We start from the raw sequence: 263,412 nt of genomic DNA, 5'->3' as shown, positions 1-263,412 counted from the left end.
TGGAAGATGTCAAGATGTACAAAAAAGTCTCTTGGAGCAATATCCCAAATCCAACAGGAAGTCAGCCATTTTAAAATTAATGTGTAATTTTGGCGACATTTTCCCCTCTTTTCAGGCACCGTTCTTTGACAAACTCCTCCAAGAGATTTCATCAGATTTGACCGATCTGGGGTTTGTGGAATCTAAAGACCTTTGTGATGTTAAATTGCGAAGCTTTTTACATTCAGGTAAACGGGGTGGTCATGGCGGCACTTAGAATTGAATCACTCGCCAAAAAGCAGTAATTTGCTGTCACTCAAAAACGCAATGTCCGATCTCTCCCAAACGTCGCAGGTGTGATGAGACTCGAGCTCGGAAATGTTTGTTATGCCCTTTGTCAGTAATAGTTAGAGCGCCACCTAGTGGGACGACTATAATCATGATTGAATGAGATGAATTGTTAGCTGGTGGTTAAATGCATGAATTCCATCAATGTGACATCAGATCGGACGTGCTGGTTTTAGGTGTTGGGCGTGGCTCGACGCGCCGGGGCGAGAGGGTCCTCATTACGCTGCTTGCAGCTTTAATTAGGGCCCGAGCACTGAGAGTGCGAAGGCCCTATTGTATCTGCTCTGTTTCTTCTTCTTCTTATTATTATTATTATTAGGGCCCGAGCACTGAGAGTGCGAAGGCCCTATTGTATCTGCTCCGCTTCTTCTTCTTCTTCTTCTTCTTCTTCTTCTTCTTCTTCAGGCAAAACAAGGGCCTTTTTGAGGGCCTAAACATGGTCAAAAACTCGTGAAATTTTGCATGCATGCCAGGTCTGGTGAAAAATTTTGTATTTTAATGGTTTTACATATGAGCACTGGGAAATGGCTCTAGAGCGCCACCTATGCCTTGTTAAATGCAGCCCTACGACCACATCGTTTGAGCTACATGTATGAAATTTGGCACACATGTGTACCATGCCAAGACGAACAAAAAAGTCAGTGGGCCCATTGACGCAAACCCAACAGGAAGTCCGCCATTTGGACGTGAAGGTGACATTTTGGCTTTAATTTTGTCATTTCCATGCCTCGCACTTTTTCGAACTCCTCCTTGGGATTTGGTCGTATAAGCTTCATCTTTGGCCAGTGTCAACTACACACTTGGGCCATGTTAAATTGCGGAGCTTTTGAATTTTTGCGATACGGTGAGGCCGTGACGCCACGGCGAATTTCGATGACTCGCCATGAAAATCTTATTGCCTCTCATTCTGTCATACATTGTCCGATCTGGACCAAAGAGCACACATATGATAAGGCTCCAGCCCTGAACATATTTCAACTGCCATATTTGACATCAAGGACAGCGCCACCTAGTGGGAACAGGAAATGTCATGTTTTACACTTTGAGGTACAGTATTGTGATGGGGGACATCTGCAGCCTCAAATTTCTCCAGAAAAGCCTTAAGGAGTTGGTCTTGGGTTACAGTGAAAACTGTGAGTTTTCGCGAAAGGGTGTGACCCCAGCAGCATGGCGAATATTGATGTTTCGCCATGAAGAAACAAATTAGTATAACTCAATGAAATCCAATCTGATCAGTACCAGACTTTACAGGCATGATGTCAGACCCGCCCTGAACAGATTGATGTGCCCATTGACAGGAATATGCAGAGCGCCACCTAGTGGCAACAGGAAATGTCATGACTTATACTATACTATATATATATATATATATATATATATAGATATAGATATATATAGATAGAGAGATAGAGAGATAGATAGATAGATAGAGAGATATATATATACATATATATATATATATATAGATATAGATAGATATATAGATATAGATAGATAGATATAGATATAGATATCTAGATAGATATAGATATATATAGATATCTATATATATATATATATAATGTTCTTCCTCTACACCCCCCCCCCCCCCCAATTTTTTTGCACATGTCGAGGAGCGTGTCAGGCTACATTTCACTGTGTGTTATACTTGTATAACTATGCATGTGACAAATAAAGAACCTTGAACCTTGAATAAAGAACCTTGACTTACACTTTGTTGTACTGATTTTCACATGTTCATCATGGACACCTCAAAAGCGGTGAATATCACTGTCAGTCCCTCATGATGTTTCAGTGAGAAAATTGTGACTTTAAACTAAATGGCGCACCCCAGTGGCAACGCTGTTCACCATGACAAATGAAGTGGCTTTTGAGGGGCTTGGAAAGTTTCAAAAGTCTTGAAGTTTGGCACACACCTCCAATGTGAAGACGGCTTTGTTGTTATGATATCATTTTCCTTGAATAGGGCGAAATGGCTCCACAGCGCCCCCTACAAAATTTCAAAACATCAGCCCTTGCTCTGTGTTTTATCTATGAGTCTGAAACCTGGTAAGCTCATGGAAGATGTCAAGATGTACAAAAAAGTCTCCTGGAGCAATATCCCAAATCCAACAGGAAGTCAGCCATTTTAAAATTAATGTGTAATTTTGGCGACATTTTCCCCTCCTTTCAGGCCTCATACTTTTACGAACTCCTCCAAGGGATTTCATCAGATTGATGCGATCTCCAGTGTGTGGAATCTAACGACCTTTGTGATGTTAAATTGCAAAGCTTTTTGCGTTCAGGGAAACGGGGTGGTAATGGCGGCACATGGTTTCAATCACTCGCCAAAAAGCAGTAATCTGCTGTCACTCAAAAACACAATGTTCAATCTCTCCCAAAGGTCGCAGGCGTGATGAGACTCGAGCTCGGAAATGTTTGTTATGCCATTTGTCATTAATGGTTAGAGCGCCACCTAGTGGGACGACTATAATCATGATTGAATGAGATGAATTGTTAGCTGGTGGTTAAATGCATAAATTCCATCAATGTGACATCAGGTCGGACGTGCTGGTTGTAGGTGTTGGGCGTGGCTCGATGCGCGGGGGGTGCGAGGGCCCTCATAACGCTGCTTGCAGCTTTAATTATTATTATTATTATTGGTATTATTATTATTATTATTATTATTATTATTATAAATGGGAGTCATTATTTTAGTTATCTTCCCATTGCAAAGCATCTATGACTCTGTGATTTACTAACATCAAGAGCAAAACACAATTATAATCAGTGTAACTATGTCCTGTGATTTTATACAACCAGAGTGTCTTCATCCATCTAACAAAATGCTATCGACAAAAGTAATTTTCAGATGCAGGACAGGTTTAAACAGAATTTTTTATTAATATTTATTTAGCTGCTTCAGACTCAGCAACTAGGTATCGAGCAAATGCCAGCGAGACTTTTAATGAAGGAGACGCATCGGTAGTGTGTGAATACGTGTGTAAACATACTGACAAACCTTCTCTTGTGTCACTGTTTTAGATTGCTGGCAAACAGGAAAGAGGAAAAGGAAGGCAGACAGAAGTCACAGCAGGCTGGGCTAAAAATAAATCTCACTAAATCAAAGTTCGAAGCCAAGCTCGCTGAGACGTGACAGGCTCACATGAAGGGAAGGACAGACTGAAAAGCTCTACACTCAATTAACTGTACCACTGCCACACCGAGAACTAAGCGGAATGACTAGTGGACAGGTGTGGAATAGCAGCACTGGATAGCTCTGCTGCAGTTATGGACAGGAAGAGAGTGGGTGGGTGGAAATCAAAGGAGAAGGTGCAGATAACGTATCGTTATTTAGTAACAGCTGAGATTAACATTTTATCTAATTACACACTTTCACTACTACTTTTTAGAGAGAAACAAGTAATATTATGTAAAAACAGTTCATAGACCATTAGAATAAGTTTGATTACACTTTTACATGCCATGAAATATTGTCTGAAAAGAAAAGAGAAAGAAACAAAAATGCCTGAAAATAGCCTGTGATTCCTGTGATTATTATTATCCTCCCACCTTTGCAACCAAACCAGTGTCAGCATAATATAATCACCAGGAATGCACTGTTTAAAATGATCTGCTGGACCTTGATAAAATGCTTCCTGGAGTTTCATTATTTGGCAAAGGTACTGATATTGTAAATCCTCAGAGGTATGTACATACCTTTACAATGTCATGTTACCGAAATCCATCAGACACTTTCCACTGTTTGGCGTTTGTATCAGCAGAGAGCTACACTATTTATTTATTTTAAATCATCACTATTGCAAGCTCAGCAGCTGACAGGATTTCTAATGGTTTGAAGATGAACGATACAGAGACAGACAGAAAGAGAGAGCCTCAGCATGCGTTATCAGGGTGTCCTTGAGCTGCTCCCTCTTTCATTCCCATCTCTGTCTGATCACGTGTGGCAGACTGTTGGGAAGAGGCAGAAACTGATACACAGACAGAGAAAACATATCTACTGCTGCCATCCAACTATAAGCTACTGCAACTCCTTAAATTATCTTTTACCTCTAAGGTGATGATAATTCCAAACATATCTCTTAGTTGTGATTTGTACAGTATTACCAGATTTCTGGACATGCTGTCTGCATGCTTGTATCGTATCAGCCCTGTTTCTCCTGTACTCACCTGAAGCCTATGCCCATGTTCAGTGGCGGTCTTAGCCTGTTTGGCGCCCTGGGCGAACACCCCCTCTGGCGCCCCCCCCTCCACACACACACACATGAAGAGAGAGAGTATGCATTGTATGCAAACTGCTACTAAGCAGACATCATAATTCGTCATACAATGAGAACAGGACAAATCAACAATTAACACTGACTAATCAATATTATATTATTGTATATATTGTTTGGAGTTTAGTCTGTTACTGTTACTATTTTTACCATTTCTTCTTGGAGGAACTATAACCCACATAATTTCCTTAGGGATTAAGAAAGTATTCTGATTCTTAATGTTTTAGGATACATGACCTGCCATTATCCAATGACACATCTGCTTACCTGTGTCTTTTGCTCGTTTCTCCTTGTAGGAGCCATAATTAAATGTATTGAATTTTAATGATCACTGGGTTTTCATTTGTTTGGTTGCTATGGTGATGTGTAACGGGAGTCACGTGGGTGGTAGCGGTGACATTAAGAGGGCACTGTCAGTCTGTCATTCATTGGTTTGATTTTGACAGAGAGGAGGGCTGGGTAGCCGTAGGTTTTGTTGACCACAAGGAGTTTCCCCTTGTTGCATTAGAGCCTGTGATGTTTTATAAGTTTGAATCGCGAGCCGATCACATTGCTCTGTAAACTTTTCAAGCACTTTAATAAACAAGCAAGCAATTCCACCTCTCACATTATTGCGTAAGGTTGACAGCGCGTCAGGCAAATAGGCAGGCTCAGTCCCCGGCCTCTAGCGACTGTGGAAGTCGCTACACTCCTCCTCTTCTTTTCTCTTTTTTTTAAACTTTAAAAATGGGTTGTGTGTGAGACTTTAAATCAACAAAATATAAAATATACATTTTCAATTGTTATTGTGTGGTGGACCACTGGAGGGCTCCACTCACACCCAGTTCTCAGGAAGTGTTGTTGCTGTGTTTTGGAGGGAAAGTGTTCAGTTCTGTGGTGATGAGTAATAAACGAGCAGTGTTTATCGAGAGCTCTCGTGTCGTCTGTGTTTACCTCCACATTGGTGACCCCTGACTCGAACATGCTGCAGTCCGATGGTGGCACCAACTCCGCTCTGGATGCATCAGCAGCCACCAGCTACGTTTGCTGTGGCGCTCTAGCTGCCGGACTTTTGGCTTCACGATCCCCCATCGTGCACATGGAGTCTCAGTTCGCCCTTCATGGCATCTCGGCTGACGACACGAAATATCACCATGTGGTGGCTTCTCTCGACCCGCTAACCACCCGTCGTGTGTTGACTCTCCTCCGGGACCCACCCACCCGAGGGAAGTACGCTGCCCTTAAGGAGCTGCTTCTTCGGCGCTATGCCCTCTCCGACGCAGAGCGAGCTGAGAAGCTCCTCTCCCTCTCAGGCCTGGGTGGCGGTACGGCTCTCGAACTGATGGAGCACATGCTATCCTTTCTCGGACCGGACGACGGGGGATTCCTCTTCGCCCACATCTTCCTTCCGACAGCTGCCGGCGGCCGTGAGAGCCGGCCTCGCCAACTCTCCGCTTCTGGGCACCAGAGGTGTGGACTCGAGTCACATGACTTGGACTCGAGTCAGACTCGAGTCATTAATTTTATGACTTTAGACTTGACTTGAAAAAATGTTCTAAGACTTGTGACTTGACTTGGACTTTTACACCAATGACCTGGGACTTGAATTGGACTTGAACCGGTTTACTTGAAAAGACTTGATATTTTACCCCAAATCTAAAATTTAACATGCATATTATATAGAGATTGAAAATGTGACGTCATTCACGGGTAGAACCGCAAAGGATTCTGGGAACTCGTGGCAAGCGGTACTAGCGCACGCAGGCTTTCAATTAAAATCAGTTATACAGCGATAAAAAGAAACACAAAAATGTCAAGAAGCTGTTGTATTATTAACTGCAATAGCCGGTCGCATGACAGCCACGGGAAGCCGACGGGTAAAGAGATCGGTTGTTATCGGATTACGTTGTTGAAGAGAAATTGTTCAAGCCATGTTTCCGAAGTAACAAAGACGCGACGGATGGCAGCCATTCAAAGACCAAATATAACGTCCCAGAACACTCCAGCTCACAGGTTAGTCTGCTCCAAGCATTTACACGAAGGTCAGTGTTTTTTAGTAGTTAATACATCATTTTTCTTAACATAATTGGTGATATAGGTTACAAGCAAGTCTGGTGCTGAACAGAAATTGTCCGCTATGCTCCTTTATTTATTGTGCATAAATAGTGAATTGTCCTGACACAATATTGCGTTTCGCTTCTGTTATTATGGTACATTGACAAAAACATATACTTTTATTCACAGGCTAAAACAGGTTTTTTGTATCACTAATTGCCCAGTACGATTACAGCATACAGTATTATTGTCACTGCTACATTTCTGTGATGCTACCAGAAATTATTTCCACTACTAATTAATTACCGTTGAGCTCAAAGGTCCTATTAATAAACGGTTAAGGAATGTGTATTTATGACGACAATTTGTGAGACTGGTAAACTTATGATACGTACGATCAGAAACGGCCCTAACCAATCTGGCGCCCTAGGCAAGATTTTAGGTGGCGCCCCCCTACATCAGCAGTGTAGTGTAATGTTGTAACAAATAATATTTCTATTAAATAAGCTTTACTTTGCATTTTAATTAACGTGGGATTATTTTTTGTATTTAGAAATAATAGTACCAACTTTTTTTTTTTTTCAACATTTGTGGCACTGGCGTGGCGCCCCCTGATGGACGGCGCCCTTAGCATTTGCCTATACGGCCTATGCCACGGGCCGGCCCTGCGTACGATGGTCTTTCGTTCTACACGGTGCATTTCAAGGTCCTGCACCCATCCGTCGGTAAACTGTACCTGGGCTTGTTGCAGTGACCTGAAGTTACTAAACTTCATGAGTGTATGCACTCACTCCAAGAACCGTATAATTATAAATATGCCTATAAATATGCTACGATGAGATAGCTGACTTCATCTAACTAGCAAATGTTGTCCAGGCTACGTTGGTGATACAGTTTTTTTTTAATGTGTATGATATTTTTGTCATGCGATTTTAAAGCTGGTCCTACAACCGCATCCAAGAATAACATGCAGCTTATCTCAGAACTGTCGGTGAAAATTATTCTTGGAGCTAGGTTTAATTGAGCTGCATTTTAAAGAGGTGCAATTTCACAATTTGTGTATATTTTCTAAGTTCACTATTTTGTCATGTGTTGAGAAAAACACAGATTTTAAAATTACATGGTCTAATATTTACATTTAGCATATAACTGCAACATTATTTTTTCGGGTTTTTTTTTTTAAAGACTCGAAAGGACTTGAAATTCAAAGTTTCAGACTTGTGACTTGACTCGGACTTTTACACCAGTGACTTGAGACTCGACTCTGACTTGCCTGACATTACTTGAGACTTGACTTGAGACTTGAGGATAAAGACTTGAGACTTACTTGAGACTTGCAAAACAATGACTTGGTCCCACCTCTGCTGGGCACGAAGGATTATCGCTGGCTGAGGACGCGGATCGTATTCTTCTGGCTACCCGCACTTTCCACGATCACGACCTAGTTCCAGCCTCGCCGGCGGCGCCTTCCACTTCCCCGCTGACCTGTACCAGATCCTTCGCTGACGGCAAAGATCGCGGCACAGCGACACCATGGACGGGACCTCTGTTTCTACCATCAGCGTTTTGGCGCCGGAGCGCGCCACTGCCTGCTGCCTTGCGCTTTTCCGACCCTGGGACATGGACCCTGCCAGCGCGCTGTAGCGGTCACGACCGCTGGCGACAAAGAAAAACTGCTCTTCATAGAAGACTCGCGCTCTTGGAGACGTTTCCTGGTCAACTCCGGCTCCCAGAAGAGCCTCCTTCCCTCGTCCGGAGCCGACAGTTTAGCAGCGGGCTGTGGACCGCAGCTTATTGTGGCTAATGGCTCTCCCATCGCAACGTTCGGGGAAAGGTTCGTGACTGTTTGTTTTCATGGTCGGGATTTCCAATGGACCTTTCTTGTTGCCGCTAGCTCTGTAGGGGAGAGTGAGGTAAGATGAGCCAGTGGGTAAGTTGAACCACCCCTTGTATCTAGGTAACTGTGTACATGTTTTGTCATGTGACCATAAATCCAGGAAGCACTCATCATTTCCATCCTGCTATATTAAAGAGGAGCACATTGGAGAAGGGGTAAGTCTGTATTACACAAAAAAATGTTTTTTGCTTGTCAAAGTAAAATTTCTGCCTATCAGGTAAATTGACTGTAATATTAAAACAAATGTATCTGTGTCTAAGATGATATATTATACATGTTGGTGGGTTTCTAAAATATAATATCATCTGAAGAAGTTTTCTAAAGATTAGCCTAAATTGCTAAGCTAGCCCGTTTTTTTCAAAATGGTGGCTATGGGGCAAAGTGAGCCAAAGGCTATGGGGTAAATTGATCCAATGGTTCAACCTACCCCACCATAAGGCACTGAAATTTATTTAAGGCTCTGACTTATTAAATAGTATTTTAGTTCAGTATACTGAACCCTTTTGTTGTATTTGTCATATGTTAACTATTATAGAAAAGATATCATGCCAAGGACCTACAGACGGAAGACCAGCTGGGGCTCAACACCCCTGGAGGAGATTGAAAGGGCAGCGAGTGAAGTCAAGGGAGGAAAGTCCATAAGATCAGTGGCTAAAGAAAGACAAATTGACAGGTCAACACTCAGGAGATATATTAAAAAGAGGGACACACAGGAGGTCAAATCGGTTGGCTATAGTGGAACAGCTTCAGCAAAGAGAGTCTTCTCTGAGGAGGTGGAGAAGGAGCTATCAGAGCATATCAAGAAGCTTGCAGAGCAGTTCCATGGCATTTCCCCAAAGAAATGCCGTGAACTGGCATTAGAATTGGCAGGCAGAAACAACATTCCTACTCCCAGCAACTGGACAGAGAAAGGTTTAGCCGGTAGGAAGTGCAAGAAACAACATTTCAGTAGGTTGGCACAGACTAATGTATTTTGTGTAGTTTATTACTTTACCATTACATTTTTTAGGTAAAGAATGGTTCAAGAATTTTTTGGCACGCCACCATCTCTCTTGCCGTATGCCTGAGGCAACATCTTTGGGAAGAGCTACAGCCTTCAATAAGACTACAGTTGGGGAGTTCTTTGACAATCTGGCTAAAGTGATCGACAGGTAACAGAAGTTATCTAATTGAAAACATTAATAACTATTTATGACAACTACAAACAACAGTTAAGTGAATAAATATGCGTACTCTCAGCTAACATTTTTTGCATTACTTAAAAATTTAACTAATCATCATTGCTCTTTTTTTGTTTGACAGGTATAAATTCCCCCCAAACATGATTTTTAATGTTGACGAAACAGGTGTAACAACAGTACAGACACCAAAGCAGGTAGTGGCAGAAAAAGGAAAAAAACAAGTGGGCTCCGATGAGGTCCAACCCAGGCAAAACTGCCAGCATATACCAAATTGCTGGTTGTGTGAATGATGCTTTCATGTCAGCAATGACACCACGAAATATCTCCTCGGGATTTAGAGCCACTGGGATTTTCCCTTACAACAGAGATATCTTCTCTGATGCAGAGTTTGAGCCATCCATGGTGTCAGACAGGCCCAACCTGGAGCAGCAGCCTGCCGCTGAAGGTGTTGCACCTGTGGTTTCAGCCTCTCTTTCTGCTGAGCTACCTTCACCAGACCCTGTACATGCATGTGGTTCACGAAGTGACCCCAACCATGCTCGATATGTGTCTCCCACTGATATTCTACCCTTCCCCAAAAGTCAGCAGCCCAGGAAACAAACAAATCGAAAGCGTGTGAAGACACGAATCCTGACTGATACACCTGAAAAGCAGGCAATTGAGAGAGCCCATGAAGAAAGGACAAATAAACTGAAAGGCAAAAAAGAAATAATCCACAAAAAGCAAGGAATGTGGAAGAGGAAACAAACCCAGACAAAAATTGCAGTGGAAAGCAGCTCTGAGGAGAGTGATGTTCCCATCCCATTTGAAGACACTTCTGAGTATGAGAGTTCCAGCGATGAAAGAAGTGAACCAGATGTCTCAGACCTGGTAGTTGGTGACTTTGTCATCGTAAGATTTGCATCCAAATCCAGGAGCCACCATTACATTGGCCTGGTTGACAGCTTTGCAGACAACGAAGTGAGTGCCAGATTTCTCAGAAGAATCCGAGGGATCACTAGCAGTAAGAAACCCACGTTTGTGTTCAAGGAAAATGATGAGGCATCTTTCCCACGCAAGGATGTGCTGAAGAAGCTACCTCAACCTCAACAGGCTGGAGGGACTGCAAGGAGGGAGCAACAGTTCATATTCCCCTGCAACCTTGATCATTGGAATATTGAATAGTTCTTTTGAATAAATGGTTTTGAACTGGTGGTTTGTTTAGAAACCACCAGTTTCCAGGTTTGTTCTCACAGGTTTACAACTGTTAAAATGGTTTGTTTTCACAATATGATCAGTTTTACATTTTAAAAACTGCATGGTCAGTTTGCCCCAAGATGGCTCAGTTTACCCACTGACTAGGTTCAATTTACCCCTAATCTGGGGCAAGTTGAGCCAAAGGAGCATTTTTTTTTAATAGGTCATTATTTTGGGCAGCGTCATCAGACATAGATTCTGATCATTACATTTGAAAGGAGACATCCTGAAATAAAGGAATATGTTATCATTCTATTTCTGTGTTATTTTTTTCTCACATCCAGGGCAACATGAGTAAAAAGTGGCTCATCTTACCTCACTCTCCCCTACCTATTTTGGGCGCCGATTTTCTTTGTGCCCACGGACTGCTGGTCGATGCACTGTCTTTTTCTTCAATACCCTGAATCGGGCTAATTTAGTGACTTCAGGGAATGTTTTTCAGCATTTGCTCTTGGAGTTCCCTTCACTGACTTTTCCTAATTTCTCGAACACGGCAACGAAGCACGGGGTTGAACATTATATTCCGACGGTCGGTCCCCCGGTGTTCGCGCGCGCACCGCCTCGACCCCGCGAAACTCTCCGTCGCTCAGGAAGAGTTTTCCGCAATAGAGCGCCTCGGCATAGTGCAGCGCTCGAATAGTGCCTGGGCTTCTCCGCTACACATGGTGCCCAAGTCAGACGGTCGGTGGCTGCCGTGTGGGGATTTTTTCCGTTTGAATAATGTCACGGAGAACGACCGTTACCCCATTCCCCACATCCAGGATTTTTCCGCCCACCTCGTCGGCACCTCGATTTTTTCTAAAATTGACTTGGTGCGGGGGTATCACCAGGTTCCCGTGCACGCCGAAGACTTCCCCAAAACTGCCGTTATTACCCCTTTCGGCCTATTTGAATTTTTGCACATGCCGTTCGGCCTGAAAGGCGCCGCCCAGACTTTTCAGCGGTTGATGGACTCTGTTTTGCGCAGGCTGCCTTTCGTCTTCGTGTACCTTGACGATATATTGGTGGCCAGCTGCTCTGAGAGTCAGCACGCGTCCCAAATGCATCAGGTTTTCCAGTGCTTGGCGGCACATGGCCTGATCGTCAACCCCTCCAAGTGCCAGTTCGGCTTGCCGGTGCTGGATTTCTTGGGCCACCGCCTTTCCGCTGACAGTGTGGTTCCGTTGCCAGACAAGGTCCGGGCCGTTTCGGCTTTTCCGCGTCCTGCGTCCGTTAAAGCACTGCAGGAGTTCTTGGGGATGGTCAATTTCTACAACCGCTTTCTCCCCAGAGCTGCGCACCTGCTGCAGCCTCTCTATGCTGCCTTGAAGGGTAAAACAGCTAAGGACCCGATTGATTGGCTCCCTGAACGCATTCAGGCATTTTCTGGGGCCAAGACCGCGCTGGCAAACGCCGCCCTGCTGGCCCACCCGTTTCCGTCGGCGGAGATTGCGGTGACCTCCGACGCGTCGGACGTGGCAGACAGGGGCCCCCAGTTCATTTCCGAGCTTTGGTCTGCCATGGCTGACGGCCTGGGGGTCAAGGTCCACCGAACCACTGCGTACCACCCGCAGGCCAACGGGATGTGCGAACGTTTCCACCGGTCGCTTAAGGCCGCGTTCCGTGCTTCTCTCACAGATGGCAACTGGGTTGACCGCCTTCCATGGGTTTTACTGGGGTTGCGCTGCGCAGTTAAAGAAGACCTTGGGGTTTCCCCGGCTGAACTTGTCCTTGGTCAGCCCCTCCAGGTCCACGGGAAATTCTTGCCTGAGAGCCCACCCCGTGCTTCGCTCCCTCTGTGCTGTCTCTCCGTCCCCCAAGAGACTCGTTTTCTCTTCCTGGCCCAGTGCACCATTGTGTGCCCGACACCTTTGTTCCGAGGTCGTTGGACTCTTCGCAGTTTGTTTTTGTCAGGCATGACGCTCGTAGGCCTCCGCTGTGTCCACTGTATGACGGCCCCTTTCGGGTTATTCAACCGGGCCGGAAGCATTTCCTTTTGGATTTTGGGGGTCGGCAGGAGGCTGTTTCTATTGACAGACTTAAACCAGCACATGTGCTTCTGGATGACCAGGTGGTGCCGGTTCAGGCCCCCCGCCGTGGCCGCCCGCCTTCCAGTGGACTGGACAACCCTGCTTCTTCCTCTGGGAGCACCCCCCACCTGGCGGGGCCCGAGCTATCTTCAGTTTTTCCTGACCGCCCATGCCAGCCTGGCCCTCAGGCTCGTTTCCCCTCCGCCAGCTCTCCACCTCCGCGGTTCAGCCGTTCTGGACGTTTAATTAAAGCAAGGGTTCTGGACTAGGGGATGACCCTACTGGGTGTTTGGGGGGGGGAATGTGTGGTGGACCACTGGAGGGCTCCACTCACACCCAGTTCTCAGGAAGTGTTGTTGCTGTGTTTTGGAGGGAAAGTGTTCAGTTCTGTGGTGATGAGTAATAAACGAGCAGTGTTTATCGAGAGCTCTCGTGTCGTCTGTGTTTACCTCCACAATTGTTCCCTTTACCCCGAGTCCTAAAGTGTATATTTATTTTTTTACTCTTAAATATTTATTGTTCGTTTACTTGCACTGCTGTAACTGGAGCCTCGTCGTCTCGTCTCTCTATATACTGGACTGTATGTAGCGGAGATGACAATAAAGTTTAATTTGACTTCAGCAGCAAGCAGACGCACTGAGGGCTCTCGCGCTCACTTTTTGCGTATAGAATTTTGAAAGCACATCGGTGCAAATTATAAGTCTGTATCATGATGTCTGGTGTTTTCGTGTTTGTTGTTTTGTTTTTATTTTCTTTTATTTCGCGAGTTGGTTATTAGATGCTGCTCCAGCCAGTCAGAGAATCCCCCGCCGCCCCGCCCTCTCCTCTCTGCGCCGCAAGCAGCAGGCGCACTTCGCAAACGAAGGGCGCCCTTACTCCCAGCAAATGGGCGATAGAAAACCGATCGGTGCCTATGACATTCCCAATATGCGCTGGCATGATGTCGGGGCAGCATGAGTACGAGCAATTTTTTTTTTTTGCCGATGCCCGTGATGCCGCCCCGGGCAACCGCCCGTGTCGCCCGTATCGCCCGTATCTAAAACCGCTACTGCCCATGTTTTCATATTCAGTGGTTCCTCGCTAACGCGGGTCACCTTTCGCGGCCTCGGTGTTTTGCTTTTTTTTTTCTCTTTTTTTTAACAGCGCATTGTGTTCTGCGTCCTGATCTGCTGTAAACCATTGTCAATCAATCACTTGCCGTGTCTCCTGTACAGTACAGAATGCGTTCAGCTTGTCAAATCTTCGATAGCTAGTAGTGTGACTCTGAAGTGCTGTACTGTATGTTTGCAAGTTTTCTTCCCAACAAACACAACAATGTCGACGAAACGTTTTGCATAATTGTAAAAAATAAAGTTGGCTACTTAGCGGATTTCACCTATCGCGGGTTATTTTTAGAAGATAACTCACGCGATAAACAAGGGAACAGTATATTCTGGCAGTTATCTCAGTAATATTTTTGAATACTAAGACATTTATGTGCCTTCTGTATATCTTTCTGTGAAACTACCAGTACACATTCTGATAAGTCTGCAAGAAATGTATTTTTATATGGTAATTTTGCAAAGATTTGAGTTCTTAGCTACTTGATTCCTTCTTTCTTATCAGTAGACCTATATGCGATTCACTCTGATTCACCTTTTCGCAGTCAGTCTTTGCTGACAAAAGGTGACACTGATTCAACATTAGAGTTTTTATTCAAACAATAATTATTGGCATAAAACAACTGCAAACAGTTTTCATTTACACAAAACAACCGACTAAAGTCACATACAGAACAAGCATACACCTTTTTTTTTCAAAATATTTGAGTCGCCTTTTTTGTTTTATTGTGAATCATGCCTTAGAGCGTATCATTCATGCATTGACATCATGCAGCAGTATCTCTATGAGAAATAGGGCATTTAAGGGAAAGTTGGCATTTCCTTACTATTTTTGGTTAACTTAATATCCTCAAGGTTACATAATCTCATGACAGTGTTTTGTTAACAAAATCTTTTAAACAAACATGTGATATCGAATTTGTCATTGAACCTATATGTTGTACATGGGCAGAGATTACAGTTTTATTTGATTCTAAAAGAGGGATTCACACAATTGGAGACAATAGAGGACAGCCCGCATCAAGTAATTGCCAGTAAGCTAACTAACCATGTTTTCTCCACCTCTGGGACACTGAATGCTATCAGTTTTCAAGATCCACTTGAGTGTTTTTGTATTCTAACCTCACATTTATACCCAAGGGGTTAAAAAAAATCCCTTACATAATCAATACCTTTGTGAAAACTCAACGTCATGACCCCATATTACAAAGGCATAACCCCAAAAGGTTGGATGTCATTTCTCTGTAAGCTCTTTGTATGTTATGACACCTATTGTTCCAACCTGCCGACATGAATAGACCTGATCTATATATGCCCTACTTCTAACATGAATCAGACTCAATCGGACACAAATAATATGTATAACTGCTACCCTCACCAAGTCATCAACAGGCTAAAAAGGTATGTTTTCCAGAAACTTAATTCCCAGCTGAAGGTCCATTTGCTTACATTGTGTGTTTCTGCTTGGAAATTTTCACTAGTAGCTGAAGTGACTGTGCTTCCTAGAACCTTCTCTTTTATAAGGCCTTTTGTTTGTAGTAGCTTTGTTTCCTCTTTTCATTCTTTCTCTGTAAACTGTAGCTTAGATGTGCACACAGCTCACTGTGCAACGGTTCTGAATCCGAGTCGCATATATACCGAGTTCAAAGGAATATGGCTAGATGTTCCAAAAACAGAAGATAGAGTTATATGCAGTATATGTCCTTGGCGCAGAATATCATTTAAAAAAAAAAAAGAGAGACAAAATTCATCACAAATGAACCAGTTGGAGTGCCGTTTTCACAATGATCAATCTTTTTAAATGAAGAAAGGCCAGTTGAATACAGTATGTCAACTTGAATGGCTGATTCTTTTATTTTAAATTTGTTTATCTTCCATAATGATTCACACATCATTTTAAGTGTTTTGATGTGGTTTACTTTACACATCAATTTCTTGTTCATTTTGTATGTGAATACAGAAAAGTGTAAAACTCTATGTAGCACTCTCTGTCTCATTTCTTCCAAAGAAGCTGTTGAAGGCTTTTACTGTAACTTCATTTTTAGAGAAATCTTCAACCTCATTGGCCAATTATAGTTCAATTCAATTCAATTCAATTTATATAGTGTCAAATCACAAAAACAGTTCCCTGAAGGCGCAAATGTCAGAAATTCCCTATGAGAAAGCACTTGGTGAAAGTGGAAAGGAAAAACTACATTTTAACAGGAAGAACCTCTAGCAGAATTAGGCTTAGGCAGCTATGTTTGTGGGAAGCCCCTAGCAACCTAGGACTTTTACACTCTAACTAAGGGTTCAGGATCACCTCCCATATGGAAAAGATATATATAAATCTTATAAAGTTTTTATCTGTCTTGTATGAAACTTATATGAAAAGCATACAAGAGTGAAAACACATATAAGATCCCTTGAAAAATTATAAAATGGAACTTGTATGTTTTGTATACGTACTAAAAATATATATGAAAGTAATAATATATGAAAGTGGCCACTTTCATGAGTAAATCATGTAAGCCTTATATGATTTATATATGATTTACTCATGAAAGTGGCCACTTTCATGAGTAAATCATATATGTTTTTACTATTTCTTTTCCATATGGGCTGCTTCAGCCCTAACTATATGCTTTATCAAAAAGTAAACTTATAAGTCTAATGTTAAAAGTAGAGAGGTTGTCAGGCTCCCAAATCCGAACTGGAAACTGGTTCCACAGAAGAGGGGCCCGAAGGCTCTGCCTTTAAATACCCTAGGAAACAAAAGTAAACCAGCAGTCAGAGAGCAAAGTGCTCTATTGGCATTATATGATACTATGAAGCCTTAATGGCAAGATGGTGCCTAATTATTCAAGACTTTGTATGTGATGAGAAGGATTTTAAATTTGACTCTGGGTTTAATAAGGAGACAATAAATAGAAGCTAATATTAGAGAACTATGTTCTGTTTTTTAATCTCTGTCACTGCAGCTCCCTGCAGCATTTTGGATCAACTGAAGGCTTTTGAGGAGTTTTTTAGGACAACCGCATAATAATGAATTACATTCAGTGCAGCTCTAAAAATTATGTTTTTAATTTTAGAGATACTGCGCAAATGCAATCTGCAGTCGTACGTATTTGTTTGGTATGCACAATGAAGGACATATCCTGGTCAAAATAATTCCTGGTTAGGAATCTGGTTAGATGCTATGTTTCTAAATTTGAAGGGCAGAGTACAGTAACCTCAGTTTTATCTGAATTTAGAAGCAGAAAATTAGAGGTCATCCAAGTCATTATGTCTTTAAGACATTATTCCAGTTTAACTAACTGGTGTGTGTCATCTGGCTTCATGGATAGACAAAGCTGGGTGTCATCTGCATAGCAACAAAAACGTATACAATGCCATTGAATAATACTGCCTGAGGGAAGCATGTATAATGTAAATAGACTTGGTCCTAGCATGGAGCCCCATGGAACTCCATGCTTAACCTAGTGCATGCTGGCTCACTGTCTTACTTTAGCAGTTGAATATGATGGCAGCATTTCAACAAATTATGTATGGCTATAAAAAGCCACCTTATAGCACCTTATAGCATGCAGCAACTTGCAGCAACTGAAAGGCTTTATACGGTTATTAATATCAGTAAATCAATCATTCTTTTTGCATACTTTTCCCATCCTTCTTTGTTGGAAAGGTGAAGAGATGTAATGTTTTGAAAAACAAAAACCCCCCAAAAATTAAAGTTAGACTTACAGCAGTATCAAGTACAATTACGGTAGGAAATTAAATGAAAGTCGGCCTGTCCACACTGGAAAACATCCCATGGAGGTACCACACAATGCCCTTCAACCAAGCTATAGAGAAAACATTGGAACCTAATTTTTAATTTCATGCTTCCGTAAATCTAATGTAAGCTGATCCCACAAAAAATCCGCCTTTCACATTAACAATATAAAAGGGAAACACCACTATAAAGGAAATAATAGTCACCTAGTTAACAAAGGGATTCTTTTTCAAAGTGCTGGTAAATCCTGGGGGATTTCTGACTTGTAGTGAAGGTCATAGATCAAACAGATTGTGCTCTTCCAACTTCCCCTTTATATTTTATGCAAATTCCCAAAAATGTGTTGAAAAACATGTCACCTGTATACTGTGTGCTGCATAAAAGCATAACACAATGGATATGGAACATGATAATATTAAGTATTTAAAAATAATACAGTGTCATTATTTTTTTAATCCTTAACACTGACTGCAGTAATGAAAAGCTATGAGAAAAAAACGTTCTCCTACTTCTTTTAGACATTTCTCAGCATTCTGGGAGCATCAGTTACTCCCCCTTATGTTTTATGTTCTGTCTTCTAACTGGTAATGAGGCTGAAGAGGGTGTTTTCCTCCAGTAAACAGATATTGTTTAGTATAACATGTCTGCAGACTCCATCAATTGCTCCTAATATTGTTATAGTCTAACCCTTTTGGCTTTAAATAACGCATCTGTGCAGATTACAAATCGCTAAACATCAATGATTTAATGTAGACCACTGTCTTATTGTTTTATTTGGTAACTATTTTAGATCTGTGCTCAGTCAATAGTCAATCACATGGCTACTTGAAATGATGACTCATAGTTACAAAGACACAATATCTGCCCTCAACTGGAAAGGAGCATTTTACTGTCTTTCAGCAGATTCTATTTGTTTAAATCCTTCAACTTTACAGTTTTAATGCACTGTCCAACTTATTGAATGAAGTGATTAAACCTACTCCATTTGTTATTTTTTGCTACAGATATTCTAATACATAAAGACTTGGTATTTCTGCTTCTGACAAATGTATAGTATAAACAATATACAGCTGATGATGCTATGTTTTGGTTCATGAAATAGTTTTGCATTTGCATTTCGTTGCCCTATACCTGTGCATGTGCAATGACAATAAAGTTGAATTCTATTCTATTCTATTTTAAACTTATATGTGAGTTGAGATTAATATTGTCATACTGATGATCCAGTCAGATTGATTTTATTAGTTCTTACTGGATGTTGAAATTACACTGCACAGTCACCTCAACTGTGGACGGGTAATGATTTGGGCTTGTTTTGCAGCCACAGGTTCTGGCCACCTTGTAGTCATTGAGTTGACTATGAGCTTCTCTGCATACCAAAGTATTAAAAGAACTGTGGATAAACAAATGCCCCCAAACCTCAATGACCTGTAAAAATGCTATAAAAGAAGAGTGGGCCAAAATTTCGCTTCAAAGATTTGACAAAGAGAGACTAAGTTAAGTTCTACAAACTATAAAAATCATGGGTTGAACTTTGTTTTGCATAGGACTACATAGAGTCTTGTGTAAATTTTCTTTTCCACAACTGCATCTTTACAACTTAATAAATATACCAGCAGTTAGCCAGAAAGCATGGGGGCATTTTCTTTGTTTTAAGTTTTTTTCTTCCTCCTCCAACTGCCACTCATTCAGGTGTGCAGAGATTTTGCATCAGATGTTTGTACTGCCCACAGAAAATTGTGGCATGAATAGAAAATTGAAATAAGGTATCTTTTCTGTCCCCTAACTAATTTAAGATGATTGCATTCCATAATAAAATACAAAGGAATAAAACGTTAGCTCCATGAGTTTAGTTGCTACCGCAATTTTTAACGCATGATGATGACAACGACTAAAAATGGCATTTTAAATTATGGTTTTTCACCCATGTTAAAAACAGTTTGCACGCATGCAATTAGACTCTGAAAACCTTAATTTAACCTAACATTAATTTACAGGAAAAAAGCAAAAAAAGACCGAAAATATTAGCAAGATATGAGTGAATATTTATCTCCCCAGAAACTTGACTTCAAATGAAAGACAGTGTGCCTTTGAGCTGGATGTAAAATATTAGCTGCTTTTTGCTAGCAAATGACCCTTTCTTAACTTAAACTTAATGCATTTAAAAATGTGGTTCTGTGTGACTAACTTTTAACTCTTTAATTGTCATATTCATATTTGTTTGCTTCCCACCATATATGGGAAAGAAAAAGTTGCCAACAATAGATTTTCAAGACAAAGCAGTTGGTCACCTCAAAATATGTAGACTTGCTCTGTGTGTATGGTGATTGTTTCTTTGTCGTCTCCGAGAAGTTTGGAAAGTTAGCCTGGTGTAACTTAATCCTTATATTTTTGTTAAGCCACTGTTTTGGGTGCCACTCAAGGAAGGAGCCCTGAATTAGTCCTTGAAATCACAGACAAAGGCTATGAACAGCCAACATGTTTCTCTGCACCTCAGGAAGGAATTAGTCTTTGGCAGTAATTTGTTAACCTGCTCTATGATTCAGAGGCTCCGGGCATTTCCTTGTCAATACTCATATAACAGCAGTAGTTACAAAATATTTTCTGTATCCGAAATATAATCACAGAGTCACCTTAGCCAACTCACTTGGAGTGTTAGATATTAGATTAAGGAAGGTAGGCAGTAATTTGTGGGGGGGAAAAGAAAAAAGAAGCTTTTACATAATCTTTACCCAGAACATTCATCTAAGTTCCACACTGCACATAAGTTATGCCTTTGTAGCAAACAAACAGGCTTGTTTTTACCGTCATGCATACAAGAAGGTAAAGAGTGCTGTGCCTTATGCTTTCACTTATTTGTCAGTCATCAGCTTTCAGTGGGAATAATTGCCTCAAAATCCCGCAGCTCTCCTGTTTTAGAGCACCTCTGTGTGGGAGAGTCCTACATACACACACAGGACCTAAGCCAGAGCCTTGTCCCTCTCTGCAAGTGTGTGCAGGGATGAGTAGGACCACACCTTCTGAGAGCACTACCTGAAACTGGAGATGCGGGGGTACCAGTGAAGGGTTAGCTTTCATTGTCTTTGTCTTTTTTTTGCCCCTCCTGGTTCTTTTAAGCATAGACAGGTACAGGGCCTTTGACTATTAACATACAATGCTCTGGTATTTATTGTTTTACGTAATCTCTATCACTGAATCCAGGTACTTATAGTCAAGCAGGGTTAAGGAGATGAAAGACCTAAAACACGTAGCGCTGGATACGCTGAGCTCCCTGCCTCCATTTCTACGCAAACTTTCTGTATATTCCGTGTGACTTTTGGAATTAAGTTGCCAGCTATTTGTGCTCTGATGACATTTTTGTAGGTTTCTTTTGTCGGGAAGAAACCAGTTTTATTTTTATTTAATTTTTTGTTGTGGGGCAAGATAATTTTTTACATCAGGTATGTATTTTTTTATATGAAATACTGAGTTTATATTGCTTTATTTCAAATGCTGTCTTTGATCATTATGACCATTTTTACATGAATCGAACTTGACAAGTCAGTGGATGTTAATGTCTTTAAATCTACCTTTTATCTGTCACTGAAGTGACCGATAAGTGTACATTGCTGTATAACTGTACATTGACACTGATCTCAGAACATTAAAATCATATAGTGTTAAATTTGTTGAGGTACTTTTCTCTAAGAGTTCTTTCTTCTTTCATAATTTGTCAGAAAAACTACAAAAGTATCACTTTTTTAATATCTACAGTGAGATTATATGTTGAAAAACCCACCAATTCTCTTTTTCAATGGCACAAAAACGTCTCCGTTAAAGGGACTGACAGTGTTATTCTCTGCTTTTTCTCCGATATTAAGGGGTATTTTTGTGGGGCCGAGATCTTTCAGCTATTTCTGTGAGAAGGGAGGGGAAGCAGAGCTGACACAAAAGGCAACATTATTCCCCAGCGGATCTGCGCTACATCCTACCATGAATGGAGTATTGAAAAACATAACATTGGGGACTAGATTATTTTTCATCCCTCATAACTGAGCCATTTGTCCCAGAGTTTCAAGTGGTTTGTTGGTACAGTCTGCAAATGAGACAGCCGTGGTTCTCCAGTGCTGCGCTGGTGTTAAAATCCCCACCTCCCAATTGGATGTACAATGACTTCTCTGTGGGCTTCTGGCCTTTGGAACTGTACCTTTGGAGACAATGCAAATGGAACTGACCTGGATGAAAACATGTCAGTCCATAGTTTCTGCTTTTACGCTTTCTTGTCACTAAATGGCCTTGCAAAAGTGGTGTGTTAAATTTGCCTCGGCGAGCCCCCAAACGTTATATTTATACCGTAGAGCTGCTAAATATTTTAATGTCCCTCTCACATGCCTTTGTCTTTTTGCCTAACGCTCTCCAAGGAGACTAGAGGCGCCCCCACAGTGTCATCAGGTGCCTAAGCATTTTGGAGGTTTCTAGTGACAGATTGCAGGAAGCAGCGTTTTTGCCTGACGATGGGGACCACAGAAAGCAGAAATGTCTTTTTGTGCCCCCTAGGTCCGGAATGTCCACTATCTCGAGGGGCCAATATCAAATTCTCCCCTCATCATCCCCTAATACACATTCCTGTGTAAGGTCAGGGGGGATTCTGCATGAGCAAAGAGACAAACAACCACATGCTTCTAACAACACTTCTTGATTCTTTGCTTGAAAGCTCCATGAGAAATTTGGAATTGAGCAATTGCAAAATTCCTCATCACTGATGAAGAATTGAGTCTGCAAAATGAAAACAGGCTTCACACGCCAGTCCTATAACATCAAAGTGAACTGGATACTAAAAAAAAAAGTGATCAGGGTGTTTAATAAATTTATATGTTTGAATTATATAAACAGAACACAAACCTTCTGATCAGGCTGAAACTGATTTGAGCAGTTCAGGAAATTTAGGTCCAGCCTAAGCTAAATGCATCTACGACACAATTCGCTGGTGTTTCTATACTTAGCTGAAAACTGTGTTCCCTTCCAGTCCTGTTTTTAAGGAACAAATAAGTTTCACAGCACTCAGATTTTAGAAGTTTTTGCAATGCCCTTGTCTTTGTCCTTGCCCTCATAATAATTTTTCCTGTGAAATTAAAGTAAAATCCGGTGTCTCCTACTACTACTTTCTAAAAAGTAAAAGGGCACGATTTTGATTGAAACTATACTGTAACATACCATAACACAGTAATGTGCTGTTTGCATTTATTTTTCTTCAAAGACAACAGCACTGATATTAATAAAGCATACTACTATGCAAAACATTTTGTATTTTATTGTATTGTAAGTTAGAATATAAAACACCTTGAGGCGATTGGTTTTTAAAGCCTGAACTGTGAAATGAATAATGGCCAACGAATTATTTTAAAAATGGGGAGTTTATTGAACCATCTGACAACTTTGTTTTAAAAATTAATTAAATTTTAATTTCCATATATGATTTTTAATTTGTTTTTGTATTGCCACATCTGAGATTTATTTTTTAAAGTCCTTTAAAATTTTGTAAAAACAGTTTTTATTGTTAAATTTGTTTAAGTTTTTAAGGTGAAAAAATAATAACACTAATGATGAGGAAGTCTCCACTACTACTACAACTAGATGCGGAGGAGATATAAATAAACTTGAACTGGATTTTCAGTATAATGCTACTGTGCAGTTTATGTTGAAAATTTTAAACCTTTTTGCACCACTACTGTGCATCCTTATACATTTTTCTTTTAATTAATTTGCGGTACTAAATAAATGTCATTCATTTCAGTTTCTCAGTTCTGAAGAATGAAGGGTATTTAGAATCTGGTTACATTACTATCTGACGATGATTACTGAGTGATTTGTCGGTGAATCCCAATATTCTCTGCCTGATGGAAAACCCCTTGAAAAAATGACACAGGTATCCAACTGTGCTTGTAACACAAGACTTCCCCAGCTGCTGATAATGGTCACAAGCTAACCTTCCTCACTTTCAACTATGAGGGCAACAGATGTCATCCTGCTGCCAGATCTGACCACTGTGTCCATTTTGTGCTTACAAAACTGCAATGTAACACAACACTTTGTTGTCTATATTCTCCTTGTTGTTTTGGCAGTACCATTAATAGATGGTGCCATGTCCTGATATCTGTGAAACGTGGGTGGCTGTTTGAATGAAAACAGAGATTCCTCACATCCTTTTTGTGTCACTTAGGAAACAACCAGCGTCATGTGATTCCTGGGAAAGATTTTTGTCTGAGCTGTCCTCTTCTATCAGGCTTGACCTCAGACTACCATCAATACAATACCAACAGCTTCGGGCTTAATCAGTGAAAACAATCCAATACTACTAATTAGGCTTGTCTGAACCAAGATTAAAAACAGCTGGCTGCAATGTTGTAGTAGAAAAGTGTAGCCCACTGGTTACATCTCAACATTACGGGACACCAAATTAGAGGGACTGAGCGAGTGTGAATCTGTGTTTTGCAGGCGGATGGCCAGTCAGGGAGCCATGCGAGGCCAGCGCGTGGTGGAGAGTGAATGCAGGTGCTGGAACCCAGCCGTCTGGCTCCTGGTTTCTCTGCTGGGAACCCTCGTCTTGGTAGCCGTCAGCATTCTGTTGAGATTTGGTGAGTGCTTGGAAATGGGAGTACGTTCAATGAATTGCTGCACATAAGGGAAGACCGTTCACTCATGATGCTACCTGAATGTAATAATGCAGAAAGCTTTACTTCATGTCATGTGATAGTAGACAACAAATTATGTTTGTTCTGCATCATCATTGCTGTGCATTGTTGTCCATTACAATGTGACAAAAAGAAAAGCTTAAGGAGTTTATGCTTTTCTTTCAGATTCTCGGTGACCAGTTTTGGATAGAGCAGCTTATTAAATTATGTCATTTCCCATAGGGGACATATTCCCACTAACCAAAGGCTGGACTGTGGCTGTAAGAAGTCTAAAATCTTAAGTATGCTGTACACTTCCATTAGATTATTTTTTTTCAGTGAGTGCCTTCAACATACTGTCTAATCCATGAATTCACTTTGAGATTTGGGACATCTCCCAAAACAGAAAATGTTGCCATGGAGATGAATTGAGCCAGTTTGTGACACATGAGATGATTTCTTCTGTGCCACTGTTTAAGCACATTCGAGGCACTAATAATGCTCGAGAACCTGGTGTACTTGCAAGTAAACGCCCTGTAGATGAGTGCTTTTGTGTCCACAGCCACTACCTGGCCAGTGTTTCCACAGCAATAGTTGGTTAAAAGCCCTGCAGTTGATTTTGAAGTGAGACAAGATCAATTTGACTCACTGAATCAACACGTGGGCACAGCAACTTATTTAAATGTGCTGACAGCACATAACTGCTTTTGTCTCTGGACAGAGCCAACAGATGACGAAACGTGTGCCTCACTAACCTTTTAATTTTGTGCTTTAATTTCAGGGGACATCAAAATAAGCAGACGGGCTTTACCCGGTAAGTAACATCCAAGTTAATCGCCACTTACTTTTCTATTTCCTTGCGATCCGCTCTTCCAGAAAACAAATGCAAACCCTGCATGAGACCTTAGGTTTCATGTATGTTCATGTTTCAGAGTCACAAACACATGGGACCAGCCCGTGAAGTGACCCACATTGGGTGCAATGGTTATCTCTTTAGTGTCTTTGTTCGGTGCAGAAATCTGAGATATTGTATTAGTCTTCGGGCATAGACTGTCCTCCATCCATTGTGGGATGTAGCCTCACATCACAGGGTTGCACATGGACCCCTTGTGTTTTGCATAGCAATATATATACTTAAGCATGAAAATGCTTCAATGTAGTCAGCTTAATATAAAGTAAGCTGTACTTGATGAGAGTATTTGCAAAAGTTAAAGCAGGATGCTAACATATTTCTGTAGCATCGGGTACAGTCTGAACAGGCCTGCTGTTGTGATTTCAGTCTGTCTCTCATGTTACAGGAAAATAGATATAGTAGATATAGTGTACAGTAACTATAGAACAACAAAAACCACCTTTCATCAAATAATTTAACCATACACTCTCACTTTCTTTCACATGTCCAATCCTCCCTTTGTTTTCAGACAGTGGCGTGCAAAGCCCAGTGAAGACGGAGTATCAAGGTAAGTTTGAAATAGACAGTGACCTCCACATCCAGTCCACACATTCACATCCATCTGGCAACAGCCTAAAACATTCGGGGTGAAAAAATTATCTGCATCCTAGTCACGTCATGAAAACCTATCAGCGTCTGGCTGTATGTCAGTGAAAGAAAGTACAGAAGGTAGCACAGCGCCTGGGGCTCTTTAAACAAGGTCACTTTCCCAGCTCTCCATTTCTCTAATCCCTACTTAATTGCTATATAACCTCCTATCCTCCTCCTGCATCCATTTCACTCACTTCCAAGGAGTCATGTGGCTTATTGATAGCCTTAATTTAGGATTAGACTTTTTTTTCCCAGAGGAATTTTTTCTTTCCTATTACCTGTCATTACATTAGAGCCTGGCCAGTCTCTTTTCTTCATATCAGAAGCACATGTTTTCAAAATGTCTCCTCTGAGAGAGAAAGCCTGACAAATATTTTCTGCTCATCTCTCTGAAGTACAACTGATGAATGGGCGGAGCAGGTGTGAGGGCAGAGTGGAGGTGCAATACAACGGCTCGTGGGGCACCGTGTGTGATGACGATTGGGACATGGTGGATGCAAATGTCGTGTGTCGTCAGCTGGGATGCGGGGTGGCTGTGGCGGTGTACAGCAGCTCTAAGTTTGGACAGGGCACTGGGCTCATCATGTTGGATAATGTGGACTGCAGAGGAAGTGAAATGGAGCTCAGCCAGTGCCGTAGTCTGGGGTGGGGCATCCACAACTGTTACCACTATGAAGATGTGGGTGTCACCTGCAGAGGTAAAATACAAAATTCTAAGTGGATAAAACCCCAAGTGGGAGGAGGAAAAAAAGGAATAAACATAATGAAATTGCTGCTTTTCTTTTCATTCGGCCGCTAGAACCAACCTTGCTGGGGTTCAGAGGTCTTGAGGAACCCAGCACACCACCCCAGTCCATATCTGGTTTACGTAAGTGCCCTCTGCTTTTATGAAAATGAGACTGGTCTTCTGCCAGTGTATAGACACTGGCAGAAGACCAGTAGATAGATTATTGAAACAGATACCTAACCCAGCAAAACATGAAAATTAATATAATAAATATGTCATGACTGACACTTTGTTCATATAAAAATTAAAGCTGCACTAATTTGTATACATAGGTCTATACAAAGTCATTTGTATGTGAGTGTGTTAACTCACTGTATTATAATCATTTACCTACAGAAAAATGATCCTCAAAACTGAAGTTTCTCTCTGTCTTGTAGAGACTTTCAGTTCACATTTGCTGTTTTACTGCACTTTTTGCTATTTGTCCTTCTCTCATGATGGATGTGGACCCAAATGCAGAAAACAAAAGCCATAACCTCTATTCCAGCATAGCAGGAGTCCAATAAGTGTCAAACAACAAAGTCCAAAACCAGGGAATACTCACAAGCAGCCATGCAGGAAAAAAACAGTGAACAAAAACAGCATGACACGACAGAGAACTAAGGCCAGCTGAGGCTTTAAATGCCAGGGACTAATCCTGGAAAAAACAACAGCTGGGGAAAATAAAGAACAGGTGAAACACATGAATGATAACAGCACAGGGGATATAAAACTTAATACCAAATACAGGAGAGAACTAACTTGCAAAGTAAAGCAGGACACGAGTGACAAACGGGGCACAGAGACAAAAACTCAAGTTAAACTGAAAGCAAAGAATAATATGAATAACCAATAACCATAAACTGAAAGAAAGATTATAGTAACAAGCCTAGAAAACAAACTCTAAACAAAACATAAAATATAGCACAAAGAACTAGATTAAAGCAACAACTCTAAACATATATGACACAGAAAACCCAGGTCATGGGATGACTAAAGGTTCAAATGAAACAAAAAACTGCTCAAACTTAAAGCATACTTAAACCCAAAAGAAAACTATGGACCATGACACTCCGAGCCCAAAGGGAGAACGAACTAAAACCAACAAATTGAATTCATCTGGTGGCCATAAGCATGCCTGCTTATATTACTCTGTTTTGGTTGGATGTGCAGCTGGCAGATGTGTGTGAATTTGAAATTGAATGTTTGATTACATAGCAGTGAGGGTTTTTTTGTTTTTCTCCATACCATAATGCACCCAAGCCAATCTATTGTCGTAGGTCTAAGCATCTAAACCAACAGGTGTGAAGATTAACTCCACACCTGTATGTGGAGTTAATCTTCAGGGGACAAAACTGATGAAATTGCTTTAAGCAAAAGATGCTGCACTGCCTCGCTGTTAAATAAGCAGATTAGGTTTTTCATATACTTACATCAGTGCAATACAAATTTTAAAAGTAATATATAAACAAACAAAGTATGACACAGACCACAGGGAACACCTTTAATTTATGTTGTATACTGTAAAGAATTCACCATCAGATCAGTTTTTCTTTAGATGATTTTCACGCCCTAATCAAATTGTTGCTGACAGGTGGTATGCCAGATGTTGCCACGAAATGCAAGGGCAGGTTGCATTAAAGAATGAACAATGGTTTATTTTGTCATTGTGCTCAGTCAAAAATGCGGGAAGACTCACAAAATGAACAACTTCATTAATCAAGGAACACAAATAGAACTGAAGCAATATATTATTTCAGTTCACCTTCAAAGACTTGTGGGATAATGGAAACTTTTGAACACGCCCCAAAGGCCTCATGAATTCCAGGCCATACCTATTGTTTGCTGGGTTTGCCTTTGTAGCAGTCATCCTCTTGTGTTTTCTTATAATCCCCCAAAGAATTGTGAGAGACCAAAAGAAGAAGAAGAAGAATTTAGTTAACAAGTTGACGTATCTAGCTACTTTTCCATTAACCACTATGTAACCCTGTGGGAATTGAGTAAAGGCGTCCAAATTCAGGGCTTTCTTAAATGATGGACACATAAGAATGGCTATTGTCTCCTTGTTTCTGTCCACAAAGAGGCATATGATGACAACATCTGTGCTTAGTGCAATATTAGATGTCAATTTAGCGCTTCACTTTTGGTTTTTCCTCTGCACTCTGTAGTGTGCATTGTATTGCCTTCTTTCTGTGTATCAGTGTCAAATCACAGCAGCTGCTGTTCCCTTTGATACCCCCAAAATGACATACATAGAGAATCTAATAAAAACTTACAGAGTATAAAAATATGCTCTGTAAAGAAAAAGCTTTATCAAGATTAGTGCCTACAAATCCCTCCCTCTCCTGCTTACTTTAGGAGATGGCACCATCCGTCTGATTAATGGACAGAACTCGTGCCAGGGCCGAGTCGAGATCTTCTACCAGGGAAACTGGGGGACAGTGTGCGATGATGACTGGGTACTCAACAATGCCAAGGTAGTATGCCAACAGAGTGGCTGCGGCAGTGCTGTCTCTGCACACACCAACTCCTACTTTGGCTACGGTACCGGGCTAATTCTTCTGGACAACGTCAACTGCCAGGGCACGGAGCAGGACCTGACTAAATGCAAGAGCCTGGGTTGGGGTAAACACAACTGTGGCCATCATGAGGACGCTGGGGTCACCTGCACCGGTACTCTTAGAACTGTCACATTAGCATGAGTAGCACACCTGCAACTAAGATATTAAGTTCACAATTACACTTTAGCATGATAGCCTGCCAGAGTGAAAGTTATGTTATGTAAGTGAAACTTATGGCAAAAATTTAGCAAGTATCAGAAAATCAGTCAGATTCATCTTAGCTGGACAGCAAAAATGTCTGCACAGAATTTAGTTGCATTTCATAAAGCACTGGTATAAATTTTATTTTTCACCCACTTTAGGGTCCACTACTATACCACCAGTAGCAACAGGGGCCCAGAGAGGGCTGTGGGGAACATTGAACACTGAAGGTAAAACGTACCATTCACTACACACTATGTTCAACTTTGTGCAAACAAGCTCAGTCTGATTATTGCTTCTGTTCACCAGCCTGTTCCATTTGTTGTCCTGGGTTAATAATTAATAATAGGAACAAAATGTGCATTTTGATATATGACCAACAGGGTGAGCCATTCTTCCCCTGTTGATCATATACATGCTGCACCACAGTGCCACAAAACAAAGTGGTGCATGTGTTCCATAACCTAACCCTGCCATCATAAACGGGTTGTCTGGTGTATTCATGTATCAAGTAATTGTATTTTTTCTGTCTTCCCCTACAACTACACAAAAAGTTCCAGTCACCAAGTCACCAAGCACAACAACAACAGTTACAACAACAACAACAACAACAACCACCCAAACAAGAGGTAGCATTCTGTTTGATGTATAAAAATTAAGTGTGTGTGTGTGTGTGTGTGTGTGTGTGTGTGTGTGTGTGTGTGTGTGTGTGTGTGTGTGTGTGTGTGTGTGTGTGTGTGTGTGTGCGTGCGTGCGTGCGTGCGTGCGTTTTAGTATTGAACACTGTGCACCATCAGCAATGTAATCTACAAAGAAAAGAATTTCTAGTCTAAAATTGCAATAACGCATCCGTGTGTTTCGCCTCTTGCAGTTACGTCAGCCATTCGTGTGGTAAATGGCAACAGTAGCTGCCAGGGTCGTGTAGAGGTCCTCTACAAAAATGTTTGGGGGACAGTGTGTGATGATGACTGGGACATGCCCAATGCCAAAGTAGTGTGTAGGCAGCTTGGATGTGGCGCACCTATTGCAGCCAAGTCCAATGCCTACTTTGGCCACGGTTCAGGCCCAATCTTGCTGGACAATGTGGATTGTAGTGGATTTGAACTAGAGCTATCCCAGTGCTTCCACCTGGGGTGGGGTCAGCACAACTGTGGCCATCATGAGGATGCTGGAGTTATCTGCGCACGTAAGACCTTATTTATTTTCTCGCAGCACTAAACTAGGCTTCATTAAAAATACACTTATAGCACGTGCATATACTGAACTTGGTAAATGTCTGTAATGTCTGTACTATTGTCATATGAACAATGTTGGGAAGGTTACTTTTAAAATGTATTCCACTACAGATTACAGAATACATGCCCCAAAATGTATTTCGTAACGTATTCCATTATGTTACTCAATGAGAGTAACGTATTCTGAATACTTTGGATTACCTATTATATTATCATGCTTTTTACAACTACATGAATGTACTATTGCTGTGTGAATTATTACTTTTACTGAATGTTACTCACCATACCAATACCGATTAGATTTTTTTAAAATCTTAATATAAAATGAGTAACAGTAGGGTGGACATTAGGTAAGGCTGCACTTTTTGCAGCGATCTCGTATAGAAAACTGTTTCACACGTATATAAAACAGGTCCACGGCTCTGAACCGTAGTAAAGGGACCTCTGGGTTCCGTGTCAGGCTTGTAGATGAAAACTAGCTTTACTTTGTTGTCTGGGTCAACCTTGCTAGCGAGAGACAGAGAGAGGCGTTGAAAGGCTGCTTCAATAGAATATTTTGTTTTGGAGAAAAACACGAAAAAGGTGTACAGTTGAGTCTTAATAGCTTACTTACAACTGGGCTCGTCAGGCACTCTTTTTGGCTGCAGTGGTTATTATTATATTTGCATGCTTCCATCACCCGCTTCTGGTCGGTGACAGCTCATACTTTTTGACTCTCCTTTTTCTCCCTCCCTCGCTCACAGACACATAACGGGTATGGCAATCGATTCTCCCTGCAGCACGGACTACACTGCCCATGAGGCTACATTCTTTAGGGCGATGCCTGTAACACTCTGCCTATTGCCTTCATATTAAATCATTTTTGTGAATAATTTTTAAAAATATTTCTTCACGTCATTATGCGGGCCGCAAGTAGGTGTGACATGGGCCGCGAGATTGAGACACAGACATTAGAGCATCTTAATGCGTGTTTTGTCAAAAATAGAGAGGCTATAGTTAGGCATAGCCAAACATATGAAACAGGAAAATACCGCCGTGTAATCCCTTTATTTCAGCAAAGTAACTGTATTCTGAATACCACCTTTTTAAATGGTAACTGTAAAGGAATACAGTTACTCATATCTTGTATTTTAAATACGTAACGGCGGTACATGTATTCCGTTACTCCCCAACACTGCATATGAACATATGAATGACTTCTGGCTTTGCGGGAACTTCATGAGTTCCCCTAAAAGCCCATACCACCTATGTATCTAGTCATCTACACCCGCCCTGCTGGGCTGGCCAGTTGCAATGCATGACTATAGTACTTTGAGGACGAAACAGCCCAGAGAGCATGAAAAACAGTGGATGAGTCAAGGCACATCAGCGTCACTGAATGCCTCCATGCCAAATATGACTTCTTTCAGGCTAAATCAAAAGCACAAATATCCTCTTTTATATGTACTGTAAATCCTTGGTTCCAAATTAATCAGGAAATGTTTTAATGCAGTTTCTTTTTAACAGTAGCAGTTGCTTTGAGTAGTTTTGCCTTTAGTAAGTAATTAGAACAGATAAAGGGGTGTAATTTGTGCAAACATCTTTACAAAAACATAGTCTGTTATAAACAGACTGTTATAAACAGACTTTGCAGAGGCAATATCTTGATGAAATTGCCTCTGCAAAGTCTGTGTCTGGGTTATTGGCTTCTAGGAACAGAAGAAGCAAACAGGTTTCTTATAAGTCATTAAAATCCCTGTTAGATAAGTGTGATATTACTTTTGTGACCTAATATTCAATGACTATTCCTTGAATACATGAACATAATTCTCTCTTCTCTGTTTCCCCTTAGCTTTTGACCCCCAGTTTTTTGATCTTGCAAGTGTGCGTGAATTCAGAGTAACAGAAACAATACCAACAACCACCACCGCAACCACCACACAACCACCTGAAGGTAAGTCACATATACCCTCAGTTATTTCACAATAATGTCACCTTCCTCTGGACTGATTCTCAGAAGCAATCAATGCTCAAAGTTTAAAAGAATTGTTTTTTATGTAGGTTTGGTAAGACTGGTGGGTGGCCAGCACCGGTGTGAGGGTCGAGTGGAAATGTACTTGAATTCAGGATGGGGCACAGTGTGCGATGATGCCTGGGACCTCCCAGATGCCCAGGTGGTGTGCCGTCAAGTGGGCTGCGGTGAAGCCATAGCAGCTCGGGGAGAAGCTTACTTTGGGCCCGGCACGGGAACAATCCTGCTAGACAACCTCAAGTGCAGAGGTACTGAGAGATCCCTGCAGAGCTGCTCCCATATATCCTGGAATGTACACAACTGCGACCACTCTGAAGATGCTGGTGTCACCTGCTCGCCATCATGATTTCAGCAGAACCGCACTCCCACCAACATGTGTTAGGATGTGGGTGTACCGTCCTCGGACTTGTGTACATTATGTAAATAACAGCTGACACATTGCTGAAGTAATATTCCACCATCACCAACATAAGTAACAGTTAATATGCCATTCCATGATTATATTCTATAACTATATAAGCCTATTAAGCACTTTATAAATATATTATGTAAAACAAAATGTACACAGTTGTTTGATAAATGAAGAAAAGTAAAGCTTTTAACTGTCTGTCTTTCTGTTTTTGTTAAAATATATACTGTACATGTTATTTTTCACTTAAGGAATATACTTGAGGAAGTCTGTGGATTAAAGCTATTTTTACAGAACAGCCTCTGCTCCACAATCCACAAATATGTATGATATAACATAAATGACACTGTATACTATAATCTATAACACTGAAATACACATAAATAAATGTGGTATAGCTTGTATATACATGAAATAACTGTGCTTTTATTCCATAATTATTTATATATATATATATATATATATATTAGGGGTGCAACGATATTCATATTGATATTGAACCGTTCCAGTCGGGCTACCAAAATTTATCTCTGCCCTGCCCGTCGGCCTATTGTAGGAAGGAAAAATATATGTCAATGCTTTTGCATTGTTTCGGAAATGTAGCTGGGTAATTATGTCATTGGCATCGGTGAGCCACTGTCAATATGTGACATATTGAAATCGCGTTTGAATTTGCGCTGGGTTTTTTGCTTTCACTTTGCAATCGCGCGAACTGTGTATAGAGAGCGACAGCACTGATTGGTGAGTGATGATAATTTGCGCACCAATTCCTCTGACATAGTCTTATCAATCGTTAGCTTACTATGCAAACATGACAAGTGAACTCTCCCACAGCAAGCTTAAACATGTGAGAGGTTGATCGTGCAGAGAATCGCTGAGCGTTATGTGAGTGCGCGTGTAAAAGCAGCAGGATATATATTTTAGTTCTGCTGAGCCAAATAAGACAGGTCAGGGTGAAGAAGTGACAGCCAAAGAAAAGCTTACCACAAAACGGAAAAGTTATGACAAATCAGACTATAAGGCAAAAAGAAAGTGCAGCTTTATGGTTTCATGGACAAAAGAATTTCTGTGGCTGCAATATGACAAGCTAAATAACCAGGGCTGCACATAAGTGGTCTGCAGGTGCGCATTCGCTGTCAAAATAAAAAAGATAAACAAGATAAGAAATTTCAACGCGTGTTTGCGTACATAAGATTTTCAGGAGGAGGACAGACATTTGTTTAGAACTCTTAAAGATGTCGAAGAAGCTCCTTTAAGCAATTACTGTGATGTTCCTCCACCTCCAAAGAAATGTCAGAAGGAGTCCGAACCACAAAAGAAGCGTGTATTCTCGGAAAAGTAGTTGCAGGAGGTGAGCTGGCTTCAAACAAATGATGAACGCCCAGAGATGTGGTGCGGAATGTGCCGTGAAAATTTAATAAATGACAAATTAAAAAGGCATGAACATTTTTTTTGTATCAAAAAAATATCGAACCGTGACACCAAAGTATCGAACCGAACCGAACCGTGAATTTTGTGTATCGTTGCACCCCTAATACATATATATATATATATTAGGGGTGCAACGGATCAAAACGGTTCAGATCGGATCACGGTTTTAAGTCACGGATAGGATCAATTTTTGGATATAGGGCAGTACAGTCTTTGTATCTACCACTCAATTCAATTCATTTGAATTTTATTTATGAAGCGCCAAATCACAACAACAGTCGCCTCAAGGCACTTTATATTGTAAGGTAGACCCTACAATAATACATTATACTCATTATATTGCACTCTGCTGTGATATAATGAGCTGTCATGGTCACGTAGCTTTCCGTTGCCCTGGAGATCCACCCATTTGTAGTAGTTATGGCAACAGAAGATGCCTGGGACAGTTCAGCCACAACTTAAATCTTTTCCTGCTCATACCTGCTTGGAACAATCTTGCCACTAAAGTAGGCGCGAACGGGATATCATAGCGTGGCTCAAGCACGTTCATCATAGTTTAAACCCCTTGTTTTGCACAACAGAATACGGACTCCCGTCTGCAGCTAAACACCCCAATAGCTTTTGTAATAGCTTTAGCACGGTCGGATTGGGCAGCAAAGGGCTGCTTAAATACGGCAAACTCCTCTGCTCCTCCACTTGGACCACTAGCACTGGCCATAACTATCGCTTGACAGACCCACCACGTGCACGATACACATACTTTTTTTCCTTCTTTTTCGAATCTTCGGATCACGTGCGTGCCGAACCGTGGAATGGGATCGGTTCGGATTAGGGATTATGGATCAACTGTGATCCGTTGCACCACATATATATACATATATATACATATATACACACATATATACGTATATATAGCAGATGACTCGTAATCTGGAGAGGAAATGGCGTGTCACAAATTTAGAGGATCATCATTTAGCCTGGAGAAATAGTTTGCTGTTTTATAAGAAAGCCCTCCGCAAAGCCAGAACATCTTACTATTCATCACTGATTGAAGAAAATAAGAACAACCCCAGGTTTCTCTTCAGCTCTGTAGCCAGGCTGACAAAAAGTCAGAGCTCTTTTGAGGCAACCATCCCTTTAACGTTAACTAGTAATGACTTCATGAACTTCTTCACAAATAAAATTTTTATCATTAGAGAAAAAATTACCAGTAATCATCCCACAGATGTAATATTATCTACAGCTACTCTTAGTACCATTGATGTTAAGTTAGACTCTTTTTCTCCAATTGATCTTTCTGAGTTAACTTCAATAATTACTTCCTCTAAACCATCAACGTGTCTTTTCCTGCCATTAATTAATTAATGCTTCGATCTTAAATATGATCAACCTATCTCTAATAATCGGCTATGTACCACAGGCCTTCAAGCTGGCTGTAGTTAAACCTTTACTCAAAAAGCCATCTCTAGACCCAGCAGTCTTAGCTAATTATAGGCCAATCTCCAACCTTCCTTTCATATCAAAAATCCTTGAAAGAGTAGTTGTCAAACAGCTAACAGATCATCTGCAGAGGAATGGCTTATTGGAAGAGTTTCAGTCAGGTTTCAGAGCTTATCACAGCACAGAAACAGCTTTAGTGAAGGTTACAAATGATCTTCTTATGGCCTCTGACAGTGGACTCCTCTCTGTGCTCGTCCTGCTAGACCTTAGTGCAGCATTCGATACTGTTGACCATAATATCCTATTAGGGCGATTAGAACATGCTGTAGGTATTACAGGTACTGCACTGCAGTGGTTTGTATCATATCTATCTAATAGACTCCAATTTGTGCATGTAAATGGAGAGTCCTCTTCACACACTGAGGTTAATTATGGAGTTCCACAGGGTTCAGTGCTAGGACCAATTCTGTTTACATTATACATGCTTCCCTAGGCAGCATCATTAGTAGACATAGCATACATTTTCACTGCTATGCTGATGACACCCAACTCTATCTGTCCATGAAGCCAGATAACACACACCAATTAGTTAAACTGCAGGAATGTCTTAAAGACATAAAGACCTGGATGGCCGCTAACTTTCTGCTTCTTAATTCAGATAAAACTGAGGTTATTGTACTCGGCCCTGAAAAGCTTAGAAATATGGTATCTAACCAGATTCTTACTCTGGATGGCATTACCTTGGCCTCCAGTAACGCTGTGAGGAACCTTGGAGCCATTTTTGACCAGGACATGTCCTTCAACGCACATATTAAACAAATATGTAAGACTGCTTTCTCCCATTTGCACAACATCTCTAAAGTTAGAAATATCCTGTCTCAGAGTGACGCTGAAAAACTAGTTCATGCATTTATTACTTCCAGGCTGGACTACTGTAATTCATTATTATCAGGATGTCCAAAAAACTCACTGAAAAGCCTTCAGCTAATCCAAAATGCTGCAGCAAGAGTGCTGACAGGGACTAGAAAGAGAGAGCATATTTCTCCTGTATTGGCTTCCCTTCATTGGCTTCCTGTTAAATCCAGAATTGAATTCAAAATCCTGCTCCTCACATACAAGGTCTTAAATAATCAGGCCCCATCTTATCTTAATGACCTTGTAGTACCATATCACCCTATTAGAGCACTTCGCTCTCGCACTGCAGGCCTACTTGTTGTTCCTAGAGTATTTAAAAGTAGAATGGGAGGGAGAGCCTTCAGTTTTCAGGCCCCTCTTCTGTGGAACCAGCTTCCAGTTTGGATTCAGCAGACAGACACTATCTCTACTTTTAAGATTAGGCTTAAAACTTTCCTTTTTGCTAAAGCATATAGTTAGGGCTGGACCAGGTGACCCTGAATCCTCCCTTAGTTATGATGCAATAGACGTAGGCTGCCAGGGGATTCCCATGATGCATTGAGTTTTTCCTTTCCAGTCACCTTTCTCACTCACTATGTATTAATAGACTTCTCTGCATTGAATCATATCTGTTATTAACCTCTGTCTCTCTTCCACAGCATGTCTTTTATCCTGTCTTCCTTCTCTCACCCCAACCGGTCGCAGCAGATGGCCGCCCCTCCCTGAGCCTGGTTCTGCCGGAGGTTTCTTCCTGTTAAAAGGGAGTTTTTCCTTCCCACTGTCGCCAAAGTGCTTGCTCATAGGGGGTCATATGATTGTTGGGTTTTTCTCTGTATCTATGAAGCACCTTGAGGCGACTTTTGTTGTGATTTGGCGCTATATAAATAAAATTGAATTGAATTGAATATATACATATATATACGTATATACACTCAACAAAAATATAAACGCAACACTTTTGTTACTGCTCCCATTCCCCATGGGATGGACGTAGAGACCTAAAATTCATTCCAGATACACAATATAACCATCCCTCCCAAACAGTGGTCACAAATCAGTCCAAATGTGTGGTAGTGGGCACATCTGCTATATTGAGATAATCCATCCCACCTCACAGGTGTGCCACATCAGGATGCTGATCTGACATCATGAGTAGTGCACAGGTGTACCTCAGACTGCCCACAACAAAAGGCCACCCTGGAATGTGCAGTTTTTTGCGCTATTGGGGGTCTGGGGACCCAGAACCGGTCAGTATCTGGTGTGACCACCATTTGCCTCATGCAGTGCAACACATCGTCGCATGGAGTCTATCAGATTGTCAATTGTGGCCTGTGGAATGTTGGTCCACTCCACTTCAATGGCTGTGCGAGGTTGTTGGATATTCGTGGGAACTGGTACACGCTGTCGTATACGCCGGTCAAGCACATCCCGAACATGCTCAATGGGTGACATGTCCGGTGAGTATGCTGGCCATGCAAGAACTGGGACATTCCCAGCTGCCATCTGCCCTGAACAATGTGAACCATGATTCATCTGTGAAGCGCACACCTCTCCAACGTGCCAGACGCCATCGAATGTGAGCATTTTCCCACACAAGTCTGTTACGGCGACGAGCTGGAGTCAGGTCAAGACCCCGATGAGGACGACGGGCATGCAGTTGAGCGTCCCTGAGACGGTTTCTGACAGTTTGTGCAGAAATTGTTTGGTTGTGCAAACCAATTGTTCCAGCAGCTGTCTGGGTGGCTGGTCTCAGACGATCTTGGAGGTGAACCTGCTGGATGTGGAGGTCCTGGGCTGGTGTGGTTACACGAGGTCTGCGGTTTTGAGGCCGGTTGGATGTGCTGCCATATTCTCTGAAACGCCTGTGGAGACGGCTTATGGTTGAGAAATGAACATTCAATGCACGGGCGACAGATCTGGTTGACATTCCTGCTGTCAGCATGCCAATGCACGCTCCCTCATTGCTTGTGGCATCTGTGGCATTTTGCTGTGAGACAAAACTGCACATTCCAGGGTGGCCTTTTGTTGTGGGCAGTCTGAGGTACACCTGTGCACTACTCATGATGTCAGATCAGCATCCTGATGTGGCACACCTGTGAGGTGGGATGGATTATCTCAATATAGCAGATGTGCCCACTACCACACATTTGGACTGATTTGTGACCACTGTTTGGGAGGGATGGTTATATTGTGTATCTGGAATGAATTTTAGGTCTCTATGTCCATCCCATGGGGAATGGGAGCAGTAACAAAGGTGTTGCGTTTATATTTTTGTTGAGTATATATATATATATATATATATATATATATATATATCTGTCCCCACTGCTGTTCTGCATAGGCCTGAACCCCCTCAGTGAGATCATTAACAAGACTGGCTACGGATACCGACTACGGAACGGAGCAGTTGTCAGCCACCTCCTGTACATGGATGACATCAAGCTGTATGCCAAGAGTGAACGAGACATCGATTCACTGATCCACACTACCAGGCTATACAGCAATGACATTGGAATGTCGTTCGGACTGGAGAAGTGTAGTCGGATGGTAACAAAGAGAGGGAAGGTAGTCAGAACTGAGGGGATTGAACTACCAGAAGGCAACATTGCAGACATAGAGGACAGTTACAAGTACCTGGGGATCCCGCAGGCAAATGGGAACCATGAAGAGGCCGCTAGAAAGGCTGCAACCACCAAGTACCTGCAGAGGGTCAGGCAAGTCCTGAGGAGTCAGCTGAATGGTAAGAACAAGATCCGGGCCATCAACACATACGCCCTGCCCGTGATCAGGTACCCTGCTGGGGTAATAAGCTGGCCAAAGGAGGAGATAGAAGCCACTGACATAAAGACAAGAAAGCTCCTGACCATGCATGGAGGGTTTCACCCCAAGTCCAGCACCCTGAGGCTGTACGCTAAGCGGAAGGAAGGGGGCCGGGGACTGGTGAGTGTCAGCACCACAGTCCAGGATGAGACAAGGAACATCCAAGAATACATTGGGAAGATGGCCCCAACTGACCGAGTGCTCAGTGAATACCTCAGGCAGCAGAAACCCAAGAAAGAGGAGGGAGACGAGGAACCATCATGGAAGGACAGGCCCCTGCACGGTATGTACCACCGGCAGATAGAGGAGGTGGCTGATATCCAGAAATCCTACCAGTGGCTGGACAAAGCTGGACTGAAAGACAGCACAGAGGCACTAATCATGGCAGCACAAGAACAAGCTCTGAGTACAAGATCCATAGAGGCTGGGGTCTATCACACCAGGCAAGACCCCAGGTGCAGGCTGTGTAAAGATGCCCCAGAGACTATCCAGCACATAACAGCAGGGTGCAAGATGCTAGCAGGCAAGGCATACATGGAACGCCATAACCAAGTGGCCGGCATAGTGTACAGGAACATCTGTGCCGAGTATAACCTAGAAGTCCCGAGGTCAAAATGGGAGATGCCCCCAAGGGTGGTGAAGAATGACCGAGCTAAGATCCTGTGGGACTTCCAGATACAGACGGACAAAATGGTGGTGGCTAACCAACCGGACATAGTGGTGGTAGACAAACAGAAGAAGACGGCCGTAGTGATCGATGTAGCGGTTCCGAATGACAGCAATATCAGGAAGAAGGAACACGAGAAGCTGGAGAAATACCAAGGGCTCAGAGAAGAGCTCGAGAGGATGTGGAGGGTGAAGGTAACGGTGGTCCCCGTGGTAATCGGAGCACTAGGTGCGGTGACTCCCAAGCTAGGCGAGTGGCTCCAGCAGATCCCGGGAAAAACATCGGAGATCTCTGTCCAGAAGAGCGCAGTCCTGGGAACAGCTAAGATACTGCGCAGGACCCTCAAGCTCCCAGGCCTCTGGTAGAGGACCCGAGCTTGAAGGATAAACCGCCCGCAGGGGCGTGCTGGGTGTTTTTATATATATATATATATATATATATATATATATATATATATGGGGTCACACTCTGACCACACACACACACACAACGCACAGGCAAGGTATTCTTTGTTTGTATGTAGACGTCATATGTTAATGAACCCATGTATCAACAAGAAAAGATTTTTAGAATATCAACAAATTAAATCCATAGTAAAAAAGAAATTTAAACTGGGTCAAGTTTAACTACAAACACCACCAAGTGTGGTTCAATTTCTTACTCTTAAAACCCCCAAATTACTTTCCAAAATATACAGAATGCTTTCTAAAACTGATGAATCAATATCACTTCCTATTGCAAAATGGGAAGCGGATTTATCAGTTAACTTAGACCTAAACTTCTGGTCTCAGATTTGCTTAAAAACCTTTCATCTAATTAGAAATCCCAGTCTTCAATTAATTCATACAAAATATTACATAGAGTGCACTATACAGGTCATCGGATGTTCAAGATGGGCTTTACATCTACCAACAACTGCTCACACTGCCAAACCAATTCACCGGACACTTATATCCACGCTCTTTGGTTCTGTCCACCAGTTCAGAAGTTTTGGCGCGAGATATGTGAAGACTTATCAAAGTGTCTGAAATGTAACATTCCAACTTCCCCCTTAGTGTGTTTGTTGGGCAGCTTAGATAATGTCACTTCAGAAAAGAATATAGCCCATATGGTTTTCACTGCCCTATGCATAGCCAAGAAAACTGTCCTCATGAACTGGAAAAATAAAAATAATCTTAATTCTAACCAATATAGAAATTATCTATTAGATTACATTAGTCTTGATACAGCCTCAGCCACCACATCAGATCAATTGCTCTGGGCTCCTGTGATCAGCTCCATCACCTAGTGGGGGTGGGGGGTCATAGTTTGGTCCTGCCTTCACTGTTGTGATTGGTGTGGGGGTAGGGACATGCTTAGGGCGTCGGGGGGTTCCCCGGAGGCATCTTCCTTGGGGGGCTCAACCCGGGGTAGCGGTCATGGCCAATTAGGGGCTCTGTTGGCTCTTAGGTGACGGTTTCCTCGTGGCTGTGTGCAGCGGGGCTAGGGGAGGGTCTGTGCTGACGGACGTGGGTTACTGACCTGGTAGCCTGGCTGCCCCTGGGTGGGTCCGGGATGGGTGTGAGGTTCTGGGGGTGCTCCGTCTCTGGGCTGGGGAAATGGCATATCCATGGTAAATAAGGTAGTCACATAAACTGATCATAACTGTATCTTAATATTAGAAACCATATTAGATTAATTTAGTTGTGAAAAAACATGTACATAAAATAAAAAAGTTCTAATTTACTGGTGTTGGCCAGAGGGGCTGATGGCGCGTTATGGCAGCCTCGCTTCTGTCAATCTGCCCCTGGGCAGCTGTGGCTACAACTACAACTGTAGCTTGCCTCCACCAGTGTGTGAGAGTGAATGAATAGTGGCATTGTAAAGAGCTTTCGGTGCCTATATAAATCCAATCCATTATTATTATTACTTTATCAGATAGACGACTTCTGAAAATGACTCGCCAGTCAGTCCTGAAGACAGTAAATCGGACTTTTTGATTTTTCAATCTTGGTATGACTTGAATATCTATAACACGATCACCTTTATATCTTGATGCATGCTCATAAGATTGGGGAAACCTGTAGTCAGCTGAGACTGAGGAAGTCACTTGGATGAGTGACGTTTTCTCCCACTGAAATGGTATATCTAGATGAACAAAATAAACTTTTTGGGATCACCTTTATAGATACTGATGTTACACAGCCTGTAACCCTGTTACCCTGTACACGTGTATGGAGAACATTAGCTGTATATAGGAATATAACAATATATAATGAGGAAATATTGCACTGTGTCACACTCTACATTCTTATTTGACTGCAGTTTATGTAGAAGGAGGACCCTGGCGCCCTTTTAACCCGTTTTTGTGTACCATGTTCTTATCAAAGAGTCTTCAATCAGTCTTTTTAGATAATGAAACAAAGCATCTCTATTAGATAGGGAAATTAGATCAATTAGGCCCTTGTTATAGCTGCTTTTGTGTTCTACTGGTAGTTTGCACTTTCTCCTACCTGACAATCAAGCTCTACTTTTGGGATGAAAGCTCCATAACAACGATGCACTCTGCCTAATAAAAAAAAGATCACCTTCTTTTCACATTTGCAGTCTGACTAGCCCAAGTGTAGGGCAACGGGCTGCACTGTCAGTTTCTCCAGGCTGCCAGGGTCGTTACATCACTCTGCGAGGACACGCCTTTTTGGGTGGTGACACAATCGAGGAAAAGCGCTCGGAGGGGGAGGGGTGTCCCGTCGGCAGGCACACAGACAGCAGGCAGCAGCTGCAGCGACAGGATCTGGCGCTGTTACTCTGCACTGAAAACTTTCACATTACGATTTTAGCTCCGAAAAACACACACACGCAGGTTTAGAAACACTCCACACACTCACACGCACGACCTCTTTCTAAAATGGTAGACCGCGAGCAACTGGTGCAGAAAGCCAGGCTGGCCGAGCAGGCAGAGAGGTATGATGATATGGCAGCTTGCATGAAATCGGTAAGTAGGCTTCCTCTGTAATGACCTTTCTTTTCTCTTTGTCATTTTCTGTCATAAGTAACCTCAACAAGCTCTCTCTCTGTGTGTGTGTGTGTGTGTGTATGTGTGTGTGAGAGAGATAAATGTTTCAAGGCTGTACAGACCTAACGGTGGGGCAGGGGACTGTGCCTGTGTGTCACAGCACATTTGGGCTTAAGTGGACAAGCCGAGGACAATTGGTGTATGAAACTTATGATAAAAGATCGCATTTGTGAGGAATGCACGTCTGTGAGTATGATAGGGACAGGCTGTAAAAAGATTTGGGCTACATCATTTTGAAGAGGCCCTGTGTTCACCGTTCACACAGCAGATATATCAGTGAAATTGATCACATACTTCGAAGCTCAGTGAAAATCGGTGATTTACAGTAAATCGGGGGAGGGGGTATCGGATGGGTGCTGTAGTGGATTGTGGTCGTTTGAAATGCGGACTGTCTGATCTTGGGGCGGTGCCTTTTGCCAGGCTCCTTCGTAACCGGCCGGGCTGCCCGGGTGTAACAAGAACCGAGAGAGAAATGAGTCGCAGAATGGCGATAAGAAGCCACTGAGTCATCATCTGTCTGAATCAATCATGGGTTCACAGTCAAAGGGATCCTGATCGACAGATACGCATATCGTCTGGGAGCAGAGAACGAGCTGGGTTGGTACCAATGATGATGAGAGTGACATCGCAGGCTGCTCGTGTTCCGGTTTAAACCAAATAAAGAGCCCTCGACTTAATGTGAAATACCCTACCCCCTCCTTCTCGGGCACCGTCTCTTCTGCACATTTGGCGCAGTGAGAAAGGGGCAATGTTGGCTGAAGGTTGCTCGCAAATCGATTTGCGCAGAAGGGGCGCACAGAAGTGTATCCACCTTTCAGACGTGGGTGTCGGTGCACGGACGACTTTCCAGAATCATCCATTCGGTAGATGCCATATTGCAGCAAATGCACACTCGCGTGAGCGTGATGGAAGCGCCAGTGTTCAGTCGATGCTTCTGTAGCAACCGCATCCCTGCGTCCTCGACCTCTTACAGCAGGTTCCCCACACAGAGGCGTGCCGCAGCATCTGCCAGGATGCAGCACAGGTCCAACCGTAGTGCACCATTTCACTGGCAGTGCATCTCACAGCATCAGGGCAGTCTGAGCCATCTCACAGAGAAATAGAAGTCAGTGAATGCTGGGTTGACCTGAGCTACTTTATTTAAAATAACGGACATGGAGATTATGGCTAGTGTCTTTTTTTGCTCTTAAGATAAGAGCTAAAGAGTTTTCTCGTGTCATATTTCTACATGATCATTTCTACATGATCATCTGTTATGGCCGTTTTCAGTTAACAGAGCTGCTTTCTATTCATGGTCGTCATCTCCAAGACTCAACTAGTAAGCTGTCAGAGTATTTTAAAGGCCGTACTGCATGCTGCTTTCCAGGACCGGCTTGTAGTGGCAGTGCCAGAGAGGGGGGCTCCACCCCTTCCCATTTGTGCCGAGTCAGAGAGTGAGAGAACAAGCTGCCCCTCACCCAGCCTGTCTCTCTGCACCACTGGGCAGTGGGGTGTGTCTGCTGCCTCGCCCATCGTTTGAGGGGAATCCCTTGCCACTGCAGGCATGGCAACCGCCCCGGTGGCAACGGAACCAAATAACCAGAAGGACGGAGCGTCCCCAGGAGGATTTGTCAGGCTTTAAGCTAAGGAGCTGGGCCCTACCAGAATGAATGATATGGTTTCTGGGCTGCTGTTGGGAGTTTTCACCACTGTCTTCAAATTTGATTACAGAACAGCATGTCCCAGCTTCAGTTCTACTTTCTACAACATGAATAAGTTATTACTTCAATAGATCTAGCTGTTGATTTTTAGGAAATTAACCATATCCAGAGAAGCTTATTTCATTAATTAGTCCAACTAAAACATCTCCACAAAAAGTAACTATGAGGTCTCCCTAATTTGACAAAAATATGATAATCACAGATAATACAATAAATCTGTGTTAGCAATTTGACATATTTTAGGATCTCAGAAATCCTACCAAAAATGATGGAGCTAGATGTTGTCTCTGGAACTATTTTCTTAAATTTTTTAACATAAGTGCTATCCTGATCCAGAACTACCACACTATTTGGAAGCGGCCTGTCAGGTTCACATAGCCGAGACAAAAAAAAAATCTTTAAAACAAGACAAATTACAGTTCTTGAGTCATGTTGAAGTACTCATCGATAACCATATGCTACAAACACATGACACAGTACCCGGTGTTACTCTGCCTGTGTTTTGTAATAGTGACAAAACCCCTGTTCCACTGAAGTAAAGAAGTTTGTCACTGTGCCACACAGTGACTCACACAAAGAACAATATGCAGAACTGATAAAACTATTAAATCATAACACCGATAACATTGCACGATCTGATATCGTCGTGTTGGTGTTGTTCCCAGATCATCATCCTAAATGTTGCTCCAGGATCAACATTGCAAGTGACCAATCAGAATGTTGTGACGTCATACTTTTGCGACTTCGGGAAAAACTGGCGTGAAACAAAAAACTGTGCTTAAGCTGCGAGAAACCGCCTCTGTCTGCTGATCAACGGACCCTAACCCTAACCAACCCTTTAATAAACGGTAAGCAGAATTGATATTGTCCTTGCAACTTTGGAATTTCATAAATGAACGAATGGATTGGCGCGCAAAAGAATAACGTCACAACAATGTGATTGGTCACTTGCAATGTTGAACCTGGAATAACATTTTCATGATGATCTGGGAACAACACCAACACGATGATATCAGATCATCCAATAAGATTACTGACATTTAGCCAGTGGTGGCTAATCAGAAATATTAGTTATTAATTATTAATTTTAAATTGATTAATAGATTACGTAATAGAGATTACACAACTAATGCTACATTTGAGATAATTTTCTTAACCTGTTTTCATACACGGGAAATATTCATCTCTTTGATCACTTAAGCTTAATTCACACATCCACTCAAGTCTGTATGTTTTTTGCGGAGCGAGAATTCTGTAATTAGTCAGTCCAATACAGCCTCAATCAACAGACATGGCAAAATTTCTAAGTTGACCACTGTCAGTTCGGAGCATACCACATCAGCATGATGGAGGTAATTTTATGGCATGGGCACAAAGCCAGTCGCTGGTGTTGATCGATGATGGTGATAGGGGCAGAGATTGTTTTTCAGTGGTAGAGCATCTCAGGGGAGGGAAATCTGTAGTTTCTGTCTTAAAGCATTCACTGACTACAAAAGATTATTAAAGTATTAAAAATGAACCATTTTAAGTCATCTGCACAATTAATTTGAAAACCTGCAAAAATGGAGGAACCGTGTATAAAAATGGCCGTAGTTCATGTTAATGGAAGCAACTGTACTCATAAGACATGCACATCTATTAATGTGGCTGCACGAAGCCTGAGCCCTGTGTTGCTTTCTAAGTGATCAGTAAATGTTAATTGGTTTGATTGTCATCATAACTTTTAAATAGGAAAGCGTCCGCGGCGATCAGATGGACATGAAAGAGATTCAGACTCCTTGAGGTTAATGAAAACAGGGGCCATGTCTGAAAGGGGCGTCAATCGCTCTCTCTCCCTTGCTCTGTTTCTTCTGCTTTCTGTTTTTTTAATTTAGAGAGCCAGCTTCTGTCATGTTCAGTAAATGTGGGCGGTGACAATCCCGTTTGGCCCAAAAGTTTTGTAGTCATGGTTGCTCAAGTTTATGGACATATTTGGCTTTTTTTTTTTCTTCATTTTATTTGCAGATTTGCAATGTTGATCTGAAAGACCTTACCATCTTTTGTTTGAGTTACATAGCAACAGCGGCTAAGAGGCCGGTTTACTGTGTATGAACATATATATATATGTTTATGAGAAGGCAGGCAGCCAGAGCTGCTGCACTTTAACACACGCATTTAACTAAGTCACCATAGGTAGTTGTACATTGTGTTGACTTGACCCCATTAGTTTGAATAAGCCTCCTCCCTCCACTCCACCCCCCCCCCCCCCCCCCCAACATAACACACCCTGTTGGAGAGCTTATTTCTTTGTCTTAGGAAGTGCATGGCACAGAGAGCCAAGGCTTCCATCACACTTAATAAACTGAGCCCATTATTCCCCATTCAGTGCATTAGCAAAAGTATTGTGCTGCAGCTGCTCCATACACTGCACCTCAGTTTAATATGTAATGGCTATAAAAGCTTTTGCTGTTCGATAAACAAATCATGGTTAATAACAGCAGGTGCAAGACAGAGCTCTTCAAATAGGTTAGGCTGCAAAGCTGTCAAGACTTGTGGTTTATTTATTTATTTTCCCCCCCAGAAACAATCGCTTGCTAAATTACAGATGTTTTCTATTCAGCATTTTCTGTACCTGCAGCAGTTGTAAGTAATCCTGAGGAACCAAAGATCGTGTGGGGGCAAAAATACATTCTGTTTTGCAGGTGGTGATCACTTTAGGATGAGTGCAGAAATACAGCGTAATACACAGTATGTAAAACTGACAGGCTGTTATTACGGAACTACCAATATACTGTAAATGAAAGGAGCCTGGTCCATACAGGCAGTGACGGTTCCTCCTCCTCTATTTCTTCAGAGATAATAGAGAGAACAAAATATATGAAAAAGACCAATTGGTTAACGTGACTATTACCGCATTTCAGTATCATTTATAACTTTACAATAACAATAGCAATGACATTCAATTTAATTTCAATTATATACCACCAAATCGCAACAACATTCACCTCAAGGCACTTAAAAATTGTAAGGTAAAGACTATACAAAATAGAGAGAAAATCCTAACAATTAGGCAACCCCCTATGATCACTTGGCAACTGTGGGAAGGAAAAACTCCCTTTTAACAGGAAGAAACCTCCAGCCGAGAGGGACAGACATCTGCCATGACAGGTTGGGGTGAGGTGAGGCAGAGACCAGAGTCATGTATAATAGAGTAGCTATTTAATTCTAAAATTATGTAGCATTTTTTAAAATTATTTAACTGCCTTTTCTGACTGTGTTTCCTTTTTCCCCATTTTCTGTTAAGTGACCGTTATGTTGTTGCAGCAGCTCTGATTGACTGTTAAAGAAATGGAAAGAACAAATTTGGACCAAGGGGCTTGTCAGGGAAACTGATGGAGAGCGCTGCTTTTCTGGTATACCTTTAGGCCTCGATCTGTGGCTCGATCACAGCTGTCAAAAATTATATTCCAAAAGTCTGATCTACTTACAGAGGTCAAAAGTATATATAAGTTTTTTCCCCCTAGTTTTGCCTCTTAATTACAGTCAGTATTTGCAGTAACATAATTATCATTATTATGTACTTGGGTACTTATTACAAAGAGTCTGACTTGTCAAAACAGTGGTAACAAACCATGATATTACAACTTCCATCTTCACAAAAGGTGTTTTCCCTTAAATACACAGAGGTATCTGTCCTCCTGGCCATTTTAAAAGGCCAGTCCCTTCGAGACAAAACGTGAATTATGTTCTGGATGCTGCCTTCTAGTTAGGGCTGCCACAATTAGTCAACTAGTCACGATTACGTCGACGATTTCGACTGATTTAATAGTCAACGCGTCGTTTGAAGCTTTGTAAGATCACAAAAGACGCAGGAATAAGTAGTAGGATTTAAGAGTGTAATAACGGACTGAAACAGAAGATGGCAGCACTGCATGTACAAGGATGCCAGCTGCCATTAAACCCAGAAGAAGAAGTAGCTTTGTCCCAGAATTCATAGCGCAGCCCAGCTCAGTTTTCAACAATGGCGGCAGCTAGTTAGTTTTAATATTACTCTTATTATTCTTTCTGGGTCACAAAATAAAAGTTTAACATATTTTCAGGCGAGACTGTAACTGTGTAAACCAGTTTATCAAGACACCACATATTTTCAAAAGTGCGCCGACATTTTCGGAGACGTCTGTTACCCACTAGCTCGATAGCTAGCCGGGGGAAAGGCTCACTAGAGGCCATGAGAACACCGGACTCCCGGCAAATCATTTTCAAACCCACCGCCGTCTTTCGCTACTCAGGTTAAACATATATAAGTCACTTAGATAACTTAAAAATGTTATCGTTTGGCTTTTTTTTAGTATTTTATTTGTTCTTGAGTAAATCGGTCTGGCTGAGATTAAAGTTATAGTTTTTACACAGCTGAATAAACGTCAAGCAGACAGCTGATTATCAGAAGTGTGAGATGCTCGAGAATATACTCCGGTGTCCCGTTATATTTTAGATAGCAAGGAGTTTCTTAAACTTCACTGAAACAGTCTGCAAATTTCATTAAAATTTAATAAACCATCAACTTGTCTTTATTTTTAGTTAGCACATACCTTAAACACTTAAAGCTGTAAGCTAATGATAGTTATATAAGAGCAGACGCATGCTGGTGCAATAAGCCGTACGTTTTATGTCCAATGGATGCATGATCTGATTAGTCTACTAATTGCAAAAATAATCGGTGACTAGTCGACTATCAAAATAATCGTTTGTGGCAGCCCTACTTCTAGTGACACTTTAAATTCTTCTCCAAAGCCCTTAGTGGTAGCTTTTAATCACTGCTTAATTTTTACGTTGAATCTAAGTAGAGAGGTAACATGGCACCACTGGTGTATGGTGTATGCCACTACTTCCATCCATCCTGGGTTTATAAGCCCACAAAATGTTTGTAACTCACCATTTCCTGTTTATCATCATTTTGTAGTTTTTGCTTCAGGTCTTTGGCATAGAAAGTGTCATGTTCTTATTCTTTGTCTTTCGAGGGTAAGAACGTACTCCGAAACCTCAGTCCAATCATGAACGTACCCACAGTCATCTTGGGACACTCACGGATGGCCTGAAATGATTTTTGACTCACTGTTGAGTCACAAAGGCACTATGAAAAACGCCCACTGGACCCACCTACATACACTATAATCATGCTTATTTTACAGCATCTCAGAGCTGTTCTCACATTAGCACCAGTGTGTGCAGTTCAACAGCTTCTTATTATCTTGATGTCGACTTTTCCCCACAGACGTGTGACAAATGGAGAGCAGGGACATAAAATGCTAGAGCATCGTAAGGCCTCTCGCTGACACGCCTACCCCAGACCTGTAGTATAATTTTTTTTTCTTCTAAGACCCATTATTGCTCCAAGAGCATTCCAGAGTTGTAAAATTGCCTCCTTTTGGTCCGATAAGTCTCTATACACATTAACCAGTTACACAAACCAGACTTCTAGGATCACATTTCATCACCCGGTGCTTAAAGAGACATGCCACCACCAGGGCAGCACTGTGTGTTTTCCTTCAAAGTTCCTGTTCACCTGAAGGTGTTTATAGTCATCATGCCGGCGTGTTTTTGCTGTTATACTGTAGAATGAATCTTGTATGGCGACAGAGTCAGTGTCAGTCAGCAACACAGTTACCAGGCCTATATTTATAAAACTGACCAGGAAAGAGTTCTGCCTGTGTGTGTTTGTGTGTTCTGAATTCATGGAATCTAGATGTGTAACCTGTCTAGGTTACAAATGATGATCATCATCATAGTGATGGCAAATGTCATATTTTTAGAAGAATTATTGAAGTTGTGTCTTTACTGCTTCAACAACCTGATGCGGGTTATTTGTTGGGGGCCTGAATGGCCCTGAAAGGGATGAAGACTTTAGAAAGATGACAGGCCAGCCCTTTTTGCACCAATAATGCTGTCAAAGAGGAATATTATTCTCTAGTAATTCCACACCATGATCATGCGTCTTTTGTAGCTCGAATGTCACCTTTGAACATCTGAGACAACTGGCAGTTTGATCCCGTAGATACATTTTATTATTATATTTATTTAATAGGCAATTACTCTGTAATAATGGGCACGTGTATGTGTGTTAGTACCCAATTAAGCCAATGTTTTCCTTCACTTTTGGTTATGCTGTGTGTTGCCCGTTCTGTGACTATAACAAAGCCCCAAATTACATTAATTAGTGTTTGGCATCCCTCAATCCTAGTCCCTAGCCTACATATTTCTTATTCCCATCTTTCTTATTCCTTTTGCATGATCGATTCTTTTTGTGTGATATAGCTGGATACAAACATTAGCCATACTTATGGGAAAAAAATAGCATATGCAAGTAACATAGTAACAAAGAGCTACTTGACTTGTGGCTAAATTGGCTAACCCTATTCATTCTGCCAATGACGTCAGGTGGTCCATGGCGCCTTTGTGTTTGCCTGCTTGAAAGAGGGTCAGAAGGGGGGGGGGGTTGTCACATCAGGTAGTAAATGAGCAAAGGAAAACACAGAAGTAAGGCATGGGGTAACAGGGAGAATGGGAATCTATGGGATTGCAAGCTATTAAAATGGAAATGGAAGGTTCGAGCTTCAAGTTCGAACCCAGATTCTACTTGGGCCCAACACCCTCACGGCCCCACAGCTCTCTCTGTGATATTAACAGCCACACGGAGAGCTGTCAAAGAGGAAGTTATCGATTGTTCTGCCTGGCCTTTGTTTGCATTAACACGCAGTTGTTTGGGACTTTGACTGCCTTGTGTAAGGACCAGTCACGAGAGCAGGCGCGATTGATGAGCTTTATGGGTAGACAGAGCTCCATTGTCATCCCCACACCCCAGCTTCCGTCAGGGCTTTCTGATCACTGTGCAGCCTCCTGAAACAAAGGCAGCCATGTTTGTACAGATGGATTGAGTAGGCCTTATTTTTCTGACTTCTCTGCTGCTCCAGCAGTGACCCACTCTTGCTGGTTGCATTCACTGTTGGTCAGATACTTGTATACGCTAATTGTAAATTAATGGGATGAGGAAGAGTGTTGAGGGTGAGTTAAGGAAGGACTGATGGGCAGAAGGCTGGGCAAGCTTTCTCCTGTTCTTCTAAGTGGGATCATTATGTACTCTGTCCTTTTATTGTTTCCCTGTCTTCATTCTTTCACAGTACAGAGGTCTCATTTATGACAATTGTAATGTTTGTCCTGTGTAGAAACACTCCTTAGTGAACAAGATTACACCTGTAAAGCTCTGCTAGTGGAACGATTGCATACTGATGTTTAGCTTTGCCATAAAAACGTAAAGCTTGATGCTATGATGGCACAATAAAACAGGATGAGAGATTATTAAAATCGCATGAAATGCCAATAGAACGCAAAGTTATTGTTATTCTGAGCAAGGCTGAGTTACATCACTTCAATTCAGACTTTTTTTTTTATATATTTATCCGCCCTGCTGACTGAAATTGATATTTAAAGTGCTCTGCACATTGTTTTGTTTGTTTGTTTGTAACCGTTTCATCTGATCTAATGGGAGAAAGGAAGGCTTATGGGGCTGTGTCCAGAATCCTTTGGTCAGCATTAATGTGTTCGGTAAACCAGTCGCCGTCCTCTGACCCTTCATGAAACAATTATTTAATGTTTTGTTTTAACCGTTTTTACTCATCCCTAACATGCTGTAGCTTTCACTACATCATCAACCATGGCAGCATCCTCACCATGAGCAGCTCATGGCCAGTTTCTCTAACAGAGATATAATTTATAAACGAAAAACAAAGGCGCTCATAAATGAAGCAGATTTTGTGGTCACCATGGAAACTGGAGATTGGATCACAGATTGCTCCTTCACCCTCCCTTTTAAAATTCAACCCAGAGTTATGGCTACTTCATGGATTAACAAGGTGGAAAATTTACAGCAAAATTGGGAGTAAACGTAAAGGCGGAAACAGTTCACCGAGGCTTGGAGGTTCTGTTGTGCATATGACAGAGGTGTTATAGTGACTGATGAACCACAAAGGTCAAAGGGTTAAGCTTTCCACTCTTTCAGTGCTGCTGAGCAAGACCCCATTGTGTGTACTCTGACAAACACACTTACGCAATCTCTGAAGAACACATTTTACTATCCAGTTGACACATGCTAATTTCTTAACACTGTGGCAACAGTGTGTCACCTTACATTCACACACACCGACCAAATCAGGGTGTAGACGAGATATTTTCTGTTCTTGTGTGCCTTCTACAGACAATCCTAATCCCCAGAGGATGAATCCCATAAAATTACTTTGACAGCTGGGAAGTGTGTCTTTTATTATGAGGCTGACCACTTGTATTTTTAATGAAATATTGGAAATTATTCACAACAAATGAAGATAATGCCTATGTTTGCATGGGTTGCCTTAAAAGTTGGTACAGAAAAGACACTAGTAGTCCAAAGAAATTTCTCTACAAGTATGAATGTTAAAATGCACAAAATCTGTCTGAGGTTTCCCTATTTGTATGCATGTAAGTCCTATCAGTTGTATGGTAACCGGTGTGGTGTTCAGTACAGGCATTGTGAAGGCCTGCTCACTGTGATTGGTCACTGCTTTGTCACGCTCACGAAACTGTACTGTGCTGAAAAAGAAAGTAACAACAGGCTTTATATTTAAGAAAGGTCTGTAAAGATGCCTCAGCTGCACAGTCTCTGTGGGATATAAAGGATTAAATCCTCGAGCCAGACACAGGCCTGTCAAAACCAAACAAAACCAGCTTTCAGAGCTGCTGATAGCCAATGAGCAGTTACCTCACAGGGTGATGTCACATGCTGGAGGCGTGGTTTCATTTGCTAATGCAGCGGCTGTAGTATTGGGATGTAGTTGGTGGGCATCTTGTGACTGTTTTAGTTTAACAAGTGAACAAATAATCAAGTTTTTACTGTTAAAATTATATCAGCTGTTGAGTCATCTTCATATACTTGAAAAAAATCCATCAACTCATTTTCCTTCTTGCTTTTCCAGGTCACAGAGCTGAATGAAGCACTATCCAACGAGGAGCGGAACCTCCTCTCTGTGGCCTATAAGAATGTGGTTGGGGCAAGGCGTTCATCCTGGCGCGTCATCTCCAGCATTGAGCAGAAGACATCAGCTGACGGCAATGAGAAGAAGATTGAGATGGTGCGGGCCTACCGGGAAAAGATAGAAAAGGAGCTGGAGTCCGTCTGCCAGGATGTGCTCAACCTCCTCGACAACTACCTGATCAAGAACTGCAACGAGACGCAGCACGAGAGCAAAGTGTTCTACCTGAAGATGAAGGGCGACTACTACCGCTACTTGGCCGAGGTTGCAACGGGGGAGAAGAGAGCCTCGGTGGTGGAGTCCTCTGAGAAGTCCTACAGCGAGGCCCACGAGATCAGCAAGGAGCACATGCAGCCAACCCACCCCATCCGCCTGGGCCTGGCTCTTAACTACTCTGTCTTCTACTATGAGATCCAGAACGCGCCAGAGCAGGCGTGCCACCTGGCCAAGACAGCTTTCGATGACGCCATTGCCGAGCTGGATACCCTCAACGAGGACTCCTACAAAGACTCCACTCTCATCATGCAGCTGCTACGAGACAACTTGACGCTCTGGACGAGCGACCAGCAGGACGACGAGGGAGGAGAGGGCAACAACTAAGGAGTCTAGAACCCCATTCTGCCAAAACAACACAAACACACGCGCTCACAAATGATGACAAAAATAATAATAATAGTTAAAATGTTCTTAGAAATGTAAAACAAAACAAAAAAAACAAAAAAACAAAGGAGGGTGGGTTGGGGGGGCGGTGAAACCTCGGCGGCCTATTGAAGCCGATGGTTGCTGACGCGGCTGCAGTTCTTTATTTTTCCACAGATTTAAAGTGAAAAAAAAAGGTAGGCAGATGAAGGAATTTTAGTTTCAGAAATAACCTACAGTTAAAGAAAAAAAACAATAGAAGAAAGAACCCCCCTCCTTGATAGCCTCTGCAGCATTTGCCAAACACTTGTAGATGCAAGAGGTATGCCATTGATCACAGTGTGACCATTGGGTATTGATACCTTCACACTGGCAGAGACTGGTCTCATTGTGCAAATGAAGCTGAGCTGTCTTGCTATATTCGACGAGGGAGGAGCATATAGAAAATTCAGTTTCGATGCTTGAGCAGCGGGAAAAATGGAGTAACCTTGAATGTCACAAACTTTCTTGGTGAAAGAAAGGGAGGGAGAGAAAGAGAGAGAGCAAGCAGGTGGGTTGGGAGATGAAGATGAGCTTTTCTGGGGGTGTTGAACTTCATTGCGTAAAAACGTACTGACATCTTTAGTTGCACTGCGTGGGCCCATGGTCGTTGAATGAAAAGCAGGTTGTCTCTGTTATTGATAACAAACAACAACAACAAAAAAAATTTGTTTGCTTGTGTCAGGTATTTGTCCTGCTCAGTCACACGGTCATACTGTAACTAAAACTACAGATTCATAAAGTAAACTTAGTGCAGCTTGTCCCTCTCATGTGCTGATGTGCTTTATTAAATAAATTAACTGTTTTTGGACACCCAATTCTTATTGTCAGTATTGTCGTTACTACTTCTATCGGCTCCTTTTGTTTGTCAGGAAACTATTTGATCGAGATAGTGAAAAATACCATCAATTTTCACCTTTAAGTAATGCCGTCTTCAAAACAATTGGCAGGGTCTGATCTGAAATGTCACCTGGAACCACAGACCCGATTAGTGAACAGAGCATGATCTGTGGACAGAGAGCACATGCACTGTTAAAGTGGAAGCTGTAAAAGCAGACATGAGGTTTGTGGATTTACTTTGTCTTCAGTTTCTTCTTGGTCGAGAAAATGCACTTGCCTATTATACTGTTTCTTCAGTGTAAGATGATAACTGCTCCAATAGTCTCCATAATACAATCTTGTGCATGCTAGTGATGTATTTATACAGTAGCTTCAATTTATTAACTTATACTGTAGATGTTATGCATTCATATGAACATGGAATTACTAGACCTTAATTGGATTATTTTCTATTTATTTCTTTTTATTGCGATTGTTAGTTAGACCTTATTTTAATCTGTGTTTTCTTTACTCTATTTGCTGAAGTACGCTATACCAAAACAGTGATTGTTAACAATAAATTGATCTGTTACGGACATCGCTATGGTTGATATGCAATTCTTGGCAAGGGGGACTAAAAGCAGAAGGCAAATTAGCTTATGTTGTGCCACTGACCAGCACAACACAGGCCGATGGATTCATGTTTCAGTGAGGAGACGCCGCATATTTGGAAGCTTAACAAAATTAGTTCACAGAGAATGGTTGGTGTTTTTTTTTTTGGTTTTTTTTTTGAGCCAAAATTTAATTCAGTTTCATTTAAATAGCGCCAAATCACGATAACTTTTGCTTCAAAACCCTACAAAAATACAGAGAAAACCCCAACAAGCGACAGTTGGGAGGAAAAACTCCCTTTTAACAGGAAGAAACCTCCATCAGAACCAGGCTCAGAGACAGGCAGCCATCTGCCGGGACTGGTTGGGATCTTAAGGGGAAGGAGACAGGATAAAAGACACACTGTGGAAGAGAGCCAGAAATTAATAATCACTAGCAGAGCGGACACCTAGCAAACGGCTACCAGCTCCAGCTGAATAACTGTTGTTAAATTGGCCATTTTAACTTGGAACTATGCTGATTGACTCTCTCCTAGAGCCAGCCTCAAGTGGCTGCAGTTTTGGCCACTCTAGCGTTACCTTCATTTTCCATTCAGCAACCCTGAATTACACAAGCAGAAGAAGAATGACAGATGAATTTACAGGGCCTGTCTCTAGAGGTCTTTTTTCATTGGTTTTTTGGTTTTCTTCCTATACAGCCAAGTGTTGACAGCACCCATGGTCCTCAGTGCACAGCACTTTCCTGCTACATTATCATTGCTTTTAATTGAAAGCAGTTCAGCTTTTGGAGCACCACTTTCCTAGCCAATGTTGCTGTCATTAGAATGTCAACACTTAAATACGGTAAAGTTGAAAACTTAGAACAAGATGCTGGTTGCATCTTGTTCTAAACTCTTAAGAATATCTCTGAAAATTTCTGAGGATGCCTATATGCCTATAATATTAATGAATGACTCTTCAAACTTCAGCATCTTTACAAAATTACATAATGCAGTAGCCCACACATATCTGAGAATACAGCTCCAAGAATGTATTTGATGTACTGGTACTGATCCTGGTTGAAACACAACACAGCATAGCAGAAGTCTCCCCCCAGACACACCAACGTCTGATTTTATACAGACGTTGGTGTGTCTGCAATGAGACACCTCAATTATAGGCTGGGTTCTCAAGGTTCTCAAATTTACTTGTTTTGGATTTTAGGCTTTTTGTGATATAGTCCATGTTGCTCAGTGTTTGTCTAGGTTCACTACAGATATCTAATGTGAACTGTACCAATCAATCCAGTTATTTTACAGATAAAGACAATTCATGCTAATCAGACCTGCAAATAATCCAGAGTATAGACTCACATACACACATATCTACAGGATCTACAGCGAGGACATTGGGATTTCATTTGGACTGGATATGTGTGGTTAAATGGTTGAAAAGAGAGGGAAGGTGATCTGGACTGAAGGGGTGGAGTTGTGAGAAGGGAGAATAGCAGATGTGCAGGAGAGCCAAAAGTACTTGGCTATCCCACAGGCCACTGAGAATCATGATAAAGATGCACGAAGGTCAGTCACAGCCAGATACTTCCAGATACGGGTGCTGAAAGGCTAGCTGAACAGTAGGAAAAAGATGCAAGCCATTAAAACACAGGCCCTAATAGTCATCAGTTACCCAGCTGGAAAAATAATCCGGCCACAGAATGGCCGGCCATCCACATGGATGCCACTGATTTCAAGATACAAAACCTCCTCACAATGCACAGAGGTCTATATCCAAAGTCCAGCACCCTGAGGCTCTATGAGCAATGGAAAAAGAAAAAGTGAGGGTTAGTTTTAGAACCAAAGTCCAGGATGACAATGGAGCATTCAGAACACATCAGGAAGATAGCCCCACGAGATGAGCTACTTCAAGAATGCCTCGGGCAGGTGAAGATAGACAGTGATGAAAAAAGGGAACCAACATACACAATTAAGCTTCTGCTTAGGAGGTGCCATCAACACAGAGGAAGAGAAGATATCAAGATATGCTACCAGTGGCTAAAAAGGCCGCTTAAAGGACGAAGCAGAGGCTCTGATCATGGCACCACAAGAACAGGCCCTTCAAGCTGTGACAGCATACAATGAGAAATACTACGAAGTGGCTGGGATAGTTTACAAAAACATCCATATGGACTAGACGTCCCCAAGTCCCGATGGGAGATCTTCTGTTAGAGGTCTAGACAGACAAGCTGCTGTCCCAACCAACAAGAGATAGTGGTGGTTGATATTTCCCACATCCATAAACATAAACTACTTTATACTCTTTTTTTTTTTTTTTTTTATACTGCAGACACTTTATTCAATTTATTCACTTACAGTTACTTATTTACTTATTCAGTCACTTTAATTTTAAAACTGTATATACTGTACATTCTGTGTATTTATTATCTCATTCTTATTGCCCGTTTATGCCCTGTCCTTATCTTTAACGTCATGCTGCTCTGTTGTATCTTAATTGCCCCTTGGGGATAAATAAAGTCTCTCTGATTCTGATAAGAGCAGAAGACCACAGACATTGGTACACATAATGCCAATGTCAGTATAAGTTTCTAATCATTCAGAAAGCACTGAGTGAACAAGAAAACTGCTCATTTATGCAACATTGTTGCGTCCAGGATTTTTTTCCCCCTGCAGGTAAGTTGGCTGGAACATCACATTCTTTCTCTGTCTTCTGTCTCTGCAAAAGACTCTAATCATTAATCCAACGATGTCTGTGTGGGAAGCAGTGCTAATCAAGAATGGCAATTTGTCAAATTAACATCTTCAGTCGGGTAGGGAGGGAGAGGTAATTATTGGAAACAGCTGGTGAGTGTTAATTTGTCAGAAGGCAATCAACACTGGCAAAATCCTACACTGTTGCTATGGAGAAGAAAAAGCACCACATCTGTTCATCAGTGCACTAATCTGAGGTCCACACACCTGATGACAAGATCATTCATTTAGTAGATCATCATTAACCAAGTCTGGGGTTTTTTTTCTGTTGCTGAAATGCACATTAGATTTAGAGCATGAAACGACTACTGCTGGGTGCAGAGTGAGTTTTATTGTACTCTTCATCCCAATTAAATGATTTATATACCCGTCTTGTCATGATCTACACAAAGGAGCAATGAACTGGTTTCTTTTTCAAGATTATGTCAGAGATTTTCTCAGATATTGGAGGAGCCAAAATTTTACTAGTCTAGATGCTTATTTTTTACTCTACAAAGACAAAGCTGTTACACTAATACCACTGATCTACGCTATTTAAAAGATGAAAAGTTGTTTGACATGAATATTTATGCTGTTAATGCTGGTCTACAGTAAATCTAATATTCATGTTGTGAGTAATTTATTGCTGCCAAACCCTACAGTGATCCATGGGTGCTACTCTTGATTGTATCTTATCAATGCTGGACTTTGGTCCATATGTCTATTATAATAACATATCAGTGTGTACGCCTTAATAATGAACTCATTGTATTAGGCCACATCTGTGATGATGATAACTGACTGAGTTATCGTCATCAGCCTTTTTAGTGTAGGTTGTATGAAGCTGATGTCTTATAGGTTTGGTAAGCTACAGTAAAAATTCTGCCAGTGACCTATTGGTGCTTGTCTTTTTTTTCCTCGTCCAGTTTAAACTTTGTTTTCTCTAAATATTCTACCCACTGTATGATATCCAGCTGTATTACTACTAAAATAATATTCACACACTAACAATATTAAAATAGTAAACTCATGTGCTTAGCATTTACATTTTAGCATAGTTAGCAGCACTTCTAACAGTAACAAGTAGAGGCTTTTTGTTATAAAGGATGGCTCTAACCAGGGCTTAAAATGTACCAGAATGGACCACTAACCACATCATGTTAATGTTTTCATGCAGGCATGGTGACAATGTAGGATCAATGACTGATCACATGATTATCTAGCAACCACTGGAAAAATGAATATTCTTTAACCAGATGTGTGTGGTTCCTGGAGGCTGATGGCTACAGACAACAGCAACAGTGATGCTTGGTAACCACTGTGAGGTAGTCAGGCACGAACGTCAAGGAAGGTGGTAGAGAAGCAGACTATGCAGACATTTCAGGTTTTCAGAGGTGAGCAATTTATTTACAGTGAACTTAATTTAATGTATAACTTAACAAAACTTCCCCCAAATCAATTCAATTAACAAAACTCAACATAACATGGCTCTGGTGACACAGCTCACCTCTCCTCTCGCCTGCATCTTCTTCTTCAGTCAAGCTTAATGGCAGCTTGCATCCAAAACTGTTGCATTACTGCCATCTCCTGGCCATTAACCATCCATCACTCCTGAATCCTCAGATCCTCTTGATGAGACCAGTACTTCTCAAAAACGAAAAACCACCACTTTCTCTCCTGCATCTGGTAGAGACTGGCTTTAGGGCCATCAATATCCCTCCAATTGCCCAGCCAGTACCACTCACTCAACTGAGGGATCTAAAACTCTACACAGATTATCTAAAAACACAAAACCTCTACACACTTCTAACATGCACAACTAAATGGCAGTATTAACGAAAGGAAAAACCTCAATAGTCATGCATTTTACAGCAGAATCAGTTTCTTTTTGACTGTGTCGCAGTCTGACAGTCAGACTTCTAGTAACTGCCTGAACATACTTCCTTAGTAAAAAGAAAATGACATCCCAAACCTAAATGCTTCCCCTTTTCCTTTTCATTCCTGTGATGTGTTCATGCTACACATCTAAATAAAGTTGAGTTTCAGAAGAGAAGTGAGCATAAATGTAACATTATCTTAAGTTATGTTTTTGTGAAACAGCCTGCAATCAAAGTATACTAATCTTGTGTTGTATTCAAAAGTTGCATGAAAATATAGTACAAGGCAGTTCAATGCCCTATGCTGAACTGGTACAGAGCAGGCTGTGATACTTGTGGCCAGTTAGATCAAAGGTAGCAGACAATAATTTTTTGTTTAAGTTGATGAAGCTGCTTAGATTCAATTCTACACTTTATGCTGACTTTATGCTATTGTCTACAGGGATTGCTGGATGTCACTGGGTGAAAATGGTCACAAATAGGGTGCTGCACCTCAAACATGGTCATTTCACCTCATCTCAGTTTTATTTATATAGCCCCAAATCACAAGAACAATTACTTCAAGACACTTTGTAATAGACCCTATAATACTACAAAGAAAAACCCAACAATCAGATGATCCCATATAAGCAAGTACTTGGCTACAGTGGAAAAGTAAAACTCCCTTCCAACAGGAAGAAACCTAGAACTAGAACCAGGCTTAGGGGGGAAGAGCCATCTGCTGTGACTGGGTTAGAGGTGAGGGGAAGGAGTCAGGACAAATAAGGTGAGATTAATTATCGGAGCGGAAGGCTTATAGAGAGCTAGCATCTGCATTTAACAGAAACTATGTTAGTATTCAGAAATACAGTTCTGGTAATATTTGTTGCACAGATTCTCCACTGAATATGTTTACAGTATGTGTGTCATACACATTATATAATAACATCTCTGTCCCCTCTCCAGCCTGTCAGTCCAGTCAGCGGCCCTGAAGCTAACAGCTCTTCATATCCTCGCATAGGGCACTATCCTGGTTGAAAAACTGGATAGCTCCTGGATTGATGGATAATTTCAGCCTTTTTTAAAATGGAAGGAAATGGTGAATCGGGGAAGGGGAAAGTTGCAATACTCAGTGGGTTGAAGAACATTGTGTAGCAGATACAAAGACATATGTTGCTGCATACAAAGAGGATATATGCAAATATATAGAAAACATAAATAGAAATAGTTTACAAGATTAAGACAGCTGATAAGCAGGTGTCCATAGCATAGGAAAAAGAAACATCAGTTCATGTCTGATGTCAAATCTGTGTAATTATACAGCACGCTGGAGGCTTAGTGCATAGCACAGTGTTCTATAAATAGATATCCCCTGCAGCTTTGGAGTTAAGAGTTGGGTTAGTATGTGCATTAGTGAGCTTGCATACAACATGGATGACTGGAAGGTGACAGGGAGGAAGAAAAAGAAGTGATGAAAACCGCTAGATACTCTGTACGTCACTAGTTGTAGTGCTGCAGCTTTCATTCACTCTGCATTGACTCACAGTCAAGTGGAAAGAGATGAGCATTAACACAACTGCATGTAAGACTGGTAGTGGAAGCAGCCCATCAGCGAACACTTTTCCAAACTCCTGGCTGTGTCAGTTTTCCTGTTTAGATAATGTCCGAGTCTACACCCTTAAGATGTAGTGTGATTTAAATCTTCTCTATCACATATTTGGACACTTTTCTCACTGGTTTTGCTGAAGGTGTCTCACCCCAAATCACATCATATATGGCAATGTCACGTGAAAGGAGATATAAGAACAATGGATGCAAATCAGAGACTCTCAAAATTGTGATGAAATGTGATTTATCAGAAAATTAAATTCTATATAAATTGTAAATATTTAAATTGAGGTATTTAAGCTGCAAACTAACCTTAAAGTCAATTCAGTACACTTTTAATTGATGTAATATAATTAATATTTGTGGGGTTTTGCACAGCTGTTCAAAAACTATTCTGGGACCAGATATAAACTGCTTGTCTGTCAGTGTTTAAGAAGTGAATAAGCGTTTCAGGAGGTTTCTGATCATAATCTTCTTGCTGTGAAGTGGCTGTACTAATCTGTTTGTAGCAGTCAAAGAAAATCTGTTTTTCAAAGTTAACTATGGCATGATCACAATCACCAAATACTATGATTTAAACACTATAAATATATTCAGGTCCATATTAATATTTACAGTTTATTCATTCATTTATTTATTTTTATTAAAGCTAGCTAAAAGTCTGCAGTTCAATCACATCTTGATTGATTTAAAACCCCACAGTGGTGATCTACAGGGGTAAAAATACAACTGTGCCAACGTCCAAATACTTACGGACTATGGGATACGTTCTGGTTTCCATTTCTGTTGGCCAAGTTTTACTTGTATGTAAGCAATTAGCCTATGAAGCTAAATAAAATGTATCTAGGGTCCCGTCTACTTCACATTACCAGTGTTTTCAATGGTATCTGGTCAGCACGTTACATGAATTTCTTCCTGTATGGATGCAGCTTCATGCCTGACTGCCTTTTTGACTTCAGGGGGCTCGGTAAATTTTCATTTCACAGCAGGATACAAGCCTGGTGCAATGGTTATAAATTACCTTGTTCAGTCAACAGAACAGAGCAAATCTCCATCAATTATATATCCATTTGGCAATAAATTATTCATTAGAGACTTTTGTATGATGGAATTATGCAATTTGGGAATTAAGACACATTTCAGTGCAGATGCACAGCTAAAAAGATGGCTACGTTTCTCTGTAAATATAACACCTAGGTCACAGCAACATCACTTTTACTCTGACTCCATACATATGGGCATATGGGTGCTGTCTGCTGAAGTTCACTTTACTGTGATTCATTAAAAAAAAAGAATTTTATATATCGTCACAGTCTGCAGATTATGAATAATATACTAAGTCCTTATCAATTTAAATCTTTCAGTGACTGACCTAATGGGGGTACTCTACAAAAAAAAGCTGAAGTAATGTTTTATTCACCTAAAATGTGTTACAATTTTAATGAAACCTGGTCCACTGTGTTACTGTGTGGAGGGATCAGACGGTCACATGGGGGCGCTATTGTTAAATATCAAATTGTTACAGTCCTTTGTAGGGCAGCTGTGGCTACAATGTAGCTTGCCATCACCAGTGTGTGAATGTGTGTGAATGTGTGTGTGACTGGGTGAATGACTGAATCCAGTGTAAAATGCTTTGGGGTCCTTAGGGACTAAGTAAAGCGCTATACAGGCCATTTATCATTTACTGGTGACCACAGGATGAACCGTTTGGCATCAGGTATCACAACAGCAACACAAACTCAAACACAAATGAACAGCAGAGACTCTATATGTTGGGTGTTTTTTATTTCCTGTTTGCATGGCTTTAATCAGTCTGTTTCAGTCCACACAACAGCAAGATCACAAACAGTCCTCTTTCTTTACTCAAAGCTTTGGTGTGTATGTGGATTAGTATGTGCATTATTGGAGGCATTCTGCCTCCAATAATTGTCACATTTGCTGCTTTTCCATTCTGTTTCGATGTTTGAAGAGGCAGCATAAAGGGGTGTGGGGGGGGGGGGGGGGGGGAGAAAAAGAAACAAGAAGCTGAGAGCTGAGCTAAGCTGCGTATTCAGATGAAGAGTGTAATTACAGCAGAAAGAGCACGCACATGGCACTGGTGCAGATACGTTTACACAGTGTGCTGTGCTGGGGTATGCTCATTACCAGAGATGGAGTTGAGAGGGAAAAGCTAGGGCAATCCTTCGCTCTCCTCTGCTTGGCATGTGAACGAGCTCTGTTTATGAAGAGCGGTAAGCTGATGCTTTTCCTCACTACAAGCGGAATATCCCCCGTCCTTTTCCTCCTCCTCCCACACACACACATACACACATCTATTTGAATGTGTGTATGTGGAGGAGGACAGGTGGAAGGAAATGGTGCCCATTTTCTTACTACTTCTTCACCACACCGCCGTTGCTTTCGACATTGACGGGTATCGTGGTTTCTGAGTGCTCAATGGCCGGTTTGATCAAAGGAGCCTCCACGGTCAGCACGCCTTCAGGAGAAAGGGCAGAGGTCACCTTCTCAACATCAGCTGAAGGGGGGAGGCTGCGAGGGAGGAATACGACACAATTAGGTCAGAAATCAGAAGAAAACAAAACAAAACCTTGCTTCTTAGTGAGAAAAGGATCAGTGCTACAATTTAGTCAAAAACTAACAGGACCAAAGCGTTTAGTAAAACGAGTAAAGTTCAGTTGCAGCTTAGTGTGTGTTACTCTATGGCCCCTAGATGGCAGCAGAGCCCTATGAAGCTAAAGTCTACCAAGACTCAAGAAGGGATGAACCGCTTGAAGGCTGCTGCTACTTTTCAGAGCATGAAATTTAGCTATCAGCAGCCCGCCAGCCAGAACAGATCAGCCCATGAACTAAAGAGACTCACAGTATCAGAGTCACGATTTTAGAAAAATTAATCACACTTATGAATAAATCAAATCCAATTTAGAGGACGAACACCAAAGGCAATAACAGTCAGCCACAATAAAATTTGTACTTCTAAAACCTAAAGTCTTCAAGTGAGTAGTTGACATACTGCATGGGCCACATCTTCCTTAAATTAGTTTGATTAATGGCAGGAAGTGATCAAGAGTAAATCAAGATTCCTTTCTATTCTTTCTCAAGTAAAGACAAACTCACGTGTACTTCCTGGTGAAACTTCTGGACACAAAACCATGCTCATCTTTCCTCTCCTCGTGCTTACCTGTGGACACAGACAATGTACTTTAAGCTAGACTGAAAGATATTTTTGCTATAAGGAGCAGTGCAAGAAGACATCTTGTTTACCATAGTAAAATAAACCTGTTGGGCGGAACAGTGCATACAGACTTCATTCCACTAATCTAAGCCTTAATTTATGCACTCTACTTTAGCACCTAATGAAAATAATAAATTGGATTGTATAAAGTATTTCTTACTGGTGCACAGTTACTTTTATGGAGTCCAGCCATAATCTGATTTGGACTTTGTGCTTTTTCAAAGCATTTATTTATGTGATCCAGAGATTGCTCTTATGCTTAGCACAAAGACTACAGGCATCTTCCATCACCTCTGAAAGTTAATAATAAGCATTCTGTTTCTATTTTTAAAACTGGGCTGTGATAACTAAACCTGGAGATGAATGGTTGTTGAGGGTTTTTTTTTCCCCAAGTTGGTTTAGTTTATTTCTGTCTGCAGGCCTTCAAAGGTGCACACCTGTGTTGTTCTTTACTAGCATGGATGGAGGAGGTCTAAGGCAGATGAGAGTGAGTAACTGGTAGAGGGGTCCAAGGAAGAGACGTCTGTGTGTGAGGTGGAGGTGTAGTTGGAAAGGCATTCATGGCTTTTCACTTAAAGAGGCTGGACAAAGAGTACAACCGGTTTAAACAGAAACACTGTAATGTTGCTGTGCAGTAATATCTTCAGCAATATACTTCATGTAATTGTTTCCTCAAACCCATTACATGTATTCTTTATAGAACTGCCGTTCTCTGGTGGAAGAGTGACAATTGTCACTGCTGCCCTGATTTGCGTAATCAGGGCAGCAGTGATTGCAGATCAGGAACCTCAACAACGTGGGCCTGAACACCATTAACCATGTCTTAAAAAGCAACCATATGGCCATGAAGCAGCTCTACAGAGTTCCATTTCAAAGGAACTCAGAAGTTGTGAAGGAGGCCAGATGCTGTAATACCTTGTCATATCATGCAGTTAGAGTCAACTGGAGTCACTTTTCATTGTAATTTTGCTTTTACTTAGAGAAGAATGTAGCTTGAAGCTGAGGGAGCACATCATGTCTTCATTTATGCTGATGAAGTCGGCTCCTGTAAAGTCAGGAGTTGTGGAAGGAACCTCACTGGATACAGGGCCACTTTCAGAGTTCCAGGACAGAGGGGTGCCAACATACCCACGTGTGCTGCCATCTCCAATGATGGTGTCCTATGCTATATCCCCACCATTCACCCATCCAACACCGAACGACTCATAACATTCCTGAATACACTTCATGAGAGGCTGATCCAGCCTGAGGAGAGAGGGCTGTTGAGGACTGTCATGCCGCTCTTCGCCATTATCTAGGATAATGTGGCGTTGCACCAATGAGTGGTTTACAATACACCCACATATAATGATGCATTTCCTCCTAGCATGTGCCCCATTTTTTTTTTGTGAATCCGTTAGAGGAGTTTATTATCACCATCCCTATGAGCAGATACCCTTTCTGAATGCAATGACTGCTGCAGCCCAAGAAATAGGTGAGAAGGACTGTCAAGGTTGGATACGACATGAAAGAAGGTTTTTTTTTTTTATGTTTGTTTTTTTTCCTCGGTGTATTGTAAGAAAGAATTTTGAGTCTGATGTGGATGAAGCCTTGTGGCCAACTCGTCAAGACAGAAGGGACTGAGTATCAATAGTGGCTGTTTCTTATACTGTAATAGATTTTATTTTGGTTTACTGTATTCATTTTGAATATATGTATTTTCTGTAATATGTACAGTATCTCAGTTTTCAGCCAGTTTGCATCAAAGCATTTTTGATTCTTGATCCCACTAAGCACTGCATTTTGTATTTTGTTGTCCGCTGCTCAGCTGGCGGGCAATGATTGATTAGAAAAGCTCATATACTTGTTTGCAAATTGTGTTGTTTTGAAGGCAAAATTAGCTTTTGGAGGCATAAACAAAATGTGTCACTTTGACCATCAGTGCGTCTGTTAGGCTTGTGTGAGTTGTCTGCTGCATGACAGCAATCAAGAAAAGCTGTAAAGCACTAAGGATATACATACATGTATTCATAGATTTCTAAAATGTTTCATAAATGATTTTTTCAGAGTTTTAATTTGCATATACAGGGAGTGCAGAATTATTAGGCAAATGAGTATTTTGTCCACATCATCCTCTTCATGCATGTTGTCTTACTCCAAGCTGTATAGGCTCGAAAGCCTACTACCTATTAAGCATATTAGGTGATGTGCATCTTTGTAATGAGAAGGGGTGTGGTCTAATGACATCAACACCCTATATCAGGTGTGCATAATTATTAGGCAACTTCCTTTCCTTTGGCAAAATGGATCAAAAGAAGGACTTGACAGGCTCAGAAAAGTCAAAAATAGTGAGATATCTTGCAGAGGGATGCAGCAGTCTCAAATTTGCAAAGCTTCTGAAGCGTGATCATCGAACAATCAAACGTTTCATTCAAAATAGTCAACAGGGTCGCAAGAAGCGTGTGGAAAAACTAAGGCGCAAAATAACTGCCCATGAACTGAGAAAAGTCAAGTGTGCAGCTGCCAAGATGCCACTTGCCACCAGTTTGGCCATATTTCAGAGCTGCAACATCACTGGAGTGCCCAAAAGCACAAGGTGTGCAATACTCAGAGACATGGCCAAGGTAAGAAAGGCTGAAAGACGACCACCACTGAACAAGACACACAAGCTGAAACGTCAAGACTGGGCCAAGAAATATCTCAAGACTGGTTTTTCTAAGGTTTTATGGACTGATGAAATGAGAGTGAGTCTTGATGGGCCAGATGGATGGGCCCGTGGCTGGATTGGTAAAGGGCAGAGAGCTCCAGTCCGACTCAGACGCCAGCAAGGTGGAGGTGGAGTACTGGTTTGGGCTGGTATCATCAAAGATGAGCTTGTGGGGCCTTTTCAGGTTGAGGATGGAGTCAAGCTCAACTCCCAGTCCTACTGCCAGTTTCTGGAAGACACCTTCTTCAAGCAGTGGTACAGGAAGAAGTCTGCATCCTTCAAGAAAAACATGATTTTCATGCAGGACAATGCTCCATCACACGCGTCCAAGTACTCCACAGCGTGGCTGGCAAGAAAGGGTATAAAAGAAGAAAAACTAATGACATGGCCACCTTGTTCACCTGATCTGAACCCCATTGAGAACCTGTGGTCCATCATCAAATGTGAGATTTACAAGGAGGGAAAACAGTACACCTCTCTGAACAGTGTCTGGGAGGCTGTGGTTGCTGCTGCACGCAATGTTGATGGTGAACAGATCAAAACACTGACAGAATCCATGGATGGCAGGCTTTTGAGTGTCCTTGCAAAGAAAGGTGGCTATATTGGTCGCTGATTTGTTTTTGTTTTGTTTTTGAATGTCAGAAATGTATATTTGTGAATGTGGAGATGTTATATTGGTTTCACTGGTAAAAATAAATAATTGAAATGGGTATATATTTGTTTTTTGTTGAGTTGCCTAATAATTATGCACAGTAATAGTCACCTGCACACACAGATATCCCCCTAAAATAGCTAAAACCAAAAACAAACTAAAAACTACTTCCAAAAACATTCAGCTTTGATATTAATGAGTTTTTTGGGTTCATTGAGAACATGGTTGTTGTGCAATAATAAAATTATTCCTCAAAAATACAACTTGCCTAATAATTCTGCACTCCCTGTATGTTATGTTAACTCTAAAACTCATGCAGTTCAGTGCTACTGAACCACACCTCACCAGACTTAATCAGCCTCTTGTATCTCAGATGCCCTGCTATGAAGTTGCTGCCCTTCATTCTGCCTCTGAATACAGTAATATGTTTGTTGTTACAACGAACCGATAAAGGTTGCGGTCCAGAGAGAGCTGTCCGCTTTTCAACTGGACCAAATTGATTGTGTAACACACACTTTTTCAACAGCTAAACGAAGGGTCATTAGTTTTGACCGACAGCTGTGGAGAGGTTGCACTTTGGTGTGTTTACAAAACTCTTCATTACACTGTTGTGTTTAAAATATCATCCTGGGTCACTGGTGATACATGGGGTGGAACATGGGGTGGCAAATTCCACTTGGATTGAATTTCGTGCTTTGTTTATCTTGGTGTTTCTGATGAGGTTCAGTCTCTGAGCTGGGAGATGTTGGGTACAGTCGGGGACTGAACACTGGACCTGGACAAGATCCAGCAGTCCTTTTAAAGTAGTGGACATACTGGCTAAGCTGCAGCTAAATCCCCAGCTCTGAGAATGGGATCCTTTGTGAAATAGCAGGCAGTGAGGCTGAGATTCACTCAGAGAAAAGAGAGCCCAGGGCTTCAGAGAACTAAGCTGCTATCTGATCAGTTCCACACTTTCTTCAGGTCTGCTTTGCTCCTGCCCGTCCTGGATGGACAGTGAGGCTGTTTTAACATTGTTTTCATGCCTGAGCGTCTTTAAAAGTCAACTCCCACATTTTGAACTGTGTCTTGTTTTGCGTCCAGTGGGCTTAGAGTCAAAACCCCCTGACCCTCCCAAGTCCCTGAACACATTACTCTATTGTCTCAATATGTTATGTAACTATGTAACCACCTCATGCTTTGTTCAGTTCTATCAGTTTTTGTTTTACAGAAGAAAAAGAGGCACTTAAGAAAACTAAAGTGAGACAGTGTGCATATCAACCAGTACAGCTGTCTAAAGTGTGTCACTCAAGGAACATCATACAGGAAAATGACACCTTAGGTTTCAGGACATAAAACACTATGCCCTTTCAATCATTCAATAAGGAGAGCGACAGAAATCAAATAAGTGCTCACCCGAGATTTCCACCACGCCATCTTTTGTCTTTACCATCAAGTCCTCAGGTGAGAAGTGGTTCACATCCAGCGATACCTTCCAGCTGTCTTGGGTCTGCTTGATCTCGGAAATGCCGCTGCTCAGCTGGCGGGACAGGGCCCGAGCCTGAGCCTGCTGAGCCATCATGTGGGTTGGATACATCAAGGGAGCATGCGGTGTCATTAGTTCTGGAGCCAGGATGGATGGCCTCAGGTACCCTGGCCAGTGGGTGCTGGGAAATGCTGCGATGTCCTCGGGCAGGGCGGGCATACCGAAGGTCTGGTCAAAGATACGGCTGCTCTGGTGCCAGTCACGAAATGGGTCCCAGCTCGGAGTGCGGAGCAAGGTGAAAGGAATACGTCTCTCAGCCATGATGATCTGGGAATTTCTTCTAAGCTTCAGAGGAGTGTTGCTGTGTGCAGATCAAGAGCCCCTTGGCCTCTCTGGAAGTGTTTTCTTAATGTGCTGTCTGCCTCTCAGCTGAGAGCTTTTATACACAATGACACCACCCCTTATCAACAGAACCCTCCCTTCAGACTCAAGCCCCATACCTCATGCCTCCAGAATGTTTTACGAAAGCACTAGAATATCTATTTATAGCGGAAGTAGCACTGGAATGGAATCCAACAGGAAGACCCTCCCATGTAACAGTTGCCCTAGGCACTGAGTGCTGTGTGTAAACCCCCTTCTCCTCTCCCTGTGCATCTCAAAGAGCCAGAAGAATCTGGGAGGCTTCTGTCCGTCTACTTACAAGCTAACATGCTATTCTTAACAACGCTATGTTGCGCTATGAACCCATTCAGCCCTGAATGAAATACATAGTAGAATATCAGTTTGGTACATGAAGCCAAATGACTTGACTGGATTAAAACTGGAGGAAAATCCACCATGTTCACACCTGCCTATTCATATTTCTTTGTCACAAAGGGGGAATTAACAAGCTGTAGTGTCTCAAGTCTTCTGTTAACCTGACAGTCTTTCATTGTTTACTGGATGTTAGTGCCGCGTGATACTGCAATTTTGGTATCAATCCAAAACCAAGTAAATACACGGCCAGTATTACTAATACTAGTACACATATTTTTAAACTATGAAGGCAGTTTATCTAGGGGGGGAGTAGTATGTCATGATTTATGACATTAATCGCCAGTTTCCAAATTCTGAATACATTTTAATGACCGCTAAATCATCATGACTTTTACTTTCCACATGAAGTAGTTGAAAGAATCCACAATGACCAGGTACTGTTTAGTCTCTATCTGGAACAGATCATTTCCAACCATGGCCCACGGTCTTTGTGGGAACTCTTTAGGTAGCATGGTTTCTTTGTGTTTAGTCCGCTCGCAGCAGCAAGTGTCACAGGTCCTGATCACTTTTATTAGCTCACTGCTCAGGCCTGCTCACTGCTCAGAGAGAGCTCTCTAAACAACAGCGGGTGACTTGAAACTGACTCATGACGTCACGTCTCTTTTCACGCAGCTCCTCTATGGCTGACCTTTAGCCTGGCACCGATGCCGAAACCTTGAAAAATGAGTGTCCTTTATTATTTTTCACCCCCCCACACACACGCACACACAACAACCCAGCAGAAACGTTCCTACCTCTTAACATTTACCTGATACTAGAACATTAAAATCAGCTAATTTAGCTGAGTTGGTCTTACTGGTCGTGGTCTGGTCCATGCTGCTCATTGTCACAGTTTACTGGCAGTCTTGATGGAAGTGTGCCACTGTTAATTTAATAACTATCGACCAGTGGACTTTGCTGCTGTGACACTTAAAGTGTCTGCTGTGAAAGGTGTCCTATTGAGCTGTACACTTCTGACACAAAGTGAGCAGGTGTCACAGGGACATGCCTCTATCTCTCACAGTGTTACACAGACAGAGAAGAAGAAAAAAACTAACATAAACTGACAGTTCAGCTACAACAGTGATAGTAACTGAGAAATCTCGAGGAAGTGTTCAGACGGAAATGGAGGTTATGTTAATTTATTTGATATATATGGCAAAGTAAGTATTTCTGGAAAATATAGCTCAGGTCTCAGTGTAAGAAATCTAATCCCTCAAAGTTACAGCACAGGATGTGAGATCTGCCTCTAAAATAAGCCATATCTTCCTCTCAGCCCCAGTACTTAATAGAGAGAGGCTTCATGTTTTTGGTCAAGGTTCTCATCAGTGCCATCTGTAGGAAGATACATACACAGCACCAACAAGTTATCGCTGACTGCACCTGAAGGCAGAGAGAAGAACTCAAAAACTGGATCATTTCCCCATTTGTTTCTGTTTATTGTCAGGTATAATAACTTGTACAATACAAAGAATGATTTGTAGAATCAAAGGGGCAATGTTATACTTGGAATAAATGGTCAGGCTGCAGAGCATCACAGCTGGGATAAGTGTGGTTACACTGGAAATGCATGTCATGAGACCGGGTGAATGGTAAGGAAGACTTAGGCTGATCCCTGATTGTATCACCTGTTTGTTAACCACCCTCATGGAGGTGCAGACACAGCCTGCTGCCGTGCCTGCCAAGCCATCGCTCATTATCTTTTGTAGCCAGCAACTGGGGAGACCTCTGCTAGAATTGTATGGCCAATTATACAAGGGATTGAAATATGGAGTGACTGGAAATGTACAGTAGAGCAGAGTAATTGATTCTTCAGGCTGCTTCAGGCCGAGTCATCTTCCTCCCTCGGCACAGACAGAGCCACAGCAGCCCCGCGTTACCATGAGTCATTATATCGGCTGGGGACGCGATAATGGCAGTCATGGGAGTAACTGTGGGTGAATGCTCAGTTCAACCGACTCAAAAATCAGAGCTCCTTAAACACATAGCAGTGAATCTGTGCACTGCTTGTTGATCTGATAACAAGAAACCGATTCTGTATCATAACTTGGAGCTTTACAGTACTTTTCTCACATCTGCAGCAAACCCATCTCCAAACCATGATCCAACTGCTTCACAGCAAAATGATAAATATATTAAACAATAAATAACCTAATAAATAAATGAATAAATACAGCGAGTTTCATAAATAGCTGAGATCAACTCACAAATGTGCATGGAGACTTTTTGCAGTACGGTACCATACAGCAGCTCATGTAAATCATTACCTCATTGATCTTTGCAAAGGAGGTTCAAACTCACACACACATACACACACTCACACAGTCTCGCACATGATTAGCATAACAAACGTAATTACTTAAACAGGGAAGAGAGTAAAAGTATGTAACACATACAGCCCCCCCCCCCCCCCCCCCCCCCCCTCCCCGTTTCATTCACCTCTGTTTGCAAAGGTCAGGGGGAAGGGGCAGGGCAGATTCACCCTGCTGGCACATCTCATTTCCATCAGGTCCCCTGATGCATCATGCTGAACATACCTATTCAAACTATATGGAATATACAGTGCATAGTTTACAAAGCCAAACTTAAGAGAGTTTACATCTGTACAGACAAATCTATGCAATACAGTTTTCTCCTAAAAAAACAAAAAAAAAGTTATTTTTATTTCTTTTCCTGATTCATCCTCTGACTTCTCTTTTGTTCTCTTTTTGTTGATCTGTGTGAACCGGAAGTCTTTGGGGCTGATGAGAGAAAAAGTGATTCTTTGAAATGTACAGTAAGCTGTGTGATTTCGATGTGTCTGCCTTCTTTTCGTCTTCTACTCAGCCCCTCTTTTCAGGATATATTTGATATATATCTATATATATATATATATATACTTATAACTGTTGTTAACTGTTATTGAATGTATTTTTGGTAGCTGTGTGGAAGATGAGAAGGAAAGTGCTAACATACATTTGTTCTTTGGGCTCAGCCAATTCATTTTAGACATGTAAAAAAGAAAAAACCTTTCCTTGAATGTGTGAGAAGACATGAACAGTGACTGCCAATATCATGGTATTGTGCTATATCAAAATACATTTTCCTCTCTTTGATCCAGGCTCTGTGTTAGAGATAGAATGGTCCATGGTGAAGGAGTTTGGATCCCGGTCTGTACAGGCTGTGCGGCTTCTGCTGAGGACTTGCTAAGGATACGTAATGAATCTACCGGAGTGCAGCAGGTTTAACAGCACTTCTCCTTCTTTTGTTCCCTTTTTTTTTTCTTTCCTTTTTTCTCCTTTTTTCATTCTCGTTCTGCTGGTTGCCATCAGAACCCCGGGCTGTCATAGCTGCTGCGGCTGTAATAACTGTGGTGGCTGCGGGAGCGGCTCCTGCTGCGACTCCAGCTCCGGCTTTGGCTGCGACTCCAGCTGTGGCTGCGGCTCCAGCTCTGGCTCCGGCTCCGGCTCCTGCTGTGGCTCCTGCTGTGACTTCTGCTGCGGCTGTAGCTGCTGTAGCTGCGGCTGGATCGTGACGGGCTGCTGTCGTAGCTGGAAGATGAAGGACTGGGCCGGTAATATGGGATCGGCCGCTTCCGAGCACTGGAGGAGGAAGAAAAATAAGGGTTTGAACAGTTAGTCCTATGTCCTAGTCCTATTTCCTATGGTTAGAGTGTTAAATCTGATGTTAAAGCATGATTAAGGCAATCAGTGTTAGGTCTCAGAGTGGTGACGTGTAATTAGTACAGGATCTGAAAGAGAGCAGCTATGTGGGTTAAAAAGAAGCTTCTCAGCCACACACACACACACACACACACACACACACACACACACACACACACACACACACACACACACACACACACACACACACACACACACACACACACACACACAAACATAGCAGAAAAATGCAAGTGTTTAGTTGAAGTTCAAGCTTAGATTGCTTTGTTAATAGCCACCCTGGAAGTACTTCCTGTAAAGTAATTAGCCGTTAGTTCCTTAAAGAACCTCATCTTCTCAGTGGAGGGCAACACCCAGAAAATAAAAATCAAGAGTCAGTGGTGCAGGGAGAGATAAACGCTATCAAGGTATCCCTGCTGCTATGAGGTGCATTTCACAAGCAGCGCTGTAGATAACTCAACCCCAGCTTTTGTCTTCTACATTGGCTGTGGGAATCAACAGTATGAGCAATAAGGTGTGTGGGGGAAAGAGGGGGGGCTTCCACTCTAATAAACCTTGATAGCGCTTTAATCTTTGCATCCTTTGTGTTACAACATTAGTGCAGAAACACAGCAGGGTGCAGCTCTAGAGTTGGAGTGAGTTTCAGGAAAGAGATGAAGAAGCGGAAAAAGGACAGAGGAGGAAGCCTGGTTTACTCATGGGAGCTCTGATGATTTGCTGCTCAGCCAAACTTCAGAAGTCACGGTATTGGGGTCCTGCTGCACGGCAACTGTTACCGGGGTAACTAGCCGGCAGCAGTCGGGTTCAGCAGCAGCCCGTTGTCCTGGTGTCGGGACCTTTAAGGACTGAAGTGAAAGATAACAAAGTACACACATTTCACCCATGGCTATTTACACTCGAACGAGAAGGTTGCAGAGGTAACACAGGGAGAGGCTGAAACACATTTCATCTGCAGGGGGGATTTTCTTCTTCTTCCGTTTGTCTGAATAATTAACTCCACCTAAAAGCATTTCTATTGGTAACAATGAAACGATCATATGAGAATAAATTATGAAATCTAAGAAGTAAGCAGGAAACAAATATGTGGATGAGTCTAATACATGGTTTTAAAGAGACTCATCAAAATGGAATAGAACAACTGGAACAACTAACTTAACCAATGAAATCTTTTGCTCAGTTCAGTTAATTTTCATTTTACATCCTCATTCTTACGTCTTATTTTATATCTCGTATTGAAGCACTTTAGTCACAAATCACTCAATATTAAAAAAAATAAGGGCAATAACTGAAACCATTTATCAATTTAAGTGACTAGCTCAGATCCTCAGATCTCATATTTACATACTTTCTGAGATGTACACTTCTATCCGTGTAATGGTATCCGTGTACCTGGGCTTCAAATAATGTGTACAGCACACAGAGTTAACTTATGGGCGACCGTGGCTCAGGGGGTTGGGAATCGCATCTGTAACTGGAAGGTTGCCGGTTTGATCCCTGGGCTCTCTGTCCTGGTCGTTGTGTCCTTGGGCAAGACACTTTACCCTACTTGCCTACTGGTGTTGGCCAGAGGGGCCGATGACGCGATATGGCAGCCTCGCTTCTGTCAGTCGGCCCCAGGGCAGCTGTGGCTACAACTGTAGCTTAGCTCCACCAGTGTGTGAATGTGAGAGTGAATGAATAGTGGTATTGTAAAGCGCTTTGGGTGCCTTGAAAAGCGCTATATAAATCCAATCCATTATTATTATGTGTAGATGATTTGCACTAAGCAAACACGTGGATTTAAGAGAGAAATTGAATAAAGGACTTTTCTTGGATCATATTTACACTGCTCACAAAAGGAAGACTTGATCATCACAGTATAACAGACAGTCAAACTTCAGCTGTCAACATGTCCAATTAGAAAGTATAAACCATGGTGAATCAATTTCACCTGCTTTGGTGTAAATAAAAGCAGCAATAAGTAGACTGGAAGGGCAACAACAAGGCAATCCCCCCCCCCCAAAAAGGGGATAATTTTCCTATACACCAATGCTCTTTCCTTATCCCCCCCGACAGTTTTTTCTATATTTATGCTTTTTGCTACTGTCCTTGTCACTACTGGTAGCATGAGACAGTACCTGCACCTCATTGAGGTAGCATAACTTTTCAACTCCTCCAGGAAGGCATGATCATATGTGCAGCATCTCACAGTACAGTCTCAAGAGTGTGAAGGACATACAGGCCATTACACGAGGAAAGCTGGACAAGCCTGTAGAGCCAGCAGCATGACCAATACAAAATGACCTTCAGTGGTCTATTTATGTGCATGTTTCTGACAAAATTGTCAGAAACAGACTCTATGAGGGCGGCAAGAGGTCCTGATGTCCTTTAGTGGGACCTGTGCTCACTGTACACCATCATGCAGCTCAACTAGACTTCACCTGTAAACAGCAGAACTGGCAGGTCCTCCCACTGCTGCCCTGTTCTCGTCACAGATAAGAACTGGTTCACACTGAATACATGTGGAAACATGAAACAGTCTGGAGTCTGTGGCAGATGTTATACATTTACAGCATCATCCAGCATGACTGGTGTGGCAGTGGGATGGTGATGGTCTGGGGATGCATATCTTTGGAGGGGTCCCACAGACTTCCATGTGTTGACCCTCTACAGCCTGAACCATGAAATACTTGCCAGAAAATTCAAATTCAAGTGTTTATTGAACCTTCTAACAAATAACAAAAAATAAGATTATAATATATCATAATATAATTTATGTTTCAATTTGTGTCATTTTTGCTATATCGTGCAGTTTGTTCACAGTAACACTGTGTGTATCTGATTGTGTGTGTCAGGTTTTTAAGGTAAAAAACTAATGTATCAAATATGATCCACTTGGCGTTACAGGGTTAACCCAGTGCACCCTGACTGCTTTTAGGTACGAGGATCAAATCCTCAGATGGTGTCAGACTTTATGCTGTTCCTGGAACTTGACTTTACACAAGTTCATTGATTCAGGTGTGGGAGACACTATCCATGTCTCAGTGGGACTGTGGGCAGACATTGCCAACTGGTCATTGCAGGTTTTCATTTGTTTTCATGAACTAGACATTAACATTACTAGGCTTGATACATAAAGACTCAAACTGATATTTGGATGTTGGCAAGTCAAACCAAGGTGGAATTTACTATAAAGCAAAACAGGCAATTTCACTTGCATTTCTGCTTTTGTGTACTCACAGTTTTAGTTGTAAGTCTACACAGAGCTGTATGTATCTGGTCCCAGGTACCACCATAAGGCACATTTTTTGCAGTTTCAGTTCAATCTTTCTACTGAAATGACTCAGAAACACCATATGATTTGTAGTTTTTGTTGGTAGCATGTTTGCTTTTAATTCATACAGTATTTCAATTCTCTAGTGCTATAGTTAGGCAATAATAAAAACTTGTTTAGTGAGGGACATTGCAGTAAATGAAAGTACAAAACTATTACACATGGTATGTCATCTCTAAAGGAAATGAAACATGATGGCAGAGTAAAAACCCAAACATAAAGGACAGTGATCACTTTATGTCCCTCATGATGCCCATAGAAAGTCTGAAATAGATGTTTAAAAGCAGGAGGTAACATTTTCTGTCTACCAGAGCTCCACCCTTATAATGACTGCATCCATTTATGCCTGTGGTTTTTCATTTTTATTCCACATAAAGGATTTAATGGCTCTTAATGGGTTTCTTAAAAATTACCAGTCGTGAGTTGAAACAGAAGCAAAATCCCTTCTCTTTATTTCTTTTGCCTGCCTTTGTTGTAATTTGAAGCTATGAAAGAATGACTTTTACCCCAGCATGAGTACCGTCCTGCCAAATCATGGGACATGCTTTAAGTGTAACGCATTAAAGTGTCTCATATTTAAGAGCCACTCAGGCCTGTGAGAAAGAACAAGATACATGGCTGTGTTATTCTGGGGCTCGGTCCTTGCAGGGAAGAGCAGAAACACACACACACACAATGTGAAGGAGAAGTGTATTTAATCATGTGGTGTTACCTGGTGATCCTGCGAGCCTCCATGAAGCTGGGTGAATCTCTTCTTCTTTTGCGGATAGGTGAGTAGCTGCGTGAACGGCGGCGAGCTCGGCTGTCGGTGTCAGAGCGGTTGGCACTCTCCCTGTCCCTGTGTGACACACAAATCAGTCACACCATCGACCAATGGGAGCATATTATAAATCTACTATACATCAGACAGCGGCTCACCTGGAGGCGTTTTGCCTATTGTGCGGGGACTTGGCCTTGCTGGGTCCTCTGTCTTTGGAAGCAGAAGGCGAGGATGAACGCCCGCTGCTCCAGGAGCTGCTGCGCTGTCGGAGGTTTGCCTTGCTCCCGACTTTGTTGGCTGACGTGTGCCCTGGAGACGCTGATGTGCTCCGGTGGCGTGCCTGACCCCGACTGGATTGGTGGTGTCTCTTGGAAGAGTGGCCACCTTTGCCCCTGGGGGAATGGGAAGTATAATCCAGCAGATGTCAAACAGTTCTCTCTCATTTGCAAAGCCAAAGCGGTGAGGTCCAGCAGTGATAAGAGCCTGAAAGTGCACAACTGCAATGGAAGGCTTACTTTCTGTGGTGACGAGAGCTCCTCCCTCTGTAAGTATGGTTGTGCTGGGAGTGGGTCGAATCACTGCTGTGAGCAGGGGAGTGGGAGCTCTTATTCTGACCTCTCTGGCCTCCTCTCCTCCCTGACGCCTTGCTCAGAGAGCTCCCTATAGCTGTGCCCCTGCCATCGACACTCCCAGTATCTTCTGCAACACACATCTTTCCCATCTGGTTCCTGATAGGGGCGCTGTGGATCTTGTGCTCTCTCAGCAGAGATGACTGGACGCTTGCAGAGCTGGCAGTCAGCATGTGGAACTTCTGTAGAGAAATGATGACCAACAAAAGGGAAAAAAAAGAAAAGAAAAAAGAAAAAAAAAGGATAAAAATAGCATCAGAGAGTTTTCAAGTTGGTAATTGAGAGCTATGGTGTACTTGCCAAAAGAAGGTAAACATCTAAAAGAAAAAGATCTAGGTTTTCTCCATATGGCTTATAGATAGTCCTCTATGGTGCAGCGCATGCAATACTTGGCATGCAAAACCATAATGAGTTGAAGAAATAATAATCGCAAAAACAAACAAAAATCTAGGAAAAGGGGGAAGAGAGGGTAGAAAAAAGAAACAAAACAAAACTGTGAACCAAATAATTTTAAGAGCAGAGGCAGAAATTAGAGAGATACAGATTTTGTAGAGTAGAAACAGAGGACTTCTTCAGTTTTTTCAGTAATGGTTAAAAAAAGAAACGAAACAGAAAGAGAAGACAACTTGACGGAACATCACAGAAATGGAAGGAACAAAATAAAGATCACAATTATTGTATCAATCGAATCAGAAAACAAATCTTCTGCTACTCAATTTTCTCTTTCTGGATTTTTTTTCCTGAAGACAATTGCTGAGATGTGAACAGCGACCCATTTTCTTTGTTTTTTTTAATGGTTACTCCCTTTAACTCCCTTCTGGTTAACATCCACTTACCAATAAAGTGGTATTCCCTCCTTTAGTAGGTAAGGTATGAAGAAAAGGGAAAAGTGGGGCAACATAAGTGCATCATTAGATTCACAAAATGCAAGAGAAAAAGACACAAAACCCTTCCCTGCCAGTGACTCATGAGACAATGCATGGAAATCAATAGAAAAGAACTGAAAAGCAAAGAGGAAAACCACAATGTGCAGGGAGTCCCTCACACAGAGAGTTAAATCCTCTGGGTCCAGTCACCTTCCTAAACATCACAGAGCAATGGGTCGGTGAGAGTTAAAGATACTTCCTTTACCTTTTTGCTCTTAGTGTGCTTTATATAATGAGACAGCCTGACATGTTTGCTAGTTAACTATCTCAGTGTTCGTGCTTGTGGACTCTTTAATGTCTTTCATACAGGACACTTACAGTTCTCACACTAGCAGAATTTTGCTATTACATGGAGTTCCAGGGAGTTGTTGCTACATTAGAGAGTGCTGTATTAATAGGCTTAAAAAACTAGACATTTTACCCAAATCAGTGATTTTTTTAGAGTCAGGAATGACCTTGAAGCTAACAAAAATTGGCAAAGCTTTAAAGGGTATAAAGCAGACAATATCATACACTTTTGTAAATCCCACAAAAAGACCAAAACAATTTTTGGTTGGGTTTTTCTGCTCATAGTTGCTTTGCATCTGCAAGCCACTTTGGGAATCAGAACAATGACATGCTGCCAAAAATAAATGAGTGTATAAGGAAATAACACCTGACTTTAGTGGTCCGGAATAAACTGCACTTAATTTATTTTAGCAGGGCAGCCAGTTCAATTGCTTCACTGGGCAATCTCTTATTTCATTGGCACCAAATGTGTGTTAACGCACGCTTAAAAATAGTTCCCATGTCATGCAACATTTACTCTGGAAATTATAATGGCCAGAAAGAATATTAGGAGAGCACTGTCCCCTACGCAGAGCCACTAGCATGGCAATAGCAGCTTCATTTACCACTTTGCTCGAGACAGAAAAATGTAAACTCTGAATTAGATATTTCCAGTTCCCAGATTCTCTGGCACACTATCAACCACCACCAACTAGTTTCAGTGTATTGTCATTAGCTAGATTGTCATGGAATTTGGTTGATAACTTGATGACAGCGATAAAGCCTAAATAAATTAAAATGCAATCCAATACTTCAGTGTACAACATTCCCGTCAGCCTCAGCTGTACTTTGTGTTAAATCAGCAAACTAAGAGCTAAGTACTAAACATCAGCATCATTACTGTGAACATGTCTTCACTTCACTTTTGTGTCTAGCTTCAATGGCTTCTCTTCCCTTAACCTGGTTCTGTCAGGGGTCTCTTACTGTTAAAAGGGAGTTTTTCTTCCCTACAGTTACCAAGTGCTGCCCACAGGCATCTGATTGTTGGGGATTTCTTTTACCTTACAACATAAAGGACCTTAAGACAATTCTAACTGTTAACTAGCACCATATAAATTAAACTGATTTTTGTTGTAAAGTCTTACCAAATGAAACTGTTTGTAGAAATTGAACTATTGGGCCCCATTCATAAATTATTGCACCTTCGGTAAGAATGTATAACAGACTGGGTACAGGAATTGTATTGACAGACAGCCTGTGTTGTTTGCTTTGGTCTTTTCAGGGGATTTCATGATAAAATAAAAACTAGAGTGCTGTCATCCTTAAACAGTATGTAGAGAGAACCTCTATTTTAAGCATAGGACAAAAAAAAAATAGAATTAGCATTACAGTGGGAGTTTAGGGACTAAAATTTGTGATGCACAGTAATGCACTGCTCACTGTAAGCAGGCCAGAAGGTTAATCTCCAAAAGGCGCTTTGTCTGAAAGCAAATACAGCTGGGTCTTCCGCATGCATTATCCTGTTCTGTCTGAGCTGCTATCTGAAGATACAACAAAAGCACCGTTCTCCACTAGAGAGGAGACAACTAAGCGTAATAATAGGAAAACACAACCACTTGTGCTTAAGACAGTTATTGGAAACAGTCGAGGAAATCAATATGGTGAAAATCAAAAGACGAATGTACTAATTCACCGACAAACAGAGAGATGCTGGACAAACAGGAATGCATTCTACCAGAACAGAGAGAAAAGAAAAATAAATGGACAGAAATGGACCTGGAAGATAAAGCTGGATACTGGACTTCAGGATGAAATTAAGCAGGAAAGAGAAAAACCAGAGCGCTACGTAATCCAATCTTTTAAGAGTCAAATCATAATTGATGAAGTCAAATTAATTTGGTTAAAGACCATTGGTAAACAACAGAAAGAGAGAGAGAGAAAGAGAGAGATTGAGAGAGAAACATTGACGTCACTCAGGCTAGGGTGCTTGTCACATTCTCATCTGCATAAAGATCACGTGCGTAGGCAAAGCATTACCTACCTTCCATTTCAATCAGTGACACGTATGCAATATCAACAAAAAACAGGAAAGAAAGAAAAAAAGGAAAAAAAGAGGAGAAAGGAATGTTCTCCGCAGCGAAAATGGGAAAAAGACAATGACCTCTTTTAGTATCAGCGCTACATATTTAGTCCAGAGACTGAGAATAAATTAAACCAAACAAAAAAAAGAAAAGAAAGAAAAATAGAGGGGGGAAAGTAAAAATCAAAATCAGATGGAATTCAAAATCAAATTCAAAACAAAGGATGAATCTATAAACTACATGATTTGCTCTGTCTTTTTCGCTTGTACAAATGCAGCCATATTTGTATCAAAACAGGGGAGGGAGGACAGAGAGGGACAGAGTTAATGTTAGTGGACATCCATGTAGAGTAGAATTGCTAAATGGAGACAGAGGAGGAGGAGAAGCAGGAGGAGGAATAGGAAGGGGGGTCATGCAGAGCTGGCGGGAAGAAAAATGGCAGGACAACGAGAGTGAGATGTGAGTCACAGAGGACACAGATGATCGGGTAGGAAAGAGGAGGAGGGGTTTAAAAAGAGTGCTGGAGGGGAGCAGTCAATGCTAAGATTGACAAACTAAAGAGTCAGCACATCTGAAAGGGACCCCAGTCACATTTTGGCCTGGGTCTTCTCCAGCAGCAGCAGCAACAGTAGGAACAGCACTGGTCTACTCTGTACTTTATTTTTGGACGTCAGCCCAGCTTTCTTCCAGGCATTCCTTTGTGTTTATCACCATAAACACAGGTACAACAAGAGGGCGCCTTAAGGAGCTTTTCTGAGCTTCTGTTTAAACTGTTAGTGTGTACAGAGAGCTTTCAATCAAAATGGCTTGAGTCCCTTTAAAAAAAATCATGTTAATTAAGGTGTAAGTTGTCCGAACTATTTTCAAAAGTCCATGTAATCGTGTTTAAAGATATCCATTAATAATGCGCAGGAAGAAATTAGCCCTTTTGGGATCGTTTCATCCACTGTGGAGGAGGCAGAAATGGATGCTTCCCATAGAAAAGCCTAGGGATGCTGCAGGATGGATCAGTTAGTAGAAGCCTTACCTCTGGAAAAAAAACAGTATAGTTAGATAAATTATAAATAGTTTGTCTTTATTGTCATTTGTTGTTGTTTGATTAAATCTGATGAGCCTAGCTCAGATTGGCTCATTACCCCCCCCCCTCGTGGCATGATAGAATTAAAGAAAGTCGCCTTTGTTGCTTTCTTTTTTCTTTATCTCCAACTTCTGCAGACTAGACTGCAAGCTGTATTAGTGTATTGCTCTCTTTTGGCATTTTGTATTTAGATTTTGTCATTTTTGAGATATGATGCTATAAACGGACCTTGAGGAGACCCACACATTGCACAGTTTTAGGGAACACATTGTGTTAATCCAATTTATCCAAACAAAATGGTGAGATCCTCACAAATGGTTTTCAAAGGGCAGTTAGGTAAAAATCTGTTTTGCAGTTAAACTTGTAATAAATAATTATTCTATTAGCAAATAAATAAATACAGATAAACTGCTTATTTGTATTGTGTCTTCTTCCTGTTGTAGCTGGTTGCAGCAGATGGCCCGCTCCTCCCTGAGTCTGGTTCTGAAGAAGGTTTCTTCCTGTTAAAACAGAGATTTTCCTTCCCATAGTCGCCAAGTGCTTGCTCATAGTCGGTCATGCTCTGTATTATTGTAGGATCTTTACCTTACAATATAAAACACCTTGAGGTGACCGTTTCTGTGATTTGGTACTATATAAATAAAATATCTGGAATTGAGCTAAAATTAAATAGAGTTGATTTGAATTTCCATTCCCACAAACAGTTAGGAAATGCTCATCTTGAAGAACATTTAAATCAAAAAATAGCCACTGTTGTAGTGGGTGTTTTTCTCCAGTGGCAACAAGGAGCAGTAAAGAGCAAATAAAAGTAAAATTTACCTTGAATTAGAATGATTTTCAAACTGCATGCTGTGTTTTTCCAGAGAGAAGGCTTTGGACAGATGGACTGACTGGTTAGTTTGGCCCAACAGCAGCTTAACAGCACACAGCTGTTACTCTGAGCGTTCCTCTGGGACATCTGAGGGACTCCCTCCCACACAGTGAATAAGACTGCTTCAAACAGAGCTACAGGATGGCTACAGGAACACAAACTGAGATGATAGATAGTAAAACCAGAGCTGCTATGCAGAACATTTGCTTAGTCACACAATTGCTGCAGTAAAATCAGACTTCTGTTAGATCCAGGATCTGTCACTCATAACCATCCTCCCGTGCAATGTTCCACTTTGATAATTTTTAAATATTTGAGCTTTTGGTGGAGATTAAAAAGAGTGGTAGTTTATGTGCCACAGAGATGCTGCTTTAGAAAATGTGAGCCAATTACATGCTCCTCTTATACTATTTCCCAACAGAATGGCTCAAATGTACATGACCAAACAGAGTTTGCTTGGCATTGTCCAGATTAAGTATAAACAAAAAAGGCAGGAACAGAAGAGATACTGCCTCTTAGGGGCCTCATGCACATCGACATGGTGAAGTAAAGCAACAGAGAGGAGCATCTCCTTAACCCCTGGTGGTTTGCCAGGAGCTGTTAGACGCCTGGAGGAGAAGAGGATCTATCACTGAGCAGAGCATGTGCTTGAGAAGAAAGACAATTGTATTGACAAAAAGAAACTGTAACACATACCCAGTTAACCTACTTGGTCCAGTTCCAAAGCATTTGAGTGCTTTTTATATAAACGAGACAGAAAGATTTGGGCATTTATTCATTTATTCACCACTTAAATTGATAAGGAAAACAAAGTAATGAATGAAATAAGCAGAGAGAGAAAGAGAGAAAGAGATCAGATGAGACCCCGTAGAGAGACATGCAAGCTGAAGTAGGAAATAGAAGGTGTCAGTTCTCAGGAGTGAGTGTTTGCAGCCTATTTAAACTCATATTTATCAGTGCTTGCTGATTTCACAGGTGATCCCCTTTGTCTAAGTGGTGTGTTTTATTTAATTTGAGTGTAATCACTCATCAAACCACAGCTCTAATGACCCATTTACAGTATGGAGGAGCAGGGATGCTTCCATAATAGCAGTAAGCAATTTAAAGCTCATCAAAGGGTTTGTCTTTGTCTTCAGGTAATCAGGGGCTCATAAACATGGTAATGTTCGAAAATACCAAAACAAACAACGAGCAGCTTCAGCCTGAACAGACAGGGAGGACTACATTTATGATTTATACCATGCTATCCTCTGTCAGTCTACTGTGAGCTTGCAGTGGAGTTTTTCATTTGAACAACAGAGTAATTAATCCATCATTCCTTAAAGGACCTGTCGAGTGACATGTTTTTATGCAAATCCGATTTCAAAAATACTGAGTAGCTGTCTAAATGTTTTGATAAAAACAGAATGCAATGATTTTCAAATCTCATAAACCCATATTTTATTAACAGCAGAAAACACAGAAGCTATATCAAATGTTTAAACTAAGACATTTGACTCATTAGCCTCTTCTGAATTTGATGGCAGCAACACATATCAAATGTTCACCAGGCTGCAAAAACACAGCATCTATAAATTGTAAAAGAATTTCAGAATAAGGCCCATCAACATATTCCATTTAGGGGATCTCATCATCTACAGTACATAGTACCACCAAAAGAATCAGAGAATCGGAAGAAATGTCTGTGCACAGTGGAAAAGGCCAAAAATCAATACCGAATGCCTATGATCTTTGAATCCTAAGGCAGCACTGTACTAAAACAGGTATGATTCTATCCTTGTAATCACCTCATGGGTTCAGGAACATTTCCTGAACTCGCTTTCTGTGAACACAGGGTGAAGCTCCAATGAAGAAAAAAAACATTCTTCTTTTTTGGAAAACATGGGCATTGCATCTGGGCTAAAGAGGAGAAGGAGCATCCAACTTGTTGTTAGCTCTTGCTTAGAAGTCTGCATCTCTGATGGTATGGGGGGTGCATTAGTGCCTATGGAAGTGAGCTTGCACATTGTGAAAAGCACAATCAGTTTTATAATTTACATACAGGGTTTAGAGAACTCACATATCAAAGTGATGCTAAACCACATGGTGTATCTAATTTATTACAACAGTATGCCTTTATAGTAGAAGAGTTGGGGTGATGAACTGGCCTTCCTGTAGTCCAGACCTTTCACTAACTGAACACACAAGGCACATAATGAAAATAACGGTAAGAAAAAGAAGACCCAGAACTGTTGAGCAGCTGTAATCCTATAACAGACAAGAATGGGACAACATTGCTCTCCCAAAAGTCCAGCAGCTGGTCTCCTCAAGCATGGCCCTGTTCCCAGTTTTTTGAGATACGTTGCTGTCATCAAATTCAAAGTAACTTTTTTTATGTTCTCAGTTTATACATTTGGTACATTTTTTGTTATCTATTGTGAATAAAACATGTATTTATGACATTTGCAAATAATCACCCTCTGTTATTTACATTTACACAGAATCTTAAGTTTTTTGGAACTGGGGTTATAACTCTTAATGCAGTGCAAGATTTAGACATGTATGAAAGATTTAAAGAACCTTGAGCCAAAACAAAAATGCGGTGTCATATTTACATGAAACACATGCGTTAAAAATACCGTTATTTATCGCTTGTGTTTGACTGTTATTAGCATCCACAATCAAAAATGTAAATATAAAGTCAAATGTAGCATCCCTGCAGCTGGCGAGCCTAAAGAAAAAACATGACACTGTGGCAAATTGGCTAGTTGATTTCTTTTCATTTCTGGCATATGTGATGTCTCCCAGTCTAAATAAAGGAAAGCCTCCCTCACACTGTTCATGAAAATGTAGTGCTGCCATCCACATGTAAATAAAAAGCAGTTATCGACAGCTTTTTAAAATTCAAAAGATATTGACGTGACATACATTTTCTACTCCTGTATTCCTGTGTTTAGTTGTTTATTTAAATCATGCAAAAGGGTGTCAACTTTGAAAGTGTTACTAATCACTCGTCTGTTTATTACCTCATCATTGAATCCTGTGCTTTAATACAGTCACTGTATCAAAGAAAGATGTAAAAGTCAATTTTAAATATTATCAAAATTGTCTTTAACTGTTTAGATCACCAGTCAGATCTGATTAATTAAAAAAAAAATGCAATAGTCACCCCAAAATAAGTAATAATAAAATCATAAATACCCAAAGCTTTTAAATCAAAAGTCTTTGAGTGCTCATTTTTGAGAGCAAACTTTCTGATTTGTAATTACTTGGGCACTGATTTTTAATTACGTTAAAGATATCCTCACTTTAGCTTCACTGACTTTTATGTCTAAAAAAATGTTTCATCAATAAGTCATAAGGTAATTTTTCTTACCTTTTTAATTATGACACAGCAAATCCATGTTTGCATTTCTCTTTATTTCTTCTTCCTTCTTTCCTTTTTTTTTAAAATCTTCCATATGTGCCAGGATACTCAGCTACCACTTAAAAGTTTGCTATAACTCATTCTGGCCTGCTTGGATTCAGACTTTCCAGTAAGTATTTGGATTATTTTGTTTGAGGAGAATTTGCAGATTGCTATCACTTTATAGCACTGTCAGAAATCAGATTGCGCCTCTTTCAATGCTGATTAATTAAGTCTTTATCTGGCGTAAAACTTATCACACCTGAGTTGATATTTCTTCGCAGGTTTGGGCCTTGTGACGGAGAGAAAATCACACAACTCCACAACATATCTTTTTTTGCTCCTTTGTTTGGAGACTTTGTGCACCAATGTGGCTCGGATCCCCATCCGAGGTGTGGTACGCTAATGCTGTGTGACTCAGAGAGTATATACTTGAACGGAAACACTTAAACTTTTCTTCTCTTTGCTCCCTCTCTGTATTACTGGCAAATAACAAGAAAAAAAGCAAAAAACAAACAAACAAAAGAAAATAAAATAATTTTTTAAAAAAGAAACACAAGATGACAGGAGTCAAAGAGAGCCAGAAACAAAGCAGCAGGAGCGGCAAGTTTTGCGAAAAGGTTTGTCTTTGACATGTTGAAAATAATACCATTAATAATAATAATTATAATAATAATAACTGAGCTATGACCAAGGAAAAACTAATAAAAGAACACAAACCTCTCAGTGTCTTAGATGAGAATTCATGTGAACCAACACAAGAGAGCAAGTTAAAACTCATTTGCAGGGGGCTGCGGCAAATACCACCGGAGGGAGGCCGGGTGGGAGGGGGTGGTGTGTGTGTGCGGAAACAAAATAGAGGAGATTACATACATCGTTCCCTTTCTCGCCATCGGTGTGGTTGAGTCTGCCGGCCTTGCCGTTGCGGCTTCGCTGGGTGTGGTCCCCGTTGTGCCAAGTGGTGGGACTCTCGGGGGCCGGGGACTGCGGGGTGTCAGACATCTTTTGACCGTCTGTCTTGTGTTTGGAGTTTAATCTGGAACAGCAGGGCACACCACTTTACTCTAACTTGGGTGCAATCCGGTAGAAACAAGCTAGTACATTCTATTTCTCTGATTATTCTTGTTTATCTCATTTGCTGCTTCACGAATATTGAATTTTGTTTGCTATTCCAATTCACTTTGCATTTTGCTTATTTTTACACACAAAAAGAGGCTTCGCACAAATAACGTTTATATAGAACTCTGCATAATGTTTCCCTACAGTTTAGCTTAGACAGGTAGAGAGTAAAACCTTTTTTCTGACTTGCTGATCTGTTAATGCACATTATGAGTCATGTGATCCCTCAAGAGTGACTCTTAATTTTTCAAGAGCAATTATAAGTAATGCAAAAGGCTGAACTATAATACATAACTACAGAATAAAAAGATAAATGCCCCATGAACTGAATAAACAATGAATGCTTTGTCATCTAACCGAACATGAGGGCAGAGTGAGATATCACAACCGTTTAGCAGGGCGAGTTTAAGAAATGCAGGCAAGCCCCATTTGTATCCCAATCTATCGCCCTGGGGGTAAAGAGTAAATGATGGGAAGACTTACTGTCACCAGAGCAACTGCTTGACAGTCAGGAGAGGTATTTCAGTGGGACTATACTGTCTGTGTGCGTGTGTACAATGGGGGAGGGTTACCTGGTGGGTGATCTGGAGGCACTCCTGATGGAAGACAAGGAGGGACTTCGAGAGCTGCAGCAGCTGCCTTGACGCTGTGAACTCCTGCTGGGTGTTTCATCAGGGGACCTGACAGAGGACAGCCAATGGACAAACATACCACGCACACACATGTACACACATCCATAAAGCCACGTGTATGCATGCATACATCATGGGGACACACAGGCCACAGCGAGCTCAGTAGTCAATCTCATGATATGTAAAACAGGCAATGCACTGCAAAATACTTTCAATATATATATTCTAATAGAGGGTGCAGGATATATATATATTAGGGGTGCAACGATATTCGTATCGATATTGAACCGTTCGATACAGTGCTTTCGGTTCGGTACGCATATGTATCGAACAATACAATTTTTTTCAATTTTTTTTTTTTTCAATTTTTTTTTTTTTTGTGTCCCGTTTGGATCTATAGCCATCAGAATTGTTGTCTTGAGGCCAAGAAAGATGCCAAGAGGATTTATTTTAAGTGGATCATCATATTGGTCCATTTGATTGACCTTTATTATAATTATGAATTTATTTTATTTTCAGTTGCAAACGGGACAGACATGACTGTGGGATAGGACAGGGGGAAAGAATGAAAGAAAGAGGGGGAGAGAAAGAAAGAAAACCAAAGGGGAGAAAAAAAAAAGAACAATACAAAATTTGTAATTTATTTTATCAACTTTCCTTCTGACGATGCTGTCTGTGTTGAGCGCTCAGTGAATCTGCATTTGACTACTCCGCCTAGGCTCGAGTGCAGCCTAGGCGGAGTAGTCGAACGCAGATTCACTGAGCACTCAACACAGACAGGATGGTCAGAAGGAAGAGCGCAGGGCAAGCTAGCGAGACAGAAGTGGACCTCCCCACACTCATTCAGATCTGGCGTTTGGAATTATTTTGGTTTTCATGTGACGTATGACCCTGAAGGTAAGCGAGTCATGGACTAAAGTAAAACAGTATGTTGGATGTGCCATGGAATGCTCAATTACATGGGTGGGAGCTAGTGTGTTAGCGCAGTTAGCTCGTTAACGTGTTGGCCGTCTAGCCCCTCTGTATAGGGTAGCTCGTTAACGGAGATTTGCCGTGTTGTGGCGTTAAGGTTATTTCAACGAGATTAACCTGAAAGCACTAGTGGGAACACAACGAATATGACTGCACATTTACACCGACATCATCCTAGTGCAAAGACAAAAACAAGCATGCATGCTACAAACTTTAGCCGAGTCATTTAGACAGCTGTTAGCACAGGATTCTCCTTATGGAGACCTGATATGTTTAATATGCTGCTGAGAATATAGCCCAGAAGAAACGGATAGTATAGCTTTTATTTTGGAAAGAGACATTTCTCTGTAATAAACTCTCTTTTCCAAAGATGAGTGATTCCTCAATCAGATACAGGGCTCGCAATATCGCTAGCCCGACGTCCCGGGGCTATCTCTCCCCTGCCTGTCGGGCTATTGTAGGAAGGAAAAATATATGTCAATGCTTTTGCATTCTTTCAGAAATGTAGCTGGGTAATTATGTCATTGGGTGAGCCACTGTCAATATGTGACATATTGAAATCGTGTTTGAATTTGCGCTTGTTTTTTTGCTTTCACTTTGCAATCGCGCGAACTGTGTATAGAGAGCGACAGCACTGATCTGTGAGTGATGATAATTTGTGCACCAATTCCTCTGACATCGTCTTATTAATTGTTAGCTTACTATGCAAACATGACAAGTGAAATCTCCCGCAGCTTAAACATGTGAGAGGTTGATCGTGCAGAGAATCGCTGAGCTTATGTGAGTGCGGCAGGATATATATTTCACTACGATGACCTGGATGATTGAGAACCTTCACAGACAGATATATATTTTAGTTCTGCTGAGCCAAATAAGACAGGTCAGGGTGAAGAAGTGACAGCCAAAGAAAAGCTTACCACAAAACGGAGAAGTTATGACAAATCAGACTATAAGGCAAAAAGAAAGTGCAGCTTTATGGTTTCATGGACAAAATAATTTCTGTGGCTGCAATATGACGAGCTAAAAAACAACACGCACAAGGGTTAGGGTTAAATTTAAAAACTGTACTTTTGTGTCAAAATATATATTTATAATTTTAATAAATGACAAATTAAAAAGGCATGAAAATTTTTTTTCTGTATCGAAAAAATATCGAACCGTGACACCAAAGTATCGAACCGAACCGAACCGTGAATTTTGTGTATCGTTGCACCCCTAATATATATATATATATATATATATATATATATATATATATATATATATATATGTGTGTGTGTGTGTGTGTGTGTGTATGTATATATATATATATATATATATATATATATATATATATATATACATATATATGTGTGTGTGTGTGTCTGTGTGTGTGTGTGTGTGTGTGTGTGTGTGTGTGTGTGTGTGTGTGTAGCAAGAGAGAGAGAGCAGGGTACAGCCCAGAAATTGTGCTGAACTCACACGCTTTGCTTAGAAGATGCTCTCAATTCTTTTACACTTGTTCACATTCTGTGTGAGTCTAAGCCTGAGATAATGGCTGTAAAGTGCCAATATAAATTCATGAGTAGGCTCAATGGGACTTCTACCTATTGTTGAGGAGTTAAGACTGTTGTTCACTGTTTGTTTTAATGTGAACTGAGGAAATGTGCATTAAATGTTACTGGTAATGAATGAAACTTGGCTACTCTCTTATAAGACATGCAGACTATCTGCTCTACATTTACATGGATTAAAGAATTGTTATGGGAGATTTTAACAGAGTGAATCTCAAACGGACATTTCACAATCTTCACCAGCACATCAACTGCCCCACCCGGGGCACGAGGACATTAGACCACTGCTACACCCCGTTCAAGAACTGTTACAAGGCTCAGCCCCTGCCGGCATTTGGAAAATCGGACCATTCCGCCATCTTCCTCATGCCTGCTTACAAACAAAGGCTAAAGCAGAAAGCACCAATCAGGAGGGAGGTCGCTCGCTGGACGGACCAATCGGTGGCCGCGCTGCAGGACGCACTGGATGACGCAGACTGGGACATGTTTCGGCGCAGCTCTGATGACATCAACATGTTTACGGAAGCGGTTGTCGGATTTATCGGGAAACTAGCGGACGACACAGCAGAAAGAACTATCATCCGAACGTTTCCCAACCAGAAGCCGTGGGTGGATAAAAACATCCGCGATGCTCTGAGATCACGCACTGCTGCCTACAATGAAGGGCTTGTCTCCGGTAATATGGACCTATACAAGGCTGCGTCCTACAACGTGCGCAGCGCGGTCCGAAAGGCAAAGCGGAGCTACGGGGAAAAACTAGAGTCACAGCTACGACAGTGCGACTCTAGGAGCCTGTGGAAAGGACTGCGGACTATAACGGACTATAAACGACCAGCTTCTTCAATGATGAATGCAGATGCTTCACTGGCTGATGAGCTGAACACGTTTTATGCTCGCTTCGACGCCGCAGCAATTAAAACAACAAACGGCTGCGTGCGCTCGGAGTGCACCAGTGAAGAAAATGCATTCGTCATCACAGAGCATGCCGTGAGGAACACCTTCAGGAGGGTGAACACCAGGAAGGCAGCAGGACCAGATGCAATCCCTGGCCGGGTCCTTAGAGCCTGCGCTGATCAACTAGCACCCACGTGTTCACGGAGATCTTCAACCTCTCCCTGGCCCAAGCTGTGGTTCCCACGTGCTTCAAACAGTCCTGTTCCAAAGAAACAACAGCCCGCTTCCCACAATGACTACCGTCCAGTAGCACTGACTTCAATTGTGATGAAGTGTTTTGAAAGACTGATGAGAGATCACATCACTTCTTCACTTCCTGCCACCATCGACTCACTTCAGTTTGCTTACCGGACTAATCGTTCCACAGACGATGCCATATCTCACCTGCTCCACACATCCCTGAGTCACCTGGACACTGGCAGAGGGAATTATGTTAGGATGCTGTTCGTGGACTACAGTTCAGCATTCAACACAATAATTCCCTATAAGCTTTTCACCAAGTTGACAGATCTAGGACTCAGCTCATCACTGTGTCAGTGGATCCTCAACTTCCTCACAGACAGACCCCAATCAGTGAGGGTGGGAAAACAAGTCTCCCCCTCCATCTCACTCAGCACTGGAGTGCCTCAGGGCTGTGTTTTAAGCCCCCTGCTGTACTCACTGTACACTTATGACTGTGTAGCCACATCCGACACCACCTCCATTGTCAAATTTGCTGACGACACTGCTGTTGTGGGCCTGATCTCCGACAACATTGAGACGGCCTACCTGGAGGAGATTAAGAACCTGGAGACCTGGTGCCAGGAGAATAACCTCCTCCTAAACATCAGCAAGACTAAGGAGCTGATCGTGGACTTCACTACAAAGCAGGCGAGGAATTACAAACCCCTCATCATCAGTGGCACGCCAGTGGAGAGAGTGGACAGTTTCCGATACCTGGGTGTCCACATCACTCAGGACCTGTCATGGTCCTGTCACATCAACACCCTGGTTAAGAAAGCCCGTCAGCGTCTCTTCTTCCTCAGAAGACTTAGAGACTTCCATCTGCCACTGAAGGTGCTCAAGAACTTCTACTCCTGCACCATCGAGAGCGTCCTGACGGCAAACATCTGCACCTGGTTTGGGAACAGCACCAAGCAGGACAGACGAGATCTGCAAAGGGTGGTGCGCTCGGCAGAACGCATCATTCAATCAGAGCTCCCTGACCTGCTGTCCATCTACACCAAGCGGTGCAAGTCCAAAGCTAGGAAGATTATGATGGACCTCTCCCATCCCAACAATGGACTCTTCTCACTGTTGAGGTCTGGGAAGCGCTTCCGCTCCCTTAAGGCCAAAACAGAGAGAATGAGGAGGAGCTTCTTCCCCCAGGCTATTCGGGGCCTGAACCAGGTGTAGGACTGGACTCTCCCAAACACGTCACTATAAGACTGGACTCTCACACACGTTGTTGTGATATTTTGATACCATGGTAGCATTTACAGGATATTGTTTTATAGTGATATTATACAGGAAAACTGTTACTCAATAAGGCCCATTTACTAGTTGTTTTTCTCTTTCTCTGTGACCCAAGAATTAATGTGTAAGAATCACAGGATGGTACCTCAAGGTCGAAAATACCACAGAGATCACTTCCTTATTCCCATCCTCCCTTCTTTATCTCCTAGAAAAGAGCTTGTTAAAGGCCAGGTGGTTTGTTTCAGAATTCACTAATGAAAGAACTCTGTATTCTATGTCTAGGAGTGTATTTTGCTGGGATAATCATAAATTGTAGCTGAACTGATAAACTATACAAAGGATACTTCTTTGCTCAGAGGGCAGGAAGACGCTTCCTTATTTGGTCTGTACCGGTTTGAACTGAGAATCTGCTGACACACGAACCTTTTTCCTCTATATAAACTGTTGTCTGATGAATAAACCTTTGAGTTGATTTTGGGAAAGCAACCTGAAGCAGTCTGTGTTTCCTTGTTCTCCCAAGCTACTCCCGGCGCTGTAACTAACCTGCTGAACGGCATACCTGAGTGTTACTTTGAATAATTTTGAATCTTATAGGGTAAAGACAAAACTCTGCTTATAGGTGCCCACGCCTCGGAGGAAACCCGATCCACGGAGAAACCCGGGACGGAGATTTCTTTCACACGTCACCACACATTTCCTATAATCCTATAATTCCTATAATTTATAATCCTTATCTTTATAATCTCTTCTACTATTTGCACATTCTTTACTGTAAATTCCTAAGTTAATTTGTAAATTTTTGTAGTAAACTGTAAATTGTAAATATTGTAAAACTTTTCTTCTGTCATTTAATGGTCGGGCATTGTACAGCTACAAGCATTTCACCCCCATGTCATACTGTGTATGGTTGTGTGTGTGTGACAAATAAAATTTGAATTTGAAATTTGAAATTTGAATTTGAATTTACAGGCAGCGATTCTCTCACCTCTTTTTCTGTTTGTTCTTGTCTTTATGTTTGTTCTTTGGGCTTCCCGACCTGAAAAAAAACCCCCAACAACAATGAATCTGCATTCACAGAGAGTAGAGAATTCCACGCATCACTTGCCTAAATGGACTATTCTACTGTCATTTGAAAAAGTAGTCAATTGTGTAAAAGACACAAACTGAACGCAAGCACACAGGTTACATACAGGGAGTGCAGAATTATTAGGCAAGTTGTATTTTTGAGGAATAATTTTATTATTGAACAACAACCATGTTCTCAATGAACCCAAAAAACTCATTAATATCAAAGCTGAATGTTTTTGGAAGTAGTTTTTAGTTTGTTTTTAGTTTTAGCTATTTTAGGGGGATATCTGTGTGTGCAGGTGACTATTACTGTGCATAATTATTAGGCAACTTAACAAAAAACAAATATATACCCATTTCAATTATTTATTTTTACCAGTGAAACCAATATAACATCTCCACATTCACAAATATACATGTCTGACATTCAAAAACAAAACAAAAACAAATCAGCGACCAATATAGCCACCTTTCTTTGCAAGGACACTCAAAAGCCTGCCATCCATGGATTCTGTCAGTGTTTTGATCTGTTCACCATCAACATTGCGTGCAGCAGCAACCACAGCCTCCCAGACACTGTTCAGAGAGGTGTACTGTTTTCTCTCCTTGTAAATCTCACGTTTGATGATGGACCACAGGTTCTCAATGGGGTTCAGATCAGGTGAACAAGGTGGCCATGTCATTAGTTTTTCTTCTTTTATACCCTTTCTTGCCAGCCACGCTGTGGAGTACTTGGACGCGTGTGATGGAGCATTGTCCTGCATGAAAATCATGTTTTTCTTGAAGGATGCAGACTTCTTCCTGTACCACTGCTTGAAGAAGGTGTCTTCCAGAAACTGGCAGTAGGACTGGGAGTTGAGCTTGACTCCATCCTCAACCTGAAAAGGCCCCACAAGCTCATCTTTGATGATACCAGCCCAAACCAGTACTCCACCTCCACCTTGCTGGCGTCTGAGTCGGACTGGAGCTCTCTGCCCTTTACCAATCCAGCCACGGGCCCATCCATCTGGCCCATCAAGACTCACTCTCATTTCATCAGTCCATAAAACCTTAGAAAAACCAGTCTTGAGATATTTCTTGGCCCAGTCTTGACGTTTCAGCTTGTGTGTCTTGTTCAGTGGTGGTCGTCTTTCAGCCTTTCTTACCTTGGCCATGTCTCTGAGTATTGCACACCTTGTGCTTTTGGGCACTCCAGTGATGTTGCAGCTCTGAAATATGGCCAAACTGGTGGCAAGTGGCATCTTGGCAGCTGCACGCTTGACTTTTCTCAGTTCATGGGCAGTTATTTTGCGCCTTAGTTTTTCCACACGCTTCTTGCGACCCTGTTGACTATTTTGAATGAAACGCTTGATTGTTCGATGATCACGCTTCAGAAGCTTCAGAAGCAATTTTGAGACTGCTGCATCCCTCTGCAAGATATCTCACTATTTCTAACTTTTTTAAACCGTCAAGTCCTTCTTTTGACCCATTTTGCCAAAGGAAAGGACATTGCTTAATAATTATGCACACCTGATATAGGGTGTTGATGTCATTAGACCACACCCCTTCTCATTACAGTGATGCACATCACCTAATATGCTTAATTGGTAGTAGGCTTTCGAGCCTATACAGCTTGGAGTAAGACAACATGCATGAAGAGGATGATGTGGACAAAATACTCATTTGCCTAATAATTCTGCACTCCCTGTATATGGACGTTCACATACTGAAGGACATTATTATCTGCCGTACAAACCTGTGTCTTCTCTTTTTCCTGGAGCCAGATGCAGATCTACAAAAACAAAGCCATTGTAATGTCAGCGCGAGGTCAGCAACAAAATATTGACATGAATAATTCATATGCAGAACACAGTATCTTTTTTTAAAACACATTTTACATATTTATATATTTTTTACATATACATTTTGTGAGACTGTGTACCACATTTTAATTTTTTGAGAGCAATCCAGGCCTTCTTTTTCTTCTTCCTTCTAATTTTTTAAGGTATTCTTGAGCAATAATTCTCCAGGCTTGCTGAAGGGCTCTCAAAGTTTTTCTTCTTTTTTTGTGTTTATTTGTTAAGCCATTTAACACAAACCTATGAATTATTCAAGTATAAAAAAAGTGCTGTACAACTAAAAGAATAAAACAATAAAAGCAATAAAACACAATACAAAAGAGAACAATGGAAAATTGAAAAACAAATATCAAGAGGTTTAAATACCGAGGAATAAAAATACATTCTCAAAAGAGTTTAGATGTTCAGTGTTGGTGAGGTGGTGATATGAAGGGGAACACTGTTCCAAAATATAGGTGTAGCTACAGCAAAGGCCCGATATTTTGCTTGTCAGTATAATGGGAAACATCTGGTCAGCTGTTCTTGGTGATATGTTAAAAGATCAGAAGGTAAGGAGGTGCTAACGATTTAATGAATGTTTAAGTTTCCATTTAATGAAACTTAAAAGCAAGCAGTCTGTGAAGGTTCTCAGTCATCCAGGTCATCGTAGTCAAAGGAGCTTGCAAAGAAAAGCGTCTGGACTTCTTTAAGTTACTTAAAGATGTTTCACCTCTCATCCGAGAAGCTTCTTCAGTTCTAAGGTCAAATGGTGGGGAGTCCCAGATTTAAACCTAGTGGGAGTATCCCCCCACAGAGGGATAAAAGGACCCCCTGATGATAAAAGCAAGCAATAACATTTTGAAATGTATTTGTGCGCTTGGGGGCAGCGTCTCATGTGAGTCGAGCTGCAGAATTTTGGAAGTTGCAGAACAGACAACAAATACCTGGTTAATGCTCAAATAAAGACTGTTGTTACAATCTAGCCTGGATGACACCTTTACAATGGAAACTGGCTCTAAAAACAGCATTTATTTTTTTTTATCAAATGTGAAGCTGCTCTCAAAAATGACCCAGAGGTTTTTAAAAAGGCTGTTTTTGAAGGACCGACATCAAGTACTACTGCTTGTTTGTTTTTTTTTGCTTAAGGTTCAAGAAGTTTGATGTTATCTATTTATATTAATATTTTTATGTCAGTAAGACACTAAAGTAAAGCATTCAAAAAGACTGCAGTATTTCTTTTTGAGAGGGACATGGATTTGTGAATTATCACCATGCATAATGGTGACATGAAACTCCTTATTTTTGATCTTTTGATATTAATAGGAACATATAGGAACATAACAAGGGAAAAGAGTACTGGACCAAGGATGGTTCCTTGGGGGACGGCTGCATGTGAGAGAATCAGGTGATGAGAACAAGCCACAGAAAAATTTGCCCACGTGGCTCTCCAGCCTAGAGAATATGATGCTATGATCCACTGTATCAAATGTAGCATTTATTGTAGATCTAAAAGTATTAAAATGGCAGAATCCCCTGAAGCTGCAATTAATAAAAGATCATTAAGCACCTTTAAAATTGCTGATCCCGTGCGATAATGTGCATTGAAACCAAACTATTACAGTGACAACATTTGTTTTCAGGGAGGCCTGAAGGTGATGAAAAACAACTTTTCCCAGAGTCTTTACAACAATGTCAGGGTCTAAAAATACCAGAACGACTGATGGAGACAAGGCCATTGATAGCAATGCTACATCCCCGGACACAGCCCCACTTAATGGCTGACATAACTAGCTCGCAGAAAAACGTAGTCGCTAAAATTTCTAAGCTGGAAGCAAAAGTTGAGACCAAGTGCCAAGCTCTCAATGGCCTGATCGATTCGCTTCGCAGCAATGTTTCTGACCAAACAGATGAAGTGCGGACTGAACTTTGTGCTAAGATTGATGCTCCAGCTACTATCTGCACTGACCACCATAGCCGGCTAACTAGCCTGAAAGAAGCTGCAGTATTCGGATCGGGTTGTGGACTTGGAGAAGCAAGTTCATGATCTGAAAGAAATTGTATCAGCTCTTTCAGACAAGACCGAAGACCTTGAAGGGAGACAGTGCAGATGCAACATTCGAATACTGTACTTGGCGTGAGGGAGCGCTTTGAGATTCGGACGCGCCCATGTCAATTCTGTGGCCCAGCTACTAAAGGAGGTGTTGGGCCTGAATACCGCTCCGACACTGGATTGGGTACATCGCAGCCTACAGACCATCCCTGCAAGAGACCAGAGACCCAGGCCACTTATTGTCAAATTTCACTACTTTCAAAAAAATGAGGTGCTGCTTTGCAGGCCCGCGTTAAACAGTCCCCAGTCCCATAATGGAAACAAAATCCTTTTTGTCTCCATTATTGTCTCCATTCCCAGACCTGCCATCTGCAGTCGCAAAGAGAAGGGGGGCCTTTAAAGAAGCTAAAGATCTACTGCACAGATGTCAGGGTGTGAGATTCGGGATGCTGTACCCAGCGAAGCTGAGGATTTCTTCTCCTCTTGGAGAGGAAATATTCACCAATCTAACGGCTGCTAAAGACTACGTCAAGAATTGCATCTTAGCTGTGTGTGGGAATCAAGACACGGGCTGAGTAGACTGTGCTACCTCAATTGCTCTCTGACTCTCTATTGTTCACTGACTCTGACTGCACTTTAGATAGAGGTTTGTACTTTGGCGTCTTTCATAATTTAATAGGTCTTCATATACTTGTTTATCACTGAGCAAAGTAAACAACCAAGAGAAGTCACGTGTGCCTTTCCAATCTGCCAGATGTCTAAAAATTATGTTAATAGTTGGCGTTCCCTGTTAGGGGCAACATCTGTTTTAGGGAGTGAAGAGACATGTTGGATATAAGCTCTTTTGGGGGGGAAGGTGTAGCTTGTTCCTGGTTTGTGGGCAACCCGTTCTCACTCCCAAAGCGTAACATTTTACGCTAGGTGACAAATCGTCACCATATTAAGTTTTCGGCTACCCACCACGTTCCTAAATGACGACCTCGGAAAAAAGAGGAAATATGAGAACCGTCTGGACTGAATCTACACATGTTCGCTCTTTTTCTTCAAATCGCTTAGAAACACGCTATTTAACATCATTAAAGTCCTGGTTAAGGTCAGGAATAAGGTTATGGTCAGGGCTAGGGATAAGGTTAGGTTTAGGGCTGGAATACAGGGCTGGAACGTCTATTACCGCGGGAGCGTCATTGCACTGGATCCCAGCCATAACCCGCCGCGTACCATAAGAACGCCGAAGGTCTCCTTTCACGTTCCTCAGGAACGCCGCGGGACGTGACAAAACGTCGACATGTTACGCCTCGGGAGTGAGAACGCTCAGTTGTGGGAGTTAGGTTTACAGGGAGTGCAGAATTATTAGGCAAGTTGTATTTTTGAGGAATAATTTTATTATTGAACAACAACCATGTTCTCAATGAACCCAAAAAACTCATTAATATCAAAGCTGAATGTTTTTGGAAGTAGTTTTTAGTTTGTTTTTAGTTTTAGCTATTTTAGGGGGATATCTGTGTGTGCAGGTGACTATTACTGTGCATAATTATTAGGCAACTTAACAAAAAACAAATATATACCCATTTCAATTATTTATTTTTACCAGTGAAACCAATATAACATCTCCACATTCACAAATATACATTTCTGACATTCAAAAACAAAACAAAAACAAATCAGCGACCAATATAGCCACCTTTCTTTGCAAGGACACTCAAAAGCCTGCCATCCATGGATTCTGTCAGTGTTTTGATCTGTTCACCATCAACATTGCGTGCAGCAGCAACCACAGCCTCCCAGACACTGTTCAGAGAGGTGTACTGTTTTCTCTCCTTGTAAATCTCACGTTTGATGATGGACCACAGGTTCTCAATGGGGTTCAGATCAGGTGAACAAGGTGGCCATGTCATTAGTTTTTCTTCTTTTATACCCTTTCTTGCCAGCCACGCTGTGGAGTACTTGGACGCGTGTGATGGAGCATTGTCCTGCATGAAAATCATGTTTTTCTTGAAGGATGCAGACTTCTTCCTGTACCACTGCTTGAAGAAGGTGTCTTCCAGAAACTGGCAGTAGGACTGGGAGTTGAGCTTGACTCCATCCTCAACCTGAAAAGGCCCCACAAGCTCATCTTTGATGATACCAGCCCAAACCAGTACTCCACCTCCACCTTGCTGGCGTCTGAGTCGGACTGGAGCTCTCTGCCCTTTACCAATCCAGCCACGGGCCCATCCATCTGGCCCATCAAGACTCACTCTCATTTCATCAGTCCATAAAACCTTAGAAAAACCAGTCTTGAGATATCTCTTGGCCCAGTCTTGACGTTTCAGCTTGTGTGTCTTGTTCAGTGGTGGTCGTCTTTCAGCCTTTCTTACCTTGGCCATGTCTCTGAGTATTGCACACCTTGTGCTTTTGGGCACTCCAGTGATGTTGCAGCTCTGAAATATGGCCAAACTGGTGGCAAGTGGCATCTTGGCAGCTGCACGCTTGACTTTTCTCAGTTCATGGGCAGTTATTTTGCGCCTTAGTTTTTCCACACGCTTCTTGCGACCCTGTTGACTATTTTGAATGAAACGCTTGATTGTTCGATGATCACGCTTCAGAAGCTTCAGAAGCAATTTTGAGACTGCTGCATCCCTCTGCAAGATATCTCACTATTTCTAACTTTTTTAAACCGTCAAGTCCTTCTTTTGACCCATTTTGCCAAAGGAAAGGACATTGCTTAATAATTATGCACACCTGATATAGGGTGTTGATGTCATTAGACCACACCCCTTCTCATTACAGAGATGCACATCACCTAATATGCTTAATTGGTAGTAGGCTTTCGAGCCTATACAGCTTGGAGTAAGACAACATGCATGAAGAGGATGATGTGGACAAAATACTCATTTGCCTAATAATTCTGCACTCCCTGTATAGTTACTCTGGGTTTTTCCTTTTTCTTGTTGGCTGCAGTTTTGTGTGTATACTTACTCCAAATTATTATTCGGCTTGCTTGTCATGACTGTCTTGAAAGTATGAATATGGCTATATAACCAAACTACAACTGCAACTACACCTGATTCTGATTTATAACATGGAATGTAGAAGGTCTGAATAATTTTAAAAAGCGTAAAAGGATATTCACTCATCTGTCGACTTTCAAACCAGACATTGTCTTTCTACAGGAGACACATCTGCGCTCCACGCAAAGCAATAGGTTGACAGAAAGTTGGGTCTCCCAGGTCTACCATTCTGCATTTAACTCTAAATCGCGGTGGGTTGCCATTTTTGTTAGAAAACATTTTCCTTTCATCACTTCAAATGGCCGCTTTCTGATAGTTACTGGCAGGCTCCACAACACTCCAGTTATTTTGGTGAATACTTATGCACCAACTTGGGACAATCCACAATTTTTATTAAGACTGATTGGCCTGCTGCCAGATTTAAATACGCATCACCTGGTGGGGATTTGAATCTGGTATTCGATCCCAACCTTGACAGGTCTAAGCCACATCAGTCTACTCGGACCTCCAGATCAGTGTCCGTTCTGAATACATTTCTTCAAAACTATGGTATTTCAGATCCACTGCGTATCACTGAGCCCTTAGCAAAATACTATTCTTCTTCTCCCCTGTGCATCATTTGTATTCGAGGATTGATTATTTTCTTTTGGATAATTTCCTTATCCCAAGGGTCACCATGTGTAAATAAGATGCAATTGTAATTTCACATCATGCACCAGTACAGGTTGATATCTCATTTTCAAATGTGTGCACAAGGCAGCGTTTCTGGAAATTTGACTTAGCATTAATGTCAGATGAGGAGTTTTGCAAGTTCATTGAGTACCACATTGAGTTTTTCTAGAAACGAATAACACTCCAGATGTTTCAAAATCTATAATTTGGGAGTCGCTAAAGGCATATCTGCGGGGCCAAATTATTTATTTTGCGTCTTATAAGAATAAAAAGCGAAACGAACAGCTTCGAGAAATGACAGAGCTCATAGCAAACATTGACACACAATATGTTACCTGTCCAACCGCTGATTTATATAAGCAGAAGGTACTGCTGCAGTCTGAATTTGACACCCTCTCAATTAAAGAAACTGAGAAGCTCTTTCTTAGATCAAGATATCATATATACGAGCATGGTGAAAAAGCAGGTAGATATCTTTCACATCAGCTTTGTCAATCCGCCACAGCCCAATCTATACCTGACATACAGTTATACTCCGGTCAGGAGGTAACACACCCTGACAGAATTAAGCTATTTTATCAGGATCTCTATACTTCCCGCACTGATAATTCAGAGGCTGACTCCTTCTTGGGGAACATAGATACTCCCACGAGACCAACGTGAGCTACTGGAAAGACTTCACTTCTTATCCAAGTCTACCTATTGACTGTCCACTTTGAGGACTGTCTACAATTTCGACCTATTGCTAGAGGCCATATCTCTCAAATATATAGCACATTGCAGCATACAAAGGCAGACTCTGTGTCCAAAGCCAGAAACGCATGGGAACTGGACTTAAACCTCCAGATCTCAGACGACCTATGGGACCTTAGTGTTAGCAGGATCCATGAATCCTCAATCTGTATACGGCATTGTATAATACAGTTTAAAATCCTTCACCGGGCGTACCTAACCAAAGCTAAACTAGCCAAAATATACAATACCTCTGATAATGGATGCCCGAGGTGCAAGCAATCACCTGCTACTATGAGCCATATGTTCTGGACCTGCTCTGATTTGAACCGGTTCTGGGAATTAGTTTTTAAAGCTTTTTCATGTGTGTGGGAAAACACATATGAAGCACATATTTGGTGTCCTCCTAAACCAACACGGTATAGCTTCTTATTAAATGTATGGAGTGGCTTTCTCATCTCTCCTGGCACGGTCTAATTCTTCTTAAGTGGAAGGATTCCGATCTACCAGTGTTTGTTCAGTGGGTAGAGAGGTAGATAGAGCATTTGAGATACAGTTTGAGAGGGTCTCAAAGTAAATACTACAAAACCTGGTCATCCTTTATTGAATATGTGGAGAAGTTGTGATTTACTGAAGTATTACTGCTTTTATCTGTGGGGGTTTTTTTCTTTGAAGCCACCTACTATCTGTAGCAAGCCAACAAGAACTGCACACAATGCAGCCCCCCCTCCCCCCTTTATTTATTTTATTTTTGTTTGTTTGTTTGCTTTTTGGTGTTTTCTGCCTTGTTCACATGGTAGTATTTCTTGTTTTTGTCCATACATTATACATTTTCCTGCGTGGCACAACCAGTTTCACAATGGCAATGTTTGTAATCGCAATTCCAGTTATATTTTTCTGTATTTTTGTCACATTGGAAAATCATAAATAAAGTTATCAAAAAATAAATAAATAAAATAAAACTGGCTGCCAGTAGACAGCTGTTAATTATGAATAGCACACTAGGCCCAAGTGTCAAAGACCTCTTTGAATGGTTGTTTCAGGACCACAGACTGGGCTTCACTTCAGCCAAAGTAGAGAAAGAAAGAAATGGTCAAAAACAGCAGAAAATGTGGGACAGAGGGATCAAAGCAGGGCTCTAGAGTGCGACCAATTTGGTCGCAAATGTGACCAAAATTTTCAGTGGTGCGACTAAAAAAAAAAATTTGGTTGCACCTGTGCGACCAACTGTTTGGGTAGCAAAAAAATAAAATAAAATCTGCAACCTTCCCTGTGGTCAACAACAGACACACATTTTGCCCCTATCGTGGACTAAACCAATCAGAGATAGTAAGGGGCGGGACCTCCCTGATTGGCCGTGGTCCAGTTGAAAGTGCAGGTGGAAGTGGGAGGTGAGTAGCTTGAATAAAGCGATATCAATTCATTAAATCCTGAATCGACTTTTAAACATAACTGTGTTTTGCCAGAAATGCCAGATTCTCAGATTAAAGCTCACAAAACCATTTCAACAACAACCAAACAGCAAACGAGAGCAGGTACACGGATACCACACAAAGACGTAAACACAGAACGGACCGACGCATCAGAATCAACTTTGTCTTTCTCGGCTTTCTCACCCGACGGCCCGTAGACGGACACGCTGTCGGAGCTTAGCGATTCTGATGCGTCCGGTCCGCTGTGATTGCGTCTTTTTGCGCCGATTCTGAGCTGCAGGTTTTGTCTCTCCAACCATAATTCACCGAGCCAGCAGCAAAAGAAGCAGCAAACTGCGCTTCACATTTGATCAATGTCGTCATGAATTTTGCTGTTTTGCTTCCACGACTATTAAAATCACACTTCATGCACAGCTAGCTCTCTCTCTATCTATCTCTGTACTTCAAGAACAGTTTCCCGTCTCCAATCTCTGTTTTCTGTATTATTCATTCGCTTATTACCCACCAGTCTACCGTTGTTTACAGCGCTGTCGGCTGCTGTCTTTTTCTTTTCTTTTTCTTTTTTTCACTTAAATGACTTCGGACAAGAAAGCTTATTTTTTCTGTTGTTCAATACTGAAGAAATTTAAACTTTATATGCAGAACATTGTAGAATATTTTTAAGGTTATCTGCTATAAAAAGCCAGACCAGGAAAATCTCCTTCATGTTTTTCTGTGTTTTATTCTCAGTTACTTTCACACAAAGGCATCTGCTGTGATGTTCACAATTCTGATGAAGTCAGTACTGATAAATGATCAGAATTATAATATTTCTGACTGTCTGGGGCTAAGTTGAATCAAATCGGGACTTTGAAAACCGGAATCGAATGGATTATAGAAATCAGTGATGATACCCAGCCCTAGTGAGCAGCCTAGGCACCACAGAAGTGGATGTAGCTGTAATAGGAAAAGAACTATTGCTAACTTTTCTGTTAAGTTAAGGCCTGATCCTTCTGAAATTCATAGCCAGTGCTCTGTCACGGTGTCATCAGTCTTTGAATGCTGTAAAAGCACAGTGTATCCAGAAAAACATATATTATATAAATTATTATAAAATTTGTGTGCGCCTAACTTTTGTGCCCGTACGCCTAACTTTAAAAAGTTAGGCATACCGGTACGCCCATGGCAAAAAGTTAGTCTAGAGCCCTGCAAAGGCAGGGGAGTGATGTCAGGCCTGGTCTTATCAACTTTACCAACAAAAGACTGTAAGAAATGTTCCTGGAAGGTAAGGGGTGGGATATTTCAGCAAACAATGCACTCTGGATCACATGCATCTATATGTGCAGCACCATCTGCAGGGAGCTCTAACAGCAGTTCTGTACTTTACATGTGTTGGTCATCACACTTAGTAGAACATGCTGCTCCCTACAATAAAGCCACACTTATTGGCCAAGCCCCTTTAACATAATAAGCAGGATATGGGCTATTCCTCAGTCTTCAGCACAGGACTGACACATCACCTTCCTATCACTTTTCACCCTCATTGCAGTTTCCATGGTGATTACTCAGGCCGGCCTGTGCAAGTTATTTTCCTGAAGAGCCCTACATCTCCCATGCTGTTTGACACACCTACAGCATGCAGCACAGAGTGGGAGGGAGCACTTTGTTGATGCTCTGAAAAAGGAGGAGTAATAAAGCTGTCACAGTAATAAATGTGGCTGGTATGTGACTGAGAGCTGTGGCCCTCGTGACAACCCATGCTTCCCCACCGAAGGGCCTCAGGTAGGGACTGTTGTGTATGAGGTGTTATTCTGGAGAGGACATTCTTCTCCTCCTCTGTCACAAGCTCTGGTGACAGCTGAATCCCTCGCCACGGCACAACGTTTATCACAAGGGCATAAACAGTATAGCTATGAGACAAATATGCACCCAAATGGCCTGAGATCAACCCGCTGCTATTTTAAAGAAACAAAGACCAGCGAAATGTTAGCAGGACAGGACTGCGTATAATCTCCCCCCTCCCCTTCCTAATCTGCATCTTAAAGAAGAGCATCAGAGGAGGATGTCTCTTTGGAGGAACGTTGTATGTCGCCCTCCTGCTTCCTTGTTCTAGGCATTCTGATATCAGCAGCACCTGCAATGCAGAACATCCTTGCTGTGAGGCTGAAACGGAGGCGCGGCAATGAGTAGAGAGGACATGGGGGAAATGGGATGAGAGTGGATGGATGGAGGAGGGAAAGCAGAGCAGGGCAGCGCAGTGATGCTCAGCAATTTAGTAAGAGGCTCATTTTTCTTGAGTTGTGCGCCCCGTCATACAGACTGGGTTATTAGAGCAACACATTTAGCCCATTTCCCCTTGAGTCAGGCAGAGAATGAGGGAAACCAGAGGAGGAAGAGGCCACTCTACCACTGCTTATTGCTGTTATGATATCCCAAGGCACCTAGAGTTTTTGTTGATGAGCGCTTGCTTTTGGGGTCTCTTCCAAGCCTCATTTTCACCTTTCCCTTTTCCTTTAATATTTCGGATAAATGAACTACAGTGCTGAAAATGCTTCATCACAAGGCGAACTGTTGATCAAAGCCTTCAAAATCCAGATTCTTTACCTTTGCACACACACGCAAACACACACACACACGTGCGCGTGCATGTGCGCACTCACCGGTCTCGCTTGTGTTTCTTCCCACTCTTTTTCTTCTTCTCTCTGTGAGTGGGTGAGAAGCTGCCAAACCTGTTGATAGAGAGAAGGATACATGACGTGACTGCTAAGTGAACCTCAGATAGATGTTAAACTGTGGCTTTTCACTCAACTGCATTACATTACCCCTCAGATAGGGTCATTATGAGCAAAGGTATCATCTTATAGTGGCTCAGCTGATTTCTCTCTCAGCTCTATTCATCCCTCTGCCTTTCTCCTTTTATTGTGGCTGCTCTCTAATGCCTCTGTGTCTCTTCATTTCAATCTTGCTCCCCCTCTTTTCCTGACCTTGTCAAAAGAAAATGGGAGATGAGGGTGTGCTTTGCTAATGGCTCCCCACCCCCATGCACAGTCGCGATATCTGATGGCTCATTTGTGATACTCACACCAAAATAATTGGAATTCCGTTTTACAAAACCACCAGTGTAATTATTCTGTCAGCGGAGCTGGCGAAAGGAAAAAAAAAAAGGAAAACAGAGCAAAATCGAACCACTTCATCAGCGATCAGTGGAAGCTGTTTCCATCAGGAAAGCTAAGGCTGCCTATAGGAGGAGGATTGAAGATCACTTTGCTGACAATGACCCCAGAAAAATGTGGCAGGGGATCAATCACATTACCAACTACAGAAGCAATAACATCTAGGACTGATGAAGCTATGTGAGAATGCTCTTCCTGGACTTTAGTTCAGCATTCAATCATATCATCCCGGAGATCCTGGTCCAGAAACTGTCTCACCTGGGACTCTCCACCCCCATCTGCCTCTGGATCAAGGACTTCCTGACAAATAGACCACAGTCTGTCAGAGGTTTCTGGGCGTGCACATCTCTGATGACCTCTCCTGGACTGCAAATACCACGGTGGTGGTTAAAAAGGCCCAGCAGGGTCTCCGCTTTCTGAGAGTGCTCAGGAGGAACAACCTGGAGGAGAGGCTGCTGGTGACATTTTACAGAGCCACCATAGAGAGCATCCTAACGTACGGCATAACATCATGGTATGCAGGGTGCTCAGCTGCGGACAGGAAAGTACTGCAGAGGATCATCAACACAGCCCAGAAGATCACTGGCTGCTCTCTGCCCAGCCTGGAGGTCACTGCAAACTCTCGGTACCTCAGCAGAGCTGGCAATTTCATCAAGGACTACTCTCACCCCAGCAATCAACTGTTTGAACTATTACCGTCAGGCCGACGGTACAGGTCACATAAAACCAGGACAAACAGATTCAGGGATAGCTCCTTTCCCAGAGCTATCACCGTAGTAAATAAGCACAAAAACAATTGAACCTATTCCATACCGTCACTGTCATTATATTATGCTGCTATTCATACTGTCATTATATTAATGCTGCTATCCTGTATATATTGTACATACTATTGTTTGAGTACTTACGATTGGGTTTTTTTGTTTTTTTTTTGTACTTTTTATATTTTACATTTATATTTATTATTGAAACTTGCACCAAGGGAGCGGCACTCCAATTTCGTTGTACTCTGTACAATGACAATAAAGGCTATTCTTAGGGGTGGGTTTTTATAATCGATTCATCGATTAAAATCGATTCTGGCTTGGATAACGTAAAATCGATTCATTAAAATCCTGAATCGATTTTTTAATATAAATTTATTTTGTCCGAAATGCCAGAATCTCTGGTGACATCTCACAAAATTTCAAGAACCACCAAACAGTAAATGAGAGCAGGTACAGGGATTCTGCACATAGACTTAAACACACAGCGCGACCCGCGGATCAGAATCAGTTAGATGTCGCCTTTCTCACAGTCAGGGCTGAAAGCCGACAGCTCGCTGATCCGGGTCCGCGCTTTGTGTTCACGCCCTTTATGCGCTGATTCTAAAGCTGTTAGTTTGATCTCTCTCCAAACAATATTGACCGAACCAGCAGCAAAAGAAGATCCAAACGCTTCACATAAACATCGTCATGAATTCACTCTTTTACTGTTTTGCTTCCATTGCGATGCGCAGCTCTCTCTCTCTCCCTCTCTCCCTCCCCCTCCCCCCTCTCTCTCTCTCTCGAACACTTTCGCTTTCTTCATTATTCGCTTGCTTGTTACGCACAAGTCTACTGTTGTTTACAGCGCTGTCGGCCGCTGTTTTTTTCCCTTTTACATTCTTCCGAAAAGAAAACCTCATTTCTGCTGTTCAATACTGAACAAATTTAAACTTTTTAATATTATTCAAAATGCAAAATGCTTAGCCGTGTGTCTAATAAAACCGCTGTAACGTCAGAGGTAATGTTCACTAATTAATGGTTTTCTTTCGTTTTTGATGTACTGCAGAATATTTTTATAAAATCCCAGACCAGGAAAATCACCTTCATGTTTTTCTGTGTTTTATCTTCAGCTACTTTGACACAAAGGCATCTGCTGTGATGCTCACACCTTGGATAAAGTCTTGCGAGTGTCAGCTTCCTTTTTATAGATACAAAAATATGTAAATGTTCTGATCTGAATTATACTTCTGACTGTCAAAATTTCCCAGATTTAAATCGAATCGAATCGAATTAAATCGAATCGTGGATCGAATCGATTTGGGACCTTGTGAATCGGAATTGAATCGATTCTAGAAATCAGTGACGATACCCAGCCCTAGCTATTCTACTCTATTCTATTCCACTCACCGACTCCTTCGACGGCCAGATTTCTTCTTCTTCCTTTTCTTTGGACGAGGGGAATGTGAGCTGCTTGATTTCCTCTTCACCCTGAATTGGCCGCATCAAGAGAGTTAGGGGGAGCATAAATCATTTACAAGCGATTGCTATTATAATCATCTCCAGTTTTCAATTTCTGATTACAGTTATTTGCCGATGCTTTGCCGATAACAGGAATGATAAGTGTATATTTTCTCATTTTCTCATTTCATTCATAACACAATATCTATACAATACATCTTACCATCCAAACAGGAAATCACTTTGAGGAAATGACACTTAATCTTGTCTATGAAGCGACACGCACACACACACACAGAGTACAGTCTAAATGACCATCTATGTAACAGTTTTCATATATAAATAATAATTGCTGCCTACCTCACGCCACATGCACTGTGGGTGATATTTTAAGATTTTTTTTGTGTTTACATTTGGAGGAAACACCCACAAGCCATGTGACAGGGACGACAGACAGCTGATTTAACACATCCTTGAACATACCTGTTGTCACCATGGTAGTCATGCCCATAATCTCCATCTTCATAGCCAATCACTTCAGGGTCCTCTTCATACCCATCAGGGGGATAGTGCAGGTGGTTGACCCTGAAAACACATGAAGAGATTGTGGTGAACAGTGTGTCTTCATTGTCTTCAGTGAAAACATGCAGACAAACAACAGCAACATCTGTGTGGGGCTTCTTCATAATTAACTTTTTATATTTGCCATCTTAGCTGGGTGTGTGTGACCATGGCAATCACAGGAAAAAGGATGAAAAGAAGAACTGAGCAACATCATTTTCAGCATGTGGGGACATTAAACAATTAAAATAAACAAAGCCGACTTGTGTCATATTTATAAATATTTTTTTAAACATACAACCTAATCAATTTAGCCAAGTGATGGATTTATACCAGGTGGATAGTGGATAGCAGCAGCATGTGGTGTGCAGGCTGCCAGGGTTTAAGGAAGCTGAGAGAACATTGATGATGGCAGCTGCTCACTGTTTGAAAGAACCTCAGGAAAGAGGAGTAACAAGTCTGAAGACTATCATACTACCATACTATACTAATCTGATGTCAATATTCGAGAACTTTACATTTTTAATACAATTATCACATTTGTTTAGGGATTTTCTTGCAAAGAGATTTTCTTTTTACCTTTAAAGATTGTAGTCTGAGCCAAAGGGGGAAAAAAACACTGTCATTCTTATACATCAAAATGGCGATTAATATGCTGAAGTATAGCAGACATTTTATTTTTCAAATAGTAGGAATGCTTCACTGTACATGGACAGCCAAGAGAAACTTTAATTGTGACCAACAAACACAGTAAGAGGGACATTATGCTGGTAAAACAGCCACTCATCAACGCCCTCTAGAGGACAATTGGTGAAATGTGACACTTTTCCTAAATGATTTACTGTATTTAGTGGCTCTGTGTTAAGAAATTATGCAACACAAGTGTATGGAAAGACATCTGGTGTAAAATCTGTACCAAATCATAGACGTCAATCTTCCACTCTGGTAACCCAGTAGGGTTAAATAAGGTAGCAGCAGAAAGAAAATGCTAAATTATTTATTACATTTTCTGAATGTATTAATCATATCTTGGATTTATGGGTTCAGCTCAAATTGGTAAAATGCTCTGATCACAAAGTAACACCAAGATGAATGAAAATTAGCTTTACAGGCATGGCCCGACTGATTTTTAACATAGCCTTATTGCAAGTAGAAAGTCTTAAGGGAAGCGCTTATTTTAAGCCCTTAAAGTGATAGACAGAAAGTCAGGGGGTGTTTATAGCCTAATAAATCCTGATGAAACAACAACTGTATAGGAAGTTTTATACCAATGCATTCCCTCTCAAAAAAACTATAAATGTCAGGCTACCACTAGAGAGAAGTCAACGGTGTTCATCCTCTAGAAGCTATGAACAGATGTACAAAAATGTCATTCTAATCTAATGCGCATTTATAAAAATGACCCAGATGACAGATCAGTGGTGCCGTCCTTTGGTGAGGCTAGAAACATTCCACCTACCCATATGGTAAATAGCATTAAATTTTAAAGGAACAAAAACAAAAGCAAGAAAAATAAACCGACTCTATTACACGACAAAAAAATAAAACTAAAAATCAAATGCAACTTGAGTTCTATACCGACAGTTGCAATTTTCCCTCACTGCAGCAATGAGAATATCATTAGCTCTCAATCTCTTACAGACCAGCTTGTGGGATTCATATCTTCAGACTTGTTTATCACACATTGCATTGTATGTATTGACAGATGGCTGGAGCCTCCTTTCTTCCTCTTGGCCTCACTACCCTCTTCCCTCTTAGGTGCCTCTTCTGGTCTGCCAAATGTGACCTTGCCACGTGTGATGTTAAAACAAAAAAACCCCACACCATACTGACTCTTTTTTTCCCTTCATGCTGTCACAACTCCCAGAGTTTATCAGCTCAAACTATTATAACACACTCAGCATGTCATATTCTGGGTGTTATGACGCTTTCGCCCCCTACACACATATGTAACACATGGGAGCACTGTCTTTAGCGAAGACAACAGAGGTTCTCTGCGCGACACCATGCCTCCTTTATTAATAGGTAAGAGATAAAAAAGGAATGTATAATCAGACAAAGGTGTGATATAAATTTGGATAAAACGGAACAGTGATGTAGAAGAAAAAAACAAATAAGTTGTGTCAAGCAGTGGCGTGTCTAGAAAATTTTTGTTGGGGGGGCCAGGTAGGGGCACAGATTTGGAGAAGGGTGGCAGATGTAATTGGCAGATAATGTTTAAAAAAAATTCTACCAACCGTTAACCATAATTCAATAATCCTATAAACCTAATAACCGAATGCGCTTTTAACTCTTATTAGAATGAGATTTTAACCACTACGGTGCAAAGTTTTTAGATACTGCGTTGATAAAGTACAAGAGATACAATCAGTGCTTTGTCAGTGTTTACTCAGCATTCAAGGACATCAATATTTGCATAGTATTTTTACTGACATATAGTGCACATATGTTTTGGGCAAAAACATTTTTGAATATTAAAATACGAACATTTGTAACAAACAATTGACAAATTAGCCAATTCCAATGTAAAACTTTATCTGCCTGTTAAAAAAAGAAGATAATCTTCTCACAAACTGGTGTTTGATTTTGAAACAGGAAAAAAGTGGGGAAACAACTGAAAAGACTAACATTTGAATAAAACCTGAAAGCAAGTAAATACTTCCTATGCTGCCTTATGGTAAACTTTGGTAATATTGATAAAGAACAACACTGGCTGATGATGAAATACAGTCAGCTGGCATGGTGACACAGCCAGTATTAACCTGCAGGGCTGGACTGGGACAGAAAATCGGGCATTTTGACTAGAGACCGGCCCACCAGGTATTAAAGCCATAAAGACTTTGAATGAAAACAAATGCTGTTGTGACAGTGATGTACACTGTCTTGTTGGTATATGTATGATTTCTATACATTTTACGTCAGATAAAAACTTTGGTTGTAAGATTTAGATAATTATTTAATAAAAGCGAGATATTTTAAATGAGAATAAGAAAGAAAAGTATTTCTTTGTGCCCCCCCTTTCCCTGTTAATGCCCTACCTGGCCCCCTGGCAAAACTTTCCTAGACCCGCCCCTGCACAGTTACCAGCTGTCAGCTACACAGAAAAGGATCCTGGTGTAAGTTGTCTCTCAGAAACAGTTCATAACTTCCCTCCAACTCATTCATGTCACCTAAAAGGTAAACCTGTTTCTCCATCACCTGTTCAGCTCTGATGATTCAGTAAGGACATCTGCTGGTTTCATCTTCATGTTTCCCTCTCACCACATATCCAAACCGACATCATGACCAGCAGCTTTACAGCTGTGGCTCCAGCAAACGTCAGCTGATACTAGAAAGTAATATTAAATAAATTCTAACAACAGCTGATCAAGCTTAAACGTGCAGCTGTTGTTTAGCGCGACATCCGCTGGTTTCCTCTTTCTGGCACAAAGTGGGCGATAAATAAACAAGAGAGAAAAGCCGATCAGCTGATCATTGATCAGTTTCATGATTGAAGTAGCAACAGGAGAGGGAGGGTGAGAGGATGAGAGAAGAAGAGGCAGCTGTGCAGCGTAATGACAGAATAACTCCAGCTTTGTGTCTTTTTTTCATTATAGCGAAAGACCAGGACAAACTACATCTCTTCTCAGCTCAATACGAAACGTGTAATATTTTCTCTGATTGAGGGACCATTCCATTTTTTTAAGGAGCCGTTGGCAACTCTACTAACTAACCTTATGAATAAAATAAAGTTCACTATAAGTTACATCATAGCACCCACCCAGCTGTATAAAAACTCCGTCAAGCTGGCTAGAACGCAGTACGAGTTATTGTAACTGACGGTAAAAAGTCAGCACAACGAAAATAAACTACACCTAAACTTGGTTTATATCTAACCCAGATAGACTGCAGGTCATAACTTCTTACCTGAAGTTCAGTTCACCTGACACTCGGACTGGCGGCTGCCTCGGGGCTCTCCTCCTCCCTCCCCTTCCCTCATCCACCTGCTGGCCTCTGTGGAAGCCCCGCCATAGCCACCACCAAACAACTGAGTTATTTTTACACATCCACCTGCATCTGGCCAATCCACCACCTCTCATTGTTCACCTCACTGTGCCCCCCCAGGCCACCCTGCTGGACACGCCACTGGTGTCAAGTATCTGGAAGGAGAGAGTGGAGCCAACACGAACAGGGAATGGGGTCTGGTGGTTAGTTGAGAAGACTTTGGCCTTTAATTGGCTGAGCACCACTAGGCACAGCAGGGATGCTAAGAACCAGCAGAATTACATCTGTGATGAACATGAGTTACAAAAATCAACTTAATTGGAACTCGCGCAACAAAAATATCTGCCTCAAACAGCAGAATTAAGTGAGGAGAAGAGGGTGTCAGACGACTCAGATGTTTGCATTAGAAAGTGAAGTTGAAAGTTTGCGAGGGAATATAGACTATAGATGATATTTTAAGTAAGCACCGCATGTTGATGGCACTCACACTTTCACTGCAAAAAGGCAAAAATAACTCACATTTTAACTTTGAGCTGAGAAGACACGCATGTACACAGAAACACATCGATACCCTGCAGTATTATTTTTTGGTTAGATTCACTAAAATCTCTGTAAAGTCTATATTTTTATTATTTAGCTTTTGAAATCCAGATGGTGTGGCCTCTCAGACTAAATGCAGGCTCCAGTCCAAGCCTCTGGTAATGTAATTGGCTTGGCCTTGGAGGAAGTGTTCGGATACTAGGCTTGTGCACATTCAGAAGCAGCTGCATACTCTTCCTCCTTACCATCAATATTTTTCTAAAAAAATGCCATCACTCCACATCAGCCAAATACAAAATATTTAGCATGGCTGTATTAGGTAGAAACCTCTGGGAAAGAGAAATAAAGCCAAAAAACTAGAGTTTCTCTTAGAGCCACTTTAAGCAGCTGTAAAAGTGAGTCAATTCACACCGACGCTCTTGTTAAAATGCCCAACTGAAGTGATGAAACTGACATGTTTACAGCATAGTGGGGAGAAAAAAAAGATCTTGGCTCACCTTCATAACAGCTGTATGGGGGTGACTGTTTTTTTGGAACTGATTAATTTCACACTTTTAAGGCTTAAATGAGGTCCGCTGTAGATGATCGCTGAATGCTAAGTACTGCCTCTGCTAATTTGAGTAATTGGACTGGACTCATTGGTCATGTTAGAGCATTTTAATGGAGTTAGCTTACCAATTCAGATTGGAATGTGGTTTATTGTACTAAAAGCTTGATCAAAAACTTTGCAGTCCAGGTAAGTGAAATTCTACTTTTCTCTTTTTTCCATTTTCTTTCTTTTTTTTTTTTGTTTGTTTTTTTTACTTATCACAAAGTAACATTTCTCTTTGCAGTGCATCCATGCAGTCAATGGAGTCATCTTGATAAGCAAGTTTGCTAACATTAGCTAATAACTAGGGGTGCAACGATATTCGTATCGATATTGAACCGTTCGATACAGTGCTTTCGGTTCGGTACGCATATGTATCGAACAATATAACATTTGTAATTTATTTTATCAACTTTCCTTCTGACGATGCTGTCTGTGTTGAGCGCTCAGTGAATCTGCGTTCGACTACTCCGCCTAGGCTGCACTGTCGAGCGCAGATCTACTGAGCGCTCAACACAGACAGCATAGTCAGAAGGAAGAGCGCAGGGCAAGCTAGCAAGACAGAAGTTAAGCTCTCCAGATCTGGCGTTTGGAATTATTTTGGTTTTCATGTGACGTATGACCCTGAAGGTCATGGACTAAAGTAAAACAGTATGTTGGATGTGCCGTGCAATGCTCAATTACATGGGTGGGAGCTAGTGTGTTAGCGCAGTTAGCTCGTTAACGTGTTGGCCGTCTAGCCCCATGCACGGGGCGATCGGCGGTAGCTCGTTAACGGAGCTTTGCCGTGTTGTGGCGTTAAGGTCATTTCAACGAGATTAACCTGAAATCACTAGTGGGAACACAACGAATATGACTGCACATTTACGCTGACATCATCCTAGTGCAAAGACAAAAACAACAAGCATGCTACTAACTTTAGCCGAGTCATTTAGACAGCTGTTAGCACATGATTCTCCTTATGCTGCTGAGAATATAGCCCAGAAGAAGCGGATAGTATAGCTTTTATTTTGGAAAGAGCCATTTCTCTGTAATAAACTCTCTTTTCCAAAGATGAGTGATTCCTCAATCAGATACAGGGCTTGCAATATCGCTAGCCCGACGTCCTGGGGCTAGCGATTTTTTTCAGTCGGGCTACCAAAATCTATCTCTGCCCTGCCCGTCGGGCTATTGTAGGAAGGAAAAATATATGTCAATGCTTTTGCATTCTTTCAGAAATGTAGCTGGGTAATTATGTCATTGGCATCGGTGAGCCACTGTCAATATGTGACATATTGAAATCGCGTTTGAATTTGCGCTTGTTTTTTTGCTTTCACTTTGCAATCACGCGAACTGTGTATAGAGAGCGACAGCACTGATCTGTGAGTGATGATAATTTGCGCACCAATTCCTCTGACATCGTCTTATTAATCGTTAGCTTACTATGCAAACATGACAAGTGAAATCTCCCGCAGCAAGCTTAAACATGTGAGAGGTTGATCGCGCAGAGAATCGCTGAGCTTATGTGAGTGCGTGTGTAAAAGCAGGAGGATATATATTTCATTTCTTCTGAGCCAAATAAGACAGGTCAGGGTGAAGAAGTCAGGGTGAAGAAGTGACAGCCAAAGAAAAGCTTACCACAAAACGGAGAAGTTATGACAAATCAGACTATAAGGCAAAAAGAAAGTGCAGCTTTATGGTTTCATGGACAAAAGAATTTCTGTGGCTGCAATATGACGAGCTAAATAACCAGGGCTGCACATAAGTGGTCCGCAGGTGCGCATTCGCTGTCAAAATAAAAAACACGCACAAGGGTTAGGGTTAAATTTAAAAACTGTACTTTTGAGTTAAAATATATATTTATAATTTTAATAAATGACAAATTAAAAATGCATGAACATTTTTTTGTATCGAAAAAATATCGAACCGTGACACCAAAGTATCGAACCGAACCGAACCGTGAATTTTGTGTATCGTTGCACCCCTACTAATAACCTAATATGCACTAATTATCTATTACAAAGCCAGATCTCGATTAACAACATCTGCACTGTGATTTAAAGTCGGATGTATTAATAGTAGGATGTGTTAATAACACAGCAGTTCTAATTGTTTGTGCTATAGGTGGCTGTAGCTCAGGTGGCAGAGCAGGTCAGCCACTAATCAGAAGGTCGGTGGTTCGATCCCAGGCTGCCTCCTGGCTGCATGTCAAATATCCTTGGGCAAGATACTAACCCCGTGTTTGCCTACTGGTGGTGGTCAGAGGGCCCGGTGGCGCCAGTGTCTGGCAGCCTCGCCTCTGTCAGTGCGCCCCAGGGCAGCAGTGGCTACAATGTAGCTGCCATCACCAGTGTGTGAATGTGTGGGTGAATGACTGAATGTAGTGTGAAGCGCTTTGGGGTCCTCAAGGGACTAGAAAAGCGCTATACAAATACAGGCCATTTACCATATTCACTTGACAAATTTCTTACTTCTAAAAAAAAATTATGAAAAAAACATCTCTAATGGGATTCACAGACTTTACCCATGACCCATGAGTGTGCTGACTCAGTTAGCTGAAGTTGCTTTAGATTCTTTTAAACAGGGACATTAAAATGTAAATAATTGTGAAAGATTCATAACAGCATGCGACTTCAGCATTACTTGCTGACTTCACATTCAATGTCTTGATTTAGTTTTTTCAAAGCAAAACAAAAAGAAATTGATGCTTTAGCTGTCGGTGTTGCCCCCACAGGGCAGGAAAAGAAACTCGCTGCCAAAAAGAGCAATTAACAACAATTTAAACAATCTAGTGGTCCCCATGCTTAGTCATTAGTAACAAATCAACCAATTCCCCATCCTGTCTCTAGTTTCCTAATTTATACTATGCTCCATTATGCTGACGACATCTGTCCAGTCCAGACAGCGTTCCTATTAGGCAGATGAGTGAGTCTCTCTGCTGACCTGGTGAGGTAAGAGCCTCTCTAATTCAGCCACTGTCCCTGAGACTTGGCAGTGATGGACTATGGCCAAGGGTCTCCCTAGGGCTGTAGCACCAAGTAGTGCAACTCATTCATAGCCTCTTTCAGACAACCACTCTGCTCGTGAAGTCCTGCACATGTTTCTGTTGCTGCAGAGAGTTATAGTTTGTTATTCTGGGGAGGAGGCAGGTGGTGGCTGTATGGATTACTCTTCATTATATGTATGGGGGCAAACTACAAAGACTTTAGAGTTGTCATATTGAGATGAAAAGTTTACTGTGCTGGGATTTCTATAAGCTGAGCTGATTGATTAGATGGTCGTCGGGGAAAAACCTTAATCTTGTGGATGCACAATGTTTAGATAAGATATAACCACTTCTATACAAAATAAGATATATTTCTGTTTCCTAATAAGGAAAGGCTGGTCTCAGGTATTACATCAGATATTGAACTGCTATCTGAAACTGAGGGGCAGCCTTGGTAAGTAAGCACGAAAGGCTCTGAGAGGCTTTACATGCTGCATTCCTTGTCTCGCTCCACATTCCCATCCATTCTTCAGGAAATCAATGTGGGACACCAGTAAACAGAGTTATGAGGTAGCCACAGCTTACTGCTGGCTGTTTATTGCTAGTGTATTAAGCTACAGCTGATTTATCACATTCTGTCATTTTCTTTCCTCAGACTTCCTGTATCTCTTATCAATTTGTAATACCTTTTCTCAATCCAACCAACATATCTAATTGAGGAGTCAGATTAATTAAGGCATGTTAATGTCTAAAGAGGCATTTCACTTCAGCTTACTTCACACAGAGGTCTGCTTGCGTGTATTTTTTTTAAATCCTGGGTGAGCGAAAAGGATAAGGAAGAGTGGGAGGATAACAACCCTGCAAATTACAAGCCTCTTCAATTTTCCACATCAAGGCCTTTGTAGAGAGGGAATGTTGCAGAATTTCAGGCGAGCACAGACATCCTAAATTGACCTGACTCACAAGTGCCCTTGAGAGTGAACTACTGTGAAAAGCAAAGCATGCAGAGTTTCCTGTGTCTTTATAGTTTGCCGTCTTTGGACCATAAAGGTTCATCTCATTCATCTTACTGTACATCACGGCTGTGGGTAACTCCTCCTCCCCAGCCTTCTTTTTCATTTCACTGTGGTTTAGTTAAACGTCAGACAACAGCTGACATGCAGAGGAGGGAGAATCATTAATCGCGACTGCGAGACAGGAAGCATGAGCGTCATTAACAGTCATTAGTTCAGAGACAGCAGGACAGGTTGCCACCACAACCATGCCTCTCTCCATCACTCACAGGTTCAGAACACTGAGTCAGGAATGCCTCCACACCCACATCCTGCTGTTGCCATTCCTCCCGTATTTCAAGGTTCCAGCCTTTGTGATTGTGTCTTTCTGTGACGGGGACAAAGTCTTTTTACACATTCATTCATTTTGATTGCTTTAATTCCGTCTTTGCTTGCCTCAGAAGAGGCACTCTCCCTCCCACCTTGCGCTTAAAGCTTGAACGAGGCTTAGCACTAAACAAATTGACAATTATCATGCCAATCTTCGCCTCATTGGCTTCCAGCAGAGTTTGGAATAGACTTTAAAATGCTACTGATTATTTTCAAAGCACCAGGGTTTTAACTATTCCCTGTGTATTCACAGAAAGGCAGTGCCAGTCAAAAGCCATTAAAATTTATTGCACTTTTGCAATTACGGTCCATGTTCTTTGGAACCAACAGCTTTCAAGGTATTATTTGAGTTGCAGGCCATTTTTCATGACCTCTTTTAAAATCAATTTCTGTTAGCATTTGCTATTTATTGCTGCCTAGTTATAGTAGTTTCATTTATTATGAAGCATCTGCATTCATTTTCTAATCAATTTATCATCAAGGATGATGCCTAATGACTTTGCTAACAATGTGTTTGCGAACAAAAAATGGAGTTGAGATAGGCTGTGAAAGAATATAAATACATTCTTTGGTTATGCATGGACAATCCTCTGAAAAAACAATGAAATATATAAATTTTATGCAGAAACATCCACCCCTCTCCTCTCTTCTTCTCTGACCCGACTGGCACAAGTAGCTGTTAAACATTATTGTACAAAGACAAAGATTTATAGCTTAAGGGCAAATTTACAATGCAAGGCAACCAGAATTGCATAAAATTGATGAGAGGAGAAAATTCTGCTTATAATTTACGGACAGTGGCCTAATTTATGAAAATGTACAAAGTCTCTCTACAGAGAGAGGAGCAAAACAGATCTATCAGAACTGGGTGGGTACTGTGTGTGTGGGGTCTTGGAGGTCGAGTTTTTCGGGTCGAGTCTCTGTAATAAACATCCCATTTAATAAACACTAGAAGAGGATTTTAGGTAGTGCCAGACATGAACAGTTAGGGCATCACTGGGCTTCATTTTTGGGATTTTGAAGACCGATACCATTTTTTTTCTATCACACATAAAGCATAAATGGGTTTAACATTTGTTAGGTGTAGTTACTGCACTTATGATTCTTTACTAAGATAATATGATAATGTTGCAAAAACTGGCACAAGTTACCCGTTTATGCTCTGTCTGACTCTGCAGGTTGCTGTGCTTGTGCCATTCCAAACAAGATGATGCCAGCAGTGTAGTTGCAGACTGCCCTCAGGCCATTTATCTATCCACTTTCTTCCACTTATCCAGAGCCGGGTTGTGGGGGAAGCAGCCTTAACAGAAAAGCCTAATCCTCCCTCTGCCCAGCCACCGCCTCCTGCTTATCCAGGGAACACTGAAGTGCTTCTGGTCCTGGGTCTATGCGCCCCCAGACACCTCACCCAGGAGACGCCCAAGAGGCATCATTCTTGTCAGTAGAGCTGGGCGATAGAACGATAACGATATGTATCGCATTTTTTGACGTCACACTGTGCGCCACGTTATTGTTTCGGTGAAATGAATTTCTACAATACTGTTACTGTTAATTCTACTCTCTGCAGTGTTTAAATGCTTACATATACACACAGTTACTGTCCCTCCACACATGCGACTCGGTTCTGCTTCTATGCCCCAGCTTTGTTTACTTTTTCCCACCGAGGCTTCTAGACTTCTGATTGGCCAACATTTCTGCACGGTTAGGAATCTAGCTCCACCTGCTGCTTTGGCATGTTCATAGCAGCGTTTTCCTTCATTTCTCCCTTTATGTGTGGACGGGATTATTTTTTAAAACGAAAACGGAAAATCTCCGTTTTCAAAAATAATAATAATGATGGATTGGATTTATATAGCGCTTTTCAAGGCACCTAAAGCGCTTTACAATACCACTATTCATTCACTCTCACATTCATACACTTGTGGAGCTAAGCTACAGTTGTAGCCACAGCTGCCCTGGGGCAGACTGACAGAAGCGAGGCTGCCATATCGCGCCATCGGCCCCTCTGGCCATCACCAGTAGGCAAGTAGGGTAAAGTGTCTTGCCCAAGGACACAACGACCAGGACAGAGAGCCCAGGGATCGAACCGGCGACCTTCCGGTTACAGATGCGATTCCCAACCCCCTGAGCCACGGTCGCCCCTACATACCCGTGTATGTGTGGACGTAGCCTCAGTCTCTGACCGGAAGCGCTAATTCGTCATTCGGCTTTTGTCAGACTAAAGTAACTGTTAAAACTGTTTGAAAAGCTAAGCTATACAACAAGGAGAGATTGAGACTTTCCTTTTGGTTCTCAGTTTATTTGATATTGATAAAAGTTAATCAATTTTGTCTGTTCTTCTGTAAAACAAACTAAGCTTTATTTTTAGAATTAATATTTTGTTTCTAAGTGGAATTGACAATTTAGTAGTCTGTTTCGTTTGTTCTATTTTAAAACTTAAACGCTTTAGCGACTGCCTTTTGTGTAGTTTGCAATATTTGCCTTTATTTATCTGAAAAAGTCTCATGTTCCTTAAGTACATCTTCCCTGTTGAACTTATTATGGGAAATAAATATTTAAATAAAAACAAGCTGCTGATTATTTCACATTTTACTTGTGAGCAACGGCACATTTAAATCTTACAAATATAGTTATTTGGGTTATATCGTGATAGATATCGTTATCGCCTGAAATGAAAAAAACATATCGTGATATGAAAAAATCTTATATCGCCCAGCTCTACTTGTCAGATATCTGAACCACCTGAACTGGGTCCATTAAATGTGGAGGAGTAGGGCCTCTACTCTGAGCCCCTCTTGAATGACTGAACTCACTCAATCTCTCAGAGAGAGGCCAGCTACTTTTCAGAGAAAGCTCATTTCTGTCGTTTGCATCTTAGGTATCGTCACTACTCAAAAGTGGTGACCAAATTCACGTAGTGGTCAAACTGTGTAACATCAACACTCATACCATGGCTGAAGGGCGTTTCTCCCTTCTCTTCCTTACTTTTTACATTTGCATTTATCTGTGGTTATAAATGCAGATGCAGCTGACTGATGATTTTAAACTAGTGTGCACCACTAGGAAATCTGACCTTCTAATGCACGTGTCACAGATATCAAAGCTGACGACGTAACTTACATTGGTTGTGTGTGGGAGCCTTCTCTGGTGATAACGCCTTCTTTGTCCATCAGCATTTGTCTGAATGTGCTTACTTTCTGTCGGATTTCTTCTTCTGTGTACCTGAGGATAAGAAAACACAACAGTTAACAGAGAAGCAAACACATGTTCATCAGTAATCCGCAGCTTTAAATAGCGGGTTCAGCAGTCAGCGAACAAGGATGAATCTGAATTCTTCTCAGTGTTAACCAGAGTCTATGTGAAGGTCTGTGAACAGTGACACGGCAGCCTTTAATAACAGCACCGATTGCAGCAGAGGAACTGGCAAAACTAACTGTTATCTGTCATAACTGCCAGAAGCTCGCGTAGGAGGCGTGTCGTGCCCCGCTATCACACAGAGTCAGAAAAAATGGCAAAGGCTGTCTTCTGACTGCATCCTGACCAAAAATTACACTCAGCCAAATTATGCACATTCTGATGATTCACTGTCAACCTCTCTGGTCCCAGGCGGGCCAGTACTGCATGTTTTATTCTGCAAGTGAGCACCGGGACTCGCAACTGAGCTGAGAGTAACTGCAAGCAGCTTGTGGAGCTCTCTATCAGCTGACACAGACAGAATAATGAGGATCTCTGCAGAGGCACAGAAAAATCAATTACTGTCTCGGTCATATTGTAGATTTGTATTCATATTTTTTAATCTAACATATTTGGCTTTTTTTTTTTTAGATGGCTGTGGCTGTTAGTAGGGGCAAAAGAAGAGGAGCAAAATGATCAGTGCTGTAATGACGCTCTAATTTCATTGTGAATGTAACAATACAAAATGCACAGAGTAAATCAGAAAGGCAAAACTGTTTATGCATACAGCTTTAGGCTACATCCTCCCAGTCTGTAAATTTCACAAGCAGCAGCCACAGTAGCACTACAGGCTGCCTCTGTAGGAGCAGTGACAGCTCTACAGTGGAGACAGTAATAATTCAACTAGCCTATCTGAACAAGTCCCGTTTTAATCTACAGATACTCATAGATCAGCCGTGCAAGAACATGTGCTTGACAGGACATGGCTTCTTAATTTCACTGCGCGCCGAAGCCCATCTCCCGGTAAATTCACACCAACTTCTAAACCATCTCCAAGTTCAGCTTGGGCTGTGGTAATGAGCTGTAATGAGTTATAGAGCCAGAGAGAAGGTTGGAGGTGGGAGTGAAAAGGGAGAGAATTAATAAAGCTGTGAAATGGTGGCCGAGAGCCAAACATCACAGAGGAAGACTGACTGGGACCCACTTGTATTAATAAGCAACTATAATGTTTATGTCACGTTGAACAATGAAAGAGATCCAGCACTGTGCTCACACAGAAATCCACCGAGATTTACCACACAGCTAAAAACACAGATACTTGCCTTGACCGTAAAACTGCATTCATTGTGTCTTTGAATCTAAACCTACTGGTGTGTGGTGTTTTCATATTTGGTGATTGGCCAATTAGAGCAGGGCGATATTGCCAAAAAAATGTATCACGATATATATTTGAAAATTTGCGATAACGATATAACTGACGATATAATTTATGCGAGACAAAATACAACTCCACAACATTACTAGCACAAAAAGACAATCTTCCATTTATTTTCACTTAAACAAGAAGCTGGTTTTTATGTACATTAAAGCTTTATAAAAATGTAACAGTGCAAATGCAAATTCCTTGCTGAAAGTTTAACCAAAAGGCATTTCCAGTAGAAATGGGCTGACATATCCTGAGCATAACCATGTATAATATCCACTGAAGTTAAAAAGAGGTGCTTTGCAACATTAAACTGCAGTGTGCAGTACGTATTTTTCGGACCATAAGGTGCACGGGATTATAAGGCACATTAAGCGAAACAAAGCAGTCAGATAAATCAAACTTTAGCAAACTCATTCTTCTTGCTTCCTCCACTTCTGTACCATTGGTTCATTAATGTTGAATTCTCTGGCAGCTGCTCTATTCCCATGTTGTTGCAGTATATTAATGACTAACCTCGTATTGTGGATGGATTATCTCAGTTGTTCTCCTGACTGAAGTTTGGTCCGTTTACAGCATCCTGCCATGCGATTGCATTTGTCTCTAACTATCAGGAACCTTAACGTTAACTTTTATAAGTGGAAAAGTGTTAAGTGTTCGTCCTCCAGCTTCACCGTTTATGTTATGCTAACGTAGCTGTGTCGCTAGCGATCACGTAGCACATCATTATATACCAGCTAGCCCAACTTCAGTAACCCTACAAACGTCACTGCTGTTTAGTTTCCTGTCTTCATTTATGTTGGAAGTGAAAGCAGAGCTGTACGTTTGAATTTTTTCAGAAATCTCTCAGTCAGAACATGCAATATCATGCTTAGGTAACTAGCGAGCTAACTTCCGCTAGCTTCCTGTTAACTTCTAACTCCGTTAAATGTAAAAAATTTTGTTTTCATGGATGCCTGGAAGTTAAACTTCATAGTTACACCTGGTAAAGCAGCAATGCTGATCGTTTTATTAAAGATGAAAGAATTTAGACAGTTTTTAACTCTCAGTGATGCTGCAGTGTTCGTTTGACCTGAAGCATACGGAGTTTAGGACCCAGATTACTCCCAGATTTAAGAGCATCTTAGTCTGACAAATACGACAATAACGACGGCCGCTTGCATGTTCTGCAAAAAAATGTGCTTTGTCGTGTATCTGACGGACAAACACCAAACCAGTTCCACATCACTGAAGTTGCACCATTTTTACAAACCAATTCTGGTTCATCTGTTTCACTCAACAATCGGCCATGTGCGTATGAAAACAAAGGCACTGCACATGTGCGTTTTACTCATATTCTATCGCGATATTTAATTTTCCTATCGTTGTCTAACATTATACCTGTCACGGTCTGCAGTAGTGATGGTAAATTTGATTCTTTTTACTGAATCGAGTGTTAATGAGTCACTCACCAAAGTGAATCGGGAGTTTTGAGTCATTTGATTCACTGAGTCAGTTGACCAGAGAGTGCAAAAATTTTACATTTTCACTCAAACTTAATTTGTTTCCCTTTTCATGTAAATCCCACTGCTAAGATGGATGATTAAAAAAAAACAAAAAACTATTTTGTAGAGAAAAAAAGAGCAAAAACATTTCTAAAATTAAGCAATTTCCTATCAAAATTGCTTAATAAACATTTATTTTGTTTATTTGTATTTTATTAGTATTTTCCTTAAGTGTGTCAATTATATATTTTCTTATCTAAATGTCCACTGCGCTGTGAGCCAGGGGGCGGTAATACGCCTTAACATTGGTTGCCAACCAAGAAGAAGAAGAAGCTGTGAGCCAGGAGGGAGGGGGTGAATGAGTGATTCGTTCGCTCGCTCTATGATTCAGCACAGGAGGGAGGGGGTGAGTGAGTGAGTGATTCGTTCGCTCACTCCTTGATTCAGCACAGGAGGGAGGGGGTTAGTGAGTCCTGAGTGATTCGTTCGCTCTTTGATTCAGCACAGGAGGGAGGGGGTTAGTGAGTGAGTGAGTGATTCGTTCGCTCTATGATTCAGCACAGGAGGGAGGGGGTGAGCGAGTCCTGAGTGATTCGCTTATGCTTATGATTCAGCACAGGAAGGGAGGGGGTGAGTAGCTCAAATGTGTTGTTAGCATGTTAGCAGCGCGATGCTACTCTGAACCGAGGAGCTATTTTCTTGATGTGAGCTTCTACTCAGGGTTTTTTCTGCCAGTTCAGGGCAGAAATGCTTTTGTTACGAAACTGGCTGTTGTTTTCCCCCCCACAATTTTAATTATAAGCTAGATATATTTCTACTAATGGAATTAGTTTGCTAACAGCAACAGGGACGAGTTAGTGAGTCAGTTGGGCTTGTGAATCATGATTCACGAGTCAGTAAAGTGATTCTCGAGTATTGAACGATTCATTCACGAATCGAACATCACTAGTCTGCAGAGACAGGCCGTGCGGTGGTGTGTGTAATGGACCCAGGTGCGTACACAAGTGAGTAGACGGGAGTGAACTTAACAGAAAGCAAGCCTTTATTATGGCTGAAGACAAAGTGTACAAACAAAGCAGGGATAGCGTGACTAGACTATAACTAAACTGGGAAAACTAATACTGTGACAAACTAAGAAAACTCAGAGACTATGATGGTCACTGCAAAGACTGACCGTGAAAACATGGTGGTGCAAATGAATACAGAAGATACATGGAACTCAAATACTGGGTCGCTTGACCCCAGACCATGACAATACCGGTATTACCATGAACGGTATAATATGGCCCAGCCCTACGGCCAATTAGTGCTAAGTAACAGACTAATAAAATACTAGAATTTCAATCCTGAAATCTAAAGGACAACCTTCCTGCAGATGGTCTGTACCACACTGCAAGCCATAATAATTGTAAGATAATGCTCCAAAAGGCACCAGCAGCACAAAGATAATAGATTCAAAGATTCAAGATTCAAAGTGTTTATTGTAATGTGTACAGAAGAAATAGCATTTCTCTGTGCAATGAAATTCTTCCTTTGCTGTCCATACACAAATGCCAAGTTGGGTAGAGTTGAAGCAACAAGATAAATAAGGATAAAATAAGACAAGACATTACGATAAAAAAGATTTTAAAAAAAAGCATAAAAATAATGAAAGATAAATAAATAATTACAAAAATAAGTAAGTAAAGACAAGTGAGGTATGTGCAAATTGCAATTGTGGTAGGTCAGCTGTTCAAGAGTCTGATAGCAGTGGGGAAGGAGTTGTTGAGCCGGGCCGTTCTGGATTTCACACGTCTAAACCTTCATCTCGAGGGCAGAAGTGTGAACAGTCCGTGTTGAGGGTATGTGGGGTCTTTGAGGATGGAGGCAGCTCAATAGAAATCAATAGATTAATTGATTTCAATTAGAATAAGTGAAGCCTACCAGTAATCAGTTTCAACCTCCTGTGATGGCACAGGAAATCAAACCAGCCACGTCACTAACCAGCCTTAGGAAGTCACTGTGGAGTGGAAATATGGACATTACTTTTATTTTATTGTATGAAAGGATGAGAGAGAGATGGTAGCACAGAAACTACGCCTAGTACAGAAACAATAGCATTATGCTGGCATCAGAGCTTTGGCTCTTTGCAATCATCTGCACAGGTGATCATATAGCTGTGGATGCCAAAACGAGCCTGAACTTCAACAGGTAACAGAAGCAGTGATGAGTAGTCAGGCTTCAAACCTTCATATATGTATCCTCATTAGGAAACTAAGACGACAATGTGCCTCAGGCCATTCCTAAGGTTTTTTCTCCAGTGAATAATTAAGTAACGTAGTGCATTAGTTTTAAGAAAAGTAATGGGTGATGTGTAATACAATATTTATTTTAGTAATGATGTCAAATCGAAAAGAGCCAGCTGAGGAGGTTCGGGCATCTGACAAGGATGCCTCCTGGACGCCTCCTGGGTGAGGTGTTCTGGGCATGTTCCACTGGGAGGAGGCCCCGGGGCAGACCCAGGACACGCTGGAGTGATTATATCTCTCGGCTGGCCTGGGAACGCCTTGGTGTTCCCCCGGATAGGCTAGAGGAGGTGGCTAGGGAGAGGGAGGTCTGGGCTTCTCTGGTTAGGCTGCTGCCCCCGCGAACCGGCCCCGGATAAAGCGGAAAAAGATGGATGGATGGATGGATGGATGATGCCAACATTGTTGGCCTACCTATCTTTGTATGCAACATATTGATATTTTATCATTCTTCTCATGTTTGTGTGCAAGAAAGCAAATAAGCGCATTTCAAAAACATAATACCATCCCTGCTGCAGGAGTTTACAAAAATCATAATTTGCACCAATGAAAGCTGTTAGATCAGTGTATTTAAAATCTAAAAATAAAATTTCAAAGGAGCTTTCGTAGAGTTTCAGCATGCCGATACATCAGAATTTTTTGTAAGTTTGAACACTGATATTGGCTGATACAATAAAGGGATGGTACAAACTGTGGTATGACTTACGACTTTCTGCAGTTGCATGCATTCATTAATCCACACAGAAATCACAGAATAAAATAGGTAATATTTTTTCTTTCTGTTTGAAGCTGAATGCAATCCAGTGGTATTTGTCACTGTTTATAGACTGTTAATGTATAACTGAAGACATAAGATAACAAAGCACAATATATAAATAAAACAGGGTAAAAAAAAACACCTAAAAGGTGTGAGCCGAAGTAAAAGGGTAGAGATAGCGCTTTAAGTTTGGCTTTAAAAGTATTAACATTCTCTGCTGTCCTCAGGTCTTCCATTAGAAATTTTTTTTATTTTTTACAGTGGATGGATGGATGGATGGACCTCAGTAACAGAAATAGGTTCATCTTTGCCTCAAATGCATCTTGTGGCAGAACCATTTTCCCAAACTGGATTGTAAAAGGATTCAGTGGCTCATTTCAGCGTGGAAACAGCATTAATCAGATGAGTGTTTGCGTTCTCAGATTAAATATAGCTGCCAACGCCATGTATTCTGAGCCACTTGCTATCAGTGCCCTGATGGTGCGGAGAATGAGATTAGGAAAAGTGCGATGGAGAGCTGAAATAGCTGGAAGATGGCCCAGCAGAGAAGAAGCCATTCGGTGTGACAGCGCCATCAGGTCCTGCTGTACGGCAATCTGTCAACCCAGCAGCTGTCAACACAGCACAATGGAGGCCACAAAGATACAGTTTATATTCATGGCTTTCCATTCATGGCTCCGGATCCATCACCATACATTAGCCACTACGTGACAACTCTACAGCGGTCCCAGTGTTCTCCCAGCTGTCTGCTGCAGATCGAAGAAGAGTGTATAAGCGTGGTGGGGGGAGTGAATGTGTGCTAGCCCAAAAAGAGGCCACAGCCAAAGTAAGCCATTCTCCTTCATATTGTGCTGATCATATTGGTGATGGTGACTGATGCTACTCAGGTACCTTAGCTTAAGCAATAAAATAATAGTTTGAACTCATCAAGCTGAAGTGCTTAATGACATACAGTACTGTGCAAAAGTCTTGACCTACCTTACATTTCTTTATATTTTGCTACCAAGGAGCAGGTCTTTTTTTGAAATTGCCTTTGAGCCCATAAACAGGAAACAGAAAAAAGTCTGAGGATTGGACTGGATAACTTCTCACAACTGTACATACTATGTAACTCCATTTATTTTTGCATGTTTCAATAAATCGTTTTACCTATTTCCAATTTTTCTAGTAAAATATAAAGAAATGAAAAACCTGCAGACCCTCTGCTTCCCTTTCTGCCCCCCCCCCCACCCCACCCCACCTTCTCTTTCCTCCTGCTGAATTGCTCTATTCTGAAGCTCAGTGCAGCTTCACAGTATGAAGCACAGCAAAGGCAATGTTTGATCGGTCTAGCTTACAAACCAAAGTCTGAGAGTGTGTACACAGCAGTGGTGATGCTTTAACAAAGAGCCTGAGATTTTAGAAGTAGGGGCTTGCAGAATCTCAGACAGCACCTGAATCACACAGCACCTGAATCCCTCCTGGAAACTAGTGAGTGGTGGGCGCTTAAAGAAAGAAGTTAAAAACTCCTTTTTAAATTACCAGACTTCTGTGCTGCATTTCAAGAGACAGACAAAAATCTATTGTGAGCTCAGATCAATCAGTGTAAACAGCTACTTACTAGATATTACTAGATGTTTGTCAAAAGCTTTTAGACTGAAACAACACATTCCTTCTCTCTACACACAATTAGCCCTTCTTGCAGCTGTGAAGGTGTAGCTAATTTCTTCCTCACACACCATCTGTTCTGACACAGTGCTGAGCAATGGCTGGTCACTCCCAGCCAGGCTGAGCAACACGGAATTCAAATGACTGTTTAACTGAGCATGTCGCTTGTGTATTTTCATCTCTCTGCATATATGAATATGAGGTGAGACCGTCCAGGAGCCAGTTAGCCAAGTTGATGCAAACGAAGGCCATCTAGTGAAGGCCCATTGCCTATGGCAGACCTTCCCAAAGTGTGGGAACTGCCCCCCTGCAGAGCCATTGCAGGGGGGGGGGGCGTGGTATGAAAAGGGAAAAAAAAGGGAAAAAAAGCGCTTGGACACTGCTAGCATAATGGACAGGTTTTTGACGGGGCTCCCACAGAAACGCAAAGCAGGAGATGAAGCATCGCTGAATATGTTTCCAAACCAACTTCATTCTAAGCCAAAGACTAGAAAATATGGTGAAGCATATCTTCCCTTTGGCTTCACCTGCACAAGTGCCAAAGTAGGTCTCCCCTGCAGAATTGATTTTCCCTTCGTCGGGAGCACGGGCTGGGCTCTTCAAATCACGGACAAACAGTATCCCACATTCTTGATTTTTAGTTCACAAACACTTGTTATAATAACTAACTACTCCTGACATTTTGGAGATGTTAGCTCTTTATACTGTAAAATTAAACTGGGATAAAAATAATATCAGGCTGATCCTGCCACGATTTGTTCCCCCGGTTGTGAGAGTTGAATGTGAGTAGGGATGGGTATCGTTTAGGTTTTATCCGATACCGGTGCCAAATCGGTACTTTTGAAACGGTGCCGGTGCTTAAACGGTGCTCGAACCGGTGCTTAAAGAATGGAGAACACAAACTTTGTCCAAAAACCTCTCATGTTCAGCTGGTTTTTTTTGTAAAAAGATAACAATGTGTGCCTTTTCTGCAGCTATGTGGCATATATGGCATCACTCTTGGCTGGAAGCAGTGCTTAAACAATGGAAAAAACACAAACTTTGTCCAAAAACCTCTCATGTTTAACTGTTTCCCTCTTTTTCTTTGGTCATTTTAGCCTTTTTGGCCAGGGTGAAGGGAGTATCTGCCATCAAACAAGAAGACAGCCGCATGTAGCTATGATGATGTTTGCTAGTTCACCTTACATGCATTAATGTAATAACGTGGTTAGCCTACTCAACGTAAATTACATACGAACAACATGAAGCTACTCATGCAGAGAAGAACGGCTGCTGCTGCATCATCATCCTCCTCCTGCTACACTGGCAGGGCTAGGGGCCAGGACTCTATTCTTCGGGTTTTTGGGGGATGTTGCTCCGGGTCCGATAACTGGCAACCCACCCGACGTGCACGGTGTGAGGTCTCGCAGCAAGCTATCAAATATGGCGCATTTCTCGGCTTTTAAAAAAAACGCTATGCGTCGCCAGCTGTTTAATCGGATTCTTGGTGTGACCTCCTTTGACAGTATCACAGTATCAGCTTAAAGCACTTGTTGCAGGCTGCTGAGTTTGCATATTTTGCTGTGAAGTACAGCCAGACTTTTGACCGCTTCGCCTTGGACATTTTTAATCTGTAGCTCTGCTCTAACTGAACGTACGTACCTGGCCCCGCCTACTATCCTCGGAAACGTAAAATGATTGGCTAGAAGTGTATCACAGCTCAGGGAAAAAAAAGCACCGAAATAAAGCACCGAAATGTGCGCTGCTTTTCGGTCTGGTTACTACCGTTTATGTCAGAACCGGTGCCATCATGGCACCGGACACCGGTACCCATCCCTAAATGTGAGAGTGAATGAATAGTGGCATTGTAAAGCGCTTTGGGTGCCTTGAAAAGCGCTATATAAATCCAATCCATTATTATTATTATTATTACTGTTAATCTGAATATCTGCCATTCTGCAATTCTTCTCATGTAAACAATAACGTGGCGCACAGCGTGACGTGAAAAAAGGCACATATCTTTGACGTTGACAAACTCTGTATTCCTTGTCCACACGTGCACGTAAAAAAGGAGTTTTAAAAAATCTCAGTTTTCTGTGATTCAAAACGGCATTAACATGTGGACGAAAGGTCCAAACCATAGAAACAGCTGCGTTTTCAAAAATACCCGTGGACATAGCATAAAAGAGTTAGTAGTTTATCTTCTTACTACCTGTAATTTATTGCAGATTACTTGTATTTACTTAATTGTTTACTAAATGTTTGAGGTGCGAAATAAACCGCAGTGGAGCAAAATATGGGTGTGTGTGGTTACAGGATGTGTTTGGGCGTGCATGTGTGTGTGTGTGTGTGTGTGTGTGTGTGTGGGGGGGGGGGGGGGGGGGGGACATTTTTCTTGTAAAACAAAGGGGGGCCTGGCAAAAAAAGTTTGGGAACCCCTGGCCTATGGCATGCAAACTTCCAGTGATTTGGGCGGAAACAGACAGGGGACATCGATCAGAGCGAGAGGCCTGCCCGCCACCCAGCAATAAAAAAATCACCACGATTAAAGATCTTGATTAGAGTGATTAAACAGCTCTGAGCACTTACAGATTTCACTCATTAACTCACGTTCCTGGAAAATGAATAGCTCTGGCCCCTAGACTGTCCTTATGTTGATAGTCATCGATTTGATGAGGAGTGCCTTTGCGTGAAGTGCCCGTGTTCTCATTCCTGACTGCTGGCAATGTCTCCGACTTTGTTATCTGAAGAGCTTTTCTCTACAAGTCGTCCCCAGGTGCTGCTATATGCCTATGAAACTTTTCAGCCATCAATTCTGATGCAAAGCTACAGAAAAAAAAGCGATGCCAGTGTAGTTAGTAAGATTGAATGGCTCTGGGAACATGGGAAACCAAACCTGAACACCCCCACATTTCTATTTCAGGGGTAGAATTAAAATGACCTACGGAGTGCCACAGTGAAATAGTTTAACTCTCAAGTGGAGAGAGGCTTTTCAATTGATGCTCTCTGCAGCCATAAATTTTCTGTTAGATAACAGATTTAACATAAACCAGAGAGAATGGGCAGCAAAGAACAAGTACACCTTTTTCCCACTTTATAAAGATGCCCTCTTCACCTCCTCCACAGTGTAAGCAGCTCAATGGCTGGAGCAGCACAATCCACCATTTCTGATTGCTCATCTTCTCCTTTCTACAACAACAGGTTTTGAAGTTGTTTTGTCTAGCACAGACCTTCTTTATTGCCTTGAGAGCCCCTCTTGTTACAATTTATAAAATGGGCCATTCACCCTGAGATGTTTTCCCATCCAGTGTTTTTTTTTTTTTTTGGTCTTCCAGGACACACACTTATCGTCTTGTGTCTTATGACGCAGGCTTTGGCTTGCAGGAAAAGCTCCATCAGAGCAGAGAGAGATAATTATTTGCTCTGGCCTCAAAGGCTCTGAGAGAAGCTCTCTTAATAAGATCCGGGCTGCTCACATCTCTTGCAATTAAAAAAGTGTCACTGTAGATGTTACATCACAATGGAAGCAGCCAAAACGCTCCAAGTTCGCTCTCAGCTAATATAAAGCTTCCTCTTCTTACTGTTCTGCCTTGGGTCACTTGTATGCCTGTATCAACATATAATACTCAAATTTAGCTGTGTTGTTCCTTATGTTGTTTATGTTGGACCAGACCTCTCTACTTGACTTTAAAACAGATATTCATTTTTCAATACACAAGCGCATCTATTGTTTCTGCTTGGCGAAGCGGTAAGACATATTTCTTGCACCGGCATCTTGGTGCATGCACAAGCCTAGCACACACTTTCAACGTTATCTTGGTGTCTCTCAACATTCATATGTACTGACACATATATGGAGCTTGGAGCTCCTGTGTGGGTTTTTTGGGTGTGTGTGTGTGACCATGTAGTTTGAGTGAAGCCTGTGAAGAGAGCTCATTAAAGGCTCAGACACCACAGGAGTTCAAACCATGCATGATTATTATGCCTCGGTTAGCATGGAAAAACACCCCTGAAATAGAGTCTGGACCCTTGCATACAGAGCAGCCACTGTGATCAAAATCATTCAGCCAGGCGTATTATTATGTGGCACCTAGAGCTGATTAGAAGTAGACACTACGCATTAGTTTGACATATTCAGTACATCAATATTCTTTGATGGGAGACGGATGGGATGCTGATAGAGCTTAAGTTATGTTCTATCGCCTACAGGAGCTACTCTAACAGACCGTGCCTCTTGTGCTCTTCCAGACATATGTCACATATATGATATATGTAACCTCTAGCCCATCTCATATACATGAAAAGGCGATGCACCATGCAGTGATGGAGCACTCAATGTACCAATAAATGCGAGATGCTGCCAAGCCTTGGGTAGCTAAATGAATGCACTCGCTGAGCCTGTCTAATTGGCTCCCGGGGTGAGGCCATCACTCACGACAGACCATTTATCCTGGGTTTATCTTCGGAGAGGAGCTGGGGGGCTGTGCGGAAAGGGAGGAGGGGAGTGTCTTGCCATGTGCTGGCAAAGCTAGGGAAATGGGATGGGGGGTGCTGCCATCCAACCTTCCCCTGAGCCTAATCCTTCACCCCGTCCTCAGTCAAAACCAGGATTCGAGGGTGACGTGGCTTAAATCCACTACAAATGAAAACAGACTCCAGCCACCATCTTAATTGTGTCTAATGCCTGGCATTGCTCTGCCTCTCTATCCCTGTGTTTCATCCCCTGCTCTATCCCTTAATCCTGCACACACGCTCTCTCATTTAAAGAGGCACATTAGAAATTGGAGAGGCACGGGTAGCTGTGCTGAGCCAAGCTGCCAAATGGGATTCTCCTTTGATTATAGCTTAACAAGATGAGTTGAGTCCATCCAGGGCTTGCTTTAACACTCAGCTGAGTGGTCGCCATCATTCATGTGCGACCGTGTGCCAGCCGAGGCCGTGCAGTCAGACGAGCACAGTGGAGCCCGTCAGTGCGAATGTCTTGTCTCCTTGCGTGCTGTCATCATTTGCCAAGCTGCTGCGTGCCACTACACCACTCCAGTAGACATTGTGGCTCTTTTCTCAAACTGGGACCTATTACATCTTCTCCAGGCCAGGAGATGAGTAGACCTTGACAGATGGCAAGTGTGTAACCCCCTCTGTCTATCCTCAGTAGCTGTCCTTCAGCTTCATCAATCTGCTGTGGCTTTACTATTACCCTACAGACTTAATGAGACCTCGCAGGCTGACAAGAGCAGTTACGCTCAGGGAACGAGGGACGAGCACAAAAATGAGTGGCAGTACAATCCAGCTTCACCTTAAAAAAAATAAAAATAAAAACCACCCAGTGCATTGATTTAATTCATGTAAATACTTAGCCAGATAAAAGATTCCTCACTCTAGCATTCAAATGTGCCTGCCACCTCTCATATCAACACTAAGCCCCCCCAAAAAAACAAAAAACAAAAAATCCCTCTCTAATTTGATTGCCTTTCATTCAATTGGATCACTCACCCCTAATACATCATGGATTAGTCAGCTTTCTGTAAATGACAAATGTGATGTGAGTAAAATGTCACGAGGTATCAGTGGGAAAGTGAGTTTTCTCTGCACTGACACAGGATCACAGAGCTCATCATTAATTATGGTCTCGCCTGGAGTTTGGCTGCGAGCTGTAGTTATTCAAGCAGCAGTGTGCATGTGTGTACAGTATGTGTGTGCGTGTGTGAGCAAACACGCCAGGGAGAAGCACTGAGATTGTTGATAAGGGCTGTCTGCCATCTCTACAGTTTCCATGGTTCTTCCTAACTTTTGCTGGATGCTAATGAAATGGACTCGGCTGGGCTGTCCTGCGTTCTGAGCTAACTATCCCTATGGCTGTAACACATTTAGCTGAGTAAAATTCAACTCAGTGGCAACATTGGGAAGCAGAAATGGGTGGGTGATTGAATTGCTACATCTCTATGGCTGTATCCCAATTCAGGGTCTGCAGCCTAAAAGTACGCAGCCTTAACGGCCCACAAGGGCCGCGTACTCAAAGACCGCTAAGGCCGGAAGTGCGAGGCTTGTAAAATGGGACGGTCTAGCCTCCGTCGCGCTGGCCAGGTTGCCTAGCAACGATGATACTAACAGCTGGAAACGTTTCATACAGCTTTGTTTGACAGAAATGAAGGAGAAAATCTTTTGTTCATTTGTTTGTTTGTTTCTACATGAGCTTTGATTATTCTCTGTAAGATTAAGGTCAGCTATTGGACGGCGTATATTTTAAAGTAAAGGCTTTAAAACCAAGTTAGTACAAACGTCACTAATGTCACATAACTTTGCCGACATGTGGCCAACAGTAATGTTTTAATGGTCTTTCTTATTAAACATTTGCACATAAATAAGTGACATAATATTCAGTACTTACTCAAAGTTTACTCTTCGGGCGCCCCTCATCCGCCGTTTTTTTCCGGCAAAATTATCCACACCCAGCGCTATGCATTCTGGGATATGTTGGGCCACGAAGTCTACACCACCACATCCTTAAAATTCAGGGAAATGAAGGACACATTTGAGGCCGCATTTCGAGCAGCCCTTGAATTGGGACAACCTTCGTCGCGTCGCTGTGACATAATCGGCCTTAAAATGCGGCCCATAAGGCTGCAGACCCTGAATTGGGATGCAGCCTATATGCATGCATGATTACCTTCCCTAACTAACTCCCACTGTTGGCTTGGGAACAGTGTACAATCCCCTGGCACCCATGACAAGGCCCTTCAACACCTCCCTGTGTCTCCACAGGCACCCAACCAGAAATCAGGAGACCTTAAAGCAAATACATGATTCTTCGCTGGGCTGCTAATTGTTAATGCTGCCAATTATGTTAACTGGGGCACCCGGCCAATCAGGAAGCACCCAGGTCCTGCACCCTGAACCCTTCTTATGCCAAGAAACAGTTATCTTTAGCTCTATCTTTAGAGGTTTCAGAGCAACCTCTTACAAGAAGGACTGCAGTTTAATTCAGTGTCTCACAATAATGCCTGTTTTAAAAATGAGAATAAAAGAATAATATGATTCAATTGTGTCACGACAGAGCACTGTGACTGATAACATTTCCAAAGCATGCTGATAAAAGTATAAAAACACATTGTTATGCACCATTTCCTCACAAAAACACAGCTCCTTAAGTTTACTCCACTCTTCCAGAGAGAATAGTTTTTTTTTCATCCTCCCAATATTATGATGAAAATGACTTCTGGCAGGTTACGGTGTCTGAATGTAATGTTCTGGTGCAGCTTGTGAACTCAGCACCCCTACAAGTACATACCTGTCAATGTCAGGCTCTGTGCTACACAAAAGCCTTTATGGCTTGCACTCCAACCAGCATCCCAATAACTGCATTGTGAAAAACAGATAAACAACTACCGTTTCTCTGAAAAAGGTAATGTCAGTTGACATCAAAACCCAAGAGCAACTCTTTTTTTTCCATCCGACTTGCCTACGCAAGCATTTCAGATTGGACTCTAGTTTGAATACACATGCATCACATGTGGGCTTCCTTACAAAGCCAAACACAACCTTTCGCTCAGCTGAATCAAGAGCAGTTCCACTTTTATTTGTGCGTTTAGCTCACAAAATTGTCTCCCATGATTTAGAAGACATAGCTCATATTGCCAACCTGCTGCCAGCATATCGAGTCAAATTACAGGACTTGGAAAAAAATAGCAGCCAAGAACAAGAGCAGCTAAGTACTGTTGCAGAAATAATAAAGAAATGCTTCAACACGAAGGGAGATAATTTAAAAAAAGAAAACTTGGATCAATATAGATTGCGGGATTCAAGGGGTAAGGCTTCAGCCACACAGGCCTAGAGACCTCTTGGCAATCTCTGCTCTTGGTCTTAAAAAATTAATTTGTTTTAAATTTCAGCCATTAGTAAGAAAATTGTCCAAGAAAAACATGTATTGAGCTGAAAATAAAATATCAACTACATTGTAGTATTCTCCCATCTAATAGCTCTATGATATTTTTTGGCCCCAGTCACAAAGACCTAGCAACCAGGTGGTGAGTGCATAACAACCGTAACTAGGGAAAAATTATATTTATATTGGTTGGCAAGTGACTGCTACCTTTCACAAATTAGTTTGCTCATAAGGAGATTGCCGCAGTTGCCTGCAGTTTGCATTAAAGATGGCAACGTTCCGACAAACACTAACTGGCCAATGAGCACTAAGCTAACTGACCAATGAGCAGTAGTAAAACTTGAAAAAAGTGCAATGCAAGCTGGAAGTGGAAACAATTTTCCCTCAAAGTCAAAGTTGTGCCTTACCACTGAAACTGTAACTCTTCTGCAGGTAATATTTTAGTTTGACTTCAACAGATGGCTTCCTTGGGGAATTTTCTTACTAACGACTGAACCTTCTAACAAATAAGCCCAGTGCAAATCAATAGACCAAATATTAAACTTCTCTTTGATTAGGTTTAGATTGAGTTATTTCTTTATTAATGCAACTTTGTAAATGCTTAAGGCACTGTAAGCCTAGCAAATCAGCTCCCAGTCTAGTTTAATAAATCTAGTTGCCTCGACAACTCTGGTTTTATTCATGCTACACATGTGACTAACTATGAATGCAAGCACATTCTTACCCGTAACCTTATTTATTTAACCTTATTTCTATCTTCTGTTTTGTAATCTGTGTAATCTGTGCTGTCTAAAAATTACTTTAGTGTTAACCATGGCAACCTAAACTTACTCAGCTCTTCAAATAACTTAAAAAAGGTCTCCAAACAAATTAAATTATAAATAAAGGACTATAATAATATAACACTCAGGACTATCATTGTACCCTATATAATCATTCCCTCAGGGTCAATAATCAAGTTATTTTCGACCAACTTAGTACTGTTATCTTATCTGTTGTTTTTTTACTATTTGTTCTTTACTTACCCTTGCTCCTCCATCATCTCTTGGAGCTCCATACATTTGAGCTCCACCCTCCTCTTCCTCTCATGGTCCAGAATTTCTCTGTGGGGCTTCTTCACCAGGACAGGCTCTGCTTTGGGCTCCTCCTCCTCCTCCTTAACTGACTGCCCCTCTTCAGTTTTAGCTTGCAGCACTGTAGTTGCAGTTGGCCCTCCAGATCCTACAGCTGTTCCCGCTCCTGCTCCAGGGACAACCGGCTGGGCCAAACCGTTTGCACCATCTTTCGGAGACAGCACCCTTGTTGCATCATACATGATTACTGAATCTGTCGAGACAGAGATGAAGAGACCAAAGGTTAACGGAGAGAGGGGATGAGAGAAGCTGTCACTTGTGGGTCTCACTCACATTAATCATTTAATGTCAGATCTTTCCCTTGTTTTGGGAGGTTCTCACTCAGTGGGAGTAATCTTTATACATTTAGTAAAAAAAAATCCCCATCAAAGACCATTTTGTACCCATCTCTAAATGTTGTCAGTACATCACACTATCTGAACCAGCAGTAAGCCACAAACATTCTGAAACTGAAAGGTGAGCGCTTCATTTGATGTTAATATCTTTGGACAGGCTGCAGCATTTCTGCCTGAACTGAGCAGTACGATTGCACACACTCGCACCAATATACTGCACCCACGCACATACACACACAATTTGGATCTTGGGTACATGTGGACATGCACAGCCAGAGACAGAACTGGAAGTAACTTCAGCTCTGTGAGTCAACAACTAAGTAGTGCCTAAAGGCAGGTTAGGAGACAGAGTGCTTCCTCTTCTACACTCTCGTATCTAGTGGAGCAAACTAAAGCTGTAAACTGTAAAGGTCATATAAAAACCATATGACGTGACAAGGAAAAAACAATGGGAGCAATAAGCATACTTAAAGACAGAAATGAGTGACAAAGGTTAGTGTGAGAAGAAACTCAATGCCCTGTTTGATTTTGACTTCCTTAATCTTTTCTCTTTCTGCCTCATTTACTCATGAAATGGTGAGAATGTCATTTTGTTAATAAAAAAGCATCTGGTGGAAGTGTTGTGTGGACTGGACTCTGATTAAGACAGACTGTTCTTTTAAGGCCAGTGCTGAGCGCACGGGAAGTGTGGAAGGGCTTATAGCGTGCCCGCGAACTTAAGCTCCTCTCCCTCTACAACTAATGACTTCATTTTTCAGTGCGGAGGCACAGAAGGCCGGCTGAGGCACTTCATCACTGCCACACATTGAGGACTCAAGACAGGTTGATACTGAAGCTGGATGGACAGACTCTCAGAGCTACAGTCACAAGCCATTCCCTTTTCTTTTATCTAATCACAGGGAGTGTGCGAACAAGCTAATGCTGTGCCGTCTCACGCTTTTGTGCATTTGAGCTGCTCCTGGTAGTCTTTGACTGGTTAATAGGGATGTGCTTGTGTTCTGGAGTGCCGTGTGCTGGTAAACAAGCCGTGGATGTGTGCGGCTCTCGGGTGACAGAACAGGTGGCAGGACAGCAGGAGGCATCATCTCTGAATCTATTATACAGTAAATCAGCGCTTGATATTCCATGACAGTAATCTCTCATCTACACACGCTCACCTGCAGAAGATGGTAAGGAGAAAAGCTCTCATCTTTAAAAAGGGTGTTTAAAATGACATTCAGGCAGACAGCAGCAACACACAACTGGTGAAAAGACAGGAATATGTGATATATGAATCACTCTGTGAATAACAGACAGTTCATTTAGATGTGAAATGAAATGTAGCTTAATGTGCGTGTATTTGTGTGCTTACAGAGAAATTTACATTCATGCATCCCACAGATTCAACAAAAGCACAAGCAAGAACTCACATGCACTTATGGAACATTAAATTTAAAGGACTTAATTATTAAATGACAAGAGAAAAATGAAGCAACCCGCATCTTAAGTAAAAAAATGTGCCGTTTATGTTAATTTGCATAGCTCTTTGGCTACAAAGAGAGCAGGGTTGTGGGTTTGGAGATGCACTTAGGGGAGAACTATGGATAACGCCATACGTGCTGTAGACTGTGTAAAAAAGATAGACGCTGCCACTGTGAGGTCTTGATTTGAAGCCTTGAGCTGAAGAATCACTATTTTTGTGTTTTGAAAGCAGATGTTATAAAAAAGGTGGATCAGACTGAGAAATACAGGGGTTAGGGTTAGACCACACTAAAGTATACCCTGCTTTATTGTGACCACAAATTACAAATCATATCCCATCATATGATATTTAACAGGACTTGAATCTAGTAGTTGGGATCATAACCTAAGCGGTACGATTATTTTCTTGTAGGACTGGAGTTCTTTTTGCTCCCAGAGAATCCACACCCTGTGGATCATTAAAATTCCCCATCAGCTTCTCTTCTCTCTCATATACAGTCTGTGGCTTATTCTGGAAGTCCTGTCTTGGCCTACAAGAGATCCACGAGCCCTCCCCATAAATGTCACAACATGCACACATCCCAACATTAAAGGCAGGCTCATTCACAGCAAGGTTAAATGAAATGATAACATCTGAAAATCAGAGCAAAAGGACCCTCCCATTCCAAATTAAATTCTTCACCAGATGTAGAGCCTGGCCCACATCTGTCGTTACGTTAAACTGGAGCCTCCTCATTATATTAATGCATCATTCCTTTTTTCCCGGGGAGATGGGATGGGCAGAGAATCTGTTTTCTTTCAAGTTAAAACAACTAAATTATTTAATTGTGTGATAAAAAGAAAAAGTCAGAGCAGAAAGGGAGACTTGTCATTGAGCCGATAAGGCGCACAGCTAATTGTGTGCGAGTCCTCTGCAGGGACTGAAGGTTATCTCTAGCTGCTGTATTAATGCTGGCACTGACCTCTTCTGCTATTATTGCAAAGGCGTATAAGACTGTCACATCCCGACAAACACTGTCTGTAATTAGTCATGTGCTAAGTGAAGTTGTTTAGCCGCAAGCACAAAGCGCCGCCATCAATTATTTCAAATCCCAAACAGATTAACACACACTTGGACATTCAATACTCTGCTCCAGAGCCTGTGACTCGTGCCATTTCTTTAGAAAGAGAAGAAAGAAGGCTGCACTGCTGTGTCCTTAACTTCTGTCAGTGGTTTTCCTGTGCTGTCTGCTTGATTGGACCTTGCCGCTGGGGAGGCCTCTGCTGTGTCTATACTGCAGCCTGTCTTCTGCTAACATTATGCAACATGGCATTCTCCAGTCCTCTAGTCTTATAGTATACGACAGCGTATCACTTGTAAACATCGGTGCCAAGGTTGCACATCTAATCTTGGACACTTTTAAACCCGATCCTTCCTTGCCGCCAGAGATTCTACGCGGCGCGGAGAACAACAAAGGACGGGCCGCTCATCCGAGGCGCAGAACAAAGAAGCGCCGAGGGAAACGCGCTGGCATTAGGAATAGACTGAGACAGCAGGCACATCGCGCACCACTGCCCAGCATCCTACTGGCCAATGTACAATCCATGGAGGACAAGCTCGATGACCTAAGAGCAAGGGTCACCTTCCAACGTGACATGAGGGACTGCAACATTCTGTGCTTCACGGAGACATGGCTGACCCCCACCGTGCCGGACCAGGCTGTAACTCCGTCGGATTCGGACAGAACGGCAGAGTCAAACAAAACCAAAGGTGGAGGAATGTGTTTCATGGTAAACAGAAAGTGGTGTGATGCCAGGAGCATTTCTACTCTTTCCAGCGGCTGCTCGCCACATCTGGAGTTCCTGAGCATTAAGTGCCGCCCTTTCTATCTGCCCCGTGAGTTCACCTCAGTCATCGCCACGGTGGTCTACATCCCACCCCAAGCGGACACAGGTATGGCTTTGTCCGAATTACATGATGTGCTGAGCTCGCTTCAAAACAAGGACCCGGGCGCAGCCCTCATTGTAGCAGGAGACTTTAATAAAGCGAACCTCAGACAAGTCATGCCAAACTTTTACCAGCATGTCTCGTGTCCAACGAGAGGGGATCGTATTTTGGATCACTGCTACACGCCATACAAGCAGGGCTACAAAGCTGTCTCACACCCGGCTTTTGGGAAGTCTGACCACAACGCCATCTTCCTCATTCCCCAGTATAAACAAAACATACGGCGGGAAGACGTGACCACGAGGGAGGTAAAACGGTGGACTGCCCAATCAGAAGCTACGCTACAGGACGCACTCAACGACGGCGACTGGGACATGTTCAGAGCATGCGCAGTCGACATCATCGAGTTTACGGAAGTAGCAGTACATCGCGGAGCATGACGTCCGAGCGGCATTAAGGAGTTTCAACTCCTCACTGCAGGCATGTCATGTGCCTGCCTGCTTCAAGTCCTCTACCATAATCCCTGTCCCCAAGAAACCTAGGATCACTGGACTAAATGACTACAGACCCGTGGCTCTGACATCTGTGGTCATGAAGTCTTTTGAGCGCCTGGTTCTCTCCTATCTCAAGACCCTCACGGCCCCCCTCCTGGACCCCCTGCAGTTTGCATACAGAGCCAACAGGTCTGTAGATGACGCCATCAACATGGCCCTACACTTCATCCTGCAGCATCTGGACTCCCCAGGAACCTACGCCAGGATCCTGTTTGTGGACTTCAGCTCTGCCTTCAATACCATCCTTCCAGACCATCTCCGAGGCAAGCTTTCCCAGATGAATCAGAATCAGAATCAGAATCAGAATACTTTATTGATCCCTGGGGGAAATTATTTTTTGTTACCTTTTTTGTTTACCATTTTTGTTTTGAATGTGCCTGATCCCATCTGCCGGTGGATCACTGACTTCCTGACAGACAGAAAACAGCATGTGAGGCTGGGAAAGAATGTCTCGGACTCCCGGACCATCAGCACCGGCTCCCCTCAGGGCTGTGTTCTTTCTCCCCTGCTCTTCTCCCTGTATACTAACTGCTGCACCTCCACCCACCAGTCTGTCAAGCTAATCAAGTTTGCAGATGACACCACCGTTATTGGACTCATCTCGGACGGGGATGAGTCTGCCTACAGGAGGGAGGTTGAACGTCTGGTGTCCTGGTGCAGCCACAACAACCTGGTGCTGAATGCCCAGGAGACAGTGGAGATTATTGTGGACTTCAGGAAGCACACAGCTCCACTCCCCCCCATCATCCTGACTGACACCCCCATCACCTCTGTGGACTCATTCCGCTTCCTGGGTACCACCATCACCCAGGACCTGAAGTGGGAGCCCACCATCACCTCCATCATTAAGAAAGCCCAGCAGAGGATGTACTTCCTGAGGCAGCTGAAGAAATTCAACCTGCCAACACGGACGATGATGCAATTCTACACTGCAATCATCGAGTCCATCCTCACCTCCTCCATCACCGTGTGGTACGCTGGAGCCACTATCAGGGACAAACAGAGACTGCAGCGTGTTGTGCGCTCTGCTGAGAAGGTGATTGGCTGCAGACTCCCATCTCTGCAGGACCTGTACACCTCCAGGACACTGGGACGTGCAGCTCGGATCACAGCTGACCCTTCTCACCCTGGACACAGTCTGTTTGACCTGCTCCCCTCAGGCAGGAGGCTCCGGTCCATTCGCACCAGAGCCTCTCGCCATAAGAACAGTTTCTTCCCCTCTGCTGTTGAACACATGAACAATAACCGTATGACTGTTCCCACCACTAACACATGACCCTACGCTGTGTTCACTGCATCATTCCATGTTTGGCACTGATCACCACCTGCACTCATGTATATAGCATGTATATATCTATCTATCTACTTAGCACTTTTAATTCTTATTCTCATTTTTATTTTCATGTCTATTCAAGCTTAATTTATAACAGTATGTTTGCACTGAAGCACCGCAGCAATTTCCTAATGTTGTAAACCCGCTCAACATTTGGCAATAAAACCCTTTCTGATTCTGATTCTGATTCTGAGAGTGAACACAAGGAAAGCGGCGGGGCCAGACGGCATCACCGGCTGTCTGCTGCGCTGCTGTGCTGACCAGCTAGCAGGTGTGTTCACTTACATCTTCAACGAGTCCCTGGCGAAGTCTGTGGTCCCCACATGCTTCAAAAGATCCACCATCATCCCTGTGCCCAGGAACAGCAAACCCTCATCCCTGAACGATTACCGGCCAGTTGCACTGACCTCGGTAATGAAGGTTTTTGAGAGGCTGCTGAAGAACATCATCTCCTCCTCCATCCCAGACACCACAGATCCGCTGCAGTTCGCCTACCGATCCAACAGATACACAGAGGATCCACGTCTCTAACAGCATCACCATCAACACAGGAGCACCACAGGTCCTCTCGCCACTGCTCTACTCCCTCTACACTTCAGACTGTGTGGCAACCCATGGCTCCAACACCATTGTGAAGTTTGCTGATGACACAGTGGTGTTGGGTGCCATCTCCAACAACGATGAGGCGGCCTACATGGATGAAGTGAAGAATCTGGCATCATGGTGCCAGGACAACCACCTCCAGCTGAACCTCAGCAAGACCAAGGAGCTGGTGGTGGACTTCAGAAGGAGTCAGCACAGAGACTACAAGCCCATTATCATCAATGGAGCTCCAGTGGAGAGGGTGCAGTCCTTCAAGTATCTTGGTGTCCACATCTCCTCAGACCTGACATGGGCTGCCCACATTCAGGCCCAGACCAAAAAGGCTAGGCAGCGCCTGTATCACCTACGACAACTGAGGAAGTTCAGGGTCTCTCCAAAGATCCTCAGGATTTTCTATACAGGCGCTGTGGAGAGCATCCTCACACAGAACATGACATCGTGGTTTGGGAACAGCTGTGTGAAGGACCTAAAAGCTCTCCAGAGAGTGATCCGTACAGCAGAACGCTGCTGCAGGATTGCTCTCCCCCCGCTTCAGGACACCTACACCAGGAGATGCCGGACTAGAGCAGATACTGAAGGACCCGTCCCATCCTGGCAACAAACTGTTCCAACTCCTGCAATCTGGTAGAAGGTTCCGCATCATCCGGGCAAGGACAGAGAGACTCAAGAGGAGCTTCTATCCCCGGGCTCTAAACACACACACCCGCCCTCTCACATCATCTATAATTGACTGAGACAGGACTCTCTTCCAGACACTCTAAACCAAGGCACAATGTACATTCCAAATTCCTTTAATTTTAAAAATGGTTATATTGTCTATCCTGTAAAATAGTCAGATGTCTATTCATATTAATGTACAGAATTCACCTGCTTGCTGCTACTACTGCACATTCACCCAATGTACGGCAAGAACAAGATCCGGGCCATCAACACCTACGCCCTGCCCGTGATCAGGTACCCTGCTGGGGTAATAGGCTGGCCAAAGGAGGAGATAGAAGCCACTGACATAAAGACAAGAAAGCTCCTTACCATGCATGGAGGGTTTCACCCCAAGTCCAGCACCCTGAGGCTGTACGCTAAGCGGAAGGAAGGGGGCCGGGGACTGGTGAGTGTCAGCACCACAGTCCAGGATGAGACAATGAACATCCAAGAATACATTGGGAAGATGGCCCCAACTGACCGAGTGCTCAGTGAATACCTCAGGCAGCAGAAACCCAAGAAAGAGGAGGGAGACGAGGAACCATCATGGAAGGACAGGCCCCTGCACGGTATGTACCACCGGCAGATAGAGGAGGTGGCTGATATCCAGAAATCCTACCAGTGGCTGGACAAAGCTGGACTGAAAGACAGCACAGAGGCACTAATCATGGCAGCACAAGAACAAGCTCTGAGTACAAGATCCATAGAGGCTGGGGTCTATCACACCAGGCAAGACCCCAGGTGCAGGCTGTGTAAAGATGCCCCAGCACATAACAGCAGGGTGCAAGATGCTAGCAGGCAAGGCATACATGGAACGCCATAACCAAGTGGCCGGCATAGTGTACAGGAACATCTGTGCCGAGTATAACCTGGAAGTCCCAAGGTCAAAATGGGAGATGCCCCCAAGGGTGGTGGAGAATGACCGAGCTAAGATCCTGTGGGACTTCCAGATACAGACAGACAAAATGGTGGTGGCTAACCAACCGGACATAGTGGTGGTAGACAAACAGAAGAAGACGGCCGTAGTGATCGATGTAGCGGTTCCGAATGACAGCAATATCAGGAAGAAGGAACACGAGAAGCTGGAGAAATACCAAGGGCTCAGAGAAGAGCTCGAGAGGATGTGGAGGGTGAAGGTAACGGTGGTCCCCGTGGTAATTGGAGCACTAGCTGCGGTGACTCCCAAGCTAGGCGAATGGCTCCAGCAGGCCTCTGGTAGAGGACCCGAACTTGAAGAATAAACCGCCCGCAGGGGCGTGCTGGGTGTTTTTATAAATATATATATATATATATACACAGTGGGGCAAAAAAGTATTTAGTCAGCCACCGATTGTGCAAGTTCCCCCACCTAAAATGATGACAGAGGTCAGTAATTTGCACCAGAGGTACACTTCAACTGTGAGAGACAGAATGTGAAAAAAAAATCCATGAATCCACATGGTAGGATTTGTAAAGAATTTATTCGTAATTCAGGGTGGAAAATAAGTATTTGGTCAATAACAAAAATACAACTCAATACTTTGTAACATAACCTTTGTTGGCAATAACAGAGGTCAAACGTTTACTATAGGTCTTTACCAGGTTTGCACTCACAGTAGCTGGTATTTTGGCCCATTCCTCCATGCAGATCTTCTCGAGAGCAGTGATGTTTTGGGGCTGTCGCCGAGCAACATGGACTTTCAACTCCCGCCACAGATTTTCTATGGGGTTGAGGTCTGGAGACTGGCTAGGCCACTCCAGGACTTTCAAATGCTTCTTACGGAGCCACTCCTTTGTTGCCCGGGCGGTGTGTTTTGGATCATTGTCATGTTGGAAGACCCAGCCTCGTTTCATCTTCAAAGTTCTCACTGATGGAAGGAGGTTTTGGCTCAAAATCTCACGATACATGGCCCCATTCATTCTGTCCTTAACACGGATCAGTCGTCCTGTCCCCTTGGCAGAAAAACAGCCCCATAGCATGATGTTTCCACCCCCATGCTTCACAGTAGGTATGGTGTTCTTGGGATGCAACTCAGTATTCGTCTTCCTCCAAACACAACGAGTTGAGTTTATACCAAAAAGTTCTACTTTGGTTTCATCTGACCACATGACATTCTCCCAATCCTCTGCTGTATCATCCATGTGCTCTCTGGCAAACTTCAGACGGGCCTGGACATGCACTGGCTTCAGCAGCGGAACACGTCTGGCACTGCGGGATTTGATTCCCTGCCGTTGTAGTGTGTTACTGATGGTGACCTTTGTTACTTTGGTCCCAGCTCTCTGCAGGTCATTCACCAGGTCCCCCCGTGTGGTTCTGGGATCTTTGCTCACCGTTCTCATGATCATTTTGACCCCACGGGATGAGATCTTGCGTGGAGCCCCAGATCGAGGGAGATTATCAGTGGTCTTGTATGTCTTCCATTTTCTGATGATTGCTCCCACAGTTGATTTTTTCACACCAAGCTGCTTGCCTATTGTAGATTCACTCTTCCCAGTCTGGTGCAGGTCTACAATACTTTTCCTGGTGTCCTTCGAAAGCTCTTTGGTCTTGGCCATGGCGGAGTTTGGAGTCTGACTGTTTGAGGCTGTGGACAGGTGTCTTTTATACAGATGATGAGTTCAAACAGGTGCCATTCATACAGGTAACGAGTGGGGAACAGAAAAGCTTCTTATAGAAGACGTTACAGGTCTGTGAGAGCCAGAGATTTTCCTTGTTTGAGGTGACCAAATACTTATTTTCCACCCTAATTTACGAATAAATTCTTTACAAATCCTACCATGTGGATTCATGGATTTTTTTTTCACATTCTGTCTCTCACAGTTGACGTGTACCTCTGGTGCAAATTACTGACCTCTGTCATCATTTTAGGTGGGGGAACTTGCACAATCGGTGGCTGACTAAATACTTTTTTGCCCCACTGTATGTATATATATATATATATATATATATATATATATATATATATATATATATATATATATATATATATATATATATAAGATAAGATAAGATAGAACTTTATTAATCCCTCGGGTGGGTTCCTCTGGGAAATTCGACTTCCAAAAAGCACAGCAACGACCGAAGTTACAGTTACAGAATTGTTATATATATATATATATATATATATATATATATATATATATATATATATATATATATATATGCTAGATGATGTTAATGCAGCACTACGGGCAATACCTACAACCACGATTACCGACACTAACAAGCTGATCTACAATACGGCAACAGTGATCAGTGAGATGCTTGGCTACAAGTTGAACAGCGACAAGGGGCAGTACCCTCCATGGAGAAGGAGGCTAGAGGGCAAGATCAAAGTAGCACGGAGGGAGGTTAGCCAACTAACGGAGTTGCAGAAAGGTGCGACAAATAAGGTGCCTAAGAAATACAGCAAGCTGTCCATACCTGAGGCCTTGGAAACTGCCAAGCAAAGACTCACAGCCTTGGCCAGCCGCTTGAGGAGGTACACCAGAGAGATAGAAGGCAGGAGAATAAACCAGCTGTTCTCCACAGAACCAGCAAAGGTGTACTCTCAGTGGCAAGGGAACAATAAGAGAACAGCACCACCAAGGCTGGAGACGGAGCAATACTGGAAGAGCATATGGGAGAAGGATGCAACCCATAACGGCAATGCTCAGTGGCTAGAGGATCTGAGGGCTGACCACAGCGACCTCCCTGAACAGGGTCCAGTAACCATCACAGTGGCAGATATCCAAGAAAGGGTCTCCAGTATGAAGAGTTGGACAGCACCAGGGCCCGACATGGTTCACGCCTACTGGCTGAAGAAGCTGACTGCACTCCACGAGCGTCTGGCAGCACAAATGAACCAGCTGCTAGTCAACGAGAGACACCCGGAATGGCTAACTGAAGGCCGGACGGTCCTGATCCCCAAGGACCCCAAGAAGGGACCGGTCCCCTCCAACTACCGACCAATAACCTGCCTCAGTACTACATGGAAGCTCCTGTCAGGCATCATATCGGCTAAGATGAACAGGCACATGGGTCAATACATGAGCGGGACACAGAAAGGAATTGGCAAGAATACCAGAGGCGCAAAACACCAGCTACTGGTAGACAGAACAGTCAGCCGAGACTGCAAGACCAGACTGACCAACCTGTGCACTGCCTGGATTGATTACAAGAAGGCCTATGACTCAATGCCCCACAGCTGGATACTGGAATGCCTAGAATTGTACAAGATCAATGGGACCCTAAGAGCCTTCATCAGGAACTCAATGGGGATGTGGCGTACAACACTAGAGGCCAACTCCAAGCCCATAGCACAAGTTACCATCAAGTGCGGGATCTACCAAGGAGATGCTCTGTCCCCACTGCTGTTCTGCATAGGCCTGAACCCCCTCAGTGAGATCATTAACAAGACTGGCTACGGATACCGACTACAGAACGGAGCAGTTGTCAGCCACCTCCTGTACATGGATGACATCAAGCTGTATGCCAAGAGTGAACGAGACATCGATTCACTGATCCACACTACCAGGCTATACAGCAATGACATTGGAATGTCGTTCGGACTGGAGAAGTGTAGTCGGATGGTAACAAAGAGAGGGAAGGTAGTCAGAACTGAGGGGATTGAACTACCAGAAGGCAACATTGCAGACATAGAGGACAGTTACAAGTACTTGGGGATCCCACAGGCGAATGGGAACCATGAAGAGGCCGCTAGAAAAGCTGCAACCACCAAGTACCTGCAGAGGGTCAGGCAAGTCCTGAGGAGTCAGCTGAATGGTAAGAACAAGATCCGGGCCATCAACACGTACGCCCTGCCCGTGATCAGGTACCCTGCTGGGGTAATAGGCTGGCCAAAGGAGGAGATAGAAGCCACTGACATAAAGACAAGAAAGCTCCTTACCATGCATGGAGGGTTTCACCCCAAATCCAGCACCCTGAGGCTGTACGCTAAGCGGAAGGAAGGGGGCCGGGGACTGGTGAGTGTCAGCACCACAGTCCAGGATGAGACAACGAACATCCAAGAATACATTAGGAAGATGGCCCCAACTGACCGAGTGCTCAGTGAATACCTCAGGCAGCAGAAACCCAAGAAAGAGGAGGGAGACGAGGAACCATCATGGAAGGACAGGCCCCTGCACGGTATGTACCACCGGCAGATAGAGGAGGTGGCTGATATCCAGAAATCCTACCAGTGGCTGGACAAAGCTGGACTGAAAGACAGCACAGAGGCACTAATCATGGCAGCACAAGAACAAGCTCTGAGCACAAGATCCATAGAGGCTGGGGTCTATCACACCAGGCAAGACCCCAGGTGCAGGCTGTGTAAAGATGCCCCAGAGACAATCCAGCACATAACAGCAGGGTGCAAGATGCTAGCAGGCAAGGCATACATGGAACGCCATAACCAAGTGGCCGGCATAGTGTACAGGAACATCTGTGCCGAGTATAACCTGGAAGTCCCGAGGTCAAAATGGGAGATGCCCCCAAGGGTGGTGGAGAATGACCGAGCTAAGATCCTGTGGGACTTCCAGATACAGACGGACAAAATGGTGGTGGCTAACCAACCGGACATAGTGGTGGTAGACAAACAGAAGAAGATGGCCGTAGTGATCAATGTAGCGGTTCCGAATGACAGCAATATCAGGAAGAAGGAACACGAGAAGTTGGAGAAATACCAAGGGCTCAGAGAAGAGCTCGAGAGGATGTGGAGGGTGAAGGTAACGGTGGTCCCCGTGGTAATCGGAGCACTAGGTGCGGTGACTCCCAAGCTAGGCGAGTGGCTCCAGCAGATCCCAGGAACAACATCGGAGATCTCTGTCCAGAAGAGCGCAGTCCTGGGAACAGCTAAGATACTGCGCAGGACCCTCAAGCTCCCAGGCCTCTGGTAGAGGACCCGAGCTTGAAGGATAAACCGCCCGCAGGGGCGTGCTGGGTGTTTTTTTTTTGTTTTTTTTTATATATATATATAATGTTCTTCCTCTACCCCCCCCCATTTTTTGCACATGTTGAGGAGCGTGTCAGGTTACATTTCACTGTGTGTTATACTTGTATGACTATGCATGTGACAAATAAAGACAAATAATGAACCTTGAATGCAACAAAACAAGCCCACAGCAGAAAACGATATCCACACATGGCTGCTGTGCAAGGTACCGCTCATCACTAAATGCTGGAAGATTGCCATTATTTCCATGCAAACATTGTGATCTCTGAGTTAAATTGTCGCTGGCAACCAGAGATGGGCAGCACTGTAATCCGATTACTTTTTTCAAGTAACTTGACCAACACTGCTGGCAACCCATCCAAGGCTGACTCATCAATGCATGCAGCGGATGGATCACGCACTTAAAGCTCAATTAATAAGGATAACATTCAGAAAGTGGCCACACACTGAAAAAAAAATCTCTTTCTCATTAGGAATGTTATATTAAGCTTATGAGATATTTCAGAGGACACTGCCCAGACTGAAATAATAGTGAAGTTTTTGGGGGTTTTCCAAAGGGGAATTTTTGCCTGTCTGAAAAGCAAATAATATTTGTCCTACCCTCTGCAGCCCCTATGAGTTTCACGCTACTGGGATCTTTCATTATTTTGCCTGTCTGCCTCTTTGAATAGCTTGCAGGTGATGACAGGACATCCCAAAACTACAACGGAAAGACGATGTCTTTACACTAACACCACTGGCTTAATTTTTATAGCACACTGTAATTTTTGTGACCATATTTGCATGTGACTTAAAGGTCACTTGTTACTGGAGAGATTTGAAAAGCACAGAGCAATGAGGACACTGTAATCTTCCTCAAATGAAAACATGAAATACACAAAAATGCTGTATTTCTGACCAATTTTCTGTCATCAAAAGTTTGCCCAGCAGTTTGAATTGCGTTCCAGTTGCATCATTTTTAGGTGAAAATGCGCATTCATTTGGAGATTTTTGAGAAAGGGAGTTAAAGGGAATTGATGATATCAATTCCCTTCACCATACTTTGATCCTTGACTCACAGTTCAAAATGATCCCATTCCTGTCTTATGCTTTCTGCAGATTTTTCTACTTATCCACTGGCTGTAACAAGATGTTTTAGCTAATCTCCTTTTCAGCCAGCTGTCTCCCGACTGGCTGCCCCCCCTCCAAACAGAGGCATTTTATAGCAGGTAGGTAAATCTCTTCAAATTAAAACAAGTGCACCTTTGTAACATGGCATCAACATATATGCAATCGAGAGTTGAGTACTTTCTTTTTCATGGCCTCTGTTATTTTTTTTTTCACTTATGGATTGGTTCCACCAAAGCTGGTGGGAAATGTGGAGCTCCTTCAATATGCAATATGCTTTCTATATCTGACTATAGGAATATTTTTGCAGTTTGTATGCGCCACCAGAGCTCTCTGAACACAGAACATATGTGGGGCCATCTGTATACTATCTTGACAGACCTTTTCATGCAAACATTGCTCTATATTATTAGGACAGAGAAGAATAAACTGAACCAGAACAGGGACAAGATGATAATATTTGTTTCAGTAATAAATTATTAGATATGTCACCTATAACACTGACATGAAATCAATAAGGGAGTAAAATGTATGTTTGGCACTGCTGAATTACTGGCCTCTACAGTGATCCAGCTTCATATTAGAAATCCTTTTAGATTTATCTTCTGCTACCTTCACTTCCTGAGTGTCTAATCTCTGTCTGTTGATAGGTTAATCGGGCTGGCTTTGTAGCTCCAGAGGAAAAACATGCAAACACAATAAGACAGTGGGCTTCAATTTGCATTGTGTATCAGGTACCGGTGTCCGGTGCCATGATGGCACCGGTTCTGACATAAACAGTAGTAACCAGACCGAAAAGCAGCGCACATTTCGGTGCTTTATTTCGGTGCTTTTTTTTCCTGAGCTGTGATACACTTCTAGCCAATCATTTTACGTTTCCAAGGATAGTAGGCGGGTCCAGGTACGTACGTTCTTTTAGAGCAGAGCTACAGATTAAAAATGCCCAAGGCGAAGCGGTCAAAAGTCTGGCTGTACTTCACAGCAAAATATGCAAACTCAGCAGCCTGCAACAAGTTCTTTAAGCTGATACTGTGATACTGTCAAAGGAGGTAACACCTCGAATCCGATGAAACACCTGGCGACGCATAGTTTTTTTTTATAGGTTTTCATAGGTTTTTTTAAAAGCCGAGAAATGCGCTGTATTTGATAGCTTGCTGCGAGACCTCACACCGAGCGCATCTACTGCGGGTGTGGTGCCTGTTATCAGACCCGGAGTTAGCAACATCCCCAAAAACACGAAGAGGAGAGTCCTAGCCCCTAGCCCTGCCAGTGTAGCAGAAATGATGACGGATGATGATGGCAGCAGCAGCCGTTCTTCTCTGCGTGAGGAGCTTAATGTTGTTCGTGTGTAATTTACGTTGAGTAGGCTAACCATGTTATTACATTAATGCAGGTAAGGTGAACTAGCAAACATCATCATAGCTACATGCGGCTGTCTTCTTGTTTGATGGCAGATACTCCCTTCACCCTGGCCAAAAAGGCTAAAATGACCAAAGAAAAAGAGGGAAACGGATAAACATGAGAGGTTTTTGGATAAAGTTTGTGTTTTTTCCATTGTTTAAGCACTGCTTCCAGCCAAGAGTGATACCATATATGCCCCATAGCTGCAGAAAAGGCTAACATTGTTATCTTTTTACAAAAACCAGCTAAACATGAGAGGTTTTTGGACCAATTTTGTGTTCTCCATTCTTTAAGCACCGACCGGTTTGAGCACCGTTTGAGCACCGGCACCGTTTCAAAAGTACCGATTTGGCACCGGTATCGGATAAAACCTAAACGATACCCATCCCTAGTATCAGGGTTGTTTAAGTACTTTCCATCTCAGTGGTTACAAAAATAAAAGAAATAAAAGAAAAAAAATTCTGAGAGGTGGTACTGGTCTCCTTGGAGCCACTTCCTCTCTAAAAGCCAACACTCTCTAACCCATCACCCCTTTCTCAGAGCATGTCAGCATGTCACTGTATGTTGTACACAATGGCACCAATGATTGGATCTCACTCAGTGGATGCACCTCAGCCATGATTATAGGGTGGCAGTAACAGGGGGCCTGACCTTGACGGAGCAGAGAGTAGCTGCAAAAAAAGACAAAAACACACCCTGGGTGGCTGTCGCCTTCTGGATGCATTTTCTGTGCACATATCTAAGTAAGTGCTGTTTTCCATCATGCTTTCCCTCCTTCTAAAATAATCTGCCCCGTGGCTGGAAGCTTCTGGTTTGTTTTTAGCACTTTGGCACCCAGAGGATGTGTTTAGCTTCCCAAAGGTCAGCTGTCTTGATTCCAGACACGTTGGTTTGCTGTTGGATGCTGGGAAACAAGCGGCCTCAACGTTTTTTACCATTTTCCATTTTTTCTTTTTTAGTCAGAGTAGGATGGAAGGTGGATGCAAAATAGGAAACAGGTTATAAGGCCAGAGGCAGGTGTGTACTGTGGCCCTGTTTTGTTTTCTGAATCTTAAGTGTGGATACATGTCACTTCTTATTCACTGCCACATACCAAAGCTCATAAAACAGCCTCTCTGATTTGTTTATGTCATGGATAGATACAGCCCACTGTTCAACTGCTGTGAGTGAGAATTTCTGTGAAGTACTTCACTCACTTTTCTGCTGTCGATTTGGAAGTGAAATAAGAGTGTGGATTTTGACTGAAGACCACAGAGATTCTAGCGGGGAGAAAGAGAGGGTGAAGGCACGGGGAGCGGGGAGGGGGGGGGGGGTGACTGCAGGAGGCTGTTTGATGCAGCTGAAGAATTCCACAGACAGGATTTTGGAACTACAAACATCTCTTCTCTCAGATGCAGAACCCTGCAAAAAGAAATACATGTTTGTGTGTGGGGCTAAGAGCAAGACTTCATAAATCATGTTTAGCAAAGATTTAACACAATACAACTTGTGACAGCGGTGACAACAGCAACAAACTCTGATTTAATGAGTGGCATGCGAGGCATAGCGCGGCGAAATGAGAAGGCAGCTAAAAATCTTTGGCCTCTGGTGGAGAGACATCCTTGGCAACCTCAAAGGCGCAGTGTGACAGAAATAAACCACCGCTATCCCATTTTCAACACAGAGAAACACAGTCTCACTTCAGAGGAAGAAAGAGAAGCCGTCTGTAAGGGTTCATCCCAGGCACCCGGTTCAGCTGTGGGTTGACAATGCGGAGGAATATGAGCCCGACCTCAGCTCAAGGCTTGGACTAGTTTCCCTCCTTTTTGATCCTCGGGGATCAAACCGTGCTTTTTAAAAATTCTCTCCTTGACTGTAACAGTAGGTTTAAGCTACAGCTACAAACTCCACTGTGCTGCCATGTGCAGGAAGAAATTATTCACATAGGAGTGCTTCTGATGTGATTAGCAGGGTTAGCGGCAGGTGACCACAGGCGGGCTCCGGTCTGCGTGCCTGAGTCAGTCTATGCCTGTCAGAACAGCAAACACTACAACACATCTTCAGCACGCTGGCAGAAAAGATTGTGCCATGCAAACATGAGGCTGATTATTAATTCCAGATCATCTTTAATTGCCTCTCTAATCTCTTCAGCATGACAGGGACATGACCTTGGATGCCTCATGCAGCATGTGACTGGTTTACAAAGATCCATATTTTGGCTTTGTAGTCAAAGATACTGTCTGCAACAGCAAAGATGATTTCATGTGTAAAAGTCTAGTGTTTGGGAGTGTTTAAAGCTCGTTGTACAGTGGCCCTGAGAGTTCAGCTGGAACTTTAGATGGAGTACAAGTAAAGTGAGAAAACATCTTCACTAATTTGACCACACAGGTACATCAGCTACAGATTTTTTTTTTTTACAGAATATAGAAAAAAAAACAACCAGATACAGAATGTTTAAAATGTAGAGAGCATTTTGCAATGAAAATTTTCCCAGATGCATCAAACCGACATGATAGACACGCTTATCCCTCAGCGGTGTTGAAAAATGTGCTTATGAGAAAATTTTCTGTTGTATACATTTTGTACCATTTTAACTTGACTGCCTGAACTAATTCACAGGCCGCACACCAAAAATAGTCTCCAGAAGAGCATGAAGGGCATTAAGGATGCCTGGAAATTATCTGCAACCAAATCACAGCTGCACTGATATGCAGCACAGCAACGCTTCCACTAATGTGATATGGCTTAAATATGCTCAAAGCTAACAGCAGATCTAGCACAAAAGTTACATTTCAGCCAAAAGCTTCAGCCATTGACTCACTAATTTTATTTTGAGGTGCATCCATGGATGTGGGTTACAGTAAAAGCCCATGTCTGATGTCTCTGTAGCGCCTCAGCTACTGACTTCTCTAAATTTGCCACACAGCCACTTACATTGCAGAATAATAATCCTGCAGTCCCTGGAGGACAATTTACATGAACGTTAGCAGATCTCATTAAAAGTGCCAAGTGACTTATCCTCTCAGATACATGCACAGCGCTGAGGATGTAAATAAGTCACAAAACCAGAAGGCTTTTCTGTGAGATGACATTTCAGTTATTACAGCCTATGTTGAGTAATATTAACGGGTTTAGCCTCTATCACGTGTCCTTGCTCAGAAGACATGAGTCATGTTTAGTGTTTCACACTGTAAGATCTAATTGGATTTTAGGAATAAGAATAATTTACTACTTTCTCTTCTTAAGTGCAACCAAGAATCGAGTCTTAAAGGGTAAATAATGCAAACAAAACTTTTATCTCTTCTGTGTGATTCATTTTACCTAAAGGGCATTGGAGATTGAACAGTGGAATATAAAAATAATTCTTTCATCCAAGGATGGAGGTAATAGCAATTTCCTCAACTGCGCCTTCCCTTCCTCCTCTTTCTAATGCCTGGAATGTCAGAGAGCCATTGGGAGATTAGCCTGCCCCATGCACGCTCTGTCCAAACCAGCTGCCCACTATAGGAATTATTAATACTTCACTTAAATATACTCATCACTATACAAGCAAGGGCTTCTGTGTGTGCAGTCAGTTGCTCTGCCCTCATCTCCCAACATCATTATTTTAATTTTCATGTATACTCATCCTCTCTATTTCCCAATGGCTGTAGTTCACAAAACTCATCAGCCACAATTTAGTTCATCCATAAATATTTCCATGAAATTGTCTCTGTTCTGCATGCTAATGATCAAAATGAGCCACAACTTCTGGCTCACACATAACAGGAAACTTTGAATATACTATTTCTCAAAGAAGGCAAGGATCCCAGAGCATTAACTTCCATGGCATACTGAGCTTCAAAGAAAAAAAATCTTATTTAAAAAGTTGGTGGAAACTGCATTCTCTGAGTATAGGGTAGCTTAAAAGTGGCAGAAGTCCCTCCTCGTTCCTCAGGGTTCACAGAGGAGTCATCAGTGTCACATTGTGAGCACAGAAGATTACAACTCAGAGAACAGGTCTCCAAACTTCAAAAGAGACTGCTTGAAGTAAAAGGAGGCTAGGACGCTATCCATTTCTTTTAAACACTTACTGGATGATTGCTGGAATCTGCATTAAAAAATTTTTTCTTCTTCTCAGAGACAAACTTGAACTGTGTATTATCCTTTTGCATAATACAAAGCTATCCATAAGGCTCCTGGACTTCATGGATCTTCAGTGAGGAGAATTTCTACAAATGGAGAAGGCTTGGAACAATACAGAGCCTTCCCAGAGACGACTGATAATGCAAACTACATGATTTATCTAGGAAGATGCAAGAAAACTTCCATTAACTGTCACCTTCTCTTAACTCAGTAAAGCTCAGAGATCATTAATCTTCAATCTGAAAACAAAAAGCATAAGAAAAGTGGCCTTCATGTCAGAGTGGTTACCAAAAACTACTGTTCAGAAGAACATTGACGTTCACACATATTTTGTCACACAAAGCTTGATAACTCAAAAAATGTTGCATGGACTGTTGAATCCAAAGCCAGTGACTCGATAGTGTCGTCGTTTCCATATTCAGCTAACCAGTTAAAAATCCCTGGTTTGATCTCTGGAGGAGACACAAAACCCTGTGTTCCAAAAAGCATTTGGGATAAAAATCTGCGAAATCAAACACGTGGAACTACCTGCTGTGATACCCCCTTGTGAATAAGGGAGTGGCTAAAACTAGCTTTGTGTACTTTTATATCTACTATAAATCAAATAAAGTACTTTAAAACTACAGAAATCTGTGGAGGTAGAAGTGCTAGATTTTAGCAATGCTTTGCTACTACAGGGGCAGTGCATCTAGCAATAACTGAGGAAGAAAATGCTGCTCTGTGACAGAAAAGAAGAACGTCATTCAGTCAGTCTGTGAGGTGAAGCCCAAGCACAACTGCAAGAGTCAGTCCATCTCTAAATGTCTCAAAGGAATAAAATTAACAATTTAGAGAGGCCTAGTGAACCTAGCCTGGATCTGAACCCACAGAAATGCTGTGGCAGCAGGGTCTGAAAACTTTTAGAGTTAACTTTGTTTGAAGGTCTGACACGGTTTAGTATGAGATACACAGCAAAACAGACAATATCAGTAGGGGGTCAAATAATATTTTTCATGACTCTGGATAGACAACAAAGTATAGGAGTCATCACAGTTTCAGACTTTGAAAATCTTGTTCTATAGGAATGCACACAAATAACCTTTCATTGCAGTTGGCTTTCCGGCTCAGATTTCAGGCTGTAATTAAAAACTGCTGTGACGAATTCTCAAAACAGCCCAGAGTGTCCCACCGTTTCATCACGTTTGAACGCTGTACACTTTGAAGACCACCTGGTTTTGATATGGCTGAAATCTTTCTCTTATCCACCTGCCTGCTGTGTATGGGTGATTGAACCAGTCAAAGTGAGAGTTGGCTGAATAGAGTCAGTGCCTGCAGCAATCTGAAACCAATCTCCAGACTGCTGCAGCACAGAAATTAGCCTGTCCTCCTTTCCACCTGCCTGGGCCACTGTTGTTTAATTGACACAGCACTCAGGAGCCCAGAGTGATCACCCTCCTGATATAAAACGATGCCTGTCAGTTAGCAGCAAACGTTCATTCCCTGACTGCAATCATCCCTGGACTGTGGGAACATCCCTATGAGACTTCTGCAACAAAAGTGCCTTCACTTCCTCCAAGTGCACCCACTTTTATTCCAACCACCACCTGCCATAGCAAAACAACAACACAATCCTTCAAACTTTCAGACAATGCCCCTTTTCATTTTTCACAGGATTAAAAGGTGTCAGGAGTTTACAGCAGATCTGCTCTGTGCCGCCAAAGGGTTGATTCTAAATACAGGTTTGCTGCCTACACCTTTGCAGGAGCATAATCACCAGAAGCCAGCAGGTCTCTACTGCTATCACACAGCTTTTTGCATACCAAAATTCACAGAGGCAGATGAGTCATGAGCTCAAATCTCAGTTTAATTACGATTTGGACTTAGGCTCATTTAGCTGCTGGCAAATGTACCAAAAGATCTTGTCATTAGTTCCTGACGTGATAACACCCATTTTTGTTTGTTTTAGTTAAACTAAATGCCGATCCCTCACATTTCTTGTTTACCAGTGTAAAATTAGCCATTTATCAGACTGTTCCACGCTTCAATAAAACGACTTTATTCAGTAGCCTTATTACCTTTATATAAATTTAGTCACCTGTTAAGTCTTAACAGTGCTGCTGTTTTTGTGTTTTTGAAATGTAACTTACATGATAAATATTTTTTTTAGTAGTTTCAGTTATAGACAGTAACATTACAGTTATGGTCATAGATCTGTGTTGTGCTACCCACTGTATTTAGAGAAATTTCCTGTTATTACCATTACCATGTCACCCATTCTGAAACTTCAACATTACTTTTTTGGGCAACGCCATATTGGGGGTTTTTTGGACCCAGATGTTACCTCAAGCATGAGGGGGTTGAGTTTTAAGTTATCAGCTCATACGGGGAAACATGGTTAGCAAGCAGGATACCAATTTAGTTCACTGGGTTGAGAAGGGGACCCATTCACTGTAAGGCTATTGCAGAGCGTTTTAATTCATCCTGGATAATTTACTGCATGTGTGAGGCCCATGATGTCCATTGGTTTGTTGTTGATCAGTACTGAGCCTAAAATATACACAGTGGGGAATATCAAGTGGTTGCATTGTTATTTATTCCTTCTATAGTCATACTATGAACTACATATAAAATTCATCTGGTTCTGCTTTGTAGTCATTGGGTCCATAAGGCACAAAAACAACCCACAACAGTGCTCCACAACAACAACAAAAAGAGTCAGAGTGAAAAGAAAGTAATATGGATGGTAGATTTCAGGTTAGATAGGGGCTACCACACACCATTTATCACCAGACAGTCTATGAAGGTTAAGAAAGTGCTTTTCTGGATGCTTGTACTGCCAAATTTTAAAATAGAAAGGACTATATCTCCACTTTAATATGAAAAAGACAGACTAAGTAGACAGACAGGTGGTTTGAAGAAAAGAAAAGAACAGATTTGATTAATCTTAACTGAGGAATGATGAAAGGATTCGACAAGGATCCGACAATACTTTGAAATTAAATTCTGTGCATCAGTTTCTATGGTAATAAAATAATTAGTGTCAATATAAAGCATGTGCAAAGCACTACAACTGCATGAGTGGATTTTTCTTTTCAAATATTTTCATGTTTGCTTTTGCTGTAAATACATTTTTCCCCCAAGGCCATCATGGTGTTTTGCAGAAATACAGTAAACAATGTACCATTTAGTAAGTGGTACTGAGGGAAAGACCATTTTAATCAACATTATTAACATTAATGGTCTATTCTATTACTGAAACACCATTCATTTCATTACAGGCACACACACACACCCTGGTGCTGGGTAACATCGGATGACATGACACTCATGAGCTGCTGCCTTGTTCTCTGAGTCATTGCATTCACAGCTGCTAGCCAAGGGCTCTTGGACCATGAAAATGCACACAAATCAGATGCAGTTGTCTCTCCTGTAAAGATGGCTACCATCTTTGAAACCAAAAATGCAACCAAAAAAAGCAGGAGATAAAAGTGGGTATTTCAAAGGTTAGGGTGACACTGGCTAGAAACACAAAGCTGGAAATTAAATGGTCTTCTAGGCTTTTCTAGAAACAGAAGAGACTAAATGACCGCAAGTGAGAGAGAGCGAAAAGAAAAGTTGGCTCTACCAGATTTTCCTGCATAAGATGGAACAATTTAATAGCAAAAGAAAGAAAGAAGAATTGTCAATTGAAGCAAAAGAGTGAATCAAGTAAAGGCCATTGATTTTAACTGGAATCCCTTCAGAGAGCCCAATTGCTGCTCTCTTGTATTGACAGGCGAAGTTCACACAATGCCTTTTACAATTAACCAGCAGCTGTCAGAGCTAAAGCTAACATGTCGAGCACTAGTGGTGTTGCCTTGACAGCTAGTTAATTGGGTAACAGTGAGACAAGCCAGTAAGGCAGGGACAGCTACACACAAAATGCTTAGCATGTCAAGGTAAGGTTGGAAGAGCACCAGTGACATCTAGAACACCAGCTAGCTGCTATAGAAAGAACGGGACTGGTGCTTTCTTTCTTTCTTGCTGAACTCACATTTCTCCTTAATGAGAAGAAAGTTGTTGTTTTTTGTTTTTTTTTTTGGGGGGGGGGGGTTGGGGGGGGTTCAGCACAAAGCTAAAGAAAAACAGTGCTGCTAAGTAAGCTCATTGGAATGAGCTATATGATTCATAAGGCAGACCTCCTTGATCAGCACATTGGACAAGGGAAGCCCAAATGAATTCATTTAGCTTCTTAAAGAACTAAATGCTTACAGATTGTTTACATTTCTAGTGTGTGGCTGTTGGCTTCTATTCCTATTATCAATGAAAAATTGTCAAAAACTTAGACAGCATTAGCATGGTTTTAGTTGTTATAAAAAACAACCAGAAAAAGCTCAACACATCAGATAGCTTAGATGGAAAGCTTCAGTTGGGGGGGGGCTTTTGAAGCAGTTGGGCGAGCTACATATATTAAGCATGTCTGTAAACAGCAGTATGACGTTTTTGATATAGAAACAGTTGCTTCTTTTTTTTTTCATAGTTTATTTGATCTTTATTAGTTATTTTTATTCTAAGTTATTGTAATCAGGCCAGACTGGACTCGGGGACGGGAAAGAAAAACAAGAAGAAAAGTTCAGAGTTTCTCTTTTTCTTTTCCTGGATCACCTGTTGAGAAAGAAAAAAGAAAACAAGCAGAAGAAGACTAGAGCAATAGAATAAACAACATCATGATGATCTATGGGAATATAACAGTAAATACTAAATGTTAAACATTATTGTGCAGCACGTAACACCGAGCCAAAAAGGGTGTAGTTTGCGTGTGTGAGCACCCGTGTGTACACCTGTGAGCATGAACGCGCTTGTTTTTAAAAGGTTCCTACATGTAATGATCTGTTAGAGGGTGTGGGGAGCCAAAGCCCCGTCCACCAGGGCATGAAGCAGGTATGGAGGAGATCAAAACTCCAGACATCCGGAGGCCCTCAGAACACAAGAGACCAAGGAAGACCAACAGAGGGGCAGCCGCGCCACTATCCCAGAAAGAGCTAAGGAGAGTCCCAGATGAAGGGTCAGTCAGCAGCCGCGGAACATAAGCCAGGGGGTTGCAGTGACGTGCCCGGGAGCTCCGCCGGCAGCCTTGGAGGGCCTGAGATGTCCCCAGAGAGGTGGTGTCTGATACCCAACCTGACATATGGACACAGACATACAGGCACACAAAGATACAAGCATCCATTCCCACCCTCATGCTCTCATATGCAATTACTCAACACTCACCCAACGTGGAGACAGACATAAAGAGACACTGTACACACAATCACACTCCCCAAGTGTACTCTAAGCCCCGGGTCTAGGTACCCCCTGGAGGGGGAAACTGCACCTAGACCCAGGTGGTGTTACCCTTTTCCCTGCGGTGGGGAGATGCAGACCGCCCCAACTCCGCAGCAGCAGGGAGGCCCCACATTCCAGACCCCAGTCGGACGGCCAACTCCTCCTCCTGGCCCCACGCTCCAGCAGGCCGCAGAGAAACGGGGTGTGAGAAGACTCCAAACCTCCCCCCGCCCGCTCATATGTAGTGTTGATGCATGTGTGTTCTAAGGTGCATTTAAAACCCAGGAGGACATGGAGCTACCTGCTAGAGAGCAGCAGGTAAGCGCATAGCCCCTCCCGATAGCCCTCAATGTCTACGTGTATTTAGAATTGAGAGGTGGGCAACGACGCCAGGGGTGAGGTGTACACCCTGATGGTAATTTGGAGTCCGTGTAGCGTGCCCATCCCCAAGATCCTATATGTATGTGTTATGAGAGTGTGAGTAATGTGAATGTGTAAGTTGTGAGATAAAATTGAGGCAAGGCCAGCTCCCCCGCTGACCCCAGTAGGCACCCCCATACTCCGCAACCCGCCAGGGAAAGGGGGCCCAGGCCCATCTGGACCCGCCGGCCGCCCCCCTGAACTTTGTGTGAACTGTTTTTCCTGGCCGCCTGTGTGTGTGTGTGTGTTCTTTTTTCTTTTCTTTTCTTTTTTTGTTTTGTTTGTTTTTTGTTTGTTTTTTGCTCCTTGTGTTTGGTTTGTTTCTGGTTTAATTTAGTTAGATCTGCAAGCTGGGGAGAAACATTAATACCTAAATATTTAGATTGCGGGCAGCACGGTTGCAAGGTGGTTAGCACTGTTGCCGCACAGCAAGAAGGTCCTGAGTTCAATTCCACCATCAGGCCGGGGTCTTTCTGTGTAGAGTTTGCATGTTCTCCCCGTGTTTGCGTGGGTTCTCTCTGGGTACTCCGGCTTCCTCCCGCTGTCCAAAGACATGCAGCTTGTGGGGATAGGTTAATTGGATAATCCAAATTGCCACTAGGTGTGAATGTGCGAGTGAATGTGAGTGCGAATGGTTGTCTGTCTCTGTGTGTTAGCCCTGCGACAGACTGGCGACCTGTCCAGGGTGTACCCCGCCTCTCGCCCCATGACAGCTGGGATAGGCTCCAGTGCCCCCCGCGACCCTGAAAAGGATAAGCGGAAGCGAATGGATGGATTTAGATTGTGTACTGTAGATTTTGACCAGTTAATTGAGTAGTCTGATCTTCTTGCAAAAGAGTTTATCAATTCAATCACCCCAGAGATATTGGTTTGAGTTTTGGAGAAAACGTATCACATCATCTGCATAAAGGCTGATTTTATGTTCCACGTTCTTGCACTGCATTTTATGCCCTTAATTACTGAATTCTGTCTAATTGCTGCTGCTCCTGGTTTTAGCAGGAGATTAATGTTTGCAGAATTCATATTTGATGGAAGTCTGCTCTTTGATTTCCAACAACGTTCTGAAAAAAAAAAAAACTGGTGCTAGAATCGTCCAGAATTCTTTGTACAATTCTGCAGGAAAGCCGTCTGGACCTGGAGCATTATTATTGGGCACACTTGTCAGGGCTTCCTGGAGTTCACCTGATGTCAGTGGCGAATCCAGAGTTATGTTGTCTAAACTGATCAATTTCCTTTTTAGATGGGTTTATTTGTGGTGAATACAACGTTTTATAGAAATCCCTGAAAATGTTGTTTATTTATTTCGGGTCATATACTATGTTCCCAGATGAATCTTGAACAGCATCTATATACCTATGTTTTTTCTTTATTTATTTTTAGCTGGTTTGCTAGAAATTTACCAGATTTATTACCATGTTCATAATTTTGTAAGCGTAGTCTTTGTACTAAGAATTTAGTTTTTTTTTATTAATTTTTTTTTATCATCAATTATCTCATTTAATTCTAGTTTTGTTTTGCATATTTTGTTCAATGTTTCCTGATCTTGGTGGGACACGTAGGCTTCTAGGGATTTTCTAATTCCTGAATATTTTTGTTTTCTTTTTATGTGATGAGAAAGAAATTAGTTTACCTCTCATCACAGCTTTCCCTGCCCCATAGAACAGAAGCTGATGTTCCGGGAGTGTCATTATAGTCTAAATATGAAGTCCACTCACCACTCAAGAACAAGTGTGCCATCTAAGTGTTCAGAGAGTGCACTGAAAAAAAACGTGAAAGAATGAGGGATCATCAACGTTTGGACCATATACACTTACAATACATATCTTTTTATCAAGTATAGATAGTTTAATGATTAAGAATCTGCCCTCTGGATCTATAACTGTATCGAGTACTGTGAAATTAATATTTTTATGTATTACAATTGCTACTCCCCTTTGTCTAGAACAGTGGTTCTTAATCTGGGTTCGATCGAACCCTAGGGGTTCGGTGACATGCACGGCTCATTTTGTGCACCAATAAAAAACATATGTCTTGAATTTGAAAAAAATCATATTTTATTTTTCACTAAAGAGGGGTTCAGTGAATGCGCATATGAAACTGGTGGGGTTCGGTACCTCCAACAAGATTAAGAACCACTGGTCTAGAATTATAACAAGCTGAGAACACATAAGGAAACAGTTGCTTCTTGCTAGGACATACCCGATTCATCCATACCTAAAGCAGATCTGTAACTTTCAGCAGTTTCTCATCAGATGTTGACCGGCCCAAACTGCAAGTACAGTGCTTAAATTCCAGAAAGATGTTAAAATTGTGATGCTGAACTAGTTAATGCCGATCTTAAGGATTCTAACTTCATCTTGTGCCAGAATGAGGAACAGGATGATATAGCACTAAGTGTCAGTTGAAACATACCAGTAATTCTAAAAGATATGCATGAAGATGCCATTTGATGACCTCTCCTGTACCCTTAATGAGGAATTTATTAATAAAGATGTGGTTTCAATATCATTAGAATAAATTCTGGGTTTTTCTGCACAGGCAGAGACCACCCTCACTAACTTCCGATGCACACCCAGTCATTGTGTTCTATAAGCAGGCCTGAAATATGACAGAAACCACTGAGTTCAGAAAAGAGCATCAGGGGTTTCTCCTCATAGGCTTTTGAGGGGTAAAACTTGATTTCAGTATTCAGCTATATTCAGCCATTAGTGTGAGTGTATGTTAGATAGAAAGCACAGGCTGCAGTGCTAATTAAAAAGAGCTCATGTGGAGTAGACAAGCAATATATAAGAACCAGTCCAGTTAGTATTCCATAGTGGAGAACAGAGCTAAATGGGCTCTGCCTCATATGGTCTATCATCGCATGGTTTGTTAAATTTCAAATAACAGCTTGGATAAAATGACACATTTAATGAGATTATCATGTACTATGAGAACCTGTAATGTTATAACTGGCAAAGAAAATAAACAACCTTTAAGGTGATTGTGACTGAAATGTTGCTAAATCCTGATTGGTGATACCTAGGGATGAGTATCGTTTAGGTTTTATCCGATACCGGTGCCAAATCGGTACTTTTGAAACGGTGCCGGTGCTCAAACGGTGCTCAAACCGGTGCTTAAAGAATGGAGAACACAAAATTGGTCCAAAAACCTCTTATGTTCAGCTGGTTTTTGTAAAAAGATAACAATGTTAGCCTTTTCTGCAGCTATGGGGCATATATGGTATCACTCTTAGCTGGAAGCAGTGCTTAAACAATGGAAAAAATACAAACTTTGTCCAAAAACCTCTCATGTTTAGCTGTTTCCCTCTTTTTCTTTGGTCATTTTAGCCTTTTTGGCCAGGGTGAAGGGAGTATCTGCCATCAAACAAGAAGACAGCCGCATGTAGCTATGATGATGTTTGCTAGTTCACCTTACATGCATTAATGTAATAACGTGGTTAGCCTACTCAACGTAAATTACACACGACCAACATTAAGCTCCTCACGCAGAGAAGAACGGCTGCTGCTGCCATCAAATACGGCGCATTTCTCGGCTTTAAAAAAAAAAAAACGCTATGCGTCGCCAGGTGTTTCATCGGATTCGAGGTGTTACTTCCTTTGACAGTATCACAGTATCAGCTTAAAGCACTTGTTGCAGGCTGCTGAGTTTGCATATTTTGCTGTGAAGTACAGCCAGACTTTTGACCGCTTCGCCTTGGGCATTTTTAATCTGTAGCTCTGCATAAAAGAACGTACGTACCTGGACCCGCCTACTATCCTCGGAAACGTAAAATGATTGGCTAGAAGTGTATCAGAGCTCAGGAAAAAAAAAGCACCGAAATAAAGCACCGAAATGTGCACTGCTTTTCGGTCTGGTTACTACCGTTTATGTCAGAACCGGTGCCATCATGGCACCGGACACCGGTACCCATCCCTAGTGATACCTGCCCTCTTCTAACCATTAAGAAGAAATCTGATGATGTAGACGTCACAGTAAAAAAAAAAGAAAATCAACTGATGGACTAAGTTTTCAAGGTCTTTAAACACAGTCTAATGATGTGTTTTGTAGGGGTGCAACGATACATCAAAATTCACGGTTCGGTTCAGTTCGATACTTTGGTGTCACAGTTCGATATTTTTTCGATACAAAAAAATGTTCATGCCTTTTTAATTTGTCATTTATTAAAATTATAAATATATATTTTAACTCAAAAGTACAGTTTTTAAATTTAACCCTAACCCTTGTGCGTGTTTTTTATTTTGACAGCGAATGCGCACCTGCGGACCACTTATGTGCAGCCCTGGTTATTTAGCTCGTCATATTGCAGCCACAGAAATTCTTTTGTCCATGAAACCATAAAGCTGCACTTTCTTTTTGCCTTATAGTCTGATTTGTCATAACTTCTCCGTTTTGTGGTAAGCTTTTCTTTGGCTGTCACTTCTTCACCCTGACCTGTCTTATTTGGCTCAGCAGAACTAAAATATATATCTGTCTGTGAAGGTTCTCAGTCATCCAGGTCATCTAGTCAAATATAAATCCTGCTGCTTTTACACACGCACTCACATAAGCTCAGCGATTGTCTGCGCGATCAACCTCTCACATGTTTAAGCTGCGGGAGATTTCACTTGTCATGTTTGCATAGTAAGCTAACAATTAATAAGACAATGTCAGAGGAATTGGTGCGCAAATTATCATCACTCACAGATCAGTGCTGTCGCTCTCTATACACAGTTCGCATGATTGCAAAGTGAAAGCAAAAAAACAAGCGCAAATTCAAACGCGATTTCAATATGTCACATATTGACAGTGGCTATAGCTATACTATCAACTTCTTCTGGGCTATATTCTCAGCAACATATTAAACAGCTGTCTAAATGACTCGGCTAAAGTTAGTAGCATGCTTGCTTGTTTTTTTCTGCTTCCACTTGTCTTTGCACTAGGATGATGTCGGCGTAAATGTGCAGTCATATTCGTTGTGTTCCCACTAGTGCTTTCAGGTTAATCTCGTTGAAATGACCTTAACGCCACATAGGGCTGCTCGATTATGGCAAAAATGATAATCACGATTATTTTCACTGAAATTGAGATCACGATTATTTGACGATATTTATTTAACCCTTTAAGACCTACTATAGAACCAAGTCCACCAGAGCTTATATTATTTTTATTTATTTTTTTTTACATGCTGTAGTGCCATTTGTGAGAGCATTTCAAGTTGCTATACATCAATACAACTGTTATAGCCCATATTTTAATAATATGTATGCATTAAGTGCATAGTAATTACATAAATTGCAAAAAAGTGCAATAAACTACAAAAAAAATTGAAAATCGCTTTTGTTTTGTTTACATATATTTCTACTTGGAGAAGTTTAAGAGGTTTATCACTCAAAACTTTAAATACAATAAAGTTGCAAAAAATAGTTTCCCACCACAGGAAATTTATTTTGAGTGTCTTCATAGTTTTATTTTGGAGATACAGCAATTTTTATATACTGCAGGAAAAACAAAAAACAATCCTATGATGCAAATTTGCAAAGAAAACAGCATGTGCATCATTTCACTGTGGGAAGTGTTACGAACAGCTGATAGGAACGGCAAAGCGTGTTCAATTCATTTGGACAGTAGCACTTTTATAAATCGAGCCCACAGCACTGGCTTCATTCCATCTCAAAGGCAGTGAGAAAGACACAGGACAAAAATGTCACCCTGTTAGAGAGGGTGCTACGCTGTGTGCCTCTTGAAATCATGAGGGGCTCATCTGAATGTGGCTGCGGCTCTCATTTATTTGATTGTGGTTGTTTGATGATGATGGCAAAAAAAAATATACTTGTGTAGTACGTGCTGCAGTTCTTTCCTCCTCTGCTGTAGTAGTATCTCGGTGTGAACAGGTACACCTTGCCTGTGTGTTGGTCATACACTGCGTAATAAACACAGAGTGACACCTATCCACTGAAATTCTCCCAAGATGACTAGCTTGACCTTATAGCAGAAAGGTTTGTATTTCACGCTTGGATGCTTATGGATATAATCGCCTATAAGAATAAACAGGGGTTTAATTTGCATTGCACACTCCAGTTAGAGATGATGGGTGGTGATATTGTGAATAAACTCCAGCTTTTATGACAACAATGGACCAGACAAGATATGAGAGAGAAACAGGTGTCACTGGGGGAGGTTTTTCAGCGGCAGTATGCCGTGTTGCCCTCTACTCATCACGACACAGAAAAACACGAATAACAGCCCTTGTGTGTTCTCTGCTGTTGTGGTGTGTACATGCATATCTGCTATGCATGTGAGGAGGTGGAGGGTGGAGCATATCCACTGGGACCGCACTTGAGATTGCCAGCATACAAATGCCGTCTCGCGCTGCACCACAGGAAAGAGATTAGGTGAAGTTCTGTCATTTTTCCTGATATTTTGGGCCTTAGTTGTTTTTTTGTTTTTATTTTTTCTACGTACAATCATTGAGAGATCCGCTGGCTGTCACAATAAGGAAGCAATCTTTTCATAGCGAGAAGAAGCACAGTGATTAACTAACGACAGAGGACAGATAGCTTCCACTAAATCAAGTTTTGACAGGAATTATCACTGATTGACCCACTTGCGCTGACAAGCTGTGGACAGTCAAGGCAAAAAAAAACAACCCCAAAACAAAAAACAGAAAATAAAATAAAAACACTACACACAAAACAGCCACTGAAGGCAAGAATGGATGAGGACAAAATTTATCTGGCACTGATATTGACTGGTTGAAAGCTGGAACTGTAGAAGTCAGAAAGAGAAAGGCTTAGAGAGAATGTCAAACAGGGAGGGAGCTGCGAAAAAGAAACACACTGAGCGACGAAGGACTGAGACAACAGAGAGGTCACCCCTATCATCTCTGATCTGTGACCTCAAACCCATCCTTAAAAAGAAAAAAAGAAAGGTCATAGAGAGGTAGATAGAAATAAAACAGCACTCATGAGAGGATGATCAAGGCGGAAAGTAGGACACGCTGACAGACATGTTGGTGACAGTGATGATGACCTTCTGTCATCAGCTGCTCGCACACCTAACTGCCCTGTGGACAGACATGCCGATGGGTCATACGTGCATGCACATACGCACTGTGCAGCCAGAGAGAGATAAGTAAAAAAAACATATTTCAGCAGCTTCCCTCGAACTGTCAAGGTGAGATCGGTCACCACACCCACCTACCCATGTCTGGGTTTTTCTTTTACATTTCAATCCGCAGTGTTTCTACATCGGAGACAGCGCGTGAAACGCCTGGGTCATGGCAGAAGGGAGATAACATGAGACAAACCATGATGCCATAATGGACATCCCACCGCTCTCTCTGCTTGCTCAGATTTCAAATCTCCCCTGGCCATCTGTCAGAAAGGGGTACGTGCTAGTGGGCTATGAAGCGGCATGAAGACATTCCAGTATTAATGCAGGCTCCGCTGCACCGCCCCAGAGAAGATACATGCATGTATGAGTGTGATAATTCCTTTGATATCTAAAAGGGTTGGGGGGGGGGGGGGGGGGGGGGGGGGGTCCAAAGCTCTGTTTGAGGCCTCATCAGTGTTAAAATGTGTTTACATGCCTGCAGAAAGAGCCGGTATTGGGCAAAATCTTCAAAAGGGAGATGCTTCTAATCTGCAAGCTGGGAGCATGATTACGGCACCTTTCAGGGGAGGCACACTGCTCTAATCCACAACCTCAACATAAACAACAGTTTGTATATTCATACACAGGCTGAGAAGTGTGTTGTGGATGACTTCTGTGGATGACATGAACTGATGCAGAGTGAAGAAAAAAAGTGGAAGGAGCAGTGAAAGTAAATCTGTAGGAAACATTCCCTCCAAAGAATTTATCGGAATAATATTAAAGCCTTCTTTGTTATGGGTGTGATGTGGAGTAAGGTTTTTTTCTTCCAGGATAGTCAGAGAGCATTTTTAGCGGCCATTCACATCCTAATGAAGCGAATTTACTGGATCCTCCGTCATGGGTTGTTAATTGTTAAAAGTTTATTTAGTTGGCAAGCTGTGAGGCTGTTATTTATCATTATTGTGGATTTTCATCCCATCCACAGGACCCTGCGGTGTCATGCTCTGCGGGCGCAAATCGTGTTGGGGAAAGGCCCAAAAGCAGACGTGTAGACACAACTGGACTTAATGAAAAGCGAGACGTTTATTTAGGCCGGGAGAAAGAACGAAAGAAGAATACAAAGCAAAAGGCAAAAGAGACTCAGACTACACTAACTGAACTGGACAAACTGGACACTGTGCATGCTTGACACCAAAACAGGCATACGCGAACATGGAAACACACGACAGACCGGGGAAGATAAAGGATGAAACACAGGGAGAAGAACATGGAGACAGGGTACAGAGAGATAACGGGGGACAGAGCGAGAGAGGGTGAGAGACATGACCAACAGGAGGTGGCGGCAAGGAACAAAACACAGAGACCAAACCAAGGGAGCGGGAACATAAACTGATAACCCTAAATTAACTTCAAACTAAACTAGAGACCTCTAATAATACAGTAGGGAAATTACCAGGGATTACCAAACTCTATCATGGTCACACGAACTAAACAAGAAAACCCCAAAATAAGGAAATGCAGAAAATAGGTCCACTTCTCAAAATCAAAAAATGAATTTAACAAGACTCAAAAGGTCCAAAACACAGAACACTGGGTCAGCGACCCAGTACCATGACCGAAGGTCACCTTTTTTTGAGACTAATTTGACAGTTCAATTGAGTAACAACCGGTACCATCCATGCTATGATGAAGATCCTTTTTTAAAAAGAAATGTTGTCACAGTGCAAATCTAGGAATTCATAGCTTATTAAAATGATTGCTACCTCATAAAGACAAATGTTTGAGAGTAGTTTTGATGGGTTATACGCGCACAAACTCACACAGACACACAATGTGTCAGTGATATGGAGCACAGCCCATTGGAGAGGAGTCCCTGGTCTATTTGCAGTAACGCCATCTTCCCTGTCTGGAAGTCGAGTTGCACTGTCTGCTCTCCTTTACCGTCCTCGTCTGCAAAGCTATACCTAGAGACAGGCTATAGAGGCCAGCCAGATCTCTGGGGAGATGAGGACAGCAGCAGAACCCACTTGTCAGCATCAGAAAACAGGGTGTGGTGGAGCCAGCGCACTGAGAGCTAGCTAGAAAGACACAAAAAGAGGAGGGAGCACATATAAAGGTCAGTTGAGCTGGTATCTGTTCTTCCAGTGGTGCCTCAAAGGTTAGAAAGAACCCTCGGCCGCACCCAAGGTGAAGTGAGAATACAATAAATGTCACCCACACATAGCTCAAACAGCAGCAGCTACACAGAAAGAGTATTTGCTACAAAGTCATTTCGGTCAACTTGCAGGCCTTCTGTGGAGCCCCTGTTATACAAGTAATAAAGAATGGTCTTTCTTGTTTTTCTGCCAGCAATAAGCATGGCCACCTGTTTGGATTAGCTGGTGTAAAAATAACCGAAATGAGTGTCCTCAGTGGGCCAAGACAAAGCCCTCACTTATGTCTGGCTCTCTTCCTCTGTCGTCTATTATAAGCAAAGTGACTGCAACATCTGCATCAGAAAACCGGCTACAAAACCTTAGAAAACAAAATGGCTAACTAGGTACAGAATCACCCCCTCTGTGTCACATCTCCTCTGAGGCTCCCCATATGTGCAGCAGTATGAAGGGCTTATTAATCCTCTGGGAGGCATGGGACAGAGGATGAGTGTTCCCAGGCTAGTTGTAATATCCTCTGGCCTGGCTCTCTGTTTATCTGCACACTGTCCATCCCCAGTGCCTCCACCAGCACCATCTGTCCCCTGCCAAACACTCTGGCTTAAATCCTCCCTGAGCCCCTGTCTCTCCTATTTTCATCCAATCAGCCTCTGTGACATCTAAATGTAAAATCCTCAGGTCAAAATATGAAACTCTAGGATAAGTAAAAGTTGTGCTTGGTGACTCAGTTCAATTTTCAATGTTAATTATAAAATGTTATTTAAAAAAAATGGTTTTCATGCCCCATTGAAATCAGCTTTATAACATTTACACGTTTTTGTTGTAAGTATTTCCTTAGAAATTGAGGAAAGTTTGTATGTTCGCTCCTTGAATGCAAATAATTCCCCCTCTTTCTCCCCATACTTCTTTTGGTCCACTCCATCACAGCGGGCTGTGCCCTGGTCATTTCAGATTCCAGGCTTTGAAACTAGCACACTGCAGATCCTCTAATCTCAACTCATGGCTTTCCCCTCAGCTCTCCTCTGCAGTGAAGTACATATTTCAGGAAATCCTCCAGCCCATGTTACTTGTGTTTTGGGAACAGGCTTTAGTGTTTGAGAAAGCACTGACAAGCAAGATGTGGTTCTTGCAGTTAATTAAAGCAACAGAAGTGACATAAGTAGCTTTTTTTTCCCATCTTTTTAACTTGGTGCACAGACTAGAATAAGTGGGAAAATAGGTAGCCTAATAACTCCTCTAAATACAACACTGTATGTCAACAAACTAAGTGGTGAATTTGTGGAGGGACATATAAATAAATTCCAATAATGTCTCTTTCCCCTAGGATAACTGCGTCGTGAGGCACAAGCTGTACACACAGAGCTATTTTTATATAATGCAACTGAAACACATCAAAATTATATGTGAGATATTAGATGCTATTTATACACAAATGATTAATGAATGTATTGGACTGCTTTGCATGGGGGACATTTATACACAATCTCTATACTTAGCATATAATAATGCAGTTACAGCGGCTGTCCACCTCATGCTCGTAGAGGTGTGAAGCTCAGCTGTGGATTTGTAGATCTCTGTCAAATTATTAATACATGTTTTCATTTGAATGTTCTCTCAGCTACAGTGCACACTTGCCAAGTGCATAATGATGTAGCATCCTTCACCAGTAGTTTGCATGTCAGAAGACAACTTCTCCGCAAACACTCACCAACTACTTGCTAAGTAGTTGTGAAAATGTGAACAGTGTGATGCAAGCTGGAAACGGGGATCATTTGCATCAAAATAAACCTTTTTCCAGTTTAAATACAGTTGTTAGTTAAGTGTGCCTATGCCAAGAGGCACACTTATTACTATTCGTCGGATTTATTATTAAGTGTGCCTATGCCAAGAGGCACACTTATTACTATTCGTCGGATTTATTATTAAGTGTGCCTATGCCAAGAGGCACACGTATTACTATTCGTCGGATTTATTATTCTTATTCTTATTATTTTCCATTTTTCCACCTGAACTTTTGCAGCAAAACTCGCCCCACAGAAGGGTGTGCTATGACTTTTGGTGTTTATGACTTTTATAGTTTTTTAAATATTAATATTTTAGTGAAAATTTTCCCACGCTTATGTGCCGCACAATTTTGAGACAAGGGTTACATATGTTATATCATTTTGTCCGGCTTGGTCTGGACTAGTATGCTATGACTAGGGATGGGTATCGTTTAGGTTTTATCCGATACCGGTGCCAAATCGGTACTTTTGAAACAGTGCCGGTGCTCAAACGGTGCTCAAACCGGTCGGTGCTTAAAGAATGGAGAACACAAAATTGGTCCAAAAACCTCTCATGTTCAGCTGTTTTTTGTAAAAATATAACAATGTTAGCCTTTTCTGCAGCTATGGGGCATATATGGTATCACTCTTGGCTGGAAGCAGTGCTTAAACAATGGAAAAAACACAAACTTTGTCCTAAACCTCTCATGTTTAACTGTTTTCCACTTTTTCTTTGGTCATTTTAGCCTTTTTAGCCAGGGTGAAGGGAGTATCTGCCATCAAACAAGAGGACAGCCGCATGTAGCTATGATGATGTTTGCTAGTTCACCTTACATGCATTAATGTAATAACGTGGTTAGCCTACTCAACGTAAATTAGCTACTCACGCAGAGAAGAACGGCTGCTGCTGCCACCATCATCCGTCATCATTTCTGCTACACTGGCAGGGCTAGGGGCCAGGACTCTCCTCTTCGTGTTTTTGGGGGATGTTGCATAACAGGCAACCCACCCCCAGTAGATGTGCTCGGTGTGAGGTCTCGCAGCAAGCTATCAAATACAGCGCATTTCTGGGCTTTTAAAAAAAACGCTATGCGTCGCCAGGTGTTTCATCGGATTTGAGATGTTACCTCCTTTGACAGTATCACAGTATCAGCTTAAAGCACTTGTTGCTGCTGAGTTTGCATATTTTGCTATGAAGTACAGCCAGACTTTTGACCGCTTCGCCTTGGACATTTTTAATCTGTAGCTCTGCTCTAACAGAACGTACGTACCTGGCCCCGCCTACTATCCCCGGAAACGTAAAATGATTGGCTAGAATCTAAAGTGTATCACAGCTCAGGAAAAAAAAGCACCGAAATAAAGCACCGAAATGTGCGCTGCTTTTCGGTCTGGTTACTACCGTTTATGTCAGAACCGGTGCCATCATGGATGGCACCGGACACCGGTACCCATCCCTAGCTATGACTTTTGGTGTTTATGACTTTTATAGTTTTTTAAATATTTAGATTGTAGTGCAAATTTTGGCCCATTTCTAGGCCCATGAGAAAGATTCAACTTTTGGCCCCATAGAAACAGACTTCATTTATGGTGTGTTGGCGCCATCTTTTGGTCCCACTGAAACAAATTTCAAACTTCATTTGTGGTGTGTTGGCTCTCTCTAGTGGTATGTCGGGAGTGGTACGGCCTGTCTACCCGTATTTGCATTACCGTAATGACGACAATATCAATGACGCGCACAGCGTCGCTGCTTTCAGGATCCATTGGAATTTTTAAGGTTGCGCGAACCATTGAATAATTACGGTAACCGCAAGGGTGTATGCTTGGTGGAACACTCCATATCCCACAATTCATAGCACGCCTCTACCGAGTCAAACAATGGCGGCTGCCACTTCGTTTAATATATTTCTCTTATTCATGTTTCTAGGTCACAAAATAAACTTTTAAGATATTTTCAGGCGAGAGTGTAGGTGTGTAAACGTCAAATATCTGCTCGTTTTGTCAAAACATCCCATATTAGCAACAGTTTTCTCATGATGTTGCTGCTAGCACGGCTAGCTAGCACGGCTAGTGCTGCTTCACTCAAAAGGTCTTGGCTTTCATACGAGGCGGCGAGGCGGCCGCCGATCGACCAGTGGTGGCTAACGTGGAGCTCAAACAGATGGCAGCCACGGATCAGGGAAATTGAAGGCAGGAGAAGGAGGTTAACTGAATTTCAGGTAAGAAGTTATGAACTGCACTCTATTTGGGTCAGATATAAACCGAGTTTAGGTGTAGTTTATTTTCGTTGTGTTGACTTTTTACAATCAGTTCCAATAACTCGTACTGCGTGCTTGCTAGCATGACAGAGTTTCTATACAGCTGTGTGCCCGCTAAGTTACTGATGTTGAACTTTATTTTATTCATAAGGGTTAGTTCGTAGAGTTGCCAACCATTCCGTACAAACGGAATCGTCCCGCATTCAGAGAAAATATTACGCATTTCGTATTGAGCTGAAAAGGAACACAGTTTGTCCCGTACTTCAGGTAGAACGGAAGAAGACACAAAGCTGGATTTATTCTGTCGTTATACGCAGCCTCCCCTGTCATTCTCTCGCCTGTTGCAACTTCAATCATGAAACTGATCAATAATCGGCTTTTCTCTCTTGTTTGTTTATCGCGCTAAACAACAGCAGCACGTTTAAGCTTGATCAGCTGTTGTTAGAATTCATTTGATTTTAATTTCTAGTATCTGCTGATGTTTGCTGGAGCCACAGCTGTAAAGCGGCTGGTCCAAACCAGGAGATGTCCTTACTGAATCATCAGAGCTGAACTGGTGATGGAGAAACAGGTTTACCTTTTAGGTGACATGAATGAGTTGAAGGGAAGTTATGAACTGTTTCTGAGAGACAAATAACACAAATAACATAATATCCTTTTTTGTGTAGCTGACAGCTGGTAACTGTGCAGGGGCGGATCTAGCAAAGCTTTTGCCAGGGGGCCAGGTAGGGCATTAACAGGGAAAGGGGGACACAAAGATATACTTTTCTTTCTTACTCTCATATAAAATATTTAGCTTTTATTAAATAGTTATCTGAATCTTACAACCAAAGTTTGTATAATAATACACAAGATTGGCTGTAGACCATTGTTCATCATTCAGAACACTGTGGAAAAATAACAAAAAACAAAACGTGAATACAAAAGTGCATAAATATTTATTTTACGTGTTTGATGTGTGTGGCAGGGCGTGGTTTGCAGTGCTGCTGCAGGGGAGGTGGACCCACGGGCGTAAAGTCTGTGCTCTCTCGGCTGTTTTTTGGGTGTGTGTTGGGCTGTGAGTTGAAAAGCTACAGCCGGCTGTGTGGGTACACCAACCATGTGTGAAAAGTGGTCCATAAAGTAATGCTACAAAGCGTGTTCATGCAAACATTGTCGGGTCTGCCGTGGTACAATGGGACTTCTGCTCATGAACCTCTGCGCACAGCGTCTGCAAATCGGGGCTGTACGAAGTCACCTCATCTTTACACAAAACTGTAAGCTGTCATCTGTGAGGCGCGAGCGGTGTTTGTTTTTACCATAGTTCATGGTGGAGAATTGCTGCTCTGCTGAGTTTTGCTCTCTGTAGCCGTATGAATGGCAAACTACACTGATTAGCAGCGGCATAGGCACACTTAAAATTTCTTCTGAAATTTTCGCTTTCTAGTTTTTCCATGTAAGCTATGGGCAACCACAGCAATCTGCTAGTGACCAGAGTTTGCCGAATGACTGGTTTCTGAGACCAAACAAATCCCTCTAACTCATGCAATGAGGCACTAAGGAGACAGACTATTAGAAAAACTAATATTTAAATAAATGACCGCATGCACTTGACTGAGCTGAAAAGAAACAGTGGCACATACATGGTGTAAGCCAATGCTATGTTTGCTTTTTTTGGGGTGGAGATGGGAGGGCAGTAGTTACAGAAAAACTGGAATGTCAGCTAGAAATAGTCAGGAAAATGATCCCCTGTAAAATAGTAAACTTTCATTTTAACATCCTTAAAATGTCAATCTGGTCCATACGGTGGTGTAATATCACCAACCAATCAAGTCAATGCTCACTTTCCCTTGTTGCAGTCAACCTGCAGCATGTATTCAGTGTCCAATTCTAACACATTTACCCTGACAATAACTGGATCACACACACATTTCTTTCTTCACTTCACTCACTTTAATTTTGTCCTTCTCAAATTTCCCACTTTCTGTCGAGTAATCATATTTGCTGCCACTGAATAAATGGCTGACATCTTCGGAAACCCTACCCTTTTAACATCTAAAGGGCTCCTAGAAAGCCTTTAGTTCGTTAAAGCACCTTGGACTATATTTTCATCACTGAGCTCCAGATGTGGGGAACACAGAACCTCATGTTCCTTTCTATCTGCCTCTAGTGAGCTGCACGCCCTTGCTTGAGTTCTGATTCATAACGTGATCTTTTAAAAGGGCCTAGAGCATTCATGGTCCATAACTTTTAGATGCATGCCCCCAAGGAGGTGGATTCTCCAGTTTCTCCCTAATGGAAAAGGCTAGGGCATGAAACTTGACACCTAATTCCTTTAAACCCAGCAAAAGATCTATTCTACACTGTAGGGTTAATCAGTAAGGCTGGAGGACGGATGCTAGAATACAGATGAGAGTCAGATGTAAGGAAGAGGAAAGAGACATGAGAAGCCCAACTCCTCCACCTACTACACCATCTGACAGCTCTCTGAAAAACCTAATTTTCATTTTGTGCTTCATGCCTGTTTTTCCTGGCTGCAAGATCTGCTCATTGGCATTGTCTCTGGAATTGCAAGTTTTCTTTTTAAGGAAACAGACAAAAAGAAAAAAAAAAACAGAGCAAAAGAAAAAGCATGCTGTTTGGTGGGCACTGGCATTCATTCAGCACTATGTCTGGCACCCACCAGTCACTTGCCCTCACTGAGCGAGTAAAGGTCAGACACTTCCTGCAGTGCCCCAGAGGATGGCATTGTATCAAAGAAAGAGAGAGAAACAGTATTTGCATTATAAACTATATGAAACATACTCGACTGTTTGCATTCAGTTTTTTCTGCTGGAAGAAAAGGCTACAGAAAATCATCATTTATAGAGATTCACTGATATTAGGCCTTATTTAGTGATACAAACCCCATCAGTATCGGCACTGGCTATATGCTAAATTGTTATGAGAAAATCCTAACCCTACCCATTCCCACTAAACCCTGCCATCAACGCAATAGATAGTTCTTTGAGAAATAATTAATAGCTTCTCTCAGACACACAGATTTCTTTCTGATCCCCCTCTTGAATCGATGAACTCGGTGTCTTCGGTGGTACCATCCTCACATTCTCTCTTCTACAAAACAATTATCAGCCAATAACAGCACTACAGAGTAGCAAAGGACCATAAGGTCTACGCTGCCTGTAAGGTCCAACTGCTGAGAAAGCCAGTCTTCACAATAACATCTGCTCAAAATGTGAGTCAACAAAGGCCCTTTTATGGCTACCAGGAGCCGGAGAGATAGAAGAGCTGTCAGTGTGTCTCTTTTATCAGATTGGCTAATATAAGCAGGTCCCTTTGGTAAATAGCAGCCAAGTATTGCCAGAGTCAAATGCTCTGACTCAAACACTACAGCAGTAGTAAAATGTCCCACTTTATCTCCATCTTCTTTGCTGAAGCCCCCTTCTGCTTTCATGGCCTGCATAACTTAACAAGGGTGAAGTGGCAGCCTAAGAGGCGCACAGTGTTGCTGACATCCTCCCGCCTCGTACCTCTGCGACTGCCGCTGACAAAAACATACCAATTTCTAATTCTACCAGGAAAGATCCACAGGGGAGAAATGAAGCCAAACATTCCCTCCAAAAAGAAACTGTCAGCCAGGATCCATAGACGTTCCCGGGCTCTCTGCTGCATGAATTGCTGCAGTCTGCTGTTCGTGTTTGGCCTCACTGCTCTGCTCTACTGTACAGGTGTTTTTGTCTTCATTATTTGAACTGCAGTGTCTTTGTGTAAGACTCTCTAGTTGGCTAGCTCATTATGACCTCTCTTTTCTTTTTGCCTTGTACTCTCTTGGGTCTAATGTATGTAGATAAAGCTGAACTTCATTCAGCTCCATTTTAACAATACAGAAAGAATTTCTACCAGAAATGTATTTCATCAGGTGTAATATGCCTTATTAGCATAAAGCACTGGAAATGGCATAATTTCACTTATGACTGAAGTGGAAATTCCACTGATTGCATAAGTTTAAAACGCTGCCAAAAGTAAGAAACTTTGACTAGACCATGGCACAAAAATCACTACAAAGGAGCATACAATTCAGGTAATGTTCATTTTATTTGGACGTAAGAATGTATTGTATAAGCAGAATCACAAGTGGAAAACTAAAGGAAATACAACCTGCTGGTCTAATTCTGAAGAAATCTTATATTGTTTAACTGTTGCATTGGCTGTTCTGAAATCTGTGCATTTGTAAAAGCGTTTATTAGTTCACTACTCAGCATTGATTAGAAATCAAAAGGTTACAAATCAATAATTTAATATGGAATGACTACTATAAATACTTTGGGCAATTGAGAAGAGAAATGAAATGTGATCCAATAGCAAAATTCAGTTGTTACATTTTGCAAATTCAGATCACATAATGGTTTTAAGGATAGATCTTTTTCATCTGCAAATATAAGAAATAGTTTTTATGTTTGATTTGTTTGTAAAGCTGTAAGCCCAGAGCTGAAACAATACAATTAAGTCCTTTGTTTATGAGGGTACACACATGGGAAAACAAAAAGAAATAAACAGAATGATCCACCGGCTAGATTCCACTTTAAGCAACACCTGCCCAGGTCTGACAACACTTCTGGCGTTGCACAGTTACTCCAATTGCACCGTCACGTCCTGAGGTAATGTAATAAAAACGCAAATTAAAAGACAGAAGAACCACATTCTGCTATCAAGTAAGGCTGCACGATTAATCGTTAGAAAATCGCGATCTCGATTCATACCCCTTGTGTGGTGTTCGTATTTTTGTTACTCAGCCAGTGTTCATGGGTCTGGTGGACCCGCTAGAGTTTTGGCTTTCCAAATTAACACTATCAAACAATTTTATGTTAAATTACTCAACAGATGTTTACTTCATCCCAATTACAAGACATATGAACAGCAAACATGGTTAATTTTTTCCCTTTACCTTTGTTAGATCACATTTATGAATTAATGTGCTTCTCGTTTTTCTTTTATATAAAATGTTATAAATAAATCAGTTATAATCAAGTGGAGTGAGTGGAAAGACACAACACATTTACACGTGAAAAAATAATTAATTGTTTAATTTTTCTTTTGAAAAAAAGTGAACACGGGTCTCACAGACCCGAACACCATACAAGGGATACTTATGTGCGATCTCATTTCCAAATGACAACGATTTTAAAAAAAAAGAAAAGACGACGACAACGATTGTACCACATTTTGATCCGGGACGTACTCTGCATAAAAACAAGCGCTCACTCTTCCTGCTCAACAAATGGCAAGGGCGGAGCCTTATACCACGTGATACAGAAGCTGTGCCGTGTGATGCTAAAATTAGCAGGGAAAAAACAACGGAGAGCACGTCAGGGATGATGAGAAAGTGACAGGAGAAAATCCGTTCCGGTCAACCACCCAAACATCAATAACGGGAACCTTATACAGCGCTTCCCTATACACATCGAACTCCCGCAGGCACAAAGAAATTACGGAGGCTATCACTCATCACCTGACCAAAGATATGGCTCCCATCAACACTGTGCAAAACGAGGGATTTAGGAAAATGATCAACACCCTAGACAAACGCTACACAGTGCCGTCCCGCAACTATTTTTCTATTGTTGCACTACCTGCTCTATACACGCAGTGTCGAGCAACGGTGGAGACAGAATTTCAAGCAGTACAACATTTTGCGGCAACAACAAAACGTGAGACATTTGTTGTTTTTATGTTCATTCTCAACTGTTACGAAGTTGATGTGCAGTTAATAAGTGCAATAAATATTTATACTGGAAAAGAAAATCGTGAGAGAATCGTGATCTCAATTCTAAGCCAAAAAATCGTGATTCTCATTTTATGCAAAATCGTGCAGCCCTACTATCAAGTATTATAGCCAATTTAACAGGTATTTAAGGTATCAGAATCAGAATACTTTATTAATCCTGAAAGAAAATTAGGGTTACAGCAGGCAGCACGCTAATGGCGCATGCACACTTACAAAGGAACCTTCTGACCAACTTTACACAAACATCACATTGGGGAGACATGTCAGGTAAATACTCATTCTGTTAAAATCAAGAAACAGCTGGTATCATTATCATATATGAAGCATGTGCATACACTCAATATGAAGGTCTATATTCACTCATTTGCCTGGTTTCCCAAGTGTTTGGCTGGTAGTATACTCATTACATCCCTTCCACTTTCGCACACTGTAAAACTCAATGCAGAGATAATCGCTGCAAACCAATCATCTATCGCCCCACCTTCTTCAAGCCAATCAGCCTCTGCACTGCTCTTCTTTCATTCCCCTTGCAGATGCCTTTGTGCGACCTACCTCCTCCTCATCTCTGCCTCACGCAAGTCACTTCATCCAAGCCTCCAGCTTATGTTCATCACAACCACCAGCGTTTAGACTCTGGAGGGTCCTGGCCTAATTCCTATCAATGTTGGGATTTTATTTGGCTGTGATGGGCCTTCAGAGTCTAATCGCCAAATAGCATAACTGAGTTCTGTATATCAGTAAATCATGTTCAAATACTTCCATACTAAAGATATCTCCTTGTTGAAATGGAATGATTAACTTAATTATATTTATATGTTAATATTTAATTATATAATATGTGTACCCACATAGCTGCAGCTTTTCTTGGCAAAGACACTTTTGCAATACGGTTAATGCAATACAAATGTTTTCCCCAGTTTTCACTTTTACTGTGAAATACTGATTCAGTCATCAAAGGACACTGACTTTTAGGACTGCAAAATCTGAAACAATACGACACAAGCTTAGTAACAGGGCTGCACAATATTGTGTCGTTCACAATAATACCAGTAAAAACTTGTACGTGACATAAAAATGTCGTATCATGTTATTGCCGATAGATATGTCGTGCTTTTATATTTCCTAAATGTAACTTCCCCACACTGCCATGCATTAATGCCTTTAATAAAGAAACATCAAGTACCTTCTCACAGTAAACGGGCAAAATCTTGCAATTTAATGAATACATTAGCGATAAGCAAGGCAGTGTGAGCAAATTACATTTAATTGTTTTTATGTGATAATACTGCGCAAGCTGTTACTGTTAAAGTTGGTTTTTTCTTCATCTGTTAAGAAGTTGCACTTTTACTTAAAATTTCCAGGGAAAATAAAATGTTAGTGTATATGTTTTTGTTTTAACATAAATATTGTTATTGCAAATTTCCTTGACATATCATGATTGTGCACATTTTGAGGCTCATCCATCCCTACTTATATTCTTACTTATACTAAAATGACTGTGTCAAATAAATGTAAATACATTCACAGGTACTTTCTATCCGTAAAATGTAATATGGGCATTTTTTCCCACAGTTCCTAATAAAGACGCCTCCTGTGTCACCAACATTTTCATTCTGTAAATTAATTATAATTAGTCTAAGTAATTGCTTGTGGTTGCCTGATCAAAGTGGTGACATAGGCTTGGAGACATAAATGGAGTTGACAGTGTGAGGTGTTAGGAAGATGACCATTGTTGGCAGCAGTAATGTCTTACTTCGGCATGCTAATGTACCACTTAGAAGCTCAAACATGCCTGCAGAGTACTGACAGCACATCTGATATAGCCCTCACTCAACCCGCCACACTACATGTAAATGCCCAGAGATTTTAATTCAGGGCCCGATTCCCAATGATTCCCAATCACTGCAATAAAAGACTGTAACCACGAGGTTCCATTGTGTGGAAGACTGGCTATAAATGACAGTAAACAATTTTCTTAAAAGATAACATTCTTTACATTATTTCTAATAAACAGTACATTTTATCTCAAACTGATCCATTCTTACGACTCAGTCACAAAAATAACTTGTGGATTTTCCACTAAGGGTGTCTGCTGAACAACAGATAGAGGGCTCGGTGGGGGCTTACACCTTACATATCTCTCTCCTCACATATCAGTCCTGTATCAGGTTTGAATTCTCAGTCTGGGACTACGTCTGGCAGAACCTGTCTGATAGAGCTCTTAAATAATTTACGATCCACTATCGATGGAAATTACGTGTAAACTCTTTCTCAGAAGAGGGTAGTTACTGCAAGCAGGCTTTCTTTCTGTTTGAGCTACACTGTAAAAAAAAAAAATCCTAAAAAAACAGTAATTCTGGCAGCTGGGGCGCCAAAATAATACCAGAAAATAACTTTCCCATGAAAATACGGTTATTTTCAGTAATGACAATACTGTTTGTTGCCCTAATTTTACATGGGATTTTGCCTTTTTCAAGTGCTTTTAAACATTAAATTAGGAACAATTTAATGTGATTAAACAATGAAATTACCTATAAAAAAGGTCAATGAATGCGGCAATATGAATAATAATGCTTAAATGTACAGAAATATACAGGGAGTGCAGAATTATTAGGCAAATGAGTATTTTGTCCACACCATCCTCTTCATGCATGTTGTCCTACTCCAAGCTGTATAGGCTCGAAAGCCTACTACCAATTAAGCATATTAGGTGATGTGCATCTCTGTAATGAGAAGGGGTGTGGTCTAATGACATCAACACCCTATATCAGGTGTGCATAATTATTAGGCAACGTCCTTTCCTTTGGCAAAATGGGTCAAAAGAAGGACTTGACAGGCTCAGAAAAGTTAAAAATAGTGAGATATCTTGCAGAGGGATGCAGCAGTCTCAAAATTGCAAAGCTTCTGAAGCGTGATCATCAAACAATCAAGCGTTTCATTCAAAATAGTCAACAGGGTTGCAAGAAGCGTGTGGAAAAACCAAGGTGCAAAATAACTGCCCATGAACTGAGAAAAGTCAAGCGTGCAGCTGCCAAGATGCCACTTGCCACCAGTTTGGCCATATTTCAGAGCTGCAACATCACTGGAGTGCCCAAAAGCACAAGGTGTGCAATACTCAGAGACATGGCCAAGGTAAGAAAGGCTGAAAGACGACCACCACTGAACAAGACACACAAGCTGAAACGTCAAGACTGGGCCAAGAAATATCTCAAGACTGGTTTTTCTAAGGTTTTATGGACTGATGAAATGAGAGTGAGTCTTGATGGGCCAGATGGATGGGCCCGTGGCTGGATTGGTAAAGGGCAGAGAGCTCCAGTCCGACTCAGATGCCAGCAAGGTGGAGGTGGAGTACTGGTTTGGGCTGGTATCATCAAAGATGAGCTTGTGGGGCCTTTTCAGGTTGAGGATGGAGTCAAGCTCAACTCCCAGTCCTACTGCCAGTTTCTGGAAGACACCTTCTTCAAGCAGTGGTACAGGAGGAAGTCTGCATCCTTCAAGAAAAACATGATTTTCATGCAGGACAATGCTCCATCACACGCGTCCAAGTACTCCACAGCGTGGCTGGCAAGAAAGGGTATAAAAGAAGAAAAACTAATGACATGGCCACCTTGTTCACCTGATCTGAACCCCATTGAGAACCTGTGGTCCATCATCAAATGTGAGATTTACAAGGAGGGAAAACAGTACACCTCTCTGAACAGTGTCTGGGAGGCTGTGGTTGCTGCTGCACGCAATGTTGATGGTGAACAGATCAAAACACTGACAGAATCCATGGATGGCAGGCTTTTGGGTGTCCTTGCAAAGAAAGGTGGCTATATTGGTCGCTGATTTGTTTTTGTTTTGTTTTTGAATGTCAGAAATGTATATTTGTGAATGTGGAGATGTTATATTGGTTTCACTGGTAAAAATAAATAATTGAAATGGGTATATATTTGTTTTTTGTTAAGTTGCCTAATAATTATGCACAGTAATAGTCACCTGCACACACAGATATCCCCCTAAAATAGCTAAAACTAAAAACAAACTAAAAACTACTTCCAAAAACATTCAGCTTTGATATTAATGAGTTTTTTGGGTTCATTGAGAACATGGTTGTTGTTCAATAATAAAAATTATTCTTCAAAAATGCAACTTGCCTAATAATTCTGCACTCCCTGTACAGTTGGTTTAAATAACAATGGGTTGCATTCATATAGCGCTTTACGAGACCCTCAAAGTGCTTTACAATTCCTCTTTATAATTCCCCTCTGGCCATCACCAGTAGGTGAAGTGTCTTGCCCAAAGACACAACGACCGAGAGTGTCCGAGTCGGGGCTCAAACCGGCAACCTTCTGATTATAAGGCGAACTGCCAACTCTTGAGCCACGATCGCCCTAAATAACAATAATTATTATTATTATTTGATGTAAAAAAAGTTTATACGAATCATTTTATATCTTTTTCCATAGCATTACATTTGAATTTAACAGTTCAATCTTTCAAATAACGGACAAATATTTGTGAAATTATGATGCATTTGTGAATGTATTTTAACAATCTAAATATGCATATGTTCAGACAGATACATTTAAAAAACAAGAAAATTATGTTTTATTACATTTACAGTGATTTTACGTTAATTTACATTTGAAATGTAAAATCCCAGTCTATTTATGTGAATTTAATGATATTCTAGAACAGTGGTTCCCAAACTTTTTTTGCTGGGCCCCCCTTTGTTTTACAAGAAAAATGTTCGCGCTCTATTTAATTTGTAAAATATGTGTACACACACACACACACACACACACACACGTAGAAAAATATTTAGTATACACATCCAGAAATGCATATACTATTATATATTGTACATATATTTATTAGTTTCAGATGTAGCCATTCTTGTATTTTGCTTGTTTACATTATTGTATTTTGCACAACTCTGTTGCTTGTGAAGCTCGCACACAAGAATTTCACTCACATGTGCAGGTACATTGGTACAGCACATGTGAGTGAAATTCTTGTGTGCGAGCTTCGCTGTCACCGTCCGTGAGAAAGAGTTTTTTCCCCCGAAAGGTCAAGGCCCGCCGCTCGACTTTACATACTGCTGGGTGGTTTGTAAAGTTTACAATAACTAGTATTATCATTATGCTATATTTTCAAAAATATATAATAATCTCAAAAGTAATGCCTTGGAGTAGAAAATAGTAATGCTTTATTAAAATTTAAAACTAAAGTACAGTATTTGAATGTGTGTATTGTGTCTACTGTTTGTTAACTCACCATATTCATAATGTGTTTGCGGGGTTAGGGGTGTGTGTGTGTGTGTGGGGGGGGGGTTAGGGTCTTTAGGCTTTGGCCCCCACCCCTGCCACCAGTATATTTTTAAGCAAATATTTCTAACTTTTATTTGAATATTCAGTTTCCTACCATCTTCTCTTAAAGGGTAATTGCCAGGTAACCCGCCCTCCCCCTTCGCACACACATACACACAAAGAAAACACACAGTATAATTCACAGCCTCGTTATAGTGAGTAAATATTTATGCCATTTACACCATCAAACTTAAATTGCTAAGGATGAAGAACCTTTTGTACTTTAAAGAACCATTTGTAATAGCTGAAGAACCATCCACAAAATAAAAAGGTTCTTTGACGTATGATGGTTCTTTAAAGAACCATGAAGCCATCTGAAGAACCATTTAAGAACCATAATTTTTCTGAGTGTAGCGCTACGCGTTCAGCGGGAGGCGTGGATGATGAGCGGCGATAAACTTGCAAAAAGCAAGTTATGCCCAACTCCACTGGTGGATTCTGACAGTGTGGAAAAGTGTGAAAACATCCACGCTCACCAACGGATTTTGAAGGGCTGGACTGCTGCATGATGGAGAGGAGGACACCGCCACGGCCCTTCTGAGGGTGTTCGACTCTGACACTGACAACGAGGATTTCTTTGGTTTTGAAAGTGACAACGAAGGAGAGAAGCGGAGAGTGGATGACGAAGCCATCCTGAGCCTGTTCGTTTCCGACACTGGAGAGGAGGACTTTGGTGGTTTTAGTGCGCAGGAAGAAGAGAAAGATGGTGGTGAATGACTGACTTTTCTTCTTGTTAAAGCTGTGTCACTGCACCTGAGCCCAAAAGGTAGTCCGAATCTATTTTTCTGGTGTGCTATAGGTTACTGTTATGTACTACATGTGCAAATATGTACCCATAACTTGTTTTTCAAAATATTAATAAAAGGGGTGTGTCTCCAAACAGCCATCTCTTTCCTGACAATTCCCTTTGTGCATATTCTCTTACATATGATAAGTCAACATTGAAACACCTGCGGCTTTTAGTCAGGTGCGGCTAATGTATGTACAAAACAGGATTTTCCCCTGATTTTAGCTTGTGCGGCTAATATTCAGGTGCGCTTTGTAGTCCGGGAAATACGGTAATTTTGGAGTTACTACAAAGATTGAAGATATAGGATGATCTGTCTGCTGTCACTGGGTGGTGCTGAGGTCTGAATCTGAGGACAGCTCCTGTAATCACAAACAGAACAGAATCATCACAAACTGAAATATAAAGTTTATCTCTCAAATCTGAAATAGAGCTGATCCTTCTCTGTCCTCACACACTCGGGATCTGAAGTTGTTCAGTCTACGGTTCTGCCGACAGCTGTTTATTTTTTTTATTTGTTTTAAAGGCCTTACTAACACATTTTCTAATATGTTTACCTTTGAGTTGTTGATGCTTTATAAATGGACATCTGCAAAGATGAGATGATGGAGCAGGTTTCAGTCGAGGTTCAGTCTGCTGCTGCATCCTGGTCACAACATCTGTATGTTGTGACCAGGATGCAGCAGCAGACTGAATGTTATCAGTTATCAGCTCAGTATTGAACAAGAAATATTAATGTTTCAAATTATTTGTCCTAAAGGATACAAGCTGTACAGAGTACTGCACATGTGACTTTGTGAACATAATTCATTAAAAACAATTTGGACAGTTTTTTAACCTGAATATTTGTAACAAACTCAGTAAAAAAAAAAAAAAAAAAAGCTAAAAAAATAATCAGGGGAAAAATGTAAAATTTTAACTTAAGCTGACAAGTGGAAGTAGTTGGTTTCAGTACATAAGTATCGGGCTTTGCTATTTAATCAGTAGCTATTGACTAATGAGGGGAAATTAAAAGTTAGCGTTAATATCCTTCCACATGTGGAAAGCGATAGAAAACAACCTGATGTTTGCACATATTTAATAATCAGCTCTACACAGGAGCAGAAGCAGAGTCCAGCCTGTTGCTCTTACAGTATAATACTCATAATAAAAGTACAGTAACCGTGGTTAGTCACTGAGCAGCCCGGTGCGTTTCTCTTGATTTCTTTAGTCAGGGTAAATTCATTCACCTGCACGGGTTAGCTAAACGAACTTTACAAAACAAGTTTCCCCGACAGCCGAGTGCTCATTTTAGCTAGCTAGGTCCTTAGGTAGCTACCTAAGGACCTAAATTACGGATTATCTTACAAACACATTTAACTTACCAAAAATAATGCAGTGGGGCCTCAGGTCCTCCTGTCCGGTAGTCCAATTTACTGAAGAACACCTCAGGCTGTCACTTTGAAATAGTCGGTAATGTAAACGCTGGACTTCTCAGCATCTGCCATTCCCGAACAGACACGTGCGAGTTTGTCCGTGACCGCAGCCGCATCATCAGTGTTTTCTCCAGTCATTGGTCAGCATTATAATATATGCAAATACATGCGGGTCGGAATCCCCGCTCCCCAGCACGCCCCCGTACGCCAAAACAGTGCCAGCAGAGTGAAACTGAAAAATGGTTTGAAACCGAAAAGTGGATTGAAACCGAAAAATGGGTTGAAACCGAAAAAAATGGATTGAAACCGGAAAAAAATGGATTGAAACTGAAAAAAAAAATTGTAAGCGAAAAAAAAAAAATTACAGTTTCAATTAATTGTTTTTCACTATCAATTTTTTTTTCAGTTTCAATACAAGATTTGTCAGTACATTTATTTCAGTTACAATATTTTTTTTCGGTTTCAATATTTTGTTCGGTTTTGTTTCAAGGTGGCATCGTTCTGATTCCATAATTAACAGGGAGAGGGGGGCACAAAGAAATACTTTACTTTCTTATTCTCATTTAAAATATCTCGCTTTTATTAAATAATTATCTGAATCTTGCGAACAAAGTTTTTATCTGACGTAAAATGTATAGAAATCATACATATACCAAAAAGACAGTGTACATCACTGTCACAACAGCGTTTGTTTTCATTCAAAGGCTTTATGGCTTTAATACCCGGTGGGCTGGTCTGTAGTGAAAATGCCCAATTTTTTGTCCCAGTCCAGCCCTGCAGGTTAATACTGGCAGTGTCACCATGCCAGCTGACTGTATTTCATCATCAGCCAGTGTTGTTCTTTATACATCAATATTACCAAAGTTTACCATAAGGCAGCATATAAAGTATTTGCTTACTTTCAGGTGTTATTCAAATGTTAGTCTTTTTATTTGTTTCCACACTTTTTTCCTGTTTCAAAATCAAACCCCAGTTTGTGAGAAGATATCTTCTTTTTTTAATAGGCATTGGTTTTGCATTGGCATTAGCTAAATTGCCAATTGTATGTTAAAATGTTCGTATTTTAATATTAAAAAATGTTTTTGCCCAAAACATATGTGCACTACATGTCAGTAAAAATACTATGCAAATATTGATGTCCTTGACTGCTGAATAAACACTGACTGATTGTATCTCTTGTACTTTATCAACGCAGTATCTAAAAACTTTGCACCGTAGTGGTTAAAATCTCATTCTAATAAGAGTTAAAAGCGCATTCGGTTATTAGGTTTATAGGGTTATTGAATTATGGTTAACGGTTGGTAGAATTGTTTTTAACATTATCTGACAATTACATCTGCCACCCTTCTCCAAATCTGTGCCCCTACCTGGCCCCCCCAACAAAAATTTTCTAGACACGCCACTGCAAATACAGGCCATTTACCATTTACATATCTCTCTAAGTGTTGAACATTAACAAATAAAACAACTGTAAAGATGGAGACACATGTTGTGACAAACTGCATAGAAAGAGTCTGTATGCTTACTGATATTTGTTAAACTTCTCTAAAAGCTGCATTTTAAATTACCTCCCACTTAAAAAAAAACTGTTACTGCTTATGCCTGCTGCTCTTCTGTAGCACTAGCTAGATGCTGAAACACCGACAGCAATTTTACATCTTCACCATGAATGCATCGCAAGGATGAGAGGAAAAAAGGATGCGCTGAGGGTCTAAGTGTAAGGATAGACCCTCAATGCCATCACAAAATATGAACTCATTCGGCACTAAGCATTAATTTGTCTATCAAATTTTATTATTGAGTAACTGAACGTGCTCAAACATGGTTTACCACTTTAACCCCTGTGTGTAGATAAAAAATAAATAAATAGTGACCAGGTTTCATTAAGTAGCCTGTAATCCGAGTTATGAAAGCAATCAAAAAGAAAAGCTGCTGGGAAGTAGCTCTGAATAATACACACACTCCCATGCAGACCTTTCTGTTAAACAGGCTATTTATTATTTACAAGAGCCATTTGCTTATAAGTCTGACTACAGATGATCATTCAGTCTCACACACACACAACTATGTATTTTCCACTGCATGCATATATGCACACACATTTTAAAAAAATTATTAGTCCTTTATTTAGCCAGGTAAAAAAATCTTATTGAGATTAAAAATCTAATTTCCAAGAGAGACCTGGCATCATGGCAACAAAAGTCAAAATACATGTACCACATAAGTACATAACATTTAAAACAAATACAATATCTCGTACAAACATGTGGAAATTATACAATAACAGATCAATTGAGAGCGACATTGAAAACAATCACACTGAGTAAAAGAGTTATTCTCTCGTTCCTTTAAGATGGACTTAAACTCCCCCATGGTAACCAATTCTGATCATTTCAGTTCTGCAGGAAGTAGGGGCAGCATATTTAAAAGCCTTTTTCCCTAATTCTGTTCTGATTTTTGGGACAATCATTTGTATGATATTGTGAGAATGTATTGGTTGTGGTTTTTACACATATAAACACATAAATAAGAGGGAACCAGCCCAAGGAGAGATTTATAGATAAAGACCAACCAATGGGAAAGTCGCCCGGCAGACTCCCCCGGCACAACATCGCCTGCCGGTGTTCCAGATCTACTGGCGTTTAGATCTACTGGCGTTTAGATCTACTGGCATTTAGATCAACTGGCGTTGGTCGAACAGATGTGTGGTAGTCTTGCGTTTCAGGAGCTGCTACTGACAAACCAGCAAAAAAAATGGCAAATGTGTCACCTGTGACACTTGTGAGGTTATCGCAGACACAATCCGTCAGTCTTGATGCTGTTGAACAACAAAATTTATAAAAATGTGGCGAGTTTACCTGGTGATATCCTCATGCGCGACGCGATCGCGAAAACAGCAAACAATTAACACCACGCCAATGTTGTTCACAGGACAGCAAGAGTAAACGATCGGGAGACTCTAGTCGTCGTTATCGTTCCCCTCGCACGGTTTATTTCTCCAATTTCAGCGTTTTTGCTTCACAACTAAAGCGAGCAGTTTACTTTGTGTGCACTAACATGGACTCGAGTCAACCAGCGCCACCTCTGGCCAAGTGCCACAGCCTACAGCCAGATCAACTTGTGACACACATCTGCACCACATTTGAATTCGTTTCATGCACAATACATTTGTATCTTTCAATTTTGTCTGTTTGTGCGTCATGCAAATAAACCTTTGAAATGAATGAAATGACACTAATATTTCACTAGTTTTGTAACATCACATGTCGTTAGCGTAGTCTGTCTGTGTCTTTTCTCTGCGAACAAACATTTTAGAGTTGGTTGTTATATACAGTCTGTATAAGTGTGGTTAATCTAATAAACATTTGTAAGGAGATGGCAGTTACTGTGAATGTACAGCAGTTACACAGTGATTAGTAATAAACAGTCAGACAATGACCCTGACAATCTCATTCAGTCTTGCAGATTGAATGCACCTTCTGTGGAAAGTGGTACCACACGGTGTGTGTGGACTTCCCCTGTGCAGAAGGCGACTACAAATGTTGTGCATGCTAAATAAACAGAAAAAAGTGATCCCTGTTGTCTTTGCTTACTGATTGTTTTCAGTGTTGACAATCCACATTGCTGCCATTGCATCTTTCAACATGTTTGTGGGTAGATTTGGATGTACCAGGGGTAAGTGCAGCCACTCAGCCTCTACTCAATGTGATCATAGCAGCAGGTGTAGATGTGTCACAAGTTAATCTAGTAGTAGGCTATGGTACTTGGCCACAGGTGGCAGCAGTGGACTGACCTCCATTTGAAACTGCTCCAGCTGCTGTGTGATAGTGGATCTGCTACAAATTGCCTATATTGGCTGGAAATATTAATTTCCGGAGAAAAGACACAGGCAGACTCTGCTTACAGGATGTGATGTGACAACACTAATGAAACATTGATGTGTCATATTTGTCCAAGGTGTATTTCATTGTTATGGGAAAAGAGAATATTAAAATCATGATGACCAATTGGAGTGGTGATTTCTATGACTGGAATTTTGTACAAATGTAGGCCAATAAGGAATATATGATATCATTTCATTCTTTTCAAAGGTTTATTTGCATGACGCACAAACAGACACAATTGAAAGGTACAAATGTGTTGTGCATGACACGAGTTCAAACGTGCTGCAGATGTGTGTCACAAGTTGATCTGGCTGTAGGCTGTGGCACTTGGCCAGAGGTGGCGCTGGTTGACTCGACTCCATGTTAGTGCACAAAGTAAACTGCTCGCTTTAGTTGTGGAGCAAAAACGCTGAAACTGGAGAAATAAAACGTGCGAGGGGAACGATAACGACGACTTGAGTCTCCCGATCGTTTACTCTTGCTGTCCGGTGAACAACATCGGCGTGGTGTTAATTGTTTGCTGTTTTCGCGATCGCGTCAGGATATCACCAGGTTAACTTGCCACATTTTTAAACATTTTGTTGTTCAACAGCATCAAGACTGACGGAGTGTGTTTGCGATAACCTCACAAGTGTCACAGATGACACATTTGGCGTTTTTTGCTGGTTTGTCAGTAGCAGCTACTGAAACGCAAGACTGCCACACATCTGTTCGACCAACGCCAGTTGATCTAAACGCCAGTAGATCTGGAACACCGGCCCCACGTGGACGAACAGCTTTACCGCGACCCTGGCACCACTCCATGGCTGTATTGACCGCACACCAGATAAGAATCTGCTACACTATTCTCTTCACTCACACTCTCTTGTATTAACTTTTGCTTAACTATGTAATTTCAGTTTGCTAATTTAGTATAACGTCACCGTCACTCTCCGCCAATGCTTTAATTGGAATGTTTCCGTTTTTATTTCTTTTTCCCTCTCTCCCTCTTGTCGCGCACCTTGCTCTTTGGTTTATTTGCTTCTCTTTTCTATCACTATGTCGATCACTGTTTACCTATCCATCCACAAGCGACACTGTCTATTTCTACATGCTTACTCTGCACGATCACGCACACACATGCGTTTAAAGGGAACACATTTACAACAGCCACACAGTGCACACAGATATAGGACACTCACACACGTTTGCTCATATTAGTTATTATGCACACACATAGTCAGACCTATGGAGCTTCTCGCCGCGCATTTTCTTCTCTTTACTTACAAAAAAAAATAAAAAAATGATGTGTTTCCATTTTCCTCACCAGTCTAAGCGAGACACACAGCGTACATCATTAGCCACAAACACACAACTATGGGCATGCTAAGATTTGTCACATGGAATGTGCATGGAGCTGGCTCTAGGGAAAAAAGTTTAGAAATACTTAACCAACTTAAAAAAATTACAGGCAGACGTTGTTTTATTACAAGAAACCCACATGCCTGTCACAGGTTTGAATAACTTAAAACACCTGAGTTTCCTAATGTGTTCTCAGCCTGTTATAATTCTAGACAAAGGAGTAGCAATTCTAATACATAAAAATATTAATTTCACAGTACTCGATACAGTTATAGATCATGGATTTTTTAGTACACTCTCCAAACACCTAGATTGCACAATTGTTCTTGGGGGAGACCTCAAACTGGGACTAAATGAAGAAATGGATAGGCTCAATACAGCAGGAACTCAGTGTAACTGGCAGTCCACAAATATAATCAAACAGTATATGAGCGACTTTGGTCTTTGCAATGCATGGCGCTCCCTTCACCCCAACAGTAAGGAATATTCTTTCTTCTCACATGTCAATCACTCCTACTCTCGTCTGGATTATTTTCTGGTCAGCAGCTCATTGCTGAGTAACATTACAGACGCTGAGATTCATCCTATAGCTGTCAGCGATCATGCTCCTGTATCTTTAACACTAACACAGATGAATAATACTACACCAAGAAAAAACTGGAGATTTAATACATCACTGCTCAAAGACGAAGAGTTTATCAAATACTTTAAAAAAGAATGGACTCTATATTTAGGCTTCAATGACATTCCTGGAACATCAGCATCTGTCCTCTGGGAAGCAGGGAAAGCCGTGATGAGAGGTAAAATAATCTCTTTCTCATCACATAAGAAGAAAGAAGAAAACAAAAAAATTCAGGAACTAGAGAAAAACATCAGATCCTTAGAAAAAGCCTATGTGTCACACCAAGATCAAGAAATATTAAACAAAATACGCAAGACAAAACTAGAATTAAATGAAATTCTTGATAAAAAGACTAAATTCTTAGTACAAAGACTTCGCCTGCAAAATTATGAACACGGTAACAAATCCGGACAACTTCTTGCTAACCAGTTAAAAATCAATAAAGAAAAAACAACTATATGTGCTGTTAAAGATTTATCTGGGAATACAATATATGATCCTAAAAAAATAAACAAAATTTTTAGGGATTTCTATGAAACTTTATATACACCACAAATAAACCCATCTAAAAAAGAAATTGATCAATTTCTCGACAACATAACTCTTCCAAAATTCGCCACTGACGCCAGGTGAACTCCAGGAAGCTCTGATAAGTATACCCAATAATAAGGCTCCAGGTCCAGACGGTTTTCCAACAGATTTTTACAAAGAATTCTGGACAATTCTGGCACCAGTTTTTCACAGGATGTTGCAGGAAATCAAAGAAAATGGTAGACTACCACCAAATATGAACTCTGCAAATATCAGTCTCTTACAAAAACCAGGCAAAGACCCTGTATTTCCTTCAAGCTATCGTCCAATATCCCTTATTAATGTAGCCTTTAAAATAATCTGCAAAGCTCTCCGAAAGAGATTAGAGAAACTAACCCCCCTTTTAATTCATCCTGACCAAACTGGTTTTATAAAAGGTAGGCACTCATCAACAAATACACGTAGATTACTTAATTTAATAGACTACTCATGCAGTAAAAACATTGAAACCATAATATTTTCTTTAGATGCAGAAAAAGCATTTGACAGAGTTAACTGGAAATCTCTATTTGCAACTTTACACAAATTTGGTTTTGGACCCTCTTTCATAAACTGGTTAAAAATATTATATAACTCCCCAACAGCTTGTGTCAGAACAAATGACCAAACATCCTCCAGCTTCTCTCTTCTGAGGGGCACGAGACAGGGATGCCCACTCTCCCCTTCACTGTTTGCAATTTTTATTGAGCCACTAGCAGCAGCAATTAGACAGGCTACAACAATTAAGGGCATAAAATGTAAGAATATAGAACATAAAATCAGCCTTTATGCAGATGATGTGTTACTTTTTCTCCAAAACTCAAAAACATATATCTCTGGGGTAATTGCATTGATAAATTCTTTCTCAAGTGTCTCAGATTATTCAATTAACTCATTCACTGCCATTGACGTCTATAGCCGTCAATGGCAGTGAATGAGTCAATGGGTTTAACTCATTCACTGCCAATGGCTGGCAGTGAATGAGTTAACTGGTTAACAGTTCTTCCGATTAATTGCTCCTTCCATAATTCTTCTCCTTCCCCACTGCAATGTGGAAATATAAAATATTTAGGTATTAATTTCTCTCCTAAACTTTCAGAATTAACTAAATTAAACCACATCCCGCTTTTAAAGACAGTAGAAGGCGACCTGGCTAGATGGAAATCTTTACCCATATCACTCATGGGAAGGGTCGCTGCTATAAAAATGATGGTCTTGCCAAAAATAAACTATTTATTTTCAATGATCCCAAATAAGCCATCACAAGATTGGTTCAGATCTCTAGACTCGTATATTTCTAAATTCCTTTGGAAAGATAAACCCCCACGTATCAGCTTAAAAACACTACAAAGGACCAAGGATAAAGGAGGATTTGATCTGCCTAACTTTAATCACTATTTTTTAGCCAACAGGCTTCAGTTCATCTCTAGATGGTTTAAACACACCCTCTTAGATGAACCTTGGATAGATGTAGAACAGGCACTATGTAATAACCTAGAAATTTCAGACCTACCATTTATAAGCTCAAACATCAAACGACATGAATGCTTTAAAAGCATCAATATTAGCTCTTCTCTTACAGCATGGTGGGAGTTTCTAAAAAATGACAGAGTCTTCATTAATCCCATGTAAACGTACACCTATCTGGAACAATCCGGACATATTACAAAACAATAACATGATAAACTTTCCACATTGGAGTTGCAAAGGAATTAAATACTTGGAACATATATTGGAAGGAACAGACTTTATTTCGTTTGACAGACTAGTTACACAATATGGGATCAACAAGAAACGATTTTTGGAATATCAACAAATTAAATCCATAGTAAAAAGGAAATTTAATCCCAGTGAAGCTGAATTACAAACACGACCAAGTGTGGTACAATTTTTTTAGTCTAAACCCCCCCCCCCCAAATTATTGTCTAAAATATACAGAACACTTTCTAAAATAGATGAATGAATATCCCTTCCTATCCGGTTGTTCAGTCTGACGTCACTAGCCGTGTCTGGACCTAAACTCCGCTGCAGGTCCATATATCAAACGATCACTATGGCATTACTGAGAGTTGAAAAACTGTCTAAAGTCTTTCATCTTTAATAAAATGATCAGCGTTCTGCTCTACCAGGTTCAACAATTGAGTTTAACATCCAGGCATCCATGAAAACGGAATTTATGACATTTAACGGAGTTAGAAGTTAGCAGGGAGTTAGCTCGCTAGCTTCTATCTAAATACAATATAGCATGTCCTGACTGCGGGGTTTTGGAAACAAATTAAAACGTACAGCTCTGTTATCACTTCCAGCATAAATGAAGACAGAAAACTAAAACGCAGTGACGTTTGTAGGGTTACTGAAGTTGGGCTAGCTGGTATATAATGATGTGCTACGTGACCGCTAGCGACACAGCTATGTTAGCATAATATAAACAAGCTAAGTTTTTTCCACTCGATAAAAGTTAACGTGAGTGTTCTCGGTGGTCAGGAACAAATGTAATCGCATGGCAGGATGCTGTAAAAGGACCAAACTTCAGCCAGGAGAACAACTGAGATAATCCATCCATAATACGAGGTTAGTCATCCCATGCTGCATGGGATGGGCTGTAGTTACATCCTAAGGTTTTAAAAACTGATCTTAAATAAATGATTAGCAGTAATAAAAGCCGAGGGAGGTCAACAGTGATCACTGACTGTTTTAGGAGCTTTTTGAGATCAAATAGAAGAAAATACATAACATTAAACATGTTAACAACACAAAAGCCATATTAAACGCAGACTACTTTAGGCCCGGAAGTAGGATTCGTCGTGTCATCACTGAACAACCGGATTGCAAAATGGGAAGCAGATTTATCAATCAACTTAGACCCAAACCTTTGGTCTCAGATGTGCTTAAAAACCTTTCAATGGATCAGAAATCCCAGTTTGCAATTAATACAATACAAAATATTACACAGAGTGCACTATACTGGTCATAGGATGTTCACGATGGGCTACATGCCTTCCAACAACTGCTCACACTGCACAGCAAATACACCGGACAATTACATCCATGCTCTTTGGTTCTGTCCACCAGTTCAGAAATTTTGGCGTGAGATATGTGAAGACTTATCAAAGTGTCTGAAATGTAACATTCCAGCCTCCCCTTTAGTATGCTTGCTGGGCAACTTGGATGAGGTCACTGCAGAAATAAACACAGCCCATGTTGTTTTTACGGCCCTATGCATTGCCAAGAAAATAGTCCTCATTAACTGGAAAAATAAAAATAATCTTAATTCTAACCAATATAGAAACCATTTAATTGATACAACATCTGCCATCACATTTGATCAATCCCTTTGGGCTCCTTTCATCGGCTTCATCACCTAGTGGGGGTGGGGGGTCATGGTTTGGTCCTGCCTTCGCTATTGTGGTTGATTTGGGGGTAGGGACGGCCTTAGGGCGTCTGGGGAGTCCCTAGGGACGTTTCCCTAGAGGGCCTAACCTGGGGGATGTGGCCATGACCTGGTTAGGAACTCTGGGGGCTCTTAGATGGTGTTTTCCTTGTGGCTGCGTACAGCGGAGATGGGGGAGGGTCTGTGCTGGCGGACGTTGGTTACTGGCCTGGTAGCCTGGCTGCCCCTGGGAGGGTCCGGGACGGGCGTGGCGGCTTGGGGGTGTGGGGGTGCTCCGCCCCCCGGTCTGGGGTGCTGGCTGGACCTTGGGGGCTCTGGTCCTGGCTGTTGTGTCGCCGGAGCAGTGGGCGGGTGGGTGCAGGGGGGCTCAGCCCCAGTGCAGGGGACCTCTGGTGCATCGGCCCAACTAGGGGGCTCTCTAACTGGTGGGGAGGTTGTTATATCTTTGCAGGTGGTCTCCTCAATACAGGAGCTCACTCTGCAGGTGGGGGGAGAGATATAGGAGCGGTGGAGAGTGAACTCAAACTGGGTGTCTATTGTCTTGTGTAGTTTGGGAGATGATTGGATGATGGGGTGGGTGCAGTTTTCTCTGGGGTGGAGTCGGGTGGGCTGCCCCGGACTCTGTGGGGCTGGGCGGTGCTGCTGCTGCGGGCCCCGGTCCGGATGGGCCTGGGCCCCCTTGCCCTGGTGGGTTCCGGAGTGTGGGGGTGCCTACTGGGGTCAGTGGGGGAGCTGGCCCCAGGGAGGGGCCGCTTGCCCCTCCCTTTCTTCCCTCCCCATCCTCAGCTGCCTCCCTATTCCCGCTCTACCACACCCAACCACACACGCAGGGCTTGGGGTGCAGGTATGTCACCAGAGTGCAGGAGAGGCACTCCCCCTCTGTCCCCTTCTGGCCGCCTGTGCCTCAATTTTATTCTGCAACCTAGACATCCACATTACTCACACTCTCACATAACACATACATATAGGGCCTTGGGGGTGGGCACGTTTTACAGCATCCAGAGGATGGTCGGTGTACTCCAACCCACCTCTGGCGCTGGTGCCCTACCCTCAATTTTAAATGCATTTAGGCACTAAGGGTTTTTGGGAGGAGCCGTGCTGCTCTCTGAGAGGAAGCAAGTACCATGCTGTCCTGAGTTTTAAATGCACTTTAGAACAGCACACAGCAACACTACATATGAGCGGGCGTAGGGAGGTTTGAGGTCTTCACTCACCCAGGTTCTGTTAGCCGTCAGGGCTGGGGGGCTGGGAGGAGGTGCTGGCCGTCAGACTGGGGTCTGGGATGCGGGGCCTCCCTGCTACTGCAGATAAGGAGGTGATCCGCTTGCCTCCACCCCAGAGAGAAGGGTTACATCTCCTGGGTCTAGGTGCGGTTTGCCCCTCTGAGGGCGGGGGTACCTGGACCTGGGATATAGAGTATGTTTGGGGAGTGCGACTGTCTGTGCAGTGTCTATTTGTGTCTGTCTACACTAGGGCTGCCACAAACGATTATTTTGATAGTCGACTAGTCACCGATTATTTTTGTGATTAGTCGACTAATCAGATCATCATCCATTGGAGTAAAACGTACAGCTTATTGCACCAGCAGCATCTGCTCTTATATAACTATCATTAGCTTACAGCTTTAAGTGTTTAAGGTATGTGCTAACTAAAAATAAAGACAAGATGATAGTTTATTAAATTTGAATGAAATTTGCAGATTGTCTCGGTGAAGTTTAATAAACTCCTTGCTATCTAAAATATAACAGGACACCGGAGTAAATTCTCGAGCATCTCACACTTCTGATAATCAGCTGTCTGCTTGACATTTATTCAGCTGTGTAAAAACTATAACTTTAATCTCAGCCAAACCGATTTACTCAGGAACAAATAAAATACTAAAAAAAAAAGCCAAACAATAAAATTTTAAGTTATCTAAGTGACTTATATATCATGTTTAACCTGAGTAGCAAAAGACGGCGGTGGGTTTGAAAACGATTTGCCGGAGTCCGGTGTTCTCACGGCTCTAGTGAGCCTAGCCCCCGGCTAGCTATCGAGCTAGTGGGTAACAGACGTCTCCGAAAACATCGGAGCGCTTTTGAAAGTATGTGGTGTCTTGATAAACTGAGCAGATATTTGAGGTTTACACAGCTACATTCTCGCCTGAAAATATGTTAAACTTTTATTTTGTGACCCAGAAAGAATAATAAGAGTAATATTAAAACTAACTAGCTGCCGCCATTGTTGGAATCTGAGCTGGGCTGCGCTATGAATTCTGGGACACAGCTTCTTCTTCTTCGGGGTTTAACGGCAGCTGGTATCCTTGTACATGCAGTGCTGCCATCTTCTGTTTCAGTCCGTTATTACACTCTTAAATCCTACTACTTATTCCTGCGTCTTTTGTGATCTTACAAAGCTTCAAACGACGCGTCGACTATTAAATCAGTCGTCGACGATTTTGATAGTCGACGTAATCGTGACTATTCGACTAATCGTGGCAGCCCTAGTCTACACGTTGGGTGAGTGCCGAGTATTTGGTTGTGCATATGGATTGGGAATGCACGTTTGTGTCCGCGTGTGCCTGTTCGTCTGTGTCTATATGTCAGGTTGGGTCTTAGACTCAACCTCTCAGGCCCTCTAAAGTACGGAGGCCTATCTCCCCTCACCACACTCCCTGCCGGTGGCTGATGCCCTCAGACGTTGGTGTGTTGGTGGTCCTTGTCGTCTGGGGCTGGGCGCTCATGTATGTACCGGCTCACTCCTGGTGGCCGATTGGCGGGGCCGGGCGCCTGTGGCCCGGCTGGGCTCCTTCCGGGGGGGTGGGATGCCCTCTGGCCTCTGGGCCTGAAGCTCGGTCCTCTCTGGCACAGCTGGCTGCTGGCAGAGCCCGCGGGCACGCCACTGCAACCCCCTCTGGCCTCTGCTCCGTAACTGCGGGGTGACCTCTGTTTGGGGCTCTACTCAGCTCTTCCCAGGAGGGTGGCACGGTCCCCCCCCCCCCTTTGGTGGTCCTCCTTGGGTCCTTGTACTCTGGGGCCTCTGGATATCTGGGGCCTGGATCTCCTCCATACCTGCTTCATACCCTGGTGGACGGGGCTATGGCTCCCCACACTCCCTAGCAGATCGTTACATGGAGAAACCTTTGGAATACAAGCATGCTGATCAACACAGGTATGCACACAGGTGTTCACAGACGCGGACTACACCTTCTTGGCTGCTGCCTCAAAGCACATTGTGCGCTGTCTATCTTGCGTGCTGCACAATATCGTTTAATATTTAGTATCTACTGTTATCTACTGCTAGCTAGTTTATTGTGATGGTGCTGTTTTTTTATTATGTTGCTCTTTGTTGTTTGCTTTCTCTTCTGTTTTTTTTTCTCCATACAGGTGATTCAGGTGTTTTGTTTGTTTTTTTTTCTTTCTTCCCCCCTTTCTCACCGTCTCTTCTCCCCTTTGGTTTTCTTTCTCTCCCTCTTTCTTTCATTCTTTCTCCCTGTCCTATCCCCCAGTCATGTCTGTCCCGTTTGTAGCAACCGAAAATAAAATAAATTCATAATTATAATAAAGGTCAATCAAATGGACCAATATGGCAAGGCCATGATGATCCACTTGGTAAAATAAATCCGCTTGGCATCTTTCTTGGCCTTAAGACAACAATTCTGATGGCTAAAGATCCAAAAGGGACACAAAAAAAAATAAAATCTAATTCCCAAGAGAGACCTGGCATCATGGCAACAAAAGTCAAAATACATGTACCACATAAGTACATAACATTTAAAACAAATACAATATCCCGTACAAACATGTGAAAACTATACAATAACAGATCAATTGAGAGCGACATTGAAAACAATCACACTGAGTAAAAGAGTTATTCTCTTGTTCCTTTAAGATGGACTTAAACTCCCCCATGGTAACCAATTCTGATCATTTCAGTTCTGCAGGAAGCAGGGGCAGCATATTTAAAAGCCTTTTTCCCTAATTCTGTTCTGATTTTTGGGACAATCATTTGTATGATATTGTGAGAATGTATTGGTTGTGGTTTTTACACATATAAACACATAAATAAGAGGGAACCAGCCCAAGGAGAGATTTATAGATAAAGACCAACCAATGGGAAAGTCTGCATATATACAAAGATGGACATTTACCAGCAGCATACAAAGAACAATGATGTTCATGATTTCCATAGCTAGTAATAAAATGTAAAGCACAATGGTAGACAGTATCCAACCTCTTTAGGTAGTGCGCAGGTGCGGGTGCAGGTGCAAGTGTTTTCTCACTTGGAGGGAGAAACAGGATTGATTTCTAAAAAAAGTTACTTAGTTTTAGTCTTACCTTAGACACATACACACAGTTTCACATAATCAAAGAGTGATTCACCCCTCCCCCATTACAGCTATATAGACGAGTATTCTTATGAGCTGCAGTGAATATGCAGTGAACACACACCACTATGACCAGCTCTAAACTGAGCTGGGGCTCATTTTACACTGAGGTCAATCTACTATTCACTTCTAACAGTGTACACCAGCTATAAGCCAAGGATAAAGGAAACACAGTTTTTTTATGTGTGACCTGCTCTAAATAGCGAAAGCAGCACGGTGACTGCAGCAAGCAGCATCAATATGAATTCCCAGTATGCTCTGAACGAAAAGATAGGAAAGGTCAGAGCCTGCATTCATCTTTTCAGTACAGTTTTTGCTCGCAGCATCACCTTTTCCTGCTTTTATTCCTCCATGTCCTTGGCCTTTTTCTTGTCTCTCTGGGGTAAATAAATGGAAGTCTGCCACACTGTGCAGCTCAGTGCTGATGACATTTTGTTATCCGCTGCGGTCTGCTGCTTTCACTCACAGTAAACCACTGTCACTCATTGCACACGCTCATAATGCTGTTTCTCCAGAGCAATTAAACTCGTGTTTATTAAAAAGGCCTGTACACGATGCAAATAATTATTACCAGGATACAATATTATGTAAATAAACTATATGAACCACAAGCTGGGTCTAGTGGGGGGTTTATTAGTTTACCCTTGTAAATACTGATTTTTAATGGGTGAGACACAGAGGTTAGCAATTTGCCAAACGAGCCATTATTGAGGCTCTGTCTCATTTCCTCAAGTGATGGCTTCTCCCTGAGTCATCATCTTATCCTTGCCCGATCCTCTCCACCGATTTACCCACTCAGGATTATGACAGCACTGGATGGGCTGCTGAGAGGATAATTTCTCCCACTCGCACTTATGTGTTATCTACATTATCTATCACAGAGGTTGGGTTTAGTGAGCCTGCTAAGGAACACTAAGAAATACAAACAATTACATGCTGTCACTGCATGGGCTGTGTGCAGTAAAGCATCATCATCAACAGCATATTTACAGTGTGTGTGTGTGTTTTGAATTGGGTGACATGTAGCAGAGCTAAATAGCTGAGGTGTAGCTTTGGTGTGCTAATTTACATGTTCAAAGTTCAGTCAATATTTTTCACGCATCGGAGGATAACTAGGAAATCTTTCTTTGTCATCTACACTATGCATACGCTGTGCAAGAAATAGTGAGTTTGTAAAATAGTAATAGTAAAAAAAATCATAATAAAAAGAATCTGAAATGAATCTGATCTACAATAATAAAATAATAGAGTGTACTTTTCTTTGTATGTGTAGTTTGTGTTTAGTGAAGACAATAAGAAGGTTTGGTGTGTGTGTGTGTGTGTGTGTGTGTGTGTGTGTGTGTGTGTGTGTGTGTGTGTGTGTGTGCGTGTGTGTGCGTGTGTGTGTGTGTGTGTGTGTTCTCTGGAGTCAGCATGGCAGATGGTTTTGTGTGGAGGGTGTGCTGGGAGAGCAGCAGCTGCTCTCACTGCGCCTCTTTCCATTCTTCTCACCATCACCCCCACCCACACACACAAACACACACATAAACACATACAGTGCTCCTGAAAAATACACCAGGATCACCTGACGGAACTAGACACTGATCCCCTCCATTATTCATCGGCTGACTGAGTGCAGCTACATGACCACCCTAATATGCTGTAAATTCCTAACACAGTGCTCCCCTGGCTTTACTCGCTTTCTAACTGAGTTCTGGTTTTGCACTCGCCTCTGCAACACAGTTCTAGTTTGTCATACAAAGAGCGCCATGTGGACAATGACATCATTCTCAAATTACGAAAGGAATAAAGGGCTCAGCGACGAGCAGAGCGAGTGCAGAAATAAAAATTAAGCATTTTTAACTACTCTCTCCCATCCCAGTGCCCATCTTTTGTGTCAGGCTCTCCCCCCTCACTTCTCTCCCCTTCACCTCTCCTCTGAGAAGGAACTTCAAAGCAGCTCTGAAGTCAGTGGAATAGAGGAAGGGGATCCCTAGGGGACACACACACACACACACACACACACACACACACACACACACACACACACACACACAGAGTTCACACACAGAGAGCCCAAAGATGGCTAACAAGCAGTCACATAGTGCCCTTTGAACAGTAAGCGTGTGACAGCCTCAAACGGGCCCGAATCGAAAAGAGTGTGGCAATTTTTCACAACCGTATTGACTTCAATAATCCAGTTTCATGTGCCTGTTTTATCACATCTCTCTGTGTCTCTCACACAAATGCTGACATGTACATGCCAGCTCTCAAAATCTGGTGCAAAAGAATCCACTGATTCTTATGGATAATAATCCTGCTAATTTCTAAATTCTAAATTTATTAGTAATACTTCAGATGGAAACTAATAAATAAAACATTCTCTTATTCAGCAGTTATCACTCCGCAAGGGACCAAGTTCATTAGAAATACCCCCCCCCCCCTCTCAATTTTCACAGAAAAAAAGAAGCCTGGATTGAATTATTCAGATTCAGATTTTACTCCTTGATCTAAATTTTATCCAGTGTTTTTTTGCTTCTTGATGAGGATGAATCTGGGGCTAAGTTCTCTTTGATCAGGAAGATGAAGCAGGTGTTCTCTTGATCTTCCAAGTGGGAGGCTGACCTCAAACCCGGAGTTACATTGCAGACATACTGATTTTGAATCCAAACCACTGTAAGGAAAACTTAATCACTTCTCAATGTCAATTGTGATTTTAAGAGAACATTACAAGAGAAAGAACTGCAAACTGATGCCGTAAGCCTAACCTCGGCATCTTCAGCAATACACAAGAGATTCCCATTCTGATTTTGTTGTCAGTGTGAGTCACGCTCTATATCTGCACAAGCCTTCTCCAATATTTGTTGTGGATGCAGTGTGAGCTACCTTAGAGGAAGCAGAATGGAACAAAAATAATACAATCTCCCATAGAGAGTAGCATTGGAAATATACAAAACAAACTGCACATGATCGTACATGGGCTCTGCTGCAACATTGTAAAGAGAAAGAGACAAAATATCAAACGCAAACTCCTGGAAGAATCAGTCACACAGACAGGGAGATAATGTATCTGTTTGGGTGTGTGTGTACTCAGAGGGGGAGGATTAAAAATGGATGTGCTTTTAACGTGGGAAGAGCGGCATGCTATTTTGTCAACCTGAGCGCCGTGGCATAGGCCCTGCTGCGAGGCCAGAGGGCGGGAGAGGGGATTTGCTTACGAGGGAGAATTAATCTCAGGTAACCTTAACAGAAGTGAGGAAGGCATTGCATTCTGCTTACCAGTGGGCTACTGCAGGCTTTCATGATGGCAACAACACACCGCATCAAGTCGATGATAGCCTTTCAAGGACTGCAGCCAGAGTAGCGTATACTGGCTATCGTATCAGATTCTTCTTCAAACACAAGAAGAAGTCAAATGTATAATTTATTTTTCATACAAACTGTTTTGTCTGTATCAACCTGTAAGATTGTGAGTTGCCTGAAAACCCACGCTATCGACTTACCCCATTTCAAGCAGGCACCTATCTACCTGGTGACACCTATCATACTGTAGCCAATACTTGTGCCCTGTGTGGGTATAAACACTATGGAGCTGTGGTAACGTCACTTTTTGGGTATAACAAGACTGATACAATGAGTACAATGGACCAATTTAGGATGTAATGTGAAACTTTGGGTTAAGAGGTTTGGGAATCCTTGCTCCACACCTTTACACACACAAACAGCAGTCAGTTAAGGGGAGCCACTGATAGCAAATGTAAAGTGGACTGGATTAATCACTATGGAGCACAGTTGGACAGACAGGCTGATGGACACACATATAGAGTTTCTGTAATCATTACACAAATAAAAGGTTTCAGCTTTTCAAGCCTGTCTTCAAACAGTATCCATGCGGCCACGTGAGCATTGTTGCTTGATGTAAGGATTCCGCTTGTGTATGCTGGTCACCATACGAAACCTCCCCTCTTTGCAAGTAGTAATTTACCAACTAGCCTCGTTCTAAGTAAAAGTGGTAAATGGACTGGTTCTTATATAGCGCTTTTCTACTCATCTGAGCACTCAAAGCGCTTTACACACTGCGCTGTGCACTGTGCTGCTCTACTTTAATTAAGTAATCAGAATAAAATTAAACCATTCCAAATTCACGTGCAGATTTTCTGTGTGGCAAAAACTTCTTCCTTCCAGTTTTACATCTCAAATTATGCAGCGTTTACTTCAAGCCATGGCTGTCTGGTACTTTTGTTAGATTTGTGCATTGTCTTAGTTACTCTAAAGAGGGATAATAGCAGGGATTCAATTTGTTACCAGCACTTTATTTGCTTTGTTCACACATCTGTTGCAGCTTTACAGCTTGTCATTATGAACACACTAAGGGGAAAATGGAAAGCTCCAGAATAGTGAGAAGGGTCAATACACAGTGAATGAAGATAGTGATGGAATGAAAACCAATGCGGTGTCATGTAATTACACCATTTAAGCCTCTTCTGAGTAATGAGCTGCCTATGATATCTTTGTGATAAGTGGTGATATGGTGGGGGGGGTCTAATTTTTCCACCATTTGATCTCCCGCTCATTTCATCACAACTTTACAGATTATGTAAGCTAGCTTCACGTGCTCAGAAGAAAACAGAAGTTTTTTTTAAAGAGGTGTCTTAGCATTCACCATGCCCACATAGTGAGGCAGTGAAAGTGAACTCTTTAGCTACAAATAAGTGGATTCAGATTTAAGACAGTAACTAAGCCTGACAAGGCTTTTAAATAAAACATTAAGCGTTACCACCTGCAGTCACACCGCCAGGCCCTTATCGGCCAACTGAAGTAGGATAAGCAGATTCAAGGAGAATCGGAGAGTGATGTATCGGGCTGATTTTTCCTGCTTCTTCTGACTAAAAATTATTTGCCATGCCTCCAGTTGTGCTTTAAGTCTCTTTATAAATATCATCAGATGACTGCGTGAGACAAAGTCTGGTTGTTTTGCTTCAATGCTACTTACCCTACCCTGTTTCTACTCTCAGAGTTTTGGCTCTTTGGGAGATTGATTGATTGATTGATTGATTGATTGATTGATTGATTGATTGATTGATTGATTGATTGATTGATTGATTGATTGATTGGTAATTTCTTTCAAACATGTAAACCAGGGGTGCTCAATACGTCGATCGCGATCGACCAGTCGATCGCAAAGGTAGTATTGGTAGATCGCATGGCATTAAAAAAATAGATGCCAGCCTATCATCCATCCCGTCACTTGATTGATACAGGGAAGCCAGTCAGATGACATCAGATTTTTTTCTGACGCTTAGGTCGCTGCGCATGCGCAAACAGCGGCGCGAAGTGTAGTAAAACTGACAAGCTAGTCAGCGAGTTAACTCCAATTTTTAGCTCTCGGTTTTTTCTCTTAAACCTGGCCGTCAGCAGCTACTGTCCGGACTATGCATCCCTGGCTGATTCAATTCAGTGCAAGTCATCAGAGTAAACTCAGGTAATGACAAAAAATTTACATAGTTAATTGTGTTGTGAAATATTGGATATTGCGGTTATGCATGTATATACATTGTAGATATAAAGAATCCTCAATATATTTATAAATAAGTATATGTTTTGGATTTTTGTAGTGGGTAGATCATTTTGAGCTCACATGCGGAAAAAGTGTGAGCACCCCTGATGTAAACAATATACAGGTACATTTAGAAAAGAAAATAAGAGAGAGAAAAAAAATACTACACAAAAAAATGAATACATTTCAATATAGCTGCCGTTCTGATTAATTTGCATGTTGAAACCCATATGGAAAAGATATATATAAATCTTATAAGGTTTTTATCTGTCTTATATGAAACTTGTATGAAAAGCATACAAGAGTGAAAACACATATAAGATCCCTTGAAAAATTATACAATGAAACTTGTATGTTTTGTATACTTACTAAAAAAAATATATGAAAGTAATGAGAAAGTGGCCACTTTCATGAGTAAATCATGTGAGCCTTATATGATTTATATATGATTTACAATAACAAAATAACGCTGAAAACCGATAAAAACCCTGAAAACTATACATTTCACACCTGAGCCTCAACTCTCGCGGCCTGGTACCAAACGACTCACGGACCGGTACCGGTCTGAGGCCCGGGGGTTGGGGACCGCTGCCTTAAATTATAGCTTCCTTCTTTCAAAAAAAAAAACATACTCTGAATATTACCTGGCAGTTCTTTATTTTTTGCTTTGAATAGAATTTGTGCTGTTTGGAATTTCACTAGATCGTCAATTTTCAATATTTCAGACTGCAAAAATAGTGAGTTTGTATATTCCCTATAACCTGCATTGTGGATGATTCGAATTGCTTTTTTTTTGAAGAGTAAAAAGTGAATGTAATGTGGTTTTATAGTTATTGCCCCAGACCTCTGCATAATAGCTTAAGTATGGTGAAACCAGTGAACAGTAGAGAATATGAAGTGATGTCCTGTCTAATACCTGTTTTGCCTTGTTTAGTACTGCAATGCTTCATGATACTTTGGAATGAATATATCTTACGTGAGCTCTCCAGTTAAGTTTTTCATCTATTATTACCCCCAAAAATTTATTTTCACTGACTGAATTATTCAAATTTAATGATAATTTGTTTTTATCAAGCCAGAACTTCACTTTACTTATTTCATTAGTCATATCCTCCCAAAAACTCTGCAGATCATCACCAGAGCAAAAAATGTTTGTATCATCCACAAAGAGAACCATTTTTAATACTTTGGACATTTTACAGATGTCGTTAATGTACAAGTTGAAGAATTTTGGACCCAAAACTGACCCTTGGGGTACACCACAAGCAATGTCCATACATAAGGAGCAACCACCATTTAATTTCACAAACTGCTTCCTATCACTTAAATAACTCCGGACCCAATCTAAAACTACCGCTCTGACACCATAACGTTACAGTTTTCTTATTAATATATCATGATCTATTGTGTCAAATACCTTTGTCAAGTCTATGAATAACCCAGCCACATATTGCTTTTTGTCTATGGAATTTGTGATGTATTCTATTGAATCTAATAGTGCCAATGATGTTGATCTGCTTGATCTGAATCCGTACTGACTCTCGGTGAGTAGTTTATGCTTATCTATAAATTTTTCCAGTCGGTTTTTAAACAGTTTTTCAAGAATTTTTGAGAATTGAGGTAGTAAAGAGACAGGCCTGTAGTTTGTGAAATAGTGTTTGTTGCCAGATTTGTAGAGAGGTATAACTTTTGCTATTTTCATTCTATCTGGAAATTGACCAGTTTGAAATGATAAATTACAGATGTATGTAAACGGTTTTATAATAGCCTCAATGACTCTTTTAACCACTATCATATCAATATCATTACAATCCAAAGATTTCTGATTTTTACATTTTTTGACAATTTCAAAAACTTCATTTTCATCAACGGCTGTGAGAAACATAGAATATGGATTTCTATCAATCAGTGTGTCCGATTTTTCCTGTGCTTTCCCAGGATAAGTGATTGTTCTGGCTAAATTTGGTCCAGCAGTTACAAAGAATTCATTGAGACTATTTGCCACAACATCCATATTGTATTCTTCATGGTCATTACAAATGAAATACTTGGGATAGTTCAGTATTTCCCATAATCTTTTAATATTATTTCTGTTTGCTTCACATAGTATTCCTTTTTACTCAATCTAAGTATATTAGGAGAGCAGAAAGAGGAGGAGGAATCAGGACAGCAGCAGGCATGTGTGTGTGTGTGTGTGTGTGTGTGTCTCCATGAGAGGAGAGTGCAGGGAGGCATGAAGCGGCATGTGGCGATGAGGGACAGTGAGGAGAACCACTGAGATGCTGCAGAGTGGTTGTGGTGCTGGCGGAGAGAGGGTAGGTGGGGACGATGGCGGTGGGGTATCACTGCTCATCTAGGATCAATGTGAATGCAGAGCAAGCAGGAGACAGATGCTTTGTGGAGCCAGAGGAGCCAGAGAGAGAGACGGCAGGGGAAGATAGAGTGGGAGTGAGTGACATTTCTCTCACACCACTATGAGCATCCACATCCTAATACTAGCTAATCCCTCTATCAGCCTCTTACCTCACCTGGGCCTATCTCACCGATGGCAGCGCTGTGGCAAAATGGAAGCCTCCTGCTTTCAGAGATTCAGTCAGTATTTTCGTTTGGCCAGGCCAGCAAGGCGCCGCTCCAAGTCCTATGTAACAGAGTATCAGGTCAGCACCGCCAATGTCCTGTCACTCACTCGACTCCTGCTGGCTTTTTCTTATTGCCCGATCACGAAGAGAGCACTGATTACTGATTCATGGGGTTTTCATAAGGACTGAGGCAAACAGTGATTTGCTATGTGGGCACGGAGAGCAGAGGGATTTGTGAGTTTTGCCCAGGAGCTGCATATCGCAATATAATTAAGCAGCAGTATGATGGATTGTAGGTTTTTGCCATTAGATCATATTCCTTAATTATTTAATTGTTTGGTTTAGCAAGCACAGAAAGATGTCTGTGACATTTTTCCAAAGCCCAAGGGGACATCTTCAGAGAGATGCTTTTGTCTGACAAGCAGTTGTAAAATATAGAATTTACAACCATTTAAAGCTGGAACCACCAAGTCTTTGGCTCATTTCCAGTGTCACATTATAACATTTCAATTTCATGGATTAAAGAAGCAGGAGGGGGAAATTCCGCAACAGTAACCAGACTATCACAGAAGGGATTTCAGTGAGCGTATATTATGCTGTATTCACTCTGTAATATTTAAACATATATCACTATTATGAAGAAGAACCGTTATGACATTTGCTCCATTACACAGGGGGATTTGACATCACCTGGAAAAGGTGATGAAGCCATCATACATTAAAATGTATGATGATATTCACAATACCGACTTTTATATTATATAAATGCTTTAAAAACATGTTTGTTTTTTTTAATAAAAAAAACAAAAAAAACAAACAAACACTAATCCCTATGGGATCTGCTTCAACTCTGATTCTTCTCTAGGTCTTTCCTACCACACAGTTCATTTGCACACATATAGCACAGCAATACACGTTAGTTTTACAGTGCTATAGATAGATAGATAGATAGATAGATATCTTTCATAAAGTATTCACAATCACTGATAAGGTGTCCCATAGGAAAGCTTTAAGTATTCACTAGTAAACTATACACGCTTACACATATTTCCTTTAACCCAAATGCACATATGCAACCAGAGCTTGACAGATGAATTTGCTGCTGTGTCAGTCTTGGCTAATTCCGCAAATGAACAGCGGTACACCGGAGGCGGTTTAGCCACATAACACGCCACTTGGTTCACAAAACGGTAGCGGAGATATTAAATGTCCCGCAGCCAGGACAGAGGGGAATAAAAAGGAAACAGCAGCTGGTCACAGGGTAGCAAGCGGGCGGAAATCGACGAGTTATAAAACAGCACCATCTGCAAAGCGAGGAGAGGCTGCCCATACGGTCACCCTACAGCTTTATACCACTGAAGTGTCCCTCTTTGTGTCTAATAAACTCGCAATAAGGCGAATACATGCTGTGCAAACAGGACTGGAAGCTAACGTAAACACAGCCTTAATAAGGTCATGCAGTATTTATGAAGCAGGAAGGGAAGGGGAGCGCGTTTTTCTTCTGGGATGCCCGTTATTATCCACCAACTTGATCTTATTTGAGCTTCTTCGAAAACTCTTACCTTTTTTGTAGTCGCTTGACTCGTTGCTGTCGGTGTTTCTGTCGAATATCGCTGGCTAATTTTCAGTATTTTCTGTATCTGGGACTCGGGTTGGCGCTGGTGCTGATGTTAAGCCGTATCTTCAGTCCCACCCGTGTTAGCTAGCCCGCTGCCTCCGCTCGGCTTTGTGGTGCTGAAGTGGACAGCGCACCAAGGAGCTCTGGGAACAAAACCCCTACACTGCGCTTGTCAGACCCTGCCTGCAGCACAGTGCCCTCTATGGATCCGGAGGAGCCACTGCAGCATGGAGCCAAGCACACTGAGTAAGTGAGAGAGACACATAGAGGCAGTGGCGGTCCTAGCCTGTTTGGCGCCCCGGGCGAACACTCCCTCTGGCGGCCCCCCCCCTCCCCCCCCCCCCCAACACACATACACACACATACATATAAAACATATTAAGCATTGTACATTAACATAAAACTGTCAGAACCATACTGAATTTCACCAGAGAAACACACACACACACACATATGAAGAGAGAGAGAGTATGTGTTGTATGCAAACGGCAAACAGTCATCATAATTCGTCATACAATGAGAACAGGGCAAATCAACAATTGACATTGACTAATTAATATTTAAATCTGTAACATAATGTATTGTTTGGAGTTTAGTCTGTTACTGTTACTATTTTTACCATTTCGTTTTGGAGCAACTGTAATCCACATAATTTCCTTAGTAATAAAGTATTCTGATTGTTTCAGGATGACCTGCCATTATCCAATGATACATCTGCTTACCTGTATCTTTTGCTCGTTTCTCCTCCTCTTCTTTTCTATTTTTTCTAAACTGAGCACCTGATGGCTTTAAAACCAATGGAAGATGGACAAGAAAAGTTCAATTTTGCACTCCAGTATGAACACAAATCCCCCAACCCGAGGATTGCCACAACATAACCTAATAGACCAACACCTTAGTTCACAGATTCACTTTGTCTAGGGTTTATTTCTGGGACTTCACACAACCCAGGATTCAAATCATGAATACGTAATGGGCTTGGATTTACAGCATTATGAATGAAATGTGCTCTATTTGGAAGCAGCCGGCCCCCCTCCCCTTTCGACGGGTTGTGTGTGAGACTTTAAATCAAATCAAACTGTAAATTATAAAATTTAAATTGTTATTGATCCCTTCACCCCTGGTCCTAAAGTGTATATTTATTTTCTTACTCTTCTTATATTTATTGTTTGTTTACTTGCACTGCTGTAACTGGAGCCTCGTCGTCTCGTCTCTCTCTATATATATATACTGGACTGTATAGCGGAGATGACAATAAAGTTTACTTTGACTTCAGCAGCGAGCAGGCGCACCGAGGGCTCTTGCGCTCACTTTTCGCGCATAGAATTTAGAAAAAACATTGGTGCAAATTAAAAGTCTGTATCATGATGTCTGGTGTTTTCGTGTTTGTTGTTTTGTTTTTATTTTTGTTTTATTTTGCGAGTTGGTTATTAGATGCTGTTCCAGCCAGTCAGAGAATCCCCCGCCGCCCCGACCTCTCCTCCCTGTGCCGCAAGCAGCAGGCACACCTCGCAAACGAAGGGCGTCCTTACTCCCAGCAAATGGGCAATAGAAAACCGATCGGTGCCTATGCCATTCCCAATATGCGCTGGCTGATGTTGGGGCAGCATGAGTACGAGCATTTTTTGGGCGACACGTATCAAAAACCGCTACTGCATAGAGGGATGATTCCACAGTATTTCTGCTTGAAGGATTTAATACTAAGCCTTGTATGCCACAGCGGACCAGTTCACTTTCTAATTTTGAAGTCATATCTCCCAAAAGAAAAACTTCACAGCAGACTCATCTGCTGCTTGACACTTCACAGTGTGAAAGCTGTAATGGTGATGGGAGAATTCCCTTTGAATGTTTTAATTTCAAGGTCTTGATCTTCCTTAGGTAATTTGAATGGGGCACAATTTTCCCAATGTGACAAACCAGAAGGATAAAGAAAAGCTTAATACCAGTGCAGAAAATAAACTACAGGCCATGTTTCAATGTGCACAGTGTAGAAACTGTTACATGACATTAGTTGCAAGGGCTCTCCAATGACAATTTTATTGATATTAAAGCTACTGCTCCATCATTCACAAGGGGTCACCACAGTGCATAGGCTCCACATGATTGAGCTTGTCGATTTTTTACCTTGTAACCCCAAAGGGATTTCTGTACCATCCCGGGTCCAAAATAGGTTTCTTTTGCTTATTAGGAGAATGATTTATAATTGACCTGCATAATTGAAAGAGCCAATGCTTATCACACTTACATGTGTGGCAAGCAGGTCAGAGAATAATTTATTATTCAGCATTTTAACAGGTCAGTGTTTTTAAGAGCTCTGGCAGTCAGTATACTCTGCTATAGCTATATATATATATATATATATATATATATATATATATATATATATATATATATATACACACATGGATAACATTTCTATGACTGTTGGGTATACTGGAGTACTTTTTTTTTTTTTTGCAGATAGTGAGTTTTTATTGAGAATCTGATGCATTTTTAAAAGTCTCTGAGCCGAGTGTTTTTTTTAATCATTCCACAGGCTGCTCTCTAATATGTGGTCTCCTCTGCCTTCTGAAGGGTTTCCGTTCACGCTGTTCTTCAAAGGTAACATGGGGTGTATATTACTGCCGAGGGGCAGGCTGTAAGGAGTGGTCCAGGGCAGCAGCAGGGTCACCCTGGGTGACAGCGAGTGTGGCTTGCTCGGGCAGTAGGCTGGGATCTGTCAGGATGGCCGTGGTGGTACTCAAGAGACGGAGTGAACTCAGAACCACTGAAGAGAACATGTGAGGAAAGTACAAAAACAAGTTAACTATTCTTGCTATCATGCTGGCTGTAAGTGTGGGCAGTTGAGATTTGCAGGTATATGTGACTCACTGGGTCTTAGAGCAGGCAGTGAACAGTGCTGATCCATCCAGGTCAGAGTGGATCGACAAAGGTCCTCCACACTGGCAGTTGACACCATTCCATTATATGACTCAAACAGCGGCTCCATGATGATACTGAACTGACACCAAGTTGAGGAAAGATGTAGTGATAAAAGGATAAACTTGGCTTTATTTTATATCTTGCTTAATATATGCATTTTTTTTTTTGCTTCAACTGGCTTCCACAGTTTAAATATGTCAGACATTCTTTAAAAATCTCATAACACATGTCAACAATAAGTGGACATGCGAGTGTATGAAACACAAAATAAACCACAGTGCCCACCTTTACTGTGCTAAAGGGACATGTCACTGAGAACAGCACTGCATTAATAAAGTGTTTTTAATGGTTTAATTAATACTACTACTATCAAAAGACCATTCATTTTCATCTGCAGCATATGAAGCAAAAGTGGGCAGACTTCATCAGCTAAGAGACACCCAAATTGAAAATAACTTTGCTTTTTCTAAACTATATACCACACTAAACTAAACTACAAGTTAAACTACAGCTATATTGTTAAATATGAAATGTGTAACAAGCCCAGGCCTGGAAATGTACTGTACCAAAGTGTATTTATTGAACATTATTTGGATTCTCACCAATGGTGTTTTGAAACAATGTGAAATATAGGAATTTCCCACAGGAATAGAGTGGAACATTTACTCAGCCTCCAATTATACTGCTGTCATTTGTTTTGTCTAACCTTTTTTAAGTTTGTGGCATTTTTTTGTTCCAATGAACATTTCACACATTTACATGCATAAGGATACGATCCAGAACTTCCAGTTTTGCAGAGTCTGTGTGCGGACATACTCCCTGAACTTCTCCCTCATGTGGTCAAAGCGCTGGCGTGTGATGGGGACACCGGTGGCTGGTAGCTGCTGCTGGCACGTACTGCACCAAGAAATAAACCAAGTCAACAAAGCAGTCCAGAGCATCTTCATGTCAGCAGGGTAAGATTGGATTGTTGAAAACTGCAATGTCATGGCAATTTGTTTTGTTTTTTTTAATAATTTCTTTGAGTTTTTTCCAGGGATTAATGATTTACAGAATACATCCTTAATGACTTTCAAAAAATACCAAACAAACAAAAAAACCAACCAAAAAAAAAAAAAAAAAAAGTTTTTCTGAACCACAAATAGGCAAATTATACATTCAGACTGAAATATATACACACAACCTAAACAATTTGATTAAATGTCCCTTAGCAAGCTGCACCTTGACCAGATGTCTTTGGTAACCCTTAACAACCATCTAGCATAACTGTGGCTATATATTTGACCACTCTTCTTGGCAGACTCGGTAGCATGCATTTAAACTGGTTTCCTCACACTCACCGGGTTTTAAAGCATAGTCCACAAATTAGAACAGTGGTGACACACCTGAATACTGAAACTTGTGAATTACATACAGTTGTCTGAAGTGCTGATCTTGGAATCTGCAAATGTTTGTTAATGACTCCAAGAGCTTTTCCCAACTTGTGTAAACCTGCAGTTCACCTTTGATTTTGAGTTGCTTTGACTTTAGATACACCCATTGTTCTGAGTATTGGTTAATCCAATGAGTTCTGTAAAATAAGTTTTTTTATATGCTGGCAAGGACAGGAAGGAGGAAACTACCAGTTGTAGTCCATCATGATCACTAATGAGAAGTTAATATACCTTGGCCTTGACCTTTTAAAAGATACAAGTGAGTGTATGTATATATTTGAGCCTGAATGTATAATTTGACTATTTGTGGATCAGCGAAAATCCTGAACAAATTCAAACTTTTTGAAATTATTAAACATGCATGCTGGGAAATCTTTCTACCCTGGCAAAGGAACAGCTCAAAGAAATCATTAAAAGTATACGCAAACAGTGTTGGGAATACAAGGAATACAACGGAATACATGTACCAGCGTAACATATTTAAAATACAAAATATGAGTAACTGTATTCCGTTAAAGTTACCGTTTAAAAAGGTGGTATTTAGAATACAGTTTCTTTGTTGAAATAAATGGATTACATGGTGGTCTTTTCCTGTTTTATATGTAAGGCTATGCCCTCTCTACTTTTGGTAATTCCAGGCCAGTGGAAACCCAAACAAAACACAGATTAAGAGGCTCTAATGCCTGTGTCTCATTCTCACGGCCCATGTCATCCTTACTTGTGGCCCCTAAATATTTACAGGCATAGCCCTAAAGAATGTAGGCTCATGGGCAGTGTAGTCCGTGCTGCAGTGAGAATGGACTGCCATACACGTTATGTGTCTGGCGAGGGAGGAAAAAAAAAGGAGAGTCGAAAAGTACGAGGTGTTACTGACCAGAAACAGGAGATGGAAGCATGTAAATATAATAAGAACCACTACAACCAAAAGAGTGCCTGACCAGCCCACTTGTAAGTAAGCTATTAAGACTCGACAGTACACTGTGTTCGTGTTTTACTCCGAAACAGTAAGTTCCATTGGAGCAGCCTTTCAACGCCTCTCTCTGTCTCTCGCTAGCAAAGTTGACCCAGACAACAAAGTAAAGCTAGTTTTCAGTTACGAGCCCGACACGGAACCCGACGTATTAGCTAGAGGTCCCTTTACTGGTGGTGGTCAGAGGGCCCGGTGGCGCCTGTGTCCGGCAGCCTCGCCTCTGTCAGTGCGCCCCAGGGCAGCTGTGGCTACAATGTAGCTTGCTATGTGTGAATGTGTGTGTGAATGGGTGGATGACTGAATGTAGTGTAAAGCGCTTTGGGGTCCTATGGACTAGAAAAGCGCTATACAAATGCAGGCCATTTACCATTTACCATTTTACTATGTTTCGGAGCCGCGGACCTGTTTTATATATGCGCGGAATAGTTTTCTACACATATGTGAGCATATGCCTGCTCACATATGCAAAAAGTGCAGCCTTACCTAATGTCCGCCCTACTGTTACTCGTTTTATATTAAGATTTAAAAATCTAATTGGAATTGGTATGGCGAGTAACCTTCAGTAATAGTAATCAGTGTTGGGAAGGTTACTTTTAAAATGTATTCCATTACAGAATACAGAATACATGCCCCAAAATGTATTCTGTAACGTATTCCGTTACGTTACTCAATGACAGTAACGTATTCGGAATACTTTGGATTACTTAATATATTATCATGCTTTTTACAACAACGTGAATGTACTATTGCTGTGTGTCTGTGAAGGTTCTCAGAAAGGGTGATGGGAGTCAAAGAGGAGGTACTGGTCCGTGTGTGTGAGTACCTCCTCTTTGACTCCCATCTCCCTTTGGAACACAAACTTGGGGTAATTAGGACCCTACACCACCGGGCAGAACATGTTCCCTCTAAGCCTGAAGGAAAAAAGAAGGAACACACACATGTAAAGGAAGCACTCAAAACGTGCGGCTATCCTAAATGGGCGTTCTTAAAGTCAGCAAAGAGGCACAGAAAAGAAGACCAGACACCAGCGAGGGAGGATAAGAAGGATAGACGCAACAACATTGTCATCCCCTATGTAGCCGGTGTATCAGAAAAACACAGGAGAGTTTTCTCCAAGCATGACATCCCGGTGCATTTCAGACCCAGCAACACGCTCAGACAAAAACTGGTTAACAATGTGGTGTATGCTGTACAGTGCAGCGAGGAATGCCCAGACCTCTACATTGGAGAGACCAAACAGCCACTTCACAAGCGCATGGCACAACATAGAAGAGCCACCTCCACAGGACAAGACTCAGCAGTCCATCTGCATCTTAAGGATAAAGGACACTCTTTCGAGGATGCCAATGTTCACATTTTGGACAGAGAGGACAGATGGTTTGAAAGAGGAGTGAAAGAAGCCATCTATGTCCACTGTGAGCGACCATCTTTGAACAGAGGCGGGGGTTTACGACACCAACTCTCTGCCATCTATAATCCAGTTTTGAGATCCCTTCCCAGACGCCTTAATGCCCACTCACATCCTGGGCCATCTGACCTCAGGAATTCACGTGATAAGGTGGGGCCAGGTTTCACAATGAACACACCCAAAACTCTGGCTGATTGGGACCCACACCCAGTTTCACACCTTGGCTCAGGCGATTAGAGGATCATCACGGGGTCCTTTTGTCCCTCTGTGGGGGGATACTCCCACTAGGTTTATATCTGGGACTCTCCACCATTTGACCTTAGAACTGAAGAAGCTTCTCGGATGAGAGGTGAAACGTCTTCAAGCAACTTAAAGAAGTCCAGACGCTTTTCTTTGCAAGCTCCTTTGACTACTATTGCTGTGTTATTTATTACTATTACTGAAGGTCCGCGACTCCGAACTGTAGTAAAGGGACCTCTGACTAATACGGCGGGGTCCCTGTCGGCTCGTAGCCGAAAAATAGCTTTACTTTGTTGTGTGGGTCAACTTTTCTTGCAAGAGACAGAGAGAGGCGTTGAAAGACTGCTCCAACGGAACTTATTGTTTTCGGAGGAAAACACGAACACGGTGTACAGTAGAGTCTTAATAGCTTACTTACAACTGGGCTCGTCAGGCACTCTTCTTGACTGAAGTGGTTCTTATTATATTTACATGCTTCCAGCTCCCGTTTTTCCTCGATGACAACTCGTACCTTTCCACTCCCCTTTTTCTCCCTCCTCGCGCTCACAGACCCATAACGTGTATGGCAGTCCATTCTCCCTGCAACACGGACTACACTCCCCATGATGCTACATTCTTTAGAGCTATGCTTGTAGCATTCTGCCTGTTAGCTTAGCACAACAACAACAACAACGAAAAGGTGCTCTCTCACCCAGGAAACACACAGCTGCAGAGAGAGAGAGAGAGCGTCGCCCTGTAACCATGGCAACCGTAACGCTGCCGCCTGGAACAACAGAACGTAGCTGTCAAACAAAACCCAAACAGTCCTGACCCGCTACAATATGAAACAGGAAAGTAACGCAGTGTAATCCATTTATTTGAATAAATTAACTGTATTCTGAATACCACCTTTTTAAACGGTAACTGTAACGGAATACAGTTACTCATATTTTGTATTTTAAATACGTAACAGCGGTACATGTATTCCGTTACTCCCCAACACTGATAGTAATAAATCACACAGCAATATTCATGTAGTTGTAAAAAGCATGATAATATATTAAGTACTCCTAAGTACTCAGAATACGTTACTCTCGTTGAGTAACATAACGGAATACATGCCCCAAAATACATTTTGGGGCATGTATTTTGTAATCTGTAGTGGAATACATTTTAAAAGTAACCTTCCCAACACTGCATACACCTACATGCCTGCTCACATATGCACAGGCAGAGGTTGAGCTTAGCTAAAGGTCTCACTTGATGGCAGTGTTCAGGAGCTGAATCTCCTCTTTCAGTTTCTGAGCTTCCTCATGCAGCTGAGCTCTCTCCTGCTGCATCTTAGTGATGTACTCGGCGGTCTTCTGCAGTGTGGTGGCTTTGCTGATCTGCACACAGCAGAGAGGGATTACCATACATTAATCATATACAAAAATTATTCACCATTATGAATAATTATTTAAATCGACAAGCTCAAATCTGGTTGCACTGTTAATGCTAAGACTTAGCATTTGCATGTTACATATTACAATCTGCCTCCAACTTTCAGCATATCCATCTAAAATGCAGCAGCACACGTTTTCACAGTACCTTTATGCTTGGCTGAGAGCTGAGTGTTGTCACGAGGTTATGTAAAGTGTCAAATCCCAGTTTGATGTTGAAACGCCTCTTCTGCTCTGCTGAGATGTGAGTTATCCTCCTGGTGTCTGTTTGCTGCGCACAGCAGAGCTCAGAAATATATTTGTCACACTTCACACACATTCTCATACTGAGATAACAATAAGACTCCTATGTTCTCACTCATCACTTAACAAGGACTTGATTATATTTATATGTATAAAAAAGAATATATCCAGGACGTCCTACCTTACTTGATTCTAGCTTTCCATATCCTGAGAACCCTGAGTGTGGAGACTCTGGGTTGGAGGCTTTGTCTAGAGGGTTTGGTGGTGATGTTTGTCCTTGATGTGTTGGAAAATTAACTAGAGAAAAAATAAATAACATACATGACATTTATGTATTATATTTGTTGGAAATCAGATGCACCTATGTGCGTCAAACCCTGCAGTAATGAGTTTTTAATCCATTAAATCAGCTAGACATGTTGTGGCTGTGGATGCTGGCATTTAATTAAGGCTTCAGCAGTACAGTTTTAGTCAGGACCAGTACGCTCAAAAGAAGATTGATATTTTTATCTGCAGTTATTATCTTTGGTATAATGGCTCTCCTCTGGGGCTTTGCATTCAATGTGCCACTCAATATTCATAACAGGAAAGGTGAAGGTGAGGAGAGCGGTAAAGGAGGAGCTTGGGTTGGGGGTGGGTTGCTAAGTGGCTTGTAGCAGCCCAGCCCCCAACTGTGCAGAGGCCAAAAACTATTAAACTGATACACTGTTACACTATATGATACTTTTTATCATGATAGGTTTTTGAATAGGCTGTGTAATAAATTTGGGTCACCAAAACTGACAAAATGTCCATCAACCATAAATAGATATAATTGTTAAATAGTGAGGGTGCACTGTAAACGGACTTGGGATGGCTGAAAATAACATTCTTTATTGAATGATGAGTTTAGATTTGAGACTCCACAGAAGTCTGATTGTCACGGTCCTGGGTCTTATGACCCAGTGTTTTGAGTTTTAGTTCATTTTGATGTTTATAGTTTATGTTAAGCCCTTCAGGTTTTCTAAGTTCATTTGTTACCATGCCTAGGTGATTTTAGTTCTTATTAATTCCCCCTCGTGTTTCCAATCCATGTTAAGTCTCCCCTGCTCTTCATGTGTTTCATGTCTGTGTCTTACCTTGTCAAGTTCTGGTTGTCATGTCTGCGTTTCATTATGTTTCCTGTTTTATTTTGGAAGGAGTCGTGTGTTCTTGGTTCTTTGTATTTAGCTTCACTGCTCCTGTCATTAGGTTCATGTTAGTCAGCTGTTTCCTCATGTGTCTCCACTTCCCCTGATCACCTCATGTGTGTATTTAAGTCCTCTGTTTTTGCATGTCATTTGTCAGGTCGTCTGCTCATCCATACCCTCACGTCAGCATTCTATGTCAGTTCACCACGTTTAAGGTTTTTCATGTTTAGCTTTAGTTCACCCAGTTTAGGCTATGGTTTAGTGTTCACCTGTGTCCTGCTGTTTGTACTCCCCTTTTGCTGGCCTCAATAAACGGCTTATTTTCTGTTAAATCTACGCCACGTTCAGTTTATGGAGTTGCGTTTGGGTCCTTTTGCCAACACCTACAGTCTGCCCTCGCCAGACTGTGACACTGATAACAAAGCAACACTTTGCAAATTAAGATTGACCATTTAGATTTAGTTTCTCTTTTTGGTCATGAGCTGCAGATTAATAAATAATTAAAATAACATTTACTCTGCAGTGCTCAAGCAGGAAAACTGATTTTCAAAATAACTTTGGTTCTAAAAGAATAAACTCATTTATCAGCTGCTCATTAGTTTCTGCAAGTGAATCTCTTATTAGTTAGTTGTCAGCTCCTGTCACAGCACAACAAATATTTATATTTTGAAGCAGTCAGATTGTGCTCTGTGACTTTTAATGTTTACAGTAACATTCTTTAACAGCTGCTTGTGTATTCAATGTTAAAATGACACCACTTTCTTGTTCACATACCGCTTCTTCTTTGCACATCAGAGCTTTAAGGTTTCAGGAAGTGTTCCTGACTACATTCACGTTTTTAATGCAGTGCCGCCTGAGCCTGAAGATCACAGGCATCCAGTATTTATTATCAGTGCTGCCCCTTAAACACAGAGATTTCTCCATTCTCAGACTCTTTTGATGATATTATGTAATGTACCAGTAGTCAAGAGACAGTCAAGGTCTTCATACTTCTTTTATGCTGATGAACATTACTTTAATATTGGCCCATAATTTAATTCAATTCAATTCAATTTTATTTATATAGCGCCAAATCACAACAAAAGTCGCCTCAAGGAGCTTCATAGATACAGAGAAAAACCCAACAATCATATGACCCCCTATGAGCAAGCACTTTGGCGACAGTGGGAAGGAAAAACTCCCTTTTAACAGGAAGAAACCTCCGGCAAAACCAGGCTCAGGGAGGGGCGGCCATCTGCTGCGACCGGTTGGGGTGAGAGAAGGAAGACAGGATAAAAGACATGCTGTGGAAGAGAGGCAGAAATTAATAACAGATATGATTCAATGCAGAGATGTCTATTAACACATAGTGAGTGAGAAAGGTGACTAAAAAGGAAAAACTCAATGCATCATGGGAATCCCCGGCAGCCTACGTCTATTGCAGAATAACTAGTTATTAGTTAACTAATCCTTAGTTAACTAATAACTAAGGATTCAGGGTCACCTGGTCCAGCCCTAACTATATGCTTTAGCAAAAAGGAAAGTTTTAAGCCTAATCTTAAAAGTAGAGATAGTGTCTGTCTCCCGAATCCAAACTGGAAGCTGGTTCCACAGAAGAGGGGCCTGAAAACTGAAGGCTCTCCCTCCCATTCTACTTTTAAATACTCTAGGAACAACAAGTAGGCCTGCAGAGCGAGAGCGAAGTACTCTAATAGGATGATATGGTACTACAAGGTCATTAAGATAAGATGGGGCCTGATTATTTAAGACCTTGTATGTGAGGAGCCCGATTTTGAATTCAATTCTGGATTTAACAGGAAGCCAATAAAGGGAAGCCAAAACAGGAGAAATATGCTCTCTCTTTCTAGTCCCTGTCAGTACTCTTGCTGCAGCATTTTGGATTAACTGAAGGCTTTTCAGCAAGTTTTTTGGACATCCTGATAATAATGAATTGCAGTAGTCCAGCCTGGAAGTAATAAATGCATGAACTAGTTTTTCAGCGTCACTCTGAGACAGGATATTTCTAATTTTAGAGATGTTGTGCAAATGGAAGAACACAGTCTTACATATTTGTTTAATATGTGCGTTGAAGGACATATCCTGGTCAAAAATCACACCAACGTTCCTCACAGCGTTGCTGGAGGCCAAGGTAATGCCATCCAGAGTAAGAATCTGGTTAAATACCATATTTCTAAGATTTCCAGGGCCGAGTACAATAACCTCAGTTTTATCTGAATTAAGAAGCAGAACGTTAGCGGCCATCCAGGTCTTTATGTCTTTAAGACATTCCTGCAGTTTAACTAATTGGTGTGTGTTATCTGGCTTCATGGATAGATAGAGTTAGGTGTCATCAGCATAGCAGTGAAAATGTAAAAATACTATGTCTTCTAATGATGCTGCCTAAGGGAAGCATGTATAATGTAAACAGAATTGGTCCTAGCACTGAACCCTGTGGAACTCCATAATTAACCTTAGTGTGTGAAGAGGACTCTCCATTTACATGTACAAATTGGAGTCTATTAGATAGATATGATACAAACCACTGCAGTGCAGTACCTGTAATACCTACAGCATGTTCTAATCGCGCTAATAGGATATTATGGTCAACAGTATCGAATGCTGCACTAACGTCTAGCAGGACAAGCACAGAGATGAGTCCACTGTCAGAGGCCATAAGATCATTTGTAACCTTCACTAAAGCTGTTTCTGTGCTGTGATGAGCTCTGAAACCTGACTGAAACTCTTCAAATAAACCATTCCTCTGCAGATGACCTGTTAGCTGTTTGACAACTACTCTTTCAAGGATTTTTGACATGAAAGGAAGGTTGGAGATTGGCCTATAATTAGCTGCTGGGTCTAGAGATGGCTTTTTGAGTAAAGGTTTAACTACAGCCACCTTGAAGGCCTGTGGTACATAGCCGATTATTAGAGATAGGTTGATCATATTTAAGATCGAAGAATTAATTAATGGCAGGACTTTGAGCAGTTTTGTACGAATGGGATCTAAAAGACACATTGATGGTTTGGAGGAAGTAATTATTGAAGTTAACTCAGAAAGATCAATTGGAGAAAAAGAGTCTAACTTAACATCAATGTTACTAAGAGTAGCTGTAGATAACATTACATCTGTGGGATGATTATTGGTAATTTTTTCTCTAATGATAAAAATATTTTTTGTGAAGAAGTTCATGAAGTCATTACTAGTTAATGTTAAAGGGATGGTTGGCTCAAAAGAGCTCTGACTTTTTGTCAGTAACCTATTTCTCCAGGCTAAATGATGATCCTCTAAATTTTTGACACGGCATTCCCTCTCCAGCTTACGAGACATCTGCTTTAGGCTACGTGTTTGAGAATTATGCCACGGAGTCAGGTACTTCTGATTAGAGACCTTAGTTTTCACCGGAGCTACAGTATCCAGAGTCGTACGTAGTGAGGAGGTAAAATTATTAACAAGATAATCGACCTCTGTTGGAGTAGTATTCAGATAGCTGCTCTGCTCTATGTTGGTACAGGGCATTGAAGATGATAACAGTGGGTGGATTATATTCTTAAACTTAGTTACAGCGCTTTCAGAAAGACATCTACTTTGATAAAGTCTACTCTCCACTGCTGTGTAATTTAAAGAGAGTTTTTTTGTTGATTGGTGAATCGCTGCCTTTCTCTTTAAAACAAAACAAAAAAATGTAGGAATCTTAAATTTGTGCTTAGTTGATTATTTCTTTGTTGTAATAATGCTTGCTGGCAATAAATTTTATACTGCTGGAAAGCCACATTTCCAAGGAAAATGCATTTGTGGGTTGAGTGGGTTGCACCGATGTAAAACTTTACTTCTCTAAAAATGCCATGTTGTTCATTGTATTGGATGATTAAAGTCTGAAGGAACAAGTCATAGACAGCCAACATAACCACTAGGGATGGGTATTGATAAGATTTTCACGATTCCGATTCCATTTTCGATTCTGTTTAACGATTCGATTCTTTATCGATTCTCTTATCGATTCTTTTTTTTTTTTTTTTTTTTAAAGGAGAACACTAAGGTCAATCGACCTTAGTGTTCTCCTTTTTATAAAACAAAGTTCTAAGCTAATCAGCTTAGAACTTTGTTTTATATCTTCTCTTTGAACAAGGTAGACATTTAGGAGTAACATGGCCTTACAAACCCAACAGTGAGATCTTAAGAGATCCAGCCTACGGCTCTTCAATGGGGTGTCACAGGGTCCCCAGGAAAAAAAAATTGTAAATGTAAAATAATAAAATAAATATTCGTCTGTAGCAATAACAAAGTATAACATAAATTGTTCTGTGGCAATTACACAAGAATATCCAGTAATGTCCCTGCCTACAATTAAACACATTCACTTACCGAAAATCGGGGGCATCTGCTGTGGCAAATGGGTTCAAGCCTTTTACCACAAACTTAGTCACTGCTCGGTGACATTTGTCTATCCTGGCCTGAAAGGAGATGCTACCGGTAGACTGCAGCAAGAACTGGCAGCATCTGAGCCAGACTCTGTCTGTCTCTCTCATCACGATCACCTAAATGCACAGTAATGGCAGGTTTTGTAATAAGGCAGATCGCGCTAACATAATATGCACTGTTAGTTGATTATTTACCTGCCGCATTAACGGGAGAGGACGTGCAAACGTTACCGCTGCTGCTGGGTTGAGATTCACGAGTCCGGAGCGGAATTAAAAACACGACATTCATTTAAGGTCATCGCGTGTTTTGTGAGGAAATGCTTTTGCATATTCGTAGTGTTTCCTCCCTTAAATGAAGTATCTACTTTGCAAGTATTGCAAGTTGCCCTGTTGTCATCCGTTCTCGTAAAGTATAATCAAACTTTTGAGCGTTTGAGCCGCTTAGGTGCTGTGTTTCCTGCCAGGTAAATGACGCTCCGCAACGTGGTGACGTCATTCGGGGCGACTGGAATCGATAAGGGAATCGTTTGCAAAAATGGCAAACAATTCCAAGGAATTGAAACAGTGGGAACCGGTTCTCAACAAGAACCGGTTTTCGATACCCATCCCTAATAACCACACAGGCTGACTTACAACAAATGCTGGCTGAAGAATGTGATGCCATCCCACAGCACTGTGTGTCCAAGCTGGTGACCAGAATGAGGAAGTGGTGCCAGGCTGTTGTGGCTGTGTATGGTTCTTCCACATGTTACTAAGGTCCCTGTTTGTTAAATGGATAAACTGTTAAATTGCTGATATGGTTTGTTTCTTCAGAATTCAATTATCCACTCTAATGAATGACACTACACAAGAGTCAGTAGCAGAACAAGCTGTTTGACATTTGCAGAGAAGATGGCACATTTTTCATGGGCACAACCCACATTTGATTTAAAAAAAAAAAAACAAAAAAAAAAAACAACAACTATCAAATCGTGCTGACCTGTTGACAGTTAAGCATCTATGTTTTTCACATTCTACTGTAAATCAAATAAGGGTTTTTAAGATTTGCAAATCATTGCTTTCTGTACCACTTTTTTATAAATGGGGTTGTATCACTCCCTGAAGCAGTGAGGTCCTACCAGTTAAGCTGCTCCTGTCAGTGCTGTAGAGCTGAACAGGTGACAGCTTCTCAGTCTTGGGAACGAGGAGGGTTGTGCCAGTGTCTGAGGTACCGTGGGTAAGCCGGGTAGACACAGCAGAGCCTCTGGAGGTGCTAGTTTGAGGTCCACTGTGGCCCAGGGTGGCACTCTGGCTTTGCAGAGGTGTCAACACGGGGATCCCTACCGACCAACCGGCCCCGTGCTGCAGCTGTGATGACGGTCCACCTACATGCGATCCTCTGCTTGTCTGCTGAGCAACACATGGTATCCAATTAGAAGACCTGTCTCACAAAAATGAAATCACTTTCCCCTGAAAGGATGTGGCACAGAGTATTTAGAGCAGAGGTTTGAACCAACACATGCGCATATATATATATATATATATATATATATATATATATATATATATATATATATGTTAGGGGTGCAACGATATTCGTATCGGTATTGAACCGTTCGATACAGTGCTTTCGGTTCGGTACGCAGATGTATCAAACAATACAACATTTGTAATTTATTTTATCAATTTTCCTTCTGACGATGCTGTCTGTGTTGAGCGCTCAGTGAATCTGTGTTCGACTACTCCGCCTAGGCTGCACTGTCGAGCGCAGATCCACTGAGCGCTCAACACAGACAGCATAGTCAGAAGGAAGAGCGCAGGGCAAGCTAGCGAGACAGAAGTTAAGCTCTCCTTGCAACAGGCAAATTGAACCTCATTCAGATCTGGCGTTTGGAATTATTTTGGTTTTCATGTGACGTATGACCCTGAAGGTAAGCGAGTCATGGACTAAAGTAAAATAGTATGTTGGATGTGCCATGCAATGCTCAATTACATTGGTGTGAACTAGTGTGTTAGCGCAGTTAGCTCGTTAACGTGTTGACCGTCTATCCCCATGCACGGAGCGATCGGCGGTAGCTCGTTAACAGAGATTTGCCGTGTTGTGGCGTTAAGGTCATTTCAACGAGATTAACCTGAAAGCACTAGTGGGAACACAACGAATATGACTGCACATTTACGCCGACATCATCCTAGTGCAAAGACAAGTGGAAGCAGACAAAAAAAAGCAAGCATGCTACTAACTTTAGCCGAGTCATTTAGACAGCTGTTAGCACATGATTCTCCTTATGCTGCTGAGAATATAGCCCAGAAGAAGTGGATAGTATAGCTTTTATTTTGGAAAGAGCCATTTCTTATGTGCAGCCCTGGTTATATAGCTCGTCATATTGCAGCCACAGAAATTATTTTGTCCATGAAACCATAAAGCTGCACTTTCTTTTTGCCTTATAGTCTGATTTGTCATAACTTCTCCGTTTTGTGGTAAGCTTTTATTTGGCTGTCACTTCTTCACCCTGACCTGTCTTATTTGGCTCAGCAGAACTGAAATGCTTTTACACGCGCACTCACATAAGCTCAGCGATTCTCTGCGCGATCAACCTCTCACATGTTTAAGCTTGCTGCGGGAGATTTCACTTGTCATGTTTGCATAGTAAGCTAACGATTAATAAGACGATGTCAGAGGAATTGGTGCACAAATTATCATCACTCACAGATCAGTACTGTCGCTCTCTATACACAGTTCGCACGATTGCAAAGTGAAAGCAAAAAAACGAGCGCAAATTCAAACGCGACTTCAATATGTCACATATTGACAGTGGCTCACCGATGCCAATGACATAATTACCCAGCTACATTTCTGAAAGAATGCAAAAGCATTGACATATATTTTTCCTACAATAGCCCGACGGGCAGGGAAGAGATAGATTTTGGTAGCCCGACTGAAAAAATCGCTAGCTCCGGGACGTCGGGCTAGCGATATTGCAAGCCCTGTATCTGATTGAGGAATCACTCATCTTTGGAAAAGAGAGTTTATTACAGAGAAATGGCTCTTTCCAAAATAAAAGCTATACTATCCGCTTCTTCTGGGCTATATTCTCAGCAGCATAAGGAGAATCATGTGCTAACAGCTGTCTAAATGACTCGGCTAAAGTTAGTAGCATGCTTGTTGTTTTTGTCTTTGCACTAGGATGATGTCGGCGTAAATGTGCAGTCATATTCGTTGTGTTCCCACTAGTGCTTTCAGGTTAATCTCGTTGAAATGACCTTAACGCCACAACACGGCAAATCTCTGTTAACGAGCTACCGCCGATCGCTCCGTGCATGGGGATAGACGGTCAACACGTTAACGAGCTAACTGCGCTAACACACTAGTTCACACCAATGTAATTGAGCATTGCATGGCACATCCAACATACTATTTTACTTTAGTCCATGACTCGCTTACCTTCAGGGTCATACGTCACATGAAAACCAAAATAATTCCAAACGCCAGATCTGAATGAGGTTCAATTTGCCTGTTGCAAGGAGAGCTTAACTTCTGTCTTGCTAGCTAGCCCTGTGCTCTTCCTTCTGACTATGCTGTCTGTGTGGAGCGCTCAGTGGATCTGCGCTCGACAGTGCAGCCTAGGCGGAGTAGTCGAACACAGATTCACTGAGCGCTCCACACAGACAGCATCGTCAGAAGGAAAATTGATAAAATAAATTACAAATGTTGTATTGTTCGATACATATGCGTACCGAACCGAAAGCACTGTATCGAACGGTTCAATATCGATACGAATATCGTTGCACCCCTAATATATATATATATATATATATATATATATATATATATATATATATATATATATATATATATATACATATATATATATATATATATATATATATATATATATATATATATATATATGAGATTAGGAACTTATAATGGACATAAATCTGCTTGCTGAATGAAAAGAGACCGCTTGCTATGTCCTCTTTTGTTTAGGTTAGATGAGTAAACTTTTAGATGTAACCTATTTATCAGGTAAGCTTTTGAAAATTTCTGCAGTCTTCTACAAAAACATTAACACTAAGGTGCGGCTTACTAAGGACACCTGTGTCTATTGCCAGCACACAGCACTCCTTTAGTTGCTCATACTTACATACATATATCAGTAATACAATGCTGAGTGGCCTTGATGATATGAATATCCATTCTCCAGTAGCACTTGGTAAAAGTCACTAAAGTTCATTAGTTATTTCTTGTTGACATGCTGTGCTAAGCCAGTTTTCCACACTCACTGAGGAGCTAGAGGATGATGACCTCTGAGCTTTGGCTGTCACTGGAGCAGTATCAAATCCCAGGGTTGGCTTTCCTGATAACACAAATCCAAAATTAAACATTAGCCCACTGCATTTTTTATTTTTGTTTTACTTAAAAAACTGTTAGTTGAGGAAGAACATGTCAGAATTCACTCACGTTCATGAGCCCCAGTGGAGAGCAGTTTAGCCAGACAGCTAGTGGGTGGGGGAGTGGATGGAAGTACAGGGGGGGCAGCTGTCCTCGCTCCTCCTGTCTTTTGCTTATGCTTCCCTTTGGCCCCCGTAAATGTCACCTGTTCTGGCACTGAGAAGCAGTGAGCTGCTGTGACAGAGGGCAGCGCTGCATGGACCGGGTCAGATACAACAGCTAGGTAAGAGAGAGAGTGGCAGGGAGTCTGGGAGTACGTTTCCCCTGTGTGAGGGTATCCGTGAGCCTGCTGCGCAGCACCCTGAGCCCCCATGGTGGAGGCTGTGTGAGTGATGACAGTGGAGGTTCCACTGCTTGTCGTATAGTAACCAAACTTGTGGCATGGCAGTGGGTACAAAAAGGGAATACTTGCAGAGGCCGTCTGTTCAGTGCTGCTGCTAAATGCTATAGAAACTGGTGCATCATGGTATGACTGATGTCCATAAGGCATGGCTTCTGTTATGATGTTGGATGTGTGGTATTCTCCACAATCCTGGCCAGAGCTGGTCTGGTTTGGCCGGGTATTAGATATAGAGGGGTGGGACAGATTGTCAGATAGTAGATTGGGCTGGGAAAAAAATTAATCTGTTTTACTGATTAAACAAGAATAACATTAGATGCTGGAATAATTGAATAATTCTGCACAAGCAGACAATAAACACAAACAGAAGAAGCTGATAACAGCAGCAGTACCTGAGCCAGCTGCGTGTCGATGAGAAGCCGGGGCGCTGTTGCCACAGGGGAGGGAACTGGAGCAAACGCTGCACCAGAAGAACTCCCAAAATAGCTACAGTCCGCAAAACCAGTGTGCTCGGTGGGTTGGCCACGGTTGTTCATAAAGATATCTGAGAAAGAGTACAGTATATATAGTATGTTATTCAGAATATCAACTGGAAAAGGCTCTGATACAGCAGGAAGATAAAACATTTAAAAGAATAATCTAATTAAATAAAGTACACGTGACATATATAGACATTCAACAAAAACTAACCAATATATCAATCAACTGTTTATAAGTAACTCAAATTTTATGCTGAAAAGGAAGTAGGAAGTAGAAAATTAAATGATCCTACCCCGCCTTCCTGTCTAATGAATGATAGAAATATTCTTCTTACTTTTAAAGGCCTGCCAGCGGCACACACACACACACACACACACACACACACACACACACACACACACACACACACACACACACACACACCACACACACACACACACACACACACACACCTTAGATATTTTACTTCATGGTAAAATAATACATGGAAAGTAGGATAGTGCTCTCTGGTGGACAACTGAAGAAACAGAGGTTATACCAAATAAGGATTTTGTATTTTGTGTACTGCAGTTTCTGTTACATTGTATATACAGTGACCAGTGTAGCATTCCGATAAAAACCAGTTTTTGCAGATTTTCTAGACATGGTACAGTGGGGCAAAAAAGTATTTAGTCAGCCACCGATTGTGCAAGTTCCCCCACCTAAAATGATGACAGAGGTCAGTAATTTGCACCAGAGGTACACTTCAACTGTGACAGACAGAATGTGAAAAAAAAAAAAAAAAAAATCCATGAATCCACATGGTAGGATTTGTAAAGAATTTATTCGTAAATCAGGGTGGAAAATAAGTATTTGGTCAATAACAAAAATACAACTCAATACTTTGTAACATAACCTTTGTTGGCAATAACAGAGGTCAAACGTTTACTATAGGTCTTTACCAGGTTTGCACACACAGTAGCTGGTATTTTGGCCCATTCCTCCATGCAGATCTTCTCGAGAGCAGTGATGTTTTGGGGCTGTCGCCGAGCAACACGGACTTTCAACTCCCGCCACAGATTTTCTATGGGGTTGAGGTCTGGAGACTGGCTAGGCCACTCCAGGACTTTCAAATGCTTCTTACGGAGCCACTCCTTTGTTGCCCAGGCGGTGTGTTTTGGATCATTGTCATGTTGGAAGACCCAGCCTCGTTTCATCTTCAAAGTTCTCACTGATGGAAGGAGGTTTTGGCTCAAAATCTCACGATACATGGCCCCATTCATTCTGTCCTTAACACGGATCAGTCGTCCTGTCCCCTTGGCAGAAAAACAGCCCCATAGCATGATGTTCCCACCCCCATGCTTCACAGTAGGTATGGTGTTCTTGGGATGCAACTCAGTATTCTTCTTCCTCCAAACACGACGAGTTGAGTTTATACCAAAAAGTTCTACTTTGGTTTCATCTGACCACATGACATTCTCCCAATCCTCTGCTGTATCATCCATGTGCTCTCTGGCAAACTTCAGATGGGCCTGGACATGCACTGGCTTCAGCAGCGGAACACGTCTGGCACCGCGGGATTTGATTCCCTGCCGTTGTAGTGTGTTACTGATGGTGACCTTTGTTACTTTGGTCCCAGCTCTCTGCAGGTCATTCACCAGGTCCCCCCGTGTGGTTCTGGGATCTTTGCTCACCGTTCTCATGATCATTTTGACCCCACGGGATGAGATCTTGCGTGGAGCCCCAGATCGAGGGAGATTATCAAAATCAAATCAAATCAAATCAGATCACTTTTATTGTCACATCACATGTGCAGGTACATTGGTACAGCACATGTGAGTGAAATTCTTGTGTGCGAGCTTCACAAGCAACAGAGTTGTGCAAAATACAATAATGTAAACAAGCAAAATACAAGAATGGCTACATCTGAAACTAATAAATATATGTACAATATATAATAGTATATGCATTTCTGGATGTGTATACTAAATATTTTTCTACGTGTGTGTGTGTGTGTGTGTGTGTGTGTGTGTGTGTGTGTGTGTGTGTGTGTGTGTGTGTGTGTGTACACATATTTTACAAATTAAATAGAGTAAACAATAAATAAAATATATAAAATAAAATATACAGAGTGAGACATGTGCAAAACAGTGGCGTTACTGTACAGTATGGAGTGCATAATGTTAAAGTTCCAGTAGTGAAGCTGAGGTGTCTATGAAGTGTTCAGCAGTCTGATGGCCTGATGGAAAAAGCTGTCTCTCAGTCTGCTGGTACGGGACCGGATGCTGCAGAACCTCCTTCCTGATGGAAGTAGTCTGAACAGTTTATGGCTGGGGTGACTGGAGTCCTTGATGATCCTCCCCACTTTCCTCAGGCACCGCTTCCTGTAGATGTCTTGGAGGGAGGGAAGCTCACCTCCAATTATCCGTTCAGAGCACCGCACTACTCGCTGGAGAGCTTTGCAGTTGTAGGCGGTGCTGTTGCCATACCAGGTGGTGATGCATCCAGTGAGGATGCTCTCAATGGCACAGTGATAGAAGGTCCTGAGGATGCGGGGGCTCATGCCGAATCTTTTCAGCCTCCTGAGAAAGAAGAGGCGCTGCTGCGCCTTCTTCACTGTTTTGTTTGTGTGTACTGACCACGTAATGGTCTTGTATGTCTTCCATTTTCTGATAATTGCTCCCACAGTTGATTTTTTCACACCAAGCTGCTTGCCTATTGTAGATTCACTCTTCCCAGTCTGGTGCAGGTCTACAATACTTTTCCTGGTGTCCTTCGAAAGCTCTTTGGTCTTGGCCATGGCGGAGTTTGGAGTCTGACTGTTTGAGGCTGTGGACAGGTGTCTTTTATACAGATGATGAGTTCAAACAGGTGCCATTCATACAGGTAACGAGTGGGGGACAGAAAAGCTTCTTACAGAAGACGTTACAGGTCTGTGAGAGCCAGAGATTTTCCTTGTTTGAGGTGACCAAATACTTATTTTCCACCCTAATTTACGAATAAATTCTTTACAAATCCTACCATGTGAATTCATGGATTTTTTTTTCACATTCTGTCTCTCACAGTTGAAGTGTACCTCTGGTGCAAATTACTGACCTCTGTCATCATTTTAAGTGGGGGAACTTGCACAATCGGTGGCTGACTAAATACTTTTTTGCCCCACTGTATAACACTAGTACTTACACCGTACAGCCATGAGTATTCACACAACCATTCAAATCACTGAATTCAGGTGTTCCAGTCACTTTCATGGCCACAGGTGTATATAAGAAAAAAAAGTAAAAAAAAAAAAAAAAAAATCACACACCTAGTCATGCAGAGTGCTTCTACAAACATTTGTGAATGAATGGGTCGCTCTCAGGAGCTCAGTGAATTCTAGTGACAGGATGCTGCCTGTGCAGTGAGTTTTAAAGTTTCCTCACTGCTAAATATTCCAAAATCAACTGTTAGTGGTCTTATAACAAAGTGGAAGCAATTGGGAACGACAGCAACTCAGCTACAAAGTGGTAGGCGACGTAAACTCACAGAGCAGTGTCAGTGGATGCCGAGGCACATAGTTAACAGAGGTCACTAACTTTCCGCAGAGTCAGGAGAACCCTACTTGTCTAACTGCATTGTGTAAAGTATGATGGAGAGGGGATTATAGTGTGGCATTGCTCTTCAGGAGTAGGGCTCGGCCTTTTAGTTCCAGTGATAGGAACTTAACTGGCCTACACAGAGTGCTGATCTCACAGAACACCTTTGAAATTAATAAGAGCGGAGTCTGAAAGCTGGGTCTTCTCATCAGTCATCGGTTTCTGACCTCATAAATGCAGTTTTGGAAGAATGGTCAAAAATTCCCATAAACACTCCTAAACCTTGTGGAAAGCCTTCCCAGTAGAGCTGAAGCTGTTATATTTTCAAAGGGTGTGCCAACTTCATATTAAATCCTGTGGATTAAAAATGGGATGTCACTCAAGTTCATTTGCGTGTGAAGGCAGACAACTGAATACTTTTTGCAGTATAGTGTCTCTTCCGTCTTTATTTTAAGATAAAAGAGACAAAGAACAGAAATGGAAAATTAAACCCTCACACAATGTGAAGCTCTCTGATTGAGATAATCAGTCAGGGTATTTACATTTTATTTGCCAGGTCACATAGTTTTAAATCTATGCTGGCAGGTTGCCAGTTTTTTCACATGTTATTTAAGGTTTGAGCAGTCAATATTAACTGTCTTCACTTAAACTGGCAGTAACCCTAAGTTTTCCTGAACTGAGCGTCTTTCATCAAGACACATTGTTCAGAATGCCTCATGATCTCACAGTAGGTAATGCATACCAAAAGCTCTTTTTTTATCTCAGTAAAAAGAAAACTCAGTATTTTCATGTAAGAGAAATACAGAGAAATCATGAATTAATTAAGAGCGCTGACAGATACTAGCTGCCTGGTCACTGTGACAAAAAAAGCAAAGACACCACACAGCTGATACTTCAGGAGCCTGTCAGGGCAGTAAGAACAAACACACACACACAAACACAGCAGTGGGCAACAGGTTGTCTGTTGGTTACAAAGACTTACTTGTAGCCATGGGGCTGCAGGATTGCATCACTGAAAGTAATACAAATGCCAGAAAAATCACAGCCATTGTTGCCCTGAGCAAGAAACTAAACTCTAACCTGGTTCCTTCCTCTTGCTTGAAGCTTTGCTCCTCTTTTGCTGCAGGCTGACTCGATTCAGTATAAAGACTAAAGCAGACACCCCAGGCATACTGCCATATTGGCTTCTTGTCCAGTACGTGTCAGCTTGGTAAGTTAGGTTCTCTACATTTAGTCATGCTTTACAAAGACATTTACTTTACCTTGCATCAATTAACTTTCAGCCATTTGTAAAAGCTATGCTATCACTTTTAAAGCCGGCAAGCTTGCTAACAGTTGCATATTTATACCTCTAAATGATACAAAGCAGGAGTGAAACTTGTGTGAAGCCATGTGTTGGTCCATCTAATCAATATTAGTGCAACTTTCATTCATTTCAGCTCAATTTATGTTATATTAGCTCCCTATGCCATGAATTTATAAAATCCAATCAAAATTAAATGAAATCACAGACCTGAAAGCTACAGCTCAATAGGAATTGTGGTAACAACATAATTTTACTTTATAAAAAAAATAGAAAATCATCATAATCATCTTCCAGCCCATCAATATTTATTTCCCTAGTTTCTAGGTGGTGCCAAAAGTAGCAATAGTGGTTAAATACATCCTCTTCCACTTCCCCATTTTCCCCAGTTCAACCCTGCCTTTGACAATCCTTTAACTCATGAATGCCAAAGAACATACTGCTGACATAGCACAAATCAGAGGAGTGTCCCTCAAGGTTTTTTCACTCATCAACATCTGGAATAGAAACTTAATTTATGTACTACAAAAATATGATTAAGATAATCATCAGCCAAATATGGCTGATAAGAATCTAATCTTAAAAACTCAAGTACTCTTCACACTATATCATGCACTGTCAGCAAGCATCTAACTGTAATCAACCTGTGATTGGATGCATTAATCAGTTCTTCACATGTTCACATTTACAGATAAACAGATGGACATATGAAAGGGTAGAAAGTACCTGGTATATCCATGAAATCATCCAGGTTGGGCTGCAGTGGAGTCAAGCCTGGTTGAATCATGTCAGCATTGCTGGTGTATGCTGAAGTGGAAGAGAACATAATAACAGATGCATGCGTGAGAAAGAAATGCTCTAGTGCTATTGTGTTTTTTGTTTTTTGTTTTTTTTTGACAAGTCATCTTTCATCATAGGGAATTTCCTTATTTGTAATGTGGGTTTCATTGGCTGAATTGCTAACCCATGTGACCAGCAGACAGAGTCACCAAACTGAGGTAGGAACTTAGAAAGTGAAATACTTCTACATTATATTAAAGCATAGTTTGGATTTGTTTGCCCTCTTGCTGAGAGTTAGAAGATGGATCTTTCATCAAAGGCTGTTTTTAACATAGATTAGCAAAAAGTGGACACTGGTAAATGGCCTGCATTTGTATAGCACTTTACTCAGTCCCTAAGGACCCCAAAGCGCTTTACACTACATTCAGTCATTCACACACTGGCAATGGCAAGCTACGTTGTAGCCAGAGCTGCCCTGGGGCGCACTGTCAGAGGCGAGGCTGCCGTACACTGGTGCCACTGGGCCCTCTGACCACCACCAGTAGGCAAACATGGGGTTAGTATCTTGCCCAAGGATATTTGGCATGCAGCCAAGAGGCAGCCTGGGATCGAACCACCAACCTTCTGATTAGAGGCTGACCTGCTCTGCTACCTGAGCTACAGTCACCCCAGACACTGGCAGAAACAGCCAGCTGGCTGTGTTTAAAGGCAACCTGTCCACCTGCCAGCTGAAGAAATCACATATCTTATTTGTTTAGGTTGCACAAGAAACAAAGTGTTGATGGGGACTTCCTGCTTTGCCTTGTTGTTCCCTTGTCACCGTGAGATGGCTTGGAAAACAGCACAGACTCCAAAATGTATTGTGTCTGATAGTCCCCAGCTCTGACTGAGCTTTAGGCGTGCTGATCCACATTGCCTTTTTACCCATGTTTTCATCTTTTTAAGCTAGGACAACCATCTGCTGGGTAAAGGCATACTTTGAACAGACAGATAATGAGAGCGTTGGGAAGTGCGAATGGATGACAGGCTACTGTTAAAAACCCCCAAACCCCCCCCCCCCACACACACACACACAAAAACAAACAAACAAAAAAACAGGTGATGTAGCACTGCAGTAAACAGGCCCCATCCCTACTTTTATATGTTGCTGGTATCAAATTTTAAAGAGAAAAAAAAAAAAATATATGTGTATTTCTCAATTTCTCTGCATTTTATATGATGCCCATGTATTATTTTCCATCAAATTTAACTTTTAATTATTTGAAAATTAATGCATTCTGCTGTTATTTACCTTTTTTTTGGAAAAGGGCATCCATTTCTGAAAACAAGACCACATTTAAAATGAGAGAAATAAAAGTCCAACCATATCTCTATGATTATGTTCCTTTTTTGCTGAAAATCTGTCCCTAAAGCTCCTGTCTATGACAGACTTGAGTTAGAAATATTATTTTGGGCAATTTATTTGATTCTAAAAGTAAAATGAACCAGGATATAATTTTCAGCCCAGTAACAACTAATTGGAATCAATTATTTAATCCATGCACTATGCAGCCTACGATCAGCCTTGCTTTTAAATGCTTCCGATCAAATTCTGCAGGATTTGAGACACAAGTCCCTGCTGAAAGTCATTCCACAAACTTGTCTACTACTCACTGTTGTGTCGCTCGCTGGTCCAGGGACATGGCTTCTGTGTCATGGTGAATAGGGTGTCAGAGATGTCGGACAGAAGGCAGTCCAGGTCAAACATGTGGACCTCCGCGGGGACAGCTTCAGGTTCCTGGTATGTCTGATAGGGCCATTTGTCCTGCCTGGCTTGGCAGATCTGACCCTGCCAAACATCAACAAGGAATCAGAACACTTACAGGATCTGACATGCCAAGTTAATCCCAGATCTATCCATTAGGGGCTCAACATAAATAGAGCTGGAAAGTCCTAATTCATCAATGACTTCTAGTTCTCCCAATCTGTGCCTGCAATTAGTGCTCTATGAAAACTTTGTGTCACGTTTGTTCCGCTGATAAATGACAAAATGCCTCTCAAAACTAATATTAAAACAGCAAGAAAAAAAAACATCTATCTCCAGTTACACACAAAACAAAACTGCACACCTACAGCATTCACAACTTCAACATGAAACATGTGCTAAGCTGTCATCTCTCCCCCCCCATCCCTTTCTGCCCCTTCTCCTTTGGAAACCCAGTGAACAACTCACAGAAATGAAGTGCCAAAGCCAGCCTGTTTGAGATGCTTTGTTTCACCCCGATCTTCTACTCCGCCTTTACCTTCCACTTCTAAGCCCAGGGCCACATTTATAGGGAAGCCCACCAGATTGAGCCGGAAACTATTTCTGATTACGTCTGAACACACGACATCCCCTCTTAGAATACAAGCACGCACGAGCAGAAATGAGGTAAGATTGTTGTGCGCACATGTATGTGTGTATGTGTGCGCGTGTGCATGTGGGGTGCATCATGAAAAAGCTGTTTTGACACATTGTTCAGAAACAGTGGGCCCTCACAGGTTTTCATTATGTTGGCTTTGTTCATTTCTTTATTTTGATGTCTCACCATTTCAATAAGAGCGGCAGCCTTTTGTCCCTGACCTAATTCTGGGAGTCGCACACACACACGTGCATGCAAACTGTAAAAGGCCCCTGCTAAACACAAACTGATGCTGCTTGGAGAAAATATACACATGCATATGAGCGGCTGAAAGACTGCAGCATCGACAGGGTGCGTTTACATCGTTTGGCGAGAAGTTTCATTTCAAAAGAGATTCTCCTAGATCTAAATCTAACTAAACTTTGGTATCCAGAAGGACGCAATTTTCTTTTTAATCAAAGCTATTAGTGAACCTTACCCTACCCTACAGATTACCCCACTTTTAAAACATTTGCATCTCCCACCTATCAAGTTTGAATTTCATTCAACGACGTTGGTCCTTCCTTCCTGGTGGAGAGGGGGCCCACCTAAATTATTGAACTGTTTCATCCCTGCACTACAAGTTGACTTCTCTGGTCCTCAGAGAGGGGTCTTCTTACGGTTCCGTGTGCCAGTCCAAGAAATGAGGTTGATCGTGCCTTCCACACCTTAGCTCCAAAACTGCAGAACAGCTCAATTCTCTTTGTGCCCGTTTAAAAAGGCAGCTTAACCCTGTAACACCAAGTGCTTCGTATTTAATGGGTGAGGTTTTGAGACTGCTACATTGTCAGTGTGATTGTTTTTCATTGTTGTTCATTAAATAATGTATTCAAAAACATTTGATTTTTCTGTAAATTATTTGATGGCTCAGAGTGTACAGTGCTTGTAGTGTGTGTTCATTTTGTTTACTTATGTGTGTGTCTCCCTCTTGCAGAGTGAGATTTTTTTTTCCTTACTCGTTTACACAGCATTATCACCTAATAGGATATTATTTCACTCTCAGACTGAATATAAGGGCTAAGTCTAGTGATCTTAATTTTCAGCCTTTTTCGTGTTATTATTAGAGCAGCTTTCCAGCTGCCTTCTTCACTCTAAACCACACACTACATCCTTCAGGTCCCTGCAACCTACTGAAATAGGGAAGGTGTGACCAGGTTTTGAAGAACAGCTCAGGGTCAGCTTCCCCTGAACCCACTGCTCCACCTCTCCCATGCAGCTGAGCCACAAACCACACCCTGCTACAGTCTGTAAATGAACTGTGTAAAAATCTATTGAAATACATTGTCACTGTAGATAATAATCTGAACGTTATTTTACAATTCTACTTTATTAGAAAGTGGTTGATGCTAAAAATGTAAAGCCAATTAAATTTTAGACTAGGGCTGTCACAGGTTAAAAGTGCACAACTGTAACTGTGTAACTGCATATATGACATACGACATTCACACTTTTGACTAGTGTTTTTCTAAGCACTAAATGTAATCTGTTAAGAGAATGGTGTGATAAGGATATGAGTGCACAGAGCATAAAAACACAGTGAAGTGATCTTTGACCTGTCAGCTACTTGCTGATATTGGCCTTGCCGCGTAATCCATCAAAAGACGGGTCAGACACAGCATTATTATTGAAGTTTTCCTAATGTTGAACTCAAGTAAAGCTTGGACTTCCAGTGCCACAGCACATCTACAGAAAAATGAAAAATTAGAGCCCATGAAAGATGAAATATGAGGAATACTATCATGAATGAGGCACCTCCCTCTCTCTGCCCCCCCCGCTGTTTCTCCTCTCTGCCACTAAATATTTTGTCTCTGCCACCTTAGCGTCTCTGTCGAAAGCAGATGCCCCTCTGCTGCCCGGTTTTTGCCAAGTGCTGCTGGAAGTAGGTCATATTTGATTAGGTTACATTCATTTTTTTCACCATTTTTCTTGAATAAAGATTAAGAGTTATGGGTATTGTTGCAGCAGGCAGTTAGCTGGGTCAGTTGCCTTCATATGTCAGGTTGTGACGCACAGCCCAAGTTGTTTTGCCCATTTCTATTTTCTTTTTTAAATCTCTTTTTTTCTCCCCTCCTCCCTTGTTCAGCCAGGGAGGCTAAATTCAAATGCTAAAAATAGTCGCTTGGTGGTCTTTAGTGATCCTATGTCACTACAAGGACATTCAAAAGTAAACAATGCCAGCAGGTCACCCAAAAATTACAATATATGTTGGATCAGTTGGCCAGCTTCAGCCTCCACTCTTCAAAATCAATACTTTTCAACTTTAATTTCCTTGCAATATTGCAATAATGTAGCAATAATGAAGTAATGTGTGACTTCTGACTTACCTCTTGAAGCATTAATAGGATGTCATCCTTCTTTTTCTGAAGCTGCAGCAGAAAAAGACAGAGCGAGTGTGGAAATGAACCATGTTTTTGTTTTTATGCACATCACCTTATGTTAACTAATTACAGTTTTGATCAGGTAAAAGTGTTGGAAAGTGGGGCCATTGGGGTTCATCCTTTGGGGACTATGAAAACGTGACAAACTGTCCAACCAATAGGTACTGGTACTGACTTAGAGACAGTTTGAAGATGTACTGTGAATAAGGTGAGCGCTCACCCTCTTCTTGTAGTAAATCCTCCACTTATGGTACTCCTTGATCACTACCTCAATCCTTCTCTTCCAGTAGCTGCCCTCTAATATGATCGCCTGTTGACAGGATGCCAGTGAAACACTAAGTATGTTTTTTTTCCAAGGATGAGCTTAAATATGCAACACCTACATCATTCATTCACTCACTTCGGGCTTTCGATGCGCATCTGCCTCCAAGCCATCCAGCGGGGTCACAAAGCCACATACTGGGTTTTTCCTCTTCTCCACATCTGAGCCAAGCAGAAAGAGGGAAAAAAGGACAAGAAAAATCAGCTGCGGCGTAGACATTCATTCTGGTGAAATGTGGATTCTCTCAACCCATGTTAGGTCACCCGGTTCTTCTAGTCTCACAATTTAAAAAAAAAAAAAAAAAAAAAAAAGCACCAGCACTCACACTGAATGAACCATGCTCTCCAGATTGCATTGTTCAGACGGATCTTATCCCTCCACAGCAACCGCAGACCCTTAAAAGATTTCCATTTAGGAGAGACTATCTTACCACTGTGGAGAAAAGAAAGGTGGAATATGTATTTGTTTCGGGGAAAATGTGAAAGCCCTTTCATTTATAGTCTTTGAGGCAAAAAGGCATAAACGTGCATAAATGACGTTTATGCCTCTTTTAGAAAAAAACAATAGGAACACTGCCTCAAACCTGCCCTGATTTTGACTAATAGTAGCCAATCAACTTATTCCCCGGTATACAACCCGGCTTTATGTGCTTTCCCCCCCCCCCTCCCTCACTGTTTCTCTGCCTGCTGAGAATAGAGCTCCTAATGTGAGGTGCTCAAGGAGTTGCTAGGAAGCCTGGGGAAATCATTCTCAACATGCTTTTAATGGACTGACATGGCTGCGTATTATTCAGCCCGAACAGCAGAGACAGCCTATTGCGAAAAAACAAAGAGCAATCAGCAGAGGAACCACTTTACATCAGTCTGGTTAATGATAAATAGCGGAAAGCAGAGCAGCAATCTGTGCGGAATAAGAGGCCATGTCATAGTCTTGGAAAATATATATAAATATATAATAAAAGTACTTGTTTTAAATCTATTTTTTTTTTGTGTTTGATAATAGTTGCACAATGAATCCTGAAACAGTGCCACAATTTGTGAAACTAGATCTATAAACAAATGCAATTTTCCACCCAGTGACAGCAGATTTTAAAAAAAAAGAAAGAAAAAAAAAGTCTTCTTTGGGCCAAGGGTTGATGAAAGCTCTTATAAACACGGTTTCAAAGAAAGTGGTCCTCATTTTTTAAGTAAATGAAAAATCAATGTGTAGTCTGATGTTACTGAAACGTAAGCATGTTTAGAGAGTATAGGGAGGTTTCTTTGGTATTTGGTTTGTTTTAAGTGCGGCGGCTTCCTCTGCTATAGTTGCAAATAGCTCCTGCTATATGCAGGAGCTATTTGTGACATCTTGTAACAAATGGCTGCTCTCAAACAGAAAAACAAATTTCTAGGGCATCGTGTCAGGAGTTTCTTTCCTTTGCATCAGTCACACTGTCCTTTGTCCAGTCCTGCCAACTAGAATCAAAGTCCACTTTTTTTTGGTGAAAATTTCCAAACTGGTTATGCAACAGACTGACAACACATATACACAAACAACCACAGCATTAACTATCAGCTTTGAAGGGAATTCTATTAAGACAAATATAAATATATATATTAAAAAATATATTTTAAAATATGGTTTAGTTTAGTTCGTTTAGTGAGCTTCGGTTAATTTACAATACTCTTATTTTAAAACAGAGACTGATCCTGTGCATATCGCTGCTTTAAATGTCAGCTCAGAATGAGACACTTTCACATTCTTTGGAGATATTTTCTTCCACATGGTTTAGCTGAACTGAACAAGCAGAAAGCTGAAAATAAAAATGCTGATTAAAACCCCGACTTCATTCTTTCCCCCTACTGCACGCAGCAGGGACCCACCTGTAGGCCAGTGACATGCACTCGAACAGGCGGGTCAGAGTGGGGTCGATGCTTAGGCTCCCGGAGCTGAGTGGACCGTAGCGGTACGTTTGACACCCCGTTCTGTTCACCGTGTCAAAGTCGTACCTCAGAGACCCTCCACTCTTCCTCCTCCGCGCCGCAGAGTCGCTGTGGGGCGAGGATACCATGAAGTGTCCGCTGTGGATCACCTGAGTGCGGGGGAAAGCTTCGGGCGACGGCCCGGTGCCGGCCACCCGAGCGGGTTCCCCCTCCGGGTCAGAGTCCGATTCTAAGAAGTCCTGAAGCTGGCTCTCTCCGGCCGAGCAAACACTCCCTTTGCCCGCCATTGCGCACTTTCATTCAGCGGTGAGGATCGGACAGAAAGTGAACTTTCTCCTCAGCTGTCTTCCCCCGCTTCCTGTCCTGTTTTCTTCAGATATTTGAATATTTCCTCAAGGAAGAGCCGTTTGCTATCAAGCAATGATTATCCTCATCTGTCAGTGGAGGGCTCAGCCAACCAGCTGCAGGACCTACACCTCTGGAGCATGGTGTGTGTGTGGACTGTTGTGTAACAGCATACTATCATTATGTCAACTTCTCGAACTGGTAAAGTCCCGAAGAAAATAGACAGAAAGTGGTAATTATTAATAAACCAAAAAAAAAAAAAAGTATTAGAAAGTAGGAGTAAACCGGCTTCAAGTGGATGTGTCACAGATTCATATTATCATCACTATATACACAAACAACCACAACCTTAACTATCAGCTTTGAAGGGAACTGTATATATATTTTAATTTGCTTCTAAACTTTAACATTTTAGATGTGTTTCAGCAAGCAACAATTCTGTGCATGTAAAAGGATTTCTGCACATTTAAAACATATCACATATATCTGTGTTTAGGAATGATTATTAACAAGTTCTGATCCTTCATAATTGATATTATGGAGCTTTTTTAACCCATAAAGCAAAAAATACCGGCCTCTATTGGCGGTATTCTTTGTTGCATGTTTTCTAATTATTTCTGTGTGTGTGTGTGTGTGTGTGTGTGTGTGTGTGTGTGTGTGTGTGTTAAGCCTGAAAATATTTTCTTGAAATATTTCCGGATAAAATAATTTAAAAAGCCTCCACAGCAAGCAGACACGAAGGAGTGGGGCTTCCCTTCACCTCACCTCCAATTGGTTGTAGTAGATGGCTGTCCCTCCCCGAACCTGGGTCTGCTAGAAGCTTCTTCCTGTTGAAAAGGGTTTTTCCCTCCCACATTTGCCAAGTGCTTGCTCAACAGGATTGTCTGATTGTTGGGGATTGTTCACCGTTCACAGTTCACTGTACTCAAATGGCCTCCAGTCACCAGATCTAAATTTAAAAAAGCACTTTTGGGATGTGGTAGAACAGCAAATTCACATCATGGATTTGGAGCCGACAAATCTTCTATAACTCTATGACACTCTGTAATACTTTGTTGAATCTGTGCCACAAGCACAGATCTGAAGGCAAAAAGGGGTCCAACATGGTACAACCAAGATGTAACTAATGAAGTGTCCAATGAGTGTATATTAGTTCATTCTTAGTCATGACAAAGGAAAAATAACTACAAAGTGCAGCTCTTCAAGTTGAATATACCTTTCATAGTCTCTTAGCCTGTTAGCCCAGTCAGCCTTCTGGTCACTTCTCTAAGCTTTAATGAGTCTCTGGCTGTTCATGGAGGACCCTAAAAATGCCCATATTGTGAGGGGTACACTCGCTTCGGATGTTATCAGTCCATACAGTGGACGTTATTAGCAGAAATCAGTCCCATAGATATGGGCCAGGATTGACCTTCTCTACCTCCTAAACTGTTCAGAAGGTTGTTATCATCCATCCAGATGGATGATCACTAACAGGAGCATGGGAAGTACTCCAGAATCCACTCTCGCTGGAATCTGGTGAATACCGCAGAGTTTACAGGTAAGACCATTTAAACGGACAGCATTCGTAGAATGACTATTAAAAGTAAGCGATGTTAGTAATACAACGAGTGCCGGAGTCAACCAGAAAACGTCTCCCAGAGTGTGTCCTCTATGAAGAGCAGCCTTTCCTTATTGTCAGCGGTCGCAGCCGCTATAAAATGCTGGCGGGCTCGTTTCCCTTAAAACTGCAAAGGCGGCACGGTGCTGTCACGCGCGATTCCAGCCACCATCAATGAGTTGGAGGAGCCCGGGAGAATAGGCGGGGGCACGGGAGATGCCATCAGTGAGTCGGGAACTATCGCCTGGATCCTGAAGCTCCTGGTAGCCAGGAGAATGTGATACGCTTCTTCTGTGAGTGAGCGGTAGTCCTTCGCGGCCAGCAGTGGGGAGTTGGCGAGGCCAGCTCGCACTGGAGCTGGCAACTGTTGAAAGAAAACATCAGTGAAGAGGAATCCCCTGTCATCCGTTCCTAGCAAGAACAGCATGCTCTCCATGAGCTCGAGAGCATCACTCAGGGCTGAGAGAGAGAGGATTCTAGGCCCGCTCTGCATCGGAGAGGAAGTAGCCTTGAGAGAGGTGTATTTCACTAGCTCTGCTATCACTTCCGACATAAACGAAGACAGAAAACTAAACAGCAGTGACTTTTGTAGGGTTACTGAAGTTGGGCTAGCTTGTATATAATGATGTCCTACATGGTTGGCTAGCTACACAGCTATGCCAGCATAACATAAACAGTGAATTTGGAGGATGAATGCTAACTTTTTTCCACTTGATGAGGGTTCCTGATGGTTAGAGACAAACCCCTAGCATGGCAGGATGCTGTAAACGGACCAAACTTCAGTCAGGAGAACAACTGAGATAATCCATCTGTAACACTTCCAGCTCTTCAAAAATCACAGACGCTCAGAAAGGTTGGCTTTTCACAGTTTATTCCTGCAGAAGACATAAAACACACTCAACAGGTGTCTTCTGATGGTACCAGCAATTGTAGCTCCTACAATGTAAAACAACATCACAAAAAGCACAGAAAAACAGTAAATCCAAACACATTTCCTGAAATGCGCAGCAACCACTAGGGAGCTGACAAAAGCTTACTGCCAAAGAGCATAAATACGGCAGAAACACTGTTTAACAGCAACCAGCCTTTGTTTCGGTTACACAGAAACTTTCTAACATCAGTATGAACCTATATACATCGACATGTACAACTTATGTAACAACATTCACACCAGAAACCATAAAAATGCCAGAGCCTTTCATTACAGAACTTACCCTCACAGTGAAAACGCGCGCTGTGAGGAGCAGAAGCCTTAGCAGCTTCTAAATGCTAGGGTGAGATCCGGTTTCTGGGTTTTCAAAATAAAATACAATAAAAAAATGATAAAATTCACACTTAAAATAATAATTAAGAACAGGTAAGTGCATGTTTTTCAGAGGTATTTTTAACTCCGTTACACATCCACAATAGAAGGTTAGTCATTCATATACTGCTGCATGGGCTGGGCTGTAGTTACATCGTAAGGTTTTAAAAACTGAGCTTTAAATTGAACAGTGGTAATAAAAACCAAGAGAGGCTGACAGTGATCATTAACTGAACAAGCCTTTAAGTTATGGAACGCCAGGACTGCCATAATGAATTAATTAAATACACCATTAAATACTTAATTAAATGTGGCAATAATTATTTTTCAAGATGGCGCCGCGGATGACAGCCTCGGTACTGCGCTCTCTCGCACTTTTCTTCCCCGGACCAGACGGTGTCTCACCCTCCTGCCTCAAAACCTGTGCTGAACAGCTGGCTCCCATCTTTACTCGCATCTTCAACAGATCCCTGGAGCTGTGTGAAGTTCCCTCCTGCTTCAAACGCTCCACCATCATCCCTGTTCCCAAGAAACCCACCATCACAGGACTGAATGACTACAGACCTGTCGCCTTGACGTCTGTGGTCATGAAATCCTTCGAACGACTGGTGTTAGCCCATCTGAAAGACATTACAGGCCACCAGCTGGACCCTCTGCAGTTTGCCTACCGGGCAAACAGGTCGGTGGATGATGCAGTGAACATGGGGCTGCATTACATTCTGCAACACCTTGACCACCCGGGAACTTACAGTATGCCAGGGTCCTGTTTGTGGACTTTAGTTCGGCTTTTAACACCATTGTGCCTGAACTTCTTTCCTCCAAACTCTCCCAGCTCAGCGTGTCACTAGCTACCTGTCAGTGGATCACCAGCTTCCTGACAGACAGAAAGCAACAAGTGAGGCTGGGGGACATCACCTCTGAAACCCGGTCCCTCAGTATTGGTGCCCCTCAAGGATGTGTCCTCTCACCACTACTGTTCTCCCTCTACACTAACGACTGCACCTCCAAGAACTCGGCTGTCAAACTCCTAAAGTTTGCAGATGACACCACTGTCATTGGCCTCATTCAAGATGGTGATGAGTCTGCATACCGGCAGGAAGTTGAGCGGCTGGTACTCTGGTGCAGTCAGCACAATCTGGAGCTGAACACTCTTAAGACTGTAGAGATGACAGTGGACTTCAGGAGACATCCCTCAACTCTGCTCCTCCTCACCATATCAGACAGCCCTGTGTCAACTGTGAAGATCTTCGAGTTCCTGGGTACAACCATCTCCCAGGACCTGAAGTGGGAGACCAACATCAACTCCATCCTCAAAAAGACCCAGCAGAGGATGTACTTCCTGAGACAACTGGGGAAGTACAGTCTTCCACAGGAGCTGCTGATCCAGTTCTACACTGCGGTCATTGAGTCTGTCCTGTGCTCCTCCATCACAGTCTGGTATGGAGCAGCCACTAAACAGGACAGGAGCAGACTGGAGCGGACTGTACGGGCAGCAGAAAGGATCATCGGCCTGCCCTCCATCCAGGATCTGTACCTCTCAAGAACCAGGAAACGGGCAGGGAAAATCATCACAGACCCCTCACACCCTGCACACAGACTTTTTGATCTGCTGCCCTCTGGCAGACGGTACAGAAGCCCGCAGACCAGGACCACCCGACACAGGAACAGTTTCTTTCCCCTCGCCATCTCCCTTCTTAACAGTTGACCTGTCACACTGCTCCCACTGCCAGACTGCAGCTGCACCTTATGTACATTTTGTAGTATTCATTTCACCTCATTCATTTCTGTATTTTATGTATATAAGTTTAGATTCGTTATTTATAGTTGGTTTACACAGCTTTGTGTACGTATGTGTAATGTGTATATAGACACGTATGTGTGTGTGTGTGATTTACATTACTGTGCTTGAGAGCCACCATCTACCGGAACCAAATTCCCTGTATGTGTCTGCACATATACTTGGCCAATAAACACGATTCTGATTCTGATTCAGATTAATTAAAATTGGAATTAATTAATTAAATAAATAGTTATGACACATGTAATTAATTAATTATTGACACATTTAATTAATTATTTATGTATTTCACATTTTAACTCATTCACTGCCATTGACGTCTATAGCCGTCAATTGCAGTGAATGAGTCAATGGGTTTAACTCATTCAGTGCCAATGGCTGGCAGTGAATGAGTTAATTAATTATTGCCACATTTAATTAATTATTTAATGGTGTATTTAATTAATTCATTATGGCAGTCCTGGCGTTCCATATTATGTGACCTTAAAGGCTTGTTCAGATTAAACAAGCCCTGAGAAACATCTACCACGAGTCAAGCTGCTGCGTCCGTACAAATAATGGGATTTCGGACTCGCTCAACATCAACAGGAAGGTCCTTCAGCGCACCACCTCATGACCACTAGCCGATGTGGTATCCGGTTGTTCAGTCTGACGTCACTAGCCGCGTCTGGACCTAAACTCCGCTGCAGGTCCATATATCAAACGATCACTATGGCATTACTGAGAGTTGAAAAACTGTCTAAAGTCTTTCATCTTTAATAAAATGATCAGCGTTCTGCTCTACCAGGTGTGACAATTGAGTTTAACATCCAGGCATCCATGAAAAAGGAATTTATGACATTTAACGGAGTTAGAAGTTAGCAGGGAGTTAGCTCGCTAGCTTCTATCTAAATACAATATAGCATGTCCTGACTGCTGGGTTTTGGAAACAAATTAAAACGTACAGCTCTGTTATCACTTCCAGCATAAATGAAGACAGAAAACTAAACAGCAGTGACGTTTGTAGGGTTACTGAAGTTGGGCTAGCTGGTATATAATGATGTGCTACGTGACCGCTAGCGACACAGCTATGTTAGCATAATATAAACAAGCTAACTTTTTTTCTACTCGATAAAAGTTAACGTGAGTGTTCTCGGTGGTCAGGAACAAATGTAATCGCATGGCAGGATGCTGTAAAAGGACCAAACTTCAGCCAGGAGAACAACTGAGATAATCCATCTACAATACGAGGTTAGTCATTCATATACTGCTGCATGGGATGGGCTGTAGTTACATTCTAAGGTTTTAAAAACTGAGCTTAAATAAATGATTAGCGGTAATAAAAGCCGAGGGAGGTCAACAGTGATCACTGACTGTTTTAGGAGCTTTTTGAGATTAAATAGAAGAAAATACATAACATTAAGCATGTTAATAACACAAAAGCCATATTAAACGCAGACTACTTTAGGCCCGGAAGTAGGATTCCTCACGTCATCACTTAACAATCACATTAGAGCTACGATTTTGTTTCGCCGGTCACGTTCTTTGCCAACATCCGGAACAATTACCGAAGATAGCCATGTCGTGGAGACCCGCCCAGGGGTCACTGAGCTGGTTCCTAGGTTATTCAGTTAGTTTATTTGCTTTCTCCTCGTGTATTTACCCCGTGTCCCTCTCCATATATCTGAGAGTTTCCATGTCTCATTTCTCCTGTGTTTTCTCTCTCCCTCCTGTCTGCGTCTCTGTGTACTTCCTGTTTAACTGTGATAGTCTCCCGTCAGTGTACATCACGTTTTTTTGATCCTGCCCTGTCTTGTTATAATTATTAGTATCAGCTGTGTTCCCTGTGTGCTCCCACGTCCCTCGTTATCCTTCTGTGTATTTATGTCCGTGTCTCCCTTAGTTCTGTGTCGCTGCTGTGTGGTGTTGGCTCAGCAGGCATTACACACACACACACACGCAGGTAGGAACAGAGGATCACTGGAGATAACTCCTTTTTTATTATTTTTTCTTCTTCCCAAATACCACAACAACAACATACTCATTCCCGTCCTCTATAGAGTTTCTGGTAAATGCATCTACAGAACAAATGCAACAGTATGTGGACACAAGAGTCTCGTCCTCCCTCTTAGCTGTATGACCTTCCCCATGTCTTCCCAGTGAGTTTAGCTTTCCTAGTTTAGCTTCATACTGTTTGTATTTGTATTTGCCTTTCCCCCCATTCTGTTAATAAAGCTAGATTTTGAGTTAAGTCCCTGTTCTGGTGAGTTTGCGTTTGGGTCTCTCTCCTGCCTGCATTCAGCGTTTCATGACAGGTAATTCAAAACCCAGATATTTCATGAGGTGGCACTCACTGTGAAAAGTTTGAGAACCACTGGTTTAAACGATGTTATAATGGATTGGATTTATATAGCGCTTTTCAAGGCACCCAAAGCGCTTTACAATTCCATTATTCATTCACTCTCACATTCACACACTGGTGGAGGCAGCTACAGTTGTAGCCACAGCTGCCCTGGGGCAGAGTGACAGAAGCGAGGCTGTTATGACAGAAATATTAGCTTCTGTCATGACCAGAGATGGGCAGTAACGCGTTACAGTAATCCGATTATTTTTTTCAAGTCACAAGTAAAGTAAGGGATTACTATTGCAAAAAAAGGTAATTAGATTACTGTTACTGCGCTACTAAAACCGTGATTTTGCGAGAGTGTCTCATGACAATGACGTAAGCGAGTGCGACGTTCGTGGCAACAGCTGTGTGCAGATCAACAATGGATAATATATCGACTGTGGGAGAGAGGATGATCATGCAGCGTTTAAAGCATGGAAGTACTGACCTTACTTTGAGTTTGATTCCGTAAAACGTGACAAAAACATTAGCGTCCGCTGTTCGAAGAAAACGTCTTTTTACAGCGAAAAAAACCCCCCTAACCTTCCGCACAGCACCGAGTAGGCTACGCTGCCTGAATTATTGAATTATTGTTTCTATCTTAATGATTTCAGCTGACTGGTTTCAGCTCAGATGTTCTGCTTTTTCCTTTCAGTAGATCAAAGCAGCTTGCGCTCTTTCTGCTTCCATTTTGATGGCAAGAAGAAGAATGCTTCAACGAAGTGGCATTCGTGGTCTCAGTGAACGGTGTGCCAATCATGGTCACACACTGCATGTGATTTTAAAAGCAACATGTCTGTTCACTGCAACGATCAAAAAGTTTGAAAAATGTATTGTTGTTGTGAGATGTATAATATTAGTGCATGTTACAGTTTGTTATTAAAAATTGAAAACTGAACAAGGAGGTATCTGCTTTTGACTAAGCAAAGATTAATCTGATCCCATTTCCTGTCTCTACTGTTTGAAGATTTAGCTGAAGGTTGCTCAACTGTAATCGTCAGGATATATATTTATTCCAGCTCTCATAAGGCAAAGGAGTAAATCAGACTTATCAAATGTTCTTTAAATAGATACACAATGTGAAGTTCATAATTTTCATACAAATAAAACTAATGACAAACATGAACAGCTGTGCTTTATTTCTGAGACATGAATGTTGTAAGCAACTTTATTTTTTGAATGTGTTCATATTTAGACAGTGTACATTTGTAGGCTGAAAGTGTAATGCGGAAGCTGAGGTGATGGTCAACAGAAGGTAAATATATATAAATAAAAAACAATACCTTGTGCAGCGTGTGGACACTGTGCACACAATCACCTCATTCACTGTAGTAAACATGCACCGCTAGCTAATGTGATCGACTCTGTCTCCAGGGTTACATCGTAAAGCTATGCAAATGTCATCCGGGGAAGGATTTTTTATTATCGAGTGGTTGCATGCTTTTTGTTTTAATGTTGAGTGTATTTTAGTGTTGCATGCTTTTATTGTATTTATTGGGACTTCTCCCGGAGAGTCTCCGTCCCCTTGCTTCCTCAATTAGATGCACCTGGAGGGCACAGGGGACAGGAATCAATCGGGCCTCCCTTGTTGGCAGCGGCCAACGGAGGGTCTGGCAGGTCAGAGAAGGGGACGTGTATGGCTGGACGTAGGGCAGCAGGAGAGACATGGAGCAGCGTAGCGGTGTTGTGCCAAAGTAGTTACCCCTGGCAAAAGTTGTTTCCCCATCTACGGGAGCGAGCAAAGTAGGAGGAGCCACTTGCCCAGCTTCGTTCTGTACACTACTTGTCACTGATCTGCAGTCGACGCAATAAAGCGTAAAACCTGGAAAACAACAGACTCGATGTATTTTAATACTAGTTTCCCCCGGGACAACATCGCCAGCCAGCAAAGATATTGCCGACATACTGGAGTCGATCGACAAGCGATTGTCCAGTTTCGACGCAAGGCTGTCCTTGGTGGAGATTCTTCACCGGGAATTTAAATGCTTGCGAGAATCCCTGGTGTTCAGCCAGCAGCAAGTGGAAACGCTTGCTGCTGAAAATGCCACGCTAAGGGAGTCGGTGAAATGTCTCACAGAAAATGTTACCCAGCTCAATAGAGAAAATAAAAAAATAAATGAAACAGTAATTGATCTACAAGCTCGTAGCATGCGTGATAATCTGGTATTTTCTGGTATTCCAGAAGCCGCTGGAGAGGACGCGGAGACCACGGTAAAAAGCTTCATCAAAACCCACCTGAAGCTGCCGGAGGACACGGTGAAGAACATCGTCTTCGATGGGGTGCATCGCCTCGGCCCCATTCGGGCTACGGCCAGGAGACCACGTCCTATGTGGCAAAATTCGGCCACTTGAAACAAAAGCAACATGTGAAAAGCCGCGGCAGGGAATTAAAAGGAATGGACTTCAGCGTGAACGACCGGTCACGCTGAAGTCCGTGACCGGTCGTTCCAACGATCTCTAAAGAGATCTTGGAACGACGCAGGGTCCTCTTCCCAATCCGACGCGGCTTCATCCAGAAGGACTCCCGCGCTGTCATCGTTGTGGACCGGCCCTACGTGGATGGACAGCTCCACCGCGACCCCAACATCACTCCGTGGCTGTATTAACCTCACACCAGATAAGAATCAGCTACACCCTTTCCCTATCCACTCACACTAACTTGCATTAATATCTGTTTAACTTACCGGTATCAAATCGCATCTTAAAGTGTGATTTCATAGCAGAATTAACACCGTCACTCTCCGTCAGTGATTTAATTGGAATGTTTACGTTTTGGGTTTTTTTCTTCTCGTTTTTTTCCCTCTCTTTTCCCCCTCTTTTCCCCCTCTTGTTTTTATGCTGCTCACCCTTGTCCTTGGTTTCTTTCTTTATTTCTTTCACTGCTTCGATCACCTGCTTCGACACTCATCCACAAATATCATCCTTTATTTCGACACATACGCACAGCACAATCACGCACAGTCATGCGCTCAACGGCAGCACATTTACATCAGTCAGACAGCACACACAGTCGTATAGGATACACACACTTAAGCCAAGCCTACTCATATTAGTAAATATGCACACACATAGTCAGACTCAAGGAGCATCTCGCCACACATTTTTTTCTCTCTCTCCTTCTCTTTATTTATGAACAAGTGATGTATTCTCTCCACCTGTCTAAGCGACCCACACAGCATACATCCCTAGTTATACACAAACATCTATGGGTGTACTGAGGTTCGTTACATGGAATATAAATGGAGCAGGCTCCAGAGAAAAGAGGTTAAAAATATTTAACCAACTCAAAAAACTACAGGCAGACGTTGTCCTTTTACAAGAGACCCACAGACCTCTTAGAGGTTTGAATGAACTTAAAACACCTGAGTTTCCTAATGTGTTCTCAGCTTGTTATAATTCTAGACAAAGGGGAGTAGCAATTTTAATACATAAAAATATTAATTTCACAGTACTCGATACAGTTATAGATCCAGAGGGCAGATTCTTAATCATTAAACTATCTATACTTGATAAAAAGCTATGTATTGCAAGTGTATATGGTCCAAATGTTGATGATCCCTCATTCTTTCACGTTTTTTTCAGTGCACTCTCTGAACACTTAGGTGGCACACTTGTTCTTGGAGGCGACCTCAACCTTGGACTAAATGAAGAAATTGATAGGCTCAATACAGCAGGAACTCCGCGTAATTGGCAGTCCACAAATATAATCAAACAGTATATGAGCGACTTTGGTCTTTGCGATGCATGGTGCTCCCTTCACCACACCAGTAAGGAATATACTTTTTTCTCACATGTCCATCACTCTTACTCTCGTCTGGATTCTTTTTTGGTCAGCAGCTTGTGACAAAGTGGAGAAGCAGTTGTAATTCTCTCCATTTGTCCCATTTGTGTTTACCTTTTTTTTTTTGCACATTGTACACATTATTCTGTTTCTATGTATTTGCTATGATTTGCTATTTGTCAAGTAACATTGCTTCACTCACTATCCCGGGTTTGTTTGTGTAAGCGTTTTGTTGCCGGCAAATCAAACATTCTACAAATTAAGACAAATACTAAGTTATGTTTCTTTATACTTTATTATGTTACAGATTAAGGCTACGTTCACACTGCAGGTCTTAATGCTCAATTCCGATTTTTTGATCAAATCCGATTTTTTTGTCTGCGTGTTCACACTACAAATAAAATGCGACAGCAAACGCGCTCTAGTGTGAACGCTCAAAGCGGCCCGCATGCGCAAAAGAAGACTTCACACACAACGCGCTCTGTTTAGACCCAGAGCAAACAGTATTGTTTGATAGATGGCCTTTAATATAAAGAGTTCGGACTTTACATTTCCCAATTTTTGCTTTAAGTTATTTTGTTATTTACATAATAATGTAAATAACCTAATAATGATCCTTATTGCTGTTTTAGAGAGGAGCGGTGCTTCAAAGGATAGTTGCAGATTTCTGTCAGAATCTGCAGATTATACAGTACAAATAAAATGTTCACGTTTCTCCAACATTGTCTTCCCAACAGTTTCACTGATATCTACACGGGATGGCCAGAGAAGCGTTCGCGATGTCTTCTCTGGCGCTTCTCTGGCGCTGATAATTGGCGTCTGTCTTGTGTCAGTGACGTAAAAGATGGATTTAATGCGACCTGACCGTTCAAACAGCAGTCGCTTTCTAAAACATTGGATATGTATCGGATTCAGTACCACATACGAAAGTGACCCAGATCAGATTTGAAAATATCGGATTTGTGCCGGTCACACTGTCATACCATGATCGGATATGGGTCGCATAGGGTCAAAAAAAATCAGATTTGATGCGCTTTCGCCTGCAGTGTGAACGTAGCCTTAGTCATTTGTTCATACTTACTTTGTATGTCTTTTCAGTCATCATGAGGGTCAGGTGTGGGGAAACGCCCGCCTGGCATTTCCTCATTTTAAAGTCCTGATCATGTCACACATGACATCATCAGGTCAAACCAAGTGGAGGGGTTTCTTTTTCCAGAGAGATGCTTCCTTTTGTTTGTGTTAAGGTTTAAAGGGATTTGTTGAATGTTTTTTCCTTTTGTTAATACTGCCATTTAGTTGTGTAAATGTGCATATTAGAAGTGTGTTGAGGTTTTGTGTTTTTAGATAACCTGAGTAGAGTTTTAGATCCCTCAGTTGAGTGAGTGGTACTGGCTGGGCAATTGGAGGGAAATTGATGGCCCTATTTAAAGCCAGTCTCTACCAGATGCAGGAGGGAGGAGAGGTGAGCTGTGTCACCAGAGCCATGTTATGTTGAGTTTTGTTAACTGAATTGATTTGGGGGAAGTTTTGTTAAGTTATACATTAAATTAAGTTCACTGTAAATAAATTGCTCACCTTGGAAACCTAAAATGTCTGCATAGTCTGCTTCCCTACCACCTTCCTTGATGTTCGAGTCTGACTACTTCACAAATGGTGGCAGCAGTGGCTCCAGGCCAGTAGGTAGCAGCAATGCAGAAAGGGGCCAGACCAAAAAAGCACCAAGTGCCAATGGGCTCTGCAAGTGAGGAGCCTCCAGTGCTCAATCAGCTAGAGGAAGCAGAGCAAGAGCAAGGTACTGAACTGCATAACCTTGCTGAACTTTCAAACCTCCTGCGTGGTTTTATGAGGCAACAAAGTGACAGAGAGGCCCAATGGGAACTGGAGAAGCAGCGGCAGGAAGATCGCTGGCGGAAAATTCAGCACCAGTTCACTCAGCTCCAGCAGGAAGTGCAATCAGAACGTCGAGAGCACCAGCTGTTGGTGGAAGGTGCAACAGCAGATACAGAGACACGTTTGAGGCCTACTGCGGAGCATCCAGCAATGCCTCAGTTACAATCTAACGTCATGGAGGCCGCAACAGCATCTCAGTCTGCCTCCTTAACAAGACCACCAGCTTGGAAAGGGCCTAAAATGCAGCCTTATAACGAGGATGAAGACATTGAGTATTACCTAACAACTTTTGAGAGGATCGCAAGCGGGTGCCAGTGGTCACACGAGGATTGGGCATTACATCTTGCTCCACTTCTCACTGGTAAGGCACGGGCTGCTTTTGTAGCCATGGACATTGATGAGATTATGGACTATATAAAGGTGAAGAAAGCTGTTCTTTAAAAGTTTGAAATATGTGCGGAGACTTACAGACTCCGATTTCGCTCCACTATGTTGGGCGATGGCGAGACACCTAAAGAGTTAAGGACACGCTTGAAAGAACTGTATGATAAGTGGATAGTTCCAAGAGAAAAGTCCAAAGATGAAATTGGTGATGTCATTGTTTTAGAGCAGTTCCTGAGAGTTCTCAATCCTGAACTGCGCACGTGGATAAAGGAGCATAACCCAACCACGTCTAAGCAAGCAGCAGAGCTGGCTGACGCTTTTCTTGCAGCCCGTCGGCCACTAAAGAACTATGCAAGTCCCAAACAATTAGCCCCTGTAATAGCAGGTAGGACAGAGAGTGGTAACAGTCAAAAAACTAGGAATTTCAGGCAGGGCCCCCATAATTCCACTAGTAGTCGGTAGGGCTGGGCCATATTATACCGTTCACGGTAATACCGGTATAATGTTAGGCAATGATAGGAAAATGAAATATCGCGATAGAATATGAGTAAAACGCGCATGCGCAGTGCCTTTGTTTTCATACGCACATGGCCAATTGTTGAGTGAAACAGATGAACCAGAATTGGTTTGTAAAAATGGTGCAACTTCAGTGATGTGGAACTGGTTTGGTGTTTGTCCGTCAGATACACGACAACTGTTACACACCGGCCCAAGGCCGGGGTGCAACACAACAAAAAGGTAAACCCTATACATAGTAACGACAAAATAAATCACACCGCGGCAGATTGACGAGGATTAGTTAATTTATTGACTGAACAGGTAGCGAGCTTCAGGGTGGGCAATGCCAAAACAACAAACAAAACACACTAGAAAGGAAAACAGAGCTAACTTACCTCCCACGATTCAAAACAAAACACAATTCTCTAACCTGTCTCCCTACCCGAAACAGGAGAAAAGAGGGGAATGAAAGAAAACGGCTTCCCAACCCTACAGCTACCAGGCCCAGGTACAACCCTTTCTCAACATTTATATTGCAGCCCCGCGCAGTCACACGCCACGACGGTCTGGCTGCGCGAGCCACCCCTCCTGGAGCAGACGTAGGGGTCCACGCACGGTGTGCCCAAAAACCAACTCCGCCGGGCTAAAACCCAGGGACTCTTGTGTGGTCTCTCGAATGGCAAACAGCAATAACGGCAGGCCCACATCCCATTCGGAATCAGTTTCAAAGCAGTACTTCCGCAACATGGCCTTCAGGGTCTGATGGAATCGCTCCAATGGCCCC

At 41.9% G+C, this 263,412-nt stretch overlaps 6 protein-coding genes across 16 annotated transcripts; 3 read left to right on the top strand and 3 right to left on the bottom strand.

The window, feature by feature from the left end:
* Positions 1–8,587: 8,587 nt before the first annotated feature.
* LOC146565319 (uncharacterized) lies at positions 8,588–10,763 on the top strand. The gene is made up of 3 exons (XM_085287916.1): positions 8,588–9,456; positions 9,545–9,686; positions 9,838–10,763. Exons 1-3 carry the CDS (start codon positions 9,081–9,083, stop codon positions 10,004–10,006), a joined length of 687 nt encoding a protein of 228 aa, XP_085144042.1. The 5' UTR covers positions 8,588–9,080; the 3' UTR covers positions 10,007–10,763.
* A 10,262-nt stretch (positions 10,764–21,025) lies between these two features.
* LOC146565318 (scavenger receptor cysteine-rich domain-containing group B protein) lies at positions 21,026–33,556 on the top strand. Of its 2 annotated transcripts, none has more exons than XM_085287913.1 (12): positions 21,026–21,255; positions 24,290–24,429; positions 25,247–25,279; positions 25,887–25,925; positions 26,404–26,706; positions 26,808–26,876; positions 29,133–29,447; positions 29,698–29,766; positions 30,091–30,165; positions 30,408–30,722; positions 32,603–32,704; positions 32,812–33,556. In XM_085287913.1, exons 2-12 carry the CDS (start codon positions 24,294–24,296, stop codon positions 33,126–33,128), a joined length of 1,773 nt encoding a protein of 590 aa, XP_085144039.1. In that variant the 5' UTR covers positions 21,026–21,255; positions 24,290–24,293; the 3' UTR covers positions 33,129–33,556. The 2 variants fall into 2 exon arrangements, with proteins under 2 accessions (XP_085144039.1, XP_085144040.1); XM_085287914.1 differs by lacking the exon at positions 21,026–21,255 and having other exon boundaries at positions 24,223–24,429; positions 29,133–29,251; positions 29,357–29,447.
* Positions 33,557–43,156: 9,600 nt separating this feature from the next.
* ywhag1 (3-monooxygenase/tryptophan 5-monooxygenase activation protein, gamma polypeptide 1) lies at positions 43,157–56,331 on the top strand. The gene is made up of 2 exons (XM_085288356.1): positions 43,157–43,417; positions 54,180–56,331. The coding sequence occupies exons 1-2, from the start codon at positions 43,331–43,333 to the stop codon at positions 54,834–54,836; spliced, it is 744 nt and encodes a 247-aa protein (XP_085144482.1). The 5' UTR covers positions 43,157–43,330; the 3' UTR covers positions 54,837–56,331.
* Positions 56,332–64,299: 7,968 nt separating this feature from the next.
* On the bottom strand, positions 64,300–70,999 carry hspb1 (heat shock protein family B (small) member 1). The gene is made up of 3 exons (XM_085288355.1): positions 70,497–70,999; positions 65,646–65,709; positions 64,300–65,060 (listed from the first exon to the last, which is right to left on the bottom strand). Exons 1-3 carry the CDS (start codon positions 70,885–70,887, stop codon positions 64,904–64,906), a joined length of 612 nt encoding a protein of 203 aa, XP_085144481.1. The 5' UTR covers positions 70,888–70,999; the 3' UTR covers positions 64,300–64,903.
* A 2,787-nt stretch (positions 71,000–73,786) lies between these two features.
* On the bottom strand, positions 73,787–216,682 carry srrm3 (serine/arginine repetitive matrix 3). Of its 5 annotated transcripts, none has more exons than XM_085288350.1 (15): positions 216,474–216,682; positions 214,856–214,970; positions 140,814–141,114; positions 124,278–124,379; positions 111,620–111,721; positions 111,086–111,166; positions 108,420–108,488; positions 97,822–97,857; positions 96,004–96,054; positions 90,025–90,132; positions 89,207–89,369; positions 79,612–79,907; positions 79,255–79,488; positions 79,049–79,174; positions 73,787–74,942 (listed from the first exon to the last, which is right to left on the bottom strand). In XM_085288350.1, the coding sequence occupies exons 3-15, from the start codon at positions 141,101–141,103 to the stop codon at positions 74,669–74,671; spliced, it is 1,932 nt and encodes a 643-aa protein (XP_085144476.1). In that variant the 5' UTR covers positions 141,104–141,114; positions 214,856–214,970; positions 216,474–216,682; the 3' UTR covers positions 73,787–74,668. The 5 variants fall into 5 exon arrangements, with proteins under 5 accessions (XP_085144476.1, XP_085144479.1, XP_085144477.1 ...); XM_085288353.1 differs by having other exon boundaries at positions 79,612–79,904; XM_085288351.1 differs by having other exon boundaries at positions 214,861–214,970.
* A 2,229-nt stretch (positions 216,683–218,911) lies between these two features.
* mlxipl (MLX interacting protein like) lies at positions 218,912–249,279 on the bottom strand. 6 transcript variants are annotated; one of them, XM_085288344.1, is made up of 18 exons: positions 248,605–249,184; positions 247,068–247,174; positions 246,821–246,903; positions 246,641–246,730; positions 246,367–246,408; positions 243,276–243,450; positions 242,914–242,940; positions 241,569–241,649; positions 235,898–236,049; positions 235,175–235,772; positions 234,997–235,070; positions 231,852–232,122; positions 225,348–225,463; positions 225,072–225,194; positions 224,742–224,869; positions 220,225–220,348; positions 219,401–219,530; positions 218,912–219,296 (listed from the first exon to the last, which is right to left on the bottom strand). In XM_085288344.1, the coding sequence occupies exons 1-18, from the start codon at positions 248,949–248,951 to the stop codon at positions 219,148–219,150; spliced, it is 2,817 nt and encodes a 938-aa protein (XP_085144470.1). In that variant the 5' UTR covers positions 248,952–249,184; the 3' UTR covers positions 218,912–219,147. The 6 variants fall into 6 exon arrangements, 5 of the variants coding, with proteins under 5 accessions (XP_085144470.1, XP_085144471.1, XP_085144472.1 ...); XM_085288345.1 differs by having other exon boundaries at positions 231,852–232,119; XR_014894090.1 differs by having other exon boundaries at positions 219,156–219,296; positions 219,401–219,525; positions 248,605–249,188.
* Positions 249,280–263,412: the final 14,133 nt, after the last annotated feature.

The sequence above is a fragment of the Mchenga conophoros genome, linkage group LG10 (assembly GCF_057382185.1).
Source record: "Mchenga conophoros isolate Kocher_MC1m ecotype Shallow Benthic linkage group LG10, M_conophoros_male_GT1.1, whole genome shotgun sequence".
In the NCBI taxonomy this organism is placed as follows: domain Eukaryota; kingdom Metazoa; phylum Chordata; class Actinopteri; order Cichliformes; family Cichlidae; genus Mchenga; species Mchenga conophoros.
Note: the sequence above shows the minus strand (reverse complement) of the source record. Positions and strands in the feature narration are given on the sequence as shown.

What these genes read in the sequence shown, in the direction of transcription:
- LOC146565319 (XM_085287916.1), top strand. Translation starts at nt 9,081, where the DNA reads ATGCCAAGGACCTACAGACGGAAGACCAGCTGGGGCTCAACACCCCTG. An exon ending in GACAGAGAAAGGTTTAGCCG is followed by an intron (nt 9,457 to 9,544) that starts GTAGGAAGTGCA and finishes TACATTTTTTAG; the next exon opens with GTAAAGAATGGTTCAAGAAT. An exon ending in CTGGCTAAAGTGATCGACAG is followed by an intron (nt 9,687 to 9,837) that starts GTAACAGAAGTT and finishes TTTGTTTGACAG; the next exon opens with GTATAAATTCCCCCCAAACA.
- LOC146565318 (XM_085287913.1), top strand. Translation starts at nt 24,294, where the DNA reads ATGGCCAGTCAGGGAGCCATGCGAGGCCAGCGCGTGGTGGAGAGTGAA. An exon ending in CGCTGGGGTCACCTGCACCG is followed by an intron (nt 29,448 to 29,697) that starts GTACTCTTAGAA and finishes CACCCACTTTAG; the next exon opens with GGTCCACTACTATACCACCA. An exon ending in GGGAACATTGAACACTGAAG is followed by an intron (nt 29,767 to 30,090) that starts GTAAAACGTACC and finishes CTACACAAAAAG; the next exon opens with TTCCAGTCACCAAGTCACCA.
- ywhag1 (XM_085288356.1), top strand. Translation starts at nt 43,331, where the DNA reads ATGGTAGACCGCGAGCAACTGGTGCAGAAAGCCAGGCTGGCCGAGCAG. An exon ending in TGGCAGCTTGCATGAAATCG is followed by an intron (nt 43,418 to 54,179) that starts GTAAGTAGGCTT and finishes TTGCTTTTCCAG; the next exon opens with GTCACAGAGCTGAATGAAGC.
- hspb1 (XM_085288355.1), bottom strand. Translation starts at nt 70,887, where the DNA reads ATGGCTGAGAGACGTATTCCTTTCACCTTGCTCCGCACTCCGAGCTGG. An exon ending in TGGCGTGGTGGAAATCTCGG is followed by an intron (nt 65,710 to 70,496) that starts GTGAGCACTTAT and finishes CTGTGTCCACAG; the next exon opens with GTAAGCACGAGGAGAGGAAA. An exon ending in AGTTTCACCAGGAAGTACAC is followed by an intron (nt 65,061 to 65,645) that starts GTGAGTTTGTCT and finishes CCTCCCTCGCAG; the next exon opens with CCTCCCCCCTTCAGCTGATG.
- srrm3 (XM_085288354.1), bottom strand. Translation starts at nt 141,103, where the DNA reads ATGTATGATGCAACAAGGGTGCTGTCTCCGAAAGATGGTGCAAACGGT. An exon ending in GGCTCCCACACACAACCAAT is followed by an intron (nt 111,722 to 124,277) that starts GTAAGTTACGTC and finishes ATGTGTTTTCAG; the next exon opens with GGTCAACCACCTGCACTATC. An exon ending in GCCTCCAGATCACCCACCAG is followed by an intron (nt 89,370 to 90,024) that starts GTAACCCTCCCC and finishes CTGCTGTTCCAG; the next exon opens with ATTAAACTCCAAACACAAGA.
- mlxipl (XM_085288344.1), bottom strand. Translation starts at nt 248,951, where the DNA reads ATGGCGGGCAAAGGGAGTGTTTGCTCGGCCGGAGAGAGCCAGCTTCAG. An exon ending in GAAAGCTAGAATCAAGTAAG is followed by an intron (nt 225,195 to 225,347) that starts GTAGGACGTCCT and finishes TGCTGTGCGCAG; the next exon opens with CAAACAGACACCAGGAGGAT. An exon ending in CTCCTGAACACTGCCATCAA is followed by an intron (nt 220,349 to 224,741) that starts GTGAGACCTTTA and finishes TTCTTGGTGCAG; the next exon opens with TACGTGCCAGCAGCAGCTAC.